The following is a 273,684-nucleotide window of genomic DNA, read 5'->3' on the forward strand; positions in this document are numbered from 1 at the left end:
TATTGCCATCATCTAATAGGAGGAAAAATATAGGATGAAAATACTGAAAATCAACCACCTTGAACATGTAGGGCCCTTTGACAAAGTGGTTCAACAGAATTTAAAGTAGACAATTCACTGCCAAGCAATGCCATGTTGAAGACTAGTCTGTACCTTTAACTTTACTTACTTCAAATATCAGAAATCATGCAGGCTCTTTGCATAACAATCCTCTTTGTACACTGGATCTGATTCCATTATTCAATCACTCACTGCTGTGTGTCAAAGTATACAAACTGATAATTCTGGGTAACCTCTATTTTCCACAGAACTTACTGCTTAGTAACAGTCCTCAACAAGCCATATGGCATTGTTTTACTGTCATCAGACAAGTGGCTACACCCAAATGAACACACCCTCATCAGGAACACAAGTGGCAGGAGGATATATTAGCTGAGACCCTGATGGGGGGGAGGGAGGATGGAGAGTGGCCAACTAGTGATCTAGTGATCTGCTCTTGCTGGGATTACAAAGAGGCCGACTGGAGCCAAACAAGGTGTGGGAGCGAAAATGAGAGGTGGCAGCAGCCCACCTCCCAGCTTAAAGGGTAGTTGAAAGACTGGCTTATAAGCACCATGGTGTGTGGACAATTTCCAGGACTCAACTAGCTGAGCAGAGTTGGCATTTCCAGCTGAACTGACCATCATAGAGGCATAAGGGACTTCTCAAAATATGGGTGGCCTATGATGAAGGGCTGTGGCTCAATGGTAGAGCATCTGCTTGGCATGCAGAAGGTCCCAGATTCAATCCCCGGCATCTCCAGTTAAAGGGACTAGGCAGGTAGGTGATGGGAAAAACCCCTGCTTGAGACCCTGGAGAGCTGCTGCCAGTCTGAGTAGACAATACTGACTTTGATGGACCAAGGGTCTGATTCAGTATAAGGCAGCTTCATGTGTGTTCATGAGGTAACCTTCCCCCAGCCCTATTGGGTAAAGGAAGTTTATGTTGCTGAGAAGGCAGGGGTAAACACCAGCCCCTAAAGCCAAGCCTGACAGTTACATTATCACTATCATTTCAGGCAGAAAGTGCCAACTGGTGGCTCATAGGCAGCATCATTTTGCCCATAAATTCTACTTGCAGTTAGGTAGCAAGAGCTATTAATGTAGTGATTCATTCTCATGCAATAGATGTTGAGAGAAAATGAGAAACTCTAAATGGAAATATAGATTATAAAAATCAAACACTAAGAACCAACCTCCATATGATGCATCCTGATCTGAGATTAAGCTCTTCCTTTTTCTTTAAAGGCAAAAGCAGCCACTGAGGGGGCTAATGTAGATCTACTTGCAGCATGGTTGTGGGGGCTAAATATTTTCTATCTGTGTGATTTTCCCAGTCTTGTGACTGTACACTTATTTTTCGATGTGTGAAAAACTGGCACAAGAGGGAAAGGTTGGCAGTATTCATTAATTAATGAATAGATATATTTTGCTACCATAAGTAGTTTGACATTTCAAAACGAAAAGAGCAGAACAGGATGAGAAATTAAAGCTTAACATTTTATTATAAATGTTAAAACAACCATCACTGTTCCTTAACAATAAAATACAGTTATGTATGTGTTAGACATTAATATGTGTCAGGATTTTGTGGCTTTAATCTCTGTTTTCATCTCTCGTATAGGATTCTTTGGAGAACAAAAGCGGGTGGAACAGGAAGAAACAGAAAATGGGCCAGTGGGGTTGGAGGGAATGAGAACGGGACAGACATCTCACCCCACAAAGTGTGGTCGCAGTAGGGCTTACATATGTTATCAGGATTTACAGAACCTGGGTGTTTGGCAAGCAAACAGCAACTTCTTTTCATTAATCATTTTAAGGCCTCTAGACTGCAACAAACAACTGCTATACCTTTAACACCTCCTGTTTAGACAGTACTTCCCTGCTGAGAGGTTGTAGTGGTCAGAAGACCTGTCTTTTCTGCCTTCTGTGGTAATACATGGGGCTAATATGAAAAATACATAATATGTGGGAACAGGAAAAGGCAATCTGATTCCTGTAGCTTCAGAGGAAAAGACTATTGGTTAATTCTAGAAGTCTTAATGATATAGTAAATGTCGATCCAGCTGTAGATGGTAATACCCTGCATTGTCTCATTCGCCTGTGAAAACAAAAGCACAACTTCAGGTAGAATCTACTATTGTTCTGGGAAGTTGGAAACAGGCAGGGGAACCTGTCTCTGTATTAGACCCAAATAAAAGACGGTCGCTAGTTCACAAGCTGCAGTTTCTGTGTTTGTTTTTAATAGAGCTACAAAGGGCAAAGGAGAAGGCAGCAGTGGTCTTACTCCTCCAGCCTACAGCGAGACAAATTCAGAGCCCTCCAGGCAGGAGGAGATTGTGCAGTGATGGAATGAAGCAGAAGAAGCCATGGCTGCACCTTCTTGCATAGCTGCTTCTTTGTTAAAGAAAAAGACAAAGGCTGCTTCCACATGAGGATTTTCCCCTGCATGGACTGCAGAAAGCTCCTGAAGCAAAAGGGAGTGTCCAGACAATGTCATGTCCAATCTGAGCATCATTCTTCTGACTTCTGCTTTTTACCCTTTACTCCACAGAAAGCATAAACATAATTTTCTCTGAAATTAAAGAAAACTGTGACGTAGGATGCAAGTGGAGTTCTTCATGTGGATGCTGTTAAGTAGCTGCCACAGGGAAGGGGGTGGAAGTAAGCTCTGCCTTTGAAAGAGTGGAGCTAAGTTTCACATTTCCCCCTTTTCAGCTTTTTGTTTGTGTTGTGTATGTATATAGTTGGGTAGTAAGCAAGGGGAGACTTAGGAGCTTGAGTTCTGCACGAAGGATCCTAACCCCTGCTCGCCCTATTGGTTAAGCAAACGGACCCCATTGGCTCTAAGCCAACATGTACCATTGGTCATCAGGAGGTTATGTTCCCCCTATCACGGATCAAGGGGGGAGTGGCCGCGGGCGGCCAGGGGGGCATATAAACAGGGTTGCTCGTTGTGTTAACTAGTTCTGTGCTGAGATACAATAAAGCGGTTGTTGTTGAACTCCGTCTCTGACCTCGTGAATCCCTCCTGCGTGGACATAACAGTGGCAATGAAGACTGGAGAGCGACCCAGCTGACGTGCTGACTCACTCCCTCTCTGCCGTTTCACAGTGACTGGTAGGCAGCCCTGTCTGCATTGCTGAATCACACGCCGGCTGCCCCACAGCTACCACCTCGCTCCGTGACCTCGCTGTGTCCGGTAAGCAGCCCGGCCCGATTGCTGATTCACTTGGATTCTCGGGAGAGACGAACACTCCGCACTTATGGCCACCACTGGGTCGTTGGAAGCATTCGACATCTCCAATCCCGGCAACTGGGAGAGCTACGCTTCCCGCATCTCATTCTTCATGGTAGCGAACAAGTTCACGGACGCCGTGCAGAAGCAGGCAGTTTTCCTCAGCATCTGCGGGCCCCGGACGTTCCAGTTGGCCCAGATCCTCGTGGCCCCCGCAAAGCTCGAGGAGACTGGTTTCAACGCCATCATGACGGCGCTGGGCGGCCATTTCACTCCGCAGCCCACGGTGTTGGCCCGCCGCCACGATTTCCACCTCCGCGATCAGCAGCCTGGGGAGACCGCTGCCGAGTACCTCACCGCTCTCCGCCTGATCGTGAGGTCCTGCGCATTCTCAGCCCTTGATGAGATGCTCCGGGACCGGTTCGTGTTTGGCCTCCGGGACGTGAAGGTGCACCTCCGCATGAAGGGAAAAAAGGAGGCAAAGCTGGCGATGGCCATCGAGGAGGCAACCGTGGCCGCATCTGAGGACCGGGATGAGCGTATTGGGGACCGCGCCACTGTTTCCTCTGCCAGGGGTCTGAGAGAGACTGCCCCCGTCCATTTTGGACACGGCAGTGACGGCGACTCCGGCGACAAGGCCCACAAAATGTCCACCAGGGCCGCCCAAGCCACGGGGCCCAGCTTCGCGGGCCTGCACCAGCTGCAGGGACCCCCATGACCGCCGCACGTGCCGATTCTGCAATGCCATTTGCAGGGCGTGCAGCCGTCCGGCCACACCGCCAAGGTCTGCCGCTCGTCAAGTCCACAGCATCGACAAGCTCTCAACCGTTTACATTGAGGGAACACCCTGCGAAATGGAAGTGGATTCCGGGTCCACCCTCTCCATCATTTCTGCGGACACTTTCCGGGACCTGGCCAAGCGCGCCCCATTGCCCAAGCTGGAGCCCTCCAGCCTGATAATCACAGACTTCCAACGCCGCCGTATTCTGGTCAAGGGTGTCGCTCACATGAACATGCGCTATGGGTCCCTCACCAGCCGCCTGCGCCTTGTCGTCGTCGAGGGCCCCCGCACCAGCTTTCTGGGGTTTGAGTGGTTCCAGGCCCTCGGACTTAAGATCACTGGCCTCCACTGCATCAGCCACGCATCCCTCGATTCCGTCTGGTCCAAGTTCGAGGGTGTTTGGCGAGGACCGTTGGGTCGCTACAAGGGGCTACCTGTCTGCCTCCTCATTGACCCCACGGCTGCCCCATCTGCCTGAAGCCCCGCCGCGTCCCCTTCGCACTCAAGGACCGGATCGACACAGAGCTCATCGCCCAGGGCGTCCTGGTCCCAGTGCCCAATGTGAAGTGGGAGACTCCAATTGTGACGCCCTTGAAGCCGAACGGGGACATCCGCATCTGCGCGTACTACAAGTGCACTCTGAACCGGGCCCTTCAGAGTCATGCATACCCTGTGCCGGTCGTCAGTCACCTTCTGGCCTCCCTCACCGGGGGCCAGGTCTTTGCCAAACTGGATCTGGCCCAGGCGTATCAACAGCTGCCGGTGGAGGCGGAGTCAGCAGAGGCTCAAACCATCGTCATGCACCGGGGCACGTTCAGGGTGACCCGCCTGCAGTTCGGGGTCAGCACGGCCCCAGGTATCTTTCAAAACATCATGGAAGACCTCCTGAAGGGCCTGCCTGGCGTCGTCCCGTAGTTTGACGATGTCCTGATCGTCGCTGCCTCCAAGGGGGAACTCCTGGACTGCTTCTGTCAGAGATACAAGTTGACCATAATAGTTTGACAGCTGACAGATAGCTGTCAGATCTGGGACATCTAAACTGATGCAAGAGGCAGCAAGAGCCTTGGAGGTCCCAGTGTGAACTGAAGCAAACCAGATTGAGGCAGTAGGCTGATGCAATACTGTGGGCAGGTCTGCAGGTGGCCTAATTGGTATCTGGTGCCGAACATGTATATAAGACTGTATGATAATTACTCTGTGTCGGGAAGTATAGTGGAGTAAGTGTATGTGATGGTTGGTTTTATCTGTGCACTGTAAAAAATAAACAAGCACTGTTTTCTACAAAGCCAAGGAGTTCTGGTGGTGTGTTCTGGATAACTGCTAATCTACGCAAGAAATGCCAGCTGGGCCTGCTGCAGGTGGAGTTCCTGGGCTACCTCATCGATGCTGCTGGAATCTGGTCGGGAAGCCCCGATCGCCTTTTACTCCAGGACACTCACGCCGGCCGAGCGCAACTACGCGCAGATCGACCGGGAGGCACTCGCCGTCATGGCTGGCGTTAAGATGTTCCACGACTTCGTCTACGGCCGCCAGTTCACAATTGTGACAGACCACAAACCGCTCTTGGGGTTGTTTGTTCCGGATCGCCAGACGCCGCAGATCCCGTCGCCCCGGATGCTCCGTTGGTCAATCTTCTTGAACGCCTACGAGTTCCAGCTCGCCCATCAGCCTGGGAAATCCATCAGCAACGCCGACGCCCTCAGCCGCCTGCCGCTGGAGGTTTGCGACCCTGACCCACACCCCGCCGACGACATCATGCTGCTGGAGTTGCTGCCCGATGCCCCCCTCCATGCTTCGGACATCGCCGTGCACACGGCTAAGGATCGCACCCTCGCCCGGGTTCTCAACTGGATGGGGAAGGGGTGTCTGGCCGCCAAGCCGGACGGGGAATTCAAGCCGTTTGCCACATGCCAACATGAGCTATCACTCAACAAGGGGTGCCTGCTCTGGGGGAGCCGCGTGGTGGTTCTGGCAAAGCTGCGCACAAGGGTCCTGGAGGCTCTACACGTCTGCCACCCGGGGATTGTGCGCATGAAGGCCCTGGCTAGGAGCTATGTGTGGTGGCCAGGCATAGACGCTGCTGTCAAGGAGTGGGTGAGCCATTGCCGACCCTGCCAGGAGTCGCGACCGGAGATGCTGCACGCCCCGACCCAGCACTGGGAGTCCACACACACACCCTGGTCCCGCATCCACATAGACTTCGTGGGGCCCTTCCAGGGTAAGACTTTTCTGATTATCGTGGACTCCTACTCTAAATGGCTGGAGGTGGTCGAAGTCGGATCCATGACGGTCATCCGAGAGTTGCGCAAGGTCTTCGCAACCCACGGTTTGCCGGACACCGTGGTCTCCGACAACGGGGCCCAATTTATGTCCTGCGAGTTCAAGGAGTTCCTGGCCAAGAACCTGATCCGCCACGCAACCTCGGCCCCGTTCCACCCCGCCACCAACGGACAGGCGGAACAGATGGTCCGGACTACCAAGGATGCGTTGCGACACATCGGCCACCGTGACTGGGACAGGGGGCTGGTGGACTTCCTCCTAGCACAGCACACTACACCCAACTTCGTTACTGGCAAGAGCCCCACGAAACTCCTCATGGGTCGCCGGCCGAAAACACTGCTCGACCTGGCACCTGAGTACCTGGGCCACAAAGCCTCGACCACCACACCGAGGGTTGTTGAACAGGACGACCCCTTGTTCGCCCGAAACTACGGAGCGGGCCCCGCCTGGATTGCAGCCATGGTCCAGGACGTCACCGGCCCAGTATCCTATCAGGTCACCACCCCAGAGGTGCGCGTTCTGCGGCACCACATTGATCAGCTATGACGACGCCTCGCCGACTTGCCGGAAGTAGCCACGGCTCCAGCGCTGCTGCCGACTCCCGTCACCAGGGAGCCAGAACAACTGGAGCAACCGTTGTGCCTGCCAGCGATGGACACCACCAACAGCCCGGCGGACGACTACCCAGCCACCGAGGGTGAGACTGATCCGTCATCGACGGATCACCCAACATCCCCCATCCCGGCGCCACGCCGTTCCCAGCGGAATCGATCACGGCTGAGCTACCTCCAGGACTTTGTGTGTTCCCAGTGCACATCGAGGGTCGCTCGGACTTAGGGGGGAGGGGTGTTGTGTATGTATATAGTTGGGTATTAAGCAAGGGGAGACTTAGGAGCTTGAGTTCTGCACAAAGGATCCTAACCCCTGCTCACCCTATTGGTTAAGCAAACAGACCCCATTGGCTCTAAGCCAACATGTACCATTGGTCACCAGGAGGTTATGTTCCCCCTATCACGAATCAAGGGGGGAGTGGCCGCGGGCAGCCAGGGGGGCATATAAACAGGGTTGCTCATTGTGTTAACTAGTTCTGTGCTGAGATACAATAGAGCGGTTGTTGTTGAATTCCGTCTCCAACCTTGTGAATACTTCCCACGCGAACATAACAGTTTGTTTCTTCATCAAGTTGCACTGTAGCACTAAATGGGAATGGGGGGGAGGCTATAGAGAGCCCTGTGCAATATGCAGGCATGGGGTGGTGGCAGCAGCAGAGCAAGAAGCACCTAATATGGTGTGTGGACGTCATTCCCACCCATTCTAACTCCACTCACTGCTGCCGCCAGGGCAAGAGCATCTTTTCACACCTCCATCCAGAAGTAGCCAAAATCTCTGGCTATCCTAAAAAAGTGGGATGAATTAGTTCTAAAGTGGCCAGTTTTGAATCTTCAGCCCTCTGCTTATTCTTACACACTTCAGCATTAAGTAACTCGGATCTGTAAAAAGCAGAATGCAGCTCTCAGTCTTCTATAGGTATTTTTCAGGTATTTTGCAACCATCTAGTTTTTGCAATTCTATGAAAACAGCAAAAACAGGAGGCCTATTGATGTACCTAGCCATGTTCAAGACTTTCTATGTTCAAGACTTCCTATTCCTTGGCTCCACCATCAACCAAAAGGGAGACTGCAGCCAAGAAATTAGAAGGAGATTGAGACTGGGAAGGGCAGCCATGAAGGAGCTAGAAAAGATTTTGAAGTGTAAGGATGTGACTCTGGCCACCAAGACTAGATTAATTCATGCCATCATATTCCCTATTACTATGTATGGGTGTGAAAGCTGGACAGTGAAGAAAGCTGATAGGAAGAAAATAGATTCCTTTGAAATGTGGTGTTGGAGGAGAGTGTTATGGATTCCGTGGACTGCCAAAAAAACAAATCAGTGGGTTATAGATCAGATCAGGCCTGAACTGACCCTAGAAGCTAAAATAACTAAACTTAGGCTATCGTATTTTGGTCACGTCATGAGACGACAAGAGTCACTGAAAAAGACCGTCATGATAGGAAAAGTTGAAGGCAGCAGGAAAAGAGGAAGACCCAACAAGAGATGGATTGACTCAATAAAGGAAACCACAGCCTTCAGTTTGCAAGATCTGAGCAAGGCTGTCAAAGATAGGACATTTGGGAGGACTTTCATTCATAGGGTCACCATGAGTCGAAAGCGACTTGACGGCACTTAACACACACACAGCTATGTTCACCTTATAATTAACTTTTATTTTATTTTTTGAATATTTTATTGAATTTTTCAGGATACAGAAAGGAAAAAATAAGGGAAAGGGGGGCTCTAGTGCATCCGCAACCCTCATCGCTTTCTTAATTGAAGCCCAAGTTCTTTTCTTAAGTGAGACAACCATCCATTATTTCACTAATGCCACTGCTTATATTCAGTTGTGTTTCAGTTCGCATTTGCTACTGTTAAAAATTATAAATACCATAATTGAGCCTCAACAAAAGGCTCAATTAACTTTTATTAAGATAATTTATATCTCATCCCTTTACCACTCAAGGCAACTCACATAACATCTCAGTCTCCAAACAAATAGCACGCCACACTAAAATCCATTAACATCCATTTTAAAAGCTGTAAGACACTATAGTCCAGTTTAAAACTTCAACTAAAAATAGACTACACATTGGGAGATTAAAAATCTTGTTTTCAAAAGCATTTCACTCATACCAAAAGATAACATATTTGCAGTGCTCCTCAAAAATTTCTACTTTTGCACTGGAAAACTAATGAAAACCATCTATCCTCACAGCTGTTTTTCTAGGTCTTCTCATCTCTGTTAGACAGCAAAAGAGAAACTATGTGCTGTGGATTAGTTTTATAAGTAGGGTTGCCAGCTCCAGGTTGGGAAATACCTGGAGATTTGTGGGGTGGAGCCTGAGGAGGGCAGGGTTTGTGGAGGGGAGGAACTTTAATACCAAAGAGTCCAATTGCCAAAGAAAATTCAGGTGAATTGATCTCTATCAGCTGGAGATCAGTTGTAATAGCAGGAGATCTCCAGCTAGTACTTGGAGGTTGGCAACACTACTTATGAGTGTTTAGTTGGAAGCAAGTCCCTTTGTGGTCAATGGGGCTTATTTTCAGGTAGAATAGGGTTGCAGGCTTAATTACTCCTTATTAAAATGGAACACTGTTATAATATTCAATCTATTTATTTTGGCATGGCCCCCTTGAAATTAGTATAATCCATAGCAAGTGGTACAAATAATTCAGCGTAACAGTATGGTGCTAAAAACATTACTTGAAAGTATGTGCTATTTAAATAAAACAACTTAAAATGTAAATATGCTAAAATCAACAATCAACAGGACTTGTTTCCAAGTAATGTATTTATAATCAGACTATTATGCTAATGTTTTTAAGTGGATTTATGCTAACAGCATCCAGGTATTAACCCTTTCCTGTTAACACAGAACTACAAAAGGGTTCTAATCTATAGAGGCTGCAATCCAAAGAACAGTTTCCTTGGAGTAAGCCCCATGGAATAAAATGGTACTTACTTCTGAGTAGATCTGCTTAGGCCAGCTCCTGTGATCACCAGTCTCTCCACAATGGGCCCAAACCATTGAAATAACCAATGAAATTAATGAGACAAGAGAGCTACTTGGGCATGTTGGGGGAATTCTTTTTCTCTGATCAACACCACCTGCTTTTCAAAGTCCCCTCAGTTTCAAAAGGAGTTCGCATGCGGCATGGGAGGCTTTTGTTTGAGAATCACAAGCATAGGGCCCACTTGGGGCCAGGGAAATAGGTGTCCCAATCTCTGGCTTCCAGCTAGGGGCAATTAATTTGTCCCATTGATTTCAACAGGACTAAACAAAACTAAATTAGGCATGAATGAATTTGCAAATACTTACGCAATCTCTCTCATACTAGCATAGTAGCTATACAGGAGTCATTGGATGCATCCAAATGAACATTACAGTGCAGAACATGACTATTAGTGGTTTGTGCATTGCTCTCTTGGGATGACTTTTAAAAAATGAATATTTAATGAAAAGTTATTAATAACCCCCCCAGCCTATTTACACTTTTAGTTTTTGTGCATATTCTGTTTTATGCATGCAAATTGCTATGTATTCTAAATGACACTGATCATGTCAAATCAATGCTGTTTTAAAAGCTTCTATGTGAATTTAAGATCAGACCTTGACGCTTTTTGCATCTATGAATGATTTGCTCTTAGCAGAAACAGGGTATTAACAGTATATTTAAAAGCTTGCATGTTCCACTTTTGGAAAACAAACTATTAAGTACTTCATAATAATAGTAACAATAGTAATAATAACACTCTAATTACAAACCACTGAAATTAGGCGAAGAGAGAAGCAATCCCTGTTCCTGTTAAAGAGAAACAAAACAAAGGAAAAAATTAGAAGGCATAATATGCATATATGAGTGCACACAAAATGGCATAATATGAAAGACACTTGAAACTGTATCCTCACAGTGACCTCTACACAGTAAGCTATTAGCATGCAGCAACTTTCTACATGGGCTAGCTGCCACCATGTGGTTTGTCTCAACTTTACTATGAAGGGGGGGGGGGGAACCCTGTAGGTGGTTACTGATTATATGGAGAAAATGTAAGCAATAATGGCTGATTACCCCTGGTGGCCTAAAACAGCTTGTCATGTGGCACATCCAACATGTAAACGTAATTTTTAACAGCCTCTATATGATGGCTGTTTCATGAGAAATGAGCCTTGTAGTTACAATGAGGGTTCACATGCTGCTTCTTGAGCAGGCTACATGTCTATTACAATAAAAATGGAAGGCATTCCATACATAGAATAAGCAGAAAGAGGCTGTCTTTGAAAAGGAGCTTAAAGTAGGGAAAGTAGTGTTATTAGATCCAGAGTGTAATAACTCCTCAGCACGCGGTACCAAAACAGAACATTATTAGAACATAAGCAAGGCTTGGTCTGGGCCCTGCTAGGCCATAACCAGCCACAGCCAGCAACCAACAAAACAAGTGAAAAGTGAAACTAAAGCAAAGGGATCATGTTAAAATACTATACCGTACAATAAGGGAATGTCAACAAATTCACAACTGCCCATGATATAACACAGAGTATGTCTGTTTAAGAGCTGTAGGGAACAGAAAAATTGACCAGGTACAGCCTTTCTTATCATGGCAGAAATAACGCTGAATATGGTTAAATGCTCACTTCTTGACTTGACAAAACAAGTGCAAATGGTGGAAGCACTACATAGAATCACTGAATTGGAATGGGCCATACAGGCCATATAGTTCAACCCCCTGCTCAATGTAGGATCAGCCTAAAGCTATCCTGATAGGTGTTGTCCATAACATTTTGCTGGTATTGGGGGCATGTTCAGGGTTGGAGCTGCTGTAGGAGCTGAATAATTCCTGCTCCACACATGGCAAGCCCTAGATGGTATATAGTTAGGGTTGTGCATATCAATAAACCCAAACCAAAAATAAGCCCAAAATTAGCCATTTCGGTAAATTTCAGAATTTGGGTTTACCGAACACCAAAACTTGGGAATAAAGCCGAAGCCGAATAGGCAATTCCCAAAAAAGCCAAATAGGTGTTTGGCTTTTTGGTTTCCGCTATTCGTCTTTGCTTAGAGGTATGGCTCTGTGCTTTCTCCCTTTTTTCTTTCTTTCAACTGGTTTTGTTAGGACCCCATAGTTGGGGCCCTTTTCAGATGGGGATCGTTTAATCAGAGCCAACTTGGTCTGACCAACTTTCCAGGTATATCACCCAACAGAAGACTAGTCTGCATAGCAGAAGAGTAATTAAAAGACATCATGCAAAGTGACCCAGAAACAAAGGCAGACCCCAGACTTTGAGGTGCCAGCCTGGAATTGGCTCTTTCCACCAGTCCTCAGCAACGCTGAACTTCTGAACCTGAAAACCAATGGACAACTCGGCTCGCAAATGCCTGGAGGATGGGGGTGACCCCTTTGCAGGCCCATGAAATTGGACCCCCTGTCCCAAAGTTCACTAAATTTTGGTGACTGTCGAAAAAGAGTCCCTTGCAGCCACACTGCAAGTTTTAGGACTCTACCTCCAAAAATGCCCCCCCAGGATCTTTGAAAAAAATCCCCATTGACTATAATGAGCCTGAATTTTTCGGGAAACTTGAAAATCAGCTGAATTCCGAAATTTAACGGTATGGGTATTTGGTTTATTTGAGGTTTACTGGGGAAAAACAGGCCCAATAAACCTGAAACCAAAATTTACCAATTTTTTGTGTGTGCATAACCCTATGTATAGTTCTATGCCAGCACAGTAGTTATACTGGTGTGGCACCAATATGTCTTGCCACCAGCATATCTTCAGAGTATCCAGTGTACCTCTGTGATATGTTATCATAGGATTTAGTTGCCATGGTAAAATCTTTTGGTTTTGGGATTAGGATGGGGGGGGGAAGAGGAAGAAGAAGAGTACGCCGACTTTCTCTATCACTTAAGGAAAAATCAAACTGGCTTACAATTGCCTTCCCTTCCCCACCCCACAACAGACACCCTGTGTGGTAGGTGGGGCTGAGAGAGCTCTAAGAGAACTGTGACTAGCCCAAGGTCACCCAGCTGGCTTCATGTGTAGGAGTGGGGAAACCAACCTGGTTCACCAGCTGAGGAGTCTGCCGCTCATGTGGAAGAGTGGGGAACCAAACCCGGTTCTCCAGATTTAGAGTCCACTGCTCCAAACCACTGTTTTTAACCACTACACCACCCTGGCCATTTATATTCTATGGATTTGAATTCTGAAGCTGGTTTGTTGGTACAGGAAAAGTTATGTTTAATTGAAACATTAAAGCCAATCACAAAATTTCCACTGGAGTCTAAGTCTAGACTCTGGTTTTAAGCAACTCACTTGGAAATATATTCAAGTGAAACTAATGTGGCATGACTGCTACTGTAGTATTCTTTTAAAATCCTGTTCATGGTGACTTCCTATGTTGCATTTGCTACAGGCAGAACTTTCCCATTTTGATGCACCACCAACTGCTATTGCGGTGGCCACAGTGAGAAGAACTGAAAAGGAAAGCAAGCCAACAAGAGCAAGTGATCACCCTTAGGATAGTGTTGACAGTATGGTCTGAGATTGTCTGCAGGCAACTGCTACAGTGGTGTTCCAATCTGAAGAATACTTAGCTTCTTCCAGGCAATTTCCCAATGTTGTACTGAATGGGGAGCACATAGAATCATAGAGATGGAAGGGACCACCAGGGTGATCAAGGCCCACCCCCTGCACAATGCAGGAAATTCATAACTACACGTACCACAGTGTATTACAGATGATAGAAACCGGCATTCCATAGCCATGTTCATTATTTTAATCCCCCCTCTACCATGAACTCAGCAGGTGATTTTTTGTCTATTACTATGTTGAAGATTCCCTATTGAATTCCCTATGTTGAATATTCCCTATTACTATGTATGGGTGTGACAGATGGACATTGAAGAAAGCTGATAGGAAGAAAGTAGATTCCTTTGAAATGTGGTGTTGGAGGAGAGTGTTGCGGATACCATGAACTGCCAAAAAAACCCAAATCAGTAGGTTATAGATCAAATCAAGCCTGAACTGACCCTAGAAGTTAAAATGACTAAACTGAGGCTATCGTATTTTGGTCACATTATGAGAAGACAAGAGTCACTAGAAAAGACAGTCATGCTAGGAAAAGTTGAGGGCAGCAGGAAGAGAGGAAGACCCAATAAGAGATGGATTGACTCAATAAAGGAAGCTACAGCCCTCAATTTGCAAGATCTGAGCAAGGCTGTCAAAGATAGGACATTTTGGAGGACATTGATTCATAGGGTCACCATGAGTTGGAAGCAACTCGACGGCACTTAACATACATACATATGTTGAAGAAGAGACACAAGGTGATACCACCTTCCAATCCCTAAAGGGATGCCATGGAGGATGGGGTGGATATATTTTCAGTCATGTTGGATGACAGGACTAAGATTGATGAATATGAATGACAGCAAAGAAGGTTTCATCTGAATTTGAAGAACTTCCTGATGGCAAGGTATGTTTGACACTGGAACAGTCTCCCTCAAGAGGAGGTGGATTCTTCATCATTAGAGGTTTTAAAGTATGGATTAGATACCTACTTGTTGGGGGATATTGTAGTTCTTGTGTTGGTAGGGGGTTGGACTAGATGATCCTGGTGGTCCCTTCCAACGTTGAGATTAAATAAATAAATAAATAAATAAATGCTATCAGTCAGTCTCAGCCCACCATGCCATCTACATTATTACAAAATACTGACCTGCCTTACAGTGTTATTAAAAGGATCATGAGAAGTGCTTCAAACACTCTAAAGTTCAGCATAACAGTTATTATTCAAATGACTGTAAAACACTTTGCAAATTAAAAGTGCTACATAATAACTAGCTGTGTGTCAGAAGGCAATCCCCTGCAAACATGGAAATAAGTTATATTAGAATCTATAGACTTAATTGCTTGTTTTTGAGATCAGCAGGGTGTTAGTCTGAAATTCTTAAATCATTTGCCCGTTTACTTCTGGAATAAATCCTGCAGAATTTAATTGGATTTTGGAGAGTCTCTAGAGTAAAAGAGTTGAAGACTTCTGCCTGAAATGTCTTTTAAATATCAAAATAGCATTCCCCCCCTACCACAGAGCAAAAGAGAATATCTCCATGTCCTTTGTTGTGGTTTTAACAATGTAAAATGTGGCACTTTCTAACCAGCATAAAGGATCTCTCTTCAGCTCATAAATGTCAATAATCTAAGCCTAAAACACCAAATGCAAATCAGACATTGTAGCACACAAAACGAACTCAGCTTTGACAGGCTAAACATATTTTTTTTTAATGTAGAGCATCCTCATACCCACACAGAACTCACTCTAGCTTTACTTTTTTTTTAAAAATGTATAATTTTAAGCTCAGCTGCCATCATAATGACAAATTCTTTAACAATTACAATTTTGACTACTGGAACAATGGACACCCCCATATTGTATTGTATCAGGTAATTATGAACTGCCAGAGAGTAGCAAAGCTCCCCCTTCACTGTGCACCGTAATTCAGCGCCTCCTTTCTCGAGTAAACCCCATCACGCCATTCATTCCCGTTTCCAGGCAGATAAAAGAGGGAAATACAAGTAATCCAAGTTTTTTTTTTTAATGGCTGCCTCTCAGCTGGATTAATACAGAACCGAATGTACAAGGAGAGGACGAGGAAGATAAAGGGGGGGGGAATGGGTGGGTGGGCAATGGGAATGGCCGCGCATTATATTCGGCGTCTCTGAAACCAGCGCGCCTTGTGCAAACGCCCGTTCTTTGGGGGCTGTTGGCAGAGGAGGCGTGGGGAGACAGGCAACGGGGGGGGGGGTATTTCTCTCGTAGCTTTTAAAACACCAGCCTAAGTAGTCACAGAGACAAACGTCCAAGGAACAGGCGACAGCAATCGCACTCTTTAATATAGCGATAATTCCCAGTGGGTAGCTGTGTTAGTCTGCCTGCAGTAGTAGAAAAGAGCAAGAGTCCAGTAGCACCTTAAAGACTAACAAAAATATTTTCTGGCAGGGTAGGAGCTTTCGTGAGCCACAGCTCACTTCTTCAGAGAAAAGGGCAAGAGTCCAGTAGCACCTTAAAGACCAACAAAAATATTTTCTGGTAGGGTGTGAGCTTTCGTGAGCCACTCCTACCCTGCCAGAAAATATTTTTGTTAGTCTTTAAGGTGCTACTGGACTCTTGCCCTTTAATATAGCGAGAATACATGGGGCCCCGCGTGTGGTTACTCGGCCAGTCAGTTCAGACGCACCTCCCTTACTTCTTCACACACACACACACCCCAGAATTAAGTATCTGTCCCGAAAGCGAGGTCCAGGACAAAGCCTCGACGGCTCAAACGCATCCACGGCAGAGGTCCGCCCCCCCTCCCTGCGGCAAGCCAAGGGACTCGCGGCGCTGGGGCTGCAGAAGTGGAGGGGTGCCGGCCGAGAGCGCGCGCCGGACCCTTCCTCCCGCCCAAAGCGAAGCCAAACAAACAAACAAGCCAGAAGCCCCCCGAGCCTCTGGGCTCTGCGCCGCCTCTCCTCCCCTCGCACTTCCAGGGGCCGGCCTCCTCCAGACCCCCGCCCACCCCGCGCGCGCGCGTCAAAACCCCCCGCCCCATCCAGAGCCCTTTCCGTGGCACTGCTGTGCGCGCTTCCCTCCGAGCGGCGCGGGCAGGCAGCCGCGCTTTGCGCCGTTTTCTGCCTGAAGGGGCAACCGAGCGGCCGGGGGGGGGGGTAGTAGTAGTAGTAGGAGGGGTAGGAGGAGGAGGGGGGTAGGAGGAGGGTGGAGGGGGGTAGGAGGAGGGTGGAGGGGGGTAGGAGGAGGGGAGAGCCCGCCAGCCAGTCTCGCGCGCAGCAGCAGCATCCATCCTCCCTCCATCCATCCATCCATCCTGGCCGCTGGCTCCGGCGCTCTCTTCCCCCCCCCTGCCCGCATTTCTAGCTAGCTCCCCCCAAAAACAGCCTCCTCCGCCGCCACCCATTGGCTCCTTCCCCGGCCCGCTCCCAATTTCCTTTCCTTCCCCTCTCTCACACACACACATCTTGAAGCCATCCGCGCGCGCCTGTGTGCACATGCGAGGGAAAGGGGTGTGTGTGTATTAATACCCCCCCCGCCTCTTCGGGTTGCCAGTCGGGGGTCGTTCAGCGTGTGAGAGGGGGGGAAAAAAGAAAGAGATGGGGGCGGGGTGGCGTCGGTGGGTTTTCTGCTGCGGACGACAGTCGCCGCGGGGGAGGAGGGTGACAAGTGGAGCGTAAGAAGCCGCCGCCCCCCCCCGCACCAATCCTGGAATCGGAGCCCGAGCAGCCGCCAGAGAAGAAGAAGAGGCGGGGGGGGGGGTTGGTTGGTGACAGTGGAAGCCCCGCCCGCCGCCTGAGGAGGGGGCCCCCGTCCTGCTCCCCCCCCACCAGAAGGAGCCGGTCTGGCTCCTCTCTTTCTCTCCCTCCACCAACACCCACCCACCCCGTCCCCTCTCCCTCACACACACACGCACACGCAAGTCTTTCTCGCTCTCTCATGCAGACGGGCAAGGAGGCGGAAGATGGCTGACTCGCCGGGGCGACCCGCCGTCCAGCCCGCCCGCATCCCCGGGCCTCCCAGAGCCGCTTTCTCCTTTGACACTCGCTGACGCCTCCCCCCCCATCCTCCTTCCCTCCCTCCCTCCCCCCTCCCTCTCCACAACCTCCCCCCCCACCAACCTCTCCCCAAATAACACCAGCAGCCATTTCATCTCCACCAAAGTAGATACACGCGCACACGCAAAAAAAAAAATGGCAGAAATGGAGAAAGAAGGGAGACCGCCGGAAAATAAAAGAAGCAGGAAACCGGCTCACCCCGTGAAAAGGGAAATCAATGAAGAGATGAAGGTATGTGCGCGCGCCCCCCCTCTCTCGCTGATGCCAAAGAGGAAAAAGCAGAGATGGGGGGGAGGGTTTATGCAAACAACCCCCCAGCACCTTTTTCTTCCCATCCGCCCTACATAGAGAAAGAAGCTCTTGTCTTAAAACCAAAAAATGTAAAGCAACTAGGATGCACTAAATGGTTGGGAGCTCCTCCTCCTGAACTGAATGCCGAGACCAGTTCGCAGGCTATAAAGCCAGATCACTAAGCAGCTTTGATTTATGATTATTTTTGAGAGAAAACTCTTGGTTGTTTTTCTCCTTAGGAGTTCCAGCGATGACTTTTTCTATGTTAAATTTTTATCAAATAACCCTGAAACCGTTAAAGTTAAGAAAAGAAGGGAAGTCTTTTAGGTACCTCCCCCCACCCCCTTCCAGTAGCCAGCTGCAACTGTGTAATTAAATTGTCAAAGTGAAATGTTATGGTCTGAACTGCACATCATTCTTGTACTTAGACAGAGGCTCTCTTGTCTGTTCTTTTTCTTTCCTATTTTGCTTCCTTCATCTGTTTTCCATGCCTCACTTCACAGTTAATCAAACCAGCAAAATATTGTGTTGAAAGAGAGCTGTGCTAGCAGCGTGCATGTGCATGTGTTTGTATGTGTAGAACATAATATAGGTTTGTTTGTTGGGGTTGGAGATGTAGGAGAAAAAGCCAGTGTCCTGACAGGAAATGGTGCCAGTCCAGCTGTGTTCTAAAGGTAGTACTGTGGGCTGGCTCTCCAGATGTTAGCATAGCAGTGGTTGTACAAAAAAAAAATACAGCTCAGGACTTCTTTTATCCTCATGTCATAGACTGAGCTGAAATGGTCCTTTGTTGCATATTTTTATTATTCTTTACGCCTACTTTATTGACTGTATTTATTTTATGCTTATCATCTGGCTTTTACCCTTCTGTGCCTCACACGTGTTGCAGGGCTGAGATGAACTTGCTTTGATTCAAAAGAATGAAAACTGTTTTGGATAAGAGAAGAAATGATATTCAGTAAATGGCTCGTTCATAGTGGGTCTGATTCTAGTGGTCACTCTGAAATGTCCAAGATGTGGGCTTTGACTCAAAATAATGAAAACTGTTTTGGATAAGAGAAGAAATGATATTCAGTAAATGGCTCGTTCATAGTGGGTCTGATTCTAGTGGTCACTCTGAAATGTCCAAGATGTGGGCTTTGTATGCATATCATGGAGTGCATGTGTGCATAGAAATAGCAATAACAAGACTATTATATTAATTGTTCTTACCAAATAAGACTAAAGGAGAACATGTAGTTTTTCTTAAACTCTACCCTTGTTTAAGGTAAATATTCTGAATTTGTTAGTGTCCCTTCTTTTCATGCTTATGGAGGATGTATCTGCAGATGGCTGGAAATGTGAACAAAGGTGGTGCTATGTGTAAGAGCAAACTGTCCTAAATATCAATAACATTTATTCAGCCTCTAGACTCTCTACATTCCACAACAAGCAGCTTTATTTCCTTAAGATATGTATGACACTTCCTATCTTGGGATGAAGCTCTCCAGTTTAACAGCAATTACTCAGCCAGATCCTGTTTGGGTTTGAATTTTTTTGGAAAGGAAGAGGATGAAGGGGGGGCAGTGAGCAAGGAGCGCTCTGCCCCATTGTGCATTGTCCCTTTAAGACACTGCTTCATGTGATCTATGTGGACTGCAGTTTTTAAGTTTCATGGGTTCTAGGATTACAAATTAGCTAATTTTAATCAAAACATGTGAAATGTTATCCTGGCTGGATATAAAGGCTGACTGTGCTGGATCCTCTGGGTTTGTTTTGTTTACTTTGGCTGCAGGCACACTTGGCGGTTTGGGAGATAGTTGTTCTTCTGCAGTATAACAGATGTTTGTCTGAAATGGCAAGGAAGAAACAAAAACAACACTGTGTGTGTGAAAGGAGGGAAATTTATACTTAAAAAAAACCCACATTTATGGTGTTAAGCATTAGTGTTAATGCAGATAAGTTTCCCCTTTCCTTAAACTCTGCTAGTGGTTTAACAGCTTTAAGAAAAATAAATAAATTGGCTATATGTGTAATTGGATTCAAGGTTGTGGACTGATGTAGTTTTGGGGGCAGTTTTTATAGGGGTTTCTTTTGATGGTGGTGGGGGTTTGCAAGGTGAATAACAACAGGAGCTTTCAGGCAGCCTAGACCACATACCAGAGCAAGTTATCTTATTAAGCCTGGAAATCATATTTTTAATAGGATTGGTGGGTTTTCCATAACAATCTATCTAACTAAAGATTTAAGTAATTTTGCATCTTTATTTGACCTGGCTGCCAAATATGGAAATTTGGAAGGGTTACTTGCCCTTCCAGTAATACTCCTTTTTACTGAGATGTGTGTTTGTGTATAATGTCTGAGAGATTTCCTTCTGACCACACAGCTGAAGAATAAAGCAACATAACAAACTAGTTACACTGTATAAAATATATGCAACAAAAAGTTATCAAGAACACAATGTGCCCTTGTGTAGGTACCTATCTGAACTGTTAAAACAGCCTGACTGCTTCCCTTCATCTGAACTGCTTTCATCTGGACCTGTGTAAAATAAGCTCTGGTAAGTAATCACGACAGAGCAGAAAGAAAGGAATGTATACAGCAATAGACAGCCTAAGCTGTAAAAACTGTAACTTGAGTCCTAGCAGCAGATCGGATATCAAGGCTGTAAGGTAGGGGGAAATGAAAGAGGATGAAGGGGAGGGAAATAAGAGAGAGAAGGTGTGTGGGGGGAATGGAAAAGTCAGCTTGGAAAGTGAAGGACTAGTCAGAGGGCCCCCTCGGGGAACTTTGGCTCAAGGATTAGGGAATTTTATCATGGTGTACAGTGACCTACTCAGATTTCAGCCTGTGTTGGATTGAATTGCTTCCATTTGCTAGGAGTAAGAAAAAGGCTGGCGCTTATGTGATTCTCTCTCCCCACCCTCCTTCCAGTAATAAAAAGCCACTGGGTACAAGTGTCTATTTTAAGTACAGCAAATGCAAGGCACTATGAATGAATAATAAAATTACCTCATCACACAGATTTTTTAAAGATTTGTTACTTGATGGAGTCACAAACTTGTTCAATAATGATGGAGAAACTGAACAGCTAGTTTATCCTAAGTCTTATAAGTAATGTTACTTGCCGCTCAGTTTTAAGACAACTGGAAACTGATGTTGTTTGCTGTTTTATCATGCCTTATATTAGGTTTCATTTTTATCAGCAGCCTAACGTACATGATGGTTGTAACAACTTTTAACTTGCTACAACATTGTATGCAAAAAGTACACAGTTGCATTTTGTCTACATTAAATTTCAATGACATTCAGAGAAAAATTCTGAAATAAATGTTTTGTTTTATGATGACCATGCTATTTTCTTTCTTTCTTCAGAGATTTGTGCTCAATAGAAAAATAAAAGGGTAGTCTTAAAATTGACAGTGTCTTGTTGGTTTATAGTAAAGAAAACATTACAGTTTGGCCAGCATATATTATAGTATAATGTTCATATTTGAGACTGAAATAACATCATTGTCAGGATATGCTAGCTAATTTTGACAACAAATTCATTTCCCCCTCATCTAGCCAACACATCCAGGTAAAAAACTTTCCTGTTCTATGTATAATTCCATCTAAAAATGAAAATTATGAAATCACAATCCAGTTTACTCCAAAGAAGTCTTATTAATTTCAGTAGAGTTGATTTTATTAAATAGATGATTGTCACAAATTTAACTCCAGCTATCAAGGAATGTGAGAAAATGCTTAGAATGAATTACTATTCTTGCATATTACAGATTGTCCTGCATATTTTCCTAAACAACTGTTCTGAATTCGTGTATATGTACCTCCTTTGTCAATTGCAAAGCTAGTGGGTTATAATTTCACAGAGCTGTCTGTGTACACCTTTTACTGTATGTCTATCAACCTACTTACCTACCTACCTACTTACCTTAACAAGGAATTTGTAACTAAGATGGGCTTCATTCCTGGGTTTTAATGGCAAAGACATTGAAAAATACATTCTTTTTAGAGTACTTTGCATATTTAAAACATGCTTGTTGCAATGTGAAAATGAGAAACAATGGCTCTGACTGCAGAAAAATGTCAGACATATTTTCAGCTATTCTGTGAAAATAAATCCTCATATTTTTGAATAGCAAAAAGGTGCATAGAAATGTTAAAGAAAACATGCAGTATGCAATAATTTACATTTTTCAGAGATGTCCTGAAATTAAGGGACAACTGTAATTCCTCAGTATGAGAAGCACCTTTCCCTCCTCTTGGGTATTTTGGTGGATGTATCTATTAGAAAATTAATGTGGTTCTAGCAACTAGGCATGCTTATCGAATGTTGTATGTATTCATTGATAGCAGTTGCCTGCAATCTTAAAATCCAACATGATATCAAAAAACTCAGATGATGAGATCAATTTTAATTTCTTTTATTAGCTTGAGATAAATGTGCTTGTGTAAATGGTGTATTACTAATTCAAGGAAATAAAAAAGATCCCTTCTACTTCTTTTAAAATTTGAAGTAAGCATTCTCTAACAAAACTATCAGAAAATGAGTCTCATCAGAGTTATCTCTTTTGTGTTTCCTGCTTGCACTTGCTTGTTTTTATCCCTTGATTTCTAGCAGAGAAAAGGATATCCAGATAGGCAGAGAAACATATTGGTGTGATATGTATCTTTAACAAATATGGAAAATGTACAGTCAATTGAGCAAGGTCAAATCCTAAATTCCCTGCATTATGATGTTATTGTAAAATGAATTCTGTATACCGAATTATGTAAATGAAAATCTTTCTGCTGTCATTTTATGCTTTGGTGTCATAAAATAAAAAAGACTTGGTATGTGAAAGGAGACATGAAGATGTATAATTGTTGCTTTTTTATTTTATGACACCAAAGCATAAAATGACAGCAGAAAGATTTTCAACAGTTATACATCTCCATCTCTCCTTTCACATACCATATCTTTTATATACAGAATAATATCATAAGAGTCTACACCAACCTGATTGGATCTATTTCTATGCATTACATGAACTAAAAAAAGATGCAATATAATAATGCATAGTAAATTATAGATTTTTAGCACCACCCCATTAGGAGCTGTTGAGGTTGATTTGTAGAATGAAGGATTTTGAAGTCTGTTTCTATGACAAAAATAATTGACAGCACACCTGCTTTGTCAGTCCAAGTGTTTTGCAGAACCTGAATTGAATGATTTCCTTACTTTAACTATTTCATTTTATTTGAACCTTTTGAATCACAGCACTGAAATTATCAGTGTGAAAACACAGCAAAAATGTAGTGCTTTCTAGTTGTCAAAGTATTAAGAAATGTAAGAGCCAGAATAGCAAACTTACAATTTTCTGTACTCTTCAGAGATGGCAGTTTTATTTGTTCTGTTCCCTCAACAGTTCATGTAACTCTTGACTGTATTGTGTTTTGAAGCTGTCTTGGCTTTCTCAGTCCATTGTCTTCTCTTTCTGCTTTTGAATGCTCACAGCTATCTTCGCTTTAAAAATAACCCCCCTTGACATTCTGCTTCATCCACGTACCATCCTCTTTCCTTCACCTTCTCCTTCATTTTTGTTGCTTGTTAGTTTTGCTTCTTTCTTCAGTATTATTTATTTATTTGTTTGTTTATTTTTGTCCTATACAGTCTGATTTTCACCTATTCCACTCAACTGCTATTGTTCTCACTAGGTTTTCCAAATATTTTTTCTTTGTTCTCAGAGCTCATACTTAATCTTTCTGCCCTGATCTTTGACACTTCACATTATACTCCTTGATTTATTTTATTGTCTTCTGGTACATTGGCTTGCCCTGACACCTTTGTCTGTCTCCAGTTACTCCTCAGTCTCCTTTGACGGGTCTTTTCCTGATGTTCCCCCAATCACTGTAGGCTAAATGAACTTTATTCTTGGTTCCTCACTTTCCCAATTTTGATCGCCTTTTCAGATCTTGATTTTTGAAAAGACAGGTGACAGAACTGAAACTTCCCCTGAGTTCCATATCCCTAATTAAGGATTGGGCTGGTGATGATCACTCAGCGACAAGGAAAATTCACCTGACAAATGTCAGAAGTAAACTTTGATTACTTCTTTTATTACTTCGAACGTTCTAAAGTTTGTATTCAAAACTAAAAAATGCCTGAACTTCGGTTTCCTTTAATTTTAGCTCTGAACTGGCTTCTCTTTAATTTTTTAAAATTCTTTAATGAGAAAAGATTTTTTGTTGATGCCTTTATGTTACTGGCTTCCAATGCCACCCATGTCTCTTCACTCCAGTTTTTCCTTCCATGGTTATGGATTATTTATTTATTTGGGCATTTCTGTGCCACTTTTCTCCTCCAGAGTTCCAACATAAAATTACTGCAGCCAATTTAAACAATACTTAAACAAAACAAATAGAGGAAACATAGACATATCCTGGGCTGGTCCTGATCCACTGAGCTGCATAACACAGGCCTCAGGATGTGAGTTACAGGCTAAGAGTCAAGGGCCAAGAGCCCTTTTGCTCACACCCAAGAGCTTGTGCTTCTGGCAGTGCCCAGTCTAAGACAGTAAGTAGAAGAGAAACAAACTCAGCACCAAGTATTGGACTGCTGCTAGCAGGCTAGCAAAACCTCCCTCAACTGCCTCCCTCTAACAACAACAACAACAACAATACTAAGAATTGGTTTTTATATGCAGACTTTCTCTACCACTTAAGGAAGAATCAAACTGGCTTACAATCACCTTCCCTTCCCCTCCCCACAACAGACACCCTGTGAGATAGGTGGGGCTGAGAGAGCGCTAAGAGAGCTGTGACTAGCCCAAGGTCACCCAGCTGGCTTCATGTGTAGGAGTGGCGAAACCAACCCAGTTCACCAGATTAGCATCCGCTGCTCATGTGGGGGAGTGGAGAAACCAACCCGGCTCACCAGATTAGAGTCCACCTCTCCAAACCACTGCTCTTAACCACTACACCATGCTGGCTCTCTGCAAATACGCACTCTCTGCAAGTTCCTTCATTTACTTCCTGTCACTCTGTTACCAGTCTCTGGCTTCCTTACATATTACATCTCCTACTTTCCTTCCTTTGGCTATGGCTCCTTTCTCATGTTATGCTGGTAAGAAGCTGCCATAGCACCTGCCATGTTGCCCGGGCTCCTCACAGTGCCCTGGAGACATGGAAAGGAGCCGCCCTTTCATACCACCTTACCCTCTCTCATGTGCACAAGTTCATAGATTGCCATGTCCTTTTTCGCTTCTTCTTTCTCCTGGCTATATGCTTCCCCCCATGCTTTCTCCTAAAAGTAAGTAGAGGAGCCTCCTCTGTACTTACTAAACCATTTCCTTCTTTTTCAGTACCCCAAATTATTCTACAAAGTATATTTTCTAACATCGAAGCCTCATCTGCCTAACATATGGCAGTTCAATTTTATCCTTCCTATTGACTTGTCCATTTTGCTCATAGTAAATCTTCTGTGGAAGGACATGATACCATCTGTGTTCCATACAGTATTAGTGTACAGTTGGTGCAAAATAAATGCTCAACACTTGTTGCAACAGTAGCAGTTAAATATTACATCCTTACAATCATGTCTGTGAACTCGTCTTTCAGGGCCTTCAGTGCACGATCACAAAAAGTCAATGTACAGAGAGCTAATTAATGGGTGATGTTCAGCATTGTTCTGGAAAGCCATTGAATGCATTCTGGATCACCTAGGGATATAGGATTAGAAATATCTCTGTTACGTCCTGGTAGGCCTTATAAGATGCCTGTCATAGCTCACATTGGAATGAACTGAAAAGAATGATTGATGGTCTGGATTATTGAGCGTATTTGAAGTTCAGCTAATGCAGTTTGGGAGTATTGTGTTAATATTCTGGTGACAGTGGTGATGTTATAAACTGTTGTTTAAACTGTACAGTGGAACGTCCTTTTTACTGTTAATAAATATTGGATAAGAGACAACTTTTTGAAAGAGAGGAATGAATGACTTATAGTACTTTTTTTCAACGTTTACTCTGAAGGATCTTGATAAAACAGTGTTGTTGAAGCCAAGCAGATATGGGTCTAGCCAGTGTCTGGATGGGAGATCCACTTAGGAATCCTGTGTATGCCCTCTGAAGGAAAAGAAAGATGAAAATATTTCATATTCATTATTGCACTAATCATTGCAAACACTGAAGAAGTGGTTATTATGGGGATTTCTGTCCCCTTATTACAAAGGGGAATAGGGCTGGAAGAATAGTCTAAAGGCACTCATGGCTGAGATTTGAACCAGGGACTTCCTAGATTCTTAGAGCTTTTTGCTCCTAATAATTCTATGCTACAGCAAATTTTAACTGGTACTCATTCTACCACAATAGCTTGTGAACAGATATTTCCGTTTTTGTTTGCAGGTATTACAGTAACTCTTACAGAGACTATTTGAGATTTATTAGCAGCGTTTTATGATGATGTTATGGATGTATGTCTGAATAAATGGTCTATTTTCTGAGCTGGCAAGGTTCAGTCATATTTATTCTTTTTCATTTCTTCGCTCTTGTGCCCTAGGGAGGGCTCAGGGTATTTTGGTTTCTGATGTGGAAGTCACAGAATGTTTCCCCACGATGGTAGAAATATTAAGCTAAATAACTGGAAAATATGGTGCCCTTTCATGGCTTTCCAAAGCATGCTGCTTGGAACGAGCCACCTCATCCTGCCAGCCCTCCTTCTGTTGTCCTGTTACATTAGCTTCTCAAATGTTTCTTTTTTCATCAGTCAGGACAGCATGTTTCTTCTTTCTTTCATAATCTCATCTAGTAAATTCATTTGTTTCTATCTTGTGATCTCCCTGGCCCCACGTGTGGTGCTTCCCCTCTCTGCAGGATCACTCAACTTTATTTTTAATATTGTGTACTATAACTGTCATGACTCAATTAATGCTTTGTTTGGCAGATACCTTTTATTGCTTATTTTTAAATATAATTGGGAGCTTTTGTCCACATGTCAACTTTCTGTCATACTACATATTTGCATTTGTGTATTTATTTTAATCCATTTTTATTCTTCTCTCACCATCAAAAGTGATTGAGGATGTTAACAAGCAATTAAAAACAATATAAACAATAAAAATACCAGCATAAAATATTAAAACCCATAAGTAACAAGAAGCTTGGGTAAACAATTACATCGTTAACTGGTACCAGAAACTTATCACACTTTATACAGCTTTCCCTCTTAGACAGATTTAAACTTTCATATTTATAAATTATATTTCTGTCTGTAAAAATCAAATTCATAAGTTTTTGGGGGGAAGCTTGGGAGAGATCTACATACAGACACATACAGAAATCTACATCTTAAATGTTATGACTATGAACTTTGTCTGACATTACTTTTTAGAGATCTGCATTTATGCATGCAAGTGTCACTACATATCTATTTAATCACTACATTTGAGTGTGACAAACCAGTTTACTGAGTTTGTCTGAATGTTTGTCCTGTCAAAGAAACAGTCGTGTGTTTAACCAGCTATGTTTAATTGCATCTTAGGAAGTAGATCTTAAGATAAAGGCTGAAATCCTAATGGTGCATTCCTGAGCTCTTGGCCCGAAAGAGCTCAGGAGGAGCGCAAGTGCTCATGCTGGGGTCTGGGCTGCTTGTGCTGGCGCTCAGGCCATGCACGCTGCTGCAAGAGGCTGCATAGCCCAGGGACACTGGCTTGGCCTCCCCCCCCAGTGTCCAACTGGTGCAAAGCCTCGCGCTAGCATCTTGGGGGGTGTTCCTGGGGTGTGCCGGGGGCAGAGCTGCTAGTAGGCAGCTTCCTGACACCTTTCGCCCCAGGTAAAACAACAGCGTTACTGCGCCAGCTTTTTGCTGGCGTAGCCTCACTGTTTTCAATGAGGCAAAATGCCCCACTGAAAAAAATATTTAAAAGGCTTTTAAAAAGCCTTTTGGTGGCCGGGCAATGGCTTTGGAGGCGCTGGGGCAGCGCCTCGGCCACCCTGGCCGCCGAAGGCTCAGGAATGGGCTGTCAGAATACTTTTGTGGGAGTAAGCCCTATTGATTAAAGTAGGACTGACTTCTGAGTCGACCTGCTTAGAATTGCTGTCCTTTTTTATTAGCCACAAGCAAAAGAGCTATTTCAGGAAGTATTTTCATCAGCAACAAGACTTCTGGCTACCCCCATGCCATATTGAAAACTTGCTGCTAGGTGAGATCAAAGACAGCTGTATAAAAATAATAAATCAAATGTTCCACTAGATGTATCTGGTCCTCTGTATCGCGGTGAATATCAGAGGTAGTCCTAAGAGAGGCTGCATTTTATATTTATTTATTTATTTTAAAGTTTAGCCTCAAACTAATAATCAAGTATATTTTTTGCAAACCATACTAAGGACAGCTCAGATTATGTTGTTGATGCAACCTTGTGGAAGTTTTTGCATCTGAGGGAACTATTTATTTAATTTATACCCCATCATTTTCCCAGTTGGGGACCCTAAGTGGCTTACATTATTCTCATTCCCTCCATTTTATCCTAAGCAGGACTTCTCAGAAGTAAATCCTGTTTTATTGAGTGGGGCTTACTTCCAGGAAAGTGTTCCTAGGATTGCAGCCATAGAATCCAGTCTCCTGAACCATAAGCACATATACATGCACAAAAATAAAGGAGGTACATATAAACTAATGATGTTTCAGAGGAGCTGTAAATTGTTTCAGCGATGAGTGCAGTTAGTTTACTTTCCCCCTCTCTGCATACTCTCTTTCTGTCTTGTCCATCTCTCCTTGCTCTGCTCTTTTAAGCAGGTCTTCATCCCTTCCTCTTAGAGCTACTGATGTGTATGTGAGCCAGCTTTCCCCTACCCCAAAATCCCTTAGAGGCAGAGCTAAAGTTCTGCTTAAGAGGCTGAATTTGCAGCTCCCATCCCACCTCTTAAGCAGTTATAGCTCCACTAACCTGAGTACTTGGCATGTCACATTTATTTATTTATTTATTTTGTATCTCCTCAAGGCCCATTGGCTGTTGCTTGGACACCTCTGGTGTAGGGTGTTAATTCTGATGCAGCTATACCTTTTTTCCCTCAATGATAAACAACAATAAATGATAAGCAACCATTATATTGATTTTAGTAACTGATTTGTTTATACTAATACTGATTTCATGTCCATCAGTTTTTAGTACATCTCAGTAATCTTTCATATTGGTATTTTGTAGACCCTTGGGGGAGGTATCCATTCTGCTTATAACAGTTTTCTATCTTTATTTCTAATTCCCAACTGTGCCCCCTATCTGTGGATACTTAAATCTGCAGATTGGGGGCACACTTATCCCAGACAAATGCTTCTTCAAACTTGGGGTACACCAGACAAACCTGAAAAATAAAAAGGGTTTTTTAAATTCCCTCCCCCCAAAAAGTGTTCTCTGTGCATGCAGAGAGAACATACCTACTTTTTGCAGCTGCCTCCATTGCCCACCGGCCCAGCTGGGCACAGAGCGGCTGCCTCCGACCCCTGCTGGTCAAACCGGGCATGGAGAGGTTGCCTTCAACCCCCACTGACCCAGCTGGGCACAGGGTGTGTTGCCACCACACCGCTGCAGCGGCAGAGCCCAGGAGCCAGTGGCAGGCTCTGTGGGTGTCTGTGGGTAGTGGCTGAGTCTGGGAGCCACTGAAGTTTCATCCACAGCGGCAGTGGCACCTGGGAGCTGCTCCGGGCCTGTCTGTGGTTGTGATGGAGCCCTGCCGCAGCCAGGCTGGGAGGAGGGGAAGATGGGACCCCCCCATGAGTTTCGTGGACCCTCACTTGTAATTGAAATAACTGTAGGAATCACGTCAACTGTTTGTATGCATGAAGTTGCTTCTCCCAGATTCTTGATAAATAGCAGTTAGTGGCTTGTGATGTGTATCAGTCTTGAAACTGTGATCATAAAGAAAATCATGAAATTTTGTGATTAAAAAGCCTAGACAAGGAGTCCCCAGTATGGTGCCCTGGGGCATCACTGTGCCCTTCAGCACCTTTCCTGGCACCTGTCAAGTGTTTTAGATAGTGGGTGGAGTTGTGTGGGGCTTTTGTTCAGCAGGCGCCCCTGGAGATCTCATTGGCTGTGCAGATTTTTAAAAAGTTGCTCTTGGCAGCAGCTGCCACCACACAAGAATTCAGACACTGTGTGTCTGAAGGTGTATGCAAGAAAATATTTTTAAACAATATATTCATTTTAAAAGGCAACCTGTTAAAGAGAGTTTCTATCTGAAATGTTGAAGAGTTACTGTTAGAGATATGCATAGCATGACTCTCTGAGGTTTTGTGGTTGGCTCTGCCTCTTGTGGTGGCCCTTTTGTAGTTGCACCCACCACCCTGTGTCAGAATTCCAAAGGTGTGTATCATCTCAAAACGGTTGGAGACCCCAGACTAGATGGGCAGCCTATTCCTGAGCCCAGCAACGCCTGGGGATGGCATGGGCGCTGTGCTGCCACAGCGCCTCCAAATAGGGTTGGAGGCTGCCATGAGCAGGAAAAAGGGCCATTTAACTCACAAAAATAAAAATTGGGAGGGGGAGCCCCATAGACTAAAGCTATGCTGCGCTGGTAAAAAACCTGGTGCAACACCACTGAGGTAGAGGGGGGGGCATTCCCAGGCTGGAAGGAGTTAGGAAGTTGCCTACCAGTAGCTCCGCCCCCAGAACACGCTGGAAACGTCCCCCGGGATGATGGCATGAGCACTTGCACTGTTGGGACGCCGGCGAGAAGTCGAGCTGGCGTCCCAGGGCCATGCTGCCACGGCAGTCCACAGAGGCCGGCGTGAGAGCCCCAATGCTGGCGTCCGTGCCAGTCTTGGCAGCACAAATGGCACAGGCGCTGGCGCAAGTGGGTGCCTCCTATGGACTTTCGACCCCGGGGCTCAGGAAAGGGCTGTTAGTGTTTCACTGTCAAGGTCTCTGTGCACAAATACGTTCTGTGCCTATAGTAAATAGGCAACCAATCTGTTTCATGATTTTGGAACAGTATAGTTCTTAGTCTTCCTTTTGAAGTACATGTAGAAAGTATGAGTTGCTTTAGTTGAACAAAATAGTACCAGGACTGTTTTCAGGATTTGTTTCAATTCGCTGAAATTAATGGTCTGGCATCCATTTCCATTCATTATTTTTTGGGTTGAAGAGATCACAGTTGAGCTGTACATCTGCAAAATCAGGTATGAATTTGTGAAAAAAGAACTAACATACCTAGAAGTCTTTAAATCCCTCTCTTGGGCTTTCTGAATTGATATATTTACTATAGCTTAAATATTTGATTCATCTGGTAAAATTCCCTCAGAGTTTATTCTGTCACCTCAGTAAAATTATAGATGTTTGTTTAGATTAAGATTGTTCACTCTTTCAGTTCCCTGTATTCTCATGAATGTTTTAATGTTTGTATTCCAAATTATGAAGTCATCAGTTTGTGTTATATCTGAATTTGACTCATGATTTTAATTTTTTTTTAAAAAAATTATTGGATTTATATCCTGCTCTATCCCAGCCCTGGCCGAATATGATATGGTAGAATACCTCAGATACAGAGAACCCTATAGTCTGCTGAAGAGTGTGTTAAATATAAAGGCCATGGAGCTTTCTATGTCCTGTGGTATCTTTCAAAATCCATTAGATAACAAAAAAGAAAAGGAGCATGTACTCAAGGAAACCTGGGAAACAAGACCACCAACAAAAGGACCTTAAGCCAATACAGTGGGTAACAATAGTAATATGTGTACAAAATAATTTAAAATTATATTGTGGCTTGTATATGTGAATCTATGTTATCAGATATTGAACATTTTGTATAATGGTAAATTCTTTAGTAATTTTTATCAACTGTATTGGTTTAGGGTCTTTTTTATGTTGGCCTTGTTACACAATTTTTTTGTTGATATCCATTTTGCTGAAAATTTTTCCACCTGCCATTTTGGGCATTATTTTATTTCTTGCAAACAAATGGAATGTTGTCAAAGGCTTTCACGGTCAGAGTTCATTGGTTCTTGTAGGTTATCCGGGCTGTGTAACCGTGGTCTTGGTATTTTCTTTCCTGACGTTTCGCCAGCAGCTGTGGCAGGCATCTTCAGAGGAGTAACAAAGTCGTGTTACTCCTCTGAAGATGACTGCCACAGCTGCTGGCGAAACGTCAGGAAAGAAAATACCAAGACCACGGCCACACAGCCCGGATAACCTACAAGAACCAAATGGAATGTTCTTTACATTTTTGTTTGGCTCCTTCCATTGTCATAGTCCATCTTCTCTATGAACACAATCCTAAAGGCACCTCCACCCCGGGATTGCCCCCCCCACACACACACACTGGCACGGGCTGTCCCTTCCAGGAAAGCCCTGCCAGCATGGCTACGCTGGCGGCGGGGGCCAGCGGCGCCTGGATGCCGGCATGTTTGCCCCACCCTGGCGTAGATGCCACCTTATTCCATGGCAAGGTGATACCTACACCAGCTCCAAAGGAGCTGCACCCCCCCTTCAGGAATGGGCTGCCCAACTACAAAGGAATCAGTTGCTTCCTTTCTTTGTTTGATTTTTGCCTCCTGCAGTCATATTTGAAGTTCTTCCTGTAGTCATTTGTATAAAATGTACACTCTTCCATCTACCATATTGTGTATTTTACTGGAAAACTCCTTTGACTTGTAAGTCTTTTCCAATGAGTCAATAATTTTGATTATAAGAGATTTAGGTCCAAAATTTTCATGATTGATCATTTGTAAGAATGATTTTATAAGGGTAGTAGCCAGATTTATGGTCTCTTCACACTATGGCCATTTATGCTTGGGTATTTCGCCTTGTGATCCCCGTGGGACTGTTTCTGGGCTTCATTGGGATTATTCATGATTTCTCCGACCTTTAGAAGTGACTTCGCTGCCGCCTTGCCCTTGTCCTGCGTTTTCAGAAATCTGTTTTTATCACGAATTTAAAGTTTGCCTTGAACCCAAATCGAGGCAAATCACTGCCATTTCCATGAATAGGCTTTCCTTCGGGTTCTCTCGTCATGCCCCCATTCTCTTTTCTCCCGCCCTTATCCAACCCCTTCCCATGGATGCCATTTTAATTTTTGGCAGTGCAGGAAACTCAGTACAACAGTGAAAATCTGGAGCTCCATGCCACCCTCCATTCCCCAGCTGCCCACCCTCGCTGTTTTTTGTTAGCAAGGTATATTTTAGCAATAAAACAATAAATCTTTAAATAGAAATGAAGAGCAGCTGAGGGAAAGACACAGTGTTCCCTGCCTACCCCCCCCCCCCAAATTTGGGCAATTAACCATCGTGATCCCAAAATAGGGAGGAGCGCTGGGTTGTCTTCATTGCTATTTATAGATTTATTGTTTTATCGCTAAAATACAACTTGCTAACAAAAAATAAATAAATAGCAGGCTTATGTCCTGGGTGTGATTCTCTGCTTTGTTTGTTAAAAAGCTACTCAGCTCGGGTAAAAAAGAATCCCTTAGAGGTTCCTGGTTTTGCTCTGGTTTTGCCCTATCTGCCCCCACCCCCCACGAAGTATTGCTTGGCACCGAGGCTAGGAGCGTTGGATACCACATTTTGGGAGGGCTGCGGGAACAGACCATCTCCCCCTCACCCCTATTGCTGTACTTTTTGAGCATCTGAAATGGACAATGATTGGGAAAGTGACAGTATCTTAAGAGTGCTATCCTATGCAGAGTGACTGCATGCCACGGGGCGATTCGATGTAGGATTGCACTGGAGGATGCTCACCCGGTATCAGAAAGAAATGCAGAGATCCCGCCGCTCCTGACACAGGCCTAACCAGAGAGGAAGATGCGCCTCATGGATGCTTTAGAACTGCAGGTCTAATAATTTTGTGGTGAAATTTCCCCTTTGATTTCAGCAGACAGAAATACAGATGCAGCAGACAGTTCAGGTGTGTGTGTGAATTTTTATCTTATTTGCCTCGCCATTTCAAAATCCTCCCTTTGGTCAATTTCTCAGCAAGAAGTTTAACAGATTGGGGGTAAACACAGCTGGGATAATTAACTCCCCCCCACGCACACATGCACGCATGTCCTCTTAAAGTAATGAGCCCCATTTTTTCCATTTGAGAGTGATTACCGATGGAATGATGCAATGGAAATGAACCTGCGAGTGTTTTTCTGTTCTTATAATCCCAGCATTGAGCTAGCCTGAAACAAATTAGTTGAGGGGTGTGTGTGTTTTTCGAGACCCATCTCTGTTTTGGCTGTAAAATGGCCACATCGTTAATTACAAATGAAAGAATCCCATTGTGGGGCTGACGGGGGCTGGTGACATATTTCAAAGAATACACTATAGCCAATTACAAAGTGGCATTGTCGGAGGGGAGAGACTCAGAAGCTCTGTATTTCACTGGGGGTAAATGATTGAGTGCAAGGTACTTCTGAAATATCTTCGGGGCAAAAAGCCCCCATGAATACAATTTTGAGAATTCAGATAAAAAACCCAGCACAAATTCCCCCTGCATAAATGGCCTATTGCCAGAGCCAGTGTGGTGTAGTGGTTAAGAACAGTGGTTTGGAGTGATGGACTCTAATCTGGAGAACTGGGTTTGATTCCCTACTCCTCCACGAGTGGCGGAGGCTAATCTGGTGAACTGGATTTCCCCCCCCCCCCACTCCTACACATGAAGCCAGCTGGGTGACCTTGGGCTAGTCACACACTCTCAGCCACCTACCTCACAGGGTGTCTGTTCTGGGGAGGGGAACAGAAGGTGATTGTAAGCCGGTTTGATTCTTCCTTAAGTGGTAGAGAAAGTCGGCATATAAAAACCAACTCTCTTCTTCCTCTTCTTCTTGCATTCTCTCCTGAGATTTTTTCCTCAAGTTTTTTAAGGATACATTAAAGTCTTTAATATGTACCTTTATGTTACATCCCAATATTTATATTTTTGTATCTAATTTTTGTGTGTCTCTTATATGTAATAAATGTGCTGTTAGAGATTAATTTATCCATTCTTGTGTATTTATGGATTTGTTTCTGATGTTATACAAATAATTATTTTTCCTGCAGAAGACTCTCTCTGCAATCAGCATCTGTACTTTTCTACTTCCTTTGCATGTTTTAGAATAATGGTTAGGCAGCCTGCTGCAGTTTGTAGAGATTTGTACAAAGGTCGGGTATATCTCTGGCACTAAAGGTTTTCACAATGGTTGCCACATTCTGGCATTTGCTTTGTACCTATAGTTGAATCTCTAAAATTCCTATAGCTTATTTCTTAATTGTATTACAGTTGTGTTATGAAGCAGAACATGCATTTTCTGCTAATTCCGCTGCTTGACATATTGTGGCTTACACTGACTACATCCACTCGTCCTTGGATATTGCAATATTATCATGCTGGATTTCCCTTTGTGGACACAATAATTTACTTATGATTACTACAGTGATGCAAGAGCACAATATCCAATGATACATGGATCCAGCCTCTATCTGCTGTCATATCTCTTGGGTATTTTCCATACAGGGATGAGCTTGTGTGGTTTCCATGTGGTAGGTTTCTCCCACATTTCCCCTGTTCTAGTTCCCTGGAGGCTGTGGCCTAGATAGCCCAGGCTAGCCTGATCTCGTCAGATCTCAGAAGCTAAGCTGGGTCAGTCCTGGCTAGTACTTGGATGGGAGACCATCAAGGAATACCAGGGTCATTAGCAGAGGCAGGCAATGACAAATCACCTCTGTTTGTCTCTTGCCTTGAATACCTTATTGGGTTTCCATAAGTCGGCTACGACTTGACGGCACTTAATACACACACACACACACACACAGTCCCCTACAGTGGCCATTCCCTTCCACACCACTAAGGGGGGCTTTTCTAGGTTTTTTTTTAAATTTGCAGTTGACATATTATAATATGACGTGACAGCAGTCTGTCTACCGTGTTCTCTGAATTTCCAACTTTTATTTTAAGAAAGTAAGTATCTAGTCCTTCTGTGGTAGAACTATGCCTTTCACCATGTACCTCAGTAATGAAAGTGGCTAGAAGTGGATACTGCTTTATCTGTTGTCAAGTAGATCAGTAAATTGTGTGAGAGACGTGGCAATCTTTCTTTCTATAGTGTCAAGAAAAATAATAATTTTCATCTCCCCCTCTTTTAAAAGGGTGAATTGGTAGATGAATAGCCAATGGCTGTTAAATCCAGGGAAAAGAAAGTGGCTAGAGACGTAGTCATTTAAAAATAAAAGCTGGGAATTCTATGAATTTATAAGCAGATTGTTATTAGTGCTATAAATATATGTCAATTGTTAATATTTTTATTTAAAAAGCTCTGCAGTGGCTGGGAGAAATGGCTGCTGGAGAGTATTGGCGAGGGAAAATGGCACTGATGTGGGTGAGAAAATTAAGAAAAGGTCCTATGAAATTAAAAGAAAGCCATTTTTGTCTATCCTAAATGACAGCAGACTAGGTACCAGGTGAATAGCTGTAGAGAGGGGATTTCACAGCCAAGGCACCACCTGTGAAAAATCCTGACGGTAGATATCACTTTGGAAGGTGAGAACATACACAGCCGAGCCTTAGATGTGAATCTTATCTGACTGGCAGATTGATAATGGGAGTAGAAGATTCTTCAGTTCTAGGCCATTTAAGATCAAGCACTTTGAATTGGGCCCAGAAATGGAATGTCAGCCAATGTAGTTTTCTTTAAAGATATGTCTAGTATGTTCTACTCATATCAGCCAGTCTAGTATGTTCTACTCATAACTTGGCAGATGCGTTTTGGTCTAACTGAAATTTCCAGACTTCTCTATGGGAAGTACACTGCAGCAATCTAGCCAGGATGGATCAGAGTATTGCCTGCCATAGCCAAATTTTGTTTCTCATGGAAAGGTTGTAATTGGCATGCTTTGATAAAAGGTGCTATATGCCACAAAGGAGAATTGTGGTTCCAATTGTAGAAATGGATCTAAGAGCACCCCAGCTACATAACTGACTGATGGAATGAGGTTCATTTAGTCCCTGGGAGGCCAGTGCAGGGCAAGGGATTCCAGTGATTGGGGGGATGGGGAGGTATGGCGGTGGGAGGAGATGCCAAAAAGGAAGGAGATGGAGCTACAGTTATGCTCGATCTCCTTCCAATTTCTGGCCCATCCCAAGACACGCTGGTGAAGAGGTTAGGAGTGTGAGCCCTTCTCCGGCACAGATGTTGTGCAGTGCCAGGTCCATCAATAATAAGACTACAATGCTGCAAAGTTATTGTGCAGTGCGAATTATGGACCTGGTATGCATGACCGAGACCTGAGTGAGGGAGGGTGAGATGGTCACCTTGAAAGAACTTACTCCCTCCCCCCAACCCTTTGTCCTTGGTCCTTCATCAGTCTTGGACAAAGGGTTGGGGGGAGGGATTGCAGTGCTCATTCAGGAGTCTTCCTCTTTCAGAGCAGTCCCTGCCCCGAAGATCTCTAGCACTGATAGTGTGGGCCTGGTATGGGACACAGAGGAGAATGCGGCTACCTTGCTGGTGTGCCGACTGCCTACAGCACCAGCAAGATACCCTGTCAAACCTAGTGGAGGTGGTGGCAGACTGGGCCTTGAGGTACCCCAGGCTGATAGTCTTGGGGGATTTCAATGTACATGTTGATGCCACCTCTTCCTCCACTCGAGCTTTGGACCTAGTAACATCCATGGCTGCACTGGGACTCTTCCAGGTTGTATGAGGTCCCACACACCAAGCAGGCCACATGCTACATTTGAAGTTAGTGATGGGGGTAAATATTGGTCTGATCTCTAGAGATAGAGTGCCATGTTCAGATCATTTTGCTCTGAAGGCACATCTGGACCTGCCAACTCCCCCCTGCATAGGTGGTGAGCTGGTTTATGCTCGCCCACAGTGTCTTATGGATCCAGTTGGTTTCCAGAATGCTCTGCGGGATCCAATACCCTCTGGTGACTCATTAGATGTCCTGACAGAAGACTGGCACAGCTGTCTTTTGAAAGCCATCGACAAGATTTCACCCCAATGTTCTCAAATTGGAGCTGAGGGCTAAGAAGTGGGAGCTTAGATGATTGGAGCGAGTTTGGCGTTGTACTTGCGATGAAGCTTTGGGAATATAGGCTGGTTATAAGATCCTATGAGATGGCAGTGAAGGTCACAAAGAAAGCACACTTTGTGGCCTCCATTGCATCTGCAAGCTCTCGCCCGGCACTATTGTTTAAGGTAAGCCCTAAACTATTGTTTCATCAGTTATAATTCTGGAAGATCTCCAGGTCCCACCTGGAATTTGGCCACCCTAGGCCTGGCTGCAACCAGTGGGTGACTTGATACCACTTGATTTGCATGACTAAACTAGGCCTAGCTGTTTGCTCCTGTACAACAGCAGGCACCCTTCGAAAGGCGGTGTGTGGGGCACCAAGTTCAAATCCTCAGCTGGCTATGAAAGCACACTGGGTGATTTTAGGCCAGTCACATAGTTTCAGCCTACCCTACATCATAGAGTTGTTAAGAGAATAATAAGGTGGATAGGAGAATATGTACGCTGTTTTTGTCCCCACTGTGGAGAAAGGTGGGTATAAATGAAGTAAATAAATAATAAATAAATATAGCTGAAGATGGGTGGCAGATAATATGATGATGAATAACTAAGAAGGAGAGAATGATGCAGAAAAAAAGGAGAATATATGGGGGTTGATGGGGGGAACAGGAAGTAGTGTGGGGAGGAGGATACTGGGGAGAGTGAGGTGCCACCCCAGAAGTCCTTGAGGGTTCCCTACCATGCAAGTGGGCCTGGCCCAGTGGCCAGTACCACACAACTGTGACACAGATTTCTTAGGCAGAGATTGCTGGGGGGGCGGGAAGCTTAAGACAGAGGGGCAGATAAAGGTAGGTTGGCTGTTGGGTGGGAAGGGTAGAATGAAGAAGGAAAAGGGGAGAGGCTATGGGGGCTTTGAGGAAAGGGAAAGAGGAAATAGAGGGGAGGGGAAAATGATGTCTTCACAAGTCCTTGAGGGATCCTGCTTGTATATTCTAATAGTTACATGTGGGTCAAACTGCAGCTATCTAAATCCATGGATCAGACACAAAGTAGATTTCCCCCTAAACTTGGGAGACCCCCCAGGTTTGCAGAAACATCTGAAAATTTAAGAAAATACATTTAGGGTTTTTAATCCCCCCAAAATAATGATGTTATCTGAGCTCAAGCAAATAGCTTACCAGTCCAGATGTTGTCAAAGGTCAATTAGGCCTAAAAAAAATACCAGCCTTTAGAATAAAATAGTCTATCCTTTTTTCTTGGTGTACTTCTACAAGAAAGGCTTTTTGAACACCAGACAAGAGACTATGGTGGCCCCCAATCTGGCTACTATACAAATATGGTGAGGGGTCTGGAGACCAAGTCCTATGAGAAAAGGTTGAAGGAGCTGGGTATGTTTAGCCTGAAGAGGAAGAAGACTGAGATGGGACATGATAACCATCTTCAAGTACTTGAAGGGCTGTCATATAGAGGAGGGTGCTAAGTTGTTTTCTGTTGCCCCAGAAGGTCGGACCAGAACCAACGGGTTGAAATTAAATCAAAAGAGTTTCCATCTAGACATTAGGAAGAAATTTTTAACAGAGCGGTTCCTCAGTGGAACAAGCTTCCTTGGGAGGTGGAAAGTGCGCCTTCTCTGGAGGTTTTAAGCAGAGACTAGATGGCCATCTGTCAGCAATGCTGATTCTATGAACTTAGGCAGTTCATGAGAAGGAGGGCATCTTGGCCATCTTCTGGGCATGGAGTATTTGTGATTCTAAGTATCTGTGATTCTGTGATTCTATAGAAATTGCTAAAAATGACCATTAAATCCCATATGCAAGTATGGTAAATATTACTAGCAGCTTTTGTAATGCTGGGAGTTTACACATATCTGTGTAACATTTTTATTTCGCCTGGATTATATCTATCTTTGGTATTCGTACAGTGTGTGTGTGTTAAGTGCCGTCAAGTCGCTTCTGACTCATGGCGACCCTATGAATGAAAGTCCTCCAAAATGTCCTATCTTTGACAGCCTTGCTAAGATCTTGCAAATTGAAGGCTGTGGCTTCCTTTATTGAGTCAATCCATCTCTTGTTGGGTCTTCCTCTTTTCCTGCTGCCCTCAACTTTTCCTAGCATAACTGTCTTTTCCAGTGACAGTACAGTACAGTAGCCTATACAAATTTGAATACAGTGAGGGGGGAAAAGTATTTGATCCCCTGCTGAATTTGCCCGTTTGCCCTCTGACGAAGAAATGACCATAATTTTAATGGTAGGTCTATTGCAGCTGTGAGAGACAGAATAACAACAGGAAAAACCCCAGAAACCCAGAAGACTGATGTGCATTATAATGAGTGAAATAAGTATTTGAACCCTTTGCAAAAGATGACTTAGTACTTGGTGGCAAAACCCTTGTTGGCAATTACAGAAGTCAGACATTTCTTGTAGGTGGCCACCAGGTTTGCACACATCTCAGGAGGTATTTTGTCCCACTCCTCTTTGCAGATCCTCTCCAAGTCAGTAGGATTTCGAGGCTGTACATGTGCTGTACATGTGCTGTCTTGAGCAAGGGGACCTGCGGGCTCTGCAAGATCTCAGTCCTTCACGGCGTAGTGTGTTACCAACTGTTTTCATGGTGACTATGGTCCCAGCTGCCCTGAGATCATTGACAAGTTCCCCCCGTGTAGTTCTGGACTGCTTCATCACCGTTCTCATGATCATTGCAACTCCACGAGATGAGATCTTGCATGGAGCCCCAGACCGAGGGAGGTTGACAGTTAGGGTTAGGGTTGTCACCTTCTCACCAAGCTGCTTGGCAATAGTCTTGTAGCCCAGTCCAGCCTTGTGCAGGTCTACAATCTTGTCCCTGACATCCTTGGACAGCTCTTTGGTCTTGGTCATGGTGGCTAGTTTGGAATCTGATGGATTGATTGCTTCTGTCAACAGCAGAACCCTAACCCTAATCTGGCTGGTTGATAAGGGATCAAATACTTATTTCACTCATTATAATGCACATCAATCTCTGACTTTTGTCTTCTGGGTTTCTGGGGTTTTTCCTGTTGTTATTCTGTCTCTCACAGCTACAATAAACCTACCATTAAAATGATGGACTGGTCATTTCTTCGTCAGAGGGCAAATGGGCAAATTTAGCAGGGGATCAAATACTTTCCCCCCCTCACTGTAGATGTATAATAATTAAATTGATTGAATAATGCCTGAGAAACATCTTTGTCCTTCTATTGCTTTCTTGATGAGTTTAAATATTTTATGGTAGCACAGGATATAAAGTTTTGTGGGAGAATATGTGCTAAAGATATCACTTACTCTCAATTCATGTGCAAAAAATTATGGATAGCTCACTTTCTGCTCATATTTTTCTTTAAATTGCAAATTTGCAAAGGTCTGTCATAATTACACATGTCATTCAAAGATTTAAATGCATTGCATTCTATGTACGTGACTTGATAAATGAACATTAGTGTAGAGGAGGTGGGACAAACCTGTTATTTCATGGTACAGTGCAAATAGATTTTGATTTATGCATTCATCTCTTAGGTCCAAATGATTATTGATTGCATAAATAAGTAGGCAATTCTTCTCTTTCAGAACTTTGCAGAAAACACCATGAACGAGCTCCTTGGCTGGTATGGTTATGATAAGGTTGAATTAAAAGATGGAGAAGATATTGAATTCAGGAACTACTCTGCAGATGGGGAGAGCCGACAGCACATTTCTGTTCTCAAAGGTAATGGCATTTAATGTCCCTTTGTTCATGCAAAGCAGGATTAACAGTAACAACCAGCCAGAATTGGCTTTTGTTAGGATTCTTGTTTTGTTGTTTATTCTGTCGCTAATTTAAAGGTGAATGCTTGTGGTTCCATGACAGTGATTTTCAGTAGACAGAATCTAGAAGTACAGTACTAACCTACGCGCGCGCACACACACACACACACACACGCTATTTGCTTTCAAATAGTCAGCTTTCCTGTTGATTATAGCTATTACGTTGAGTTTGGTTTCGTTTGAAAAAGATGCATATTTTTGTCCCAGTCCTACTTTCTTGTCTACTATTCTATTCTTCAGCTTCATGTATCCATGACACATTGATTCAGAGTTTTTGCTTTACAGCAATTTTTGGGCACAGTTCCTTCAGTCATTTCATCTCTTAGCTATCCTTCAAGCATTCCCCATTTCCCTTATCCCCACAGCGTATAGCTCTTCCTGATTTTAGCACAGTGATTTTTTCCCCAGATTCCTTGATTAGACCCGATTTGCCTCATTTCCTTCTTTTGCCTTTCCCCTTTCAAATCTCATTTTCTATTGACTTTTCCTTTATGTGCCCTTTTCAGTTCATTACTTTTTCTAGACTATTCTGTCCTTTCTGTTTGGGCTTCTTCTCTCTTAGTTCCTCTGTGCTCCAGGACTTCTATTCCTATTTTTCACCCTGCAGTTGATAATTTTCTTCTTCACTCCAGTAGGTGGACTGCAGACTGTTAAGTTTTCTAAGAAACTGACAATTCCATATCTCAACACCACTCAGTCATTGACAGTTAGTCACTATTATTCTGAACAGATTAATGATCTATAATTGTTTTCCTCGCGTGCAGTGGCATGGCTGATGAGACTCCAGGAATCCGTATTTGGGGGCAACTATGAACTGGATATATATAGTTATAATGCATATGGTTTACATTTGTCACATTTCTTTACTTAAAATATTTCTTGCCCCCTGTCTCTTGATTAAAACTCACACCACCACTAAAACAAAACCAGTTGGTAAAACATAGTAGAACAGTTAGGGATGCCAGCCTCCTGATGAGACCTAGGGATCCCCCGGAATTACACCTCATCTCCAGACTACAGAGATCAGTTCCCCTGGAGAAAATGGATGCTTTGGGAGGGGAGAATTGGACTCTATGGGATTGTAGCGCACTGTCCTCCCCAGACTCATTCCCCAAATCTCCTGGAGTTTCCCAACCTGGAGCTGACAACCCTACCCACCCCCCATCTCATTGATGGCCAGTGGGGACCTGGCCACCCTAATCACATAATCAAATAAACAATAAAAACAGTAGATACAATGTACATTAAAACAACAGCTACGAAAAATAATATTTAAAATTCCCTAAAATCATACTAAAATAGAACAGTATCAGAACTCAAAAAGGAGCAGTAAGAAGGGCATGATATTTTTAGCCAGAAAAAAATTACATACACTGTATTACATACAGTGGCATATGTTGAACAAAAATGAGGAACCACTGGAAGTTGATGCAATTATTAATACTGCTGCCCACAATATACTCCAAACAATGTACACAAGCATCTAAAAATTCAGTTTCATGTCTTGGGCTCAGTACTGGACAATTTACAGATAAATTATTCAATAATCTTACTTAGAAGGATGTAACTCTGGTTAGGATTACTGTTAAATATAGTATTGTGACTCTCCAGGAAAATCATATTGCTAACAAGTTTGAATGAAAAAAATACTTTAAAAGTTACTTAGCTTTAATGAGATTTCCATATGTCTAGAATCAATGAATTCAAAAGCCTGGTCTACAATAAATATTTTTCACATAACTTAAACTGAACAGGATCTTCTGGAATGGGTGTGTTAAGTGCCGTCAAGTCGCTTCTGTCATAAATGTCATGAAATACATGCTGCATGCTATCCATTTTATACTACAAATGAATATGCTGGACACCAATGCTTGGCAGTAGCTTTCATTTTACAGAATATACAGAGCAAAAGGAGCACTTTTATGCCAATAATGGGAGACCACTTTAAGAGTACAGACAAAAAGAGAGGTGTGAAAGCAATTTTAATGAACTGTCATGGGCAGAATCCCAACTCAGAAGGAAGTATAAAACCCCCCAACATATTTCTGTTTTTTCATACTGTCTATTTTGTTATCAGTTTAATTAATTTTTATTAATTGTTATATTTGATAATGTGCATGTGTTATAATTTTAACATGTATATATTAAATATGTATTATCTTAGTATTCTGCACATTGTGATTCAGTGTAATGTAGTAAGATGTTTAGATTAGTCAAGTAACAATTCTGTCCATGGTCTAACTATTTCCTATCTCTGACAGTGGTTAAAACAGGTGCAAAGAAGACTTTACAACATGTGAGAGAATGTTTAAATTATTCCTTACATTTTGAGGTTGGCTGTACTTTTAAGTACTCCATTTGGGCCAAAGTAGATGTTATAGTAAATGTGTGGTGGCTGATAAAAATAGCTGCTTTGCTACTTATTCTGCTCCCTCCCCACCAAATGACTGATTCATGTTGTGATGCCATTGTGTTCTTTGTTTCCCTACCAGCCATCATTGACTGACAATGGTTGGGCACGTAAGGATAATTACACGGAATGTTGTGGTATCAATATCAATTCTACAAGCCCTTCTAAAAGGGAGCAGGTCCCATATTTCTGAACAAAATCCTCAGGGTCATTCTGCATTAGTAATAATCCTGGATATGCTTTTTTCTCTTTCCCTCTTTGATGCTAGCTGAGTTCTTTATCTCAAATAAACTTTGTTATATAGATACAGATATGTCAAATCACTCAGTTCTTTTTCTATAGTTATTTAAACATAATATGTTGCATTCAATGAACGTATCATTGTATATCAAGCTATTTTAAAGAAAAGAGAACCTCTTCAAGAAGAATTCTTGTAACGGTTAACATTGCCTAAGGTTTCACTGCGACTTTTTAGTGCAATTGATTTTTTGGTATGGCTTTTGTTTTGGGGACAGAAATTGTGATTTGCACAGTCAGGATGCATGTGGTTTACCTTCTGCAGGTAACCCAGATTGCATGTTCATAGCATTGAGGTTGCATGAGAGCTCCACTGAGAAATCCATAAGGCACTTTTGGGATTTGTGGTAGGTGCTGGTAGACTACACATTCAACCAGTCTTGCTCAAGGAAAATCTAACCACAGGCCAGCAGTCATGTGAATTGGGCCCAAATATATATGTATTGGATAAATAGTTTTCATATACTGTACCATTTTTTCTATTCTTTTGCAGAAAATTCTTTGCCAAAAATAAAATTACCTGAAGACAGTGTTATCTCATCCTACAATGTAAACACAAGCTATCCAGGGCTTACAACAGGAAATGGACTCTCAGACTCACCAGCAGGGTCAAAGGATCATGGGAATGTACCCATTATCGTACCATTAATTCCACCACCTTTCTTAAAGCCACCAGCAGGTAAATTATTATTGTTAAACATTTAACTATCACGACAGTCTCGGTCAATAGTTCTGTTCTTGTTAAGTAATGTTTCCTTGTAAAATGTTACATTCACAATGGTAAATGATTGATTGGATCGCCATAGAATGGCAGGAAGATGAAAAGTACTTTTAAAACATGCAGGATCTGAGCACTTTTAGGACATATCCGTTTGAATGAAGGAGATTTCTACACACACTTAATTCTTCCATTGAAATTAGTGATGCCTAAAATTGCTGAATTTTGGCTGGATTTGTTTACCTAGGGTTGCTAATTTGAGACAGTGAGAAAGATAGTGTTCCTTCATGAGGTTTTAAAGAAACTAAAATTCCACTAGTTGAAGCTTTTGTATTCATTATAGCACTCTGACATAAAAGCTACACCTGGTGAAATGCTTGTTTTGAGAAAAAGTTTTTTGAAATCTAATGTATAGAATCCATAGATATGAAACGGTTTGACTTTTGCAACCCAGAATACTGCCTGACAAGGCACCCAGGTTGCATGAGGGTTCCAAGGCAAACATATTAAGTTAAAATGCCCTGCATATTCCAAAAAATCTGGATTAAGAAATTGAATTTATGTATTAACCACCTAACCATTGAAATGACCTATGGGTATAAACAATATTTCCTTCAATGAGAAATTTAGTGGAATATAATAGTGATACAGTATAACAATGACTGGGCAGGAAGTAATCACACAATTTAATAGAAGTCTGTTCAGTTTAAAACCAAGTATGCATTTTAACAATCCCAGAAATCAGATTAATATTGTACATCTAGCATGTCGATAAACACATCCTGGGAAAAAGTCTTTCTGTTCATACTGAAATATTTGTGTATTGCCTTGGAGGAATTTTATATGATCACACATATACCTTGGGAAGACTATTCTGAAACAATTTATATTTTCACGACATTATTCATGAGCAATTCTCTTACTATGCAGCATTTCTCAGGGTTTATATGAGGTATGATTCATGTGCATTGGGTTCAGTTTTTTCATAATCCGTTGAAGTATATTATGACTGCAGTAGGGTGTTTAAATGCAATGTTATTTATTTACTGTTGTACATACTGCAATAATTGCTGAATTTATGTAACAATAGGCTCAACGGTATATCTGTTTGAGTCAGTGGGAGTTTTGTTGCGCTCTGTTAACTACAGGAAGAAACAGACCTAATATGGGGCTCAAGACACAGAAAGGAATATTGCTAAAGAGGTTAGGAACACAATTCTCCATATAAATGAGATTCTTCCAGCTGTCCCATGCAACTGAAGTATAATGAATACAGAGTGGAATACAGAAGTCCCTGGACACAGTTTAAGATCACTCTTTCAGTCAAAGTACCTGTGATCTACTAACCAGTACATGTAACTTCTGACTAAAATAAGCCATTGTACCAGAAGACTGGAAAGCAGCAAATGTTACACTGTTGTTTTTTTTAAAGGGGATCCAGAGGGGAACCAGGAAATTATAGGCCAGTTAGCCTAATATATGCCCCAGGCAAATCAGTAGAAACTGTAATCAAAGATAGAATTATTAGGTACATAGAGGAACAAAGCCTGCTAAGGGAAAATAAGCTTGGCTTCTGCAAAGGGAAGTCCTGCCTCACCCAACTTTGAGAAAGTAAGCATGCATGTAGATAATGGTGACCTGGTAGGCATTATATACTTGGATTTTCAACAGTGTTTTGTCAAGGTACCACAACAAAGACTCCTGAGTAAACCTAGCAATCATGGGATAAGAGGATGGGTCCTCTTGTGAATTAAAAATTAGTTAAACAACAGGGAGCAGAGCTGGGCTGGGCTGGGAGACAGAGGCAGAGTTGCTGGTAGGGTGAGGTGAGTGCTGATTGTTGCCTTTCCTAACACTGCTGGGGAGCATTTAATTGAGGTTGCTGTGAGAGGACTGTGTTTGAGGGAAAGTGGGTGTTTGTAGCCTAACTGGAGCCTGATTGTAGCCTTCTAAAGAGGGTTTTTTGATTGGTGCTGGGTGGAGCTTGTGTGTGAGAGGTGGGGGCTGTGAGCATTTAAATTGCAAATGCTCCTCTTCACCAGAGGCATGAGCCTTTGGTGCGAGCTGAAGGGCGAGGGCACAAGGGTTCTTGCCCTGTGGCTCTTTGCCTGGGGGTTGGGTCTGGGGACCCTATAGGGTGGGAAAGAATCCTGTTAATGGGGCAGAGTAGATCTGTGTGCCCTGCAGGAGTACCGAGCCAGGTAAGCATAGGTGTGAGGTAGCAGCAGGGCAAGGAAGCCAGGGCACTAGGTCCTTCTGCAGTACAGGAAGGGTGCAGGGTATAGAGGGCAGGACACTTCATTTCCAGTGTTAAAATACCAGAATAAATACTTAAAATATCAGTTGTGAAGATAGAAAGCCAGCAGGGGTTGCGGGGCTATCCAGTGTGCTGCATGGAGTGTCACATGTATGACTATCTGCCTGCTGGACAGAAGTCATGGGTGTGTGCTCGATGCAGGGAGCTCCTGGCTCTCAAGGAAAGAGTTCACTTCCTTGCGACCAAGGTATCTCAACTGGAGGAGCTGAGGCAGGCAGAGAGACAGGAGAGTAAGGACTCTGGGGATGAAATAGTCGCATCCCAGTCCCAGAGTGACGGCTCCCTGCCAGTCACGAATGTTGGAGCCCTTGGTGAAAGAGGTCATCTCTCTGAGGTAAGGGGATGTGGTACCTTAGAAGGGACCCCTTGTTTGGTAAATGAACAGATATCCTCTCGTACTGAGGATATGCCTCTGAGGGGAGGGGGCCTTCTTGTAATGGACGATTCAGCCCTTAGAAATGTAAACAGCTGGGTTTCTGGTGGGTGCATGGGCCGCGTGGTGACTTGCCTGCCTGGTGCGAAGGTTGTGGACATTACCCGTCATTTAGATAGACTGGTAGATAGTCCTGGGGAGGAGCCAGTGGTCGTGGTGCATGTTGGCACCAACGATGTGGGAAAGTGTAGTCTGGAGGTCTTGGAATCCAAATTTAGGTTGCTAGGCAGGAGGCTAAAAGCCAAGACCTCCAAGGCAGCTTTCTCTGAAATGCTACCTGTTCCACACGCAGGACCAGCTAGGCAGGCACAGTTGGGAGTCTCAGTGCGTGGAGGTGGTGTAGGGAGGAGGGCTTTAGATTTGTTAGGAACTGGGCAACATTTTGGGACAAGCTGGGCCTATACAAAATAGATGGGCTCCACTTGAACCAGGATGGAACCAGACTGCTGGCGCATAACATAAAAAAGGTGGCAGAGCAGCTTTTAAACTGAACCTGGGGGGAAAGCCAACAGGAGCTGAGAAGCATCCGGTTTGGGCAGACTTAATGCAAATGGACTAAGGGAAATTTGCTTCTGATTGCCCACATGATGGCTAGACTGCAGCAGCAGAGAAGGAACCTGGCTGACTCTGGAGACAGTGATTGAGTGTTTGCAGGAGGAGTCTCTCCCAGTCAGCTGTAGGTATTTAAGGAAGGCTGAGGCAGTAGGAAGCTGTGGAAGCAACACAGTGCAAACCTGCTAAAGCTCCACTCTGGCCTGTTGTGTATTGACCTGGACTGTACCTCAACCTTGCTACTTTCTGGACTTCTGACCTGACTTTGGACCCGTTTGAATTCGCACCTGCCTCTTGCCTTGACTGACTGCTTTGTTCCTGGACTGACTTTTGGACTGTGTATTGTACTGCGTTGCCACACCCATTTCAAGTTAGTATAGCTGCCAGCTGTAGAAGCCCCGGCTTCAGAGACCCCTGCCTGCTGCCACACTCGCTGCAGCCCCCTTCCTAGCACCACGCTGCCGCAGCGGCACCCCGCCCTGGTGGGCCAGCACACATAGTGTCTAATAAACTGCAAACCATAAAAATGGCAGACTCATCCACAGAATCCTTGTGAGTGGCAATTCCGGGTCTCAAAGGTACTGTATTTTTCACTCCATAAGACGCACCTGACCATAAGACGCACCTAGTTTTTAGAGGAGGAAAACAAGAAAAAAAATATTCTGAATCAAATGGTGTACTAAACTATTTAATAAGCTACCAGGATATTAGAATAATATTTCAACCATGTAAAGTGAACAGCAGTCAACAGTGGCATTAAGAACCATCATCACTGTCATTAACAAATGAAGAGAGACTTTAAGGTTCGAGTACTCTTCTAGTCTTCTGTGAACCCCAAGAACTCATTGCTAGAGTCAGAATTTAGGAAGCTCAGTTGCTCACAATCACTGACATCACTTTCGTCGCTATCTTCATATAAGATATCATCTTTGTTACCATCCAAAGCATTGCTAATGCCACATTTTTTGAATGACTGGACAACGATTTACTCCTTCACCGAGTGCCATGATGTTTTCACCCATTCACAAACTTGAGTGATAGTGGGCCTCTTCATTAGTCCAGTAGGTGTCAGATCATGATTACCAGCAGCCATCCATTTGTTCCACTCTTCTCGCATAAAGACCTTAAATGGTTTGTTGATGGAAACGTTGAGAGGTTGCAACTGGCTCATAAGACCTCCAGGAATTACAGCTAGATGAGTCTTCACTTCTCTGAAGCACTTTTTTGTAGCTTCGCTAATATGTGCCCTAAACTGGTCTAGTACTAATAAGGCAGGTTTTTTCAGAAGCCCTCCAGGATGTTTGGACCACACTTTTTCAACCCATACTCTCATTCCATTTTCGTCCATCCATCCTTTCTCATGGACATGTACAACAACTCCTCTTGGAATCACTTCTTTTGGAAATGTTTTCTTTTTGAAAATTAGCATGGGTGGCAATTTGGTGCCATCTGCACAGCAAGACAACACAACTGTGTAATGGGTTTTCTCATGTCCAGAGGTTTTCACGGTGATAGTTTTGGCACCTTTCAGATCAACAGTCCTATTAGATGGCACATCAAAGGTTAGTGGGACTTCATCCATATTCCCAATCTGGCCAATTTCAAACCCATATTTCTTCCTAGCATCAATTACAAATTTATGAAAAGACAGAATCTTAGATTAATATTCTTTTGGCATTTTTTGCGCAATTCTGGTTTTGGTGCGCATAGCAAGGCCACATCGCCTCATAAATCTGTAGCACCATGATGGTGATCCAGTAAAATCGTGAATGCCTTTCTCGACAGCAATGTGTTTGGCTTCATATGTTATCATTTTTGTAGAGACTGAGAAGCCATTATTCCGGTGATGTGTGATCCATTCTTTCATGATCACGTCTAACTGTGGCCACTTTGCAGCATTTCCATGAAAAGTGTGCTTACTTTTATCTGCTTTTTGCAGCTGATCCTCCTGTTTCCTCCATCATTTTTTCAGTTGGAGGTGGCCCAAAATGTCTCTCTGCTGCTCTGTTTCCATGCTCCTTAGCATATTTTACTACCTCTAGTTTAAAAGGAATCTTATATGCTAGTCTCTTCTGCTTTATCATCCTTGTATGTAGAATGGGGGAGGTTTGCTGCAAGAAAATACAGTAATGAAGGAACTGTCAGTAATGTACCGGTATCTCCAATGTTTACTGAGCGCTGACCATGGTCTTCAATCAGAAAACACACTCCGACTATCCTAATACTGCTTAAAGGACCACTATAGGCACCCAGACCACTTCAGCTCAATGAAGTGGTCTGGGTGCCAGGTCCCCCTAGTTTTAACCTGCAGCTGTAAACATAGCAGGGTTAATCCAGCCTCTAGTGCAGTGATGGCGAACCTTTTAGAGACCGAGTGCCCAAACTGCAACCCAAAACCCACTTACGGTATTTATCGCAAAGTGCCAACACGGCAATTGGTAACCTGAATACTGAGGTTAATACTGAATACTGAGGGAAGGGGGGGGGGCTTTGAACCGGCAGCATCCGCTTTTGGGGGCATCAGTACTTGGGGGCTACTGCTGAGTCCAGGTGTTGGGGGTGGGTGGGAAAGAGGCTTGCTTGGTTGCTGCAGTTGACCCCTCTATGGGGAGTTGGCCTGGCTGCAGCTAGAGTGACTGGATGGAGGCCTGGCGGGATCTCAATTCCCCCCCCCCCAGCAGCCTTCTGCAGGGGGGGAGGGGGCAAGAGCACAGGCCTCTGGCTCCCCGCGTCTCACACACACAGTGGGGGAAACAATTGGGGCTTGTCCTTATGGGGGGGGGCTCTTTGGCCCATCTTTGCTGCCCCTGCATCTCTGCCCTGGGAAGCAGCTTGGGACTGTGATAACACCTGATGAATGCTAAGAATGGTTTTTCCCCCCACAGAAACCAAGGAAAGCATATGGCACACACCTTCATAAAATACTTGTTTCATCCATATTTATGAGAGGAGAAAAAAGTGTTCACAGTGTTCCATTACACTAACGTGAAAGGAATGCCTGCACCGGTTTTAGGAGGTAACCCAACGGCCTTGCCTCCTAAAGAGGATTCTTGCACCGCCGAAACCATGTGCCAAAAACCCTATGAGGGAGATACGCCAGCAAAAAACAAAAAGTAAAAACAAAAAGGGGCGTTCCCGAACTGAAACTAACGTCGGGCCCGCCCCCCGCCAGAATGTTCTTTTCTCAGGCAAAGAAAGGCAGGAAAACAATTGCGGGGCTGTTTGAACTAGTCCTTATGGGGGGGCTCTTTGGCCCATCTTTGCTGCCCCTGCATCTCTGCCCTGGGAAGCAGCTTGGGACCCTGGGGTCTGAAAGGGGTTGGCCGGACTCCCTGCCCCCCAAGAGGGGCACCAGCGGAGACCCGCCGGAGGACTTGTGCGGTGGCTGGTGCCTGAATGCCCCGTCTGCACGAGGGGGGGGGATGTTACGCCTGGGGAAGCGCCCTGAATCCCTGAGCATATGGACGGCGCTCCGGGCCCCGCTGCCGCTGCACTGGGCGGCTGGGAGGGGCCTCCCGCCCCCCAGCTGGCTGGCGGCTTCCTAGCCGGCTCCCAGGGTGCCAGGCTCCTGCGGCGGTGGCGGGTAGGGGCCTCCCACCCCCCAGCTGGCTGGCGGCGTCCCAGCCGTCTCCTGGGGCAGGCCGGCTCCGCGCCCCGCTGCCGCTGCGCTGGGCGTCTGCTGGGAGGGGCCTCCCGCCCTCCAGCTGGCTGGCGACATCCAGCCAGCTCCTGGGGTGGCCTGGCTCCGCGCCTGCTGCCAGCTCCCGGGGGGCGCTGGCTCTGCGCTGGGCTGCCGCGGATGGGGTTTGGCCGTGACTCCCAGGGCCTCTCGGCAGCTTTGCCCTTTTCCCTGGGGGCCGGATTCACACACATTCGCTCCATAAGACGCACAGACATTTCCCCTCACTTTTGAGGAGGAAAAAAGTGTGTCTTATGGCGTGAAAAATATGGTAATTTAGTACTGGGGACATTCCATCGGCCCCCTGACCAAAAGGCTCAAGGTGATCTAGAGATGGAGAACGAAATCAGGGAAGCATGCAAAAGTGATGAAGTAGTAATAATGGGAGACTTTAACTACCCTCATATTGACTGGATAAATGCATGCTCCAGTCAAGCCAAAGAGATAAAACTTCTAGACATCCTCAATGACTGTGCCCTCATGGTCATGGACCCAACCAGAGGGAAGGAGATCCTGGACTTAATACTTTGTGGTGCTTCCAGTGTCTTAGTGCAGGATGTGGAATTAGTTGATGTGAAATTAGTTGAGCCAGTTGGCAATAGTGACCACAATGGCTTCAAATTTAATTTTTATGTATGTGGGAAAGTGCCTGGGAAATCTCACACAATTATCTATACTTTAAAAGAGGGAACTTCTCTAAAATGAGAAACCTGGAAAAAAAGAACAGTTAGGAGGGTTAAATCTCTGGAAAAGGCAAGTCTACAGTACCAGAGGCTCAGCTAGATTGTATACCCAAAGTCAGGAAAGGTGGTATTAAGTCCAAGAGGTCACCACCATGGCTAATGGGTAAGGTGAAGGAAGCTATTAGAGAAAAAAAAAGGCTTCCTTCAGAAATTGGAAGGCCCATATCACTAAACACATCAAGACCAGCAATAAGAAATTCTTTAAGTACATTAGGAGCAGGAAACCAGCTAGGGAAGCAGTTGGACCACTGGATGACAATGGGAGTAAAGAAACACTAAGGGAGGATAAAGCTATTGCTGAGAAACTAAATGAATTCTTCTCATCTGACTTCACTGTTGAAGATATAGGGCAGATACCTTCTCCTGAAAAGAGGTTTTAGGGAGGGAAGAATGAGGAACTGGGGCAAATAGTGGTAACAAGGCAGGAAGTCCTAATGAGTAGTTTCACAGGGTTTTCTACAAAATAGCCTTTTTGGTTTGCTGCGCCCAGGAGCAAAGCCGCTCAGGAAGTGGCATGGCTGTGTCGTCCCCAGACTCTCCCTAAGCACCACCGCACTCAGGATTGCGCTGTTAATCTCACTGGATATTGTATGGCAGCCTTGTCTGTTGTACAGCCACTCTGGATTGAAAAAGGGGAGGGGAGCAACCAAACATTCTTTTTTAATTAAGGCTGAACATGGCATTGAAAACTTTTGATGATTACTTGAAGCAGGCTTTTGTCTGATGCATATTTAGCTATTATAATGTGGTATTTTTTTTATCTTGTTATACAAACTGTTCCCACTGGGAGCATGTTTTAACACTGTGAACGCTCTGTGTGTATTTCATTTTTCATTATGAAACATATACAAGCTGGAAAACCAGAAGGAAACATGCATAAATATTTGTACAATAGTTATATGAGGAGTATTGTTTCTACTTGTGCTAATATAATGTTGGAGTAGAAAACACAGGCACTCATTTCAGTCCTCAAATGTATTGTTTTAAATATGCTTTTGCAGCATCGTGGAAGAGAGAAATATTTGGCCCTATAATTGAAAACTGGTCACATGTCCTTACTGAAGGTTTTGGGAGATTTACAACCTATCCCAATATATGATACAGTTTTGTATATTTTATTTTATTTACATCAATTATAGTCCACCTTTCTTACTGAGACTGATTGTGCTAGATTTCAGTACACAACAATATTACTTATAAGAACAGAAGAGCTTAAGGAGAACCCTGCTGGATCAGACCAGTAGTGGTCCATGTAATCCAGCATGCTGTCTCACACTGTGACCAACCAGTTGCTGTTGAGGGCCAACAACAAGCATAAAGGCCAAGGCCTTCTCCTGATGTTGCCTCCTGGCCACTGGTATTCAAAGGTTTACTGCCTCTTAATGTGGAGGTTCCCTTTAGTCATAATGGCTAGTAGCCACTGATAGACCTATTCTCCATGTAACTGTCTAACCTCCTTTTAAAGCTGTTTATGCCTGTGGCCATCACTACATTCTCTGGCAATGAATTGTACATTTTAATCACTCATTGGCCGTTTATGCAGGGGTATTTAGTTTGCAGTCCCTGATGGACTGCTTCGAGGCTTCCTTTGCATTATTCATGATTTTACCTACCTTCAGACGTGAGTTTGCTCTGGCCTCGTTCCTCCCCCACAGTACTAGGATCCTGTTTTAGAATGAATTTAAATAATGCTTCGAGGCAAGAGCAACGTAAATTCCCCCCAATTCCATGCATAGCTCTTAACTTCGGGTTTCTTTCCCCATGCTAGGGTTGCCAGCTCTGGCTTGGAAAATACCTGGAGATTTTGGGGGTGAGGAGGGCGGGGTTTGGAGAGGAGAGGGACTTCAATGCTGTAGAGTCCAGTTGCCAAAGCGGCCATTTCCTCCAGGTGAACTGATCTCTATTGGCTGGAGATCAGTTGTAATATCAGAACTCCAGCCACTACCTGGAAGTTGGCAGCCCTACCCCACACCCATTTTGGCTTCTCCCATGAGTCTGTCCTTCCCATCCAACCCCTTCCCTCAAAGCAAAGCACAAAAGAGGTAGTTAAACCTTCATGAAATGTGCAGGAAGACACTGAAGAAGGCTGCAAAGGTTGGAAGGCAGCTGTTGAAGAAAGGTGGGGAGGAATACCCAGCAAAAGCACACACACTCCCTTTAAGAGCTGACCCGTCCCCTCCAAGTAAAGTGCAACAAGGCTGCGTTTTCAGGGGGAGGGACTCAGAAGCTCCGTGATTCACTGGGCATGCCTAATTAATCACAAGGTACTCCTGGAATTGGGGGGAGGGGGAACCCTCATGCATATGATGTTTGAGAATCCGGAGCAGAAAACTGCAGTAAACTAAACACAAATTTCCCCTGCATAAATGACCATTGTGTAGAGAAGTATTTCCTGTCGTCTGTCCTGAATCTACTGCCATCAGCTTTATTGGACAGCAGTGTGTTCTAGTATTTTTGGAGAGAGAGAAGCAGAAGAAAAAGCAACAGCAGCAGAAGAAGAAAAAAGAGCTGGTTTTTATACCCCAATTTTATCTACCTTGAGATGGTGGGGCAGAGAGAGTTCAGAGAGAACTGTTACTAGCCGAAAATCATCCAGCAGGCTTCATGTGTAGGAGTGGGGATATGAACCCTGTTCACCAGATTAGAGTCTGCCACTCATGTGTGGTACAGTGGTTAAGAGCGAGGGTTTGGAGCGGTGGACTCTGATCTGGAGAATTGGGTTTGATTCCCCACTCCTCCACATGAGTGGCGGAGGCTAATCTGGAGAACTGGATTTGTTTCCCCACTCCCTACACATGATGCCAGCTGGGTGACCTTGGGCAAGTCACTCTCTCTGAGCCCCACCTACCTCACAGGGTGTCTGTTGTGGGGAGGGGAAGGGAAGGTGATTGTAAGCCGGTTTGAGTCTCCCTTAAGTTGTAGAGAAAGTCGGCATATAAAAACCAACTCTTCTTCTTCATATGGAGGGGCGGGAGTCAAACCTGGTTCTCCAGATTAGTCCTCCACTCTTAACCACTACACCATGCTGGCTCTTTGTGTCCAGTGTCTCTACCCTGTTCATAAATTTTTAAACCTCTGTCATGTCCCTCCTTAGTCATCTCTTTTCCAAACTGAGAAGTCCCAGACTCTTCAGCCTTTCCTCCTGAAAAAGGTACTCCAACCCCTTAATCACCTTGGTTAACCTCTTCTGTACTTTTCCCAGCTCTGCAGTGTTCTTTTTGAGATACTGTTACCAGAACTGCACCCAGTATTCCAAATGAGGCAGCACCACATATCTATTCAGGGGCATCATAATATTGACTCTTTGTTTTCAAACCCTTACCTAATAATCCTCAGCGTAGAGGTTGCTTTTTTCACTGCTGCGGCACACTGTGTTGATATTTTCATTGAGCTATCCAAGTTCTCTTTTCCTCTCACTGTCAACAAGTTCAGACCCTATTAGTGTATACTGCATCACCTTACACTTACCAACATTGAACTTCATCTGCCACACTGGTGCCCACTTGTGCACTTTGTGGCAATCCTCCTGGAGCTCTTCACAATCAGCCTTGGTTTTTTCAGATTTCTGGTTGCTTCCAGATTTCTACAATCCTAATCCTATTAATTGTTCGTTGGATATTCCTGTTGACTGTATTGACTTACTCTGTGCTATCCACTTTGTCCCAGTAAGAAAGGCAGAATATAAATAATGTAAATAAATAGATAAATAATAAGAGTACAAGCTAAAGTACCATATGTCATAACCAGAAACATTAGCTGGGACTATTGTTGATTGTTGCATAAGCTTATTTGTTTAAAATATTTGCTTCCTGTACATTCTGTTAAAAATGCTTGAGGTTGCATTTGTTACTTATTAACTGTTCTATATGAGCATGCTTGACTATGACAGTTATTCTCAGTGACTTGGGAGCCACATGTGGGTCTTTGACATAACACTATTGAACACTCCTCCCCATGTGGTTCTTGAAATATCAGGCAAGGAAATAGCCAAGGCCCTTGGCAAATGGGGCTTGTGGTTGACAGGTGGTTATCACCTTGAAACAATGGTTGCTGGAAGAACAGGTAACCTGCAAGCCTCACTGAGGTGCAGGCCTTACACCAAGATTGAAAGTAAATGTGACTTGTTTGGTTGATAGTAACTGTGAATGTGGCTTTCTACAAGCTTCAGAGTGAGTACCAGTGGGCTATGGTGATTGTAATGGCATACTCCAATCTCTGTCTGTCTTTCACTCACTCTGTCTTTCTCTTGGCATCATAGAGCAGGTTGGCAAAATTAAATATTATTTGGTAGCATATTTTTAGTATATCATTTTCCCTTCAGCTTTTTATTCATGCACCTCAGTTGTTATAGCTACTGTCCCTAGTAGCTACTACAATTGTTAGTGGTGATAACCCAAAAGGATTAGATATTCTGTCATAAAAGGACCGTGCGTACAAGACCACTGACTGAGACCACTGACGTTTCTAACCTTTCTATTTCACACACCCAAACAGCTGTAGTTCATACCAGCAGAAACTTCAGCAGAAAAGCACTTCTGTACTATCTGTACTACCAGTGAGCTGAGGGGTAAATCATTATGACTGTGCTTAATTTTATTTGGGTTTGGATTCAGGTTGTTTTGTTCATTTAGATTCTTTAATACTGTAATGAAATGTTGGCATTAGTTAATTAAGTTGGCAGCCGTTCCCACTAGTTTCTGTGCGAAACCATTGGGTTGGATTCCATGGCAGATTCTGCTTGTGGAAGGAAGGACATTTTTACTGATTTTCTTGCCTTCCACAGCAGACTTCCTTACTTGCCCCTCGTGCTGTTATTGCGAGTCCCAATTCCCCCACAAGAACATTTTGGGGTCCATTTCAGGCTGCAGTGGGGCAGGGGAGGTAAGAAAGTCCTGTCGTGATGACAGAAATCATCAGCAGAAAATACCACTGTATCCAACACACTTGTATTGGTAATTTCCCTTTCCCTGCACTCAATTGGGATGGAATTGCTAACTCATTGCCAAATGGGGAGTGGGTGGAAGGGGCTAGGGAAAACCCACCCCCAGCATGCAAAAGACAATACATGATGTTGGGATGTAAATGGCCACAACTTTATTGGTTAGAGCTGACAGGGCATTGGTTTAGCATAGGTACTGGATCCAGGACGTCGGCCAACCTACCTGCCGACTGATGAGTAACCTCCTACTCCCAGCCCGCCTGCTGGAGAGCAGCATGGGATGGCAGTATATGGGACTCCACTTGGGCTTCAGCCACTCAGTGATTCCCCTGCCACTTGAACGGAGACCACTCCCATGCTGGGCATGTCCCCTGCAAGGCATCCCTTAAAGTCCCTTAATGGGATCCCCAAAGTGGGAAAAAGGTGCACACAGGCTGGCTTTCCCCCTAAACTGAATCTGGCCCCATGCAAACACCGCCAACAACTTGTGACAAAGAAATAAAGTAAGCAAGTAAATGTAAAACCAAGTCTCCCTTCCCCCCCGCAACTACCAGGTACGGGGTGGGAGGGTGGGACAAAGCCAGAAGGCCAAATGACCTAGTAGGCGGCAGGGCAAAACCGAACATATGCTCAGCTGGTGGACCAGAGGGAAAACTGCACAGCTGCTGTCTGCCAGCCAAGTCCCGCCCACCGTGACCTCCTCAGGCTAAGCCTGATTGGCCCATTTAAATGAGGGCCAAAAGCCCGAGGGGAAAGAGAACGGCCTGGAAGGAAACTTTGTTGAGAAGCCAGCACAAGTGTGGAACCTTCTGGCCACTCAGAGAACCCTGCCGCCCCCCGCCCCCCATTGCAAGCCAGTGAACAGGGCTCCGAGATAAGCCCCAAGCCCTTGCTTCTCAGGGGTTGTGCCTCTTAACCCACAGGTCTTCCTTTCTAAATTTCAGATTGATAAGAGACAGTGTCCCTGGGCTAAGCACAATTGTATTTATTTATTTATTTATGTTATTTATAGTCCGCCCTTCTCACAGGGACTCAAGGTGCATTACAGATACAAAATATTTTCAACTTGAACCTTTTTTTCTACCTGTCCAATTGGGTGAAAAATTGACAGGGATTATAGTCCTCAAGGATTATAGTTCACCACTCTTTCTCCACATTCTCTGTTTTTTAAAAACAAACACATGAAACTAGGGTTGCCGAGTCATTCATTGCCTGATCCCCCCAGAAGCTTTGGAGACAGGACATTAGAGAGGAAACAATGCTCCACTTGCAAGCGGGTACTTAAACCATTGCTCAGTTTGATGCATCTACCCTTACTAAAGTGAAATACTTTATAGCTACAGTTGCTGATGGTTGCTTTTTACAAACAATTTTTTGTAATGCACAAAGACAAATATAGCAATGAAGGATCTGAATACTTATTGAGTTTCCATGAAAATATTAACTCCTTTTTAGGATTGACAAATAGCTTTATGCTGGTTTGTTTTCAGTGTTGATTCAGGTTTTGTTCTTGCCATTCAAGATATACACTTCCATTGACATTTGTTTTGAGTATTGTTGTTTTCAATTATATTTGGCTGTTGTCTGACTATAAGTGACTCATTCAGGCTCGGGGGGCTAATTTACTGTAACAAATACATCCTATTAAATAACTTCCAGAATTCTTATATATTGCTGTTGCAAATTACAAAAAAGCAAACTGTGATTTGGATCTTTTTGTCTGCACTTACCTTATGTGCATGATATTACTTGACCTTGTATCTATTTTTCTTTTATCTGACAAAGTGCATTTCACCATGCTTTCTCAGTACAAAACTAATGTGTATGGTTCAACTGGGAGTGCTAGTGAGATACTTGGTAGTTTCCTGTTTCTTTCTGCTGAATCAAGTAAGGAGAAATGTGGTAGGGATTAAACAGGTCAAAGTTTGTCCTTTTTTTGTTATTGCTTATCCACAATGTTTTCATTTTTGTATTTTTTTGGTCATCTCTAGTATTCCATGAGGATCACATGAGTATTTTAGTACTAAAATAATAACAGCATTTGTACTGTGTGGTACACCAAAGTTGAAGTTGGCTAGGTCTTGTTGAGTTAGGCTTCTTGTCTTGGAATAAGTTAGGATAAGAAGCTCTTGGTGAATGTCTCTTCAATTAATTTTGTCATTGTTATTTCTAAAAATCACATCAACTTTAATTATTCACAAATTCCAGTGGTATGGCCATATTAGTTTGTGGCAGTAAAGCAAAAGAACAGTCCTTTGACACTTTAAAGGTTACCAAATTTGTTATAATCTGATTTAGTGGGCTTTCCACATTCTATTTCTTTATTTTTGCTCCCCTCCGAACTACTAGGTATGTTTCTAGTATCTATATTTTTCTGTACTTCTGTAAACACATTGCTACTTCCCATTCTTTAAAAGATAATGTGAGGAGCAAACTTATTTGATGCTATTAAATGTGTAGCCAGAAAGGCAGCTGTGGATGAAGATTCAAAGGATATAGTCTTTGTAGGATCAATCTTACATTAGAAGTGAAGAGTGGATCAGATCCAGGCAGGTGTCAGGTGTGACATGCAAGCACAGTTTAAGGTCCTCAAAAAATGTGCAGACAGCCCAACAAGTAGGGATGCCAATGTCCAGGTGGGACCTGGGGAATCCCCCAGAATTACAGCTCATCTCCAGACCACAAAGATCAGTTCCTGTGGAGAAAATGGATGCTTTGAAGGGACGACTGTTTGGCATCGTAGCCCACTGAGGTCCCTGACTTCCCCAGGTTCCACCTTCAAATCTCCAGAAGTTCCCCAACCGGGAGATGGTAACTGTACCCTCCCACCTGCCACCGGTGGCTGGGGTGGGACCTGGCAACCCTACCAAGAACTCAGTACAGATAAGAAGCAAACAGGATGATTGCAAACAGGAATAGTAATTCATCACTTGATTGCTCAGTACTTAATTTATAACTGAACATATAACCTGTTTCCATTGAAAAGGATGTGCAGAACCTGAGATGACAGGAAAGTTCTGTCTATGGTATTTAATCTGCATGCAATACCTGTTTCACATATACACTTAATGTCATCAAGTGATGCACATAAAGGAGTCCCTGGAGCTTCCTCATTATTCAGGTCCCAACTGTGCATTATCCTCATGTCCTCCCCAGGTATGGTACAAGGACTTTTGAACAGATGTGCCTTGTGAGTTCTGTGCTTAGAATTCAGTTCCCAGGCATACATGGGGAGGGGTCATGGCTCAGTGGTAGAACCTCTGCTTGGCATGCAGAAGGTCCCAGGTTCAATCTCCATTTAAAAGGACCAGGTAGGATGGGATGTGAAAGACATCTTTAAACCCTCAGGGTGCTCATGGCATCCCAGTTTGCAGTAGCGGCAAGAAGTGCTTTTATTATTTATTTAGCAAATTTATATTCCATTGTTCTCCCCAGGGACCCAAAACAGCTACAATATACAGAAAGAAAACAAAACAAACAAGAAAGGGAGGGAGGGAAGGCTTATGATGGTCAAGCAAGTCTTCTCTCTCCTCTAGTTGAGAGAAGACCTGCTTGACCATCATAAGCCTTCTGTCCAGATCTAGGTCCAACCCTTAGGCTGAAAGCCAAATGACAATGGTTCATACCTATGGGCACACCCAGGCCTTATATACTGGTGTACAGAAAGGATAGCAAACTCCGTTGAGTTATTCAGCTGCTGGATACTAGCAGGATCATCCCTAATTCTCCCCTTGCCAGCTCCTCCTGATAAGAAGACTGCTTTGCAAGATCTTTCTCCCTAGACTTTTTGAGATTTCCCCCCCCCCACCCAGGCAATCAATCATATCTTTACAAATTTGAATATAAATTGATGCTGTGTTCTTTATGTGTAATTTCTCTTGATGATCATTTGCAATTTTTTTCACAATTTACGTAGTTTTATTCCCAATGAGTGGGTGGCTAAAAGCCATTTCAGTAGTAACCTGGGGTTTGCGTACAGTTAAAGGTACATGTTCTGACTGTAGCAGTCCTGACTTCCACTGCTGAGGAATGAGCATGCCCTTCAGCACGCCACGTGTAAAGGCTGCTTCAAAGGTTATACATCACTTTGCCAAAGTCCTAAGCTAAACAACTTTTAGAAGCCCTGAAAGATTTTTTTAAAAAATTGCTACAGTTAGAGAGAGACTCAGTATTCGTACAAAAGGACCAAGGCTTTCTTGATGACTCTGCACAGGTCCCTATACACTAATATAGGTTGAAGGAATATCATATAGCTGAACTTAACTACAGGACGTTAAACTGATCCCTAGAACTAGGGTTGTCTGTATGAGCCTTTATATGGCATGACAAATTACTTTGCATATGTATAAGTAACTTCAGTTTGAAGAAACTGACTATGCAGTCATAAGCAGAGTTACACCCTTCTAAGGCCACTGTCTACAGTGTAAACCTCTTAAGTAAAGCAATATAGAAGGTAGTGGGAAAACTCCCACAGCATTTTCAGCTCAAGCTTCTGTTGTCAAACTGTTTGCCACAATTTTACTACCCTGATACACATTGCCTGATTGCTATAAAGATGCCCCGAAGACTAATTACTAAACCAGTTTGCAGTCTGGATGGTGGACAATTCAAGGTTCAGAGAATGTCTCGTAAAACCATTCCATCCCCCCTGTAAAAGGATTTATATTGTAGCAGAGTTGTCATAGTTTTGCAAAATTATTGGCAAACTAATTAGTATAAAGGCATTGGCTCCTCTCTCCAACTATCATAACTCAAAACTATATGCCACATTTGATTCATGTTAACAGAATAAATATTGCCAGTTTAATAACATTTTTACACAGCAAATCTGTGTTATGATTTATACTTACCAATAAAGTTACATGATGGTAACAATGAGCATTTAGATTTAATCAGGCTCTACAGTGTTTTATGCACTTACATTTTTCTATTTTTTATCATTAGTTTTTTAGTGCAGGTTTTGACAAACTCCTGAAAATCTTCTAATACATTTGCTATTGACAGAAATTGGAAATTTAATACAGAAAAGCTGCTGTCTTGATTCAGAATGTATCATATCATGTCATGATTTTATTATGGTCATTGACCAGAATTACAGAAAAAAAGGAAAACAGCAGTTCAATCGAATGACAACCTAATTTGAGTCTTAAAACTTTTAAAAATGCAACCTTCAACCCTTTAAGACCGTTTAATCTACAACAGTTTTATTTTCTTGTTCCCTGAATGCCGCTTGATTCAGAATGTAGGATATTGAGGCGAGGTTCCTACAGAATATGTTTATATGAAGATGAGTTTTGTGAAGGTTAATTTTCTCTCTGTAATAATTTTGCTGCAGGATCATTAAGAGCCCATTCCTGAAACCTGCAGGTAGCCAGGGATGGTGTGTCTGCGACGCTGCCATGGTGCCTCCACAGAGGTTTTGTGACCACCCCAGAGAACAAAAAGGGTTTTAAATTTAGAAAAATCAAAGTGGGGGGAAAGGCGCCATTGCAAACAGCGATGCTGCACCACCAAAAACGGCGCCACAGCAAAGCTGTTGCGTTAGGGGGCATTCCCAGCAGGAAAGGGGTTAGAAGGCTGCCTAATGGCAGCTCCGCCCCCCAGAACACCCCGGGAATGCCTCCCAGGATGCAGGCGCGGGGACTTACGCCAAGAGAATGCTGGCTTGAGGCCGCACCGCCATCCAACGGCTGCACTGCTGCCATGATCCAGGGGGGCTGCAGAGAGTTGGTCTTGCCGCTTTACTACTTAAAAAAAATATCACTAGAACACACAAGTCAAATGGTGGAATTACACTGTCAAAGTAACACATTCTGAAAACCTCCAGAATAGCATAGGTGTGGAGGCCAAAATTCTGTCGCTTGCATTTTTCATTACAGTTACATTAAACAATGATTCTTGTACATCGATATTCCACACAACAACCAGAAAATAATGTGTTATTTTCAAGTGTTGCTTTTAAATGTTATTCTAAGGGTTACTTTTTAAAAAATGTAAGCCCTGTTGATCAATTTAAGGCAAATCATGTACTTCTATATCTTCTGTTCCTCTAAAATTTCTGATCTTAAAAGCATGAATAGCTGGGATAGTTGAGGGGAAATCCAGATAGAGAAAATACAAATTTTTAATTCCGGCAAGCACATTCAAATTAGGAGAATTTGCACAACATTTTTCTCCCACATATTACTTATACCCTTTTTATGGCTCCATCTGTGATTCTATTTTATCATGTTGGTAGGACCAGAGCTTATAAAACCATCCGGACTTTAATCAGTATTAGTGTAGACTCTCTTTAGTGGTAAGTAATGGGAATGTTATAATACCCTATGGTGTAAGTTACTGATTTAATAAAATAATGTTCAATGCTTTCTTTAAAGTGATAAAAGCCCTGCGAACTTCAAGTGTATCAGATCATTTATAAAACCGATAATCATTTCCAGACAGTTGAGAAATGAATCAGCCTGTCACCAGCTGCTTTAGAAATATGCAGATAAACACAACCATTCAAACATCTATTGCTGACAGAGAAGTAGATATGAGAAAGGCAGATGACTGAAATATATGTTTGAGATGAAGCGTATGGATGTTTGACAGGATACTCGTTCTGGTATAAACACTGTTCTTGTCTTTTTGTTGCAGAAGACGATGTGTCAAATGTACAAATAATGTGTGCCTGGTGCCAGAAAGTGGGAATCAAGCGCTATTCCCTGAGTATGGGGAGTGAAGTGAAATGCTTTTGTAGCGAGAAATGCTTCGCAGCTTGCAGAAGAGCATACTTCAAGAGAAACAAGGTAAGATAATAGGAGTGTAGGATAAGTAGTTGAAGAAATGGCTGGTGTGGTGTAGTAGTTAGTGTATTGGACTTGAACCAGAGAGACATGGACTCAAATCCCCATTCTAACATTAAGCTCACCTTGGACTAGTCACCAGATCTGAGCTTAACCCACCTCACAGGGTGGTTGTGAGGCTAAAAAGGAGATCTATGTACACTTCCCTGAACTCTTTGAAGGAAGCAGAATATAAAAATGTAACAGAGCCACAGACTAAGGATACATGGAACTTTAATTCTAGTAGCCATTTAATTTTAACAGACCTTTTTTCATTTCCCCCCTCTTTCCTCTTCAGAGTTTTCTATTGAATTGTCAAGCCTTTTAATAAAGTAAAGCCTATTTCCACAGTTTTTACCAGTTGTGTTCTGTGAAGACAAATGTATCAACAGGCTAGATTATTAGTATTGGGACATAAAATAAGAGCCACAAATACTCTTAACTGCACCTGAAATTCTGAAAGAGTTATTGTTGAACTGTGAGTAGTCTTTAAAAAAAAACACTAATATTGTAGAGAAGCATGAATACAAATCTCACGTAGGGCTGATGCACACATTTCAGAGTCCGCATGGTAGGCCCACGGCCACCAAGTGTACTTTTGATCAGACATGCTGCTGAGAATTCCATGCTGAGAATTCAGTTCCTAGGTTCACACAGGGCCTATGGATTGGGACCATGGTGTATGAGGAGGGGACATGGGGGAGAGGACACGGCTCAATGGTAGAACATTTCTTTTGCATGCAGAAGGGCCCAGGTTCAACCCCTGGCATCTCCAGTTAAAAGGATCAGGTAGTAGGTAGTGTGTCTATGTGTATATTGTTAGCCATTTCGTGTATTTTGATGTATTGTTTGAATACTGTTAGTAGTAATTAAAATACCATTCATTGCCCAGGGGCTGTTTGAAACTAAGCAAAACTCCAAATGAAATGGAGCTGCAATATTAGATAAAACTAGCAGGAAGTGATAGAAAGTTTTTGAGTCAGAAGCTAAGAAATTGTTGTTGAAATAAAACTATACGTTTCCTCCCAGTGATTTTTTTTTAGTTTTAGTTAATGATGCCCATGGTGTCTACCAACACCTTTCCTGGAATCTGCCAAGTGTTTTTAGAAAGTGGGTGGGGCCAAGTGGGGCTCCTGCCCAGCGGGGCTTCTTATTGGCCACTGGAGAGCTAATTGGCTGTTCAGATTAAAATGACATCGTTTTGGCAGAAGCTGCCACCACAGTGTTGGTTGTATTCTCTCTCACACTTCTCTTTCCGAGTGTATTTTTAAAAATTACTCTTCATGTCCCCTTCACTTGGGCTTTCTGTGCGTGGGTGGCTTTGCCTTCTGCAGTGGCCACTTTGTGGTTGCGCCCACCACTCTTTTTCAGAATTCCAAAGGTGTACACAGGCACAAAAAGGTTTGGGATCCCTGCACTAGTGTGTTCCCAGAGAACAATATTGCAGTTGCTTTCCTTCTTTCAGGGTTCCAGATACGTGTTGACCCTTTCAAACGTGCATCTGAAACCCTATGGAGGAAAGAAGCTAGAGATGGTGGTGGGAAACTGCACCACTAAAGCAAAACTCAGCTGCTAATCTGCTACAAACTGCTACAATACTGCTTTTCTGTAGAAACAGCAGCCACCAGGATTTTAATACATGTATGTAACTTTGCTCACAGCACAAGCAAAACGGCTTTCGCTAAACAAATATAGCTTAGTCAGAGTGCCAATTCACATACCACATTTTAGATGGCTACTTAAGGCTCTTTAGGTATCCTGTAAGTACTTTATCAGAGATTCAGAATAGGTGGCAGCTCCCTGTCGAGTATACTCAGTGACAGATCCAGGTTTGCTGTGTGTGAAATAGTCCTAAGGGAAGTCTGGGACAGCAAGATATCATTACTGAGTTCATTCACACAACCCATTTTTATCTTCAGATAAATATTTCCATCATGATTCTTCTGTTGATATTTCCATAAATAGAATAATTTAACTTGAGTAAACTTCAGTCTGTATAAAAGTATAACCCAAGATCACGTTGTTGAACCAGCCTTAAATGGACCAGTGAAGCCCAATTAGTTATTTAATTCAGGACGATTTGGGAACATGTCGAGTCAAGATTTCATCTAAGATCACTTAGATTTTCCATCAGGTTAGAAAGTGCCATTGTCCCTGAGCTGCCGTTGTGAAGGCCTGGCTTCACAGTTATAGCTAGAAGCAGGATGGTCTTTATTATCGTCAGTCTATATGTGTGAACAAGAATTATAGTGTAATGAACATACCTTTTATCTTCTGCTGCTGTGCACCGGTAGATGCAGTGGAGTTTAGAAGTCTCTTATAGTTCTATTGTATATTTTGTCTGGCTACTAGGACAGGATCTTGAAAAATACAGTGTGAGATCAAAGTGGCAAGGCTGCAAAAGATTCAGGTTTAACTAGTGACCTTTAAATTGTTACCACCAGACTGGCTGTGTACCTGTCTTTTCCATTAGTCTAATGTTTATTTATGTATTTGAGGTTATGCCACTCTACACCTTCTCGTTTTTCAAACAGAGGAGTAATATGGTCACGTTTCACCTGCCTTGTGCATGTTTTAAACTGCACATCTCTGCAACAATATAGGGTACTGTTACAATAAATATGTACAGCTGCTGCATTTCTGCTAACTGATAGGTCTTTGTGGTCATTTCATTTAAGGCTTGGATTTCCTAATGGATTGTACTAGACAGATTTTCCTTCCCTGCCCTGACTAAGAAGTACAGGAATAAGCACTTAACCAAGCCTGGGAAAAATAGCAAATGAGACATATTCATCTATGCTTCAGAAATGATAAAACAATCCGAACTTGATCCATATTTACATATGTACATGCGCATCTGCATACTACCATTTTCCGAATTCTCATTTAAATCAAAGGGACTCACAGTACAATCCTAAACAGAGCTATACCCCTTTAAAACCACTCAACTCAATAGGCATAGAAGCATGTAACTCTGCTTAGAATTGCACTGTTAGAAGAGTTTAACTTTGGTGTATAACAGTGCAATCCTAAGAATATTTTCCTGGGCGTAATCCCCATTGAATGGATCTAAGTAGAATTCTGACTAGATCTACTTAGAACTGTGGCATGAGAACGGAGTCCGGGGCTGTGGCGCCCTCCAGCGTTCCCTGTTTTCCCCTTACAGGGCCTTGGAAGAGCCTCGGTTGCCCATAGGAGAGGGGTTACTTACACGTGGTTCCCTGTCTTCTGACTGCCACTGCCCTCTCTAGTCTAGGAAGTGGCCTGGCTCTTCCGCCTCGGGTCCTGGGGAATCAAACCTGGTTCTCCAGATCAGAGTCCCCCGCTCAAAACCACTGCTCTTAACCACTGCACCACACTGGATCCCACACCACACTGGGTTTTCAATACCAAAGACGATCTCGTGGAACTGCACTAATGATGAACTCTGAGAAATCTGGGCTGGACAGTGACAGGGCAGGCCTACAGAATGAAATCTATGACAAATCTATGTCTAAGGTTCTCAGTATATATTTTTATTTGAGGAGAATAAAGCTAAAGTATGGCAGGAAACAAATTCTACATGCAAATAGCCAACAGACATGATGCTTCTATTATGTTCTTGCATACAAGTAAAATAAGCAATTGGACAACTGTCACGAAACACACAAAGCAGATGTTATGTGCAGAAAGCTTCTGAAACAGAAAGAAAGCAATCCGTATCCACTAATCTTGATTTTCTGCAAGTTCTGTCTGAGTGACAAAAGCTATGAAGGAATAATAAATGCTAAGAAAAATATTCTGCATGTCAGTGCAGAGTATCTAAATACTTACATGCTTATGAACCAAACTGCTGTTGCTGTTATTGGGAATCCACAACTGGTATGTAGTGACTAGGAGCAGTAGAGAGAAATCTGTTTGGGGCTGGCAGCCCCATCTTTGCTCTCACCCCTATTGGAGGAGATATGCCTGGCCCAGTCTCCCCCAGCCTCGCTCCCAGAGCCGTGGCATCAGAAAACTCCAATGGGAGAGCAAAAGGAAGAGGCAGAAGTAGTGGCACAGCTCGAGGACATGGTGGGAGCCTTGGCAGAAGTGGCAATGAAGGTGAGGCTGGCTTGGCCATCGCCAAAACTGCTGAAAACTGCCTAGCGCAGGAAGCAGCTGTTTCAAGTGGCAAGGATGCTGCTGGTGGCAGAAACAGCAAGGGGAGTTCAGCCCAAGGGATGTAATCTATAATATGTTCATGAATGATGTGAGAGAAACAGGAAGTAATTAGTTAATCTGGAAGTTAAGGAAGGAAACGTAAGGTACTGTATCCCTGAGAGGCATCAATAACATCTTGATAGTCTGCATGGGATAGCATGGTATTTTTTTTTTAATCACATCAAATCAGGTCTGAAAAAGAAAAAAACAGCACAGAAAACACGGAATGCAATGGGTTGCCAGCCATGCTATCTAGATGGTCAATAAAACCTCATTAACAGATAATGGCATTTCTTGACTGAACAGCTAGTGTGGAACTTCCCATTCTTTTGTCGGATCTCCAGTCAAGTTGGCTAAATTTGCCACAAGGTTAAAATGGACACATGTCACCCTTAGAGGGGGAAAAATTGTTTTTTTTTATTATCTAAAATTAAATTAAGGTTTGAATAGATTTCCAGCATTTTTTTTTAATTCAACAGTTTGAATATAAGGTAGCTGGAGAATCACCACTTTTGCCTGGAAAGAGGATTAGATATATCAAAGTTACAAAACTTGCATGTAGGTATATTTGACTAGGTCTTTACAAAGACAATGACTGTAAAGCTGTCAGACAGTATATTATGCTTGACCTTGTAGCTGCTTTGCACTGTCTTACTGTGGCTAAAAAAGATGACAAATTATTTTGTTTACAGCCTAATCAAACGTTACTTCTACAATCAGCTCAAACTGCATAAAACATAAATTGCTGTTTGTCAAGCAAGGAAACATAAATGATTATCGTTCCCGGCCATGGTGATATGCATTGTTATATTTTAAAATAATGACACAGTGATAATGTGGTGCAGGATGTGTGTCATATATCATCAAAAGGTTTACTTTCCCTGTTTGGATCTGAAGATGTTAGTGTGTTAGGCAGGATTCTATGGACTAGGCTCAAATGTTCAGTCAATTATGGTTTATCTGCAGCCTTCTCATATTCACCCTCAGTGCCTTGAAGATGTTGTAAAACAAAACCTCTGCTGTTGGGTTGGAGGGGGAAACAGGCAAACAGGGAACTTACAGAGCAACTCTGAGAACACTTTTCTGGGACTAAGCCCCAGTGAATAGATATTAATAGGATTTTCAAGAGACCTGGTTAGGATTGTTCCTGCTGTGGCAGATAAAGATGGAAGAGAAGTATTTGTAATTTGAATGAGTATTCTCTCCAGTGTGAGTTTTAATTTTTATTCACATTACAGATCCTATTAGAGACTGCTGATTTAAGAAAAGAGAATACCCACAAAAACCTGAAGCCAACCTTTTTCAACTTTGGGTAGTTGTACCCTGTGCCTTGAAGCAGAATCTGGTTTTTTAATTATGTATTTTTGACTGAATTAAGCATAAAAAACAGCGTGCAGAATATAATATTACAGATATAAACATTGGATAAAAACAAGAAAATAAATATCTATCTAGCTGCAGAAATAAGCCTAGCCCTCAGAAATAGAAAACCAAAACATCAATGCAAGACAAGACAAACACTCACCCCATTTCAGAAGGATCTCTGGGACCAGCAGAATTTAAGAGATCATCAGAAGACCACAAAAGGGCTAAATGAATTTTCAGATGCAAAGAATTCCACAGTCTGGAAACAGGAACTGAGAAGGCCCTGTCACCTTCACTTTTGGCAGTGTGACTGAACTAGAACAAAGCAGCCTGCCACCACCTGATCTCAAGGCTAGAGTAGGTTGCTATAGTTGAGCAGACCTCCAACTGCTTAGTTCCCAAGCTTCTTTAAGACTTTAAAGGTCAAAGAGCAACACTTTGAATTGGACCTGTGAACAAAATGGAACACATACTAGTTTACATAATAATGGGCATATATCCCTGCCATGGTGGGGCCCAGTTAAGGCCCTAGAAGCTTTCATAGTCTGAAGAATCCCTGAACTCATGTTAAAACTTATGCTATGCTTCTGTTTCTTACTGGAGGTTCCAGACTTCTAATAGCATTGGTTACTGAATGTCCCATTTTGTTGATTGTACTGACTATGTGTTATCTGCCTTGAGTTCCTGCGAGAAAGGCAAACTGTAAATAACGCAAACAAAGACTCCGATTGAGTAAAACGAACAACATCTTCATGTGCGAAAATAATGATTTAACTGTTTTTAGCAATTCTGGTTTAGAAGGTTTTTTACTTAAAAAGAGAATTTATATACTGCCTCTCTAGATCGCTCAAGATAGCTCTTAAGTAAAAACAGTACAGTAACTATAAAATCATAATGAAAACATAAATTTTCAGTATTAAAGCCATTAAACACAAATAGTGGTAAAAACTGAATAAAACAAACATTTAGCAATCTAAAAATATCCATCAAACAGTCCTTGGGCTAGAAGCAGACAAGAAAAACAGTTTAAAAAGATAAAATCCATAGCAAAAAGGATTTTTTTTGGTAAAGAGAAATGTTTTGGCTTGATGTGGAGCCATGATGGCCCCTGGAGAGGAGCCATGGCTCAGTGGTAGAGCATCTGCTTAGCATGCAGAAGGTCCCAGGTTCAATCCCCGGCATCTCCAGTTAAAGGAACCAGGGAAGTAGGTGATGTGAAAGACCTCCACCTGAGACCCTGGAGAGCCGCTGCCGGTCTGAGTAGACAATACTGACTTTGATGGACCAATGGTCTGATTCAGTAGAAGGCAGCTTCATGTGTTCATATGTTCAAATGCCCAGTCTCTGTTCACCACCTCTGCTCACTGGAGCACAGAAAGCAGATTCTAAGAAGAGGATTTTAATTGATGGGCTGGGCAGTATGGATCAGACTGGGACATAGAGCAAGGCAGGATGCATGGGCAGTGCCAAAGCTGCTGGAGATGCTATTCAGCTGAGAGTAGAAAAGGAGGTAGGCACTCCAAAGTTTGCTGCATTTTTCTGCTAATTACACTGTTGCCTTTGAGTAAAGCCTGGAGTCCGACTTCTGTGGCAAGGGAGGAAGGCAATGGCAGGCAGTGAACAAGTGTTTGCATCCCTCCCTTGAGCATATGCAGGAGACAAACATTTAGGAAAGGTTTGTGTTAGGAGGAGAACAAGATCAGAAGATTGTTCATTAATAATCAATTGCAATACTGTCAATGGCCAGGAGTAAATAATTCTGTTGCACCTGAGTAGTCCTAGAACCCTGATGTTGTGTATGGAGAACTGTGATACTTGAATAGAGGTATAAAGCTATATTAAGTGTAGTGTGGAAACCCAGGTGATTGTGGAAGAGAAAACCTCCGGGAGCACAAAACAACAGTCTTCTAAATAGTTGCTGGCACATTGTCCAAAAGAACTGATACTGAAATCAGTAAAGAAAGACCTCCCCTGGTTAAATGCATAATCTAACAAAAGGACAAGGTGTATTTAATATCTATGTTAAACTAATGTGTTGTGGTAAAATAATGATAGCTGCTGCCCTTTTCCTGGAATTTGTAAAATACGATTTGCAAAATGATTATGCTTTGTGAAAGTTTTGACAGCACAGTACAGATGTAGTACAGTTATGTCAATGACCTTTACAAAGCTTGAAAGTTCAGGCTTTAGGTCTGAGTCTCCTGTGCAAAAACAAGCTTTTGAAACACATGGGAATATGCAAAGCATAAATCAATATTTTGTTTTAATGAGGGATCAGTAAAGGTCACAACAGTACAAGAGATCAGCCACTTAGCAGTGAATTGCCTTTACAAATTTGATGGTGGTGTAATTTAAAAGATAGTTGCTTGCCTCTCACAGGAATGGGGCTATACACTGGGTTTAACTGTGCTATCTGAAAGCAACTGTGTTTAATTAATTATAACAAAACAGAAGGGTTATTTTTAAGGCTTGTGAAAGAAAAAAGATGATAGTCTGCAACATTCTAAACCAAACTGTGGATTTGGTCCCAAACGGGAGTTGCATTTCTTTCATTGCTTGAATAGTGGAATAGTGAGACCTGGAAAAGGAGGGTATGTGGGAAGCTTATTGTCAATATGAGTTTGTTTCTGCATAATATACAAAACATCAATGAAATAGAACCTATTGCTCACTAATCCTATACATTTACAAATATTAAAAATAAAAAATAAAATATAAACATGGTCAGTGTTAACGTGAGATTTCTGCATTTTATATTGGAGGCCAATTTATTTTCTCCATGTGCGAGTTGTTAATAAGAGGTGATCTGTTTATGTTCAGCAGCTCATCATCTACACAGGTGTGTTTTCTGGTGGGGTTTTTTACTTTACCCCAGCAACTTAGGGCATTTGTAACATGAAGCAATTTATAGCATCTTACACAAAGTAGCCACATTATATGTGCTTCTTAGATAACAATGTAAATTTCTTATTTAATGTTGATAAATGGGGATGTTGAATATTGATAAGATTCACTTAATAATATTTTGAAAATATGGGACATATCCCTAGATATTATACATTGAACAAATATCAGAGATAAAAAATCATTATTATTGGCAAATCCACAAGAGTATAATCCATAAAATCTAACTTAGGCTTTATTTCAAACTATGTTGACATTTTCTTCATCAGGTGGTTTTTCTGAGACAGTCAATTTAGTTCTGGTTAGCATGATTGACTAAAGTGGGGTTCTATTTAGGTCCAGTTCAATGATACACAGTCGTCGTGGCTTCCACAAGGATTTTAAATCAGATGTGCAGAGGGGGTTTTGTGCTTCCCAGATGCATGTGGCCTTGATTCAGATTGCAATTTTGGTGCACATGGAGAAGGGGCTTCAGCCTCCCCCTGACACTGTTTTCCCAACCTGAATGACCTTGGGGAGACATTGCTCCATTGTGAAAACTACCTAACATGGCTAGACAATGCAGTATCTGTCAGCTATTCAACCTCACTTTGTATATATTTTTGTTTCCTAGCTACTAAATAAGACAAAAATAATATAGTCACATCAAATCCTTTTTTAAAACAAATGGCATCTTTCCTTAGTAGTAATCAGTTGAAAACAATACAGCATTTTGTGGACGAACTGATACCACCAACATGGACTTAACAATAGTTGGCACAACAAAATGCCATCAGTTCATGCACAGTCAGTGGACAGTTTATTGTCCATCTGCCACTATTGTATATCATAAAATCTGAATCAAATTCCCATTGTCTGGGTGATTAGCAGGTATCCAATCCAATTAAAAGCCATGTTCACTTTTAATTATAACAATCATGTTGTACTACATCAGTCATATTGCATTCTGGCATTGTTAGCAGTATAGGGATGAATGTGCTAATTATAACTTCAGAATAGGATGATCTCTTTTGAGTAATCACTCATATGATTCAAACAGACTGATCAGAAGAGTCAGTTTATCTGAATTACTTTATGATGGTGGCAGAGTCACATCATCAATTGTGGAACTGCCCTAAGAATGTATAAAGCAGTGGATGGATACATTATAAAGCACTAAAAGTGCACTTTGTTGAGGAGGAATGAACTTTTCCCCTGTTCGCTATTCTTAATTATGTAGTCTATTTCATAAAGTTGTTTTGCTTCCAGATAGGCTGTTTTACAGCAAATGAGCCCATCTGAAAGAAAAGGTGCTAGGAGGAGAGGAAAGGGTAAAGTGGGGTAAGCTTCAGTACTCCTACCTGTGAGTCCTTTGGTACTTCAGGTGATAACTTGTCACTTGCTTTAGATATGTCTGAGAAGATACCTATTTGAAGACTGGGCCTGCCACCAATGTCTGCTGGGCTAAATTATCCTCAAATTATGTTTTTTAAAACACAACTAACCTATAATAGGTTTTGTTTACATGCAAGCATATTATCAAAGTAATTGCATTATAACATGGATAAAGTTTTTGACCATCATATCTCTGGTTTTATTGTAACTTAATGTAAAGCTACTGAGTCAGATTTCACTGGAAAGACAGTATGTTATATCATCCTGCAGGAAAATCAAGCATATTAAAGACAACAGATTAATTTTTAAAGCAACTTTAAAAAATAGATTTTTTATAAAATTGTATTACTTTGTGCTTTGTTAGAGGTTGTTAAAGATCTTTCTTGGGGAAGGGCATCAGCAATGAGGTTATTTTAGATGAGCTTCAGTAGATATTGAATATTTGTGCTAGTTATTAGCTGCACAATCCCTGCAGAACTACCCCGGGTCTTATTTTGAGTTCTTCATGATTTTCCTGCCCTTCAGGGGGTCACACACCATGGCTGCCCTGCACTTGGCCCATGGTTTCAAAAACCTGTTTTATAACAAACTTAAAAGTTGCCCCTAGTCCAGAGTGAAGAAATCTGGGCAACAATCTTGAATAGCTACTACTTAGGTTTTCTCTTAACACACCCCTGAATGCCCCCAAACTTGTTTCCCCTCCCACTTCTACTCTAGCAGGCCTCCCTCCTGTCGTGTCCCCCATTGGTCATTTTTTTTCACAGTGGGAGTATTGCAAACTTGAGATCCCTTCTCCAGTTAGTCCCCCACATTGGCTCCCCATCCTTCTTTTAATTTTTTTTTGTATTTCTTAATGTGGTTAGTGATGCAGCAATAACATTTCACAACTGACCTGATCAGCACCCTTTGCATACCGGCACAATCCGCCAAACAGATAGGAGCGGTTGAGGAAAGGACATGGAATCTTCCATGCCCCCTCTCCAATTCTGCAATTTTGTTACCCCGTGACCCAATTCTAGGGGGGACCATGGAAGCGCCAGAGCTTTCTTTTGGCTGTTGTCTGAATTCATATTAGTTGATTTACTGTTATATTGATATATCAGTATAACTGCACCATTAAACAAACCAAAACAAAAGGCTAGAACACACACTTGTGTTCTAAGCTTGGGTGCAAATTGCTTGCTTGGGCTTGAGGCAGCCAGCTGGTGAATCGTCCCTCTTCCACTTCATGCCCTCCAGGGGCTGGCCAGCCTGCCACTTGCCTGCTTGTCCTCTCAGCACTGCCACCGCCACAGCAGCAGTGCCTCATAGTCATTCTGCTAGGGGGATGAAGGGAAAGGGAAGGGGGAGGGGGATTTCTGAGGGAGAGTTTATGTGAGTTTTTAAAAAGCAGCCATTGCTCATGAGGTGGTGGAGGGGGGCAGGGGAGATCACTTGAGCTGCACTCCCCTCTTGCTGTTTCTCTCTTGTCAAACCTCCCTCTGCTTTTTCTCCCCCCACCCCGCATCTCTCCCTCGCTTCTCCCCCTCTTATGGAATTTCACTGCACTCGGGTGCTGCAGTACGCAGGGCCACTAAGGAAACACACGTTGTTATCTCCTCCTGGCACCCAATATTAAGATGTGGGAACAGAGACGGTTTCCCACCCCCCACCCCCCACCTCATAGGCATCCTTTCTGGTCTCTGGTCAGTTTTGACAGTGAGTATTAAGATCAGGGAATGGAGAAAATCAAAATATCCTGCAGCAGGGCTGATGGAGCTGGTGACATATTAAAAATGCTCCAGCAAATTATACAGTAGCGTTTTCCAGGGCGGGAGGGACTCTGATGGTCTGCATTTTCACTAGTGATTTCTTCATTGCAGAAATTTACTCTTGGTACTCCTAGAATTTCTTTGGGGCAATAAGCATCCATTCGTATTAAAAGGTAAAGGTAAAGGTCCCCTGTGCAAGCACCTGGTCATTCCTGACCCATGGGGAGACGTCACATCCCGACGTTTCCAAGGCAGACTTTGTTTGCGGGGTGGTTTGCCAGTGCCTTCCCCAGTCTTCTTCCCTTTACCCCCAGCAAGCTGGGTGCTCATTTCACCGACCTCGGAAGGATGGAAGGCTGAGTCAACCTTGAGCCGGCTACCTGAAACCGACTTCCGTCGGGATCGAACTCAGGTCATGAGCAGAGCTTTTGACTGCAGTACTGCAGCTTAACACTCTGCGCCACGGGGCTCCTAATTTTAAAATTAGGTTTAGAAAACTGTGCATCTAGCAAGCAGCATAATCTTCCCTGCATAAATGGCCAATGAGTATCCTGGAGGGACACGTAAGAATGTGTATGATCGAATTCTATTTTCTGAAGGAAATACTCCACATGCAATGTATGATTTTCCTTAGGATATTTCAGTAGATAATGGGAGATACACCCATTACCCAGTGGCGGTGTTTTTGCCCTGGGTCAGTGTAAGTGCTCATTATCCCGGGATAAATGGGTACTTACGATGGCATGGGGTCATGCCGGCTCCTAAGGAGCTTTGCCCCCCCCCCTTCAAGAATGCAGCAGCATGTGTTTTTGTACCAGCTCTTTCTATTAATGAGGCATATGCAGCTTCTTGTGTGATAAGATAGTGTATACACGGATTGTTTAGCCTAGTAGTCTTTTCCATCCCATATTGGTTAGTCACACATACATAAACCTTTATTGGCATAATCTATTGTTGTTTAGATGCATGTGGTAAAATCATCTGGAAATTGACAGTTTCTGAAAATCGAAATATTTACAGTAACATTTTCATATTGTCATTCTGGCTAGCACCATAAAATATTATATAGCCCTGAACCTTTGAAAAGTAGCATCATATTCAGAAGATAGAAAACTATCTTCTTATAGAGAACTACATGGTATCCTAAGGCACAATCTTGATCACAAATTCCCTATTTATAAGTTGTGCTGGTCTACAACTGTAACAACAATAAACTAAATTAAACCTATTTATACGTTGAACTAATTTCATTGAGACACATGCACAATATTGGAATATAGGAAACAGTTGAAGAAAGCATGTGGAACTGAAAATTTAATGTATTTATGAACAACATTTTTAACTTTTAAAAGATGGTTTGGTAGTTAATCCTGCTAAAATTATAGGAGATCATGTCAGTTGACTATTTTTAATTTCCTTTAACATATATTTGTATGTGCCCATGTGTTTCCTTTATGCAGAAGCTAAATCTTCTGTAGATTTTTTTTCTAGAGAAAGCTTAGTCTAAATTAAGTGATTTGTAAAATATACCCACTGAAATGAAGGAAGCCTCACTCCAAGCCTGAATAGGATCCAGTAAAACCGCAGAAATCTTAAGGGAGCATTAGTAGCTGTAATCTTTCAACAGGGTCATGTAACAGTGAAGTATAAGGAAGCTTTTCCTTTTAGTACCAGCACAGTGTTATTTCAAGACTGAGATACGCACTAGAGCCGGTATAGTTTTATATGGAATTATAACCTCAAATGCTATTGAGTAATGCAAAGGAAAATCAATCCTTCATTAATGAAATAGTGTTTGTTGCCAGATAAGTTCAGTTATGGATTGATGTCCATAAAGACAAATAAACCAATATCTACTTCAATATAGACATGCTGAAAGTTGCCAATAGGGATGAAATTACGTACTTATACTTTTAATACACATTGAACTAAATTTAATTCTGTAATTTTAGATGGGGTTATAAAAAATAATATTGAGGTTTCTGTTTCAAAAGCTTTTGGTTTATCTTCCTAACAAAAGGGTGCACAGAAGGAGCCCTTTTGATAAAATCTCTGGTGACCAGAAGTCCCAAGTTGACCTGTTCACATGAGGAGGTTTGACAATATCAAACAGTGAAGGATCTCACAAGAGAGTTTTCCTAGTTTAGAACCTTGCAGACTATAAGACAAGCATTGAGACCCAAAGGCTTACAGAAAGTTAATGAAGAATGGAAAATTGAAGCAAGTTTCAAAAACAGAAAACAAAAGGGTTAACAGAAAGTAAGTTTAAAAAAAACAAAAATGATAAAATGAAAAATTGAATCGCACTAGAGATTATTTAAGAACACCATATTAGATGCACAGATGGTTCACATACCTCTGAGCAAAGAAGAAGTAAAAAGGGGAGAGTAAATATGCCATGGTTACGCTGAGAAATTCATACATATAAAGGGACATTGTCAACTTAAATCACACCTCTTGAAGAAAAATTCTTACTTACTACACTGACAAGTAACAACTATGATAGCAGAAACTAAAGAAACAGGATTTTATAAGTGTGCTCTATGCACTTCTTCCTTACTGGGCCCACATCCAACACATACTGGAGTCAGCAAAATCTTTTGTTGGGTATTAGATCAGATTCTTTGCATATTTGGAAACATTTTCTTTTGTACTGTCTTTTTCATGGCTTACCTGTAGCCAACAAATTTCAAAATGTAAAAGAATTTATGGATGAAGAAACAAAAAAAAATCAAAGTGAAATCTGATAGTAAAACTACAAAGTCTGTCAAAGGGATAAGTACAACAAATACCAACTGGTTATGTGTACAAAGCAAAAAGCATAAAATCCTCATTTTCACATCTACCCAGCAACACTACAGAATGCTCAATATTTTGTTTTGACCAATGTAATTGTTACAAAAGAGACAATGGAGATCATTACAAGAGGGGGAAGGAAACTATGCTGTACTCTCTACGACCAAAAAATCAGTAATATTTTGAAGTAGGCTTCAAAACATTCAGAGTACAGCCCATGATAGAATACTGGCTGCTGAAATGCTAGTTCCCTGATTTGAAAGTGCTGAAGGCCTGGCTGAAGAAAGAGATAGGCTGCCATTTAAATTAACAGAGCATCCTTATGTGGCGTTCTAAAGGCCATGCCTCATTACTACACTGTTGTGGTAACTAAAATTTCACACATTTCCACCAATTCACTCTAAGAAGAAGAGTTGGTTTTTATATGCTGATTTTCTCTACCTTTTAAGGAGAATCAAATCGGCTTACAATCTCCTTCCCTTCCTCTCCCCACAACAGACACCTTGTGAGGTAGGTGAGGCTGAGATAGCTTTAAGAGAACTGTGACTAGCCCAAGGTCACACAGCTGGCTTCATGTGTAGGAGTGGGGAAACCATCCTGGTTCACCAGATTAGAGTCTGCCATTCATGTGGTTCTCTAGATTAGAGTTCACCGCTCTTAACCACTCTTAACCCTTGTGCTCTAATGAATTTTGTTCATGAGGGTTCCCTAACCCTCAGAGAGAATTTTCAGCACAAGCAACAGGCTTCTGAGGGACAGGAAAGGTAGAGAAAGATCTGGTTTGCCAATTCTTTCCATGAAGTTTCATTGGTAATAATTTTTATTAGATTTTGTTTATTTATTTACAAAATCTGTATCCTGACTTTCAAGCCTTACAAGGGCCACCAAGGTGGTTAATAATTTTAAACATACATGATAAAATCACATTTTAAAACCATTAAAACCAACCCTCCATCACACATCATTAAAAATATTTAAAAACAGATTTAAACTATATACAAAACATAAAAACAGCAAATAAAACACTGGTAAGAAAAGAGGATTCATTGAGAGAATGCCAAACAACACAAAAATGAAACGCTGAATGACAAATGAAACACTGGTGGAAGACAGCAACAAAAGGGGACAGATGCATCTCCCTGGGGAGAGAGTTCCAGAGTTTTGGTGCCATGACTTGGGGGTATTCTCCTGGGTTGCCACCTATCTAATCTTAGACGACAGATGCATGCAAGTTCACAAGAAAGTAGGCAGTCTTTTGGGTACACTGGTTTCAAATCATACAGGGCTTTAAAGGTCAAGACCAGCACCTTGAATTGTTCCTAGAAACAAATTGGGAGCCAGTGTAGGTGGACTAAGACTGGAGTGGTATGCTCACTATGACCCACTCCAGTCACCATACTGACTGCTGCATTCTGTACTAATTGAAGCTTCCAAACACTTTTGAAGGGCAGCCCCAAACAGAGTGCATTGCAGTAGTCTAATATAGACTACGGAAGTCAGTTTCAGGTAGCCAGCTCAAGGTCAACTCAGCCTTCCATCCTTCCGAGGTCGGTCAAAGGAGTACCCAGCTTGCTGGGGGTAAAGGGAAGAGGACTGGGGAAGGCACTGGCAAACCACCCTGTAAACAAAGTCTGCCTAGTAAACGTCGGGATGTGACGTTACCCCATGGGTCAGGAATGACCCGGTGCTTGCACAGGGGACCTTTACCTTTAATATAGACTACTAATATAGACTACCAGGGCATACACCACAGTGGTCAGATCTTAGAGCATAGGTGTCAAGATGGAACCCTGTGGGATCCCATAGACCAAATGCCAAGGGGCTGAACAGCAGTCCCCCAGCTCCCACCCCCAGGTAGGACTAGAACCACCACAGAATGGTGACTCTCACTCCCAGCCCAGATAGGCACTCTAGAAGGATACCATGATTGATATATCAAAAGCCTCTGAGAGATCCAGGAAAATCAACAGATTCTCTGTTCTTCTCCTGGCGCAGGTCATCTACCAGGGCATCCAAGATTGTTTCAGTCCCACAACCAGGCCTGAACCCAGATTCGAAGGCATTGGAAGGGATACCTTTGTTGTAAGAAATTCAGTAGTACAGATATAGTGCTTGCATATAAATCATGAGGGACTTTGGGGAGTAACAGACAAATGAACGTGCAAGTATCCAGTCTTGTTGCTACAATGTTTCTAAAAAATATGGACCTTTGCTGCTTTTAAACGGACAATAAAGTTTCACGGCCACAATTGCTTCATTTACCTCACATTGGATATGAAAGTGTCACAGACCTTAGACAATATCAGTGGGTGGTATTTTTTTCTATATAGCTTACTGACATACGTTAATGGTTCATTAGAACTCTGAATATTAATGATATAAATTAAAATGTCGATAATATGGTATTATTAGAAAGTTGTTTTCTAATATATTTTAATATCGTTGGTAAAAAATATATTCCAAAAGATCATTCAAAGATATTTAAAGCAACATTTACCAGTGAAGTCAATTGCCAACAGAAAGGAAGTTCGATAATGGAAGAACTATCCAAATTACTTTAGTTTAATATGTTCCAAAGTAGTTCTTCATCATCAACAAAGTATGCTATCTATTTCAATGATACTTGCTTCAATCAAATGTTGATACTGATGAAGGGCACATCTGCAAAGGTTTTATTTCTCTTGTTCTGAATCAGTGTGAATTCTCTGCATTCTTTTTCTTCTCTGGTGTTTGGTATTAACTTCAAGAATGGAGAACATGAAAACTTGCTGTTTTGTATTAATTTAGTTGATTCTGATAAAAGTTACTGAATAGTTTTTATGTTTAGAAGAGCATAGTGTAATTCAGTTATAGTCTGTTGGCATGTTTGCAAGTGATTTTATCCATATAGTGTTTTATACTGTATGTAAGTCACAGGGGGGCCACCAAGGGTTCTAATTGATTTTCTTGAGAATATACAAATGCTTGCAAACTGAGCATATTATTTTAGAAGAAATCAAGAAAGCATTCTGAGATACTATTTTGATCAACAGTAGTGCAGAAGTTGTTTCTAGTGCCTCCAAAACACATGTTCTTCTGTATATCATGGACTATCAATACAATCCTAAGCAGTTACACCTTTTGAAGTCCATGGAACTCAAGTTACTTAGAAGATTTCACTCTGCTAGGATGGCCCTGTGTGTCATCCAAGTACTCTCCCATGTACATGGCTCACAGGGACTATTGTTTTCTTTCTTAGCTTGGGCATTGACTCAGGCTCCGTTGCCTCAGACATATCCTACACAAGGACAATTTGCTTTTATCCAGCTGCAGGAGACTGTTCTGAAAGCTAGCTGACCATCCAGATATTTCCTCCAACCCACATTTGATAAGAAGGAAGATAACAGGACTATGACAGAACTGAGGTTTCCCCCCAGAAGAAATAGGTACCTTGGACAGCTAAAAACGAGATGCTGTAGCTAGCTTGTTTGATTAAACCACACTGTAATTGATGGCCATTCTGTTTGAGAATATGCTTTCAGCACATGTATGCCTTTCATCCGTGCCTGAAATTCAAATAGGCATGTGGATATAAAAGAAGGTATAGGATGAAACCATATTCTGTTTATCACTTTCATGAAGCTGGGGCAAAATCCACTTTACTAGAAACCTAGAAGAACTGTACCACCACAGCTGTAAACATTTTGATGTTTGATAATTGATGTCTCAGCTGGAGGACCTTCCAAGTCCAGCTGTATGGATTCCTTCTGCTCTCTAGAAGGCAGCAGCACAGCCTACGTGCTATTTCCAGGCTACATTTAACACAATTGCCCAGCAGCACTTAGGAAGCAGTTACCACAGAAACCCAGCAGAGACCAATTAGTCACATGATTAAATTATTTAAAATAACCCAGGGCATCTGCTGCCTTGTTCAGCTCACATCTCCCCCTCCCCTTTGCAAGAGACTCATGATAGAACTGCAATTGGTGTAAGATATCATGTGATTTCAAGGACTAATAATTAAATATTTATTTTATAATCAATAGTCTATATTTCCCAATACTCAGAATCAGTAATTTTTGTTAAAGCAATAAAGATGTAAAATACAGAAAATATTCACATATGCATATCTATGTCGTTTGCTGTTTGTGTAACCTGAAAAGGTTGACATTTTTAGATCCCCACACGGTATGAGATGAATTTATTTTTATTCCATGTCATTAATCTCTGTGTTATAAATCATTGCATTACCCCTTTTCTTACAAGTCATATGTAGTATCAAATTTATAAAACAGCAGATTTAGCAACAATGGGATTTGTTATGTCAGGGGATAAGAGGATTTAGAAACATTTTCAATTGCTCAGTTAATGTTCTGGAGGTTTTAATGACAGCGTTAAAAAAACTTACCTTGGGGAACTCTGTAATATGTGTTAGCACTTAACCCAAGAATTCTGAATCTGAAGTACTATGAAAAATGATTGCATATTATGTCTGTATTTCCCAGGTATCCCTGTTTTGGCCATGTGTCATGGTTAAGTGGAGCAGTCTGCCTGTATTGTAGGTGCTGTCTCAGAGTAGAGAGAGTGTTTAATAACGGTTTGAAATCTGTTTTTTTGAACGGCAGAAATGTATAGTTTTGTTGCTCATTGGCAGACCTTTGTCTTTGAATCCCTTCTTCTTTTTTTAGTTAGGTATATACACAAAATATCTATGTTGTAGGCAAGGGTCTGCTTATTACCTCACTAGTTTTGAAGAAAGGCACATAAAACCTGTTTCCCCTTGGAATCTCATAAAATGAATGGGAAAGTGCTATATTCATGCCAGCACATTACCTCTTTCTGGGTTAACTGAACAAGGTTTCTTTAAGACATAGAACCTCGAGACAAAAGCAAATCCATAAAATAAGTCAAACCATCATGAAAAATAAACACTATCTTTAACCAATATGTCAGTGAAATACAGCAGAAGCTTATGAACTTTGATTGCCGTAGACATAGTCCTACAGCTGCAGGAGCTATGGAAAGTGAACAAGCTATTCCTCCTATATCTTTTGCCCTCTCTCTAAAAATAATTTTATTTCATTCAGCTGTACTTTTCTGCAGAAATAAGAACACATCCTAGTGGACTTGCACTTCTGTTGGTGGGAGGAGGGACATTTGTTTGGTGATTCCCCTCCCACTGCGGGCCCAAGTGCTGTCCACAAAGGTCCTATGATCTGGACAAGTAGAATTTCAGGGACTCAATAGGCGGCAGCTGTAGGGAGGCACAGTATTATAAATTCAAACCTTGGTATTTATTATATTAAATAATAGGGTCAGATTTATACAAACAGTACCATGTTAGGGCTGCTTCCGGGTTTTTTTTTTTTTTTTTTTTACTTAATAGCCCTGTTCCTATGACTTTAGCAACAGCCCTGCACATGCACTTTAACCTGGTGAAATCTCCCCCCCCACCATATGTGTTGCTACTCTTTTTGCTTGTCAGGCTTAGTACTTAAGATCTGAGAAATAGGATGTTGTGAAAGGTAGCAGCTCTTAATGCAACTGCATGGAGGCCACTCCAGCAATTATGTGGAAAGAGGACATACCGTAAGAAATGCCGTATATTGAATAAGAACATTGGTCTATCTATGTCAGTATTGCCTATTCTGACTGGTATTGCTTCTGCAGAGCCTTAGGTGGACAAAGATGTTTCCCACCCACGTCTATCTGAGATTCTTTTTTTTAAAAAAACTGAAGATGTCAGGGATTGAAACTGAGACTTTCCGTATGCAAAGCATGTGTTCTGTGTGAGCCATAGCCACATCTTTTCTCAGAGCTTTTCGAGTAAAGATGTACACCTTGGTGGTAAGACTCAATTGCTGCTTACAGCATTTGGACAGTGCTTTTGTGTGTTCTTTGTAATTATGTGGTGGCTATCCTTACAAGAGCCCTGTAAAGTTGGTGAGTACCATTATTTAGGAGCCCCGTGGCGCAGTGTGTTAAGCTGCAGTACTGCAGTCTAAAGCTCTGCTCACGACCTGAATTCGATCCCGACGGAAGTTGGTTTCAGGTAGCCGGCTCAAGGTTGACTCAGCCTTCCATCCTTCCGAGATCGGTCAAATGAGTACCCAGCTTGCTGGGGGTAAAGGGAAGATGACTGGGGAAGGCACTGGCAAACCATCCCGCAAACAAAGTCTGCCTTGGAAACGTCAGGATGTGATCTCACTCCATGGGTCAGGAATGACCCGGTGCTAGCACAGGGGACCTTTACCTATACCATTATTTAGGAATGGGAAAGGGACTGAGGTTGAGACTGTGGCTTGCCTGAGGCCATTTAGTGAGTTCATGTCAGAAGTGAGATTCAGAGCTCAGTGGCTCAGCCACTGCTCTACACTAAGCTCTATGCTGATGGCACTTGAGACCTCTAATGGGCTTTAACATGAATCTGAAAAGAAACATAATTGCTTCTTCCTCCTCTGTTGTTACTGCCTTAACTACAGACTGCAGCAAAGAGGCATATAACAGACATAAGAAGTAGGGCCACTGATACAAAGAGAAGGGTGTCAAGAATGTCCAGAATAAGAAAAGGCTGCATTAGAAAGTGCTAGTTAAGAGATTATTGGCTTGCTATTTCTGAGTATGGCAACAGAATAACATAGCTTTCTTTGGTGGATGGAATAGCATGAATAAATTACTGATCCCCAGGTGCATTAATTCATGCCTAACAGAGCAAGTGCCAGCAACACTCAATCTACAGCAGACTCTTATGAGATGGAAAAAATAATAGTCTGAATTTGAACTGTATTTTTAAGCATGATAGTATTTTGAGGTAGTGGTTGCAAGCAGCTCAGTATATAGTACTATATTCATTTATGTCACTAAAACATGAAGCACAAACATTTCGTAGTCTTGGCTAGCTCACAAAACTGTTGAAAAAGATGTAGGCACCTGGCAAAGCCTGGTATACAGATGCCCTGAATCCGATTGCATAGCAAAATACTTGCATATTCAGTGTGTTTCTACAGTGTACACTTGATGCTTCTTTGATAGAAAGCAATAAGTAAAAGACAAGCTATAGCAAAATAATTGCAATGACAGATAAAGCTTTTATCTGGAGCATGGTTACTCAATTAAAAATGAGAAAAGGTTCTAGGAAATTTCATAATTCACATGAACTTATAAATGAATAGATATAGTAAATGCTACTAAGCATTTGCATTAGAAAAACAATTATCTTTTTAAAAAAGGAGTGTTAGTGGACATTTAACACAATTATTCTGCACCTAACCAAAATTCTAAGATTTTAAGCCGTTTTTATCAGTTACTGTCTGGTTTCCACTGTTTCCAGAACTTTAGCGGAAATTATTAGTGGCTACCGCTTTTGGAGGGAAAAAAAACAAGTTTTCTTATCTTAAAGGAGCATGCTTTAAAACTCAACAGATATTTATTTGAGTGGCTCAAGGAGCAAGCCAGTTCTTTTAGGCTAAAAAAAGTCAAGGAGGGACACACCAACAATTTTTAATTTTAAAAAATGACCATTAGAGCTACAGCTTATGGAAATAATAATGACATCTTTTCTCGGAGATTTTTGAGTAAAGATGGACAGGCATGCTGCATTTATGGTGTTTCCTACCTAGGCCAAGGATTTGTACTATATTAGTTTATCATGGGATTCCCCTTCAGTATGAAACCCTATTTTTGTACAGATTTCATAATTCTTGATGTTATCCCTTACTTCTTCAGTTTCTCAAACAGCTTCTACTATAATTCTGCATTTCTCAATTTTCCATTTGCTTTTCAAGTAACCACATTTTGGAAACACTTCCAGTGAGTTCTGGTATTGCAGCAAGATGATTGTAGGAATCTGGCTAAGGCAGGATCACCAGAAGTAACTTCTCAGTGCATCCTGCTGCATTTACTTCTGGTATTCAGGCATAGGAGAGATGGCCTGATGCCAAGGATCCCAGCAGTAATGGGAGAATTCAAGGGAGGGTCTGAGATATGTGCATGAATGAGCAATAAAGCAATGGAAGGAGCCAAGGTTAAGATATATTACTGTGCTATATATATATAGGAGGGAGAGAGAGAGATATGCTCTGACCTGGATAGCCCTGGCTAGGCCAATCTCATCTGACCCTAGAAGCTAAGCAGGTTTGAGGTTTTACTTCAAGAAAAAGGTCTTGATAGGATGGCATTACACATCATGCTGGGCATGTTCAATTAGATCTCCCAATGTATAATTTATACTGACCTGGATAGCTCAGGCTAGGCTGCTCTTGTCAGATCTTGGAAGCTAAGCAGGGTTAATATTTGGATGGAAGACCACCAAGGAAGTCTAGGGTTGCTACACAGAGGCAGGCAATGGCACCTCTGAGTGTCTCTTGCCTTGAAAACACTATGGGGTCACCATAAATTGGGCACAACATGTTTAGGAAGCCCACCCATGATCACCATAGTTACATGGTGTAAAATCTGAGGCTGTCTTAAATAAATGCAGTCAAAAGCTATAAGAAGGAACGGCTGAGATATGTCACTTGTACTATTGCTGATTTCTGAGCTGCATACATCATAGTTGACTCAATTCTAGTTAGATTAAGAACTACAGTAGCATGTTTCTTTCTGTGATTCTGGACAAGAAATCAGAGATCACTTATATTCCTAATCTGTACCTGAAAAGGTGTGTTTTATTTTCCCCTGCTCAAGCATATCTCAGAAAGAAACAGTTGTCACAAACTATATGCATGACAGTTCCCTTCTCAGGAGTGTTTATTATCCTTCATCTTTCATTACCCTGGAATATTTACAGGTGGCATATTCATTGCCCTGAATGTCCCTGTCTAGTCCTACAAGCATACAGATTTCAAGCATTAGGAGACTGGCAGTTTGGTGCTGCTATTCGATGTTCTTTAATGTTTTCATTCCAGTAGAACAAACCATAAAACTCCACATGAGAATTTTCTTCAAGTGTAAAGAATATGTGGAACAAGAGAATTTTGACTGGTCAGATTATCTGTTAGGTTAAAATGCTCTTTGTTTCCATTTAGCTTTCTGAAACATGACAAATTATATTTTCTATTAATAAACTTCCTTAATTACTTCCATTACAATAAAAGCTTCTGAAAGATTCCTTTTTGACAGCTGTCTAAAGTCTGTTTCATTTGCTCTGAGCTGTCTGGACTGAGTGATAATTGCAGCTTTGTGAGGAATTTTATCCTTTTAAAAATAAGAATAAATTCCCCATATGCACTAATTTAAATAAGTTTGTTTAGTAGCATAGTGGGATTTCCTGTCAGATGAGGCAGGGATCTTTTGTAGTTCTCCACATGCAAACCCAGTGGATTCTGTTATCACATAAGTGACTTAAGATTGCAGCCCAAAGGGCGCTGCCCCAGAAGCACGTTTCCTGCATTCATTTCAGTTAGGCTTGTACAGAGCCCTGCGCTAATCTCATTGAAATGAGCAGGAGTTTTGCAGCTGCAGTGTTCGGGGGCATGTTCTCAAAGGTAGAAACCCTAAGTACATTTCCATGTACTTTTATTCCAGGGAAATATGTAAATGTGAACTGAATGTACACAGATGCAGCTGGCAGCAATTTCTATTATATACCGTATATACTCGTGTATAAGCCGAGTTTTTCAGCCCAAAAAAAGGGCTGAAAAAGCCAAACTCGGCTTATACACGGGTCAATACAGTAGGAAAAGGGAGGAGGGAGGAACTTACCGCTGCCATCGCCATCTCGCCCGGGAGCCTTTCTCCTGCCGGCAGGGGCCTGGAAAGGCCTCCTGCCGGCCCAGGAAGGCCACGCCGCCGATTTGCCGCGTCTCCGGGTAAGTAGGGGGTTCAGGGGCTCTTCCCCCTCCCCCCCTTGGATGGCACTGGGGGTGGGGTGGGGCGGGAGGGCCTGGGAGGCGGCGGGAGGGCGACCTGGGGCAGGGGCTCTGCGCTCTAAAATGGCGGCCGGCATTTTAGAGCGCAGCATTGCCGGTAAAGGGAATTTCTTATTGACCCTCGGCTTATACGCGGGTCAATAAGAAATTCCCTTTTCTGGCCTCAAATTTGGGGGGTCGGCTTATACTCGAGTATATACGGTAGGCAATATTTTTCTTTCCAGCACAGTTGGAATCACTGCAGTAAATATCCATGTACAGCTTAGTTCCATCAAAATATGTATCTTGGAGAGCTGGGGCTGCATCTGTTTTTAAAAAAAGCATCTTGTGTGAAAGGCAAATAGTGTGTGTGTGTGTTATACGTTGCACACATGGATGGCTTTTCAGATAATGAAAATGAAGGGTGTTGATTCCTCAGTTTTGAGGAGGAACTCAGATGATCTTTCCTGTTAGTGCACCCCATACAGGCAGATTCGTTTTCATAGCACTCAAGCTACAGTTTTGAGTTCCTGGGAGAATGTTATTCCTCTCAATAGTCAATGTTGGGACGGTGGTAATAGTGTGAATTTTGAACATGTGCATAGGACTTTGCCTGTGCTACCACCTTAATGAGTCATACAAGTCTCTCCTTACTTCCTATCCTCTTAGTTTTTAAAATGTCCTTAAAAAGCCATATGGAGTGCTCTGACAGCCATATATAAAGAAGATTCCAGACCTTTTGCATCAGTATCTTGCAATTTATTTTATTTTATTTCTTTTTATGTGGTTTATTTGGGTCCAACAGGAGGGAAGGAGAGGGTTGATGGCAGTAAGGAGAACTTTTGGCTGGCTTTCAAGATCAGTCAGAATTTGACACCTCAAATGGCAATGCAATTTCAGTGAACTATAAAGCCTAGTGGCTAGATATGCCTGGAGAAAGTCCTGTCCCCTTAAGAGTGGCTTAAAAGAATGTTATTTACCAGGTAATGTTATTTTGCCTCCCATGAAAAGCTTCACCTGCCCATTTCCATACATTAAGCTTCTATTAAAGGGACAGGACTTTTTTCCAGGCCTCCTGCCAACCCTAGTTGACAGGTAAAGGGGATGCCAATGAACTCCCCGGGTGCAGGAGGGAGATGGTGTGTGGGAGCTTGCTGCTGGCCCAGATGATGGACTGTGTGGCAGCCAGTCAGCAAGCAGTAGAGTTTAGCCATCCTCCAATGCGGTTTTATAGGGCAAAATCCTAGCTGTGACTGGGAGGTGGGGTCCAAGCTGGACTGCCTCAGGGCTCTGACCTTGGACATGGTACCCCTGAGCCTGGCTTCATGCTTGTCTCTGCAGTCTTCCCTGCCCTTCTCCATATGGCTGGTTTTACCAGTGGAGCTTCTGGGTGATGCCTAATTCCCATTGCAGTGTCTTGTTCACGTGCACTCAGTTGGGTGAGTGGTTAGGGAACTGCTCCTGAGCACAGGAGGCATGAGATTTAGTGCAGGTTCTGTCCCCTTTTCTGCTGCTGCTTGACCTGTTGCTGGGGTAAAGGTAAGCTTTACCTTCAGGCCGGCACCCCCCCCCTTCCTGGAATTAAACTCATACCTGTCATTTGCCACATGGATGCCTCTCCCCACTGAGCTGTTGAGGGGGAGGGGGTAGTGACAGGATTGTTTTGAAGAAGGGTGCAGTTATGTGTCCCCTCATTGCTGCCTCAGGGTCTGCATTCTCCTTGACTGGCAAAAGGCTGGAACTCTTCAGTCCCACCCTGGCCTGGATCGATCTAAACCTTCAGAAGCACGGGTCGTAAGGTGGTCAGTTGTGGTTGCCGGTGCTGAGTCAGTTATCGGTTTAATGTTTTAAAAATTAACATTAGCATATGTGTGTATGGGTCTTTGTGACTGAAAATAAAATAAAAAGGAACTAAAATGCATTTTGATGGAAGACATTGTTGTGGAAAGACGAGGGAGCGGCTGCCTCAAATGGCATTTCTTGGGCCCTTGCCCAAGAACTGAGCTCCTAAAGGAGCTTGCCCAAGAAATGAGCTCCTAAAGGAGCTCAAACTATGGTGTGAACTCTCAGACTGGCCTTCTCTTCCTCTGGGCACAGGTCTTGAAGTAGCAGATAGATAAGAGTGGTTGATGCTTCTGTGTCTTGACGTGTCTTGTTGCTACCTGAGAAATTTTTGCTGCAGACACAGTCTAGCTTAAATAAATTTCCAAAATGGCTCTTCCATTCCATTTAAACACTATCAACAGCCTGCAGACTGAAGCATCCATCGGGTCCAGGAACTTCTGTCTCCCACCTCTTATGCTTAACATCCAGCCTGAAGCAGAATAAGGGTCAACCTGAAAGCTTGCATGTTGCCTAGCGATTTTCAGTTGGTGCTAGTAAATGTATTGGCTTGGATCCTAAGGTGCTCTTCCATCATTAGCTTCCCCAAGGAAATGACTTTTCCATTTATGTGGAGGAGGAGTGAGAATTTTGGGGTAGACTCCCAATTTGCGCCCCCACACGGATCTGTAGGAACACAGTTTTGGGGAGAGGGGGTGACAGAAGGCTGCAGTGAAAAAGGGGATTCTGGGGAGTTGCTATGTTGTAGTGCAGCTCCACCTATGAGCTGCTGGGGATCCATACATTATTTGCATTATTATAGCAATCCCTGTGTACGCTTTTATTTGGAACAAAGTTCCATTGAAAATGATTAGCTTTACTTCTAAGGAAATATAGTTGTAACTGTGATGCCTATCTAGTGTCAGCTTTATACAATCATACTTTTCTACATTGAGTTCAACCTTGATTTGAATTAGTCAAAGTTACAGTGTTTTAAGGAAGTGGTTTTTGGCATACTTGTTAATGATTCCGCCACATATTTATGCACACATCACTCTTGGTGTCCAGTTGATAAATTGTACTAAATATATATGAAAGCCTATCTCTGTTTCACATTGCCATGGAAATAGTGACAATGGTGTTGCCACTGACAAACTAGTAAACTGTGGTAGAGAATGTGGCTGCTCGACTGCTGTTGGGAAAGGAAGAGGGTCTCACCAGATGCAGATGGAAAGGGTGGTTCATAGTTTATTTTTTCAAAGAAAAATCTTCCAGAGTCTTTGAGTTGATTTTACACCATTTTGTTCCCAGACTGTGTGACAGTTTGTGAGCTAGTGCATATTTCTCTTCCCCAAGTGCTTATACTTAGGAGGGATTCGCAGCTTCTTCTAAACTTACATATTTTTACAGCATTTCTAGTCATAACAATGATGATTATCATCAGAATGAAATGCAAAGGTTGAAAAAGTGCCCACCATCACTAATTCCGGTTTCTGCTGCACAATAGAAACTACAGGTTTGTTCATGTGAACACAACCTTTGCATCAGAGTCACCCATATACTTGTTGGTGTTTTTAATTTAAAATTAAAAATTTAATTTAAATTTAAATTAAAAATTAAAAATTTAATTTAATTACTATAGGTGTTTTAAATTTTAATTTTCTTTTCCATGGTTTCTACCAAGGAGTTAATCTGATGAGATGAGAAAGGGTGAGATTCTCCCACAGCAGAACTGGCTGTGGCTACAAGGAATTCTACAAGGAAATTAAAATTATTCTTTTCTGGAGAGGTGGAATGGAGACTTTCTAAACAAACAAAACAAATAAACAAATAGCATCTAATATATATGCTAATCTAAATTGAATGTCTATACAATTAGAGGATTTAGAAACCACTGTTTTCATACATACAGAGCAATCCTGATGGGGGGATAGTTGGGGCAGGCCTGGGGAAGGCAGTGCCGTACCGCTTCCTGAGTGGCTTGCTGCCTTGACACAGCAAGCCAAAAATATATTTTGCCCCAAACCCCGTGAAACTGTTCCATTGAGTTTCCTGGAGCTATACCTCCAATTTTGCAGGCGCAAGTTCACTCCAGCAAAAGGTGGCATTTCCAGGGGTGATAAAAACGCAATATATCTGCAGGAAATGAACCACTCCTTCAACATTAGTCCACTGTTCAATTGTACATGAGCTCCATTTTGCAGGGAGACATGTTATATAGATTGAAATTAATCTGGGACTAATGTTTTTCTATCCTAGACACATCAAGTTTTTCTAAGAGATGTCAGAGCAAACTTTCTCAAGATTGCCTCTCCTCCTGGCAAATTTATTTGTGTATTTAAAGCTTACATGCGCACATGCATGTGTACAGAGAGTGAGAAAGTAGCATGGAAATTGAGTGGCAAGGAGTTATATAAAACTATGGCACTATGCTTTCTTGAGTGTGACACCTCCTTGTTGTGGTATGTCAGATTACTACACTAGATTTTTATTATTTTCCAGGCACAATTCTGACGCGGAAGCCAAGCGGATTAGCAGTCTTGTCCAGGATACCCATCAGAAAGTCCACGGCCACATAGAAAAGTGTAGTTTATTTATACAGTGCAGAAATATATACAGATACTCCTTTCACACTCTCCGCTCATAACATCCCGCATAGAACTGCGGTTTCACTTCATTATATACACCTGGTGATTGCAACCACCAATCACAGTAGATATCCAATTATCCTGGTATTGCTACTGCATTGCATCAGCCACCTAGCTACAGCTGGATCAGGCCAGCTTTCTCTAGCTCCCCAGGTACTTTCCAGGCTGATTACATCATCCTTAGATCTCACTGATCTATCCTGCACCTGTCAAACTATCTGACAGACTTGTAATCTTGACAAATTCAAGTGCTGGTTGTCACCTTAAGGCAGAGCAACAACCCCTCTTCTCTGCAAAACCAACCCCAACTGGAAAAAACAACATCAAAAATTTGAGGAATGATCCAAAGGAACTAAATAAAATGAACAAACTGACTTGAAACTAACACACCATCAAGAATTCATCAGACAGAATTTAATATGTGTATAGCAATCTCATTTTGTATTTATGGATTTATATAACATGCTCAAACATCACCAGTGAAGGCCTTCAGCTAAACGCATGTTTGATGTTAGTTAGTGTGTTATAGTGTTAGTTATGCTTAGTTTGTAATATGCATATTAAATTGTGTTTGAGGAATTCTTGACTTTATTATTAATTTGTTACCAGTTTGTTATTTTTATTCACTTATCATATCTTATTTTGGGGAGTGTTTCCTCAATTTTGGCATTGTTTCATCTATAAGGCCTTTTTTGACAGAGGCCTTTTACCATCACAGCACTCAGATCAACTGTAAGTTTTCACTATACTAGCCATGCAATAGGTTAATTAGCACAGGCAGATAGAGAAGACTCTGCAGCAGTGGCGTAGCGTGGGGGGGTGCAGGGGGGGCCGGCCGCACCGGGCGCAACATCTGGGGGGGCGCACTCGCACTCGCAGCTCTCTGCCCCGAGGGGCCGGGTCTCCATGGCTGGGGGAGGGGGGGCAGACCCCCCCCCCCGTCCCCAGCAGCCGCTCTTCTCCAGAGTCCGCTCCAGCCTTGCCTCGCCCGCCAGGGTCTCAAGGGGAAGCCTCCCCTCCGGCAAAAGGGCGCTTCACCCGACCTGCCACCCCTTTCCTCTCCAGTGGGGACCCAAGACGGCTCACATCGTTCCCCTCTGCGGCATGTTATCCTCACCCCCACCGGGTGAGGTGGGCCAGGCGGAGAATGCACGCGCTTAGCCGAGACCACCCAACACGCGTGCACGACGCAGCCAGGATTTGACCCCTGCCCCGCCGAGCCGAGCATCCGCCAAGCCACCCTTCCTGGCGCCGCAGCTGGCCTGGCCGCTTGCTGGCAGGGAGGCAGGCAGGCAGGCAGGCCGGCCCCGTGCCTCCGCACCAGCCCGGGGGCACGCGCACCCCCCCAGCCCCCCGGCCCGCTCACCTGCGCGGCGTCCAGGCGGCTCTTGCTGCGGGGCCAGCAGACGTGGCGCAGGGAGGCGAGGCCCGGCCCCCTCGCCAAGCACCTGAGCGGCACAGGGAGCGGAGCCGGCCAGGCCCCTGCGCGGCACAGCAGCCCCGCTCCCACGGGAACGCGCCCTTTCGGCGCAAGGCCGGCCCTTCGGCTTCTGCCGCCGGCCTTTCCTTCCAAGCCAGCCCCTGGAGCATGACCTGCAGCAAGACCCCCTCCCCAAGCCCCAGAAATCAAGCTGCCCTCCCTTCTGCGCCCCCCAGCAAAGCCAAGATTTGAACCCAGGCCTCCCAGGCCCCAGTTAGCACAACATGCTCTGCAGGGGACCAGTGCCCCCCCCCCCACAGGCCCTCTCCTTGGAAACACATTACAGCCCTGGCGGAGGCTGCGGACACCAGGATGCTCTTCTGAGAAGTGTTTGAAAATAAACTTGTATTTAGATGCATTTTACTTTAATTACATCAGTATTTTCATAACAAACAATACATGTGCTTAGGGGGTAAGGGTTTCTTTAACTAATCTAGTGGAAGAGACTCGAGTGCTAAAATCCACGGGTTAGGGGGCGCAAATTACTTGCCTTGCCCCGGGTGCTGACAACCCACGCTACGCCACTGCTCTGCAGAGGCTGCCCCATTATTATGGAACTCCCCAACCTATATACCAAACCCCAGACTACCTTCATGGAAATCTATAGATTTTTCTCTTTGATCTGAAAGTGAAGAGTAATTTTAATTTGACTGTATTTTTATGGTATGTGTGGTGTTTGCCATTGTTACTTGAGAAAGTATGGACAGTAAGTGAACTAAATAGACAAAGAAGCCATGAGAATCGCTCCACTGCCAATTCCGGTCTTTTGCAGAATTTGCCAATGTGCTCTAGTTCTTTCCACCTAGTTTTTTGCCTTATAACTGGCAGATCATGGGATGTTGTTTTAATATTTCATTGATACTCCTATAGCTGATCACTGTACATCATCTTTGTGTGAATATCTCTCTCTCTCTCTCTCTAATTCTAATGCAGGTGAGCAATGTCCAGAAAAGCCGGAACAAAATTTAGACTGGCATTTAGTTTTAAGTAGTTAGTTATAAGTATAGATTTTGTGGGCTTTCTGGCTCCTGTCAAGACCAAATGTAGTTTAAACTAGTTTCACCTCATAACATTACTACTTCACAGAAGGCTTCACATTTTGTAAGACTTTATAGCACAGCCGCACTCAAACCCAAACAGACTGTGTGTATGATATAATATTAATTCAGTGGCCACATTAGATTCTTCCCACCATATCTATAGAATGGGATACAATTCACTGCCAAAAGTGCCAGCAGCAAATAAACCAAAGGAGGACATTTCACAATGCTTTGTCGGGCTGTGCTGTGATCAGGACAACCAAAAGCTTTCAAAGGGCTCTTAGGCATGTTCATACAGAGAGACAGAGGGGGAAAAGTCACTCTTCAGCTCAAAATCCTATATAGTTTTATGCTCCTTTTAACATGCTGTGTTTCCAGTCAGTTTAACTAATAGTGAGGCAAACATATGCAAGTAATGACCATACTAGGAACGACACTGGCAGTAAGAGCCAACATGGTATAATGGTTAAGAATGGTGGACTCTAATCTGATGAACCGGGTTTGTTTCCCCACTCCTCCACATGAAGCCTGCTGAGTGACCTTGATCCATACTCTCACAGCCCCATGTATCTCACAAGGTGTCTGTTGTGGGGAGGGGAAGGGAAAGTGATTGTAAGCCACTTTGAGACTCCTTAAAAAGGTAGAGAAAAAGCTGGGTATAAAAACCTCCTCCTCCTCCTTCTTCCAATTTAATTGTTTGAATAAGTGAATGCTTCTTTTGTGACTTTGCTTCAGAAAATGTTTGAATGTATACTCATCATATTTTCTCTTGTGCACACCAAGACACGCTGGGGGGGTGGGGCAGAGAAATGATATTTGAAACTCATGTAGGTGCTTCTGACATTAAAGTTTTAGCAAGTGGGGCCTGCAACATATACATGCTAAATCTGTAATGTATAAAGTTGCCCTAACTCTGTAATACTGAATGAGCTGGGTGGGGGTAGGGTTGCCAACCTCCAGGTACTAACTGGAGATCTCCTGCTATTACAACTGATCTCCAGCCGATAGAGATCAGTTCACCTGGAGAAAATGGCCACTTTGGCAATTGGACTCTATGGCATTGAAGTTCCACCCCTCCCCAAACCCAGCTCTCCTTAGGCTCTGCCCCCCAAACCTCCCACCGGTGGTTCAGAGGGACCTGGCAACCCTGGGGAAAGAAGAGTTATATTCTATTGAGACCAGTGGAATTTTCTCCAAGGAAACATGTTGCTGACTAGGGAATTAGTCACATTTGACAGAATATTTTTGTAACATGCCAACACAAAACTGAAGTGTAGATCTGTTTGAAAATTATTTTGCCATTCATGTTAAAATTTACTGTAGGTTCAACTTTTTAAATTATTGCCAGTTGTTCTGCTTTAAGCTCCATTTAAAGACATTAAATCTAATCTTAGAATTATTGATAATTGCCTGAAGAAATGAAGAGTTTTACTTACTTGTCAGGAAATTTTATAGACAGCCTTTAAAGCTCAAAGCAACGCGAGGCAACCCCCATTACCTTGTCAGCACTTACTATAGAGAATGCAGCAGTGAAAACTGACTTCTAGACTTGTACAGTCAGAGGATGATTAAACAATGCTGCTAGCTATTGTAACTAGAAGCAGCACTTAGTTATTTTTGTTGTTACATCAAGTTCTCCTTCATTGCTTAATACTGCTACATTTTTATATCATCTGTAATTTAGTTTCCATTAGCCTTATAACATTTTCAACATCTACCATAGAAAACATTCATGCAATTTATCAAATAAAAATGGAACGGGAGTTCAATTTATGCAGTACACAGTGTCATCTTATACAGGGCACATAATATGTTTCATATCTTAAATTGTGCTTCTGGCCGTGCAATCTCCCAGACAACAGTAAATGTGTCGTGGAGGAAGAGGCCATATTATGTGGGGGCAACTAAGATGTGGGTCATTCAAAACATGCATTATCCCTTCATTCTTGTATCCTTTGTTTCCCTGGTGGTGGTGGTGGTGGTCTGTGTGTGTGTGTGTGTGTGAGAGAGAGAGAGAGAGAGAGAGAGAGAGAGAGGTGAGGGATCAGTGAAAAGAGTTGAGAATCTTATAAGATCAGATGGGGTTAGTGCTTCTTCCCTGAACAAATAATTTCTCTGGAAACAACTTTGCTTGTTGCATCTTGAACTTGCCTCTTGATCAGGCAGGGATTGTGGAAAAGGACAAGAGGATATCCCAACAAACACTCATCCACCCACTGACTGCCTCATATCCTTCCACCCAGGCTGGACCTGCTGTTCAGATTATAGCAGTGGAAGTGCTGCATGCCATGGAAGGAACAGAGAATGGTCAGACAGCAATCCCACTGTTTCTCACTCAAGTGTGCCATAGAGATCCAAAAACACCTCCCTATGCAAAACAGCTAGTTGAGCTAAGAATCTGTGATTGAATCCCCTGATGTGTTTGAGCCTCAAAATGCAGTTACAGGTACATTGTATTATCAGGGCCATAGTATGGTGAAGGGAGGTTTAACTTTTCCTCAGTACCATTTCCTCTGGCAAAATTTGGTGCCTGCTCCCCACCCCCCAAGGAGCTTAAAATAGCCAAGGAGACATTTTACAGTGCAATCCTAAACAGAATTAGAAAGGTATAAATCAGTTTAAGTCAATGAAGGTGTAACTGTTAATCAGGGAAATGGCGTGCTGGGATTAATCCCCCTTCCTCAGTGTCACAGTTCCAAATCACACTGGGAAGGGGGTGCCTGCTTTTTGCGGCTACATTGCATGTTGATCTTTAAACTATCATGTAATTGATTTGCTCAGAATGACAGCTTGAAAGTTCCTGCTTTCCCTCCCTATCAAAGGTTTTTTGATTTAGTGAATAGATTGTTGAACTAGAATTGGGTTCAAACGTGCACTAAGCCATGATGTTTACAAAGTGACTTTGGGTCAGTCATGATCTCTCAGCCTAGAATGATTTACAGGGTTACTGTAAGGGTGGGGGTGAACTGTAAAAAATAACAGGTAATCCTAAATGCAGAATTGCTCTCTTACGCAAATAAGTTAGTGTGCAATAGTGAAGGCTCACAAACCTGTTGTTCTAGATGTAGCATCCACATTTCAGTGCAAAAAGCAAGTTGAAAAGAAGGGGTAAAATCAGAAATCTTCCTAGGTTCCCCCCCCCCTCATAATGGTGTAAAATGGGCACAAATCCATTTTTTTAAGCGTTGCTAGTCACCCGTAGTAGACAAATTACCTTATGGATCATTTCACCTACTCCTGGCAGTCAAATAAAATTCCAGTGGTGAGTGCAGCGGTTTCTTGGTGGAAAATGATGCTCTGAAGCAGGATCAGAATTCTTCAGTCTCCATTTCCCCACCAACATGATGGTGGACACAGGAATACAAACAGCAGCATATGGGTAGTATAACGGATTGTAGTACCTGCAAGTGGAACACCACGTGCAGAACTTTTGTTTTAGAGAGTGAGGGCTGTGTACATAGACAATTGCCTGTGTCTTGGCTGAGGTATTGTAAATGAGGAACTGTATAACTACAGAGATCTTTCTGAATCACCAGCAGAAACTGCTACCGACATTTGACAGGATTCCCTGTAATTATTTACACAGGAGAGGGGATTCTGCATACGCACAATAGTTGCTAAACAAGGAGCAACCTGGGAATTGTAGAGCTTGCTATGCAGAGGTCAGCCAAGTCAAGCGCTGGTCTCAGCCAAGCCAGTCTGGAGTGAGGGCATCCAGAATATATGAGACAGTACAGGCAAAGTAACCACTAAACTTCAGCATTGTGTAATAACCTCAGAAGCAGCTGAAGTGGGTGTTTTTTTGGGGAGAACTTTTATAGTGCCTCCTGGATAACACATTAGTCTTGGTTCTGATTTTCCATTCTTTAAAAGTAAAGAGTGTTGAAGCACTTTCATAGTGAAACTTTGCCCTTCAGGTGATTGAGTTACCTGAAATACATCCCTCAGGAGTCATTGGACTCTCAAGGACAGCATGGGAGATAACAACATGGGGATTTGCAGTGGGAGGATGAAATCAATTGGCGTTTTCCCTCTTGTGTGAGTGAAAATGCACCTTGCATAAACAGTAAAGAAGCCAGGTTCCAGCCCCATGGAAAAATATATACAAACATACATATTAGAAGCCTCCCTCATATCCTTTCTTCCTAGAAATGAAAGACAATGTATATGTGGAATTAGTGGTATAGGTATTATATAGAATTGTGAAGTGGTATAGTGGCTTGGGGAGCACCAAACAGAAGTCTGGCAGAGGCTGTGGCTCAGTGGGAAAGCATCTGATTTGCATGTAGAAGGTCCCAGGGTTCAGTCCCCAGAATCTTCAACTAAAACGACCAGGCAGTAGGTGATGTGAAAGACTTCTGCCTGAGACCCTGGAGAGCCATTGCCAGTCTGAGTATATAATACTGACTGTGAAGGTAAAGGTAAAGGCAAGCACCGGGTCATTCCTGACCCATGGGGTGATGTCACATCCTGATGTTTACTAGGAAGACTTTGTTTACGAGGTGGTTTGCCAGTGCCTTCCCCAGTCATCTTCCCTTTACCCCCAGCAAGATGGGTACTCATTTTACCGACCTCGGAAGGATGAAAGGCTGAGTCAACCTTGAGCCGTCTACCTGAAACCAACTTCCGTTGGGATCAAACTCAGGTCGTGAGCAGAGCTTGGACTGCAGTACTGCAGCTTACCACTCTGCGCCACGGGGCTCTTCTGTGCCTTATCAAATGCCAAAATGGCAGTTTTGGCACTTTAAAATATGTACAGGGGGAATAAGAGCATCACACTGTGGTCCTGATCAGGCATCCTTGTGGCAGCCATGAGGATGCCATCATGTGTCGCTTAGAACTTAGGCACAAGCTGATCATTTTTTAAAAATGATGACACTGATATAATCAATATATCTATTTTTATTTATGTATTTATTTATCAGATTTATAATCCTCCCCAGCTTAGGCCAGGATCAGAGCGGCTCACATAAATATAAATTATAAGAGAAAACATGTTAAAACAGTTAAAACAATAGTTAAAAACCAGCCCGTACAGTCAATAATATGCAATAACCTATATCTAGAAGGTACAGCTAGTGTGAAATATAGGCCATAGCAAAGCCTGTTGCATTCCGCCCCCACCCCCAAGACAGAATTATTCAAGGAAGGGTGTGTGTGCAGGGTAGGTAGGCCAGCATTGACGGAAACCAACTGTAGCTGGCCTCAACCATAAACCTGATAGAATAGCTTTGTCTTGCAAACCCTGTGGAAATCCCTGCAGTCCCACAGGACCCTGGTCTCATTTGAGAGGCTATTCCATCAGGCAGGGGCCAGGGCAGAGAAAGCCCTGGCCCTGGTTGAGGCCAGCTGGACATTCTTTGGGCCAGGGGCTACCACCAAATTTGTATTCAAAGGGCATAATGTTCTCTGTGGAATGTACCAGGAGAGACGGTCCTGCAGATACAAAGGCCCCAGACTGTATAAGGCTTTAAGGGTCATCACCAGCACCTGAAATCTGATCTGATACTCCAGCTAGAGCAGATGATATAGCACTGGCTTAATATGCGCCAGCAGCAGGGTCCCCATAAGGAGCCTTGCCATGGCATTTTGCACCAGATGGAGCTTCCGGATCAGTCTTAAGGGCAGCCCCATGTAGAGTGAGTTGCAGTAATCTAGTCTGGAGGTGACCATCACATGGACCACCATGGCCGAATTGGGGTGGGAGAGGTAAGGCACCAACTGCCGGGGCTGGCGGAGATGATAAAAAGCCATCCGGGCCACAGCTGTGACCTGTGCCTCCATTGGCAAGGAGGCATCAAGGGTCACAACCAGGCTCCTGCCCATGGGCAAAGGTGTTAATGACATGTCGTCAAGAGCCAGGAGTCAGCACCCCACCCCAGAGCCGCCTTGGCTGAGCCACAGGACCTCTGTCTTTGATGGATTTAATTTCAGCCGGCTTTGCTTCAACCATTCAGTTACAGCATCTAAGCCCCTGGCCAGTGTGTCCAGAGCAGAGTCTGGATGGTCATCCATCAACAGGTAACGCTGGGTATCATCAGTGTACTGATGACGACCCAGCCCAAACTCTGAACAAGCTGGGCAAGAGGGCGCATATAAATGTTAAACAACATAGGGGAGAGGATCGCACCTTGTGGAACCCCACACACCAAAGGGCGCCGCCCCAAACAGCGAGGGAGTGGGATGTTGATCTGGGCTTTCAGGACAAGTGGTCATCTCATCACCATCATGTTTATTGTGGTCAATTGATCGGTGAGCGCTACCTCTATAGTTTGGAGAAATGCACCCAGCAGTGGTGTTTCTGTCCCCTGGGACTACCTTAAATATATAGAAGACCCCAGAGTCCTCATAGGTACCTAACTACTTAGTTTTGGTCTTCTGCATGCTGCCACACAAAGTCAAGCTCCAGCCTTTCAGCCACTGTAGAACCTGGCAGACAAAAAGCACTGATGGGTGGAGAAACAATTGCTCCTAGAGCCTCTCAAACTTCACAGCCTCCAAAGATATCTCGACAGCCATTGAGAACATCTGGAGAACTCTTGAGGGAGACTGAAGCCTGCCAAGCATACTTGGAGGAACTCCAGCAACCTCCCAAGGTCCCCGGCCTCCAGCGATGGCGACGGCAGCTAAAGATCTTGTAGATGAAAGTGAGACCTGCAAGCAAATTCTCCAGCTTGGGCAGTTCAAGTCAGCTAGCCTGTAGACATCTGAAGCCCCTACGCTGACCCGCGACTCTCACTCACAGGTTGACTACTTGGTTCTACAGGCATGACAAATGGGCCTGACTCCGGAAAACAAGCCCCAGCCTCTAGTAATCTCCACACCCGGAAAAAAAGAAAAGAAAGAAAGAGAGAATATAGTTGAAGATGGGGGCACGTAAAAGAAAAGGAAACTGCGAAAGTTGAAGATATGTGGGCTGACGGGTGGAAAGAAATAGTGTGGGGAGCGGGATACAGAGGAAATGAAGGTGCTCCACTCAAGCCTTTGCAGATTCCCCCACCACGTAACTGGGCCCACACAACTCAGCCCAGATTTTTCCAAAGGGGAGGGTGTTGGGGGAGGGAAGGGCGAAGGATGAAAAAGGGAGCAGATAAAGGCAGGTTGGCTGGTGGATGGGAAGGAGAGAAGGAAGCAGGAAAAGAGGACAGGCTATTGCAGCTGCCAGGGAAAGAGGAAGAAATGAGATGCCCGCCACAAGTCCTTGCAGGTCCTCCACTTGAATCTACATATTTTAGAAAGGATATACAGAATGGAGGAGTTTGCCACTATTAATTGATGATAACAAGAAGACAGAACTGGTTAATAGAGGTAAAAATTATCCATGCAGATTTTTCTGCTCATTTTGCTTTCATCACAATCTATATATCCCCCCCCCCCAAACAATGCTCCAAGACCTTGGAACAAAAAGCACAGATTTCACAGTGAAAACTGAAGCTCTGTTGTATTTTGTAACTGTAGCCAGACTGAATGAAACAACAGCTAACAAACGTTATGTGAAATTCCCTGATTTAATCTCAGTGGGATGCTAATTTTGAAACCCAATAATATCTGCTCAATGAGAAACATTGTTAAGCTTTTCAGAGTTGATTATAGTACCAGAAACATCTAGCTAACACAAAAACATTATGTGCCTGGATATACTTGTTATATTGGTTTAGAAGGACATTATATAGGAACCTGACTGCATTTAAAAACCATTTACATTATGTAGATTGTTATGCTATTGTTTGGTTCATAGAAAAATATAACAATGTGCATGAAGTGAGTTAGCATAGCTTTTTACCCAGCTTTCTCCCAAAGCAGCTTTTAGAGTAGGGCAGGAGATCACATGATACTGTTGTAGAGGATAGCTGTCTTGGGGCATCAAATTATTAATTGAAACACTTGCCATACAAGAGGAAATATTAAATAATGGCAATGTATAACAATTCAAAATTAAGAAAAATCAGATTACTCAACAGATGCAAAAGGCAGGAAATGTAGGGAGAAACAGAAAACAAATGTAAGTATTAACCAGCTTCAGCAAAAATATTCTGAAAGAAGATGCAACTAGATGATTGCTAGGTAAAACTGTTACAGTGCTGAAAAATTCAAAATAGCCACTAGTCCAAAAATAAAATGTATTACTAAATTTAATGGTAAAATGTATTAGTTAAGGGGAATACACTCCCAGGAAATTTTAATGTTCCAATGCTTAGTGGTACAGGTAGAAACTACTGGAAGATCAGTGAACTGTAGGATCAAAATGAATCCTAAAGGGGGGGCAGCAATCTATTTTACAACAACCTGGGAATTTAGAGTGCTAAGCAATGCCCATTGTTACTGCTAAATTGTGTGTGTTAAGTGTCATCAAGTCACTTCTGACTCATGGCGACCATATAAAAATGTCATCCAAAACATCCTGTCATTAACAGCCTTGCTCAGGTTTTGCAAAGGGCTGTGGCTTCCTTTATACTAGACTCAATCCATCTCATGTTGGGCCTTCCTCTTTTCCTGCTGCCTTGCATTATTGTCTTTGCCAGTGACTCTTGTCTTCTCATAATGTGATCAAAGTACGATAGCCTCAGTTTAGTCATTTTAGCTTGTAGGAAAAGTTCAGGCTTGATTTTATCTAACACCCGTTGTACTACTAAATTAGTCATTGTTAAACCTGTTTGGGTACAGTAGGCCAATAAAAATAGAACATGCATGTTGTTGTAGAATAAAACCCCAACACAGCTACAATCCATATGCAACTATCTGGTCCATAACAATATTTTTTAAAGGCACATGTCCTTTTTGACACCTTTAAAGAATTATACTGAATTTAATTCTAGCAAAACAAGTCTAGCATTGTAATGTTTCAAAATTTGTTCAGTAGGTAAAAGGAAACAGATTGAAGAAACTTGTTAAAGGGTGAAGAATATTAAAGTTTTACACTATAGTTCTATATTCACTTGCCTGAGTCTGCCATTGAAAACACGTACATGGGATAGTGGTGCACAACTTTCAGTATTTGCACTAACAACAATGAAGATCATAGCCACACATACATTTTAAACTATGTGTTTTTATCCAGCTTTTATTTTATTGGTGTGATAGTTTAATTGATTTGGCTGCTCTTTCCACTGTCACGGTCAAAGTCACTTTTCAGACTTAAGGGCTTAGATCTGTGTACAGAAGTGGCCCTTTTCATGAAAGCCATGTGGATGCAGCCATGAAAGACACTTTCATCTGTAGTGCAATTCAAAACCAGGAACAATTGAATTAGCTTTTCATGTGAAAGGCACACCTTCCAGCATTTCACAAATCAAAATGGGATTTCTGAAGCAACCAGCAAAAGGAGTCCAATGGGTTTGTGAGTACAACCAACCAGCAAATCTAAGGCTGTATTAAGATGACCAGTTTATGTATGTACATTCCATCAAGTCACAACTAACTTATGAAGACCCCAGCAAGGGGCCTTCCAGGCAAGTGAGAAACAGAGGTGTTTTGCCATTGCCTTCCTCTGCCATGTCTTCCTTGATGGTCTCCCATCCAAGTACCAACCATGCTTAGCTTTTGAAATCTGAAGAGATGGAGCTATACCATGCTGCCTTCCCTCCCATGACCAGTTTAAGCAGTATTAAATAGAAATGGTCATAAACCTGGCTTGTACCAAGTGTGAGGATAAGCCTGGCTCCTTCGTTTTTGCTGTCCCCTTCTCATGTGAAGTGAAGTGAACGATGGCAAAGGAATGATGGTTTACGACAAACTCCACTTATCCATGATGTATAAATATAGGCAGGTAATTCAACCAGAGATCATTTCCCTTCCAGTAACAAAGATGCTTAACCTTGGCAGCTCGCTTGACATTTTGGGGGGAGGGGAACTAAGTACAAGTCTGTGTTTGTACATGACCAATAACCAGAGTCAGTCTTAAATCCACCATTCCTTCACAGTGCTTTGCACAAGAAGGAAACTAGGAAGATGAAGTAGCGAGATATGCACACGAGCTGGACACAAGCCAGGTTCATAACTCATTTTTTATTTAACGATGGTGACATTTGGTGTCTGAATGATGCCTAAAAGTGTACTACAGTTAGAAAGCAGACATTACTGCACTTCATGTACAGCAGATACTTAGATGACAAAGGGAGGCAGACCTACTGTGCTTGGATTGTCTGAGTAAGCAGATAGACAACAATAGTGAGTCCAGTCTGTGGGATGGGAGTGCATGAGAAGGCACTGCAATTGATTGACTGGCTTCAGTCTTCTAGGCCAAAGCTTCTTAAACTTTTTCCGCTCGTGACCCCTTTTCACCCTAGAAATTTTTATGCAACCCCAGGTATATAGGTATATAAAATAGGTATACAAATCAAACATTTACTGATAATAAATCATAAAGAGATTTATTTTAAAACAATTATTTGGTATACATATAATTTTACCATTTACTGTTGCCAAATTTTTCGCGACCCCATATGGGGTTGCGACCCACAGTTTAAGAAGCTTTGTTCTAGGCTACCACTAGAGCCCACATGAGCAGTGCCAAGCCAGTCCTGCTTTACTTCTCTGTCTCTTTCTCTCCTCCCCTGCCAGATTTGTGAGTATACTAGCATTGTTGATGTAAAGTCACTGCAATGTAAGGGCTGTCAGGATGACAGAATAATTTTTAAAAAACAAAGATGCAGAAGCACTTCAAAATCCAGGGCAGCAATTTACCTGGGATATTTATGTCAAAATCATGGATGTACCAGGCAAACTGACACTGAAAATTCCCATCCACATGTGGGGCTATTAGCTGTCATGTATGATTAGTTGTCTGTGACTATAGCAGGACTGGAGCTAATATATATATATATGGTTCTGGCATATCTAAATAACTGTATCATACTTTATGTTAGCTGCTGCTTATTCAGAACACAAAAGCCCCATTCCAGTGCATATTGAAATTCATAGAGTGTTAGCTTATTAAACACTGCCTTGGATTGTGACTGAATACCTTTTGCCTAGATTCATAAAAAGTAATTATTTGTTATAATATAATACTATCGTTATAGGACCAGAATTTAAGGATTAGGACAATGAAATCTGCAATAACAGACCTTACATCCATGCACGCACAGTATTAAAAAATAATTCGAAATATCTCCTGTCAATTCACTGATAATTAACTGCTTCTAGTGCAGAGGCAGGTGTGGGAAGACCCCAGCCTTGTTAAATCACCTGAAAATGTGGTGCTTTATAAACCATGGAGAACTAATGGTTCCTGTCTTTGGGGTGGTAAAGGTTACTGCCTGTTCCTAAGAACGTAAGAAAGGCCCTGCTGGATCAGACCAAGGCCCATCAAGTCCAGCAGTCTGTTCACACAGTGGCTAACCAGGTGCCTCTAGGAAGCCACAAACAAGACAACTGCAGCAGCACCATCCTGCCTGTGTTCCACAGCACCCAATACAATAGGCATGTTCCTCTGATACTAGAGAGAATAGGTATGCATCATGACTAGTATCCATTTTAACTAATAGCCATGAATACCCCTTTCCCCCATGAATATGTCCACTCCCCTCTTAAAGCCTTCCGAGTTGGCAGCCATCACCACATCCTGGGGCAGGGAGTTCCACAATTTAACTATGCATTGTGTGAAAAAAATACTTCCTTTTATCTGTTTTGAATCTGTCACCCTCCAGCTTCAACAGATGACCTCGCGTTCTAATATTATGGGAGAGGGAGAAAAACTTCTCCCTGTCCACTCTCTCCAACCATGCATAATTTTATAGACCTCTATCATGTCTCCCCTCAGCCGCCTTCTTTCCAAGCTAAACAGCCCTAAGAGTCTTAACCGCTCCCCATAGGGCAGTTGCTCTAGTCCCCTAATCATTTTGGTTGCTCTTTTCTGCACCTTAACCATGGTTAAGAGATAGTCAGTGTTAACACTGACAGAAAAGTTCTTAGAATCAGATTCCTTGCTCCTTTTTTTGATACTCTTCCCCACAATTACCACTGCCCTTCCCCTCAGTCCGGATTAGTTGTTTGGTCTGCACTGACATAATGCTAGCCAGTGTTCATTCCTAACTAGAATTTGAAACTAGTTTCATAAAATGCAAACTGCATTTGGTATTTTATAGAAGAATATTTTAAGCTTGAGTGGGCAAAGTGTGGGTGAGCAAATGACATCCTGGTGAGACAGTCAAGTGGGTGGGGGGGTGTCCATACTGGGCCCATGACAAAGAATCGGGCATATAAAGAACATTTTTTACTTCCAAATCCTCTCATAAATAACCCCCACAGTATTATCTGGTATAATTCTGGTAAACGTGGACAACAGTGGTGATGTGAGTAGACATAGTTGGAAAAACCCCAGGGCAAAATATTGCAATTAAAATTTGAACATAAAGGAATTTAACTTTTGTATTAACATGTGGATATGCAAGTCCCAAGAAAGATTGTGTGTAAACATGGCCCCAAGGTACTTAAAATGTCTTACTATTTCTATAGAATTTCCCTGCAGAGATAAGAAATGCACCCTTTTATGTTTAGATTTAGTGAAGATTAAAACATTAGTTTTGTCAAAATTTATTGCTAATAATCATAAAACTCATTTAAAAATTTCAGAATACCTGTACAGGCTAACAATATTAGATTGTCTGCATATGCTAAGTATGCTATTGGCTGGCCACTTAGCTGAGGAGGACAGGATCTACAATCCTGGCTAGGTAGAAAGTCATTTATGTATAAATTGAATAGATGTGGGGCCAGGATGTAGCCCTGCCTTACACCTCTTTTTACCTTGATTGGTTTCGAGAGGGTTGAGCTACCTGGTATACGAATCCATATAAGATATTCAGAATATTAATTCCTAATAAGCATCTGTCACCATTTGATTAGTTTGATAGAACACTTCCAAACCTCTCTTAACCCCCACCCCCCCAGTGTTATCTGGTATAATTCTGGTAAACGTGGACAGTAGTGGTGATGTTGGTAGACGTAGTTGAAAACCCCCCAGGGCATAATATTGCAATTAACATTTAATTTATTTAAGGAAATAAGAGGTTATATGGTATTTGAACATAAAGGAACACTATATTTATAAAACTGGCAAAATACATGTGTTAAAAAAATCAATCAGACCTGTTAAGAGATTTTTAAAATCTTGTGGGTCCTTCCACATGTCATGAAAGCATATCCAGTCAGACTGTTGAACAGTGCTTCTTAAGCAGACAAACTCTGAGGACCAGCCAATATGAAGTGTATACAAATGAAGTAGTTAAATGTTGTGCAGATGAAGAAGTGGTTTTCTGCTTCTGTGTAGGACAGAACACACATTGTTTTTGCATGAGACCGGAACTAGTGAAGTTGATGAAACTTTAGAAATCCAGCCAATATAGGCTGTTTCTAAGCCTGGATTCACACACTGGATGGGGGGCGTTCATGTGAAGACTAATGTGTGAAAGTCCCTGCTACATCAGAAGCATGCCAGGGCCACACATCTATCGTAGGTTCCTGCCACTGCTGTAGACTGCATAGATTTGCACTAGGAGAAGCACTGAAAACTCACAAGCCTCTAGGGTTGGTACACTCCTGATGATGTCATTCTTATTCAGAACTCAGCCAATTTAGGACTAATCCATGGGGCAGGGGGAGATTAATTTCTAACATCCAGTGGATGTCTGCTAAATTAATGTGGTTTTTTATAAATAAATGTTGAATTGCACACAGGGTGTAGTTTTTTGTATCGCTTTAGGACTGTTGATCTGGTTCTGCATTCTTGCTGCTGGTGCCTTTGGCTAGCAAGAATTGCCAGCCATTGCTATGATAAACCAATTTCCTTCTTTCACTTCCATTTTAGTTTGTCTCCAAAAGAAATATCATATATTAAGGGCACAGAATTCCTCACTCTGGTTAAGCAGAAACCTCAGAACATGACCAAGATTTTTAAATATTCAAATTTGTGTTAGTTTTTATTTGCTGTTTAATTATTAGGTGATGTGAATTATTTATTTGAATTTAAAGGTGGGTGTTTCTGTGTTGTTGTTTTTTCATTTTGAGTGTATGCTTGTACCTTGCTTGTTGATTACTTGTGATCATCTGGAACTCCCAGTTCTAAGTAGTCCTAAGTAGTCTAAGTAGTCCTATTTGAAAGCAAGTCCCAGTGAAATGTTATTGTTGGAAGAGTGTTTAGTAGTCTTTTACAAATGATAGGCCAAAAAGAAACAATAGGCTTTATTTTGTTGACTGTTTGTTGCAGGATTTACAAGTCACTGATTTTTAGGCTATACTTCAAAAATATTTTCTTAGCTATCAAAAGATTGATGGACTGGTATCCCATAGAAAAACAAAATACCATGAATTGTCTAGTGGGAAAGACTGCCTCCATTAGGTTCAATGATCAGGTCTTATTTGGTTGATAAGTAAATGGCTTCTTTCAGTCCATCCATCCGGAGATCACTATCTAAATATGGCTAAGAAGTCAAAATCCTGTGCACAGAGCAAGAAACAACAGAGAGTCGGATTTAATTTAATGGCACATTTAGTTCAGTCCTAAATGTATTTAGGTTTGAGGTGTACATTATTAGGCTTCAAAGAGCTCTTTTATTTTAGCTGAGTTTGTAACGTGGAAATACCTTGATGGTATTATTAATTATACATTTAAGAGTTAGCAAATTGTGGCCACATTCAGACATCACAATAAACCACAATTAAACTGCAGTTGGGCATGAACACAGCTATCCTAGCACAACTGTGCTATCATGCTCCCCTTGCTCCTCCCACTTCCTCTCACTTCTGTCAAGAGTTTCCAGTGTCATGAATCACTAGGGATGCCAGCTTCCAGGTGGGACCTGGGGATCCCCCAGAATTACACCTCATCTCTAGACTACAGAGATCAGTTCCCCAGAAGAAAAATGGATGCTTTGGAGGGTAGACTCTATGGAATTGTACCCACTGAGATCCCTGTTGTCCCCAGGCTATGCACCCCAAATCTCCAAGAGTTTTCCAACCTAGATATGGCAACCATGCCCTACCATCCCCTGTTGGGGGACCTGGCAACCCTACAAATCACAAATATCTTGAATTTACAACATCATGCTTAACTTATAAACTGTTGTGTAATAGGTATCTGAACCGTAGTCAACACCCCCACCCTAGACAGAAAGATTTTAGAATTTTGTCTTATTGATGAATAGTCACTTGGAATTGCTGGTAATGGAGTTACATATTCATGCATGAAAGTGACAGGAATGATTTGCACAATTCCTTCTCCTTACTATAGTCTTACCATGCTGTGGTGCCTTTTGTTTACAACGGTCCTCCAATCCTCATCCTTCTGTGTTTTGGCCCTTGCAAATGTAGAGACATATAAAAAATATGAACCAAACTACACATGATGAGCTGTCATTCTTTTTCCTCCTATCCATGCTTAAACTTTAAAAGTTTCCTGTTGTCGATGACCAGCAGGATGAGGAACTGCTTAACATTTTCACACTGTTTGGCCCCTAAAAATTGCCCCCACAACTGCTTTCCATACCTTCTATCCAAAGGTCCATGATCTCACATCATCTTTCACCAGAGACACCAATAATCTTTTTAAACAGCAAAAGAGTGCAAGATTCAAGCTATCCACTTCTCAGATAGCCTGTAGAGCATAGGGCAGGCAAGAAGACTTGTATATAAAGTCCCAGTCAGAAATTTTAGAAGTTGAGGGAGCAAGGTGTCTGCTACTTAAAGCTGTCTATGGTGCTGTGGACCCAGCCTCTGATTCATCTTCATTCTTTGCTTTCTGACTGTCTATCAGTACACGACTTCATATCAGATGTCTGCCTGCTTGTCAGGTGGATTGTTCTTTCTAAATTCCTCCAGGTTACCTGTTGAGTGAGCTCATCCCAGCAACCCTACGGTTTCCAACTAGCTAAGAATGTACATAGGCAACTCCCAGCTTCTGTCAGCATGGCTGCCTTTTGTTTTTAAACAGTGGTGGGAATAAGTATTAAAGAACGGCTGGACATCTGTATTTTTAAAAAGGAAATAGTAGAATCCTGAGACACCATTCCAGGATAGGAAAGCTCACAATAGAATGTTAAACTAACTTAGCCATTAAGACTGCTGATTTTTGCTGTTAAAGTAGGAGTAAGTCAAAAGCCACAGAACATAAAAGACAGGGTCTGTATCAAGTCAATAATGTATTTTGTATATTAATAAATCAATGCCTGAACCAGTTTCACTGCTACTGTTGGGATTGTTTCGATTGACTTCCATGGAAAGTTGTTCAAAGCTTACATCAGGCCTGAACAACTTGTTCTTTTTGAACCCACCAAGTATTTCCCTAAGGCTAGGCAATGTTTTTGTTGCCTGCCTGGGACTGCAAAAGGAATGGTATCATTGAGCATTTCATAAGCCCAGTACATGGTCTACACACCAATCATTAGTGCCCTCAACACTATCACAAAGTAGATTCTGTTACCTTCACAAGCAGGGACAAACAGCTTTTCTGAAGGCAAGCAACACGATGCAAAATGTACAAGGTGCAAATATTTCCTATGAATGACAACACTAACAAAAATTAAAAGCTCTGATATGTGACACTTGAAAATAGACAGTTCACACTATATTAAAGAGGGCTTAAAGTCTGTCATGGAGGATTCACAGATATGTGGTAAAAAAATTCCACACACATACTTGATCAATCTATCACACCAGGTAATTCTGTTTCATTTTTAGAACAGACACAGATTTAATCAGAAGAGCAGGAGATAGAGCTACCTGCTGTATCTCTCTCTCTCTCTCTCTCCCTCCCCCCACCTCCCATTCCAAGTTCACTGGGTCTTATTTAAATAAGCTGGCCTGAAGCCAGAAGCTCATCATTTTAATGCAGTGTAAAATGGAATATGCATAATTATATGCAAGCCATATGTGAGGGAGACAGCTCAGCTGTGAATTTCATGCGGCCGGGAGAGAGGGAGAGTGAACAGTCAGGGATTAGATTAGACGAGAGTAGGACAGAGTGCATGTGTCATCCAAATGAACGGTGTAATGAGCAGGCTGCTGACAATCCTCCTTTCACCCACCTCTCTCGCTTAGCTTTAACTCTAAAACCAGAATATGGTGATAGATTAGAAGGAAAATTCTGCATGCAAGCCGTGTAGTTGCTAATGGATTGCATTAATGTCTCCATTTAAACTTCAGCTTCCTTAATTAATAGTATAGATCAAAATAACCCACAACTTTTAATGCATCCTCTTAAATTAAATTTTTTTAACATGTTTGCCCTCATTTAATGCCCTCTCCTTTCACATCTTTACTTAGAGAATAAGGAGGAAATCCACTTAATAGCATCAATGAGTAAATCACAACTGATCAGTTTTAAAGGGAATTATCTTATTTTTTTAAATGAAAGGGGAAGAATACTACTGGTTGAGTATTGTTTTAAGGTTAAAGAACTGTAGCATATATGTAACTTAATCTTTAAAATGCAACAAAGTAAATAGAAACTCCCAAACACTCAAAATAGTTAGCAGAAATGATTCATTTTGGGGCTTGTCTCTTTGTTGTTTTGAACTCTTACACCAAAATATATTTGCATGTTCTTCCTTAATGGTGTAAAGAGCATTCCAAGTTCAAATATCTAAAAGGTGTACTGCGTATTTAAGCAAACTTCTTAATATTGTTGTGTTTTGGGATTCCCGTTTGTTTTAATGATCTGAGCTGTTATGCATTTAGCTTATTTTTTCCTTCCATTATTTGTAAGTCCCTAAATAGGCCATTATATTTCCCTTCAGGCTAGAGATGAAGATGGACATGCTGAAAATTTCCCCCAGCAGCACTATGCTAAGGAAACTCCAAGACTTGCCTTCAAGAATAACTGCGAACTACTTGTAAGAATAACATACTTACAACAAGTCTAGATTGTTACTTTAGCACAGTGAAAACAGTTTTTGAAAAGCTTTTGTTCGTTATTACATAACATTATGAAATATTACAGCTTAAAAAATAACCTGTACCAATTGCTAATGCTGACTCTGATATCATTGAACAACTTTGACCTCTCAATTTGCTTGAAAATCTTTTATAATTCATTATAGAACTGGAATGGCCTTGCAATTAGTCTATTGTAATAAAGTGTCCCATTGGAAAGTATTCAAGGGTGGCTAGTTAGGCTCCTGTAAGGAAAAGGAGACAGAAAGGGAGTAATGTTACTTAAATGACAAAATAATTTCCCCTTCCCCTGTTCTCCTTTTTATATTTTAGTCATTTCATTGTTTTCAGAAAACATTTTTTAAAAACTCAGAAGTGCTGACACGCAGTACTCCCTTTAGAATTCAAAAAGTATGTTGAAAAATATATTAAGAGGCTTTCTCGTGTTCTCTTTGGTGGAGAATGGGTGAAAGCCAGCAAGGCACTGACAAGAAGCCTGGATTGTTTACAAGCCGTAAGAGAGATTATATCAGCTTCTCCAGAGCAGGATTAATTTGCTATTCATTTTAGTATTCGCAGCTAAGCAAAGTTAGCAGCAAAAAGGAATGCCTCTTATTTTTTTATCTGCTGAAACTTTTGGAATCAAATGGTTGTTACTGGTGTGTAAAATGAGCACATCAAGCACTAAGGCTGCAATCCTGAAGGGGGGGCTGAGGGTCTTCAGGAGCTGGTGTGACCCCACGCTGGTGTAAGTGCCCGTTTAACCTGGGATAACGGGCACTTACAGCAGCTCGGGTGGCACACACGCTGGCGCCTGGGAGCCTTGGAGCTGTGCTGGCCTCCGCCATCAGCTAACCCATGCCAGGAGTAAAATCCCAGAAGAGGCACCAGGCATCAGGGAAGCATTCCAAGGGGCAGCGCTGACGTTACTCAGCTTCCAAACCCCTTTCACCTTGGGAACGCCCCCTTGAGCTGGGGGAAAAAGGTTACGCCATCTTTTTCAGTGGTGCAATCTCGCTTTTTGCAATGGGGCATTCCCCCCCCTTTTCCATTTTTATTTTTTGTTAAATTCTTTTATTTTCTCTGTGGCAGCCAGGAAGCATCTGAGGAGGCTGCACGGCTGGGCCACTCCCAGCTGCTGCGTATCTACCCCCCTCAGGAATGGGCTGTAATATTTCCTCTCTTGTTTACTTAAAGCAAATAGAAAGTGAATTGTCATTTACTTAAAGGGATACTCAAGCTTTTGATAGGTATATGGCAATTTTTCCCTTCTATGTGTTTGTTTCTCACTTGCATTTAAGTAAAATAGGAAATATTTCTATTCATATCAGTAGCAACAGTTAAGCACAATTCTTGATGGGACATAGCTGCTTTGTTTTATAATAAGTAAAGAAAGGTAGTAAATAAATTTCACTGAGATTCAGTACTTTAAGAGATCAACAATTTAGCCTTGGATCTATGAGATTTTTTAATTACATTTATAATATAAAATGGAGGGATAGAAATTGTGGCCAGAGCACGCTGTGTGTGACTCAGCACCAAAATTGGGGGGTGGGGTTGCAGGGATCAAAGTGTACTCGATAAGAACACTTTCCTGGTAGTAATCCCCCATTGACTAGTAATCCCCCCATCTTGGCTTTCAGCTAGGACAACCCAGGTCATAATTCATGCCCGTAACCACTTAAGATTTCTTTGAGTTCTGTGTTTCCCCTCATCCTGGATAGTCAGTCACATGATCTGTTACTGATGTAAGTAAAGCAGCCCAAAGGCAAGAGATGTCCCCAAATTAGCTATAATATAAAGGCATCCTGGCCTCAATCCCATTCTTTAGGAATGCCCTCTATATTTTGAATCTCAGTAGGCCAGATCACATTTGCAACTGTAGTACATAATTTTTTTAATGAGGTATGTGCATGTGAGAATATTTGGTCAAAATGGAACATCAATGTAGCATTTTCATAGACAATCCTATGAGCTGTTAGTATTTCAGAATGTAGCTTTGGCTCATTCATCCATACAGGTACATCACTCAATAATATAAAAATGATGACTTGAAGCAAGAACATGTGATATTCTTCCTCTGAAACCTATTAAGTTTGCAATTGCATCAGATGAAATGAAAGTTATTGTCTTCGTAGTGGCAGATATATGATAGTTGTTTCAGATACACACACACTTAATAAGTTGATGTAACTTCTGAGTGATGAACAAGTATGTATGAATTCAGTTTTCACAACACTATCTAGGAGCAAATTGTGTGAATGTCCCATTCCAGTAAAATGCTTTTATATGTATATTTGTAACAGAATTGTTTCATAGTTAGGCTGTGAATACAGAATGTGATATCAGGAGTCAGGTATATGTTGCCAAATGATTTCTACCATTGAGTAATTATTTCAATATTTTCTAGTTGCTGTTTGCTATGCTAATTATATCAGAGGGGCAGGTTATTCTATACAATGGTATAGCTTCTGTGAAATTTAAATATTTATAAAGAATGAATTTGGATCTCTGGACCTGCTCCCATTTGAGTCAATGTATATTTGGATGCAAGCCATGGCATCTTCAAAACTATTACAGAACAAATATAAATAGGTCAAATGAATGAATTTATTTTATTTTGGTGCTAGCATAATATTACTTAAACTACGCCTTAGCCTGCAATCATAATGCATCTCATACAGTTGCTGAAATCAAAAGGAGTTTTAGGTGCACAGAAAAATGCAAGATTTGTCATAATAGACAAACACAGAATAATGGCACATTCTTAAAAAGGGGGGGGAGTAAAGGTCCCCTGTGCAAGCACCGGGTCATTCCTGACCCATGGGGTGACGTCACATCCCGACGTTTACTAGGCAGACTTTGTTTTCCAGGGTGGTTTGCCAGTGCCTTCCCCAGTCATCTTCCCTTTACCCCCAGCAAGCTGGGTACTCATTTTACTGACCTCGCAAGGATGGAAGGCTGAGTCAACCTTGAGCTGGCAACCTGAAACCGACTTCTGTCAGACTCAAACTCAGGTTGTGAGCAGAGCTTGGACTGCAGTACTGCAGCTTACCACTCTGCGCCCCAGGGCTCTTACATTCTTAAAAGCCATCACTTAATTTAAATGAAATTTTACCTGACTCTTGAAGCACAGTAAGTCGATGAGTCAAGCATCAGCAGAAGGAAGGCTCATAGCAGAAGACGTGCTCTGCATGTAGATGGTCCCAGGTTCAATATCTAACAAGACTGTTATGAGATCTTAGGAGGCAGATATGGCGAAAGAACTTTCTGTGTCTGGACCCAGTCAGAGTAGGCAGCACTAAATAAGATGGATCAATGGCCTTAGTTGATATAAGCTGTATGTTCAGAAACAAACCTTTTTGCACAAGATTAATTAATCCAAAAATGTAATTATTTTAAAAAATGTTTTTTTAATTTGCTCTATGGATGGAAAGAAGATTTAAAAGGAATGTCTTAACCCTACCGTTGCTCTTTAAACGGTATGAATGCATGACTAGTTGTGCCAAAATATAGATTCAGAATGCACATTCAAATATGCATCTGAATACAGTTCAGTGTACCAAGATGGCATCAGCAGCCAGATACATATGCATTCCAGTGTACAGTTGAATATATGGCACATTTATCTTTGTGATTCCTTATTCAGCTTGCATTTCTATTCATATTGTGCCTATTCAGAAGATATAGTTAGTTGCTAGAGTTGAAGGGGAACAACAATCTCCTTCCTTTATAATTTTGTATTTTTACTAGCAACCTCCTTTTTGGGTACATGAGGAAATATTTAAAAAACAGGTATAACTATCTCTGAGGAAAAGATTAAGCAGTCATTAATGGTGGGAGGCAGATGTTCAGTCTTTTTTAAAGCAGCAAAAAAATGTAAAGTTTTAAATGAAAGACGAATTGAAACTTGTTTATTCTTACGAGACTCACGAAATCCTTGGAGTCTCTTAGTGCAGTGCACTAAGTTTTAGAATAGCCTGTCAGAGGAAATTGGAAGCTTAGGCTCAAAAGTGCTTTCTTAGCTTTAGGGTTCAGATGCCATTTTCCAGTATGGATTCCTGCAGCAAGTATACTCTCTTCGGTTTGCAAAATGCTTCCGCTCTGAGGGCGCTGCCAGGATGGATCGAGGGGATCAAGCATTGATGGAAGCTGTTTGTTAGCAAGCTCCCAGAAGAACAAGAGTACACGGTTAGAATGTTAATATCCTAGGTCATAGACAAGCATTGAAAGCCTTAACTCCTAAGTACTTGGACAGATTTCTAAGCCCAATAACCTTACTATGTTACAAGCCATATGATTCTCTGCAGTGTTTGTATCTCTGAGCATTTCTTGGTATGTCAGACAGAACTTCAGCACTCTTTACACAAAAACAGCTACAAAGTAAACGGTGGAAAGAATCAAATGCTTGAACAAAATCAAGTTGTGTCCATGCATACAACAGGTCTGTTTATTAGGAAAACCATGACAATTACAGTTTTGGCTAACAAAAACAGCCTAGAAATCCACTATGCAGCTATGAGACTACTTTATGGTATTGATTTCCCACTTTAAATCCAAAGTGTGCTGTATGCTGTAACATTTAATAAGGAACATAGGAAACCAGATATGAAACTTGGCAGTTAAGAATGCTTGAGTCACTGAGGATGCAGAATTTTCCTTGTGAATTACCAGTATATTCAGTCACTTGGAAAATTAGGTTTCCTGGAGGTTAGTGGCACATGATAAAAATAGGAAACTAATACATTACACAAATATTTTGTAACAAAATTAGGCTAATGTCATGACTTGGCTGGCAGATCAATCCACTACTATTGAATGGTGATAATTTTATAATTAAATTACATGCATACCTCTAAAATATTGATTGAAACAGAGAAGAAATTTTTTATTTTTTTTGTAAAGAAAGCAGAGTACTGTTCTTTGGAAGTTGATAATGGAACAATAATGTGGTCCAGCCAACTGTTGGTTGTCAAGAGGAAGAAAAGATTAAATGCTTTTTTTAAAAGCCTGGACAAAATGAAAAGGCTGGTGAAAAAGACTACAGTCCCTACTGTAAGGAGCCCAAGATTCCTGAGCTCTTGCCCAAGTAATTGCAAGCCCCCTGGCTCATCTTAAGTCAGAACAAGGCAGATAAAGTGCTTGGATACAATGCTACATGTATAAAAAGCAAAACATTTATCTTGCAGTCTTTCTATACAGAACATAAAACAGTGTCAAGGTTTGGTCTGTTCCTATATGAGCAAATGAAATGTAGCATGTGAAATGGTTGGTTTTCCCCTTTCTGTTCAGTTGCTAATAAAAATCACAATAGCATCCCACATAGATAGAGCCTCTGAATACTTGTATAGTTAACAGCAGAAGAATCTTACTGCAGAAAAGGGGACAAAGAAAAGGGAGAGAAGCAATGGCAGCATCACCATTTTGCCCCCCCTTGTGCCCCTCAACCATGCTGAGGAAAGAAAAATAAGAAGGTTCACAGTAATACCAAATCTATGGGCTCAGCTACACAATCCATTTTTTTCTGTTTTTATTTCAAATTACTTGTTGTTGTTTTTTTGTTTGTTTTTACAAATGCAGCCTCTGGGATTGTTTGATCGAGAAGAATGATGAAGGGAGAAAGGGAAAGCACCACCCTTTCCTTCCCTGCCATTTTCTTGTGGAGGAAAAGCCACCCCCTCAGCTGCTTTTATTCCTACTGGGAAAACCTTACTGTATTCCCCCCCACCCCCAGTCTGGTTAATAAACAGTTCAGAGGTGGCTTTTTCAGCAAGAAAATGACGTGGAAGGAAAAGGTTGGTTTTTCTTCACTCCCCACAACTTTCAGCTCATTGATCAAACTGCATGTGAAAAAATGGAAGCTGCATGTGAAAAAATGTAATTTAAAATAAAATGGTGAAATGCAGTTGAGCCACATATTACTCCATGTATACCCTCAAACTCCCCCCCCCCACTGGCTAAGGCTGGAAAGACATGGTTTGGGTTACCAGACTGGCAGTTCGCCACTGGGCTGAAGGAGAGGTGGGCAGCCTTCCTTCTCTTCAGAGCATCTAACAGCCTTTCCACATGTGGCTGCTACTTCTGCTGCTATTTCAAGGAGCTGGGTGCTTCTCAAGGGTAATTATGAATTTTTAACCAATGATGAGGGTGTATTAACAGTGTTTACCCTTGCCTTATCAATATTACCAAAGGGCAAAGAGTTCGGGACATTGAAGGAAACTATGTCTGAGCTCATAGTGCTGAAATTTCTTTACACACGCTCACCAACCACATCACTTTTAGACCAGTTAAGAATAAGTGAATAGTATTAATATGGGGGGGGGAATAAATCTGGTGTGGAAGCCCCTGTTGATAATAATAATAATACTAAACATTTATATAGCACTTTAAGCACTCACAGCACTTCACTTATTTTATCTTGGTTTTAGTTTTTACAACAGCCCTGCAGAGTAGGCAACAGTTACTGTCCTTATATTGCAGATTGGGAGGGGGGCACAAATTGTCTTACCTAGGATGAGAATTCATCACAGAGTGATATTTTACCCATGGATCTCTTGGATCCCAGTTAACTGTTTTAGCCACTGTGTAGTTCCAAAGAAAACAATTAGTGGTTTGTAACCCTGGAATGAATGAACTAGATTTATTTCATAAATTTTAGTGGCTGGCGAATGACTTCGTATGTTATACCCATTAAGCAGGGTTAGAGCTGCTGGAATTGCAGAAAACATTCTGTAGTTAACATTTGCAAGGTGGGGAGGACATTAGATGGCAGTCATGTCAGGAACTTTCCTTTAACTCTCAACAACATTGACAAATCAATTTTAGTTTTTTAATATTGTTTTCTAGGGGGGGGTGTTTTAAAAATAAAAAAATAGAGTTTTGCCAGTAAAAGACCCAGTAATCCAGATTTTAAACAATAAATTATTTGGGGATATTGTATAATAAAAATAAGTGAAATATCCAACTACAGACCAATGAATGAAGAAGGAAACCTCAATAGGTGCTAAACAAAGTAGTTCTGTTTACTGAGTTTTTAAAATTATCTTGCCTGCCACATCACTCTGAATATTACATATTATCTATCAGTAGTAAACTAATAACAATTCAAAACAATATGTTATAAAATTAAAATCCTTAGATAATATATATAGCAAGTGACCTGTTTAAACGTTTTGTAAAAGGTTGCCTAATGAAACCCCATTTAAGCATAGATTATAAATCTACTTCTATTTTTTAAATTAAATAATTAAAATTTATTGGATAATAGCAATAACAATAAACAATAACAGCAACTGAAAGAAGCAGGAAAAAAAGAAAGACAATCTTCATTATTTAAAATACAGTATATCTACATATACGATAACAACAGGATTCCTATGTTAAAGCTTATTTCTTTGTCTATAAATCTACTTCTAAATAGGGCTGTTGATTTGGTAAAAACCAAACTGAAAAAATATTGAAAAATGCAAATTCGGTAAAATTTGAGTTTGGGTTTACTAAGTCCACAAAATCCGGGAGGTTGGCAAAGCCAAATTTGCCATTCCTGAAAAAGCCGGATAAAAATCCGGCTTTTTCGGGAATGTCTTTCTGCAGATCCAGGGTGGAGGAGGGATTTTTGCAGGTAGAGGTCCCAAATGTTTCGCACCGTTTAAAGCCCGGCTTCTCCATTGAGATACATTGCAAAGATCACACTAAAGCATCTGAACACAGCCACTTTGCCAATGCTTTTCAATGGAGGAGGATAGAGGCAACCCCTTCTAGACCCTATAACTCCGGACTCCCTGACCCAATCTTTACCAAACTTGAGGGTTCTTGCAAGGAGAGTCCCTTCCAGCTGCCCTGAAAACTTGGGACCTCTACCTGCAAAAATGCCCCTCAGGAGCCACAGAAATCCGCGAAAAGCCCCATAGGATTTAAATGGCAGATTTTTTCAAGAAACCCGAATTTAAAGCCGAATTCCTACCTTTATCGGTATAGGAAATTCAGCATTCGGGTTTTCCTGGAAAAAAATGGCCAGTAAATCCAAACTCGAATGCTACCGAATTTTGAGGACATTGTGGCATTTAGGGAATAGGGAAGCCATTTAGCTTACCGTATATACTCGCGTATAAGCCGAGTTTTTCAGCCCAAAAAAAGGGCTGAAAAAGCCGGCCTCGGCTTATACACGGGTCAATATGGTACAGGGGGGAGGGAGGGAGGAGGGAGTGGGGAACTTACCGCCGCCGCCGCTGGGTCCGCGTCGTTTCCTGCCGCCGGGAGCGGCCTCCTACAGCTGCAGGGAGGCTGCCCCGCCCCCCGCCTGGCCGCGCTGCCGCTTCCTGGGGCCTGGGGCGGCCTCCTGCGGCTGCAGGGAGGCTGCCCCGGCCCCCGCCCGGCCGCGCCGCCGCTTCCTGAGGCCTGGGGCAGCCTCCTGCGGCTGCAGGGAGGCTGCCCCGGCCCCCGCCCGGCCGCGCCGCCGCTTCCTGGGGCGGCCTCCTGCGGCTGCAGGGAGACTGCCCCGGCCCCCGCCCGGCCGCGTCGTTGCTTCCTGGGGCCGGGAGCGGCCTGGGGCGGCCTCCTGCAACTGCAGGGAGGCTGCCCCAGCCCCTGCCGGGTGCACCTCCGCCGCCACCAGGGCCGCGCCGCTTGCTCCTGGGAGCCCGGTCAGGTAAGTCTGCGGGGGGGGGGGGGGGTTATAAGCCGACCCTCGGCTTATACGCGGGTGCCTAATTTTTCCCCATTTTTGGGGAGAAATTAGGCACCTCGGCTTATACGCGGGTCGGCTTATACACGGGTATATACGGTAACACAATGCTGGAAGTCCTTTCTCTCAAACTCTACACCTGAAGGTTTTGCTAGTACCATAGACAGTGCTTCAAAGTTATTAGAGTATTGTTTTTACAGAATGTTCATTCAATGTGTAAAGTGCTTCACAATTGTTATTGCATTTTCCTTGCAAAAATCCTCTGAGATAGGTTAAGCTGAGAGGGAATGATTTGCTCAAGGCTACACAGTGAGAATTATGACTACACAAAGATTCAAACCACACATCTTTTACACAAAAGACAGTTAACATTTCCTAACGTTTCCCAGTCTATAATATATCATAATGACTTGAATTACTTACAGTTTGGGCTCTAGTAGAAATACTGAACCATCCAATTTTGGCATAAGAGAGCATGGCCCTGAAAGAGAGGGATTGGTAAAACAAAGCTTCAGGCCATCTTTGTTCAGATAAGCAGGGAAATGCTTGACTGCAAGATAGTTTGAATTAAAACCGCCAAATGTTTGAGGGCAATAACTCACATTTGAAAACAACTGCAATAACAACAGAATATTCTTACTTTACATGCTGTGAAAATCATCATAATAAATTTTAAATTGAAAAGAGTATTCTTAAAATCATGTGAATACAGGCTTGTATCCCATGGATGATTTCAGTGGTTGAATGGGGGGGGATTTTTGCTAATTCCCCCCTGCTAGAGATCTTCAGCTCCCCTCCATGCTGTTCCTAGGGATCCCCTTTACCCCAGGAGCAGTTTTTTGGGGAGTGTTTTGGGCTACAGTGGGAGGGGGAGGCAGGAGAGTCATACTGTGTTGATGGAAAGCCCTTCCATCCACAGAAACCTCTGGTGGATCCAAGTTATCGTATGTATACATTGCATTTATTTGTATGCCACCATATATTTTTAAAAGATTGGATCTGAAAGTACATGACACAATAGCCTTGCTATAGCAAAATCCTTGTGCCTCATACCTGGATGGCAAATCTGCTTGGAATCACACATATACTGCCTCCTTGAGCTCTAAGAAAAAGGAAGGTGGGATATAAATAAATAGTGGTCATGCAGCACTATCCTAAACAGAATTATACCCCTTTCACTCTGTTAATGATGGTACTGTAAATCTTTTACATCCTCACTCATTATTCTGTATAATGTATATGCTCAATTCCTAAATTATTTCTAGGTATAATGTTGCTCAGTGCATAAATATACTGGATTACAGTGCAATCCTAAACAGAGTTACTCCCCTTGATGTCAATGGGTTTAGAAGGATGTATCTCCACTTAGAATTGCACTGATAATAACCTAAGTTTCATATTTTACAGTAGTGTCTGAACTTGCCAGTTTCTGTGTAGATATGTCAAAGCATTTAGCAAGTATAAATAAAACTGCACTTTCTATAAAGAAACAGAAAAATAATTGTTGGTCCAAAATTTGCTTCCACTTCCCACAAAAGGCCAAAGGCTTCCCTTACAGGCAAATAAAGGCCAAGCTCTGACTTCAACCTTTGGGAGATACACGTGTGTGTTTTGCACATGTCTACTGACACAAAGGTGAAACCCTTTACAGTGTGGTTAGTTTACAGTGTCTCTTGGCTCTCGGCTAGATTCAGTTAGCAAGAACCCATATGGGACTAGGGGGAAGGAGGAGGAGAGAATCCAAGTGTGGCCGGTTACCAGAATCTGGAAGTGGCAGTAGCTGAAAGATGTCAGGCTGTGAGCTGACACTCAATGGAAGTGCTCTCAAAAGTTCCAGCAACTTTAAAAAGGAGCAGCATCCTGTTCATCCTTTGGTTATTAAGTGTCATTCACACATTCACCTTTCATCTTGGTTAGTGTTCCACATGTGTCACTTTTCTGTAGATCTTTCTGATATAGTTATTTAAACATTTTTGTTCTCCCCTTTTTTTGTTTCTTCTCTCAATCCATCTTGTTCACACTTCCTGTCTGTCAGGACATCTTAACTTTCCTAAAGGCCAAGGAACAGGCAGCAATGTATGGATACTGTAAATATGCTATGATGGTCAAGCAGGACTCTGGGGTTCGCTAAAAAAATAAAAATCACACACTGGGAAAGCATTTATATAAACAGTGTTACAAAATGGGAATAAGCAAATCCACAGAACTGGATGAACATCTAAGTGATGGACCCAGTTACATTTTATGCTGTTTTTAGGTCCATACGCCTTGGCTGCCCTGGGTACTGTCAGGCATATGTATTAAATTCCTCAGGTCCATGGGGGCCCAATTTGGATTGAGCCTCCCACTCCCACTCCTGGCCTGAATTGGCCCTGGTGAACCATTCTTTTTTCCGCTGGGGAAACTTGCATGTAGCCCATTGACATACATAAGTTGCTACAATGGGACAAACTGATTCTCTGAGGCAGTACAAGTAGGGGAAATCCTTTCCTTTCCTTCTTTGTTCCTATGACCCATAGGTCCTGAGCAGTTATTTCTTAGAGGAAAATATGATGCAGAGATATTTGGCCACGGCCAGTGTTATATTTGGATCTCTATCCATCAGCAAAAAGGGGGCTATTTTGTCTCTTGTTATGGGGGCAGGAATTCTGGCCAATATGGGGGTGATCCAATTATCTCGGTGGTGTTTAAAGATGGAGCATTCCATCATCTTATGAGATAATGTGTCAATTTTCTTTGAATAGCATGAGCAAAGTCTGTCAGAGTATGGTAGATTTCCATATCTTCCATTTAATACTGCTGAGGGTGCAGCATTTTAACGGATGAGCATAAAGGCTCTTTGGAAGGGACTGTCAGGTTGTAAAAGTATAGTAGGGAAAATGACAAATGGAAAAGGTGTAATCCCCCTTTTCATGCATGCTGTGGTCTAAATCCAAATCAACCTGGTTTGATAGGATCTTGTGCAGACCCAGGAAACAGTGTATAATGTAGTTAATCTATAAGGCTCACAAAGGGAGTGAGAGGCAGGACACGTGTTTTCTGGTCAGCTTTATGGATCTTTATCTTAAATCCTTGCAAAAGCTATTGCAAAGGGCTGTGTGGGTTCCAAAAGCTATAACAGGATTTAAAAGGGTCCACTAATTGGTTCTACTCCTCCTACCACTTCCTTGAAAACTCACTAAAGGGTTTCATGGCTTTCAAAGTTTACAAATTTATTCACTCTCATTAATTATTGTTAGACTCCCATTGGGTTGACACTTCAGTTTTGGAAGTTTGTTATGTTAATGCAAAAGTTAAATTCCTCCTTCATCTTCCTTACAAATTTCTATTTTTGCAAAGGAGGGCAATTTGTACCGGCCCTTATGATCCTATATAGAGCAATCATGCATTTGATTGTTAGATATGTTGCTCCAGTTTGGTACACTGGGCATATAGAACATATTGATAGTCTTCAAGTTAATTTTTTTAGAAACTTGCTGGGTATTCTGTTATGTCTCCTCCTCCACTCTACGGTTAGAACTGGGGCTCCCAAACCTATCATCTATTATATATCAATCTATCATTAAATTTCGGTACTCCCTTTTTGAGCCATCAGCAGCTCCTGATATGTTTCAGTTGTTAATCTCAGATATCTCTGTGTCTACCTGGACTAGTAGGTTAGACAAAAGATTTCCCCTTACAATAGAGTGTTTGAAAGCTGCAAGGAACAGTATTCAGAAAGCAAGCTGTAAACAATTACAAAATGAGATTTTAAATTAGGATTGGTCCTTAATGTTTAAGGATGCAAATCGTAAATGTTCACCTAGCTTCTTCCAGATACACTTTAACAGAACTTTTTCCTTGCCAGACTATTTCTGCTGGTTAGAAATCCATACATTTAGATGAGCTTTCTTATCAGCAAGGTGAAATGTCTTGGATTCAGCCAAGATGCAAGGGAGATACAATAAAATTATTGCAGAAGAACACAAATGCCCATTTTGTCTGGATCAAGTAGACTCCCTAGCTCACTTTGTTTTCGTATGTTTACAAAATAATACTAGACAAAATAAATATATTACTCTCTGGATAAAACAGCGAATGATACTTTTTGAGAAGCGGATACTGCATTATCTGCTGTCAAGTAGATGAATAGCGTGAGATACATGGCAACTTTTCTCTCAACAGTGTCAAGAAAAAAATAATTTTCATCTTCTTTAAAAAACATGTAATGGTAGATTAATAGCCGATGGCTATTAAATTTAGGGCAAGGAAGAGGTTTTGGTAGTTTTATGTATTGGAAAATTTCAAATAATCAGCATTGATACTCATAGAAATGATTGGAAGTTCTGGCACATAAAGATTATGGGAATAAAGAATGATAAGAATTTACAACCATTAAGAAGGCCAAAACAAATATGGATGAATATTTATTTTAATGTAAATTTATCCCACCCTTACTCCAAGAAACTCAGGATGGCATAATGGTTCATCCCTTCTTTCATTTAGAACCCAGGTATCACCAATCAGGTCAACAGTCTAAATACCACATTGGTTCTAGAAGAAATAATTTGATATATCTATTTTAAAAATCTGGCCACTGCAGAATTTTTACAAATTTAATAAAAAGATTCAGTTATGTATTCATTAAGATTTCCGAAGTAGCAATCAAGAACAGCATCCTTTTTCTCAGCATTTTAGTGGCACAGATTCTACTTCTATATAAAAGGAAGAAAGTCTCCTATATTTTATGTTCTACTAATTGGTTAAAAATGTAATGCATATCAGTTTTAATTTAATTGGTTTTAGTACTTCATTTAACTTATTAAACAGAAGCAAGAACACATAATGAACAGCAGAAGACTTGGCCTAGCATCTGCCTGTATTCTCTTCTCAATTAATCAATTATCGTCCAATGGTGTGTAATAACACATTAAGGAAGTTATTGGATATCACAGCTTGACTGTCCCAAGAGGCTCATGAATAAACCAATGTAACACACCTGTTATGTACTGAGCTTAGATTTGTAAATTGTTTTCAGTTTTCTCTCTCTTTCCCCCTTTGTTAAATGAAGATGAAAAACAGGAACTTCAGGTAATTTACCTGTAGTAGTTAAGGACATGGAGGCAAAGTGTCTCTACCGGCATTCAAAATAAATCTTCTTTTTTGGTTGTGAATATTTCAGATCCATGGAATTACACCCTACTGAGGCCCCTCCTTTAGCCAAACCCTTCACCCCTCAGGCTCTATCCCCAGATCTCCAGGAAGTTCCCAATCCAGACCTGGCAACCCTAAAAGTTTAGCTTAATTTGTATGTGGACATTGAAATGGCAGATAAAGAAGAGACTGTGAAACTGTTTTTGTACTTAATTGGAGAAAAAGGCAGAAACTTAAGTGTGACGCTATGAAAAAATTCCCCAAGAATAGTGTTCATCTTCCTACAATGCTGGGCTATTTTGATGCCCACTGCAACCCCAGAAAGAATGAAGTACAATATATTACCAGGTCTCAAGCAATGCGAAAAGGCATTGAAGAGTATTGCTCAAATCTGAAAATGCTAGCAGCCAGATGCAACTTTGGAGATGTTAAAGCCTCACTGATAACAGACAAGATAGTCTGTGCAATACAGGACACATGAGTGTGAGAGAGATTGCTTGAGGGAAGCTGATTTGTCTTTAGAGGCAAGGGATGGACAATAGAAATACATAAAGAAATACAATACATAAAGCCCAACAGTAAGAAATGGAGGAATCAAACTCAAGCACACCAGTGAACACCATAGAGTAGTATAAATTCCGTGGAGGAAAATGCCTGCGGATAAAAGAGAGATGACCAGTTTATGGGAGGAAATGCCACAACTGTGACAAATTGAACCACTTTGCATCCAAACAGAACAAGCCCAAATCTAGAGTGCATATGCTGAATATGGAGAATGACAATGACTGTGAAGGCATGTTCGGGTAGCAGATCAAGTAATAAATGCAGTACAGAAAAACTTAGCAAGGCACCAGAAAACTTGTATGCAGCCACGGTAATGGGGAATAAAACAATATGATTCCAGCTAGATTATGGTGCCACCAGCAACATTATCCCTGGGCATCTAGTGAATCCTAGTATTCCACTGGAAGAGACCCACCAGATATTAACAATGTATGATCACACTATGTTGAAACCAGTGGGGATATGTAAACTCAAAATTACTAATCCAAGAAGAGGCAAGATGTGTTCAGGGGAGATGGACAAATGAGGATGTTTATAAAATGGACAGCAACATGAAGCCCATTCAGTTACCAAAGAGGAAAATACTAGTGGCTCTGGTACAGCTTCTGAAGGATGAACTGCAAAGTTTACAGAGGCAGGGAATAGAGAAAAGCACAGATTGGATAAGCAGTATGGTGGTGACAAGGAAGCTGTAGGGTAAATTAAGGATAGGAATTAGGACAATTCCTGATGATGTGCTCATAGTGGGAGGAGTGGACAACCTACAGCAGGCAAGACAGGATCATGACTGCAAACTAATAGCATTTTAATAGATGCAGAGAAAAGAATATAAAATTGAATTGGGACAAACTCAAACTGAGGTTCACTGAAGTTGTACATTAGACCTTTATTGACCTCAAAAGGGCTGAAAGTAGACCAAGTAGTCAGTCAGTCATGTTTATTGTGCATGGCCACAGGCCTTTAAAATCAAGACAATATTGCAAAAGTAGACCCAGTATGTCAAGACCTCAAGATCTGGGGATGACCAATTACCTAGCTAAATTTTGTATGTACCTCTCCAAAAACTGTGAGCATCTGAGACTGCTGACACATTGTGATGTAATATGGGAGTGGTCCAAGAAACATGCAGAGGATGTCCAAGTGGTCAAGGAGATGACCATAGCCTCTACTTTGAAGCATTACAACCCAAAAGAATCATGTGCATGATTCATCAGAAACAGGTCTAGAAACTTCCATGTTATAAGGAGTTCAGTCAGTTGCATTTCTAAGCAGAGCCTTATTGGAAACAGAAAAGGGCTGTGCCCAAACTGAAAAAGTGCTACTCGTCATTCTTTTTGGAATGGAAAAATTTCATCACTATACATATGGTTGCAAGGTTGATGTACAGACTGGCTATAAACCTCTGGAAAATAGATGGAAAAAATCATTAGTGCACCAAAATGGCTACAGCACATGATGAGGCACCTACAGAAGTATGACATATGGATTAATGACTGCCCAGGTACAGACCTAGTGCTAGCAAAAGGATCAGCAGAAGTGGAGGAAAGGCAGGCAACTGAAGAAGTAACATACTCCAGAGATTAAAAGGCTGGCCAGAAACAAAAGACTATGTACCTAAAGAGATAATACCATTCTTTCAGATACGAGATTAGCTTTATGTACAGAATGGCACCATCTTCTGGGGACAAAGGGCAGTGATACTGGAAGCTCTTAAGACAACAACAATAACAACAACAATAATAATTTATTAATACGGTCACTGACCAGCAAAAACAAACAGCTCTTAAGACAGAAATCTTGCACAAAGTATACTCATCATGTATGGGAATTGAAATATGTCTGTGAAAGGATGGGGTAGCCATTTATTGGCCAGGAATGAATGAGCAGTTAAAGACATTCATACAGAAATGTGATGTGTGCAGGTCTTGTGAAGACAGCCAACCCAAAGAAACAGCATGAATTAGTACAGCATGAAATTCCAGAGAGATCCTGGACAAAAGTAGGCATGGCTTGTTTAGCTGGGCAGACAATTAACATTGTGGATTATGTTTCCGGTTTTGGGGAAATGGACTATTTACCAGATATTTCAGCCATAACAGTCATATGCAAAATAAAAAGCATACTTTGCAAACTATAGGATACCAGACACAGTCTGCTCTGATAATTCAGCCCAGTTTGTTGGAAGGGAATTCCAGAAATTCAGCTTGAAGTGGGATTTGATCACATGACATCATCACCTGGATATTCTCAAAGTAATGGTAACGCAGAATCAGCAGTAAAAAGCAAAGAAACTCTTTAAGAAAAGAAAAAGCTGCAACGGCAGATCCCGTATTAACCACTACTAGATCATCAGAATACTCCACCTCAAGGCTTAATCTCAAGTCTACCCAATGGTTAATGGATAGAAGAAATAAGACCCTTTTACTCACAGGTGGGAGATTACTATAGTCAGGGTTCACTGGGACATCCCTCGGTGAATTTAGGAGACAGTAACTACAAAGACGTCAGTCAGCCAGAGATCCTCCTGACTTGCAGCCTGGAAACACAGTGACATTGCAACCCCTAACAAAACAAGATTTCTATCTGGTACAAAGCAATGGTAATACAGCTAGTAAACCAACTGTCATATCAGGTGCTACTATTTAGTGGCCAAGTACTGAAAAGGAAAGAAGATAGCTGAAGAAAGCAATAGAGGCAGTAGATGATGTAATGAGAGGCAAACCAGCAAACAAGTGAGAGAGCAGCAAGAAGGAATAGGACTGGAGTCTTTGCCACATGTGGTCAGAGATGGAGAAACTCTGGAGAACAGTCCAGTACAGAAGAGCGGAGAACAAGAAACCGCACCAGGGATGTGCCTTGGGAATGAGAGGAAACGAATACAGGAGGAAGCTGACAGAGGTCACTTAGGAACACACTCAAAGTGGACATATTATTGAGAGATGTAACTCTTCGAAGATTATGTATAAAACTGAATTTAACTTTTTGTTCTTTTTAAAAGAAAAGGAATGTAGCAATATGGAAAAGGCTCATTATGCTTTAGTTCGTGGGAAGACAAGAGTAATTCCCACTGGGAAAAAACACATGGTTGCTTTAGCCTCCTTTATTCCCTGTTTCAGCCAGTATTTAGCCAGTATCGAACGCAGTTCGGCGAAAACGTTTGACCCTGGCTGAACCCTGGCTGAAACAGGGAATAAAGGAGGCTAAAGCGACGGTGCGTTTTCGCCCACTGCCTGTTTCTCCTCAGTTGGCCCTGGACAAAGTGAGAGAAGGCCCAGGTTGAGGGAGCTCTGTAGTAAGTTATTAATATGATGTTGTATGTTGTTAATAGATAAATCACAGTGGGTAGCCGTGTTAGTCTGTTTGCAGTAGTCAAAAAGGTCAAGAGTCCAGTAGCACCTTAAAGACTAACAAAAATATTTTCTGGTAGGATATGAGCTTTCGTGAGCCACAGCTCACTTCTTCAGATACAAGTGAGCTGTGGCTCACGAAAGCTCATACCTTACCAGAAAATATTTTTGTTAGTCTTTAAGGTGCTACTGGACTCTTGCCCTTTTTAATAGATAAAGACTTTTTTATGGAGACAGAAAAAAAACCCTCTGAAACAAAGTCTAAAGGGAACTTCTGAATAGCAGTAGTGTGGTTCAGGGAAGCCAAGGGCAGACTAAACTGTGCACACAATGCTCTTTTGGTTGTTCTTCACTCTGTCTACAAATGAGAGAAACAGACAAGCAGGGAACCATTGTTAAATAACATCCAGGCGCTATTTACTTAGCTTGGTTCAGATCAAATCAAACTCTGGAACTTATTCCTGTGCAGTGGCTTTGAGTGTTTGCATAGCAACTAGGCAGTGTTTTGTTGATGTGATTTTTTTAATGCTAGAAAGAACAAAATTTACTATGTAATAACATAAAGGCTTTGCACTCAAGAATATGTTCAGCAGTGGTTTATTATTAATGCATAACAAATGAAACCAAGAAGGTACTTTTATTCTATATTATGGAGGTCTACCGGATTCTAAACTGGTGATCCAGAAGAATAAGAAGCTAGAAATTGCTCTATGTTGCTGGCCTTTGAGGGCTGCAAGAAGCTGTTTGACAGATCAGGGTGCCTCTAAGAAGGAAAAACACTGCTTATTTCCCCCCCTCTTATGTAAAAAGCTTTGTATTACTGGATAAAACTGGGCAATGCTGAAGAAAAAAATTCAGATAAAATATCAAATGAGATGAATGTAGATTTAGCTGCTTGTTCAGGCAGTGTGAGTCAATGTTTCAGTCATATTTCTGAGATGGTTGAATATATTCTGTATGAAATGGCCCTCTGCACACAGGAATGGAAGCCAATCAATGACACAGCTGCTGAGCCCTTAATGGATGTGCAGAAGAGGGAATGTTGTTTGGTGTAGCTTTTTTCATTGCAGAAATTCTAAGATTTGACTAGTGTACATATAAAAAAAAACCTTTCTACACAACAATTAAAGCTTCAGAAACTATAGTCTCCAAATCAGTCTGTTCAACAGCCAGAAAGAAACCTATACTCCATCCTGAAAAAGCAGCCAGCTTTGTTATTGCTGTCCTTGGTTTTGTTACCCTCCACCCCCTCAAAAAAAGCTTGTTGCAACAATTTTAAAAAGCACACACAGAGAAGCAGAATTTTTTCCATAACTGATCTGAACAGAAATCTCATGCTGTCCTTCCTAGCCTTTTTTCTACTTGTCCTTCATTGGAGAACCTTTTATTCTTTCAGGGGTTTTTTTTAAACTGGAAAGCTTGGCAAACATCTCATCCATACTGCTGAAATTGGTATGAAGCATCTTAGGATTCTGAGGCCCAGATCTGCTAGACTTGGGACAGGGCTGGAGTCTTCATGAAGGATGTTGAAAATGTATACTACAATTTTATGTCCAGGTAGGCACACAGCTGCACAGAGGTAGAGCAAGCTGCAGCTTCCCAAATTACAGTGACAAAAGATTTATCCTAGACTAGCAGTATAGTCCTAGCAGAGTATTCCAGCATAAACCCATTGGGTTCAGTGGATTTAAATCAGAGTGTCTCTGCATAGGATTAGAAAAGAGTGGGAGTCCAGTAGCACCTTAAAGACAAACAAAATTTCTGGCAAAGTATGAGCTTTTGTGAGCCACAGCTCATCTGAGCTGTGGCTCACAAACGTTCATACCCTGCCAGAAATTTTGTTAGTCTTTAAGGTGCTACTGGACTCCCACTCTTTTGTACTGCTAGTCACAGACTAAAATGGCTACCCATTGTGATCTATCTGCATAGGATTGTAATTCTTAATTTAGAGCTAATTAGTAGAGGATACTGTAGTTCTATGGAGGGATTGGACCTGATGGATATTGAAACCCCTGGGTGATTATCAGTAAGTAACTGTGAAAGCAATCTAAGCTGGTCTACTCAGAAGCGAATCCCATTCAATAAGGCTTACTTCCACGAAAATGTTCTTAAGACTGCAGCATATTTCTTAGCCTCAGTTCCCCATATGTCAAGTGGTAGTAATAATAAAATAATAGGGACTCACAGAATCATATTAAGGATAAATGAAATAATATTATGAGGACTCACAGGATATAAAGGTGATGAATGGGATAATAGCATACACTGAAAAGAGCTATAGAAATTATGAATATCTGATTAAATATCCAAATAATTCTGAGAATGTGACTTGGGCCAATGGAGCATTTCCACAAACTGAAGGATTTCCACCCATGGAGGGTATCTACAGGATTTCGGGGCATTTTGAGTTGCAGTGGAAGGGAGAGGAAAGAAAATAATTCCCTGAAGGAAGAATTCCTTCCATCAGCAGAAGCACTCCAGTGGATTTAAGCCTAAGTATGGTATCATAGGTCTGAATCGATATATCTAATTCTTAATGTGGCATCATCTATACATAAGCCCAGAGACTAGGGTCATGAACTGACAAAATAAATCTTGCTACAAACCTTAGAAAATCCCTCAGTTTGCAGAAAAATCTGAAATCTGTCTGTCTGTCTGTCTATCTATCTACACATAGGTTTTTTTATGATACATGGATCACCTGTTGCTTTAAGAGACAGATGCCCTCAGTGGCCATTGCTAGGCACCTCCACAACTGTACTGCCAGCCCTGGTTTTTGACAGTAAATGGCAGGAAGAGAGGGGCAAGACAATTTACAAAGTTTTCCCAGGTAGAGAATGCCAGTGGGAGGGAAGGAGGGAACGAAGCACAAAAGGGGAGAGGCTATGGGCACTTTCAGGAAAAGGAAAGAGGAAATAGTGGGGGTTCCCTGCTTGTAGATGTCTATTTGCCATCTGCCGTTGCTTTCCCTTGGCCCTTTCCTCTCTTTCTCCGTTGGGAATTTAGACTATGGCCATTTCTGCACTAATTATTTGTAATGTTTAATGAAACATTTTATCTTTTTGTGTTCGCGCTATTTCCCATCCATTGCTATCAGATACAGTTTCCAAATGTTTTATCGCTGTGTTTTGTGCAACCACTTATATGCGATGTATTTCTTTTCTCCATTTCAAAGAAGACTTCCCCTGAGGTGCGGACATACTGGAGACGCTATTTCCGTCTCCGCCCACTGTGCAGCCCCTCTCCCTCCCCTCTCCTCCCAGCAGCCATTTCCCAGCATCAATTTTTTTTAAAATGCATTGGTACTAATGAAACAATGTAGGAGCATTTGAATAAGCCTCCATGTTGCCTTTTGCAGGGCAGGCTGTCAGCTCCTGCCAGAGGAGGAGTGTGGGAGGTGGGCACCAAAGCCCTGGAGAACCCATCCGAGCCCTGGCTGGGCTTGGGGCATTGAGCGAGTGAGCGGATGCCCTCTGAGGCAGAGACATTTGCAAGAGGGTGGACAGGGGAAAGTTTCAAATGGTGTGTGTCATGAATCACCTGTCTGGCTTTCGATCGCTTGTGTGTGTGGGGGGGGGAGAAAAAAAGAGGTGGTGAGGGGAACAAGTACCTCTTCTTCTCAGCACCCCCCCGCACCCTCCGCCTGCTCTCTCTCTTTCTCATCCCACTCCCTCGTCTCCTCCTCTCTACGGGTGGTCGAACAGATTCTTCTCATTGAAGAGAAATCCCTGCAACAGAAACACTTTGCTTCCTTGTTGGTTGTGAGGCGAGAGAGGAGGAGAGGGAATGGAGGAAGAAGAGGGCAGGGGGCTTTACAAGGAAGGGTGTGCCCCCCTCACTCCCCCCCAGAGGATCTGCAATTAGGAAAAGAGCTCTTAGGACAGGGCTTTGAAAAGGCATGCAACCTCCGGGGGCAGGGGGAAGACTCTTGCCTCTCTGGGCTGGCACACAGCCACTAACCCCTCCCCCCAGTCCTCCCTTCTAATCAAGAAGTGAGATAAGAACAAAAGAAAGTTTAGCGAGCACTTCTGAAAGGGGCATCAAAGGCAGGAAGCAGGCAGGCAATGGAGCAATGGAGGGGTCGATTTTGCAGGGCTCAAGGAAGTCACAGAGAATGGCAACCAAGCAAAGCGCACCTTTGCACCAACACTGGTGTGCGTGCGCAAAAACAGAAAAAGGAGGGGAAAGACTGTCTGTGATGTCATGAATGATGCGACGCTCCCCCAGGGGAACATATCAAGTTTTTTTGAAGGGGTGGACAGGATGAAATGGAAAGAATGCAACTACAAAAGAGGCTGCATACAGACAAAAACTTTGCATTCAGTGCCCAATCTATAAGATAGAACACGAGGACACTTTGTGGTAAGTTAATGGTGCGGAAATAGCCTCTGTCTCCTGCATTATCTTTATTCTTACAGTAGCCCCATAATGCATTCCCCCTTCTCCCTTCAATTCTTTTCTTATACAGCTATTCTTTAATTGTTCACCTTTATGCCCATATTCATTCTTGATCCTTTGTTTTGGCCTTGATAAACATGGCTGTCTTTATTTAATTTGAAGTATTTTACTAACTATGCAAATAGGTCTGCTGTGAGCATGGTATAATGGCTACTGACATCAAGAAGACGTCGATTACTTCCTAAGGAAGTAGAAGGTAACCTCCTACAGAGTTATGATGGACAGGTTAGTTTCTGCTTCACCCTAAGAGAGGCCAATGGGGAATGACAGAACGTTGGTTACCAGAGACCGTTTAAAACTGAGTTGAGAATGAGTCTGGCTCAGTAGAGCTGTGGCCGAAGAGCAGCTGCATGCTGGAAAAAGGTCACATTGTAAAGAAGAAACCCAAATATCTGAACAGGGAAATAGTTCAAAAGTTCAACTGAAAAGAAACTTTGTAAACTCTACCGGATTTTTCTCCAAGTTTATGTTCAAACCATACCTAAAAGTTAACTTCTTGTTTAATCCTATGGACTGGATATTTATGGTCTCAGGGAATAACTGAGGATATGCTTTAATGTAGCTGAGTGTGAATGAAGCCTTGGGGGTTTCCGCACTTTGTATTCCCAGCGATGTATTAAGAGTTTGAAAATGTTGTAAAAAACATAGCTTTAAAAGGGTTTTTGGATACCACGGCTTATAAATGGTTGGAAGACGTCTTCACAGCTAAAGGGGCCAAACAAAGTGCGAACAGTATTTTTTATAACGTTTTCAAACTCTTAATACATCGGTGGGAATACATAGAAAATGCGAACAGTATTTTTTATAACATTTTCAAACTCTTAATACATCGCTGGGAATACAAGTGCGGTAACCCCCAGTGTTTGAGTCCTCAACCCCAATAGCTCTGTGCAGGGTCTGAGGGGTGAGCATTAAAGGGAACTGGGCTAACCTGTCTGGTAATGTCTCTGTGAGTGAGAGAGAGGACCTGGTATGGGACATGGTCATGGCTCTCTATTTATTTTAAAAGAGGCCAGTCGGGTGGTGTACAGTGACTGTCTGACCTACCTGTAATCCTGAACCCATGGGGCAGAGGTTGTGGAGGATGGTAGGCACTCTGAGTGAGTCATCATAACAGTTCCTACAAAGAAACAGCAAAGCAAGGCTCTTTCTAACCTTTTCTTCTCCACCACACACCTAGTTCCTTTGCCTTCCTTTCAACTTTTCATTGATACTGCTCCTGCCATTTGCAGTGAAACAGTTCACAAAGAGAACAAACATTTCACAAACAATGCCTAAACATCTGCTAGAAATGTTGAGGGTATCAATAAATATGTGGATGGGTATGACACACTTGCAGTACAATCCTAAGCAGAGTTACACCCTTAGGATTGCACTGTTAGATTTTCAGAAAGTCTTTTCAAGGGTGCTTCTCTACACAGCTTGAAAATGATAAGCAGTTATGACATTAAAGGAATGCCCTTGTGGCTTAGCAGATGGTTAAAATCTAACAAGCAGTGGGCAGATGCAAACTATAAATTATTGAAATGGAGGGAGTATTTCAAGAATCTATGTTGAAACTTTTTAAAACATATTATTTAATGACCTAGAAAACTGTGAACCATGGAGTAGCATGTTGCAAGCATCAAGTAATGTAAAGATTGTTCTTATTCAGCAGCTCTTAGGACCGAATGTAAGTGTCCCAGCAACAGGGTGAAGGCCTGACTTATCCCTTCATGTGGGCATCAGAATCTGTCTCCAGCACCTAAGTGTGCAGCAAGCAGACTGCCCAAAGCCCTGTGGCAACTATGCTGGTTCTACCCTTGCCCAGCACCATTATTGTTGATATAAACATATGTATTAAAAACATACATTTTAAAATGATTGATCTGCCATGTCAATTTATAACAAATTCATGCAAGGAAGTGAGTGTAAAGCCCAACTTCCTCTATCATTCTTTGTTCTTTTCTCCATCAATACCAATTCTCTGCTGTAGATCAGTCTGCTAAATTTTATGCATATGATAGGGTTGCCAGGTTCCCCCTGGCCACCCACAGGGGGTGGGGGTAGAGTTGCCAGCTCCAGTTTGGGCAACACCTGGAGATTTGGGGGTGGAGCCTGGGGAGGACAGGGACCTCAGTGGGGTAAAATGCCATAGAGTCCACCCTCCAAAGCAGCCATTTTCTCCAGGGGAACTGATTCCTGTGGTCTAAAGTTGAGCTGTAATTCTGGAAAATCCCCAGGCCACACCATCTCTAGCATATGACCTACCAGTTGAGGGAAGAAGTGTGATGTTGCTTTCTGTTGCAAAACAAAAAAACCAAGCAAACATTTCTACTGGAACTCTCTGCATCAGAGTATATGCCTTCACATGTCAGATCTCTAATGGAGCATTAAACTCCACACTATACTATATTTATTATAAGAAATAAAGATACTTCTCCTGACAAACAGAAAAATAATAGATTACCTGTATCTAGTACCTGTCTGACATCATAAATTAATCTATTTATTCAAAGTTTTTAAAGTGTTTTATTTTCTGACAGAGATTTTTGTTTCACTGTGATGTTATCTTTCTAATCTTTGTGTTAAAAAGTGCACCCATGTTAAAGAGCATTTGCTTTCTGAAAAATACTTGATCTGCTATTGGCATCTTTGACTGACCAAGAAGTTACTGTTGTTGTCTAAACTAAAAAGATAAAATAGGCCAGAGGTCATATTTGTATGATTTTTTTCCTTCACCAAAAGGAGATTCACAGTGCACTACAAAATATAGCTATAAAGCTAATTTCTTTCTACAGTTGCAGTACCACTTTCCAAGCAGATCTGAACAGATATAAAGTATCTTGGTCAAACATTCTGATGCTGCAGTGTAGAAATACAAACTTAAAAAAGGACGGTGCAGTATCACTGTGTTTTTTCCTTTCAATTTTAGCTTATTCCTTAAGGCCAAATTAAGTACAGTAGTGACACAAAAGGCAATCCTTATTCTGCAAATATATCTACATTACAAATGTTAAACAGCTTAAAAACTATTTAATTGCATTTTTTCCTAAATTAAATAGCCATAACAGTTAAATAAACTTCAAAGTAGTTTACATTTTTAAAAAAATATATGGAAGACAGGCTGGCAATTCAATGTACAGCACTCTGAACTCCTTGGAGAAAGCGTTGGATACAAGTGCAATAAAATGAAATAAATAAGTTTATGCTGTAGATAAACTCCAATAAATTCTGCTGTTCATACATGCAATGTTATCTTGTGACACTGTGAGCATGTTGTTGTGACAGTCAGTTTCAAAATTCCACATTCAGTATAAATCTTGCCCTTCAAGCCCAGCTAAAACAGTGATTGCCTTCTACAAGACTTTGTAAAGGAAAGCACTTTCATTTTAGGAGCAGGTAAAATTGGCAGTCCCTTCCCATTGTCATTAGGGTTGATGGACATCTGCTGTCCAGCAATAACAGGAGGATCAATAAATGAATAGAGGGTCAGGTTGTACAGCATGAAAATCATCACCAATGTGTTTGATCTAGCCTATGAAGATGGGCTCCAGAGTCTGTACTCTGAAAGTCTGACAAATTAAGGGCCAGTTCTCATGAGAAAGTTTTGTATGTGAGTTAATCACACATATGGAGTTGCTCCAGCAATTCTGTGAAGCTCGAATCAGTGATGGTCCTCTGTCCATGCCATTCCTTTGTCCACACAGAGAATCCTGTCCTGAGATTCAACTCCTCAGAGGAGAAATAATGTCACATAAATGAGTCCTGAGTTCATTACAGACCGTTTTTAAAATTGCTACTAATAGGATGGAAGCCATTGGGGAGTGTGTTCCTTCTATGCTAATCCAATAACATTAGCATCCGAGTGTGAAGTAGGTGAGAACTGCTGTCACTGTGAGCTGGCAGCCCCTGGTAAAAGGGTGGCAACACACTATGGGTGGGTATGACCCAGGCAGAAGCCACAATAAGCCTGTTTCTTCCTTCCCCTCTTTCAGGGGTGCAACTAGGCACTCTTCCATTGCCAGGGCAAGGCAGGTAGCAGGACGTTTTTGCCTCCCAGTCGACCTCTGAGGCACACATATTGTAGTAGTTCCATGTCCTAAAGTAAACTGGTGTGAAATTACTTGTCAGCCCTTGGCCCATAGAACCAGAAATCACCACAAAGTCATATAGAGTCCAAACAGATGGCTTTTACTGGTCAAATAGGCATACAGTGCAAACGAATAAAATGATAGCTATGAGAGACTCACTAGCTGGGAGATATTATAAGGCAGGAAAGGCGGGAGATTACACGCATAGACTGAATACAGTTTCCCAGGAGCTGAGTTCCCAGGCCTAGGTATGCGACCTTGGGGGGCAGACAATACAGCGCAGAGACAGAGGCAATAACGAAACCGAGATAGCAGCCTGACATTCTGCTCCCCTTAAGGCCCCCTCCCAGTTCGCAAGGGGGCTGGCCTATCCGGGTAAGCAATGTGAAAGGCGTCGACGAGGTCGGGGGCGGAGACATCCCGTGCGCGCACCCATTCGTCATAGGCAGGGGGGAAATGTTTCCAACGGACTAAATATTGCAGGTTGCCATGGTGAACACGGGAGTCAAGGATCTTGGAGACTTCGAAGTGTTCCTCCCCCCCCACCATGATGGGTTGCGCAGGAGGTGGGTCCGGATGCCACTGAGGAGAAGCAACATGGGGTTTGAGGAGGCTAATGTGGAAAACAGGATGCACACGCCTCAAGGATTTGGGGAGAGCCAGTTCCACCGTGACAGGGTTTATGACCCGGGTGATGGGGAAAGGGCCAATGAATTTAGCACTGAGCTTATGGCACGGTTGGGTGGAACGGAGATTTTTGGTGGAAAGGTAAACCAAAGCACCCACTTGCAGATCACCCCCGGGGGAGCGATGTTTGTCAGCTTGCGCTTTGTATTTACGTTTGGCCCGGTCGAGGTTGCTAACGAGCCAGGGCCAAGTGGTACGGAGGGCGTGTGCCCAGGAGGCAATGTCGGGGTTTCCCTCCCCCTCCACATCATCTGCAGGAGCGATGGGACTGAAATCTTGCCCATACACAGCAAAAAATGGGCTAAAACCTGTGGATTGATGCATGGCATTATTGTAGGCATATTCTGCTAAAGGTAACAGTTCCACCCAGTTATCCTGGTGGTAGTTAACATAACAGCGTAAATAACATTCAAGTACAGCATTGACACGTTCAGTTTGACCATCAGTTTGAGGATGGTATGCACTAGACAACCCTTGTTCCACTCCCACCAACTTGAGGAAAGCTTTCCAAAACTTAGAAACGAAACCACTTCCGCGGTCACAAATTATCTTACGCGGAAACGAATGTAAACGAAAGATATGCGTCACGAAGAGGCGGGCCAGTTTCTGAGCAGAGGGAATCCCTGCGCATGGAATCAAATGTATTTGCTTAGAAAACAAATCAGTAACAACCCACAACACAGTTTTACCCCCACTGAGAGGGAGATCAGTCATGAAGTCCATAGCAATCACTTCCCAAGGTTTGCTGGGCGTTTCAAGAGGTTGTAGCAGTCCCGGGGGTTTGCCCTGCGATCGTTTCGCAGCGGCACAAACGGGACAGCTGCGGATGAAGGAGTCAATGTCGGAACGCATTCCCCCCCACCAGAACTGTCTGCGCAACAAGTGAAGGGTTTTCAGAAACCCAAAGTGCCCAGCTGTTTTGGCTCCATGGGCTAAATGTAAAACGTCCTTCCGGAGAGCCTTGGGGACATACAATTTCGAGTCCTTGTACCAGGATCCTCCTTGTTCCAAAACACCAGGAGGTAGGGTATGAGCGGAACGTTCTAAAAGGCACTGGTCCCGAAGGACAGTTAAAAAGGACTCGGAGATGGGGATTTTGGAGGGGGCCCCCCCGTCGGCCGTGGAGATCTTAGAAACAGTTATGGGGCTAGTGCTTACGTGCGGCGGCGCGCAGACTGCAGGCGGCTGGGCGGTCGGAGGGGTAGGAAGGGCGGGAACTCCGGTTTGTTGCGGTGGCGGCTGGGCAGCCGGTTGGGCTGGCGGAGCTTGTAAGTTGGGTAAGGTGTGCTGATGCTGGGATCGAGTTTGCACAGCCAGCATAGGTAGGGCCCCACGTTGCATAGGGGTGAACAGAGAGTTGGTGGGTCTCTCGAGTTTTACCGGATATTGTGGTAAACGGGAGAGGGCATCCGCGAGAACGTTCTGCTTCCCCGGGACGTGCTTCAGGGTGAAACGGAACTGAGCAAAGAACTCCGCCCACCGTTGTTGTTTCGCCGATAGCTTATGGGACCCCGTGAGGGCAGCTAGATTTTTGTGATCGGTCCAAACCTCAAAGGGGACTTTAAACCCTTCCAAGAATTGTCGCCATAGAGTCAGTGCATGATGAACTGCTGAGGCCTCTTTCTCCCAGATGGGCCAGTTTAATTGAGCGTGCGCAAATTTTTTTGAAAAGTAAGCGCAAGGGTGAAGAAGACCATCCGGTCCTTGCTGGAGGAGAGCCCCTCCCATGGCTACATCGGAAGCATCGACTTGCACAATGAACATTTGATTTGGGTCTGGGTGCTGTAGCACCGGCTCCGAAGTGAAGAGGCGTTTGAGGGCCAGAAAGGCGGCTTGGCATTGCTCAGTCCATAGGATTTTTGCGGAGGGCAAGGCAGCCGAGCTTACTTTTCCCTTAGTTTTCAGTAGGTCCCTAATGGGTAGAGCCACCTGGGCGAAGTTAGGGATGAATCCTCGATAGAAGTTTGCAAATCCCAGAAATTGCTGTACTTGCTTACGGTTGGTGGGGGGAGTCCAATCGAGGACGGCTTGGACTTTGGCGGGGTCCATGCGAAGACCTTGGTGGGAGATGATGTATCCCAAAAACGTGAGTTTGCTTTGGTGAAATTCGCACTTAGCTAGTTTTGCGAAAAGTTGATGGTTACGCAGGCATTGCAGAACTTCCCTGACCAGAGCCACATGCTCGTCCATAGTTTTCGAATAAATGAGAATGTCATCTAAGTAGACCACCACCCCACGATATAGAAGGTCATGTAGGATTTCATTGATGAGTTGCATGAAGACCCCCGGGGCCCCTTTTAATCCGAACGGCATCACAAGGAATTAATACATTCCGAAACAGCTAGAGAAGGCAGTGAGGTGCTCATCCCCTTTGCGGATACGGACTCGGTAGTAAGCTTCCACCAAGTCTAATTTAGAGAACACACGGCCTTCCTGTAATTGTCCCAAAATATCTGATATTAATGGGATAGGATAGGCGTTGGTCTGGGTAACCGCATTGAGCTTTCTGAAGTCAATGCACAGGCGAAGGTCGCCCTCTTTTTTCCGGACGAAAAACGCGGGGGCCGAGTTTGGGGCATTCGAAGGGCGAATGAACCCTCTGGCGAGGTTTTTGTCCAAAAAGTCCCGGAGGACAGTGCGCTCGGAAGCGCTCATAGGGTAAATCTTACTCTTGGTTAATGTGCAGTCCTTTACCACTTCAATCGCACAGTCTGAGGCCCGGTGGGGGGGTAAGGCATCACATTCCCTAAGGTCGAAGACATCTTCAAAGTCCCGGTATACAGCGGGTAGAGCCGGTGGTGTTGGGGCGGTAGAGGTTAATGCTGGAACGGGCGGATATAGCAGAGCAAAGTTTTGCCGATGCTGGTCGCAGGTGGGACTAGCGAAGGAGATAGTGTTTGTTTCCCAATCAATACTGGGACTATGTCCTTTAATCCAGTTAATTCCCAAGACCACTTCAAATCGGATAGGGGCTATAGTGAAGTCTATTTGTTCCCAGTGGGAACCAATTCCCATTGCCACCCCTATGGTGCGGTGATCAACTGGACCCCCCTGGAAATGGCTTCCGTCCATTTGGGCAAATTGGACGGGGGCGGGTAAAGCCTCAGAGTCGGCTCTGAGTGCAGCAAAAGTGGCTTCGCTTATGAGAGTGCGACAGCAACCGGAGTCAATTAGTGCCTTGACGGGGATTTGTGGGCCACCGTTAAGTTGTTGTAAAACTGCATCCACGTAGACGGTGGAGTCCACTTCTTTGATTTTGGTAGGAGCATTCGGTTTGATAGGAAGATCCTGAGAGGTCTGTGGAGACGCTCCATTCACCACAGACCGGAGCCGTTTTTTGACAAGTCGAGGGGAGATTCCAGGTTTAAGGCTGGAGAAATCCAAGGATTTTCCTCATCCGAAGAGGGAAAGTTGTCCCCCAATGGGGAACTTGTAATCCGAGACCCGGCGGGGTCGTTGGTAGTAGGCAGGGAGGCTGGGTCCCCGGCATGGAGTGCAGAGGGTGTGGGTCTTCCCGGAGCTGCGCTGCGGGTGGCCGCGGTGCCTCTGCGTGGTGGACGACCTCGGGCGCGGGTTGTCGTGCTGGGACGAAATAATTCCTGGCGGCGCGGGCAAACGGCTGCAAAGTGGCCCATTTCTCCGCAAGTAAGACAGGCACCCCTCTGAAATCGGGCTTCACGTTCCTGGGGCGGACGTGGGGGATTTCGTGGGATGAGCAGTGGTGCCTTGGGTTGAGGCTTTTGGGTGCCTTTTTCCTTGTGCTTTTGACGGACGAGAGAAATAAAGCGTCGGCGGCTTTCCACTTCCTCGGCTAATAGGATCCAGTCTTCGAGGGTATCGGGATCGCCCCGCATGTAAGACCAGTTCAGAATGTCAGGATGCAAGGCTTCCCTGAAATGATGGATCAGGGTGGTCTCGGGCCAACCTACAATCTTACTTGCCAGTCGTTGAAATTCATCGGCAAATTCTCGTACTGTAGCAGAGCCTTGTTTTAATTGTAAGAGTTCCGTTTTGGCTCTTTCCCCCAGGAAGGGGTCCTCAAACCTTCTTCTCAGGGCAGTCATGAAGTTGTTGAGGGAACGAATAGCACGAGAGCGGGTGTCAAACTGGAGGACCATCCAGTCAGCCGCTTTACCTGTCAGAAGGGAAGCTACGTAACGCACCCGGCTATCTTCCGTGGGGAAAAGTTGTCCTTGTTCTCGCATATAACTGTCCACTTGATGCAAGAAACAAGGCAAAGTCTCGAGAGATCCGTCATACGTAGTCCTCAATTTGAGTTGCTTCCAAGGGCCGGGCGCAGGTTGACCCGGTTGCACGGGTGGTCCGGGCGGAGGGACAACAGGATCTCCAGGAGGCAAGGGTGGAGCAGGCACATTAGCGGGTGGTTGCACGGGTGGTCCGGGCGGAGGAGCCACAGGAGCTCCAGGAGGCAAGGGTGGAGCAGGCACATTAGCGGGTGGCTGTACGGGTACCCCCTGACCCGGTATCGGAACGGGCTGTCTCTGAGCTATCAGGGTTTGTTGTAATTGCCTGTTCTCCTGAAGCATACGTTCCATTACTTCCTGGAGTTGATCAACACGGTCGGAGAGCTCCCGATTCTGGGCTCGTAAGAGATGAACCTCCTCACTTGGGCCACCAGTAAGATGAGGCTTACTGGTCCGGAAGCTTGTGGCCCATTGAGAGCTATCCCCATATAAATCCTCGTCTTCAGACTCTCCTGAGTCTCGACGTCGGTCAGCCAAACGGCGTGCGCGTTGGGTCGCGCGCGACGGGACAAACGCCGGGGAAAAGGACAGACCTGATAGCCCTAGTACATTGCCCTTAGGGCGCGTGTCCACGTTCGCCTGATTCCTAATCCTTGCTGCAGCCGCCCTGGCTGCTTCCGCAGCCTCTCTCTCTCTTGCGACCTTAGCCGCTTCGGCGGCTTGCTGATCCGCAAGAACTTTTGCGTTCTCAAGTCTCAGGGCAGTCTCTGCCGTAATGCGCGGCAAAAGTTCTGTCTCCAGGAGTGAGAGTATGGGGTCGGGTTCCCCGCCCAGCAGAGGTTGTACTCGAACCGCCAGTGCGGGTGCCTCGGCTCCAAAGGTCGAGGTCAAAACTTGAGCCAAGGTGGCTACCGGGGTGTCCTTTGTACATTCCACAAGGAGAAGAGCGGTGCTAATAGCGACTCGCTTGGCCTCAGCCTGACAGCTGGCTGCATCCGGGATCAGGGAAAAACCCTCCGGTGGGGCTCCCGCCATGGTAGAAAGAGTTTCTCGAGAAATAAGATTATCCAAAAGTCCAGTTAATATTTGTAAATCCTCAGTCGCCAATCGGGCATCGTCCAGTAATTGATCCAAGTCCTGAAGATCTAAACGAGCATCAGTATCCTCCGACGTTAACATCCAGAGACGTCCTGTAAGAGATTGCCACTGTTCCTGTACCAGTCCCCTCAAGCGGCAAACCTCTCGGGTCGTCCGGAAAAGTTCAGCGATTACGTCTTGTAACAGAGTAGGATCCTCAGAGAAGGGCTCCAGGGTAGTAGATCACCTGGAGAGCTGCACAGCTCCCATCCAAGTGGCAGGCGAACCCCCCTGGGCTCCAGCCTGGCTAGTAGAATGGTGAAGAGGGATAGCTGTCATAATGTCAGCCCTTGGCCCATAGAACCAGAAATCACCACAAAGTCATATAGAGTCCAAACAGATGGCTTTTACTGGTCAAATAGGCATACAGTGCAAACGAATAAAATGACAGCTATGAGAGACTCACTAGCTGGGAGATATTATAAGGCAGGAAAGGCGGGAGATTACACGCATAGACTGAATACAGTTTCCCAGGAGCTGAGTTCCCAGGCCTAGGTATGCGACCTTGGGGGGCAGACAATACAGCGCAGAGACAGAGGCAATAACGAAACCGAGATAGCAGCCTGACATTACTTCATATTTGCTACTAAACAGAGTTTGGAATGTTGATGGTTCAGAGAAATACAGATTATCGGGAAAGGACAAATACATCTGCCTAAGACGCATGTCCCCATGTCTGCTAGTTCCATAATGTGATTTGTGCAAAGAAAGGGAATTCCTTTTAGATACAGTATAACTGAGGAAGAGTGGGGGGGAAAACCTTTCTTGTAGATGCAGAATGGGAAGAAACACAGACAATGTACCTATTTTTAGCAAGCATAAAACTGCAAACCCTGGTTAATGCCAAAGGGTTGCTGTCACTAAAATTTTGCTATGAGCATCATATTCATATTTAAACATGTTACCTTGGAAAAATGGAAATAAACAAGATTTGTCTTTCTTTTTGTTTGCTGTGCCTAAGCTATATAGGTTTCAGTTCATTGGTGACTTACAGTGCATTCCTGAGAGGAATGCCTGCGCCAGGCTTAGGAGGCAACCCGGCTATGCTGCCTCCAAAGGAGGTCCCAGAGCAAAAAATCCATGCAACCCTCATAGGGTTGCACGGGAGATATGCCAACTAGGTGGCATATCTCTGCAAAAACAAAAAGGGGCGTTCCCGGCCCGAAAGGGCGTTTAGACGCTGCCGGAAGGCCCTGTCAGTGTCCTGGGCACCCCAGGAATGCACTGATAGAGCTGAGAGGCATGATTGCATTGTCTGTTTAGTGCACCTGTAATGTGTCAGGCTTTCATCGTTCACTCACAGAAATTGGGTTTTGAAGTTTCTGCCTCTTTTTTTTTTTTTTTTTTAAAACCTGTAGCAGTAAGTATCACTACCCCTTAAAACATTTGGAGGAATTTTCTCAGGTCCCAGAACATATGTTCTAAGCAAAGCTGGTAAATCTATTACATTACAACAAGTAAAGTTTAAGCTGGATAAGGATGAGCTAAACTGATTAAGAAGATGAATGAGACAAAAAATTATATATATATATATAGAGAGAGAGAGAGAGAGAGAGAGAGAGAGAGAGAGAGAGAGAGAGAGAGAGAGAGAGAGAGAGAGAGAGAGAGAGAGAGAGAGAGAGAGAGAGAGAGAGAGAGAGAGAGAGAGAGAGAGAGAGAGAGAGAGAGAGAGAGAGAGAGATTGTGGAATGATGTTTGCATGGTTGGACAAAAACAAATCAGGGGTTGGAGGAATGATATCACTGCAGTTTAGCTGCCATTAGCAGTTATCAGCCTAATGCACATGACTTCTATGTTCCTGCAAAAGAACAGACAGAATTTACTACTGAAAGGGATGACTCAAATTGAGTCTGAAAGGATGCTGGGGAAGAAATTGTCACCCAGTTTAATTCCCTTTGCATAGCAGCTAACAACACAGACACAAAGATGGTGGAGTAGATAAGCTGATGTACCGGTAGATAAGATGTAGATAAGTAGATATGTTTAATGAGGCTCTTACCTTGTACAAAAAGTGTAAAGCAGCAATTGAATAAGAATCTGATCCAAGAGACAAACTAGATAATCTAGAGAGTTAAGCTCCTAGAAACAATATTAGATTCCATGGGAAACCTGAATATGAAGAAGGTTCTGTCTGAATACTTGCCAGGTTAGTGTACTTTGGGGTTTCTACCTATCCTGATCCAACATTTGAAAGGGCACGCAGAGAAAAAATGCCACCACTAAGGCATGAGACTTTATAACACAAATTATGCTTTCCAAAATAAGAGATTTTCAGGACCATTGTTAGAACAGAGCTCGTATCAGTGTAACTAGTAGATATTTTATGCTTTTCCATCAGCAATGTCAAATAAACAATAATAGCAGGAGATCCAAATGTTCACATAATAACAACTGATACACCTATAAAATACGTAGCAACCCTGTCACCACATACCAATCAAGGTGTTGTTCTTGATGAAGCCCCCTCATTACATATGAAGAATAGCATGAATCAGTACATGGCAAAGATGAGAGCACTTTGATGGGGTAAATTAATTCTAATATCCTGCCCTCATATAAAGCACAATCTTGATCCTAAAAGAATGCTTCCACTAGCATGAAAATGTCATAATTTACTAATTTGGCCTTAAAGCATTTTTCTCTACATGCCTAATTGTATGTTGAGTTTCTCCCTGTATCCTTCCTGGGTTCACATTATCAGGCACGTGTTGCATGTTTGTACTGGGAACTCAATTCCCAGGTGTGCACAGGCTTGAACTTACAGACCAGCCTTTCCCTTGCAGCATTTTCTTGACCTGAAACAACCCTGGGGGCACAATTTTCCTTGTAGGGAGCACCATATTTAATGACGGAGCACACCTATGAGGTACATCTCAATAGGGCAAGGTTTGTATTATGTATTATTGTTATGGTTAAGCTCAAGACCTTTGGTCAAAGGAGCTAGTAAATAAATGGAAAATGGAAAATAGGGCAAGGCAACTAACAACCCCCTGGGGCATTTCAAGTTGGAGAAACAGCACAGGGAGAACTCCAGGAGTATGTGTGATCATGCAGTGGACCCAGGGAAAACAAAACATGCCCTTAGTACAAGCATGGGTTGGAATCCCCCTGCAGCCCAAGCGATGACTTATGTTCCAAAAAAACACATTTAAAAACAGGTAGCCTTGCATCGTGGGATGGCAGTTCTGAAATATTTGTGCTTTTAATAATGCATAGAAGCCACGCATGGTAAACTACCACCATCAGGAAAAGCTATTACATTTTGCAAGAACTTGAGCTAGAGTCCTTCTCTATTGAAAAAGATCTTTCCCACTGTGACACAGATCTCAAGTCAGAGAGCAAAGGCTGGCAGTTCATCAGGAACAGATGGTACAGATGGCAATTCCCCATGCAACCTTCTCCTTCAACCAAAGAGAGGTGTCTGTGATTGAGACTAAGCTTTTGGCTGGCTTCAGCAGTTTTTGCTGTATTTATATTGTCCCATGCTGTTGTTTGTTGCTATGGATATTTTTTATTAACTTTGCAATCAGCTTGAATATACAGTTAAATGTAAGTTGGTCTGTATATTTCACCCGTTAACTACCTCCGACACTACTTTATTGGTTGATTCTTTCATTTTTGGAAGAAGAAATGACAGGGTGGAATGGGGCAATTGCTGTTGTGTTTATGAAGTGTTTATGAAGTATAGTCTTTATCTTTTGTTCATTGTTTTTTTGCTACATTAATTATACTATCGATTCTTGAACTAATTATGCACTTACTATGAGGAGCTGTATCTGTAGCTATATTCTATTGTTTTTACAGGACCAGAATGGGACCAAATTTGACCCTTCCTTAGTTACTGATTTGTTATAAATAGCTTGAAAAGTCTATCATGTTTTATCAAAGTAGTACCTGAACCTGGATAAAAAAGAATATGTTACTCAAGCTCTGAAAAGTGAAAATATACAGTCTCTACTTAACATTACAGTTGCTAAATCCCATGATTTCTGGATAGTTTTCAGTTCCTGGTACTTCCAAAGCAAGAGGAGTTTTAATTGATTTGTGTGGATACACTAAAGATAAGTTTAACAAACATTGCCAAACTTACCTGAGGAAAATAGTGTTAAGAGACTGGGTTGAAAGAGATAGTCTATTTGATGCATGATTAGTGGATTCGTACTATTACAGCCCATTCCTAGGGAAGGGGTATTTCTATGGCAGCCCATTCCTCCTCCTCAGAGGCTTCCCAGCCACCGCTTAGGTAAAAAAGGTATTAAAAAAAAAAAAGAGAAGAAAGGAAAAGACACCCCATTGAGAACAACAAGGTGACTACAGCAAAAAAGATGTTATAGCAATGCGCTGTGTGAGGGGGCATTACCAGGGCAAAAAGAGTTAGGGAAGCTATCTAGCATCAGCTCCACCCCTGGGAACACCCCTCCCCCACGCCAACGCAGGTGTTGAATAAATGAATTTATTTTTATGGCACTAGCCAGAACAAGCCAACACAGGTGTTCTCTTTTGGGATTTAGTTCCTAGAGTGGCTGTGCTGGCAGGGGAGGCCGGCGCAGCTCTGCAGCGCCCAGATGCCACCGTAAATCCACTCTGTGACAGCGTAAGTGCCCGTTATCACAGGATAACTGGGCAATTACACCACTTCGGGATCACACCGGATCTTAATGAGCTCCCCCCCCCCCAGGACTGCGTGGTTAGAGCACAAAAGCTGTTGTGGTTGAGATAATCTTGTTGTCTCATACATATTGTGGATGTTCAGAGTTGGAGCATCAAGTAACTGGCTTTAAAAATCTGAAATGTCGACATTTATCCATGTAGGCTGAATAGTTCAATATTCATTGTTGAAAAGGCAAATTAATGAGGGTGTCATCCAAATTTTCAAAGAAAATTAAAATCTTGAACACTTTTAAATGTGTCACTAAATGCTGGCTCATCTGTTCTACTTTAAGCAAAAAGAAAAGAGCAAATATGCTAGAGTAAAATATTCGGTAGGAAGTATGTGAGTACTGGTTCTTGGATGACTTGTTCTATACTCTTCACAACTAGAATCAATCTTAATCTTCTGGAAATTACAAACTGTTCTTTGTAGAAGAATGCAATTAATAAAGTTTCCATATGGATCCTCTGCCCACAGCCACCTCTTTGAGTCACAGCAAAAAAGGTTGGGTTTTTTTGCTCCAGCTTAAAGGAGAAAGCCCCAGGAGCCCCACAAGTCATGCTTGGTAATAACAAATCTTGTGGAAACCCCCAAAATTTCAGGGCCCAACTGCGTTTCATGCAGGAGGAAAAATCCTAAATCTATTTCTCTGGAACTTGATGAATTCCATAAGCATTTTACCAACACAGAGGTCAATTTTTAGACAATGTTAAGTCATATTTCTGACAATTTATCTGACAGTGTAAGGAATTGTTTGACAGAAACACAAGGAGGAAGATATTAAGGGGATTAAAATAATAAATCCATGTACTGAAGAATTATACTATTGAATTGTATTAAACATTTTTAAAATTGTGTTTACCTGGTTAAAGGAAGCTAAGGGCATTCAATGATTCTGATAGAATACATTGTACAGATTAACAGATTGTTATGCAGCATTGTATGGAATTTCAAAAATAATCTTGCTGGATATACCTTCCATGCATGGTAAAAATGTACATTGCACAGGCGTAAATAGTGTAAACATACAGCTTCAGGTTGATCTTTGCTGACTGCTCAGGACTATCAGTTGGAATTTAATGCCTGAAATTGGCCTGAATTGTTTGATGTTTGGAGATCAGCTAAGTTTTATAGGATAAATTATATTATTTTTGATGGCTCTCAAATCATTTGATACATTTTTAAGCTCCAGACATTTCCTTCCCTCTGTAGTAGTATCTTCAAAGCTAAGGAACATACCTTGAAAGGTGCCTTTCATAAATTATAGTCATTTAAAACCATGGTAACCTCACCAATACTCATAACAATTTTGTCATGAATTTATCCAGTATCATCGATACTTAGAAATGATAAACTCCCTTCTTTTGTCAAATATGGAAACATGAAGAGTACTAAGGCTGAAATCCTGAAAAGGAAGGGGGATTGGCTTAGGAGCTGGCATGACCCTGCGCCTGCATAAGTGCCATCTTTTCACGGAATAAGGTGGCGCCCATGCCAGTGAGGGGGCAAACACAGTGGCACCTGGGAGCCAAAGAGCTATGCCAGCCTCTGCTGCCAGTGCAACCGTGCCGGGAGCGAAATCTTGGAAGAGGCAGCAGGTGCTGACATGGGGGGGGGTGTTCCTGGGGGCAGAGCTGACAGTAGTCAGCTTCCAAGCCCCTTTCACTCCAGGAACACCCCCTCGAGCTGCGATGTGGCTGCACCACCTTTTTCAGTGGCTCAGTCTTGCTTTTTGCAATGGGGCATTCCCCCCCTTTCCCTTTTCTTTTTTTAATAACTTTTTAAAATTAAATGTATTAAATTTTATTCCATTTTTTTACCTTCATTTTCTCCACTGCGGCCAGGAAGCCTCTGAGGAGGTAGTGCGGCTGCACAGCTCCCGGCTGCCATGGATCTGTCCCCCCCCCCTTCCAGGAATGGGCTGTAAGTAAGGCCACAAAAAGAAAAAGAACAATTGTACTTAACTGAGTGAAAACAAATTGTTAATAATCTCAATAAATGTAACCGTATCTTAACAGCAATGCGGCTCTTACAAAAGACTCAGTATCATATCCACAAAATAAATCACTGCTGTTACAGAAAATCTTTTATACAGTGCAGACAATCTCAATAAACTATAACAATTTCTTGGCAAGAATACATACCGTATATACCCGTGTATAAGCCAACCCACGTATAAGCCGAGGTGCCTAATTTCTCCCCCAAAATGGGGGAAAATTAGGCACCTGCGTATAAGCCGAGGGTCGGCTTATAACCCCCCCCCCCCCAGCAGGCTTACCTGGGCTCCCGGCAGCAAGCGGCACGGGCCTGGCGGCGGCGGCGTCACAACCGGGTGAGGGCCGGGGCAGCCTCCCTGCAGCTGCAGAAGGCTGCCCCAGGCCGCTCTCAGCCGCGAGGAGCGGCGGCGCGGCCGGGTGAGGGCCGGGGCGGCTGGGCGAGGGCCGTCCCAGGCCGCCCCAGGCTGCGAGGAGCGGCTGCACGGCCGGGCGAGGGCCGGGGCGGCCGGGCGAGGGCCGGGGCAGCTGCCCCAGGCCGCCCTCGGCCGCGAGGAGCGGCGGCGCGGCTGGGCGAGGGCCGGGGCGGCCGGGCGAGGGCCGCCCCAGGCCGCTCGGAGTGATGGCGCGGCCGGGCGAGGGCCAGGGCAGCCTCCCTGCAGCTGCAGGAGGCCGCCCCAGGCCGCTCTTGGCAGAAGGAAGCAGCGTGGGCCTGGTGGCGGCGGCAGTAAGTTCCCTCCTCCCTCCCTCCCCCTCCTCCCCCTCCCCTCCCCTACCGTATTGACCCGCGTATAAGCCGAGTTCGGCTTTTTCAGCCCTTTTTTGGGGCTGAAAAACTCGGCTTATACGCGAGTATATACTGTAGCTTGTAAATGTCCAGATAACAAATTACAATAATTGTAACATTTTCTTAGCAAGAGAATGCAGATTGTACAAGACTAAATGACCTGATAACAAATGCAATGTCTTGAAAGTTTGCTGGCTAGTTAAGTCACCGTTTCAATATCTTCTTCAGAATCATTTTTCTATTGCAATCCTGTTGGAATCTGGGCTTGTGTTGTTGTTGTGATTTGGGATTGAGGCAGACTTTAAACTTGGGGTAAAACAGCATCCTGAAAATGTGGGGACAATGTGAGGGGAGAGCAAGGCAACTTCTGAAAGTTGGAAAATACATGCATAATAAAAACAAAGCCCCAAAATAGTCGGGGGGTGACCCCGACAGGAACAACCTGTGCATAAAAGGTCACAGTAAAATCCAGCTGCAAAGTACATTGAAAGTGATTGAAAGTGCATTATTCGGCATATATGAAAGCACTCTTTACTGTTTGTATCAGCCAATCACAGAAGAAAAAACATTTAAATCATAAATCTATAACAAATCAAGTATGTGTGTGCCGTCAAGTCACAGCTGACTTATTGAGACCCCATAGGGTTTTCAAGGCAAGAGAAATTCAGAGGTGGTTTGCCATTGCCTGCCTCAATGGGGGCTGAGAGAGTTCTGAGGGAACTGTGACTGGCCCAGGTCACCCAGCAGGCTTCAGGTAGAGGAGTGGGGAATCAAACCTGGTTCTCCAAATTAGAGTCTTGCCGCTCTTAACCACTACTCCACACTGGCTCTCATATAAAAAATAAAATACAAACTAGTTAATTGAGTCAAAAGTCCAAAGAAAAGGAAGGATGCAACAACGAACGCGGACAATTAGAGTTCTAAATTAGAGTTCATACCTGTGATCCAACTGTGATCCAACAATTAGAGTTCATACCTGTGATCCAACTTTTTGTGTTCAGCTGTGGAAACAAAGAAGCCAAAGTAAATTGCATCAGCCCTGCTTATTTGTGAGCTGAGTAGCCAAAATGGAAAGGGGCAGCAAATGTGTAAAAATGCCTTGTCATGATGACTCAGATCTTGACAAAGCAGAAACCAACAGGAAAGTATCTCAAATTACACAAAGGCAGTCAAATCCAAATATGGAAACATGACCTACATAAGCAGATGGAGGAGGAAGAATGGTAACATGTTCTGGCCTTTAATGTTTGTTTACTTGTTAGGCTCCCCCAGATGTAAAAAAAATAAAATCTCTGATCCTAGTGGTGGGAGAGTACTAGTCACGTCAGAACATATTGGCTTGGATCCACCAGCACATTTCCATGACTGAAAGGATTTCTACCTATGGAGCACAACTTTCTTGTCTCCCTGATGAATCCCAAAATAACCCTTAAATTTGTGAGGAATTTTGGACTGCTGAAGGAGGAGGGTAGTGAGAAAGTTTCATTCCTCAGGCAAAAAAAAAATCTGTTTGTGGAAATGCTCTGGTGGTGGATCCAGGCTGTTATCATTCATGGTCGGAGAGTGAGATAGTTCAATTGTTTTGGGAAATGATAGTTGAAATGTGTAGTGAAATAACTAGTTATCACATTAATTTTAATGCCTCATTGTTGCCATTGCATAGTTTTGATACACAAATACAGGTTTTTAGTTACAGAAAATTTTAAAGTGAAAATAGCTCAAGTAGAGAAAAACTCAAGGCTGCCTATGAAAAGACAATAGTTTTTAGAAGTCAGAAATTTTCTTATTAGCCAAAATTTGAACTTTAAAATAAAACTGGTTAGACTAATATAAAGGATATTTTGAGGCAGAGTGGTACCCTTTCACGGTTTACCTTGAAAACTCTTATTAGGTCTTACATAGCACCATCAAAATATGATTGCATATATTTGCATTAAATCTGTGATCAGAAGGTATTTATAGAGAAAACTATTCTATTTTTTTCCGTTTCTTCCTCCTCGTTCTGTATTTAATGGTATGTCTTACAGGCAATATCGTATTGTACAGTTTTTTTCTGAAAACTGAATAAAAAGAGTTAAAAGAAACTCTTTTGTGTAAATTCCATTGAGTTAAACAGAAATACATGATAAATGAATTTGTTCAATTCTTCTCTTTACATGCGTCTTGTAGTGTTCTATGGGAAGGTCAGCAGTAGAACAGTGGTATTTTGTGCCTTTTGATGCTTATACACTGGAAGCTTTGCTTCCAGCATCAGTGAAAATAATTGCTTGTGAATATCCATGGGTGTCAATCTGTATATTATAGACTCTCTAGAGGGGGCAGAAAGGTTTCTGCATTAATTAAACTGTTACTAAAGCTATGGTTGTATGAGATGTTAACAGCTGTGCAGAGAATTAGAAACTACATGAAGAGATATTATTGCTGAGTTTCACCTGGCATCAGTCCATTATTTTCAGCCTTTGGCCCATTGTTTCCTGAAAGATTCCTCCCCACCCAAAAGGGTGTTATTTTTGTTCCTGCAGACACTGTATTGGTAACAATTTTATTCCCATTAAGATTAATTACTCAGAAATTCAAATTGATTGTAAACATATAAGAACCAAACTATTCTACAGTCTTCTCAAACTGTCTATCTAGTAAAGCAGTACATTTGGGAAATTATTATTGTTCCTTTCACCATAGGTCTGTTTTTTACCTTTTGTATTTTCTCACAAATACAAGTCGTAGGGTTGAAGTTATTATTAATTATAGAATGTTGGACAGACCCATCATAGTGTTTTTAATTTAAAACCAATATTTTGTTCCTTATATTAAATACTGAAATGCATATTATGTACCTAAACACCAGTAAAAATTGAACTATCGTGTTCTGTCATATTGCCATACTGTGGACCCAGTTTAATAAGCATTACTGCCACTGGTGAAGGACTTCATGAGCTTGCTAAAACAAGCATTTATTTATCTGTTTGGAGTGGTGTCTGTCCCCACCCCACCCACCTGCATCAAAATTTGCTTCTAAAACTGGGGGGGGGGGGGGAGATTAGCCTACAATGTGATATAGGCGGCTGCTTTTGGGCAGTAATAAGGGCGTACTCTTTCCCTATGCAGATTTCCCACTCGTGTCTCTAGACTGGGGCCCATACTTTGTCTGTGGAAATGCAAATAGAAAAATAGATTTGGCCCAATAGACTTGATTCAAAGATGCCTTTCCATAAAAGGTATACACTTTTCGTGAGCAGAAGTCTTTCTGTTCAGAGGATTCCTTTGTCTTTCTATGAAAGAAATGGTCACCTTTGGATTCAGCTTCTTCATTTGGATCCAGCCCAATCATGAAATGCTATTTGGTATTTCTTTCCCCACTGTGGAACTATATAATAGAATAGCATTTAAACAGGGAATTCAGATAGGGAGTTTGAATTTGAGTTTTTGTTCCTTAATTAATTTTTTAATTTTGTTCCTTAAATTATAATCACCTTTGTTAAGAGATTGTGGCATTGAGCCAAATAGGAGAAAGTAGTTAGGCTACTACCCGCTCTGAAAGTAGTTAGGCTACTACCCGCTCCTGTCATGGAAATAGCTGTACTTGAAATCCGTTTATGTTCTTTCCTAATTTAGTCAACACATTTTGTATGTGAGTACAGTATATAAATATTTTATGAGATAAGTAACTTGCCTTTATTATGCCACACTCAAACATTTTGACTCTCTCTGCTAAATAAATACTTTGAGCTTGGAGGTTGGACCAGACCACACCTAGGCTTTACATCCATTAGCACAAATCCAGGAATTTTAGGATGTAAAGTAATGCACAGTTTAACAGTGTGAACAATACTGTGTTATGGGTTGTATACCCAATATATGGCCAGCAGATATACATAATCTTCACCGTAGTGAGCTGTGATTGTGTTTACAGAGTCTACGTTTTGTCTGGAGCATCCTTTATGTAGGGTTTACCTACACTACTTAGATTCTGAATGGAGAGTTACAGTTTTAATTTTAATTTTCACATTGCAAAAAAAAGTGTCATATGAACTGGGCCTGTAGAAATTGATAATGTAGACATTAGCTTTTTTCAGCATTGCTTCACACCTTACCTATGTTGCCAATAGTTAAATACTGTTGGAATATCTATCGTGGGGATATTCCAGTATTTAGCAGAGTGCCTTAAGCTTAGCAGCAGCAGAAGCTACACGTGCGTGCGTGTGTGAAAATAAAAGGAGCATCAGTCGTTTGCTCTAATCAAACTAAAGTACATTTATTGTTGAAATACACATTGGATAGGAAAGGACAAACAAGGGTCCCCTATCCTGATCTACCTTGCTAATTCTCTAGGTATAAAAGGGTATCTGCCTTCCACTCCATCTTTGGGGTGGGAAGACCTGGACACGCGGGCTGCCCGGCTCTAATCTTGCTTGGATGATGGGCAAAGGGAAAAAGAGAGAGAGGGGGGAAGTTTCCCTGACAATACATCCTCTAAACATCAAAGGGGCAGGAAATGAGGGCAAGGTGTAACTACAGATGACCTCCCCCTGTCCTGTCTATCTATCTGACTCTGTGGTCAGTTCCCCCTCTCAATGTGCAGGCAAATGACACCGTCCTAGAAAGGCAGATTTCCCAACAAATACCTCTCAGGAAGCTGTGGGCAATCCGTTTCCTTATGAATATACAGGAATAGTATACCTTTCTGCAAACACAGATTAGTGCACTTTGTATTTTTCCTGTTTGTATACAAGATTTTTAGGGGTACACCTTAAAATATAATTTATGATATTATTAAACCTCATTCAGTTGGTGTGACTTGTTTATGAATAGCTATGTAGGGTTACCCTTGGAGGATCATAAAAGAATAATGACAATCAAACACCACATTATGATGTCAAACACAATTTAACTAGCCAATTGGTAGTAATTGATAGGGCTGCCAACTCTGCTTTGGGGAATTCCTGGACATTTGGTGGGTAGAGCCTAGAGAGGGTGGGGTCTGGAGGGGAAGCAATCTCAGAAAGGAAGAAGAAATGTGAATGGAGTGATAAAAATATAGTAAGAATAAAATGATGGACAAGAATAAAATGTAGAACAAGAGACGAACCAGAGGATTTAACAGGTGCAGCTTGGCTTTCAATACTTCTTCATTGCTAGTACCTCCAATTATAGTTTTTATTCTTTGGAGATTTGCAGCCTTATTTGTAGTAATGACTGAGTTCATTCAAGAACCCCCCCCCCACTTGTTCATGTGTTTGTTGTCCAGAATACAAAGCTAAATTATGTTTTGAAATGTTTTTCTTTTTAAAATACTGTATATTACAAGGAACCGTGCCATAAAAGGAAAAAATTCTCTCACCCTCAACCTGACTCAGGTTTAAACATTCAGTTCCATGAAGTTCAGAAGATGTAAATACAGATTAATTATTTAAAAGTAATAGGAAGGAATGAGCATCCAAACATGTAGTGTTTAATTATTAAAAACGTATAATGGAATTTCAAACCTAACACATCCTCCAAATCTCACATTGGACTTGGACAAACGCCTGAGGTTAAGTACTATACAAGTTGGTGCCAAACCATCCAGCATTCATTGTGTGAGGAAATAATTTTGCTTGATAAAATGTAAAGTACAGAAAGTATTCTGCTTTATGTGCAACAATCATCTTGAGTTTCTCAAACATTAAATAATTATAGTAGTTTTTAAATGTTTTTAAATAACATTGTATTCAGCTGTCACATTCTAGCTCAGTTGCAGAAATCCATATGTTTTGAAACAAGGTTCTTATGGATAGATTAATTGAACCATGACTGCAAAAGGCCACAGTCAGGAGTCCTGGATTGGGCCACCAGTTTGTGAGTGTAATGTGCTTCTCGTGGGATGTCCACAGCTAGATTAGACTTGGTGCTAAATGCACATTTGCCTCTAAACACAGTATTTTTAGCTCCCTAATTCCTTCTACTGATGTTGTAACAGTTCACATTTTCCCAGCAGCCAACAGTGAGGAGCAAGGTAAAGGAGCCTCTGTGTGTTATAGCCCTTTTCAGACATTACAACCGTACATAAACATGGAAACCCACCAGTGGGTGCACACACTGTTTGCAATGCTCCCAACATGCGCCATCAGCAGATTTCCCCATGAGTGTACCTTTTCTGTACAAACAGGATTGTTCAAATGAAATGGCAATTGTACACTCCTGTTAGTGGGTTCCCAGTATGAGTGGATGTAACATCTGAAAAGGACCTATGATGTCAGGACATGGGATACCCTTGAAGAGTGTTTGGAGGCTGCAGCCAGTGCAAAATGCTGTGGCTAGACCTCTGGTTGGGGCCAGTTTCTGGGACCACATGACCCCAACCTTACAGCAATTACACTGGCTTCTGAACTGCTCCTGAGGCCAATTCAAGGTGTTAGTTTTGACTTCTGAAGTCCTATATGGCTTAGGACCTGGGTATCTGAAGGACCATCTTCTCCCATACGTTCCTGCCAAGAAACTAAGATCACAGGGATGGGCCCTCTCAATTGTCCCATTGAGAAGATCATCTGGTAGGTACACAAGATGGCCTTTTCAGTGACAGCCCCACAATTATGGCACAACCTACCCAGGGAAGTACACTGGATCCCCTCACTCTTGATCTTTAGGGGTAGCTGAAGACAGTTTTATGCATGACAGAATTTGATTAGTTCTTCTGCCTACTGTCAGTTTTAAATAATTAATTTTAACTACTAGATTCAAGCCCAGTAGCACCTTAGAGCTACAAGAATTTGGGGGTAGAAGCTTTTGAGAGTCAAAGCTCCCTTCATCAGATCTGACAAAAATCCCCCAACATGGCTACCCTCTCAAACTAATCAACTAGTCTTTTTAATTTATTTTATTGTGTTTTGCTATTATTTACATTGTAAGCTACCTTGAATTCCTATAAGGTAGAATGGTGGCTATTAAACATTTTAAACAAATAAATAACTGGGATAAGGTCTACTGGATTTTAAACAGGGATTGGGAAGCAGCTAAATCCAAGGCTGTTCTTTTTAGTAGCACCTGCTCATAGTGTTGCCATCTCTAGGTTGGGAGATACCTGAAGATTTTGGGGGTGGAGCCTTAGGAGGGCAGGATTTGGGGAGGGGAGGGACCAACGCAGCCTCCCGCCAGCATTGGGATAATAGTGCCATAGAGTGCACCTTCCCAAGTGGCCATTTTCTCCAGGTGAACAGATGTCTCTTGACTGGAGATCAGTTGTAACAGCGAGAGATCTCCAGTTACCACCTGGAGGTTGGCAACCTGACCTGCTCACCTAGTTTAATGTATTGTATGGACTTTCAGTACCCCCTCAGCCTTGATCCCCTGGCCTAGTGACTGGTAATAGTAAAAGTCACATTGGTATAAATCCAAAGTAGCTAAAAATGGAGTGAAAAGAACATTTTAAACTGCTGATTATCGAGATAATTTACTAATTTACTAACATAATAGCTTAAGAGTAATATCATCCATGGAAATGTATTTTGAGCTTGTATTAAACGTTTACATGAGGTTGATTTAATAGGATTTCATTGGTGATTTATGCCCTGTGGAAGTAGCGTTGGCCTGGAGCAAAGCCTCAGGCTGAAAAGCATTTTTGTCTGAGCAGCAACCATTAGTATGTCCCTCTCACTGCCTCATTATTGTGTTTATTATGTTTATATTCAAGTGTGGTGAGCTATCAAAATATAATGGAAAGGGGCTTTTGTTCTTTTACATGGGTTTTTCAAATATAAAGAGATAATGGATAAAAGGAAAACACGTTGAAAAGTTGTTGCTATCAAAAATTCTAGGAAGCCACATTGGTTCTTTCTGTCATGGAGGATTTCGTGTCTATATTGACAGAGAAAGACTGTCTGAAAAATGGACCACTGATACATTGGTTCAGTCATTCATTGGATAAATGAGGATTACTATATAAACTTATTTATCTATATTATACAGACGCCTAGGGATTTATAGTACCAATGTTCAAGGGTGTTCTGTTATTTAGAATGATTTGGGAGGCATCAGATTGCTCACATCAGCTGTGATTAACAGGCACTAACACATGTATACATATTCTCTGTAGTTCTTTTGCATATTGTCCTGTTTAGAAGCTGTCCTCATGAATATTAAAATAATTTAAATATTATTACACCTGATATTTGCTATAATTAACAATATTTTATAGCCATTTAGCCAATAATATCCAACATTTTATATCTTACATATTTATTATACAAGTGTGTGATAGCTTAAAATAGTATTTAGCATGTAATATATATTCAAAATATTGTTGAAGGCTTTCACGGTCAGAGTTCATTGGTTCTTGTAGGTTATCCGGGCTGTGCGACCGTGGTCTTGGTATTTTCTTTCCTGACGTTTCGCCAGCAGCTGTGGCAGGCATCTTCAGAGGAGTAACACTGTCCTTCAGTGTTACTCCTCTGAAGATGCCTGCCACAGCTGCTGGCGAAATGTCAGGAAAGAAAATACCAAGACCATGGTAACACAGCCCGGATAACCTACAAGAACCAATATATATTCAGTTATATATATTACATTTCATATGTAATTGTATTTGATAATACATATATCATGATGAGATTACATCTATCAAAAGCAAAGCAGTCAAGAGTTGCCCATTGTCAGAAGTATCTAAATTTTGAGGAAATAGTTCAGAATTCATGATTTAAAAAGAGAATTCAAAATAGTTCAGAAATTCAAAATGTAAATGCTTATGTTTGCGTTTTTAAAATGTTGCTGAGCTTCTAATATATCCAGCTGCACTATTAATCCATCCACGAGAGCATTACAATCTGTGTGAATAATGCATTTGCGCTATTCCTGTTTATTTAAAAAGGTAACCTTGAGTCCTATGAGAACAGAAAGGTTTGTTTAAGAATACAGATTTAAAGAAAAATTCCAGGCATGAAAGCTCTGTGTCACTGCCCAGCCCTTTCCAATGTTTACCTAACAGTTAGTTTTATTTTATGCTTCCTCAGTGGTCAAAGGCAGAGCCAGTACTAAAAATGTTACTTGCTACTGGTGTTATAAAAAGCTTTAAACTGACTATATGACAATACAAGTTTAAGGTATTTGTCAGAGAAAGAAGTAATCTTCTGATGGCTGCTTTAGAGACCACAAAAGGAAAATTACTAGCCACAAAAGGTAGTATGGTCCACTTCAACCATGTTCATGAGAAAATTTCATGATGTGGACTATACAGAGTTGGATAGGCCATTTATGCAGGGTCGATTTTGATGCTCACTCAAAGCTCCTTTTAAAAATCTGACCTTTAAAATGCCTATTCATGGTCCTGATGCAAGAGGAGAAAGTCAAACAAATTCCACTCCCCACTCGCCTGCTCCTTCATCCTTTCATTTGCATAGCCATTAGCAATCGCTGTTTGCATAGCTAACCGGAGGCTGTGATTCTTCATGCTTCCTTGAGTGGATGCTTCAAGGAGGGGACGGAGCAAATAAAGAAGGTCGCGTTAAAGGGGCTCTTAAGAAATGCGAAGCAGGTATGTGCCGGCTTCGCAGTGACTTCTGGAATGATGGTTCAGCATGAAGAACTCAAAAAAATATGCGGGGCACTTCAGCCTGGAATGCTTTGCTAATTACCAAGCATAAACAGCCGTATAGCAATAATCCAGATTAAACCAAATTCTAAACCTTCCCTTGTTGAACTCGATGGCAAACTCTGGTTTATTTTAATAGGAACAGTTCTGATATCAAATGAAGATACTAGGACAACATGTAACCTAATATGAAATTCCAGTGGGTAGATTAAATATCTGCCCTTGATTTTATTTATGAAAATATTTGTACCCTGACTTTAGTCTTGGCTCAAGGCAGCTTTACTATTGCTTTTGACTCTGAGGGCTCTTTTACAAAAAACACTAAGAGCACATTCCTAAGGGGGGCGAATCGGTTTAGGAGATGACGTGACTCTATGCCAGCATAAATACCCATTTATCCTGTGATAATGGGCACTTACCCCAGCATGGGGGGCATTTCCACCAGGGCAGCCTTCACCAATCTCCTGCCAGCATCCACCCAGTGCTAGCCCCCATGTCAGCACCCCAGGAGGCGTTCCCGGGGGCAGAGCTGCCTTTAGGCAGCTTCCTAGCCCCTTTAGCCCCTCCCACAGCATAGTCCTTTCAGCGTTATTTTATTTTTTACCCCTTCTACAACATTTCTTTCCCACCATGGAAATACCCCCACCCTTATGAATGCGCTGCACAAGTATGAAAACTGAATGGTCATGCACAGAATGTCTCTGGAACACCTACAAACAAATTTATTTATTTATTTTTCATATTTATAGTCCACCCTCAAGCTGGCTCAGGGCGGATAACACCATCTAAATTCCACAATATATACTCTCTTTATTTCATTAATACTGTGTTCTAGATCATCTTGTTAATGCTGATGCAATGCTATTGCAAAACATCTAGATTTGCCATTAATTTTTTTTGAAGTAGTCCTAAAATCAGAATACCAGCGTAGCTTCTCAAAAAGGAGATCTTCAATAGCAAGGAAAATCTGAAACAGTCTAGTTCAGAAATATTTTACCCTTCTCAAACCTCAAGCACTTTCTGTTATCAATAAACTGCGGTTTGCTATTTCTCAGTAAGTGTAAGCTGTTGTATCCAGAATCAGAGGTTATCTTACGGAAATCAATGCTTGCTCCTGCCATATGGCCCCTGCATCTTTGACCATAGGGCTTGTATAGAGATAGATGCATAATATAACACTTTAATGTTCATATCTTTATATACTTCTCTTCATGATGCATTCACCCTGTGGTGTATCTTGTTACAGCTTAGAGTTCTATATTATAAAACCTAAGGGGGATATAATTTATGATCCTGTTTCCCATGCTACACTATATTTTATAATGTTTACTGAGATCAATGGTGTTTATTCTTTGCTAGCTAAAATATTAATAGAAAACAGTTGGGGGGAATAAGTATTAGTTACTTTCTCATCAAGCCTAACCTTATTTTATTACTTGAACAACATAAAATGGGTGGTCGAAGGCTTTCACGGTCAGAGTTCATTGGTTCTTGTAGGTTATCCGGGCTGTGTGACCGGGCTGTGTGATCCGGGCTGTGTGACCGGGCTGTGTGACCGTGTAGGTTATCCGGGCTGTGTCACGGTCAGAGTTCATTGGTTCTTGTAGGTTATCCGGGCAGAGGACCGTGTTACTCCTCTGAAGATGCCTGCCACAGCTGCTGGCGAAACGTCAGGAAAGAAAATACCAAGACCAAGGTCACACAGCCTGGATAACCTACAAGAACCAATAAAATGGATCATTTAGATCTTAATTAACATATTCAGGGTAGTAACCTGAGATCTGCCTCTGACCAGTTTAGGAGGGTGACTAAACTGAGCACTGGTATAACTGGAAGATACACCAACCTATCTCAAAAAAGAGCCTGATATATATGGAGTTTTACCAGCATCAAGCCACACTGGCACCAGGACAGTGTAACTCCGGTGTTGGCGTAGAGATAGGTGCTAACAGAAGCAGATCAGGACTTGGTCAGCATCCTAAATCTCCTTAGCTTCAGTCATGCTCCAAACCTCAGCAATAATTCTGGCACAGCTTTTAAAAACCCACACACAGAAGGAAATCACCAGTGCCCTCCCACTGCTACCTGACATACTTGTAAGCCCTGGTACAGCTTAGGATGTCAATTTAGTTTGCAGTCCATCACAGCCTTCCTAAGCACCATTTAAACCTCATCTGGCAAACCAGCTCATGTAATAGGAGCACTGTACAGGTCTTGTCTTTTGTGGGGCACACACAGGAAGATCCTTATGATGGGGACTCCAGGGAAAGAGTACTTCGTAAACAAAAAAGAGATGAACCACTCTGCACAAATATCCAATGGAGAACACAAATGTTGTTGGAACATATGTCTAACACTTTCTGTTCAGGTACTCTGCCTCAGGACAAAAACACCTAACTGGAACCTCCACTCTTTCACCTGGGATGGAAAGACAACGAGCCCCACACAGGTAAGCAAGGGAGGGCCCCCCTGACAAAAGCTATGGCTGGTGCAACTGCCTTCTCATACCCTCACCTACCCATGTTGTGTATTGCCCCAACAATACTCCTCCTTCAACATTTAAGTATTTGCATAAAGGAGGGACTACCTTGCAGATATGCTAGCAGCACTGACCATGTTAGCATAATGCCATGCTGGTGTAACCCTTATTGCAAGTGATGGGCACAGGGATCACAACCACAGGCCTGGGCAATATCCAGTCACTCTACCCTATTCAATGCTATTGCTGGCCTCACATTAATGGTTCATATTGCCTTTCAGGATCAATAGGAACATGTAGCAACCCCTGCAAACATTGTACTGATGAAACTCCCTACAAGGGATGGGTAAGTATTGGTTCCCTGAATGCACCATGTTCCTCAAGAGGTCAATCCCACATCGTGGGGATCCCCATGGGGGAGGGGGGGGATCAGCAGAAGCACAGTATCTACAATTGTGCAGCCGACTGAATGTGCTGCTACTGTGGAACATTACTCATTACAGTCCTTGGTCTTCTTGAACTTTCTGCAGGCAGCCCTTCAACATGTGTACATGCCAGTCCCCTGCCAAGCCTCCAACATGGGTGGCAGCTGCAGCGACCAGTGTGCATCTATCAAGCTGCTGTGATGTTGTCATCTCAGTTCATCTTCCTGCACCACTGCAAGTTGCTTGACCAGCGTATTTGTCATGGGCCTACAAGAACTGTATCTGTGATTCTACTGTCTGTCACAACAGTTCTCAAAGACACAAGGGTCTTGCTGGAATACGAGTTAACAACCCCATTGACCTGCCTTACTTTCAGAACTCTGTGCCTGATCTTGATCAATAAATGTGTGGCTTGTGTAACAACTGTATCTCTGTTTCTTTGAGGCTGGATAGATAGGGACGGGTTCCCATCCTACCCCTATGTAAGGAGGAAACTGGGGTGGGGAGGTCATCCAGTGTGTGCACAGGCATACTCTTGCAAGGGAAAGAATCAGATTCCACAGGCTGCATAGTCCGCTGGTGTCCAGTGGTTCTCTACCAGTAGTATTATTACCACCAATGGGATACAGGGTTTTCATAATTACTAAAAACGTAGTCGCCCTCAGTCCCCATGCCCACCTACAATGGAAATATTAAAGAGAAAATTCCTGTAAACATATAAATGTCCTTCTTGAAAAAAAGTGGTTTTTGTTTCTATCACGGTGGGATTCTGGTTCTTTCACAGAGTGATTTGTAGGACGTAAGATACAAAAGGCTGAGAATCACGGCTAAAAGCCATGCAGCTTGCCCGGCAGGATGGGGAGGACTTCCAAGTACCGGCTTCTAGTCTATTTTTTAGCTCAATACAAGGTGCTGGCTTTGACTATGGCTTGGGCTCACATAGGCTTGCCAGGCCCCGCAGCTCCACCGGCGGGAGCTTCACGGGGCCGTGGCGTTAGCGCGCGACGTGCACACGCCCATGCGCGATGCACCTACATCACTTCCGGTTTAACCCTGAAGTGACGGGGATGCTCTAGCGATCCCGGCCATAGAGTTTTAGCTGAGGGTGCTAGAGCGTCCACATCACTTTCGGGTTTATGCGTCTGCGTGTGTGTGCCCTCCAGCCCTCAGCTGGCCGGTGGGCAGCCCGGTGGATGGGCAGTAGTTTACCCGCCACCACCAGGCAATTGGCAACCCTAGGCCCACAGTACCTGAAGGTTACAAAGTACGCTGTATCAACCAACCTGGTGCGTGACATCAGCAGCTCAGGGAGCCTTCTTCCAGGAAACAGCCATAGCAGAAGCTGGGTCATGGGAATTTGAGGGAGGGTTTTTCCAGCTGTTGCCCTCCAACTTTGGAACTCACACAGGAGTCGAGAGTGGTCACTTCCCTGAATCTTTTCCAGATAGGTTTGAAGATTGGCCTCATTCAGAGCTAATGCTTGGCCCAGACCCCTGCAGGCCATGGCAGGGCCTTCCCCAATGATCAAACTAGCAGGCACTCACCTGAGGCTGGGAGGAGAGCAGTCAGTTTAGTTGCTGGAAGAAGAGCTAGAGCCGGTTGGGGCCTGCGGCTGCAGGGGGCAGGAGTCAGCCTGGGTTCATCCCAACAAGGCCAATGTCATTGGCCAGTGACAATCTGGTGACACCTACACCAGCCAGGAGCAGCCCCCAACACTGCCAGGCAAGTAGACCTCATGCCCAGGGAAGACAACAGCCAGCGTGGTGTAGAAGAAGAAGAAGAAGAGTTGGTTTTTATATGCCAACTTTCTCTGCCACTTAAGGGAGAATCAAACCGGCTTACAATCACCTTCCCTTCCCCTCCCCACAACAGACACCCTGGAGGAGAGGGGTATTCATGGCGGTTAGTTAGAATGGATACTAGTCATGCTGCATACCTATTCTCTCTAGTATCAGAGGAGCATGCCTATTATTTTGGGTGCGGTGGAACACAGGCAGGATGGTGCTGCTGCAGTTGTCTTGTTAGTGGCTTCCTAGAGGCACCTGGTTGGCCACTGTGTGAACAGACTGCTGGACTTGATGGGCCTTGGTCTGATCCAGCAGGGCCTTTCTTATGTTCTTATGATTCTTTTTTTAAAAATAATAATTTTTATTATTATTTTTCTATAGTGATCAAACAGTATTCAACAATCAATATAAGTAAACATCAGAGTATAGATTCTAATTAATAATTGTTGAAAATACATCCATATATAGATAATAAAAAATAAAATATAAAAACGTCCCCTACACCTCCCTCAATCTTGTTTAAGATTCTAATCCTAATATTATTACAAACATTTATAAACATTTACTTCATTTACCTATTTAAAATAAAGAGAAAAAAAGCAAAAATAAAAAACAGAAAGGAAAAAAGGATATATAAAAATAAAAATGGATTAGATAATATGTAACATTTTTAACCTTTAGAAATGAATATTCTAATTTCTCCGTTTCTCCCACATATCTAATGACTGTCAATTATGTTAATATCATTAATTATTCTGTTTTTATCAAAGCCAAACCATTTAATCAGACCTTTTTAGTTAAATCCCCCCAAAAAACTAAGCCCTTTGACCCAGTCTCTTTAGCTTAAATTTCCAACATCTTCCTCTCTTTCCCAGAAGCTTTAAACAATGAAGGGCATCCATGGAAGTTGTTAATGTCGTTCCCTCTGTGAAAATTGATGTAAGATAGTGAATCTGCAACAGATTTTCTTCCATCCCCAAGGCGAAGAGAAAAATCCCGATGTTTCCAGCTGTTCGCCCTTTTAAGTTCTCCCAGTTAACTTTGAAAAGTTCCTCAGGTAATACATACAACCAAAAATCCAAGTCGCTTACATTCATCTCCATGGTTATCAGTCGGGTTGATTCGGTTTCTTCTTGCAGGTATATATCCTTCGGAAATCCTTTGTAGCTCTCCATCTCCTTTGCAGTGTTTAATTATTCATTTAATGGTTTATCATTTGGGGAGCTTCCTTCTCTCATCTCAGATCTCATTGTCATAATCCGGACTTTAATGTCCTTAAGATCTCCCAGAATTTCATCCAATTTCCGAATAGCAAGTTCATAGATGTTGTTTGTCAGAGAGAAGAGACGATCCATGTATTTAATCTCACTTTCCATGGTTGCCACTTCTGGTGGTTAACTGAAGTTTAATTTGTAAAATCCAGACAGGAATATGTTGAGCTGTAGAATGATGCTGCGGGGGGTATAGTAGAAAGTTGCACGACTGCCTCCTTCCTTTTGCCTAGGAACTGGGGAAGTATTTGCCAGTTACACAATGCCACACATCCGGTCTCAAATCCCATAGTGTTCTCACGATGGCAGACGATAGCTGATACTTCCGGGTAATACGTGGCAAAGGAATTTGTTTACTCAGAAAAGCCTCCTCCCAGAAATAGGGAGGAATCTGCTCGTCCCTCCTCCTTACACTTCAGGATTTCTGATTGGTGGCTATACCGTCATTCAAATAGTCCCAATTGTTGTGTCTATCCACCGATCAATTTGATTAAGATCCTGTCGGCTTATCGAATGTTTTTAAATGTCAAAGAGTCAGCCAAATCTCAGATGGGAAGATTCGGATTCTATAGATATTTTTTCCACTCCTTCAAAGCTTCCAATTCCAGGTAAAACAAAAGAGTTCTTGTTACTTACTCAGATTTTAGAAGAGTAGGTATTCTTGCTTAAATATCATTGCTTAGATGGTAATAGATAGGGGAGAGCTGAGCCTAAAATCCAAAGAGATGTTCACGGCAATGGTTCCCCCTCAAGCCAGACGGGACCTCGTCCAGGATTCCAAGTGTCGCACAATGGCTCTCTCGGCAAAACTGGGGGTCAAACCGTATGTTGTGGACAGCAGGAGAGATCCTGTTTCCCAATCCACTGTTTAGGATCGGGTAGGGGTGCAGGATGACACCCCAGATTTGAACAAATCTTGGTTCCCTTGGGAGCCCCCAAGAGACGTGGCACTCAGTTCAGCATCCCTAGCGGAAGTTCTTCTTATGATTGTTCTTGACCCTGCTCCCCTGCCTTGGGCCCTGGGAAGCTCCAGTGGCAGACCAGGGAGAAAAAGTGTGAACAGGACTTCCTGCTGGAAGTAAGACAGCTGTCCAAGGAAGGGAAGTGGGTGACGGTGCTGCTATCTCCTCCTTCCTCCTATTCTGAGGCCTGGAGGAGCTTCCTCAGTGTTGGCTAACATGGTAAAGGTGATTGGGTAGGGCTAGTGAGAGAGGAGCCTCACAGATCTTTTCTAGAGGACCTTGAGATGGAGCATAAGATGTGGTGAGCAGGGGTTTCTGAGTCATTGTAATTTTCTATCTTATTGGTATTCTATTTTCTATCATGTGGTATTTTATTAATTTGTGGTATTTTATTTATTTTATTACATTTTATTGATGCTTTTTAAACTGATTTTTATTGTACCTTATTAGCATTCTATTGATTCTATTGTATTGTACTGTATTGTAAACCAGCTTGGGGGCTTTTATTTGAAAAGAGATTATAAATGTAAATTGAACGAGGGATTTATGCCTATACTTAAACTTAGCAAACTAACAAGCACAATTATTTGCATCTTTACTCAAAAGTAAGCTCCACTGAATTCAGTGGAGTGTAATTCCAAGTGAATGAGCTTATTGCAGTTAAATTGATTTGCTCAGTTTCTTATAAATTACTGCTGCCTAGCAATTCCTGGTTACTTAACTGATTTTTGTTAGATTTATAATTTCCCCATCTGTCGTCAAGAAGCTCAGAGAAGAATGTAGCCTCTTTAGGTTCAGTGAACTATTAGACACCCAGTATCATATCTAAACAGGGAATTTGAATTTGAGCTTTCCTCATACAGCGCTGTTATGTCAGCTGCCATTTCTTCATAACAGCCAAATTAACTATCTGGTCTTCATTTTGTAAACATTTTCAGGCTATAACTGATTATTCTGTATTTATTTGTTCATTCAGTGTGAATAAATTCAACACTGCCCTTTCTCAGAGAAATTCCATGATGATTTCCCATCCAGGAAGTTTAGAGGGCAAGGCCATTATAAATCTTCAGATTCTGGACACCTGCCCCAGGCCTTGGCCAGGCTTCTTAGCCCAAATGTGACATTTTGACATAAACCCTGTTGCTACATCCCTTTAACTGTTTTCTGTGTTTCATATACACAATCGTGATCAGAGCTCTTCCCTAGTGTCAGACAAGAAAATATAAAATAATATTGTCTGAAGGATGTCATAGTCTCCTAGAATTCCTCCTTTTTATCTTGGGCTATCTGAGACGTTCTTTTATACATCTCTTCCCCCGCCCCTCCAAACTGTTCACTTTGTAAGGGCACTCCTTGTTAGAGATTCCCCTCCTTTCTCCATAAATTTCTAGAAGAGTCCTCCAAGAATAGACAGACACCTTTGGTTCTACCAATGGTCCCCTGAGGAGAAGCAATGATTATTACATCAGCTCAAATTAGTGATGCTGTGAATTTCATAAATAACATACTCAAAAGTCTAATGTATCCTCCGCACAATGCCTTTTTTCTTCTCAAGATGATCTCCATACCCTCAAATTGCTCATTTGAAATAACATGTATTTTGAGATTGTGTACTGTTTTTGCACAGTCAATGCTATTCATCATCAGACTAGGTAGCCATCTGTTGCTACATGGTTACAACTTACTAGAAATATGGGGGGTTGGGGGTTGTCTAGTTCATGCAGTGTACGGTTCACTTGTCACTAGCTCTAACTACACAGTAGCAGAATCTGATTCTTCTCTCTAAAGTATTTTTTTTCTTTTTAAAGCCAGAATCAGTCTAGAGCTGGCTACCTCTGAGTGGATAAACAAGAAAATAATGCTTAAGCCATATCAAATGATTTTGAGCTTTTAAAAAGGTTCAGAGGGGGGCGGTCTTAACTAGACTCTTTCTATGCACTCTTCTGCTCAGACATAATCCAGGCTCCTTTGAGTTAAAAACTATGGAATAAAGAATCAGGGAATTCTACACAGTGGGTTGCTCTTAGTCTCCCCTACTGGTATTTGCTGTTTTTTTTTTGTATATGTTTGCCTTATCTTTTCTCTCCCTACTGTGTGCCATTCCACATGGCAAACCTGAGTAAAGCAGATGTTATTTTTGACATTTCTGTGTATTACATTCCCAAGAGTATGTGTGTGGGGATCTGCTATAGCAACAACAGAATATGAAAGAAATGTGGTTTTTATCTCTCTACCTTACTCCCCCACCCCCAAAAAAAAATTATAAGATGCTACAAATCTATGACGATGATACCTATATAACAGCCTGTAAAAAATTTGGGTGACTAAACATTATGCCAAATTGTCAATGTGGCAGCATGCTTTTGCACAGAGCTATGTTGAAATAAGTCCAGATGGTAAGGTATGACCATACAAACAATTAAAATGAACTAGTAACTTTGGAAACTGAGTTTGGGGGTTTACTTCAAGGAAAAGGTCTTTACGGGATGAAACTATGCATCATGCTGGGCATTCACAATTAGATCCCCCAATGTATAACTTAACTTGGCCTGGATAGCCCAGGTTAGCCTGGTCTCATCAGATTTTGGAAGCTAAGTAGGGTAGCCCTGGTAAGTATTTGGATGGGAGACCACTAAGGAAGTCCAAGGTTGCTATTCAGAGGCGGGAAATGGCAAAATCATCTCTGAATGTCTCTTGCCTTGAAAATGCTCCGGGGTTGCCGTAAGTCAGGTGTGATAGCAGTAGGGGGGGAAAAATTTGCTGCAAAAAAACTTTACTAGGAGAAAGGCCCACCACTTGCTTTAAGGCCTGGTAGAGAAAAAAACAAGAAGTACATGGTAGACTTTAATTAGCATGAAGAGACATTTTTAATCACAAAAATGGATCAGAGGAGGAGAGAGAAGCACCTTCTTTCCAGTATCACAACCCCAATCTTTGTCCAAAGACACAGACACTAAAAGCAGCTACTGTAAGTTAATAATAGCTAACTTAAGCAATGTTATTTCATTGGAACTTAAGCATGATTGATTTTTTCCTAAATATATTGCTATACATTTATTGTAATGTAATTAAGATTTTAATGTTACACATATAAGTTGTGAATATTAGACAAGTCTTTAATCTAGTGTATGATGGTGTCACATTGAAGGACATGGGGATTAAGCGCACCTAACTCTGTACCAGGTTGTTGCCAGTGAACATGCTGTGGGCACCCTTAAAAAGAAAGTGGGCATCCTTAAAACAGATTAAAGCATTAATTGCCCTCTGAACTATATGAACATATAATTTAACATTTATTTAAACATTTCTATTCCACCTTTCTACTCAAATAGGACCCCAAGGCGGCAGACATCAAACATTAAAACCTTTTAATATTAACACAAGACACTAAAATAGCATTTTAAATGTGTGTATAAAATATTCAAAGAATTAAATAAAACATATAAACACGTGTAACAACACAACCAGGGAGGAGGTCCAATAACAGTTAGTGAGAGAACACCAAACAAAACAAAAAAAGTCTTTCCCTGCTAGTGGAAGACAATGACAGAAGAAGATGAATTTCCTGGGGAGGGAGTTGCAAATGTTTTGGTGTCATGACCAAGAAGGCCCTTTCTTGGTTTGCCACCCATCTAGTCTCAGATGGTGGGGGCACCCAAAGCAGGGCTTCTGAAAATAACCAGGTTGGACAGGTAGGTTCATAGTAGTAGGTGGAGTACAGTGTCCTTCAGGTATGCTGGCCTCAAGCCATATAGGGCTTTAAAGGTTAATACCAGCAGACTTGAACTGAGCCCAGAAGCAAATTTGAGGCCAGTGTAGATGGAACAAGATGAGCAATATGGTCCCTATGACCCACTCCAGCCAACATTCTGGCCTCAGCATTCTGTATCAACTGTAGTTTCTCTATAACCCCAGATAAAATGCATTGCAATAATCAAATCAAGATGTAACCAGGGCATGCATCACAGGGGCAACATCTTTCCTGTCCAGGAAGGGCCCCAGCTAGTGCACTAACTGAAACTGATGAAAGGCAAAAGGCACCTCTGGCCACCACTGCTACCTGTTTATCCAGCAGGAGGCCCAGATTCCACAGTACCGTCAAGCTACAATCCTACTGCTTTAGGGGGAGATCAACCCTATCCAGAACAGGAGCTATCCCAATTCCTGGGTCAGACCTTCCCCCACCACTAACACCTCTGTTTTGTTGAGATAGAGAGCTTTTATACATGGCTGTTTCCCTTGTGGTCACCCCTCCGATGACTTCAGGTCTTTGTTTTGATTATGCATGCCGTCTCTGACTGTCAGAGGTCGCCTTGCTCTCCCCCTGAAAACCTCGGCCTCTGAAAACGCAGGCAAAATGCGGGGAAACGCAGGGGGAGAGTGAGGTGACCTCTGATGATTGGAAATGGCATGCATAATCAAAACAAAGACCAAAGTTGTCAGAGGGGTGACAGCCGGGGAAACAGCCATGCATAAAAGGCCTAAGTTTCAGCCCGTTCACCCTAATAAGTTTCAGCTTGTTTGCCCTAATCCATCCCAAAACTGCCTCCAGGCACCTGTTTCCAGAGAACAGGGTGTCAGGGTTTGTACACTGTATACTATCTTTGTAATTTTGGGATTTCACATTGTGTATGCTTGATTATCAATATGAATACTTTTTCTGTACCAAAGACACACAGGGAGGTTGGTATTCCATAGCAAAGGCTTTGTTGGCTCTCCTGTATCTGGAGAAATAATTTCTGCTGAGCTTTTGATTTCTGTAGCCCAGAGATGTCTGTTATGGGCTAAGAGTGAATCATATCAAATCACCAATATCATTGGCAATTATTGAGCTCATTAGCAACCTGCTGCCACCACATAAATTCATTAAAAGCATTAAATGTTCATTCTTTTGTCTAAAACTGGAAATGTCCCAATAAACTGCATCTTCCAGTTGTGCCGCAACTGATTGACATATGCATTTTTTCTCTTTGCTGATCTTTTAACTGAAGTTTTAAATTATGATGAATAGTGGATAGGCTGTGATGCAAAGAAACAAAAAACAAATTGAAGGGTCTCCCTGGTTCTCAGACCAATCATTATCACTTTATAATTCACATACTACAATTTAGTGAGTTGGTCCTTTTAAGGGCATCTTCATGTGTTATAAGTGGAAATATGTTTATCCTGGTAGCATAATATATGCAGTCAGGGAATGTGGTCAGCGATTGTATTTCTGCTGCATGTACCCAAGGAGGCAGGAAATCATTTGCTCTTTGTGTACATATTACACTTCTAATGGGAACATGTAAAATGTTTTGCATGTACTTGTAAAAAAAGACGTAATGCATGAAGGACCCTTATGGCACAGTTCCAGCAACCAAGGTGGGAATGTGGTTGAGTGGCGATTGCTTCAGCATGAATTCATCTATGCCTGTAACTTTACTTGAATTTATCAGCATCACTGTAAAGCTGCCAAAAGTGGATTGAACAGCCCAAAGTGTGGCACAGGAGCAAACACATGTGATGGAGAATGACAACCATAATGAGATTAATGATAATAATAATAACACTGCTCTGACCACCTACTGTTCTGACACCAATAGCTAGCAGAATAGTTTTAATGCAATGAATTTTGAAAGAATTTCCTATACCTAAGTGGCCTACATTATTAGACCTATCGGGGGGGTGGGGGGTAGAGGGCTGTGCGATAGGTATTTATGTAAGGCCATCTAGTGGGTTCCTACCAGAGTAGATAGTTGATACACTTTACTTCTAGTTCATACAGTCTTTACAGCACTTATGTGGCAAAGGAGAATTAGCCCCTTTTCTCTACCATACAGATAATATCTAGTGTGAACTGAGCTCTCTGTCTGATTGCCCAGTTCACATGTTCGCCTTACATTTTGGGGGGGCAGGGGGAAGGCATGTGAGTCAAGTTTCTATGCAATCATACATTCACTTAGAACGTGCAGTTTGCCCATGTGTTGCAGGCAGGAGTGCAATCTTGCTCCTCCATCACTTAAATGACAGTGCTGCTGTAACTGGTGTGTAATTACTGTACTATTCCAGAGCATCTCTTATGATATTTCAGGTTGATGCACTGCTTCAAATGATTTTGGGGAAACATGCAGACTTTTACCTAATAGAAAGCCAACCAAATACCTTTCCCCTTAAAAACTGCACAGAGTTATCATAAGCAGAGTTACAACCTTGTAAGACCATTGACATCAATAGACTTCGAAGGGTGTAATTCTGTTTAGTATTATGCTGCCAGTCGCTGATTTCCTCTACTTTAAAGAATTGTTGATATCTTTTAAACAGCAGTCAATTCTTGTCTGTCTGATTTAATTTTTAACAATATTTTGTAATCTGTCTTGAGCCTTAGTGTCAAAGGTAGAATATATATATAAAGTAAATTTTACTAATCTATAACTTCATCTCAGACCTATTTGCATATCTAGCAACCCACATGCTAAAGAGATAAAAATGGCGTGTTTAGTAGGTATATTAGCAAAATCTCAAGCATGAATGACATGAAAATAAGTATAAAAGTTACACTTCAGAAATTCAAGTGATACTTTAGGATTTGGGAAGCATACTTTGGACAGTGTTCCAAAGTATGGAGTGAAGGTGAGACAAAGCTAGCTGTCATGACATTTTTTTTTTATTTATACCCTCCTGCTCAGCTACAGTTATCTTGATGGCCATATTTCCTTACACATTTCCCCTATTAAACATCATATGCTGCCTAGAGAAATTCCCACAATTATACATACACACAAACGCATTTCTTTTGCCATCAATTCCCAGTGGACTTATGGCAACCCCATCGGTTTTTCAAGGCAAAGAAGTTCAGAGGAGGTTTGCCATTTCCTGCCTTTGCATAGCAACTCTAGACTTCCTTGGCTGTTTCCCATGTAAGTACTAACCAGGGCTGACCCTGCTTAGTGTCCAAGATCTGACGAGCTTGGGCAATCCAGGTTAAGGCTTTATTTGGCAATGTAAAAACACTTGTTTGTCTTTGTAGGCATGGGAACTTCTACATCTGATCTAATCTCACTACAGTGTCTGAAGGCTATGTTGACTGAAATGAGTAGAACCCAGCATTCTAAAAAGGGGAATCATGTGTGATGTAATTTATGTATTCAGAATTATTAGGCCTAGCCATTTCTGCACAGTGAATGGAAACATAATGCCAGAAAAGGTTTTTTAAAACGTGCTTCTTGGAGAGAGGAAAAAAACCTCATAACCCAAAGAATATACTCAGCATGCAAATCATTTGTTAAAATATGTCACATGCTGTGTCTTTTAGGGTTAGAAAAAATGTTGCTTTATTGTACTGAAAGATATATATATGGGCTATCTGTCACATCTTAAGTAATCAGAATAAGCTCTTAGGAGAAAACTGTAATTACTTTGAGCATGATATTAGATAAAAGTGAAATGAATGATTTTGCTCCATTTTATTACCTCTGGTATATGGCCATTTGTATCATAAATTCATTGACCTCATCTTAAATGATCAATCCTGTAAGACTGCTTTGATTCATTAATTCTTAAGTGACATTATTTCTACTCCAGTAGTTTTTACTCCCTGTGAAGGATTGTTTGCTGCATCCATGGCATAATATGAGAGAGAGAGAACTAGTTATATATGACATTGGAGTGTTGAATAAAATCAATTGGATAATTACTAGACATTTAGTTCACTGGGGATGTTCACTGAAACTGATTTATTGCTGTTACTCTCAATATCCTTAATCAATTTGATCCAATGATAAAATACACTGAATAGTGCGCGATCAATATGCAAGTGAGATAGATCAACATGAGCATTTCTTTTACCTTAATGAATTATTAAAAACTGGAGAAACCATGAGAGAATTTCTAAAGAGGATTCCTCAACATTTTTTTTTCCAGGATAAGAGAAAATGTTTACTTAGTTTAATGTGACATGAGAGCCCATTGGAGAGAAACAAATCAATACATCACTGAAACATTTCAATAAACCTTTCAACTGATAGCATATAAAATTGTTAGAAAATATGTCCGGTACTGGTCTCTGTGTTGGAACCATAGCACTGGAGCTATGTTACCTTGTAATTAAATATATGTCTAGTAAATTTGCATGTGCCCTGACCTAGGTGGCCCAGGCTAGCCTGATCTTGTCAGATCTCAGAAGCTAAGCAGGATCAGCCCTGGTTAGTATTTGGATGGGAGACCACCAAGGAATAACAGAGTTGCTGTGCAGAGGAAGGCAATGGCAAACCACCTCTGTTAGTCTCTTGCCATGAAAACCCCAAAAGGGGTCGCCATAAGTCAGCTGCGACTTGACGGCACTTTACACACACACAAATTTACATGTGGTTTGCAGCTTTGCAATCAGACCCCCAAGGAGGTGTTTCTAATTAAACCTTCTAAGCAGACAGAGTCCAGTGAGGGAATCCCAGGATCACTGGAATCTATCAGTTTTGCTTCAGATATGCTTTGGCAGATCCATATTTTTTTGTTAAAAGTCCAACAAAAATGCTTGAGCAGATTTTTGATTTGCTAGTCCTATAATTCAAACAGAAAAATACTTGGGGGCTACTAGTATGGTCCTTTAGTTATTTACTATTGTTCTTGTATCTTGTTTTTCTTCTGTTATGGAACTGAAGGTGATGTACATAGTTCTCCTAGGAGATTTCCTTCCCTGGCATTGATCAGATCCAGACTTGCTTAGCTTCATCAAGATTTCTGTATCATATGCCTTTCAACCATTCCCTGGCCCTTGATGGGAAGCAGCATGATATGGCAGAAGTAAGCATATGGAAGGCATGGAGTTGGTACTGGCCATATAATAGTAATGTTTGTGAACACTATGAGGAGTAACTGGGGTTACCAGCCAAGGGCTAACAGCCCCAGAAGTTTGGAAGATGCCCCCAAACTCTATGGTTTTTTGCAATGTCACGTTTGTCCAGTTTTTCATCTCCCATAATACTAGTGCTTAGAGGCATCCAGTGAAGCTGGGCAATTGATTCAGAATGGACAAAAGAAACTACTTCTTCACTCAACAACCAATTAAATTGGTAGAATTCAATGCCTGGGGCTGAAATGATGGCCATTAGCATGGATGACTAACGAAAAAATATTGTGTAGTGTGACCCTTAGAAAAGACATGATCTAGCTTAGAGTTTGGTAGAACTCAGCTGCCTGTGCTGCTTTGTTATTCTAGTGAAAATGCTATTCAGTTCATCTATATTTATTCTGCTTGTGCTACATAAACAATTTCATCTGCTGTATTTATGATATTTTAGTGTCATCTCGTTAAAGAAGAAATGCATTTGTAGCTCTAAGCTTAACAGCTATTGCTTATGAACTATGAATGAAAAATATATCACAGGATATTGCAAATACTACAAATATCAGTTATAGCCTTTAGAATGGTTGCCGATTGTTGTTTTCTTAAACCCATTGTGTCGGGCATCATCTTCTTTTAGAAACAGGCAGTTAAATTAGGTTGGTGCTATGCAGCCAGAACGCTGTCCTGTGCCACAGGACAATTTCATGAGCCACATCATCAGTTGTCAAAATGTCCTGAAGATTTATTTGGTGATGCAGCAGCTTGTTTGCCATCTTAGATGGTTTGTGCATCACACAGCTTCATTAAGCTCTCTCAAAGGAAATTATGCGTTTAGCTGTTTGTGTAAAGGTAAGGACACATTGACAAGGGAGTCCCCTGTGTTCTCTATTGGGTGCTGTGGTGCACAACTGGAAGTTCCCCTGGAAAGGGTAAGTGTGCTTTCCTGGGGAAACCCTTGCTTGAGTCATGCTGTCTCAGACTACATGTAAAATGCTCTGTCATTCCCATCAGCCATGCTGGCACTGCAGGACCAACACTCACTGAGGGCCTGGCTCATGTCGATTTCTGAGCAAGGATTTGATATCAGTCCATCTGATTCCCAAAATAAAGTCTGTGCAGACATTACCATATATAACCTAATTGGGAACAAATATATATTGAACTACTAAAAGAGCTCATACCCTACCAGAAAATATTTTTGTTAGTCTTTAAAATGCTACTGGACTCTTGCCCTTTTTGACTACTAAAAGAAGTGTACAGAAGAAGTGAAACTTTAGGCATAATTCAGTGAAAGGTATGAGAATACTCATTGAAACTGATATAACTTTAAAGTGTTCAATTTTGTCTGGATCATGCCCAGACTTTTAAAAAACTAGTTTAAAGTGTCATCACTATTTCTGGTAAAAGAAAAGCTGTGAGTTAAATGAGATGAGTAATCAAATGCCCGGCATATGTTGTTTTGAATTGTTTATCTGGCCAATGGTTATTAAAATTAGACTACCTATTGTTATAATTTCACAATCCTGCCTTGGCTTTTGAAAACAAAGGAGTTATTCTCAGCTTTGAAAAGTAAGAGTATACATAGGACAGTGCTGTGTTTTCTCATGTCCAAACGCTCAATACATGTATTATATATCACACTAAATAAAATATCTATAGGACATTATGAGAAGTGAATAAATGACAAAACTTGTGGGTTTTGTCTGTATGTATAAAATCTGTCAAAAAACAGGAAGGCACTGAAAATTCTGACATCTGTTTATCTGTTTATAGCTGTGGAAAGATTACTCATTTTAATTCTTGTTTAAAATGCCATATGAAGGGAAAGGCATTTGTGCAAACAAGAGTCATATTTGAATTGTAGATCATGTCTTTGCCATCTGTGAGAGCTGTTGGTGTTGCAAAATTAATGTGTTAATGAAATCACAATAATTTCTCTGAAGTAATGGATTCTGAAACCTGGAATGACTATTTTTTGAACTTTGGTGTCTAGTGGCTTACAACTGGGGAAACCTTTCACAGCTTAATTAGTTTTGCAGCCTTATTTACCTTTTTTTAAAAAAAAATTGGCAACATCTTCACCACACCAATAGTAGCACAGAAAGTAACTTGTATTTTTCAAGCTTTCAATACGAAGATGGTTTGCCTTAGTTTTTGGAAAATTGTTAAATAAACTGTTGCATGCCAAGAAGTTATACTAAAGTGACTAGTGATCAAGAGTGGGCAAACAGCTCAGAAAATCTTTCCAGCTCGTTGAGATATCACAGCTTCAGAATACTTGAAATTCACCCAGATTTTATTACTATTTTCTACTTCATATTTGGAAGACAAAGCTAATGATATGTAGTTCTTTCTTTCTTTCTTTTGGGTACCAGACCAGTTAACATTCCAGCTCTGTTATCATTTAAATAATTTAAAATGTTAAAATGTGTAGAAGCTTATAGTAGATGATCGGCACTCCCTTTTCTTGGACTATTGGAGTTATTTTGCAAATGTTTCTTGATCTTATTTAATTATATAGACATACAATTTGTCAGTATGCATCTATGTGACCAGTTCAGTGAGTATCATGAAGGTCACAATCCAGCATACTGGCTCAGTTCAGACAGCATGCAAAACCATGTTTTATTTTAATTATGGTTACTGTGAGAAACCAGGATTTCCTCTCATAGACAATCACTCATATTCTGGTTTACCTTCTCTCTGTATTCCTACAGAGTTGTCAACTCTGGGATGGGAAATTCCTGTAGATTTGGGGGTGGAGCCTAGGGAGGATGGAATTTGTGGGGGGGACGTTTGTGGGGTATTATGCCATAGCATAGAGTCTACTCTCCAAAGCAACCTCCAGGTGGGAACTGATCATTATAGTCTGGTGATACATTGTAGTTTTGGGAGATCTCCAGGTCCCACTTGTGCCAGGCAAAAGCATAGTTAAGACTAGACCCTAGCTTGAGATCCTGGTTTGAAGGACCATAGTTATTGCACTCAGTCAATCATAGTAACTAGTTTAATTAAAACAGAGTTCCGCAATGTCAGAACTGAGCATTAAGTGTGGTTTGGCCCAATGAAATCATAGGGCTTTGGATGTCTTAATTCTGTAAGAATACTATATATATTTATTGTTTGTATAGCAGTTTAAGGTTTTCAATGAACTTCACATATATTGTCTTGTGATAATATGTGAAGAGTCAGCATTATTTTCCCAATTTGCAAATTAGGAGGGGGTGCTGAGGTTAAAACAGAGCAGCTTACCTAAGGACTCATACTGAATCCATGGCAGAGGCAGCATTTAAACCAGGGACCTCCTGATTCATAGCTCAATCTCTTAGCTCCTGTGCCAAACATTTAGCTCCTGTGTAGCTCTGCTACATGCATCATTTTCTGCTACAATTCTAAGCATGGAAACTGGGAAAGCTCCATTATGATCACAGGACTCTTTCAGACCCTCCTGGGGGTAGCACATGAGTACACATATATTTACAATACTACCCGCTCATATTTTACTGTGTTTTAGCTATGTAATTTATAGTAGGTCGAATATCTCGATGGCATTTATACATAAGACTTATTTAGGCATAAAACAATAGGCTATTACTGTGTATTTATATGTAATATTAGGCAAACTGTATCTTGAGGTCAAAGTTCCATGAAATAGATATTTTCCTTCATAATTTAGATGTTTAAAAAGCAATGATGGAAAGTAAAAAAAGAATTTTGATGCAAATGACAATACAAAGAGGAAATCACTTTTTTCTTATCTGTTTTGATTTTGTTGCTGTGTTGTAGGTATGTGACTGGTGTAAGCACATAAGACACACAAAAGAGTATCTGGATTTTGGGGACGGGGAACGAAGGCTTCAGTTCTGCAGTGCAAAATGTCTCAATCAGTACAAAATGGACATTTTCTACAAAGAGACACAGGCCAATCTTCCAGCTGGACTCTGCAGCACATTACATCCTCCAGTCGAAAATAAAGCAGAAGGCACTGGGGTGCAGCTGCTGACTCCAGATTCTTGGAATATACCGCTAGCAGATGCTCGGAGAAAGGCCCCATCCCCAGTGTCTGCAGCTGGCCAAATTCAAGGTCCTGGACCATCAGCATCTACCACTGCCTCTCCGCCTGACACTGCCAACTGCTCTGTCACTAAAATCCCAACGCCTGTTCCCAAACCTATTCCCATCAATGAGAATCCAAATATGCCGCCAATTTCTGTTCAGCCACCTGCTAGCATTGTGCCTCCAATTGGTGTCCCACCTCGAAGTCCTCCCATGGTGATGACAAACCGTGGGCCGGTTCCATTGCCCATATTCATGGAACAGCAAATTATGCAGCAAATTCGTCCGCCGTTTATTCGAGGGCCTCATCATGCCTCGAATCCCAATAGCCCTCTGTCCAACCCAATGATTCCTGGAATCGGTCCACCCCCAGGTGGTCCCAGAAATATGGGCCCAGCCTCCAGCCCTATGCACAGGCCAATGCTATCGCCTCATATTCATCCTCCAACAACACCAACCATGCCCGGAAATCCCCCAGGTTTACTACCACCTCCACCTCCAGGAGTACCTTTGCCCAGTCTTCCCTTCCCTCCTGTAAGTATGATGCCAAATGGTCCTATGCCCATGCCACAGATGATGAACTTTGGCTTGCCATCTCTTGCCCCACTGGTGCCACCTCCAACCCTGTTAGTGCCATATCCAGTCATTGTTCCTCTACCAGTTCCTATCCCAATTCCAATCCCCATTCCTCACATCAATGATTCCAAGCCCCCAAATGGCTTCTCCAGCAATGGGGAAAGTCTCATTCCAAGTACATCTAGTGATGCAACTGGGGCAAAGCCAACAAATAACTCTGTGTCCCCCAGAAATTCAAACCAAGGGCCTTCCAAGTCCTCTGATTCAGCACCAAGTTGTTCAAGCCAGTCCTTAAATCAAACACAAGTGCATCAGGAGCACTGTAAAAATGAAGTTGTTGATTTGACTGTGAGACCTAGTAGTCCAGTGAACAATAAGTTTGGTTTTCCAACAGTACTACAGGGACCACAGGATGGTGTGATAGACTTAACTGTAGGCCACAGGTCTAGACTACACAATGTTATCCACAGGGCTTTACATGCTCAAGTCAAAGTTGAACATGAAGCCAGCAGTGTTGTAAATCTGGCTTTTGGTAGCTCAGATAAAAGGAACTGCAATGACTGCAGGAACAATTGCAGCCCCACTGAAACAAAAACTTTACCTTGTAGTGACCCAGCTCACTGTGGTCCCACAGCAGTGGCCTCTGGCACGTCAGAAAATAGTGCCGCTGCAGTTTGCAATGTAATTGTGAATGGCACAAAGGGCCCGGAGGTCCCAGAGCAGCCCCAAGATCCGAAGAAGTCTCAGCCACTAGAGGAATTGCCAGTGAGTGAGCTGGAATCTGTGAAGGAGAACAACTGCACACCAAACTGCCAGCGAGAAGGAGACTCTGGTAAGAAGACGGGGGAAGAGCCCCTGTTTGGGGGAGACAAGCAAGATCCCAACCTTAACAATCCTGCAGATGAGGACCATGCGTACGCATTGCGGATGCTACCCAAGACAGGCTGCGTCATCCAGCCTGTGCCAAAACCAGCAGAAAAGACTGCTATTGCACCATGCGTTATCTCAGCACCAATTCTCAGCACAGGGCCAGAAGATCTGGAGCCACCACTGAAAAGGAGGTGTCTCCGAATTCGAAATCAAAATAAGTAAAGGTTTGTGTAATCACTACAGTCTTCTGTGATTAGAATGAATATCAGTGTTTTCATATTGGAGTAAAACATGTGGAGGTGGCCATGTGTGAAACAGGGGAAAGATTCTGGTTTAAGAACTCACTAGAAAAAGAAAAAAAGTCATTATTTATGTTTTGTCTTTGTCTTGCAGCATCTTTGTATCTGTCTGTCTGTTACATCCGTCAGCAATTAATACTTTATGTTCATGGAGTAGCCTGTTAGAACTCTGCCACTTAGCACTGTGGCATGTTTTGTGTCCTAACTAGGGGATCTCTGCATTTGCCAGTTTTTGAGGGCAGAAAACGGGCCTGCTTGTATATTGCTAACACATCTGGGTAACAGCATTTCAGGACCTCTGGGCTTAATTATCATAATTCAGTTTTAGGATAACAAGCAGTGGAGCAATTCTACTACTTGTAATTAAATGGAATGCAAAAGCATGCTTCTTTGACCTTCATCATTTTAAATTTAAAAAAAAATCCTGAAGTAGCATAAGCTTTAAGCTACTATTGGGGGGGGGGGAAACACTTTCATACACTTTGTGTGAAAGCAGATGTAAAAATTCATGTATTGCTTACTATTTTGGTTCTTACTGATGCATCCCTGTAAGAATGGATTATGTCTTCACCACTTTGCTACATTTCCCCTGCTTTTAAAAACCTTCTTGCATTTTATTATATCATTGTCTTTGGCTATGCATCCCAAAGTATAAACACTAAAAATTTAAAAAGCAACAGCTGGGGCTATTTTTGAAACTTTATGATCAAACAAATAAGCCTCTGCACCTTTGTATTAGTGCTGTTATGCAAAGGAATACTGAATCTGCCAGATGTACAATTTGGATTCAGAACAAATTAGTGTTCTGTTTTTAAAAAATCTCTGTTTGCAAAGCAGATGTCTAGATTTTTGATGCTTGATTACTGATTAACTTCATTACCTGCGTCCTATTGAATCACTCTGAACTTTTTATAAAAAGATTAGTCAGCTGTTTCCTTCAGGCAAAGGAATTTTCTACACAATCAGGTTTTATCAGAATTAATGTACACATTTACTGTATTTTACCTTTATCATAGCATTGCTGCTCTATGGATACTGCATTTTCATATCACTAAAAGTACCTTGTTCTGTATTTGGGTAAACACAACACTTTCTATAGATAGAACATTTGCTGCTTTTGAGGTTGTGGAGTGGAGACTGGCTACAGAAGCATCAAAATGGGTAGCATTTGTGATGCAATTAGGGTTAAAGTATGACTGTTCCTTCCTAAGATACAATAAACAAAGCAAAAATTAACAATAACCTGTGCTTCCCCCTTCCAGTTTCACAAGGCAATCAAAACAGGCCATTATTTAACTCACCGAGCATACACAAAAGAATTCACAACATCTAAATCAAACCAGAAAGTGATATTCACTCCCTCCTTCTGCTAAACAACACTCCCTATTGTTTAGGGTTGCAGGTAGGGTTGCCAATCTCCAGGTGGTCAGCACAGGACTGGCTGAAATAACTACTGGATAACAATCTAGTAAACAAGTGTGTTAAAGTGCATAAAGTGAAATAAATAAATAAATAAATACAACAATATCTTAGACAGTCCAATTGGTACTATTTTCAAATATTCAATGTAGATCAAGCTGGAACACTTCTTCAAAGATGAATGATGAGGGGGACGATCGTTTCATTTCTTCTTCAGCCCCGTTTTTATTAGAATCATTTCACTTGCATATACAGGAATTCAATTATTTTCACTTCTCCCATGGGGATGAAAGTAGCAACTTATGTATAATGGCAATGTCAAGTTCCATGCAGGATACAACAGCTCAGAGACATAGTTGCACAGACGACTTCAACCGTTCCCAAAGGGATACAACAGTTACCTATTGTATCTCTTTGGGAACGGTTGAAGTTGTCTGTGCAACTATGTCTCTGAGCTGTTGTATCCTGCATGGAACTTGACATTGCCATTATACATAAGTTGCTACTTTCATCCCCATGGGAGAAGTGAAAATAATTGAATTCCTGTATATGCATGTGAAATGATTCTAATAAAAACGGGGCTGAAGAAGAAATGAAACGATCGTCCCCCTCATCATTCATCTTTGAAGAAGTGTTCCAGCTTGATCTACATTGAATATTTGAAAATAGTACCAATTGGACTGTCTAAGATATTATTTTATTTATTTATTTATTTCACTTTATGCACTTTAATACACTTGTTTACTAGATTGTTATCCAGTAGTTATTTCAGCCAGTCCTGTGCTAATTTCCTAACCTGTGGTAGCAGTACAGTGGTGTTAATTTTGGTTGCTCAATCTCCAGGTGGTGGCTGGAGATCTCCTGCTATTAAAACTTATCTGCAGAGGACAGAGATCAGTTCACCTGGAGAAAATGGTCACTTTGGAACGTGAACTCTATGGTATTATACCCAATTGAAGTCCCTCCCCAAACCTGCCCTCCTCAGGCTTCGCCCTCAAAATCTCTAGGTATTTCCTAACCCAGAGCTGGCAACCCTAGCTGCAGGCCACAATGATGCAATAACAGGAAAAGCCACAACTGGTAGAATTCCCTCCTTAGGGCCTAGACTTAGGGTGGCCAACTCCAGGTTCTAGCTGGAGATCTCCTGCTATTACAATTGATCTCCAGCCGATAGAGATCAGTTCACCTGGAGAAAATGGGCACTTTGGCAATTGGATTCTATGGCATTGAAGTCCCTCCCCTCCCCAAACCCCTCCCTCCTCAGGCCCCGCCCCAAAAACCTCCCGCTGGTGGTGAAGAGGGACCTGGGAACCCTACCTAGACTCCATAGTTCTCTATCTTATAACTCCTTGGCTCCCTCCTTGCCTTCCCACATTAGTCCTGTTACCATATGCACAGCTTCTCCTGTTTCTAGGCCCTATATGTAGCTCCCCCGGTTCTACTTTGTTCTTTCTTCAGTTCTGTGTCTCCACCTCAGTGTTTCCTCACAGCCATGTTTTCCAGTATATTGCCTACTTTTTTCACTTCTTTAGCCATCATATCTCCTTAACAGAATCCCTAGCGCCCCTCCCTACCCCCATAGCTTGCAGCCCTTCCTCATCTTAAACACTGATTTTTTTCCAGAGCTGGCTCTCGGATTAGAATCCTTTTACTTCAAGTCCTTGTCTCCCCTTGCTCAGGGCACTGAGGCTGAGAAATGTTTCTCTTGCTCAGACCATTGTTTACACTGCACCTTTCCTTCAGCCTCCTTGCCTCTGGGCTCCTCGGTCCTTAGTTCCCCTACATCCTGTATCTCCTCTTAGTTATGTCCGGTGTCAAGTGTTCATCCCAGCCAAACTCAGTACTTTTCTTTGCTTTATAGTATATGGAATGTAAGTGGTTTAAGTTGCTTGTGCAACTGAACATCCCAAACCATCACACCAGCTGAGCCAGTCAGCGGCAAAAGCCTCAGTGGCACAAGTGCAATATGATAAATATTAAACAAAACAAAGGGAAAGAGCTGCTATAAAGCCTGCTGCCCCCCCCCCCCAAGACACACATTCTCTGGTTTCAGAGGCTTTGGGGTAAGATGCTAAAACGTGATGATTTGCTAACAAGTCATGTGGTTTAAACCTGTTGTTGCAATCCTGCTTCCAGTTAGCCCTCTTAAATTCCACTGATTGCATTGGGATTTCCAAACCTTCAGAATTATTAAATGAGCATATAAAAACAGAAAATAAATTTTCAAAGTACAATTCTGAATTTACTTATTTGTTCAAGTGGTTGGGTGCCCTTAATTTGCTTAGTTAAATTGAAATTACCAGGATGGAATGAATTGGAATATGCTGAAACAAAGTTAACTATATATCGTCTGCTAACTAAATTAATCTCCTTGACAAAAAAGTGCTTTAAAAATATTGCTGTTCTATTCCTCCTTTCATCTTGTGAACAGATGTAGCTGCATTATGTTGAGATTCATTAGCTGAGGAAACTTCACTCATGTAAAACCTGCCACTTTTTTTTCAAGGCCTGTTCAGAAATCATATTGATGATTTGCCAGATAAAGCTTGATGACATGCCAAATTTTACTGCAATTTGTAGAATGCTCCTTAACCTTCAGTAAATTATATTTTATGCTTTCCTTGGCAATACTATTATTGCACACAAAAGTACTGTATAGAATTTTCCATTAAAAATGTAGCAATTAAAGCCAACATTGATGTACCTTGGGATCTTGCAACATTTCATTATGCTGCAAGAGGAAATGACTGCCCTGGGGGTAACTCATGGTAGATGCCGACATTTTAAGGATGGTCATATATAAACAGAGCAGTCTCTCTCATTGCTGCCAAAGAATATTCAAAAACATTTTAATATATCTGAATAAATATCCTTTGTTCTTTTTTTAGCACCCATGGGCCAGAAAAAAATACAAGGAAATGAATGTCTTTACTGGCTGCTTGGTTTAATTCTGACACAGTTGTACTTAGTGCAGGGAGTGAAGGGAAACCGGCATGTTCAGTGTTATTGAGATGTTTGTCAGTCAAAACAGACAAGTGGTCCAAGACAGACACCTGCTGACAGCATAGCAATCATAATATTTGAACTAATCTTCAGTGACATAATGCTTGCACAAGCCCAGCCCTCACTACCTGCTGCAATTCTGCACCTGTGGTTTGCCTTTGTTTTTGGTTAAAGTATTCATACGGCTGGGTAGGAGTTTAGATTATATGAATGAACATTTTAATCAGCCTCCCAAATGGCAGCTATGACATAAGAATATGTGGGGTCTACAACCCAACACCAAACCTAGTTCAAGAATCCATGTTAAGGATTACTGTTCCAAAATTTTAATTTATACATCAACAAATTATAGCCATACTTTACCTATTATGCACCACCCTGTTTAGTTAAGTAGCCTGGGAAGCACTGACCAAATTTGGGGATTTAGGAGTTTTGACAGATGAAACTTAGCATTACATCAGCACATTACATGATAGGAGGAATAAACCATAATTGGGATCCTACTAGTGTTGTGCAAAAAAACAAATTGGTAAATTTTGGGTTTGGGTTTATTAGACCCATTTTTTCCCGGTAAACCTGAAATAAGCCAAATACCCTTACCGGTAAATATGGTATTTGGGTTATTTCCAGGTTTATTGAAAAAATTCAGGCCCATTATAGTCTATGGAAAACTCTTTCCGAAGCTCCTGTGGGGACATTTTTGGAGGTAGAGTTCCCAAATGTTCAGGGTAGCTTGAAGGGACTCTCCTTGCAGTTTGGTGAAGATTGGGTCAGGGGGTCCAATTGTATGGGGTCCAAAAGGGCTTGCCCCGTAGGAAAACAATGCTTTCCCCCATAGGGGACAACTCCTTCAGGACCCCATAAAATTGGACCCTGACCCAATCTTCACCAAACTTCAGAGTTCATGCAAGGAGAGTCCCTTCAAGCTACCCTGAACATTTGGGAACTCTACCTCCAAAAATGCCTCCATAGGATATTCGAAAAGAATTTTCCATAGACTACAGTGGTCCTATTTCACATGTGGTGGGAATTGCCAAGCCAACTTTCTCATCAATGGTTTCAGTGGGCCCATGCAAAGCAATGGGAGGACAGATCTAAGTCCAGTGGAAAAGGAGAGATATGTAAGCACAGACAAATGCCTCCCTCCCCAAGAACTTAAGCAAGCCCTACACAACCAGACACCAACCCAATCCAGCAGCACAACAAACCACATAGAGAAGTCTAACAGAGCCGAGACTCTTTACAAAAACCCTGAAACACAAAAAACACCACAACAAAATCAAAAGTGGGGGCATTTTGTCATCCCATACGAAACCACAATCCTGCACTATGTGCAGGGCAGAGGCCAAACACCAGCAGCCTGGCACGCTCTGGCGGCACATGCCCAACAAAACCCTTGTCCAGCCACACAATGCCAGGTAGCTGGAGGTCTGGGGGCACTGCTGCCAGCCCAGATGTGGTGCCAAGCCAATCTGACGCACAGGGCAAAACCCAACAACAACCAGGCATGCAACAAAGCTACATACCCACACTTTTCCCTTGGAAGGAGGGCCTCAGAAAGTGAGAGGGAGGGGGTTTGTTATGCACCCAGATCCTCCTCTCTCTGCAGTCTCACACACCATCACAGCGCATGAGGTGGAAACTGTGGTCCTGCGGCTGACTTTCATCATTGCTGGCTCTCCACTTCCTACCTCCCACCCCTGCAAAGAAGAAAGTTAGGGGGAAACACGTGAATAGCTTCATTATTGTTGTAGCCACTCTGTTGGTTTCTGCTGTGTAACATTTAAAATGCTGCCCCCTATCCTACTGCATCCCTTTAATCTCAGCAGCATGCAAATTTGGTGTGGATTGTAAGCCCAAGGGGCTGAGTGAGCCAAGAACCACCTTCAACATTCCCCTGTGCCACATGGCAACAAAGGGTCAATAGAGGCCTCTGTGTGTGGGCAGGTGGAGTTCCAGTGAGTGCTGACATCGCTCAAAAGGTGGTGCTCCAGCATGCCTTTCTGGGCCTGCTTCTCACACAGCAGAAATTTGTCCTTCTAACTTCATGAGAAGTGACCCGTGAGATGCTGGCATTTCATGAAAATATGCTGGAAATCACTAGTCGCAGCTTCCAGTCTGGATTCCTCTGAAGATCCCAGACCCAGGGCATCCCTCACCACAAGGTGGAGAAGGTGAGCTGCACAGTAAATCTGGATGCCAGGCCCAATGCTGCCACCACCTCCACCCTGATGTTTTTGCCACCGTCCATCACCATGAAGCCCGTGGTGATGCCCCTGCCTACCCAGGACGTTAACTGGTGTCTGATGGCAGCAGCAATGTTGTCCGATGTGTGCACCACATCAAACTGCTTGGTGTGGAGCAGAGCCTGGTGATAGCCAGCCCATTGGCCCTCACCCTGCCTAGCACTGCTCTCCCCACCCCCACCCAGAATCTCATTGGGTTGCCACCAGTGCACAGTTGGGAGAGGAACCCATGCTGTGACTGTGGGCTACTCCAGATGTCAGATGTGAAGTGCACAGTTCTCCCTGCAGCACAGGAAATCTGTGCCTTCACATACTCCCTGGCAGCCCTGTACAATGAGGGTATCATGGCCCCGCTCTTCGTGGTGTGTGCAGTGGGTGTGTACCAGGGAGCCAGGTCATGGAGCACCCTTTGGAAGCCGACTTTCTCTACAATGCTGAAGGGCAGCCTGTCACGGCAATCATCTGATGAGATAAGTAGTCCTTCTCACTGCCACCTTATTCCCACCTCTTGGCCAGTGCCAGTGCCACCCTCACTGAGCATCTTGGACAGAGTTGCTTGGTGTTCCTTCCCTACCGAAGACCCTGCATTGCATGCAGCAGGGAGAGCATGAGGTGAGGTCGGTGATCGACTCTTCCCTTGGCTGGTTCTTGGCCCCTTGGCCACCGCCGCACCAGCTTCTCTCTCCCCTGAAGGAGCACTGCATGGTGGTGCTTCATCAGATGAGTCCGAAGGTTGAGAGATGATTACGGTCTCTCTCTTGACTTATCCGGGCCCTACACAGCTGGCATTGTGCATAATGTGGATCCTCCGCCACCTGGAAGTGCTTCCAGACCGAGGATGTGAGGGTGCACCCATGCTGTCGAGCAGCTCTGGGCACCACTGGAGCTGCCTCCTTTGAGGAGCTTGGGGCAGACACGCCATGTCTAGGGGATGCAGGGGGAGATGGCAGAGGGGGAAGGGGTTATGATGGCTGCACCTTTGGGTGCACCTCCATCTCTTTGTCTTGCACCTCCTCCACCCTCTCCTCCTGACTCCCCTTGGAAGGACTGCTGGGGTGTGAAGGAGGCAAAGGTGATGGCTGGCCCAGCACCTCTGCAAGCTCCTCCACCACCCTCCTTGACCTTGGGGTGAGCTCCGAAAGATTCGCGTCTATGAAGCTCTGCCTCCTGCTGCTGCTGGGAAGGGTGAACAACAACAGGAGGAGGAGGGACAGACTGAGCAGCAGAATCCCACCCACCCAGTGCCAGCACCTGTGGTCACTTGTACAGGTGGGGCAGCTCCAGAGGCCCCCTCGACAAAGAGACCTGTGTGGATTCTTCATTGCATCACTCCAGCCAGAGGCTGGTGGATGGTGGCTCTGGAGCTGGTCTCCGCGCAGGTCGGGGGGAAGCTGCAGCCCTCCCCCTCCCCTCCACCCCTCTAGTCTTCTCCTTCGCTTTGCCCTCGGGGCCCTTCTGAGCTGCACCTCTGCCACTCATTGCTCCCCTGGGCCAATCTCTGGCTATCTGTGATACAGGGAAATTAAGGGCCTAGCTACCTTTCTTGTACTGCGATCAGTCCCTGCCCTAAAAACCTTTTATGAACCCTCCCCCGAGAAAACTTAGGGTTTTTTGTTTTAAAAAAAGAGAGGCCCTAACCTAAACTTGAGTTAATAATTTGTTTGTTTTTTAAATACTACCTGGTGATGAGTTCCTGCTCTAGGCCTGTCCAAGTTTAACCTCTCACACTGTCCTGGAGATGGAATTAGGAAACTTTTTAAAAATGGGAAGTACCTGCACTGAGGATATTAAACCCTATCTAACACTCTGCTCCGTCAGTGGATTCCCAAAGAGCCAGGAGGAGTTTTTTCTACAGGGAACTGCTTCTATCCTGTAGAACTGTAACTCTAACCTCACCCAGCCGCAATAGAGCCCAGGAGAGCCTACCAATAAATGTTGAAGCTATTTATTTAAGTATTTGGAAATCGATATCCTTCACTCTTTTTAAGGCCTAACAGAAACCTAATTGGTAAGAAACTACAGCCCTACAGCTAAGGTTTAAATCTGAGGAAAATGTAACCCTTATTAAAGCTAGTAGTGTCTCTAAAATGGCTGAACAACAAACTTCCCAAGAGAGTGTGCTAGACTCAATAAATCCACCCAAACCTTATGCAGGCAGAGAACACAAGAAGACCCCAAACTGCCACAAAAAACCTCTCTCTAAAGACATCAATGACAACAAAAAAGCACACACCCCCAACAATCCAATTATCCCCTCCTTTCAGGAATAAGCCAGCAACGAGGCAGAGAAATCCCTAAAATTCAAACAGTGGAACCGTGAAACAGCAAGCAGTAGAGAAATGAAAGCAGGTCCTTCCCTCCAAACAATCTAACAAATCACCCCCTCCTTTCAGATGAAAGCCAGCAATGAGGCAGAGAAACCCCCAAAATTCAAACAATGGAACTATGAAACAGTAAGCAATGGACAAATGGAAGTAGGTCCTCCCCCCAAAATAATAAAATAACCCCCTCAAACTAGCAACCTCCCCCCCCCCCCACCAACAGGCCAAGGCCTGCTGGCTTCTAGCAAAATTTAGAAAATAAGCCCCAAATACAACAACTAGTTTAAAAGAAAAATGATACCTCAAACCCTTCGATGTCTTCTCCTCCAGGCAGCAGGCAGGAAGGAATCCAATCCAAGAAGCAGGTAGTAATCCAGCAGGTCAGGATGAGGCACCAGGATCCAGGAACACAGGGGGAGAATCAGGCAGCGGGAGCTAAAGCCAAGCTTTGCCACCAAACTCTCTCAGACCTCTGTGAGGAATGGCCTGGTCTGGGAATCAGATCTGCTTTTATAGTCTTTGACCAAGCACAGAAAACTCTGAAAATAATTCCGGCCAAAAAACACCTTCTGTGATTGGCCAAAGAACACTGTTCTTCCTTACCTGGCTTCCTATTGGCCATTGAGAATTCCTGGCCCTCCTCCCTACCCCTCTCTAGGTTGTTCTCTGTTGCAATCCAAGTAGATTGCACCATCTTCCACTGGCCACATGGGAAGCTCCAGTGAGCCTTCTCATTGGCCACTCCAACGTGCCTGCTCCCTTCCTCCTGCTGCCCTGGAAACCAACCGGGGGCAGGATTACGAAGAAAGGAGATATGTCTCCTTTAAACACAAGGGCCACAAAATGGAGACGCCACAGAAGGCAAATAGATGAAACCCGAAAAAGCCAAATATCTATTCGGCGTTTACGGGAATCGTGTATTTGGCTTCGGGCAAATTCCCAGGTGTTGGTATTCAGTCAATCTGAAAGCTGAATATTGCTGAAATGGCTAATTTTGGGTTCATTTTCGGTTTGGGTATATCAATATGTACAACCCTAGATCCTATGTACTGCAAGGAGAAAGATGCTTGTGGTTAAAGATTTTTCCCACCTCCCCCTTCCCCCAGCAACATCTTGAGACCTCTAAAAAAACCAATGCTTGGGATCATGGGAAACAATAAACCACAGAGCATGGGGGAGGCTGCTGCCAAGAAGGGGAAGCAGTGCTGATAGAGCCTCTTGCATTAACAGAAACTTCACTGGGCAAGGAGTAAAGAGGAACAATGTTGTCCAGTTCTGACTACTCCACAGGAGTTCCCCCAATGCCACATCACACTATTTACAGGGCTCTCGTTTCTCTAAGCATCAGCTTTTTTAAGGTTTCTGGAGGCTGCTGGAAAAAGGGAGAGGCAGGAAAGCATATTTTGCTCTAGTAGTTAAGCATTGGGAACTGTCCATGGGTAAACATTTTTGTAAGCTTCTGGTCAGCATTTGCAGTAGTTTAAAAATATTAAAAGATGGTTCAGGTCAGTCTTGGGATTTGTATGCATTACTGTAGTTTCAATAACAAAAATGCATAAGTGTGTAAAATATGTCAGTTTTTGAGTTCCTATTATTTAGTGTCAGGACAATCTATTGATAAACTGCATTAACCATTTATTACATTTCTCATTCATATATATCTGTGTCTGCTCAAGTCCTGTTACTGTTGCTTAACTATTTCTTATGATGTATGAATGTCTAGATAAACTCATTTTAAGACTGTGGAATATAAGTGGTCTATTTGATTACCCCTCCCCCTTTTTGGTAATGCTATGTGGTAAAAACTTTCAAAGAATAGTTTGCCAAGGCACTGGACAAATTGACATTATAAAATTTCAGAGGTTACAAAATGATTCATAAGCTACTTCTTACAAACATATAAGTCCACAAAAGGCCTTTGCCTGCAAGCCTAAAGACAGTTTCCTGGGAGTAAGTCTCATTGGATAACATGGCACTTACGTCTGAGTATACCTGATTAGGCTTGATTTCTTGAGGTTACAAAAATGCATGGATCACAATGAATAGCTATAAATAATCCGATGTGATTGCCTGTTACCCTATATGTCATTTTTTTTTATTTTGTTGCTCCGTTAGTCCAGTTTCCAAACTAGGGAGTAGGCTGTGTGGTAGTTTCTTGGGAAACTTTCTACTAGGCTCCTGACATTATATCTTGGCTCACAGAAGAAGAAAAAACATTTAACAAAATTTAAGGTTGATAGACCTGAATTTCTATGTGGTACCAGAAAGCCACATTTTGATCTTGTAATATTCAATTCCATCATATGTCTGTGTAATGTAGCCAGTGCATAATTTTAACCAGGGCTGGCTGGTGAGGCCCAGAGCCAGATTCTCCCATCTCATTAATTTTTCCTGAATTGTTTTTTCCTCTCACCTGCAATTTAGCTGAAGAAAATGAGCTGATGCAACTTGCCAACCTCCCCTAAAGTCCATGCAGAGTTTAAAGCCTCTGTCAACCTGAGGAATTCTAGGAATAAAAAGTCAAGCTACTAACAGTGGCATCCTAAGCAGAGTTACTTGTTTCTAAATCTGTTGAAGTCAACGGGCTTGGAAGGATTCTGCTTAGAATTGCACTGGAAATCACGTGGTTTGGATTTCCATGGGAAAGGGTTGAGTGAGGACTTTCAGACTAGACTCTTGGGGCACTTTCACACATGCTGAATAATGCACTTTCAATCCACTTTAGCGATCATTCGCAAGTGGATTTTGCCATTTCACACTATCAAGGTAGGTTAGGCTGAAAGTGTGTGATTAGCCCATGTTCCTCCAGCAAGCTTCCATGGCAGAGTGGGGATTTTACCTTGGGTCTTCCAGATCCTAGTCTGACACTATAACCAGTGGCAGACCTACATTTTTGGAACCCTGAAGCTTGAACTTGTTATGGGGGCCCCTTCACAACCAGCAACAATAGGGCAACATCCAACAAGATCCAAAAGGGCCTTGCTGCCCTTACAAGGACCTTGAGGCCCAAATGATGGAGAATAGAGAGGTGGGGTGGAGTCCTTGAAAATGGGCCATACAGTGAGCCCCTTCCCATCAGCTATGAGGTCTGGGTAACCGCTGTTATCTTCTTCAATGGGGTTGTTCTATGACAGATGCATTGGTTCATTCTCTAATAGAGAGGTAGAAGGTCATCAGAGGGGGCTCGTTCGGATAAAGAGGTGAAAATCTGATTTTTGGTGTTAAAATACACAAGGGAGACGAGTGCAGCCTGAATTGAGAATTCAGATGTCTTTTTATGGTTCTGAATGGCTCTAGCCTAAGGGCTGAGCTATAGAACTAATAAACCATGCACCAACGAAGGATTTGAGGATCCAGCTGCCAAAATGTAGGCTACGAATAGATTCTGGCGAGCTCAGTAAACCCATACAGCTAGGGGTTCGGGTGCTGCAAGCCCCCAAGAAAATTTTGAAATTTGACTGATTACAGGGACACTTTGAGGCCATATGAAATAGGTATTAGAGCATATTCTAAGGTCAATATTAAGTACTTCAACCCATGATTCTATCACTAAAATAGCCTTATTATAATAACAAACACTTAAAAAAAAACTCCATTGATTTTGTTGAAATATTCACTCATTAAAAAAAAAAAGTTGCTTCAGGGCCCCTCTGGGATTAGGGGCCCTGAAGCTTAAGTTTCATAGTAGATCCACCACTGACTAAAACCACTACCACACTGGCCCTAATGACATAACGGTTCTCTAATGAAATCAGCCTTACAGGTTTTATGGTTGCTTGTGTCAATTCATGGATGTACAATAATTGCCCTTGTACCTTTTCCACAGATAGGCCTGTAATGACTGGTTTAATTGTGGCTGCATTTATAGGTTTTAAAATCATAGATTTAAAGTCATGGGGTTGAATCCTATGAGCTGTGAGTGGTGGATCTCTCCTGCCTCCATATTCTCCCAGCAATTCTCTATGAATTCCCCAAAGGTGGTGCTGGACAGTTGAGGGTTCCTTGTGGACATAATCCATTGCTGCATGAGGAATAGCAGTCAGGAGAGAGACTGGGCAAAATCATGTTCTCCTTTTCCATCATCAGAGAAAGTCAGTGGGAAAAGGTCTCCTAATAGAAGAGGGAAGGCTGGGAGTGTATAACGAGCCTAAGGTCATCCAGCAAGCTTCCATGGCAGAGTGGAGATATTTGTCCAATTCCTGCTGCCTACTGTAGCTGCCGTGTGCCTGTACGTTTTGCCCAAGAAGATCACTGATTCCTGGCATTGCCTTCAACTACTGTGGAGAAGGTGGAAACGGGAAATCGGCTTTGGTACTTGCAGGTCATAGGATCCAATCCATGATCTACTTAAGGACAGGGTTGAATCTTCTTAAATTGGTAGACATAACTGCCCTGAAAGTGCCTTTGTCTCCTCTCCTTGCTTTACAATTAGGAAAATCTGAACACATATGATGCGATCTAGTGGATAATTTCCCTAAGCAAGTCACTGAAATGAATGAGAGTTGTTCAGGAGATGTTTCTATAAGTGATACTATCTATTTCATATCCTAGTATAGTAAAAGAGAAAGTGATCAGGTATATCTGTGGTAGCTTTCCAAAACGCACATATCATCCTAGTAGCAGCAGTTGAAGACAAAGAAATCAATGCAAAGGCATGCTGAGGCATGTATCCAGAAGTTGTTTCTGAACGTCCCATTCAATTAATTATTAGAAATACTAATTAGCAACATACTTCCCCTTCGGAGTTGGAAGTCTAACTATCAGACTGTAGGCTGTCTAGCTGATGCAACTTGATATAATTCAGTCAGCCAGCCAGCTTCACAATGAGAGTTTAATCCAGCCTGTAATTCTGAATGCACACGATTGACTGGGCATAGACTGGGAGCTGGAACCTGCAAGATTTTGAAGCAGTTTTCTCTTGGCTACAATGTGCCCAATGCCCACATGAATCAACCTTCAGACATCACTATGATATATGTTTACACAATTCTCTTTATGGGGATAATTGCTTTTCACACAAAACATCTCTCTCTGTGTTTATGGAATAGCCATATAGGTAATTTTTCATATTTAAACTAATGCAAATATTTATTGTTTCATAAGCAGAATATAAAATAGCTGACTGCAGTATGCAAAGGGGGAAAGGATTCTTCCTCAACAATACTCATCACCGATTAAAAACAGAACTAAATTAAATAATGGCATGATCATTCCATGCACAAGGCCACATTGTCCATGCTCAGATGGATCCCCTTAGGATTCTATAGAGGCTTGTTCCTTAACATGCCTACACCTAAGTGTGCACAACCCCTCCCCCCAAAAAACAGCACACCTGAATTTTATGGAGAATAAGAGGTATGTGTACACTTCCCATATCACCATCAAGTTCTTTCTTTCTATGCTGATCTGGTTACTTGAGACATGGTAATAATCTTAGCTAGTGGATGCTGACCTTTAAGAGTTATAAATCACCTCCTTTCACTCTAAATTCTGGCTATCATGGGTTACCAAACAAATGCAGGAATAAGTAAAGCAAACTTATCTAATCTATTAGGGCCAAACTCGATTTTACAAGCAAGAGCATGTAATGAAGCCCTGACAGCTAAAAACAATGGAAAGCAGCCTCAGGAGGCTGCCATTTTGAGCAGGGAAGCACTTCTTAATTTCACCCAGTGAAAATCATGCCCTTCCCAGCTGCTTTCCCCAACTTTCTAGTTGAGTATTTACTTAGTATTTGCATCTGGAATACTACAGGAGGAAAAGCAGTAAAGAGCAGGGTTTTTTTGCAGTAAGATGACTGGTTAAGAAAGAGTTAATCATGCCCCCATGCTGTTCCTCTTCTCAAAATTACCACCTCCCCAAGCTGTTTTTAATTTTATAAATAGTCCTCAGGGTTTTTAATACACACATTCACATGTAATATCTACAGTGCCATCCTAAGGATAATTACTTTCCTAAGCCCATTGACTTCAATAGACTTAGAAAGGTGTAACTTTTAGGATGGCACTGATAGTTTACCCCTTAGACACCATTGTTTGTATACTCCTGTTCTGCTACAACCAGAAAAGTGTCATAACCATGCACAAAAGCAAGGCAATTAGTCAGGAGATGGGAGTCTAAATTTATTCCCTGCCACTGAAATCTTTAAATTTACTGTTAAACTCTATACACCAGCTTGATAATGAGTTACTTTAGTCAACACAGTACAGAAGTTGCACAAATGCACCAGGATGCTGTGGGTGAGGAGGGAAAAAAAATCTTGGTTCCCAACAGCATCAAACCCAGGGCAAATAACCTGTGTGGAAATGGTCTTTGACACAATAATGCAGAATGCAGCATTAGTGCACTTACAGGGAGGGTTTGTAATTTCTACTATACCCATCAACTTTAACCTGAAAATCCCCCCCCCCCCCGGCTGTATGATTCTATTATCCTGCAAGCTGATGTCACCTGATTTTGGAGACTACCTTGGGGGGAAATTCCTAACTGCTGGGAGGAGAAGAGTAATTTTATGGGAGTATTATTGAGCAGGAGAAAGCTTAAAGACTCTTTCCCCACACAATGATTCTTTCTTGCCAGTGCCCCCTTCCTATATCCTCATTACAGTTGGGAGGGAAACATAAAAACTACTGACTTTTTGTTCTGTTATTCTGATTCTGTTAGGTAGGTTAACTATTAGGTAGGTTGCCCAATATCATTTGGCTAAGTTTCTTCACCAGGAAGATATCTAGACACAGTTATCTAACCACTGTTCCACCAAGGCCCACCTTACGATTTTGTCCAGTCCATTTTTTAACTACTAGTCATTCATCTCGGCCATTGTCCAGCTGTAATCTCATCAGTGGAACTGATGCTTGCTTTCTCTTCTTTCAAACATAGAATTAGGCTTCCAAATCTGCACATGGTCTGCACTAAATTAAGGGCTTCTTCTGACATAAGATACCTACAATCTTAAAAAAATTCATGAACTGAAAGCATCCTCCCATAATTTCCTGTGCCACAAAACTGTGGTGCTGTTAGTGCCATCCCTAAACCAGAATATGCTCCATGGTAAACGGAGCAGCTCTGCTGACTTGGAGCACGAAATACAGACCCTTAATATGACGGCCTCTGCACCATCAGTCTTCTTCAGCTCAGCTTTAAAAACAACAGAGAATGTACCTTTTGACTATCCAAGTCATGAATTGCATGAGTATCATTGAATAGTAACTGCTGGAATTTAGAACACCTATTAAAATCCAAGCATGATCCAGGAAAAAAGCAGCAGCAATATCTTTCAAACACTAAGCTCGAAATAGACTAGACTAGCTGTAACTTAAGCACCTCAACCAGATAGCTTGGTGTCTCCAGGTTCGCCCTCAGGCCCAAGTCCCAGCAGCAGCAGCAGCAGCATTAAAGTTAAACACATTTTATACCAGATTTGAGCCTTATTGTTCAATTCTGCTGTGCATTGTCCATCAGGTACCATGTGTGAACTGTTACCCCTGTGTGAAAGGTGTTTGTGGCTGGAAGTGTATTTGTTTCACCAGAAAAAGAATGAAAACAGGTAAATATGAAAATTTTACAAGCCTGGCAAAAAGTCTGACTATGATACCCTAGCTATAGCTTATTAACTCTACAAGGATCAATCTTCTAAACACCCTCTGTATAAGTATGTTGCAGGATGAAGTCTGTGTTCTCTTTCCATAGATTTATTTTCCCAATCTCTTCTTGGTATTTCAAAAGAATTATATTATTGTATAGTATCTGTCTTAAGTTGTAATCATATCCTCTCTGCAGCTGGCTGAGTTTTCCAAATGTTTTTAAAAAGTTTCTTAAATTTAAGCCAACCTAGAATAACAAATTACCTAGAAACAAAGAGATCAAAATAATTGGTTTGAAACTCCTCTCCTGTTCTCCTTCCCCACCCCCAATTCCATCTCAGCTTCCAGTCCTTGTTTTGAACATTCAGACTGAGTAATATAATCATCCCCTTTGGAAATGCACACATTTTCTTTAAGTTGAAGAACTTGGGTAATATAGAATGAAGCAAATGATCAGGTTTGGTTTCCTTTGCAAAGTTCTGCATCTCAACAACCTATTAGTAAGTTCACCCTATATTTAGAGTAATTTCAAGCTATTTCTGGGGAGCCTGTGTGGTTAAGTGTAAAACTTGCTGTCATTATGATCTGTTACATGTATACCTTTAAAAGTTGTGCACTTTATATGAAGGACTTGGGCTGCCATTCTAAAGTACTTTGCCCAAAGTCTCCTTTCCCAAAGAAATCATGTAAAACAGTACCATGTAAACAGTTTTACAGACCAGATATAGTGCAGACACTGTTAGCACTGTCCTTAATCTTCACAGGTGTACTCACTTTAAATTGAGATTTCATATTATTCTGTATGTTTGATAAGGCAAATGTGAATAATATCTGAGTATATTCTTTCCCTCTTGCTCTGCTTCTAAGCTGATCAAGTTCTGCAAAACAAATTATTCTCCCTGAAAATTTATCCCTGAAAACTGGGTGATGTGTTGTGTTCATCCTAACTTAAGCAGGACAGGCGCCCTTGATTATGGCTAGGTCATGGAAGATGAAGTTAAATGTTGCCTTGCATAACATCCTAGGAAGATTGGCTTATTCAATGTGCCTAAAAAGGTGAAGCTCTGTATTCCTTGGAACCTGATGTTCATTATGCCTTCTATAGCTGTACCACAGTCCACATCTAACCCACTTGCTGTTTAAAGTCTCTTCTCTCTAAAGAGGAATCAGACCACTTGATTGACTTTGTCAAATGTCCCTTTGAATGCCTGACTTCAGGGCTACTGCCACCATTGCTGGTGGTGCTGCCATATGAGTGTTTTTGCAAAGCACTTTAACTGAGGTGGATGGACACCTATGCACTTCATCAGTTGTGCCTGGCACCAGAGACACAATAGGTCCAGTCCTAAGTACGAGAGTTCTAGGACATCTTCATCCAACTACTGCCACTTATCAGAGAAAATGTTCCTCCTAACCTGAAGTTGCAATTCTCCCAATATTTAATTATGAAAGTTCAAGCATACAACTACAACTCTGTCAGAGTCACCTGTCCTTGAACCGACATGGTTAAATGAAGGGAACCATGGAAGGGGGCAGTAGACCTAATCTGACTCATGTCAACAAATAATCTAGATGCACAGAACTGAAGGCAATTTGAGTCAATGGCAGTTACAGTTGAATAAGTGCTTGAGTTGAAACCACACTCTGATTTCTCCATGGCTCCCGGCTTGTTTCTCCCAAAATAATACGTTGTTGGCCTGACTTTGTGCATGGAATGTTTCTCCCAGCTCCAGTGATGTGGTATCATTTACTAACTTCTCTTCATAGGGAAGGAGAGATAAATCACCAGCTGTTCGAAAGGGAAAGCCTTAATGGAAAGCCTTGAACTACTTTCAGGGTTGTTAAGAATTAAAAAACTCATGAGGATAGCAGGCAACCCCAGAATGTTTACAGGGCTGAACATGCTTCCATGCCTATCTCAGCTACTCACTTGTGGTTGATGATCTCAGCAGAGCCTCCCTAAGAAAATTATGGGCTTGATTTTGCTCTGAGCCCAATTCTGTCCCAAAGGAGCAAGGCATATTCTGATGCATCATCACCAATAGCATTCACACACATTGCTTGGTTGAATTAACTACTTCATAACAGTATATTAAAGGGAAAGGTGCTCTGCAAGTCCACATCAACCCTTTTATAATCCGCAGAAGCCTTTGAAACAAATTTTGTATTGTTTCAGAGACTTGACAGTGTTGACTATCACTAGAGAAACGACAATGTTGGAGTAGGGAATTAAAGATGTACTCACAAAAACAATTGTCTACAGGTTGCAATTTTTGCATCCTTTAGAATACATAAATACTTCCTATACTGTGCATTCACTTCAGAGCATACACAGTACCCCTTCCTATAGGCTTGTGATCCCTCAGCTTTGTAGTTCACGTCTGCACTGGGCTTCCTTTGAGCACTGGGTGTTCTTACTTAACATGCTTCTGTTTCCAACAATTCAGGCATTCCCCAGGATAAACTCACAATGTCACATTTGCCTGCCTGACCATCCATCCATCCATCCAATTTAATTCTGCCTTTCCCCCAAGATGAACAGATGAAAGAAAAAACAACCCTGTCAATTTGACCCAGGGTACAATGGTTAGTACAGGATTTTCTAGTGACCGATGCCAACTTTTTTTTTTTGCAAACCTTTCTCTTATTAAAATAGCAAACTGAGAGCATAGGTTGTGCAGTGCAGATGTGCCTCATACACATTCTTGGACTTCTTCATGAAGCATCTAATCCCACCCACTATCATACATAGAATATACTGGATTTGGTGGACAGTGAGAATTTCACAGATGTAATTCAAATTCAAAGTGTAGAACACAAAAGGAAATATAACATGCCTAATATAGATGTTACCAAAACAAAGAGAAATTGATTTAAATTTAGGAAGTAAAGGAAGAATTATAAATGCAACCAGGAGGAATGCTAGTGTAATTCTGCAGGTGTATAGTTTTGGGAATCTAAATTGAAACTGCTTTTTGTGAGTGGCTTCCATGCAACTTGGGTGCCATTTGAATGGTCCAACCACATGGGCACCAAATAATTATGTAGCTCATAGCTATGTATTCAACAACTGGGTGAGGAGTGCTGATTCCATGGAAAAGATACATACAATTGGTTTACTCCTACATGGTTTAGTCAACTACACTAGGCAGGAGTGGCATATGCTGTTAGTGTAATAAACAAAGCATCATCCTTGCCCCCAATAAGCAGCATAGGATTGTTCATTCCAGACTTTTAGTGCACCTGAAGCTCACAAACCACATGGTGGTGGTTCATGTATATGTGCTAATTTTTGATAATCCAAAAGGGAAACCAGTGGATTATTAGGGTCAGTGTAGTGCCTTTTTTGCAAGGACTACTTCCTTCATTTCCTCTTCAGAGCCAAAGCATGTAAACAGCCGGGTGGGATTCAAGGCACTCAGGTCCATGTAAGATATCTCTTTGGTTAGTATGATACAATGATGCTGAGTTACTTCCCCTGTTTTACATCCTTTGTCCTTGAAACCCACTACTAAACCTTTGTGAGTCTAGTGCTGCAAGCGAAGGCATTAGTTCATGCTGAACCCTAAACCTACAGACCATCAGGGTATGTCCTGTTATTGCCTAGGAATAGAAACTGCAAAACTTCTGACTAAGCATGCAGTTCTTCAGAAAATGGTGGTCCCAGATTGACCCTCCTGAATAATTCAGTATTCATACTGGGATTGGCTGAAGATACTATGTGAATAGTCACTGAGTAATAATGCCATACAAGCTGACAGTAATGTATTACCTTTGTACCGACCATTTCTGGGATTTTTCAATGAGAGTTTACACATCAAGTCTTAGATAAGATGAAGTTTAGAAGGATGCCTTTGTTTGGGACTTTCATTTATGGCCTGACTGAATGAAAATTTCAGTGGGATCATGGGGAGAAGTGAAGGTGAATCTTTCTAGAATGTTTCCACAGCTTCTGGTCAACTGTTTTTACACTAAAATAGAAAAGGGGGCACAGTAAAATCTCCATTCTTGGGAACTTCTACACAGTTAAAAATAATTCCTTTTTAGGATTATAACTTGGATATGAACTGCCCCCAGGTATAGTAGGTATTCTATAAAATCAGATCATAGATTGTGCCTGAAAGGCAATTTCCAGATCTAAGGCTAAACAGATAAGAATGAAGATCTATTTTCTTGAGAAAAGGAGCAAATAATAGGTTGTTTCATGCTTTTGCTTCTTAAACTATAAGCTCTTCATTCATCATCCACTGCTTTCCATACAACCATTTATGCAAAGAAGGCTTCATGTTATGTTTACTGTCTTCACAGTACTGGATCATTCTATAGTAAAATTGGAATCATGGGCCCTGCCAGATTGAAGTGGACATGTCCAAGCTTATAACAGAGCATCATGTTATGACTTGTAAGAAGTGGTGAGACTTCCCTGTATGTGCTGATCATCAGCCTGTCTTTCTCTATTTTTCAGGAATGCTCACTTTGACAGGGTATCTTGCATGGAGGAAGGGAGCAGAGCAAACCATTCTACTTCACCAAATGCACCAGCTGGTCCACTTTCCAACTGTTCTGGTTGAAAGTCAAGTAGACAAAGCAACTTCCCACCGTTCATTTTCTCGGAGGGAAGGCTCAAACCCTCGGGTGCCTTTTTGGCTCAGAAGACCGTAAGCACATCACGGACCCCATGAAGTATGCTCAGCATTCCTACTACCATCTCCCCCTTCTCCCTTTCCCCTTTGGCTTCTTGCCGATGGAGGATTTTCCTCTGGTTTGTAAAGCCACATGGACCAATGTATGTACTCTTTTTCTCACTGACTACAAGGTTCAGATGTTAGAGGCTGGACAATGAAATGGATTTTTTTTCCTGAAAAAAACTGCTGAGGTTTTGCTGCTACACTAAGAATTGTGATTTGCATTGTATGGTTTTGGACCTATTCGCGTTTTTTATGGTGGGGGGAAGGGGTTATACTGGAGTATTGACACTTCAGAGTCATCTCTCTCTCCTTCCCATGATGCACTTTTAAATGAAGAGTTATTAGAATATTTTATTGGCTAATATACTTTGGTTCTTGTTATTTTTTACAAAGGCCACCTTTATCCTTTTTAATGCCATATTTTCAGTGTTACACTTTTATGGCTTTTAATTTTTTTTTATTTGAAAGATGTAAGAAGCAGCATGAATAGTTTATACTGTGGTTTTTCAGAGACTGAATGCCAAGAGAACTCAGTAAATGTTTATTCCTCTCAGCTTTCTCTTTCAATTCCCCTAAATAGCGCCCCATTTGGGAACAGAGCAAGAGTGTTGAACTAAAGACCAAAAAAAGAGATCCCCTCAAGGTGTAAAACTATCTGGGGGAAATATTTGCTGGGTGTTACGAAAGACATGGATGAAATTTCAACCCTGATGGTTTTTCAGTGATCCAGGAAGCCAGTGAGACAATCTCTCCAGATGCAGAGCCCTTTCATGATAATTAGAAAGGTATGGCCAAGCCAATGAAAACAAAGGGGTAAAGTGAGAAGAGAGCCCCCATGATTCTGTTTCACTGTTTGCTTTCTCCTGTCATGGTTAAAAGAAATGTGCAATTCGATCCTCAGTCAGTGGGTGGAGGATAACAGGGTAGAATTTACTTGTGTGCACTTGTATAGTTGTAGCCAAGAGTCCAAAAGTACACTAGAGCATGTATGCCGGCACTGATTTGGTAAGACAATTGTGGAGTATCCCATTCTGACAAAATATTAAGAGAGAGAAAAAATGTTCAAATCACCTTGTGATCCAGTGTAACTGTTTACTAACTTGAATAAAGCAATTGTTCACACGAGAGTGCCCGGGCCACACCTTTCCTGTAAGGCTGTTGTAATGAGCAAGCAGAAAGCAGTTTGGAACGGAGGGCGCTTCATGGAGCTCGGAGCCGGGTTTGAAAAGCCAATCCAAACAGAGCCTTATAGCAATGGTGAACTGAGGGCACTGTGTACATACTGTATTTCTATATTTTCCTTTGTACAGATACACTTAAGTCAAGCTACTGTTTTACAGGTGCTCCTTATTTATTAGGGCTGTGAAAGCTTGGAAAAATTACACCCAACGAGCAAGCTCGCTTTTTAAAAAAAAAAATAATGAAAAATTTAAAAAGTTGGGGGGAGGGCATGAGGGTGGGGGGGTAGGATGAGCTCATGAGCCTACAGAGTGATTACAAACCTTACAGAGACAAATTTCTAATGGGGGAGGATGAAGCACTTTTAAGAGGCTTCTGGTTATTCTGGGCTCACACCATTTTTTCTTCTCCCTGACTGGTGTCAGATTTATTAAAACAAATAAATCTCCAAGTTTCAAAAACTATGATGCTGTTTTGTTTATTTTTAACGGTCTGTGAACAAATTGTCTTCATTTCTCCCTGACAATTCAGAGATAAAATAGTTACAGTAACATTCAACATGGAAACTAAAAGGAATAACTTTACTTACAAGGTTTTTGGGAGGGAGGTTTCTATGTTCCTTCTTTGTGATCCCATCTCTTCTAATTCTTTAGTTGGTTTTAGTTGAGGACCCAGGCAGAGTAACAAACAGTTTATTTAAAAGGTCTAATAATAATGATAACTCAAGCCACAGTAGGATGACAAAACCAGTAAAGGCAGGCAATCAAACAAATAAAACCCCTAACACATCTATCTTTACTTTCCCTAGCCGTCTCCTGGCACTAGGCCTCAGGCTAACTCACCCCTTCCTGGATGAGGGATCCCTCTGTCTGCAGCAGCCTCTCCCCAGCCCTGCTCCCTAGGAGTGAACCCCCTCCCTTTTCAGGCAAGGTATTTTATTCCTTCTCCCCAGGCACCACTCCCTTACACCTGATTGGCCCGAGCCTTCCCTCCAAATCCTCTTCCACCAATCACAAGGCCCAGAGGGTACCTGGGAGATGTAGGCCTGGTAACTACTTTAATATAGGCCTCCCTAGGGCCTGTAGGCCTAGGATCATGACACCCAGCCTGAGCCCAGCTTTGACTGGGAATGAGGGTGGGCTACAAATTTAACTAATAAATAATAATAATAGGGAGGGGTCATCAGAGGGGGCACGTTAGGATAAAGAGGTTAAAATCTGATCTTTTGGTGTTAAAATGCACAAGCGAGACGAATGCAGCCTGAATTGAGACTTCAGATGTCTTTTTATGGTGCTGATTGGCTCTAGCCTAAGGGCTGAGCTATAGAATTATTAAGCCATGCACCAACGAAGGATTTGAGGATCCAGCTGCCAAAATGTAGGCTGTGAATAGATTCTGGTGAGCTCAGTGAGCCCTTACAGCTTGGGGTTCGAGCACTGCAAGCCCCCAAGAAAATTTTGAAATTTGACCAATTACAGGGACATTTTGAGGCCATGTGAAATGGGTATTAGAGCATATTCTAAAGTCAATATTAAGTACTTCAACCCATTGGCTTATGATTCTGTCACTAAAAAACTCCATCGATATTATAGAGAAATTCACTCATTAAAAAAAAGTTGCTTTGGGGGCCCCTCCAGGATTGGGGGCCCTGAAGCTTAAGCTTCATTAGTTTCAAAGTAGATCCTCCTCTGGGCATGTCCAATCAAAAGTCCTTGTGGTGAACACAGGAATGATATGCAGACAAATGTAATATATTTAGGCCATGAAACACTTCCATAGATGTGGCTTACACATCATGTGTATGTACATGTATGTTCCTTGCTCTATAGACCAGCGGTGTCAAATTCATTTGTTATAAGGGCTGGATATCACATAAATGTCATTTGGTCAGGCCAGGCCATGTGTACCAGCCCACATTGGCCATGTGTACCAGCCCACAGTGGGCTCGCCAGTCCAGATCGGGACTGAAGGGGTGTCTGCCTTGGCTGGCGAGCCCACTGCAGGTTTGCCAGCCCACATCAGGACTGGGGGGTGGCTGCCTCTGCTTGCAAACCCAGCACATACATCGCTTTCCCCAGCAGCCCCTGACTTTGGGTGGTGGGGAAGAGTGATCTACATGCTGGGCTAGAGCCCCCACATTCCAATCCCTGCTGTCTGCAGGCTTGGACCTCCATGTGGAGGTCCCAGCTGGCAGGCAGTATGGATCCAAAGGTCCCCACAGCCCAGAATCAGGAGCAGGGAGTGGCTGCCTCTGCTTGGCTCATGGGCCAGATAACAGCACTCAAAGGGCCGGATCTGGCCCACTGGCTTTATCTTTGAAACCCTTGCTATAGACCAACAGACTCACAAGTTGGCCAGCTACAGGAATTAATTTATGTCTTATATTTCATACCGTGGTGTGGCCTTAAAGATATACTGGGCATAGGATGGCACTGGACCACCTTTTGAGCCAGTCAACTATAGTGAAACAAAAGCACAGGTATTACTTGTGGCACTGGCTACAGGAAATACTTCTGTTTCAAGATAACTGCCCTTTCTTAGCCCTCAAACATCATTGTTTGCTGGGGAAATGATATCCTTCCCTCAGGACTTGAAGAGTTGTCTGGAATGGGAATGAGTTAGTGTCTCAGGCACCTATTTGACAATGCCTACGAATCACTGATGATGAGCAACACAACTCCCTGACATCATGCTGAGCCCCTAACACCAAAGACCATCCCGCAGAAGAGCTGAACTGCATAGAAACCAAAACCGTTTCTAAACAAAAGTATTGGGGAGCACCTTGTTAATTTCTGTTCTGTAAACACAAAAGTCCTATGGAGCGGATCATGTGACAAGGGAGCAGGAGGGGGTGGTTTTTTCATGCCTCTGTCCTCCTCCTCCCTCCTCTTCCTCCTCCTCCTCCTCCTCCTCCTCCTCCAGAAGTTCACTGAGATCTCCAAAATGCTGGTACTGGATATCGTAGGAGTCATGTAGACAAAAGACCTTGTGACCTGGGGAACTGCACTGGGCTGGGCAGGCAAGGCATCCGCTATTCCTATGCCAAAATAATTTGCACTGAGAAAAGAGATAGGGAAGGTAATTTCACTTGCTTTCTCCTCCTCCTCAGTCTAGCCCCTTGGCCACATGGCTTGAGGGCAGGGTATAAATCTAATAAACTAAACTCTTGCAACCTCCAGTATCATCATCTCAGGGAGCTTGGGGGGGGGGCAGAACTTGCATCCTTATGTATGCACACTGTAGCACCCAAACTATGACCTTGGGCTGGACTTTTTGCTGAGGCGAAAGTGGGAGGAACTTCTCCACTTTTTTCATTTTACTCCTATGCGATTACTTCTTGCAGAATAAGTTCTTCCATCCTTACATGTTTATGTTAAAAGAAAATGAAACAAGGACAGGATGTGGAAGGTTTTTAGTTTGAACCAAGCCCACAAATGACAGGATTTCACATGTATGTTGAGTAAAACAAGAATGCTGGCTGCAAAGTATATTGTCTTCTTGAGTAGAAATGGACAGAATTTCTAGAAAACAGCTTTCTCAGCCCTGACTGTTATCCTCACTATCCTAACTGTTACCATCTGAAGTTGTTCATAACTAAGTGCAATCCTATTAATATTCACTCAAAAGCAAGTTCTACTGTGCGAAATAGAGCTTGCTCCCAACTGCATTTATATGTTTGTTTGCATTATTTATAGTCTGCCTTTCTCAATGGGACTCAAGTGGATTACACAGGGAGAATGAATACATTCAACAAGATGGGACATTAAATAAACAATATAATAGGACTAGGGTTGTAGATCCAACCAGAATAAAAAAAAATCTAGTATTGAAGCAAGGCATAAGTGTTAATATTACCCCTAAAACGATGGAAGATTACAAAGTAGGATCCTACTTATAGCAAACTGTAGACACTAGTGTAGACCACAGTTTTGTCCAAGTAACTTTGTGAATCATTTGTATAGCACTATCCTGTTGCCCGCATAGAAAATCTTTCTTGAATAATTCCATTTTGCATAGTTTGTGGAATGCCAGGAGAGTGGGAGCCTTTCTGACTTCCACAGACAGACCATTCCACAAGGTGGGGGCCATAACAGAGAAGACACATGTATGGGCAACTGCTGATTTTGCCCATTTGCAGGTTGGTACCTGCAGATGAGCAAAGCTGTCATGGTGGAGCATAGAGGAAGAGATAGTCTTGCAGATATGAAGGTCCAAGGCCATAAAGGGCCTTATATGTTATAACCAATATCTTAAACTGAGCCCAGTAACTGATAGGCAGCCAGTGGAGTGACTGCAGGATGGGAGTAGTATGCATGCACTATTTAGCTCCCGATAATAGCTGAGCTGTGGCATTCTGCACCAGATGGAGTTTCCAAACTGATTTTTAGGGAAGACCAATGTATAGTGCATTACAATAGTCTAATCTTGATGTTACCATGGCATGGATCCAGGTGGCCAGATCAGCCATATTGAGGTAAGGGGCCATTTTTTGAGCTAGGCTGAGTTGGAAGAACACCTTTTTGCAACTGCATTAACTTGCTTCTCCAGCAATAATGTTGGGTCCAAGGATCTTAACTGAGTCGGCAAGGATCAGATGAACCCCATTGAATGTGGGGACTATAATATCCTTCAAGACCTCTGCCTTCCCAGCCAGCATTACTTCTGTTTTTCCAGGATTCAGTTTCAATTTGTTCACAATTAACCATTTAACTGCAGCAGTCAGGCAGCGATTTTGGAACTCTACCGCATCACTAGGAGATTTGGATAAGGATATATATATAGCTGGGTATCATCTACATATGATGACAGTCAACCCCAAAACTACAGATGATTTGGTCTAAGGGCTTCACATAAAGATTGAGGAGAATGGGGATAGGATTGTGCCTTTTAAGACCCAAGGATAGTGTCAGGATCAAAAGCCCATCTCTGGTTCTTTCCCAAGGATTCACTCAGACAGCTTGAGGTCTGAAGTAAAAACTCTTTATTAGGAAGACTAGCAAGTACAGACTAAAGGCATGACCACTCAAAGGCTTGGAAAGTTTGCAATGTCCCTCAAGGGGAGCTGTAGGGTTTAAAAGCATAAGTCCAAAATACTCGCCTGATAAAGTTCTCATGGGAGAAGACACAGGCAAAGACACAAGTACCAGGTGCTGATCAAGCATAAACACTCTGGGAAAACACTCTGGGAAACAGGATCAGGCCAAGACCTGACAGATAGCTCCCACACTGATAATAATTGCTCCAATGGCAATTATTTGGTTCCAGTCTGTGAAGAATTATTTGAACCAGTCCAACACACAACCCCTAATACCTACTTCTGCTTTTAGGCACCTCAACAAAATGTCATGGTCTACTGTGTCAAAGCCAGCAGATAAATCCAGTAAGAGCAACAAGGAAGCCTGATCTTTACCTACGTTTAGATGGAAGTTATCAACTAAAGCCACCTGAGCAGTCTCCATCCCATAGCCCGGTCTGCAACCAGATTGAAAAGGGTCTAAGCAGATGAGTTATCCAAGAAGACTGGAGTTGGTCTGCTACTGTCCTCTCAATCATTTTGCCTAGGAAGGGCAGATTAGAGACAGGGCAATATCATTTTTCTGAGTCTTTTTTTTTTAGTAGTGGGCAGATAACAGCCTCTTTGAGTGGTTGAAGGAAAGTACCCTGAGTTATTGGTTGATTTATAATAGATACTAAGGATTCGTTGATGTGGTTATTACATGATTTTAGAAGCCAGGGCACTAGTAGTGGCCACCAATCCTAGGAGTTTGTCAACATCCATTACGGAAATTATGTCCATAAATAGAACAGGCAGTTTATTAGGTAGTTCTTCCAGTGGACCTACCGTATATACTCGCGTATAAGCCGAGTTTTTCAGCCCAAAAAAAGGGCTGAAAAAGCCGAACTCGGCTTATACGCGGGTCAATACGGTAGAGGGGGGAGGAGGGAAGAGGGAGGAGGGAGGGGGGAACTTACCTCCTTCACCGCCGCCGCCGGGCCCAGGTGCCTTCCTCCGGCCGGCAGGGGCCTTCATGCCCAGGCAGGAGGCCCCCGCCGGCCGCGCCGCCGGCCGCGCGCCTGGGCGCCTTCGGCCGGCCGGCAGGGACCTTCCCGTCCAGGCAGGAGGACGCTGCTGGCCGCGCCACCGCCACCCACGCGCCTGGGCGCCTTTGGCCGGCCGGCAAGGACCTTCCTGCCCATGCAGGAGGCCCCCGCCGGCCGCGGCCTAGGCTCCTTTGGCTGGCCGGCAAGGACCTTCCCGCCCAGGCAGGAGGACCCCACTGGCCGCGCTGCGGCCGACCGCGCACCTGGGCGCCTTCGGCCGGCCGGCAGGGACCTTCCCGCCAAGGCAGGAGGCCCCCTCCGGCCGCGCCGCCACTGCCCGCGCGCCTGGGCGCCTTCCTCTGGCCGGCAGGGGCGACCTGGGGCAGGGCCCTGCGCTCTAAAATGGCGGCTGCCATTTTAGAGCGCAGCATTGCCGGTAAAGGGAATTTCTTATTGACCCTCGGCTTATACGCGGGTCAATAAGAAATTCCCTTTTCTGGCCTCAAATTTGGGGGGGTCGGCTTATACTCGGGTCGTCTTATACCCGAGTATATACGGTATGTTGCAGTCAGCATCTAGATCAGAGTAGGTTCTTAATATTTTAGCAACAAAAAACTTCACAAAAGAATCAAAGCTAATTGTATGGTCCTGCTACAATGAAGGATGTGGGTAGGATTATTCTGCTCAGCAGTTAGCTTCAGGAAAGTATACTTTCAATGCCATCCTAAACAGAACTACTCCCTTCTAAGCCCATTGATTTCAATGGAGTTAGAAGGTTGTAACTCTGCTTAAGATGGCACTGTGTGAAGAGGAAATGGGGAGTGGTAAGACAATCAGTATCCATATCCACCTGTGGACTTCACAGAAATCCCTATACTATCTACATCCTCCTGACTCTTCTCTTGGCATTCAAGGGACTAACTGCTACCCTTCAGCAGGCCAAATTTGTTCCTGAGGCCACCAGATGCTAATTTATTAACAGAATCTATTTATTAATATATTAATTATTAATAGGTATTTCAACTTTATTAATAGAATATAAATGATCCAGCTAATTATTGTCCTATAAACTGTATTGGCAAACTTTATGCTAATCACCTAGCTAGTAGGCTGAAAATGTGGATGGGAGACTCAAACATCTTAAGCAATGCCCAATATGGATTTAGGAAAAAACATTCTTACTTGCACCATTGCTTTATGTTATCATCACTGGCCAACAAATACAGAAGAGGAGCTGGTGGTGTTCTATATTCTTCCTTTATTGATCTTTGTGGTCATTCAATTCCATATCTCTTGTTAGACTATGGAAACAACTCTTTCATGTGGGTTTGCCTGGCAGATTATTGATGTTTATTAGGAATTTATGTTCTGAAAATCTTATACAGATTTGTATACCAGGTAGCTCTACCCTCTTGAACCCAATGAAGGTAAAAAGAGCTCTAAGGCAGGGCTGCATCCTGGCCCCACATCTTTTCAATTTATACATAAATGACTTTCTATCTAGCCAGGATTGTAGATCCAGTTCTCCTCAAGTGGCCAGCCAATACCATACTTTGCATATGCAGATGATCTAGTATTGTTAGCCCCTACACTCCCAGGTGTAGTAAAAAATTTAAATCAGTTTTACGATTATTACACTAAAGAATATTTAGAAATAAATTTTGATAAAACTAAGGTTTTAATCTTCACTACATCTAAATTTAAAACAGCGCATTTCTTATCGCTGAGGGAAAATTCTATAGAGATAGTAAGAAATTTTAAGTACCTCAGGGCCATGTTTACACACAGTCTTTCTTGGGACTTGCATATCCGTATGTTAATGCAAAAGTTAAACTCATCCTTTATCTTCCTTAAAAAATTATATTTTTGCAAAGGAGGGCAATTTGTACTGGCTCTTATGATCCTATATAGAACAATCATATTTTTGATCGTTAGATATACTGCTCCAGTTTGGTACACTCGCCATATAAAACATTTTGATAGTCTTCAAATTAAATTTTTCAGAAACTTGCTGGGTATTCCGTGATGTATCTCCTCCTCCACTCTACGGTTAGAACTGGGGCTCCCAAACCTATCATCTATTATATATTAATCTATCATTAAATTTCAGTACTCCCTCTTTGTGCCATCAACAGCTCTTGATATGTTTCAGTTGTTAATCTCAAATATCTCTGTGTCCACCTCTGTGGACTAGTAGGTTAGACAAACGATTTTCCCTTTCAACAGAGCGATTAAAAGCTGCAAGGAACAGTATTTGGAAAGCAAGCTGTAAACAATTACAGAACAAGATCTTAAATGAGGATTGGTCCTTAGTGTTTAGGGATGCAAATAACATTATTCCAGAATGCAAATGCCTATTTTGTCTGGATCAAGTGGACTACCTAGCCCACATTGTTTTAGCATGTTCCCAAAATAATACTGCACAAAATAAAGATATTACTCCCTGGATAAAACAGCTAATGACACTTTCTGAGAAGCAGATACTGTGTTATCTGCTGTCAAGCAGATCAATGAATTGTGTGAGAGACATGGCAATTTTTCTCTCTATAGTGTCAAGAAAATATAATTTTAACCCCCCCCTTTTTTAAGTGAGTAATGGTAGATGAATAGCCAATGGCTGTTAAATCTAGGGAAAGGTAATTTCTAAAAATAAAGTAATTAATAGAATCTTTCTCAAGTTACTTTAGATGTTAAACTTGAAAAATCAGATTTGCTATGGAAATAAGACCCATTCCTGTGAATCACACCCCAAATACACATGAAATTGACAACAAAATCCAAGAGCAAAAGGTGCATTATGCAAAGGAATGCTAGTTCATATCGAAACCAAATTAATCTCTGGGGGAAGCTCTGCAAAATCAGTGAAGTTTTACAAGTGATAAACATGGACATTTGTTTTTAGTGGCCTCCTCACTAAGAATAGCACTTACTGAGCTTGTCCACCATTATTTATTAAGCAGAGTAACTGTAAGACGCACCAGGAACAAGCTAGTCTCTTTGCCATCCTGGAAGGCAAAGTGCACAGGGAAGTCAGACAGAAAGTAGACTCCTCTGTACAAGCAAAGGCATTTCACCTCCAAGTCTGCCATAGTTACAACATTCCCCCAGGGCCCAGGCAACTGAGTGGTGATAATTGACTCTAGATTTTTTCCCCCAGTGGGTTCCTACGTTGCCATAAAAACCTGTCCCAAACATGTTCTTGTCTTATGGGGTAGCTTGCTAGAAGTATGCACATTATCCTGATTGGGTGGGGAGAATTAAAAATAATAATAACTTCTTGGGGTCAGTTGGCTGAAAGACGTGTCTAAGGTGGAACTTTCTAGCCCTTGATTGGGGGGAGTGCACCGGTTTTATGGGTGGGTTTTCCATTTGCACAATGTCCTGGGTTTCCCATTTTCTTCTACTACTATGAAAACTTGGGTTGGGAAAGGACCTAAGAAAGAATCATACTCATGTGCAAATCTCCACAGTGACTGAACGTATCTCCTTCAGTTGTTTTACCAGCAGAGCACCCAAAAAGAGTCCTGCTTCAAAAATGTTGAACAACTGCTTCTTTCTGTATGAATTTGTGCACATAATGCACTCCTCTACCAGTTGGTACTTGCATCACCTTTCCATAAATCTATGCATTTTGCTTCTGTTCATACCAAAGCCTTTTCTGTTACAGAACCAGCCCTATGGAACAGTTTGCTGGAGGAGGTCTGGGAAGACATGCAAAGCCTTTTTCTTGCAGAGCTTTGCCTGTTTGTAGAAGAATATCTTTGAATTTGAGTTGTTTTTATATTCTGTGATGGTATTTGTTTGATTTTGTTGCTGTTTGGTATTATGTTAGTCACCTTGCGCTTCTGGAGAGACCCAGGATACATGAATATATGAATTAATAAATCAGTGCTGCAATTTCTTGTTAGAATTGTTCTGTCTGGATTTTTTAAATGTTAAAATGCATGGACAGGGAGGAACCCATGATATTTTGTCTGATTATTACTGATATATAACAAAGAGTGTTGTGGGACCTTAGAGACTAATAAATTTAATGAATTTAGTGTGGCATACACCCATTTAGTCAGATGCACATTCTGTTAACAGATAGCTTTGGGTATAATGCCTAAAGCTACAACAGCAGAAGGGCAGGGAAGCAATTACAAAAAGAGGCCAGAAGGCCATTTTCAAGTTACAGAAGTGTTGTGTTACACTACAGAACACATGAAAAACAAAATCCAATACAAAGATTGAACAATCAACTCAGAGTGTGTGGACTACTCTCAACTGTTGGTGAATTAACAAAGCAGGATGAATCTGAACATTGTCCACTGTTGCTTTCTCTGTAACATAAACATTTAATGATGGACAATTAATTTATTTCATGAGATAACTATCCCCAGGCCTTCCTGAGTCTAAATCTGATAGTATCAATTTGCAAAGGAATTCCAACTATGGTGCAACGTCCCTTTGAAAGAACTGCTACCCAAAAGGTGCCTTGGGCTGTTCCACCAAAATTTGTCTATTGGAAGAGTGCTAATTGCACTCTCTTTGGGAAGGATGCAGTTTCATATTTTAGCAGGTACCTCCTAATATACTTTTCTTTTTTGGCTGCCTGTCAACTCACAGCTGATTTATGGCAACCCCTAGGGTTGTCAAGGCCAGAGACACTGGGAGGTGGTTTGCCATTGCCTGCCTCCACGTCATGACCCAGGTATTCCTTGGAGGTCTCCCATCCAAATACTAGCTGAGAGTGTTTGACTGGCCCAAGGTCAGCAAACCTCCATGGCGCAAGTGGGGATCTGAACCTGGGTTTTCCAGGTCCTAAAGTGCAACAAAGAAAAAAAAAGTAAGAGTATACTGCACACAAAGAGAATAAAAATGTTTCCACATCTCTGGAAATGTACTGCCTGTGTATTAATTATTTCCTTCCTGTTTGAGGCATTCAAAGCAGTACTAAATATAACCATTGCGTTAAAAAAAAAATTGCCTGCCTGAATGACTTGTGGCCTTTTCTTTGAATAGTTAAAACAATGCTGTTGATTTCGTGCATTGTAAGAGTTTACAAACTCAGAGAGCAGATCTGTATTCGTACAGGAGTATTCTTCCAAGGAAGAGCTTAAAATATATCAGGATCCTCTCATGTGCTTTGTGGCTCCCAGTCCCCATAGTGCTCCTGGGTTAAATGCAATATGTAATTTGGACCTTAACCTGCCTGCAGGAAGAACTATGCAAAGGAGACATCACAGGGGAGTGAGTTCTGAACATCGGGGCATCCAAAATCCTTGCTTCTAGAGGAAACGTACCTTGCTTCCACCTGGGATAGAACCCAGTACAAGTTCTCACTGACAAACTGCAAATTCAGAAATGTTGTTTCTCACCATTTTAGATTGTCTCCTTTTTTGTCGTCACATCCTAATACTGAAATGACTGGGTAAGGTCCGGAACACCTACAGCTAAAACTTCATGTTGGAGACCTATATAGATTTTCTGTCTTTATGTTACCATATATGGAATGAGAAATGCCTGATGTTCAAGCTGGTTTCAGAAAAGGAAGAGGCACTAGAGATCATATTGCAAATATACGCTGGTTACTGGAGCATACGAGATAATTTCAGAAGAAAATCAGCTTGTGTTTCATAGATTACAGCAAAGCTTTTGACTGTGTGGATCATGAAAAGCTATGGCTGGTTTTAAAGGAAATGGGTGTGCCACTACATCTGATCGTTTTAATGTGCAACCTGTACTCTGGACAAGAGGCCACAGTTAGAACAGAATATGGAGAAATGGAATGGTTTCCAATTGGCAAAGGTGTCAGTCAAGGATGTATGTTATCTCCCTATCTCTTCAATCTATATGCAGAACTTATAATTAGGAAAGCTGGATTAGATTTAGATGAAGGTGGAGTGAAAATTGGAGGGAGGAACATTAATAATTTGAGATGTGCTGATGACACTACATTATTGGCAGAAAATAGTGAAGATTTGAAACGACTACTGCTAATAGTTAAAAGAGAAAGTGCCAAAGCAGGACTACAGCTGATCATCAAGAAAACAAAAGTCATGACTACAGGAGAATTACACAAATTTAAGGTTGACAATGAGGAAACTGAAATTGTTCAAGACTTTCTATTCCTTGGCTCCACCATCAACCAAAAGGGAGAGTGCAGCCAAGAAATCAGAAGGAGATTGAGACTGGGAAGGGCAGCCATGAAAGAGCCAGAAAAGATTTTGAAGTGTAAGGATGTGTCACTGGCCACCAAGAGTAGATTAATTCATGCCATCGTATTCCCTATTACTATGTATGGGTGTGAAAGCTGGACAGTGAAGAAAGCTGATAGGAAGAAAATAGATTCCTTTGAAATGTGGTGTTGGAGGAGAGGGTTACGGATTCCGTGGACTGCCAAAAAAACAAACCAGTGGGTTATAGATCAAATCAAGCCTGAACTGACCCTAGAAGCTAAAATGACTCAACTGAGGCTGTCGTATTTTGGTCACGTCATGAGACGACAAGAGTCACTGGAAAAGACAGTCATGCTAGGAAAAGTTGAGGGCAGCAGGAAAAGAGGAAGACCTAACAAGAGATGGATTGTCTCAATAAAGGAAGCCACAGCCTTCAATTTGCAAGATCTGAATAAGGCTGTCAAAGATAGGACATTTTGGAGGACTTTCATTCATAGGGTCGCCATGCGTCGGAAGTGACTTGACGGCACTTAACACACACACATGCAGGAACTGATTTATTTTAATACAGGTCCTCTTCATAGGTTACAAAACTGTTACACAAACAAGGACTTCCAGACAGGAATTACTATGAAAACCAGTGATAGTTTGCTGTTCTCAGAAGCTGTGTAGGTAAATGAGGTGAGAAATGGCAATTGATTTGTCCCTCTGAAGAACTTTTGGTTCATGATGTTTTATTTGTTTGTAGCATAAAAGCACACCACCTAGCCATGCATCAGTAGAAAACAAACAGAATTTGCATTCTAGCACAGTTTTGCATTTCAGTCATGGGTACTTTACCTAAATGCTTTGGGGAGTGGGCGGGAAGTTAGAGAATTAGGTCTTTTGTTAAAACGTATGTTTCATTGTAAGAAAATTCCATGATTTCTTTTTAAAACCCATTTCCTGTGTTAGGGAATGGCGGAGAAGGACCTGAAGACCTTCTGCACAGAGCAGCGCTTTTGTTCAGATGCTTGACCTGGGGAGTTAAGAAGGCAGGAAAGTGCTGGCATATTTTTGGCTCTGTGCCTCAGACATCGGATTTCTTGAAACTTCTCATTTTGCTTTTTCAAAAACAAAATATTTGCAAAGCAGCAAATGACATTAAGAAATGGATACAATGCAGTCTTTCCCTTACTTTGTTACTGTGTTAAACACACAGAACATACATTATATACAATAGTTAGACTGAGCCAGTCTAAAGATCAGGAAAGCAACCAGATACTTTTCTACTTATTGATCTCTTTTTAAGGGGGGAGGGAAGAGAAAGGGATTGTTTTCATGAAGGTTTAACTCTCTCTCTCTCTCTCTCTCTCTCTCTCTCTCTCTCTCTCTCTCTCTCTCTCTCTCTCTAGCTTTTTAACCTAACTGCTGCCCATTTTATCCTGCTTCTCTTTGTGAAATGCTAATCCATCGGCAGGGGTTCTCTTTCCTGGTGTAACTTTCCAGAAATTGTATATCTGCATAGCAACTTCACTGCAAGCAGCTTATGTCATGGTATCATCTGTCAGAAAGATGAAAAGAACTCTAAATCTGAGCTGCGCTACAAACTTGCGTGTATCTTGCAGTATTTAACGTGTCAGATGAGCAGTTTTGAGACCAGAGAGGTGTAAACCTTTATCTGGTTGATGACAGGAAAACGACACACCACCTTGCCTTGTTCCTGCGTGGATGACCCAGTGGGAAACAAAGGGTGTCTTTCTCCCCCCTTACCTCCTTCCAGCCCCCTTGCCCCTGTTGTCTGCCTCCAACTGCAACTTGAGCCTGGATCCTCAGCCCGGTGTCCAGATTAGAGATTGTTGACTCAGATTTAGGAGTGAAACTTGAGCTACGTCCTGTTGATGGGCCAGGCTTGCAGAAGGGTTTGCTTAAAGCCAAATGAAAGATTAGATTTCATCCAGGAGCCTGGCTTTTCTTTATCACAAACTTCCTAATCTGACCCCCTCTCTCTCTTTGGAAAAAGGGAGAGGGAGGGAGGGAGAGCTGCTTTCAGTTCCTCCTATATGGCATCATAAATCAGGGAATTATCAAGTGTGGCAAGCCTTTGCCACACTGAGACAATGAGCTTTCTGTATCTTTAATGAGTGAATACCTCTTAGCATAATCAATGGTGAGCTCCAGGCCGCTTGGCCCGATCACTTTGGGGGTATTTCTCATCACCCAAGCAAGCTGCTTTTATGAGAAGATGACATGCTTGAGGAGCGTATTCACCATTTTGCAGGAGAATCATTAAAAAAAATCATTACCTCTTGCTCTCATTCTCTCTCTCTCACTCCTTCACCCCACCTCCGTCTCTGGCACTGCGTGCTGTTTTTTCTTGGCTTTTGATTTCATCCATCTTTCAGGCTGCTTCGTGCCTTTGGTAATTTATGTGCGAGATTTTTCCAAACCTCCAAATGTGTTTCCATTTGGCAAGCCCCCTCCTGAAACCTCCACAGAATGTAACTGTAGAATTCTCTTGTAGTTGAAAACATGGACTATGAGAGTTAACACAGAGATGCCTCTAATACATTCTAACTCTGCACATTGTAACCCTGCACACACATGATCTATTTTTCTTCAAAATTATTGCTATTTTCTTCTAGAATTGTCCATTAGTAAGCCTTTGGTTTATTTGGACACAAGGTGTGTGTTTTTTTTTTTGGGGGGTGTCTTTTTTTGGAATCTTCTCAATGCCATATGGAGAACTGTTTTAGACTTCTGCTTGTGATTTTACAGGTCCTGGATAAAAAAAATGCTGTGTGTGTGCGCGCATGTATATTTTATGCATGATTACCCTGTACCATTCTTCATATTTATTAGCCTTTATGGAGAGTCCTTAGATGTTATATTAATAGGGTTGCCATCTCTTGGTTGGGAAATACCTGGAGATTTTGGGGATGGAACCTGAGAAGGGGAGAGGGACTTCAATGCCACAGAGTTCAATTGCCAAAGTGGCCATTTTCTTCAGGGGAACTTATCTCTGTCACCCGGAGAGCAGTCATAATAGTGGGAGATCTCCAGATACCACCTGGAGGTTGGCAAGCCTATATATTAAGCAAGCCTGGCCATTTCAACATGTCAAGTTTTCTCTGTGTTCTACAAATCACGTTTTCTCGGTGTTGTACAAATCTAGAGGATAGATTGGAAGTAGACTTCCTGACCATAACATTCACAGCTTGTACATTCTGTTTTAAAGACATACTTGTCAAAAGCTTTTAATGGTTCCTTACGGGGGACATGTTGGCCAAAGACAAAACCACAAAGTGCTGAGGTGTCTATTTGATGCCAGTTGGTTCTGCTAAAGAGTCCATCAGTTTCTATCTCCTTTCAAGTGCTTGCTGCAATATTCCAGGTGAGCAGAGACACATTAACACATCTGCTGTGGGACAGTTGACAAGGTGGCCCACAGCAATGTCCTCTCCAGCTCTGTATCTGCGTCAGTCCTACACAACACACCCATTTCTAGACTAATTAACAGCCAGGCAAACCACAATAACTGCAATCCTAAAGAGAGTTACTCTGCATGGGATTGCACTGTAAGTATCTACTGAATCTGGATGTGCCACCATTGCTGGATGTGGTATATCAATATGTACTCCCCATTTATACACCCCTCAATTTAGCAGACTTGCAATGTGGCAGAATCTAGTGGTTCATGTTCTTGACTTGACCTCCATCAACAGATTTGTTTTAATGAGTTCCATTCCCAAACACCAGTGACATTCTGATTCAGGTGTGAAACTAGGAACAGCGGAAGGCCCATAGTGTGAGGTAGGGTTGCCGACTGCCAGGTAGTAGCAGGAGATCTCCTGCTGATTCACCTAATCTCCAGCCAATAGAGATCAGATCACCTGGAGAAAAATGGCCATTTTGGCAATTGAACTCTATGGCATTGAAGTCCTTCCCCTCCCCAAACCCCGCCCTCCTCAGGCTCCACCCCAAAAACCTCCCACCGGTTGCCAAGAGGGACCTGGCAACCCTAGTGTGAGGATAGCTTGGTATTCTCACGTGGGTTCTGATAACTCAGCACATCTGACCATGGCACAACACAAGTTTGGCTGCAGCCCTTCGACCTAACCCTACCCACTTATTTGCCTATTCAGTGGTTTATAGAATCAGGTCACCATAGTGTTGCCAACCTCCAGGTACTAGCCGGAGATCTCCTGCTGTTACAACTGATCTCCAGCCGATAGAAATCAGTTCACCTGGAGAAAATGGCTGCTTTGGCAATTAGACTCTATGGCATTGAAGTCCCTCCCCTCCCCAAACCCCGCCCTCCTCAGGCCCCGCCTCAAAAATCTCCCACTGATGGCAAAGAGGGACCTGGCAACCCTAGGTCAACAAGTATCTAAAATTAACAATGTATACATTACGCAAAACATCCTCTTCCCTTTTAAAAGCCTCTCTGTTTTCAGGAAAGCAGCTTTTATGCATTTTATTCTTCTTAAAGCTAGCCAGTTCAATCAAACATGACATTCTCCAGGGAGGCAGACTTTGCTGAAGTTTTCCTGAAAAGTTTTCAATAATTTAAGCTGCCACTAAGGGACAGTCAAACATTTTAAAACAGCAATGGCTGGGAACAAAATTAAAAATAGATGCTTCTCTTCTTATCCTGATTCAGTGGAAACTATAGAAGGAAAGAAGCTATGTTCTGCTGTGAAAATAATGATCCCTAAAGGACTTGTTTTTTTCTGACCCCAGTGGCTGTTTTCTTGCTCATCTGGTAAACAATAAAGGCAATTAAATAATGTGATGAATCAGCTCTGTCCAGAGATGCCTGGCGTTGACGTATGACCTTTTCTGTTATGATTATATCCTAGGGACCTTTCATAACCATTGATGATATTTTGGGATCACCACTGTCAGAAAAGGCAGTATTTGCTTACTATGATACCTCAGAGATGTCACAGGACTGAGGTGAGCATGTTGCTCTATGCTCCTATTTCCAATGATGTGTTCACACCTCTGTGGTGCATTGCAGTGATTCTAATGACACACGGGCCATAAGGCTGGCTGTCAACCAAGAATGCCTGGCTTCATATCTTTGGTCATTGGGCCAAGGACCACCTCTCAGCTCCAGCAGCCCCACAGGTCTCTTCTGAGGGTAAAATGGGTACATGTGTGGGGCCCTGAGTTCCACAGAGAACATGGGATCCAAATGTGACAGGTAAAGTAATATTAAGTACTACAGTTCTTAGTTGTCTACAGGTCCTAGTAGCCAGACCACTCTTGTACGTTTCTGACAAAGGGGCAGAGTAGGCTGTTCAAGAAGAAGAAGAAGAAGAAGAAGAAGTTCTCTACCACTTAAGGAAAATGCCTCAAAGTCTGGGAGCTCCCTACTTATCTGGGGCGCATAGCATGATGTCCATGCAAATTAGCTTCCAAACTGAGGAAAAAGGCTTAAATGCAAGAAAAATAAGGCACGGAAAACATTTCCTTTGGTGGCAAATGTCATTCTGTGACATTTATTATAGTCATCAAAAATATAGTCCTTTATTATAGTCATCAAAAATCTGATTTCAAGAGATGGTCACAGTGTGGGGAAATGAAGCCTCTGCTCAGGGCGACCTTCAGTTTGAGAGCAGGTTTTCGGGAGAAGGGGTGATATCGGAGCCAGACGAAGTCATGACCAAGGCAACTCTTGTGAAGGAGATTGCTCATCCGTGCAGATTAGCAGTCTTCTTCAGAAGCCTGATGGTCAGCAGCTGTAGAAGCTGGCATTTTTTAGTTGGAGGGTATATCCCTCCGGATGGGACTGGGTGAACCCTGTCTTTTAAATATGCTTGATGTCCTCCAGAATAACTGGTTGTTCACTGTGTGTGACATGATGCTGGACTAGATGGCCCACTGGTTTGATCCAGCAAGGCTCTTCTTATGTTCTTGTGTGTGCATGACTGGGGGGAGGGGGTAGACAAATATCTCTGAGCCAATAGCTTTGAATGGCTATCTATCCTGTACTTAGGATATTTTTGCACTGTATATTTTGCACAAACATTCTGGATCATGTATAATGGTGTGTATAAACTGCCATCAAGTCACAGCCAATTTATGGTGAGCTCAGCAAGGGGCTTTCAAGGCAAGTGAGAAGCAGAGGTGGTTTTGCCACTGCCTTCCTCTGCAGAACCTTCCTTGGTGGTCTCCCTTCCAAATATTAATCCTGCTTAAATTCCAAGATCTCATGAGATCAGGCTACACCCCATGCCACCTTCCCTTCCCACATATAATTACATACATTTTTTTGTTAATCTTTAAGGTGCTACTGGACTCTTGCCCTTTTCTACTACTGCAGACAGACTAACACGGCTACCCACTGTGAATTACATACATGTAATTGAATGCATGCCCTGACCTGGATGGCCCAGGCTAGCCTGATCTCGTCAGATCTCAGAAGCTAAGCAGGGTCGGCCCTGGTTAGTATTTGGATGGGAGACCACCAAGGAATACCAGGGTTGCTGTGCAGAGGAAGGCACTGGCAAACCATCTCTGTTAGCCTCTTGCCAGGAAAACCCCAAAAAGGGGTCACCATAAGTCGGCTGCGACTTGAAGGCACTTTACACACACACAATTGAATGCATACATATACATACTTAAACTGCCTATAGATGTTCCAAATTACATAGAATCATAGAATCATAGAGTTGAAAGGGACCACCAGGGTCATCTAGTCCAACCCCCTGCACAATGCAGGAAATTTACAACTACCATCCCCCCACACCCCCAGTGACCCCCACTACATGGCCTAGAAGATGACCAAGATGCATTCCCTCTCATCATCTGCTTAAGGTTATAGAATCAGCATTGCTGACAGATGGCCATCTAACCTCTTCTTTAAAACCTCCAGGGAAGGAGAGCTTACCACCTCCCGAGGAAGCCTGTTCCACTGAGGAACCGCTCTAACTGTTAGAAAATTCTTCCTAATGTCTAGAAGGAAACTCTTTTGATTTAATTTCAACCCATTGAAATTACGTATGCACAGTATAAATCCATTCTATTTAATATTATCCTTTTGTTTCCAAATGTGCTAGAAATTGCTTTTAGTAATATTTATGTGCCAAAAACCACTGGGGTATACCCTGGAACTCAGGGGGGGGGGGAAATATCCTTGTTAGGAAATGCTTTAACCTAGGAGGGGATATCACCCTGGTCTTTAGAGAGTCAAAACTCTTTCATTTTAGTCCATATTGATGACTACCAGCCATCAGTGGAAACATTTCTGATGGATACTGTTGTAATAGAGAAAGGAACTTGCCTCTTCTAGTATAACATTTCATTTTCCAGGCTGTTACTAATCTTTCTCAGTGACAGTGACATTTTCTCTGGAGAAACACGTCATCCATATTAATAGCACAAGACTTCACGGTGATCATGGCTATTCAACTGAATTAATTAATTGCCTGTTGCTCAAAAAAGGAACAGTTGAAATCAATTATGGCTGTTGGTGGTTGTGGGCATGAGGAAACTGCAAACGCCACGCACACATTAACCATGCTGGTCATCGTGATCCAGGTCAGGAATTGATTTAGGACAGATAGGAGTAGCGAATGAGAACACCGGGAGCTGAGGTCCTTTCCCCCCTCAAATCAATAGGGCAGCCTGACACAGACAGAAAACATGGCGTGATTCCATTCTAATCCACAGTGCAATCCTAAACAGAGTTATAACCTTTGAAGTCAATGGACTGAGGAGGGTTTGATTCTGTTTTGGATTTCACTGTTATATTACTTTGGACTACAAACTACAGATTCTCTTTGCATGGTTTGTGGGTACTTTCACACTTTCACATATGCTGCATAATGCACTTTCAGTGTACTTCAGTGTACTTTGAACTGGATTTTACTGTGGTCATTTATGCTTGGTAATTAGCAGCGTGTTCCAGGCTGAATTGCCCCTTTAACGTGACCTTTTGTGTTTGCTCTGCCCCCGCCGTGAGGAATCCCTTCAAGGAACCATGCAAAATTACAGCCGCACATTAGCTATGCACACGGCGGTTGCTAATGGCTATGCAAACAGGAACGAACGAGCAAGCGAGTGGGGTGGGTGGAATTTCTCCTTTTGCACCAGGACGGTGAATAGGCATTTTAAAGTTTGCATTTAAAAGAAGAGCTTTGAGCGAGCATCAAAATTGACCCTGCATAAATGGCCTAAGTGAAATGGGGAAAGCCACTTGCAAAATGTCTCTAAAGTACATTGAAAGTGAACTGAAAGTGCATTATTAAGCATGTGTGAATGCACCCATTTCTTTGGGCTCTACAGTTTATTGCTTGCTAGAAATAAGGGATGTTAAACCAGCATAAGTAGGGTTTTATGAGAATGCTACAGAGTCCTAGTCGTTGTCCCTTCCCACACTCTGTTCTCTGCAGAGTATTTAGACTGCAGAAGCTGACCAGCCCGCGGTAACAGCAGCTGGCTTCCAGCCCCCTTGATCCAGCTGGAGATCAGCAACAGCAGAATTTCCTCATGGCTCTGTGGGCATATTGGAGGGGGACATTATGAATTCAGGTGTTTGCCAGACTCAGAGGTGCATATCAAGCAGGAGCCTCTTCTGATTCCAGTCATGCAGGGTTCCATTAAAGAGCTCTGCAGCACCAGAATGACGGCGCATGGGGCAGTGTGTTGGCTCATTGGGCTAATTAGTCTCTCAGACCTTCTGCTCTACTGGAAGTCCCAGCGTTGCTGGACGGCATTGTGTTTTGTGTTCCTGATGTCAAGTGGCCTGGTTCCACATCTGTGTTGCCGGTGTTGGGTTGGTCTGTAGCATTCTCATTTGGCCTATAAACGCAAGCATCTGCTGGGGTTATGGTTGGCTTGCTGGCACGTCTCACCAGGGGTGGTGACCTGCTGCCAAACTTACTAGTCAATCAGTTCGGGAGGAGTTTGAGAGGACAGGAAAATTAGCCAGTCTGCCCAAGAAAATGCCTCATGAAACCTGACAACACTGAGCTTTGTTTGTTTAAACTATAGGATTATGTTCTGTAAAGAACTCAGAGGGCATGAAGGCCAGCCTTTTACCCCAAGACAGGGTCTTTCACACATTAATCTTTCTGCAGATGGAAAGCCACATCTCCTAGGCCTGATTGCGGTGCAAGAAGAGAGCCGGGGGCATGAGCAGAATTAAAAGATGGTCCTGCATGTCATCAGCTTAGGGATGCCAGCCTCCAGGTGGGACCTGAGGACCCCACAGAATTACAGCTCATCTCCAGGCTACAGAGATCCATTTCCCGGGAGAAAATGGATGCTTTGGAGGGTGGACTCTGTGGCATTCCACCCCACTGAGATCCCTGTCCTCCTCAGGTTCCATCCCCAAATCTCCAGGAGTTTCCCAGCCTGCATCTGACCACCTACCCCCCATCCCCCACTGAGGGACTGGGCAACCCTACATCAACTACTGCATCTGGATGGCTCCTGCATGTACCAGAGGAGTCAAATAAGTGAACAAAGCTGCAAAGGGAAGGAGGAGGAGGAGTCGGTTTTTATATGCCAATGTTCTCTACCACTTAAGAGAGAACCAAACAGGCTTAACAATCACCTTCCCTTTCCCTCCCCACAACAGACACCCTGTGAGGTAGGTGAGGCTGAGAGAGTGTGACTAGCCCAAGGTCACCCAGCTGGCTTCATGTGTAGGAGTGGGGAAGCCAACCCGGTTCACCAGATAAGCATCCGCCACTCATGTGGAGGAGCAGGGAATCAAACCCGGTTCCCCAGATTAGAGTCCACCGCTCTTAACCACTATACCATGCTGGTTCTTAAAAACCTTGGAGTATTATCCTTTTTTATCCCTTAGAAGCTCCTTGATCCATTGATCTTGAGCAGCATATATCTAGTGTTTGAGGGATATAAGGACTGAAACAAATCTTGCCACTGACAATGAAGCCTTGGGATCCTGGAGTATTATCTGTCTCCTCAGCGAGCAAGCACAGTGGAAGTCACCTGTTCACCGGAGACATGGAGAGGAGCTGGATATCTTTCATATGATTCAGGTGTGTTGGCAGAGTGCATACCCACCTAAGGGCTGGAGGGAAAGGTCCTTCAGACTCTCTATGGGGATCCCTTTTTGTGTAAAGAACTGCATTCCCAGAGGAGAGAAAATAGGGACCGCATCTGTTATTTATATTTAGTTGCAGAGGTAGTCACCAAGTATGACCCAAGAGCTGGGATGTGTGTGAGGGTAGGTGGGTGGGAAGGAGCTGGAGCTTTGTCAACTATAGCACTAATGGATGTGGGAAACAAAGCCATTACAGAGGAATCCTCCTCCTTGATGAAGTTAACCTTTTAGTAAAGGCAGCAAGAAGGCAGGGCCTGGGTCTAATACACCTGAACTCCTGCAAGGCTTTTGATCTTGACCTGCAAGGCTGCCTCATTACAGCTGATGCATTATAACCATGATGTAGAGATCCCTGCAAAATGTTCCCATGTGGCCTTGGCTCACATAGAGGGCCCCTGCACAGGGATTGCCTGGATTGGCTCTGCTACCAGATGCTCTGAGGAATGTTCAACACTGTAGGGAGGGTCTCCAAGTGATATAAGGGCCAGATCAAGGCTGTAGGAGCATTTGTTAGGATTATCTTTGAATTTTTTAATCTCACAGGAATTCGTTGAGGAGGGGGGGAATTCAGTTGGGCTGGTCACTGGTGGATGTGCACACAAAAAATTTCAGTTCATTTTTGGTTCATTTTCACTTAAAAAAAAACTTGTCTTAGTTATTTGGAGGTTGAATTTAATGGGATTATTCCCCACTGAGGTCATTCCCCGCCCCAAACCAGGCTCCAAATACAAATCTCGATGAATTTCCCATCTCAAAGCTGGCAACCACAGAAAATGAACTAATGATTACAAAGAGAAGTCAGAAGGTTTTTGACAAAAACAAACAAAACAGGAGTCAAATGGCTCCTTAAAGACAAACAATATTTTATTCTAGCATAAGCTTTTATGGACTAGAGATGTCTTCATATGCAATGAACTCACTATACAGACATTTTACGTAGGAGGTATGAAAAACACAGGGTCAGAGGGCCATGAAATTGCAGGAAGTACAGGGTGAAATGTAATTATGTAAAACTGAATCAGGAAAAATACAGAGACCAATCACTAGTTATGCTAACCTAGTTAGCACCTCTAGAGGGTGAGTCCAGGTTTGGCTAAAATAGTTAACACCTATAGTGAGATAAAAGTCCAAAAACACAGTGTCATGGTTTTCCCAAGACTAGACACAATCCCAAACGATTTCCCCACTCACAATTTCCCACCTACCCAACTATACTGTGGTTCCCAGTGAGATTTTAAAAGGTTGGAGGAGATATATTCTAGGCCTGCTTATAAACTCACCCAAGCATATATTGGTAACGGCGAGAAAATAAAGTAAACGGACTGTAAAAAGATGTTTCACTTTTTAAAAATAAATAAAAAATGAAGTTTATTGAGAAAGAAACCCACAACTGAAGTAAATGCACAATCAGCTAGGAGTTGTGGAGTGTTAGGTTTTGCACAGTACGTGCCTAAGGAAAAACCTTCTCTCGAGCAGGTTTGTAACATACACTCTGTTGCCACTTATTTTCACACCAGACCCACCGAACCTCACTAGTTCTGAGCATCAATCTCATTGGCTCCTGTGTTGCTGTGGTCAATTTCTGTGTTCCGTGTATCTCACACCTATCACATTCTAAGATCTAGGTAGGCTACTGTGCAATCTAAAGCAAAGCTACACTCTTCTTTAGTTAGTTGTATGTTTTTATTTAGTTGTGTGTTTTTATTTTTAGAAAGCCAGGGTGGTGTAGTGGTTAAGAGTGCCAGACTAGGATCTGGGAGACCCGGGTTTGAATCCCCACTCATGCCATGGATAGGGTTGCCAACTGCCAGGCAGTAGCAGGAGATCTCCTGCTAATTCAACTGATCTCCAGCCGATAGAGATCAGATCACCTGGAGAAAAATGGCCGCTTTGGCAATTGAACTCTATGGCAATGAAGTCCCTCCCCTCCCCAAACCCCGCCCTCCTCAGGCTCCGCCCCCAAAATCTCCTGCAGGTTGCGAAGAGGGACCTGGCAACCCTAGCCATGGAAGCTCACTGGGTGACCTTGGGCCTATCACACACTCTCAGCCTCATTTACCTCATAGGGTTATTGTGAAGATAAAATGGAGGAGAGGTAGGGTTGCCAACCTCCAGGTACTAGCTGATCTCCTGCTATTACAACTGATCTCCAGCTGATAGAGATCAGTTCACCTGGAGGAAATGGCCGCTTTGGCCATTGGACTCTATGGCACTGAATCCCTCTCCTCCCCAAACCCTGCCCTCCTCAGGCTCCCCCCCCAAACCTCCTGCTGGTAGTGAAGAGGGACCTGGGGAGGAGAAGTGATGCTTTAATCTCCATTGGGGAGAAAGGCGGGGTATAAATGAATTAAATAAATAAAAATCTTATGAGTGCATAAAAGTCAATGAGCTTCAAAGAGTGTAACTTTGCTTAGGATTACACTTTTATATTACATTGCAGAATACAGATAATAACAAGGTTACAAAAGAATAAAAACAAAAGAATAAAAAAATCCAGTTAAAGAGGACCAATCCCAGATGCTGATGAACTGGCAAGGTAAGACTGACAATTCCTTTCTGTTATGAGCGCTTTCTCTCCCAGTCTGGCCTGAGTCCTAGGTTCATAGTATCAAATCTCCACATGAATTCTGACTCTCTTTGAAACATTTTTATTTAACTTCAGTATATCTATTCTTAAGTCTTATTGAATGTTCAGGGATTTTGAAATGCTCCCCCACTGCTTGTTGAGATGTGTCCATCTTTTCTTTAGCATAAATGGTAAAAGGGAATTGCTGGCCCACAATAGAGCATTTATTGTATTAGTACCATGGAGGCAAAAGAGCCCTTGTTGGTATTGCTGGTGTTGCTGGATCCCAGGATAGTGTCCCTTGACTATATGGAGTCAGAGCTGATACTGGTTATAGTATAATTTACACAGTAAAATGTTTAAAAGACTAGTAAAAAATCAAGAATTTGTCAATTAACAGTGACTCTGCAAAAAGTCATATTTTACCAGGAATTATTGCTGGAAGCTGTGGACACTTGAATCCTACTGGCCGGAGCTGCTGAAACAAAACGACAATTTAAGGGACATTTTTGGAACTCCTGATTTCTTCTGTACAGTTTTGCATATGAAATATGGAACATCCAGAATTTTGTTAAAGATGTTCTGGAATAAAGGACAATGCTGGCCAGAACTTTCTCATGGAAAGCTTCACAAGGAAAAGCTACTGCTGTATAATATTTTTTTTGGATAACATCACACCATCATAAAACATGCACACTGCATGGTAAAAATAACCACGATGATTATTTCCTTGAACAACCCTCACAGGTGAAATCTTTCCTGTCTTTAACAATCAGTGTGAAAATAAAGTCAGTCAATAGACTGGAGAAAAAGAGATCTGTCATTTGACTCTGCAGCCCTCTTTGTCAACCTTGAGAAATACTATTTTTCCTTCCATTACAGTTACAGGGCAGCAAGCGCTAGCTCTATAACGCCACCTAGTGGAACTGCGGTGAATCTGTTAAACTGATGAAAGCATTTCTCTGGCTAGTGGAAAATCCACACAGACTAAATGGAACACCAGCAATATACCAAGGAGCCTGTGTTGATAAATAACTATGAAATAAACTAGTGCTTTTGCTTTCCCAGACTTGCAGTCTTTTGAAATACTTCACTGCTTGTTCGATTTATTGTTGCTACAATAATCTCCAAACGCTTTCAACAGGCAATGCAATCCGACAAGGTATCATCAACGTACATAAGAGTAGAAATAGAGGAGTTTGCTAGTACAGGAGCATGTGAGTTTGACAGCCTAAGCCTGCCAGGGAGATCATTTATACAGAGGTTGAACAGGGAAGGTGCCAAAACGCATCCTTGCCTAATTCCTCTATGCAATTTAAATGGGTCAGACAACAGACCCTGCTTGTGGATTCGTACTCGCACTTCAGATGTTTCATATAAGGAGCAAATCAGCCAAAGAAGGTGAGCGTCAGTACCATAACTGATAAGTTTCTGCAATATATTTCCTGGGACCGAGTCAAAGGCCATCTTTAAATCCATAAAGGCAACATAGATTGATCCATTAGAGCGTGATGTATATTTTTAATAAGATGGAATAGTAAAAAGCAATGGTCCAATGTAGAATAACACAACCGAAAGCCCGCTTGCTCCAGTAAAAAGGTAAAGGTCCCCTGTGCAAGCACTGGGTCATTCCTGACCCATGTGGTGACGTCACATCCCGACGTTTACTAGGCAGACTTTGTTTGCGGGGTGGTTTGCCAGTGCCTTCCCCAATCATCTTCCCTTTACCCCCAGCAAGCTGGGTATTCATTTTACCAACCTCGGAAGGCTGAGTCAACCTTGAGCCGGCTACCTGAAACCAACTTGCTCGAGTACCAGTATGGAATTTTCTGTCATCCTACCGGATAACCTCTTTAACAAATAGGATGCATACAACTTACCCACTACAGAAGGAAGACTAATTGGGTGATAATTCCCCGGATGAGACTTGTCACCTTTCTTGTAGATTGGAACTATAATTGCCTGTTACCAATTCTCAGGAATTAAGCCTGACTCATTTATTCTCATAAAGGCCTCTGCTAGTACAGGGGCTCACCATTTGATCTTATTGTGGAAAAGATCTGGAGGTAAAAAATCAGGACCATAGGCCTTTCCTAATTTCAATTTATTGGTCACATTTTTTTTCTCTAGTGCAGTAACTTTGGGCCAAGACGGTAAAGTTTGGATGTGGAATTGACATAGAACAATTATTGTGTGTGATTGCATAAAAAGCTCAGAAAAGTATTAAACCCATCAATTTATGGGAAAGGACAAGGAAATTTTTCCACAGGACCACAAGGTGGCAGTAGCATGCTTGGTAGGTGCAAGTTTGAGATCAACTTTATAATCTGGGAGAATCGAATCTGAATACTCTTCGGTAAAACAACACTTCCTTTTCTTAGTTTGATTTTGGTTGGCTGTTTGCTCATTTGCTTTGTCTAAGAAAGCCATGAGTAATTTACAGTCCACAAAAACCTATGCTGGAGTAAATTCTGTAAAGTAATGACAATGGGGGGAAACTCAACTTTAACGTTGACAGTGAGAAAACTGAAATTGTTCAAGATTTTCTATTCCTTAGCTCCACCATCAATCAAAAGGAAGACTGCAACAAAGAAATCAGAAGGAGACTGAGACTAGGAAGGGCAGCTATGAAGTAGCTAGAAAAGATTCTTAAGTGTAAGGATGTGAATCTGGCAACCAAGATCAAGTTAATTCATGCCATAGTATTCCTTATTATTGTGTATGGGTGTGGAAGTTGAACAATGAAGAGAGCTGACAGGAAGAAAGTAGACTCCTTTGAAATGTGGTGTTGGAGGAGAGTTTTACAGATTCTGTGGACCACCAAAAAGACCAATAAGTGGGTTCTAGATCAAAGCAAGCTCGAACTGTCCCTAGAAGCTAAAATGACTAAACTGAGGGTATCATACTTTGGTCACATCATGAGAAGACAAGACTCACTGGAAAAGACAATAATGCTAGGAAAAGTTGAAGGCAGCAGGAAAAGAGGGAGACCCAACATGAGATGGATGGACTCAGTAACGGAAGCCCACGATCCTCCATTTGCAAGACCTGAGCAAGGCTGTTAGGACGTTTTGGAGACATTCATAGAGTCGTCATGAATCGGAAGCAACTTGACGACACTTAACACACACACTGTGCATGCATTTCTGTGCAGCGTTCCAGTCTTCTGAATTCTAGCAGAACTTCTAAAATTAATTCTGAAGTCAGAGCAAGGGCAACTTTCAGTTCACTGGCAACGTAGAGGAAGAGAGAGATACAAATGTAAAGAGAGAGAGAATATTGGTTAGACTCAGGACTGAATCCCCGCTGTGCCATGGAAACTTACTGTGTGACCTTGGGCTAATCACTCTCTCAGCCTAACCTACCTCACAGGACTGGGGTTGTGAAAATAAAATGGAAGAAGGGAGAACACTGTTGTAATCCATTTTGGGTCCCATTGGGGATAATTGTGGGAATAAATATCTAAATGAATAAACAAAATATGATTCCATCAAATGCTTTCCCCCACCCAGTCAGATCAGTTTTATAAGCAATGTAGTTTTGTTATATTCCATGATCCTTGTCTGTAACTTTGAAGTTAGATGCACACTCCAGATCCCACAAGTAACAGCACGTTCCTGACTTCTGAGGACGAAAATCCTCCGGAGGCCAGGAAGGGGCTGCACCAGTGTTGAGGCCCTCCATGCCAGCATCTGGGCAACTTACGCCACCATAAGTGGACCCAACGCCTGCGGGGAGGGCCGGACACTGGTGTCTGGGTGCTGCCATGGCAGCGTCACCCTGGGATGTCAACAGAGCCTCTTCTGGCGTCCCACCAGCATAAAAACCTCAGCCGGCATTCTTGGGGGGCATTCCGGCATCTCCGGGGGTGTTCCCGGGGCATTCCGGGGGGGCATGGCTGCCTCCTGTCCCCTTTTGCCCCGTAATGCCAGCGCCAAGAATGGAGTTGCTGTGCCTGCTTTTTAGCAGGTGCAGCCTCGCTGCTCTTTATGGGATGAAAAGCCCCATTTAAACTTTTAAAAGCCTGCAAAATGCTTTTTTAAGGCTTTTGGCAGCCGGGAAACTGGTTTGGAGGAGGCACGGTGGCACCTCTTCCACGCCTTCCCCAGCCGCCAGAGGCTCAGGAATGCTCTGTAAGTGTACATGAAAGCAGTTGCCTTGATCCATGTGTTCATGGAAGCAGGCAAATGCTTATCACTGGTTGGGTAAGGAATCTGTGGCTGTATGTAATTGTCTAGCTCAATCCAGTGACTGGGCTACACAGATCAGTTTTGGTCACCAGATGTTCCGAGACTTGGCAACTGAATTTTGTCTACCTTCCACTCCACCCCCTTCCATACAGATGATAAGCAAAGTGGCAGTTTATTTTACAGGGCTAAAAACAGGCATGCACAGCCGCTGCCCATGCACACGATTGGTTTGGGGGCCTATAGATTATGATAACGGCAGCTGCAGTTTATTTTAAAGGACTACACACAGGCACACACAGCAGCTGCACATGCACACTATAGATTTGGGGCCCATAGCTTATTCATTTACAATATTTATAATCCTCCTTTCCCACTGGGACTCATGGCAGATTACACAAGGAGGATTCCTAGCTACTAGGAAAACAGTGACGTCACAGACTTGCTAGCCTCAAAGTCATTGCAAAAATTGTCCTTTCTGAAGAGAATAGCAGAAGACAATGAAGTAATATGAAATATCTCAAGGGAACATATTGATCATGAAAAAAAACTCTTTATAATGGGTTGAAGGGAAACAGGCTCACAAGTATCCATTTCTGCCCAAGTGGGAATGAGGAAGTTACTGCACCTTCCCACCTGCACCTTCTCCTGCCCAGCCTGGCCTAAGGTTGCCAGGTCCCCTTTTGCCACCAACGGGAGGTTTTTGGGGCAGAGCCTGCGGAGGGCAGGGTTTGGGGAGGGGAGGGACTTCAATGGCATAGAGTCCAATTGCCAAAGCGGCCATTTTCTCCAGGTGGACTGATCTCTGTCAGCTGAAGATCAGTTGTAATAGCAGGAGATCTCCAGCTAGTACCTGGAGGTTGGCAAACCTAGCCTGGCCCCTCTCCCTCCACCCCTGTAACTCATACCCAGCTCTCTCTGGGTATTGCTACCACCAGCAAGTCAATGCATCAAGCATTAAGACTGCTATTTTATTGACTTGCTTTGCTGATGGTCTTTGTTGCTGAGATGGGAAGCCTCTTTGGAATCCTCTGTGCTGAGAATTATGAGAGAGAGAATTCAAGTGGGGACCAGCAACAAAATGCTGCAGATTCTGTTCTTATTAGTACTGTAATGTTTTTTTTTTTTGGGGGGGTCATCTTTTCTATGCTGCTTTTAGCATTGGTATGTTTAACAGTCCTGCTTAACTTCTGACAGACGGAATACATAGGATTTCCAACCTCCAGGTGGTGGCTCGTGATCTCCAGGCAACAGGGATTGTGTCACCTGAAGAAAATGGCCACTTTGGAAGGTGGAGTCTATGGTAATATGCTCCATTCAAGCCCCCCTCCCTAAACCCCACCCTCCTCAGGTGCCACCCCCAAATATCCAGGTATTTCCCAACCCAGAGTTGGCTACCCTATGTATACAGGTTTTATAAAGGGTTATTTCTGGGTTTAGTGTTTTATTGTTGCTGCTAAACCAAATGGATAGGAGGGGAGGAGGGGAGACAGATTTCCAGCCCTGTGAGAGCCTTATGAGTTGAGGGCAAGGGACGGCAGTACAGCTTGGAGCAAACCTTTACATTTCCCCATTTATTGTGGCGTGCTCATTTCCCTTGGGCACAGTCAGTGTAGGATCGCAGTTACTTTGTTTATGTGAGGGGAGGAGTAAGTGTTTTGCAGTGTTCCTGGCTTACTGCTGCAGCTGGAGGATTTGGCGTGAGCCCCTGCTTTTAGTGCTGCCTCCACCGTCATCATCCTCCCCAGGGGAGTGAGCCACAACTCCTGCACCTCCCCCCTACCTCCAGCAGTGGGGGTGAGCTGCGACTCCTCTCCCCCTCCCAGTCACTCTTCGTTCATGCTCAGAAGCTTGCGCTGGGCAAATGAAAAGGAGCAATGCCACCTCCTTCCTCTCTTCCCTCAACCACTGCAGTTTGTCTGCCTTCTCTCCCTGTTGAAGGAAGGAGAAAGCTGTGCTGCCTGTTCCTCGTTGCAGCCACTGCCACTGCCTTTTTGCCCATCCAGCTTCATTTCTGCCGGGCAGCAGCTCCAGCAATCCAGCTCCTCTCTTCCTAATCTCCAGCTCTGCTTGCTTGCTCGCTTTCCTCTCCTCTCTTCCCCTCTTCCTCAGCTGCCATTACCTTCACCTACCACAGCTTTCTGAGAGCTGTTTCCCTTCTTAGTTGCAGCTGTGCGGACAACAGTTCCCACATTTGGGGGGTTACCCCCACCACCATTTCCCCCATTTTAAGATTTTTCTGCAAGCCTTGGATGTCCCCCAAGTCTGCTGAAAAAATCTTACTTTTCCATAATGGCCCTGATCTGTGGATTTATGTATCTGCAGATCAGAGCATAGTTGGCTATTAGATACATAAATTAGTTATATAAATTTTTAAATATATGTAATTATAGATTGGAGAAGAAAAAAGTTTTTTTTTTAAATTTTGGGAGAGGAATCGGGTCAAGTATTTTCATTTATCTGATCATAGAATCATACAGTTGGAAGGGACTACCAGGGTCATCTAGTCCAACCTCCAGCACAATGCAGGAAATTCACAACTACCTCCCCCCTACACCCCCAGTGACCTCCCACTCCATGCCCAGAAGATGTCCCCCCCCCAAAAAAAAAACCCTCTAGGATCCCTTGCCAATATGGCCTGGAAGAAAATTGCCTTGTGATCACAAAGTGGCATGCAAGAAAAGGCAGTAAGAGCCAAACATTGATGCAAACCTTCCTGCCCTCCCTCTCATGATATGCCTAAGGTCATAGAGTCATCATTGCTGACAGCTGGCCATCTAACCTCTGCTTAAAAACCTCCAGGGAAGGAGAGAAATGGTCACAATGAAAGAACAAGTTATGAAATGTAACAATTTTTCATTTAAAAAAATGCAGAGTATCTGAAGATATCAGCTGTCATTAAGCTGTTCAGCTCATTATCACACAAAAGGACTAATATTGTAACCTGATGGAATTCCAGGGATTATGATACAGTTACAGAAGAAAAATCTACAAGTATATGTGAGGTTGTGTAGACTAGTGTGTAGTATTAACAACAGTTCACTTAAATTAAAATAACCACATCTGTCAACACCTAATAAAATTAATCTAGAAATGTCTCCTGGGGATATTTTTGATACCACTCCCATCATGAAACAGGAGACAGGATTTGTGTTCCAAAGTGCTCCCACTGAAATTATTGCAGGTAGAGATAGGAAAGACCATTCGCGAGAGCAGCTTTGAAATACTGCAGTGGCTATGAAAATGTTTACATTCTCCCTGGCAGCATCCTCGGGGCTCTCTTGCTGTCCCCGCACTCTTATATTTTTCAGTTCATCAGCAAAGGGAACGCTGTTCCTGACAGTGAGTGGTAGAGGAGCAATTATTCCCTTGGGTGACAGTAAAACCATCATAACTCACTTGCGGACCATAAATGTATCAGGGACTACTCTGTGGAGAAAGAATGTTTGAGATAGATCACCGGTCTAATAATAAAAAAGAAATCCATTTGGGCTGTGAGCTAGGAAAAGCATTAATAATTTTTTGCCCCAAATGGTGCACCACATTCAAAAGGTTTTTTGAAAGAAAGAAAAAATTAAAAAGCTTTCTCCAAGTAAATCTAATTCCAGAAAACATATTTCCTCTTAAGACTTCCTCCAAGAAACTCTGTTATCTTAATAAAATTTTTTTACTGTTCCCACTAATTCTTCCTTAGCTTGGGGAGGAACTGCAACAACAAATGTGAGTTCCCAATGCTGTGTTTACCTCATAATGCAAACATGAGGATGCAGGAGGCGTTTGGAGGGGGAAACCTGGCCTTCCTTCAGCCTGCCACTTCTCCCCTACAACCTATTTGGTTGGCTGCTTTTTTCCCTCCCCCTCCCCCGCCAACTCCAAGATAATGGGGAAGGGGAAAAGGGAGAGGGGTTCAGTCTTGAATGTGCTCCGGATCGTGGCAAGTTTATGTCTATATAAACAAAAGATACAAAGAAGCATCTAGATATTAAGAATGCAAAACTGACCAGAATCCCAAAATAATTAACCTGAATATGTAATTTTCAAACTGATCTTATGATAATCATTCCTCAGATTGATTTACCTACTGGGAATCTGTTATTACAGTCATCTAGTGTGACGTTAGGAAATTTCTTGTTAACTACAGTTAATAAAATATTAACGAATAATATTAAACCAATAATATTAAATATAATAGTTAATAACATAATAATAATATACTAAACTAAAAATATTAAATAACAATTAGCTATAGATAAAGCTGGGCAAAATGTTTATTTCGTATTGCATATCCCAGTTACAAATCACCTCAGTTTTCAAAATGTGTTCAAACTGAGGAGTAGAAGGTTCTGTGCTAGTCTGAACATAAGGTTTCTGTTCAGGTTCATGTGTTTGTAAAAGCACTGCTTGAAATTTGATCGTATATTCTCATCCTATTTTAAGGGGATCAGTCCTTGCTTAGCTGAAACTTTCACTGTTTTTCTACTGTCTTCTCCATGGATTGAATGTGATGGAACAGGGAAGTAGGATGGGAAGGACTTGTAAGAGAACCCCCCCTCAAGCTGAAATCCGTGGCTAGATCCTGTCTACTACAAGGAAATCACAGCTTATTAATATTCTATACATCCAGAAAAAGTTAGTCACAACTGAGAGCTAATTCCCATCAAATGCCGTGGAATGGGGCATAGTTGTCATTGACTTCAGTATCATGACTTTTGCTGTGGCTTCTGATTCTTTAGAAACACTAAAAGATGTATATAATTTTATCATATGGCTTCATAGCACTATGTTCTTGGCAGTAAATCCACAGTTAGGGAAAACAACGAGCTGAATTCGGCGAGTTCGGGGTGATCGCCGAATAAATTCGGGGGCTCTGAATCAGCAGCATAACCATAAAGTCATTAAAAGCACATTCGCGCCTTTCCATGGCTCTGTTTGGAGGTAGAGGTCCCAAATTTTCAGCGTAGCTTGAGGGGACCCTTCCTTCAAGAACCCCCAAGTTTTGTTAAGATTGGGTCAGGGCCTCCCGAGATATGGGGCCTGGAAGGGGTCCCCCCCAAAATCGGCCACAGGAATAAAGTCATTAAAAACACATTCGCACCTTTCTGTGGCTCCGGGGGGGGGGCATTTTGGAGATAGAGGCCCCAAACATTCAGCGTAGCTTGAGGTGACCCTTCTTGCAAGAACCCCCAAGTTTGGTGACAATTGGGGCAGGGGGTCCCGAGTTATGGGGCCCGGAAGGGGTCCCCCCACCCATCTGCCCATTACAGCCTTTAAAAACACATTCGAGTTGGGCCATACCATTACCCTGGGTCTGGTTGCCTTGGCAGTTGGGCCGTACCATTACCCCGGCCCGGGGGTCTGACTAAAAGGCAATTAATCCTGAGTTATGGGATCCCTCCATCCACCCATTGGAATGAATGGGACCAGGCAATCCTTAATGTGCATCTAGAGAGCTTCAAATCCAAGGCAAAACCTCCCGTATCAGAGAGTATGTGTGTGTGAGTGTGCTAGAATTGTATTGGATTACTCCTGAGTCCTCCCAGTCCCTGCTCCTGATAGAAGAGAAGAAGACAAGACATCCACAGTAAGACCCATTTGGGGGCTTTTCTCTATAATTCTCTATACATTTTTTCCTGTGTGTGTGTATGTGGGGGGGGGGAGATTCTCTGTGTGGGGAAACTGGCGGTTGGGAGGCAGAAGGAGGTGGCAGCGCAGTTGGAAGAAGCCACCATAGCTCTGCCATCTCCAGAGGAGGTGGAGGAGAAGCCAGCAGCAGGGAGGCTGGAGGAGGAGGCAGCAACTGGCGGAAGGAGCTGCCATTGCTCTGCCTTCTCCGGAGGAGGTGGGGGGAAGCTGGTGGCAGGGAGAGGGGAGAGAGAAGCCACGAGGTGGGGTGGTCGAAAGCAGCTGCTGCTGCTGGGGATGGGCAGTCTCCTGGCACGGAGTTGATCTGGGTGTGAAAATGCACGGGAGAACTCCTTCCTCTGTTGCACACCTTCCATTTAAGTCGTGACAACAGAGGAATGGGAAAAACCGGAGATGCAGCGGAAGGGGGAGGATTGAATTCTCAGGTGGGCAAAGCATGTGCGTTTCGACCTCACCAATTCGCTACATTCCCAGGAGGATAGAGAGACAAAGCAGCCGTGCGTTATTGGCCAACAAATCTTATAGCACTCTAAAAATAAATTTCGTGCATGAAAATATAAGCTTGCTTGAAGCACACAGTCGTTAGTCTATGGAGAAGTTCCTCTTACCTGTGAAGACTCTGTAACATTTATGATAACTTTTGATGCATCTGTTCCAATAATCCAATAGTTTGTTTCCAGTTTTCAGTTCTCACAAAGACATCCTACCTACCACCTGCCTTCCACACAACTTACTTTTAACTCAGAAGCTCATGCATGATTCCCGAATAGTTGTGTGGCATCATCACTGAGAAGTTCTACCATGCATTAATTTCCTGAAAATCTGAACAGTGAAGCAAGATTTCAAAGCTGAAGATGTGTGGCAGGAAGATGGTGTAATAAATATGCCACATCAAAATATTAAGTAGCCAAGAAGCCCTTTAAAGAAAATGGCCAGCATTCTACCCCTCCTCTCAGCATTGATGCCTTCCTGTAGCCTTCTGCTGGAAGTAGGGTTGCCAGGTTCCTCTTTGCCACCGGCAGGAGGTTTTTGGGGCAGAGCCTGAGGAGGGCGGGGTTTGGGGAGGGGAGGGGACTTCAATGTCATAGAGTCCAATTGCCAAAGTGGCCATTTTCTCCAGATGATCTGATCTCTATCGGCTGAAGATCAACTGTAATAGCAGCAGATCTCCAGCTACTACCTGGTGGTTGGCAACCTTAGCTGGAAGAATTGTCACCTAAATTAGAGAAGAGGCCCTTACACTGGAAGAAGGCATCAGACTTTTCTGATCTGAGGGGTGAGGGATACAGACCAGTGCTAGTTTCAGTGATTGGGTTAGTTTTGTTCCAAATATTTGGGAATAACTGGTTTGAATACGTACCCAATCAAGGGAGCGCTAGCAGAAGGGATCTTAGCATAGAGAAATAAATTTATTTAGTCATAATTATGTTTCCAAATGAGCACCCCAGTTAGCAGATTAATTTCCCAGCGTAAGAAATAAAATAAGTTCAACAGAAATACAGTGATTAATTCCCACAGCTTGTTGAGCTGCAGATTTCTCTGCTGAGCATACAAATAAGAGCTCTGAAGACAACATACTATTGGCACTAATGAAAACTGGATCAGTGCAAATGAATTTTTGCACTGTGGATGGGGCTGTTGAAATTTTGGGGGGGGGTAAAATTCGGATTCGGCAAAATTTGGCCCATTTTGATTCTGAAGTCATTGAACTGAAGGAGTCTGGGCTCTGACTGAGAATCTTCTGGGTGTGGTAGGTGTGAAGTCACCATGCTGTGTCACCTCTTGATGGGTTTCTTCACAAAGTACATATTCACCAAGCAAATACAACTAATATAAATCAGTTTTTGTGCATGAAAATACAAACTTGCATGAAGCATGCAGCCCTTAGCCTATGAAGAGGTTCCTCTTACCTGTGTAGATTCTCTAACTTGGGCTGCTCATGAGTTGCTTGACAGTATGTGCAAATGTTACACAGTATGCATTAGTTTGTGTCTAGCCAGATGTGGTGGAAAGCAACACTGAGCTACCTAGAAGCAAGTGAATGGAAATATAAACATTTCCCGGGAGATTGCTTCTTTTTGTTACAATCTCCCAGGGAATGACCGTATAATAAATTTGATTTGATTCTTTTTGTTACAACTTGCCAGCTAGTGGGAAAGGGTTTTTTTCCTTGTTGTGCTTCACTATTCTCCAGTGACTCTCAGTCCTTTCCATGCAATTATCCCATTTATTTATTTATTGTCCACAAGTGCTGCTAATTGCATTGGGAATGATAACAGTGATGGACAAACCACACAGAATTGTTCTTGGTGGACAGGCAAGCATCTATTCATTGGAATGAATTTTAACAACAGGAGCAAGTAGATTTGTCTGCAGTTGAAATCACAGCATGCAACAAAAGAAGCACCAGCAGAATATCACCACTGCAGTAAAAACAAACTCAAACCAACAGCATGCTGGGAAAGGATAATCTTCATTTTTGTTCTGCAATTAAAAGGAACAGGACTACTCTTACACACACACACACACACACACACTTTCTGGAGGGAGTTTTAAAGTCTTATAGCTGCTACCAAGAAAATTAGGGTTGGCAATCTTCAGGTGAGTAACAAATTCACAGCAGCGCACGCCAAAATATACACAATAAATAACAATAAATATATGATAGATTGTATTGTGAGAGCCAGCAAGGATACACACACAATAATATATGTATATCAACAAGATACAAAAAATATACCAAGGAGCGGAATTGTAGCCAACGCTTTCATAGTCCCAGTGCCAAAAAACCACCGTAGTGGTAGAAACAGTGAGGCATTAAGTAAAACACAACAGGATTCCGGTAGAGTTGTCCTGTTTCGCAATGTCTTCATCAGTTGTGTAAATGCTCTTCATATGATTCAAATTGCACAATGCAATCTGCGGACTGCAATATTGCAAATTCCCAATGTTGATCTAGGACTCATTCTCCAGAAGAAAATGGCTATACTGGAGGCTGGAGTCTATGGCATTATTTATTAGTTATTTTATTCAAGTTATACCCTACCCTTTCCCATCTCAAGATGGACCCAGAGCCTCCCCAAGCTCTGCCCTCTGCAAGCTCTACTTCCCCTAGAGTTCCCAGGTCCCTCTTCACCACCGGTTTTTGGGGCGGAGTCTGAGGAAGGCGGGGTTTGGGGAGGAGAGAGACTTTAATGCCGCAGAGCCCAGTTGCCAAAGCAGCCATTTTCTCCAGCTGAACTGATCTCTGTTGGCTGGAGATCAGTTGTAATAGCAGGAGATCTCCAGCTGGTACCTGGAGGTTGGCAACCCTAACCCCCCCCACTCTCCAGGACTTTTCTAAGCCAGAGTAGGCAGCCCTGGTATGTGACCCCCTGCCGAGTCTCTGATGGGGGCTCAAAGAGCAGGGCTCCGTTGAGCTTATCTAAGTATACTGTAGGCCATATCCTGGAGAAAGCAGTCTTTGATGCACCTTGGTCCAAACTGCCTGTGGCTTTAAAGATGAAAAAGTGCCTCCAAACAACTGGAAGTTGAAAAGTAGAAGTAACATCATTAAAGCTGCTTGCAGCAGCTCAGGAATCAGCTATCAGACCACTAAATCTAAACTGGAGCTGACACAAGTTATTCTATCTGCAAAATGCTAGGCAAATTGGTCACAGTGGGCAAGGGAGGCCTCCCCCACCACTTCCTGTGAACTGGAGTGAAACATATCCCTCAGTTCTGAAAAACACTCCCATGGATGACACTGAACAGACACAACCGTGTTGATGAAGCAAGAATTCTTTGTGGCCCATAATCACCATAGAGCTTTGCCCTAAACGGGGTTTAATGTGCGGTCAGTGATATTTGTAGCCCTAGTGTTTTCTACTGCTACTCACCACGTTTCTGCTGTTGCGCTGCTTGGAGCTCCTTATGAAACTATGAAGTGGAACAGACTTTAACCACTAGAAAATGGCATTTAGGAGAAATCTTATAATCTGCCAAGGCCTTTTTGTCCATTCCAAAAAACAATGAAAATGTTTACAACGGTGAGCAATACCCAACAGAAAATCTCCAGGGTACAATTCAAAGTGCAGTTTTAGACTTTAGTTTACAATAAAAGGCTTCAGGTTATAAACTGGCCTTTTTTTTTTTTTTTTGTATCACACTAGAACGGGGTACCCAACATGGTTCCCACGAGTGTAATGGCACCCGTGGACACTTTTCCTGGTGCCACCAAGGGCTTTTAGAATGTGGGCAGGGGTAGAGGGGGCTTTTGCCCAGCAGAGATTCTGATTGGCTGATTAAAAGTCATCCTGTTAAACAAAAGCTTCTTCCTGAAATGATGAAAAGTTACTATTGGAGTTATTCATAGCCTGGCTCCCTGACATTTCGTGGTTGGTTCTGCCTCTTGTGGTAGCCACTTTGTGGTTGGGTCTCCCTCTCCTTATGTTATAGTTCTGCCTACCACCCTGTGTCAGAATTGCAAAGGTACCCGCAGGCTTACAAAGTTTGGAGACCCCTGCACTAGAGAATATGGTCCCTATACCATGCTCACCGCGTGTCTTAAAATTAATTGTTTTAATTAATTTTTTTTTGGGGGGGGGGAAACATACTTAGTTTGTATGTTTATTCCAAATGATATAATATTGGTATAAACATGTATTGATGTAATTGTATCTATTTTAACTTTGTTTTATTTGATCCCCTGATTAAGCTTATCGCAAAACATGTTGGGATCTAAAGGGTCAAATAAACTGCTTTCCCTTGCACCTTCTTCTTCTTTTTTCTCCTACTTACCAGTGTGGTCTTATTTTCTTCCTGATTATGTATTACAGGGCCTTCTTCACAGTGGTGCTGAACTTGTGAAACTCTCTCCCTAACAGTCTTACCATTTGCTCAGTGGCTGCGGGAAATCTCCTGCCTCTGCTCTGAGTTCCCCCACCCTTGATAATTGGAGAAATGGGAGAAAATGGGGGAATGGTTTTGATGGTAGAGCATCACTCAGAAGTGGCATCACATCCATCGCCCTTCCATGTGGAAATGATGCCACGTCCGTGCCACTCTAGGAATTTCTAGAGCTTCTCTCAGTAGTGACATCACTTTCCCCCCAAAACTCTATCCTCCCCAGGAAGCAACCCAAAAATGTTGCATTCACCAGCACAGGGCTGACAACCTTAATCCCTGGGTAGAGTTTCTCCTCCTCCTTACTAATTGCCTTCAGATGGGCCAAGTGAAGGCGATTTTGTTCAACAGAGCAATTGCGATATAAAAATGCTAGGTTTTCTGTCTTCATTGTGCTCCAGATTGTTTCTGTTTAGATTACACTGTGCTGCTTCTTGAATGGTTAAGTTTGTTGCCATTGTTGGAATAAAGAAAGGGTTGGCCATTATCTCCTACAGTTTTCTTGTTGAATTGCATGGGTTTTCTCTTGAAAGAAGTCCATGAATTTGTACTTAATGCAGTAACATTGGCAAGGTTAATCCTTGGCCAAAATTGGAAGGAAAATATAATCCCAAAGAAGGAGGAGTGGCTGGAGAAGCGGTCAGAGTGTATTCGTCTGAGTAAACTAACCTGTCTTTTACATGGCCAAAAGTCCAAGAAGGTTGAAAAATGGAATTATTTTTTGTCTAGAAAGTGCAATTAGTTTGTGCTTGTATGTTTTGTTGTTGAATTATTTAGTAATTTCTGTTCTAGACAATTGTATTGTATTTTGTTTTTTGTTTTTAATAAAGTAATAAAAAAATAAAAATTGTTGGGATTTTTTTCCTGTTTCAGTAGAGCTTAAGCATGTGATTTCATTTAATTTTTATTTTTAATGTGCTGTTATTATTTTTATTGTTGGTGTTGCAAGTGTTTCAATGTTGTAAGGCACCTTAAGGCTTTGGTAGAAAGCAGGAAGTACCTTCAACACAATTGCTGATTGGCACAATCAGCAAAGATCTTAAGACCGTTTTAGTCCGTATATCTTGTTTTATCTGGCCAAGGGCTGCAAATAATCTATCTATCTATCTATCTATCTATCTATCTATCTATCTATCTATCTATCTATCTATCTATCTATCTATCTATCTATCTATCTATCTATCTATCTATCTATCTATCTATCACAAAGAACTTTTGCAAGAGACCTCCAAAGTTAATTCTAACCAGAATTTTTGGGTTGGTGCTATTATGTCATCAGAAGATTCTGGGAAAAAGCTATTCCTTATTTGCATGGAAACGCCCCCCCCCCAAAAAAAAAAACTAGCAGCAGGAAATCTGTACAGATTGTAGAGACCACACAGATCACATAATCTGCAAAATTAATGAATCAGCACAAGTTTATACATATGCAATTGGATAGGCAGCATACCGTACATGCAATTTACATGTCAAGTAGTTATATCCTTAGATTTTCAGGCATATTCGCTGTATGTGGTATTCTACCAACTACTCCAACATCAGTAATTCGCATGTAAACTGAATGGTTGTACAAAATATTGTTGTGTTTAGTAGAGATGACCTCACCTCATGAAGTGATGGGGGCAAGTGAGCAACTTATGCAGAATTGGTCCAAATCCAGTGGTAGTAGTAGTAGTAGTAGTAGAGGAGGAGGAGCAGGAGGAGGAAGAGGAGTTGGTTTTTATATGCTGACTTTCTCTACCACTTAAGGCAGAATCAATCCACTTTCCCTTCCTCTCCCCACAACAGACACCTTGTGAGGGAGGAGGGGCTGAGAGAGTTCTAAGATCTGTGACTAGCCGAAGGTCACCTAGCTGGCTTCATGTGTAGGAGTGGGGAAACCAGCCCAGTTCATCAGATTAGTGTCTGCCGCTCATATGGAGGAGTGGGGAATCGAACCTGGTCCTCTAGATCAGAGTCCACCCCTCCAAACCACTGCCCTAAACCACTACACCACGCTGATCATTTGAAGTAGTTGCAAGTTTAGCAGTAGGCATGAAGCACATTTTCTTGTGGGGGTAGTCCTTGCAAAAGCATTACTTTCTGGTAATAAAAAAGGAAGGACAGGTAGAAAAATGCCATTAAAAGAGGAAATAGAAAGGAAGAAAAAAGAATCTGCACAAAAGGTATAATGAAAAGCTCAGCCAAAAAAGACAAAGCTCTTACCCAGTAGGAAACTGTAAGCAACTGTTACAGCAGGAAAAATGAAAAAAGTGTTAACCAGAAATAAGAGGGAAAGCAACCACAAGATATCATCACTTGGCACACAAGCCAACATTTTAACTGAAAGCAGATGATAACTTATTCTGTTTTGCTAAATGCAAAGGAAGTCCAGCCTCTTAAAAAGACTGACCAGGAAGAGTGACTTGCGGTGGCCATCATTATCTGTGTTATGGATGTGGTATTTCCTAAGGGAGCTGCCTTAGCATACCATGTTCTCCTGGGTCGTTTATGCTTCTCCTCTGAAACAATGACTGGATTGCAGCTTTTCCCCACTGGGAGAATAAGCTTCCCTTGGCCCTTGTAGAATGATTCCTGTCTGCCGCTTTCTTCGCTTTCCATAGGGGATTGTGGTTCTCTGTGTATACTTCAGACTAGGGCTGTTTGGAGCTGAAATGTTGGCATAACAGAGTGTTTCCCTCCATCTTAGGCCAAAGGTCTCAGCAGGTTTGAGTACAAGCTGAGAGTGGAATTTGTACAGCCGGTGATGCATTTATTTATATCCAAGGGCCACTTGTGATTAAAGAACTTTTAAATCCTAAGTAAGAAACCCAATATGCATTTTATGTAAATATCTGTGCAGGTTATTGATCAGCCATGACTGATCAGCAATGACTGAGAACTGCAATGGCATACTGAAGAAAAGTGTAGTTTGGGAAGTCTCTGTTTCGAATGTCAGCCTGGCTGAGCCATGAAAATGCAACGTAGCCTCAGGAAAGTGCTATTCTTAGCCCCAGTCCTGTGGGATAATAACATTGGCCTATCTCAGACTGCTACTGTACTGAGATCATGTATGTCAAGCACTTTGGAAATTCAAACTGTACTACACAACCAAAATGATGCAGGGATAAGTATACTTACCTTCCAAGGGAAAGCTAAAGATTTGGTGACTTGTTAATTGAGGGGGGGGGGGGGAAAGGACAACTAAAGTGGGTTACACTCCTCTCAGGAGATAACCATTCAAGTAGTCAAATTCTGCCTCCGGTCTAGTGGAATTTGTAAACGGCTAACTGAAAACGTTTCCCAGTAGATCTTTCCTCCTCTTCAAATCATCCTTCCAGAATCATCAACTTTTATTTTTTTATTTTTTTATTTTAACCTAACTTTGATTTTTAGCTAGAGCTGATATTGTATCGAAATAAAACTTGACTTTAACTAAAGTGGGTCATAATCAAAGTTTAGGAGGCTGAAGTTGGTTCCTTATTCCCAGTTCGTTCCCTATTCCCAGTTCCTTATTCACATTTCCTAGTTCCTGAATAATTTTGAGGACAATTCACAAGCTCTGCACCCCAAAATATGGATTGGACAACCACATATCATACACCCCCACATTCAGGGGACTGTGCTCTTCAAGATGGCGTATGCTGGGTCCTGGTCCAAAGTCTGGTTCTTGTGCCAGTGGCTCCCAAGTGGGGTGATCCAGGACAGATGCACATAAAGACCCTACACCCCAAAACAATTTTTGGACCACCCCAAATGACACATCCCCAAACTCCATAGACTGTCCCCTCCAAGAAGACATACAGCGGTGCCCAGTCCAAACACTGGTTCTGGCACCAGTGGCTTCTTTGTGCCCCCCCCCCCGAAACATGTATTGCAAAGAGGTTTTGAATAAGGAACTGGAGCCCTGCACCCCAATATATGGATTGGACCAGCACATATCATACACCCCCACATTCAGGGGACTGTGCTCTTTGAGATGGCGCATGCCGGGTCCTGGTCCAAAGTCCAGTTCTTGTGCCAGCAGCTCCCAAGTGGGGTGCCCCCCACCAATACACATACAGACACTGCACCCCCAAAAAATCTTTGGACCACCCCAAATGACACATCCCCACACTCCAGAGACTGTTCCCTCCAAGAAGACATACAGCGGTGCCCGGTCCAAACACCGGTTCAAAGTTTATAAATAAAAGCACCATGGTGTTTTCCACCTGGAGACAAGTTTGTGAGGTTTCCCTGATATCACTGCATGTATAGCACAAAGTCAATGGGGCATCCTCATAGCAGGTTTCCCCATAGTTTCCCTGCCTCGTACCCCCAGAGTTCCATTGCTGATTATTATTTTTAAAGCACAGTGGTGGGAGGGGAGGAATTGTGGCCATGGAGACTGGGGCAGGGAAAATGACAGCCTCGTGGTGGGACCAGGAAAAGTCAACTTTTCCTAGTTACACAGCAGCCATCCAGGTTTTTGTTGCATTCTTTCTCAAAACGCCACAGCAAAGGTTCAGTGAGAGGTTGGGAAAAACCAGGGCGGTGCATGATGCTGTGGGGAAATGGGGAAAATTCACTTCCCAACAGCATCAAACCTAGCAAATAACCCATGTGCAAGAGGATCATGGGTAGAAAGTTGATAGAGATATTTTTTTATCGTGCTCGCCAAATGGTAGAGACACCCAATTAAGTTGATGGATAGAATTAATTGCCTCTAGCATAGGTGGCTATATTTCTTTTCTTCATTTGTAGCCCACCTTTCTTGCCAAGTCTCAAGCCGTACTACAGGTTAGAAAACAATGGGATAGCAGAGAACTCCAATTTACAGTGCAATAGGGCTAGGATAGTCCTACAGTCTAATGGAAAATGGACAGATCCATGGAGAATAGGTCTGTCAGTGGCTATTTGACTTGATGGACTTGAAGCATCCATGTCTGAACACCAAGAGGGAGAGGCTGTTGTCTTCATGCCTGGCTTATGAGCTTCTGCGATGCATCTGATGACTACTTTGAAAACAGAAAGCTAAACTAGATCAACCCTTGATCTGATTCAGCAGAGCTCCTCCTTTGTTCTTGGGAGTAAGCACATCTGTGTTCTTTAACAGTGAAGTGGGACACACCATTGTAATGCATCCCAGGTTTTACAGCAATCAAAACACATTTCCCCTTAGGTGCTTCTATCCCTAATGTGGAATTACTATTTCCCCTTGCATATATCCCCCTTAAGGATTGTGCCAACTTTTCACCATCATTATGTGGTCCCCCAATCTAACCCTTTAACAACAATTAAGGGGAGCAAACCTTGAAAAAGTATATATTCATCTTCCTAGTTTCTGCCATCCTTCAGTCAATCTTTCTGCAGTGTTGCACTCTCCTGCAACTAAGGCCTGATTCTCCCACACTCTAAGCTGCTGTCTCTGCTAATTCACTTCCCCACCCCCACCCCCGCCTCACCATATTTCAAGCCAAGAAATAAATACCTCGGGGGAAAAAAGGTGTATAATTTCAGTGACAGCGGTGGAAATGGATGCTGAACCTCTATGACATTTTTCAATTCTTCTCATGTTTTTCCTGCCAGTCTTTTGCACTAAATACCTCATCAGCTTGTGTAAAATGTAAAGAACACTTTCTCTTTGGCTGAGAGGAATGTAACATGTAATATGCAGCTCCAGCCAAGAGTGATGGTCTTATTAGTGAGGGGAATTTACTGATTAACTGCTGCTAACAAAACGTCCTCTTCAAATGCATTCAGTCTGAAACAGGCCGATATTCTGCCGCCTGCAGTTCCTTTTATTCCTCTCATGGGAATAGTAGAGAAATATTTCTCATTTCAGCAGCTTTAGCCTTGGCCTTTCAATAATTTTTATGGCCTCAACTAATAGGTTAACAATTAGTTAAGAGAAACTACTAGACTAATGTCAAGTCATTCACAGGGGGGAAAAACCTGGAGAAAAGTAGGTCTTTAAAAAGATGGCTCATTTTCTCTCTAACAAAGAACTCAGATTACTGTTGAAGACCAGGGAGATAAAAATAAACACAAACGGTAAATCTGTGATGGGATGTTACTGAGAGCCTAATTACACTTTACCTTTTCTCAGATCACAGATGTATTCTAGATGCTGGTACATGGCAGGCTGGTTTTGATGAGGACCACAGCACAAGAGGACAAGGGGCTTAGACTTCCTCCCCCCCCTTTCCATGCTGTTTTCCCAGTCTGGAGAGGCCCTGGAGAAAGCCTCTGTTAGCCCTGGTGACTTGAGTTGATGACCTCTGTCTGAACATAGACAATGGCTATGCCTTTTCATTGTTCCTACATGGACTTCTCCACAGTTTTTGACACAGTGGACCATGCCATCGATACCTACAAGACTCCCCATACGTGGCGAGCCTCATAATTGTTAATGACTGAAGATCTTCTGGCTAGATTGCCAGAAGCGTGGATAAAATATCCAGGTTGATATTAAATAACACCCACCCCACCACTCCCCAAAAAAACCTAGCAGGAATGCCCCTGGATACTCTAAAAAGGGAGTAGCCCACCTGCTGGAATTCTCTATAATGCTAATAAAAGATTGTCTCAAGCCTCCGGAGCTCCCTTGCACCCTGGCTATAGAAAAGAGCAGGAGTCCAGTAGCAGAAACAAAATTTCTGCCAGGGTATGAGCTTTTGTGTGTCACAGCTCACTTCTTCAGACTCACAAAAGCTCATGCCCTGTCATTAATTTTGTTAGTCTTTAAGGTGCTACTGGACTCTTGCTCTTTTCTCCAGCTACAGACAGACTAACACGGCTCCCCCTCGTGATCTATCACCCTGGCTTTGAATAATTGACTCAAGGTTGCTGGATAATAAATGAGGCTTCTGACTTTGACAAAACCCCTTTACTCCCAACTTGATTCAATCAAACTCCTAGGCAGAACTTCTAGCCTTGCCTCAGCCGTTGGCAGCCTGAGTACATCTCATGGACATCCCAGCTTCTTTTTATAACTCCGGCACTAGTCACATCATCCAAACTTCCCATGTGGAACATCATTAGAAGGTATTTTCGAACTCTCCCAAGCTCTCTCAACCTTAAGTCTGGACCTGTCCTAGCAAAACCACTGCTCTCCTGTTGATATGATTAAAGGTGTACAAAAATCATCCTCCAGACCACCTACCTTTGTAGCTTGTTTCTGGATCCTACCTCTTACCTGAACATCACGGAAGGTCCACTTCCTCCTCCCCCCCTCTCAAATCACAGTCGACTTGTGGCCACCTCTGGTGGGGTTTTCAAGGCAAGAGACTCTCAGAGGTAGTTTGCCATTGCCTGCCTCTGCATTGCTACCCTAGACTTCTTTGGTGGTCTCCCATCCAAATACTAACCAAATAAGACCCCCTTTGGCTTTTGAGATATGACTAGCCTGGGCTATCCAGGTCAGGGCACTATCCAAGTCCACTTCCTTACTTTTGCTGAAATCACTAACCTTGATGCCTTGGATCTTGCCCCTTGCATTATTATAGCTGGTGTTTTGGATCTAAAACTGCTTTCCCAACCTTATGGCTGGTTCACTCTCTGGACACCACTCTTTGGCTGAAATCACTGAGCTTTTCCTTCTTTTGAACCCTGGAACTTAATCTCCAGACTTGCTTTTCTGGACTGGACTCTTACTCATCTTTTCTCTTCAGGCTCAGGCTCATATGTCTTCTCTCTTTCTTCTTTATTTCCCCAAAGCACCACTGGCTTGCCTAACTGCTAGCCAGATGCCCTTTTCAGGTTTCACCCCAATAGACAACAGCTTGTAGGCAGGTAGGCTTATGTAAAGGCTTTGTATTTGTTTATTGTATTCCTCACTTTGTGATTCTTGCCATTCCATTTTATTTTCATTCTGTGTCCTGTTTGGGGAATAAAGTTCTTTCTCATTTAAGAGCTATTTTCTCCCTTGTTCTTTTGGAGTGCTGCTCTGAACTGGAACCCTGGTATACATATGCAGAAGATCCCAACGTTAATTGCCCAGGTGATGTGTGTTGGGGCTTACAAGTGTAAAGGTTGTGGTCACTGCACAGGTACCTGTTTGGGTAACAATCCTGTTGAGGTGTTTGGAGGCTGAAACAGGTATCAAGGGATGTGCTTTGGACTGGTTCAAATAATTCCTCACACACCAGACTCAAAGAGTTGCCGTCAGAGACCAGTTGTGGGGTTCCATGGGGTGCATTCTTGTCCCCCGTGCTATTCAACATCTATGTAAAGCCCTTAGGACAAATCATCAATAGTTTTGGGGTTGGCTGTCAGCAGTATGCCAAAAACCCCAGGGATGCAATAGAGGTCCTGAATCACTGCCTGTCTGCTGTGGTTAAATAGCTAGCAGTGAACAAATTGAAACTAAATCCTGACAAGACAGACATAATGCCAGCTGGGAAGACTGAGCTCTTGAAGGATATTGTGTTCTCCACCATTAATGGGAATCAGCTGATCCTTGCTGACTCAATTAAGAGTTTAGGGGGGTTATACTGGATCCTGTTGGAGTGAGCGACTCAGCATGCCTGACCACTGGGGTGCACTACATCAGTCTAAGAGTGTATGAGATGCCTACTACTGGAGAAGCCCTTCATGGTCTTGCACCTCATATCTGCAGGATCACTTCTCTGCGTATGCTCTGCCACAACAGCATTGCTCATTTAATCAGGGCCTTCTGCAGGGGCCAGCCTACAAATGGGCAAGATCAACAACAACTGCCTACAGACATGCATTCATTGTTGTGGCCCCCACCTTATGGGATGGCCTGCATGAGGAAATCAGGAAGGCTCCCAATCTCCTGGCTTTTCAAAAACTATGCAAAACTGTATGATTAAAGATGGCATTTTTACAAAGGCGACAGAGCTATATTATAATGGAATGGTTCAGGAAGATAATGCACTTGGATCACACTCTCCCCTAAAAGACTGTGGCAGTGCAGTTTTGGGAAAGGGTATACTGAGGATGGGAAAAGGGCAAATGCGGATGCTCCAGTAACTGTACCTTTTTCACATGAGCTTCTCTGCTCCAGATTAAACAAAGAACCAGACAACACTGCTTTGATTCCTCTACAGCTGAAGCTCAAACTAGAAGATACATTTTTTAAATAGTTGGATCAAGGCTCCCTGAACCTGACTTGTGTTCCTCCCAGTCTTAAGGAGCTGTGGGAGACTGCCTTTGAAAAAGCTGCGGGGGCCCAATTCTAACTGAGACTGTGCCATGGCAAAAGGAGGGCTCCTGCCTACTCCCCACACCCCTGAGCCAAAATGGTCCCCGGGGGTATTATTTGCCCCACATTAGCACTACACTGCCCCATTTCAGATCAGGAAAATGGTGCAGGGGGTGGATAGGAGTCTCTCCTTCTCCCACAACAATGCAGAATCGGGCCCTTGTGGCTCTTTTCAAGGCAGTTTCCTGCAACTCCTGTGTGATGGTGGGGATTGTGAGTTGGGTCTGGGGAACATTAAAAGTCGTAACATCAAGTTTCAGCCTGAAGTTTGATGCTAATGTGCTGCAGCAGTGATTATATATCAAGAGGATGACATGAACTATTTGTATCCCAAAGGAAAAAACATGAAAAAATGCATACAACTATAGATTCATCATTTTATCGGTAAAAGGAATATGTTAGACAAATTTTTTTTAACATGCTAGTGTCCTGGGTATGATTCTCTGCTTTGTTTGTTAAATTGCTATGATGGCTCAGTTAAAAATGAATCCCTAAGATCGGGAGGGAACACAGCTGGGCAGATTTCACACACACAGACACACACACACACACACACACACACACTCTTAAAGGCACGAAACCCTTTTTCTATTTGCGAGTGATTGCTAACAACAACAAAACCAGCGGGGGTGGGCAGATGGGGAATGGGAGGGGCATGGAGCATCATTTTACAGCCAAAGCAGGGAAGGAACCCCCTCCCCACCAATTTATTTCAGCTATCTCAAAGCAGGGGTCTAGTGCCCGCAAACTTTAAAGAACTCTGGCTGCTGAAACTGACCAGAAGACCACATCAGCCCGCCTTCGAAGAAGTGAGGGCGGGGTGGATTTTGGCTGCGGTCACGAGAAGAGAGCAGAGCGCTGTGCATCGTCAGGTCTGACGTGCGATGAGGGTGGAGCCAAGGGAAGGGATATTATGGAATGGGTAGCGTAGACCCTCCCTTTTTAGAAGGCGAACAAAGGAGACAGCAGCTACAGAGCAAGGAATCCCGATTGGGCCACGTGGCTAAGTATGGGGGGGTTGACTGGGGGTGCTTCTGTACTCGCAATACCCCCCTTTCCCCCTTCCCCTGCCTCTGTGGGGGGAGACTCGCTCTGAGCTGCGATATGCCAACTGGTCGGCTCTCGGCTCCTTCTTTGTTCCTCTCTGCGTGCATTCGACCCCCAGACTGTGCTTCAGCAGCCTGTTGTCTCCAGGGTCCTACTGCCTGATGCGTTTAACTTTATCTGTTTTTGCTACTGCAGGCAGCCCGAAAGTTTGGCTTAGCTGCTTGGGGTTTTAGTACATTTACGGCAGACAGCTATGGGACCAGACAAGGGCACACAGGGGGCCACTGGTGCGGGCCAAGAGGCCCAGTAGGATGAGAAGGCCAACCCAAAAAGTGCAGGAGGGGCAAGCGGGCTGAGGGCGGTTAGTCAGCCATGCCACTCGGCAGCAGCAAGCCGCCAATGCGGCCTCCCAGAAGGGCCCCGGTGGGGCGCATATTGATCCGCAGCCAGTGGCTGGGACTTGGGCCATCAGGGGCCTTGGTCGAAACAAGGTGCGGGGTACCCGCAGGGTACACAGTAATGCTCCAACAGCGGGCGGGGTACAGGTCACCGGGGATGGTGCGGCGCCTCAGGGGTGCATGATCTCGAATCCGTCTATTGGATTGTTTCTGCGATTTCAGGGCTGATGGATGCACTGCAGTGAGGGACTGCGAAGGAGCCCTTGGAGAGCAATGAGTCCGGCTCAGGAGCCGGGCCCTCAGGTACGGGTAGTCCCTATTGCACACACATTCAGGGGTGACACAACCTAGTGGAGAGAGGTTGGTTAGCACTCAGGCAGTGAATTTACCACCGCCTTACTGTACAAATGAATCAATGCAGGTTTCAGGGGCCCACAGCTATCCCCACAGTTAGAGGGGCTGGCCCCGGGGGGCAGCCCCATATGGGCAGGGGCGACAGGCTCCACAACAGGGGCAAATGCCCAGGGGAAAATGTCTGTGATCAACCAGGGTGTGAGGGTTCCCGACCTTTCTGTACAAACTCCATAAAATCACTTGCTCAGACAGTCATGCAGAAACAAGGAACTTTTATTGGAAGCTTCAGATGATACAGGCCGCACACTGATAAAGTTGCAAGTGAATACGGTTTCACAAAGACAGAATTATAACCCCTACAGGAAAGCAGATGTCAAACGTATGTTATGGGAAACTACGAGATAATTGTGCATGGTACAAAACATCAAAGAACTCAGGGCTTGTTAGTACTATCTACTCACCAAGGCCATAGTTGGTGAAAGGGAGTCAGTGAGAGCAAGGGAGGGACGTGGGAAGAGGGAGGGGACATTCCAACCTGGGGCCTGTCAGACCCGGCGCTTGAACCAAGGAAAGGCAAAAGGCCTGGACTGCTTTTATGAGTCCAGGGAGGGGGGAATCACAAAGGCTTACAGACATAGGCATACAGACCCTCACACAGGGCAGGGACAGTGGGCAACAGACCCACAGGGGCCCCGGGTAGAGAAGCTGCATGATCGGGGAGGGGCTGTGGCTCAGCGGTAGAGCATTTGCTGGGCATGCAGAAGGTCTCAGGTTCAACCCCTGGCATCTCCAGTTAAAGGAACAAGGCAATTAGGTGAGGGGAAGGACCCAGCCTTAGAACCAGGAGAGCCGCTGCCAGTCTGAGTCGACAATACTGACTTTGTTGGACCCAGGGTCTGATTCAGTATGAGGCAGCTTCATGTGTTCAAGGGTTGCTTATAATGAGTTTGTGGGTCCGGCGTCGCTGCAATATGAGGCAGCTTCATGTGTTCACGTGTTTGCTTATAATGAGTTGGCGGGTCAGGCATGGCTGCAATACGGGGGTACTTTAGAGTGCGAGGAGCTCACAACCCAGCCCTCGCCTGGGACGTCCCGCAGGGTGAGTTATTGGATGCAGTGCATGATGCCGGCAAGGGCAGTGAAAGGGGAGAGGTCCTGCGGGGGACACCTCATTCAGTCGCTCCCCAAGCCTTGGCCCCCCAGGGGGCCAGGTGGTTCAATCCCGCTCTTTGCTGGGAGTTCAGTTCTACCGGCTACTGTGCTCACCGCCCATGTGGGTACAAGCATGACTGCTCCATCTGTGGTGAACCCCACCCCATCATTTCCTGCCCCAAGGGGTGGCCCAGTAGGCACAGATGTAGAGACCAGGGCTGGGGGGCAAAAAGGAGGGGGGATCCAATGCAGACACTGCACCAAAAGACGCCCAGTCCAATTAAAGTTCACGAACTCAGGTGCATTTTGGCCACCTACCCCCTGGAATTGGATGCACTGTACTTGATTGGGGGTTTTCACGTTTAGTTTTCTGATCCAGACTCTAGTTCCTAGGGTGCAGAGCGTGGGCAAGAATTTGAGGTCAGTGAACAGGATGGAGGGCATAGTTCGGAAAATGATCGATATGGAAGTCAAGGAGGGCCGAGTAGCAGGCCCCCTTTTTACTGCCCCGCCCCTATAAAACCTACACATCTCACCACTAGGGATAATCCCAAAGAAGGTTACGGGGGAGTCTCGCCTGATTCATCATCTTTCATACCTAAAGGGTGGGTCGGTGAATGATGCCATTCCCCCAGAACTCTGTTCAGGCAAATATTCATCATTTGACAATGCAGTGCGGATGGTCCGCACATGTGGTGAGGGCGCCCTGTGGGGGAAGTGCGACATTAAGTCAGCTTTTCGCCTACTCCCCATCCACCCCCCTTGACTTCTCTCTCCTGGGTTTCTCAGTGGGAGGCCAATTCTATTTTGACGAGGCATGGCCCGTGGGGTGTTCCATATCCTGCTCAGCGTTCGAGAAATTCAGTTCCATGCTGGAGTGGGCAGTGCAGGTGCTTTCTGGCCACCACAGCGTGACAGGTTATATAGATGATTTCCTCTTGCAGGCCCCGCCGGGTCACCTCAGTGTGGAAGGAACCCCCTCCCCACCAATTAAAAATGAATCCCTAAGATCGGGAGGGAACACAGCTGGGCAGATTTCACACACACAGACACACACACACACACACACTCTTAAAGGCACGAAACCCTTTTTCTATTTGCGAGTGATTGCTAACAACAACAAAACCAGCGGGGGTGGGCAGATGGGGAATGGGAGGGGCATGGAGCATCATTTTACAGCCAAAGCAGGGAAGGAACCCCCTCCCCACCAATTTGTTTCAGCTATCTCAAAGCAGGGGTCTAGTGCCGGCAAACTTTAAAGAACTCTGGCTGCTGAAACTGACCAGAAAGATTGCACGTAAAGCAAGGGGTGGGGGAGAAACACCCTGCTCCATTCCCGAGATCTTAAAGCACACTACTGAAAATCACCAAAATGGCTTCAAGGGGGACGGGGTTTGAAGGGGGAGGGACAAGCAGGATTAGGCATGAGGAAAGAAACTCGAAGTTAACAACTATTCACAGGAATTGCCTTGATTAGCTTTGCTTTGGTCAAGGCAAAATTTAAATTTGTGATAAAAGAGGTTTTTGAAGCTCTCAGGGCAAGTGTGGGGTGGCTGCAGAGTGACCCCTGAAGGAGGCAAAATGCATGAGTAACTAAAAAGGAGCCAAGGGGCAGTTCTGCTGGGACCATGCGGCTAATAACCAAGCACAAATGGCCCTAGTTTGCATGAGGCTGCACTGATATTGTATTTTATTTTATTAAGATGCTGAGTCTACCAATATGGGACAGTTGGCATTAATGACTTCATTACTATAATTTTCCTGTAAATATTTCAGTATTGCTGTTTTTCTCCTACCCAAATTTGTTTTCCAACAGACCTTTTGTTCCCGAAAAGTTAAGTGTGGATAAAGTAACATTTCCTTTCCACTTACTCAATATTTACAGGGATAGTTGTTGTCTAGAATCCAAGAATCCCCTACAGTGCTGGTTCTCAAGGGATGCTCATAACCAATTATTATATGTTTTAAAGGTGACAGGCAGCTCTTCTCTCCTTCTGAACATGAGCTAAATTGGGTGGAATGAGGAAAGGAAATTGTGCCAGGTTCTTTGCACTACAAATAACAGAAGAAAGAAAGAATGCAAAAAATTCTTCTTCTTCTTCTTCTTGCAATGCTGGGTTGATGTTGTTATTTTTTAAACAACTTGTTGAATGTAAGAAATGTTGGATATATCCAATTCATGGCTCCCTCCATCACTGATGCTAGCATGCTTTGAATGCCTCTCAGCTGCTTGTGGTCTCCCCTTTTACGCTACTGGATGCGTCCTTCCCCTTCCTTCCTTTTACCATAAGGCTGGCCCTCTTCTTGCTTTCATCCTCTCTTCCCTTTCTCCTGCCAGGTAGCTCCGCACCCTCCCGGTAACCCCGTCCTTGCCTCATGTCCAACTGTTAGGCTTCTTCTCTAGGGATAAGAACACCTCACTACATTATGATGATTAATAATAATAAATATATCTGTGCAAATATCAGTGATGTAGCACAGTGCAGAGGTAGAAGCTGTCGTCAGTAGCTACCATCAAGGAAGCACAGGAAAAGCAATTGTCATCCCCAAAATCTCTCTAATTATAAAATAGAGAACTAATGAAAATGCCATTTTAGTCTTCATATTGTTTTATAATAATTGCTCCATGTGACATCTTTTGCATTTATAAAGCAATTATCCATAGAAGAATTGCACAGGAACGTTACATCATGGAGAAATTATCTTATGAAAATTGACCATATAAATTTCTTGACCCAGTATATGTTATCTATTTGTGTTTATGAGAAAAGAAAGGTTTGTGTATGCAAATAATGAAAGATTAATTACCGTAATTGTTTACTTAAAAATACAGTTTATTAAAACATACATAAAACCAAGTAAAGATCGTTTTTATTAAAAAATACAGAAATAATTTGGCAATAGTAAAAGAAAGCACCAGCATTGCTTGAGGAACATACATGTGAACATGAAGATTCTTTCTGCTTTGTCCAAAACAAACTTCCAGTAATAATTCATCTTAAGCCTACGGCTTCAGGTACTAAAACCAAACGCAAATTAGTCTGGGACAAACTGATCATCATTAAGGCCAGTAATATGCAGTTTAATTTAGATGCAAACAGCAGCATCCAGTACACAGAACAGTCAATATACATTTAATACGTTAAAAAACATGCGTATAAATAGTGACAAAGAATTCACTTTGAGGAATAATTTACAAATAATAATTTTAAAAAAGTTTTGTCTGAAGAAAAAACACAGTTGGACATAATGCTTGGTATACGGGAGCATGTGACTTTTAAAACACTACACAAGATTTAAAATGAATAAAGCTGACTCATACAGAACATGCTGAACTTAAGGTCTTTATTTCACTTGCATTTATCTGCATTTGATACTTAAAGGAATATATACAGGGAGGTATATGTATGCTGTATGGAGATCATCTGTATAGCCAAGCAAAAACTATACAAGCAGAAATTGACTCTGGGCTTTGAGGTGCACTAAGAATATTGCTAATATTCTCTTTCCCCACCCCCTAAAATAAGTTAGGCATTGGGAGTGAAATATCCCATTACTGGTCTGCTCTACAGTTCTTCTGCAACTAGACTGCTGATTTCAAGCCTGTGATTCATCTCTGGTGTATCCCAAAGTGTGCACAGATTCCCACTCCCCACCTGAAAAGCCTTCCCCATTAAAGGAAGGAGCTGATCCACAGGCACAGATTGAAATAAATGGATTCTGGAGCTTCATATGTGCATCTGAGCACATCATAGGAACTCTATATCATTACTATTGTTCGGAGTTCCAATGCAATATTCAATGTCTACAGGTAAGCTCCTCACCTTGGTGATGAAGAAGAAGAAGAGTTGGTTTTTATATGTTTACTTTCTCTACCACTTAAGGAAGAATCAAACCAGCTTACAATCAGCTTCCCTTCCCTTCCCCTCCCCACAACAGACACCCTGTGAGGTAGTTGGGGCTAAGAGAGTGTGACTAGCCCAAGGTCACTCAGCTAGCTTCATGTGTGGGAGTGGGGAAACAAATCCAGTGACACATGAAAACATCTCTTTCAAATAGCTCATGCATGCAGTTTACTCACAGATGAGCCCCAAGTACAGAGTTGCATTCTCTCATTCCATATTCCATAGGTGCAGTCAGTGTTCCATAGAAACTGGCCTTGAGATTCGGTCTCAGAGGATATTGAACTAGTAGTCCATTGGCACATAGATCATCATCATGCTGTTTCTAGTTTCCTGGGCATTTTATCTCCTAGAGTAGTTCACCATATAAACTCCCATCTATCAAACATCTGCATATGTATAGCAGGAATATAAAAAGAACTACTCAGTAGAATAGAATGCTTGGTTACATGATAAGTGATGATTGTTAAACATGAATATCTTGGCTTTCTATTGGAGATAACAATGAAGGATTGAAGTGTCTGAGCAGTGCTTTCAAGGAGTAGTAAGATGGCTTTACTTCACAATCAGTTAAACCATACTTTAATGGCATACCATAGATGCTACAAATCATCTTTAATGAGTTCTCCTACTGCAAAACAGGAGCATTGATTTCTAACAGGCACTGCCCCCTAGCCTTCTATTCCTTCTTTAAAAGATCAGTGAGAATTGCCCCAAAGAAAGCAATACACCGTATTCACTAAAACCCATGAGTACCAACATCACGCATAAATTTTCAGGCTCCTTATCTCTGTGCAAAGGGTTGCACCACAGGGCATTTCTCACTGTATAGCTGCAAGAAGGGAATATGCATATCCATATTGCAGGGATGTCACTTCAGTATCAGCATCTAGCTCACTAATACATGCGGCTCCCCAATTAAATAAAAAGCAGCCATATGCCAAGTAGAGTGGGTGGCACCCAATGTGGTATGCAGCACTACTCCTATATAGATATGAGAAATGTCCTGTTCACAAGTATACTTGCTTGCATGGTGCAAAAATATGACACTCTACCCACTGAACAAACTCCAGTTTAAGAAAATAAGAGTTGGTTTTTATATGTCGACTTTCTCTACCACTTAAGGAAGAATCAAACTGGCTAACAATCATCTTCCCTTCCCCTCCCCACAACAGACACCCTGTGAGGTAGGTGGGGCTGAGAGAGCTCTAAGAGAGCTGTGACTAGCCCAGGGTAACCCAACTGGCTTCCTGTGTAGGAGTGGGGAAACCAACCCAGTTCACCAGATTAGCCTCCACCGCTCATGTGGAGATGTGGGGAATCAAACCCGGTTCTCCAGATAACAGCCCAACGCTCCAAGCCACCCCTCTTAACCACTACACCACACTGTAGATGTGCTTCAATTGCATAAATATCAGTATCTAACATATCAAGATCTTACTGACGAGTCCGGGGAAATCAAACTACTATCTACTTTGAAAAAAGATAACAAGGACCTAAATTGGTTAACATATTTACAGTTGAAGTCAAGACTGAAGGAAGATTGCTTTAAAACTGGTTCCCTAAGGGCACAAACTGAATTTGAAACCATAATAATTAAACATCAAGATCATCTGCTTGGGAGAATCTGTAAGCTACTTTTGAAATATTATACAGAAATGGAACAAGTAAAGACCAATATGATTAAGTGGATGCAGAATTTTGGAGAAATGATTACAATGGAAAAATGGGAATTTCTCAGTGCATTCCTGAGAGGAATGTCTGCCACGGCTTAGAAGGAAATGTGGCTGCGCTGCCTCCAAAGGAGGTTTCGGCCCCTCCAAAACCTCCTCCCAGCGCCAAAAATCTGTGCAACCCAAAAATAAAAAGGGGCGTTCCCGGGTTGAAAGGGCTTTGGAGGCTGCCTAAAGGTGGCCCTGCCCCCAGCCCAGCACTGGAACACCCTGGGAATGCCTCCCAGGATGCCGTAACCCCTGGGAACGCCTCCCAGGAATCTGGCGCGACCTTTGACGGTGTTCAGACGCCAGCAGAAAGCTCCATCGGCGTCCTGGGCTGGTGCTGCCATGGCAGCGGCCGGCGACTGGTGTCCGGGCCTTCCCTCCAGTGTTCGGGCCACTAACACCAGCTTTAGCTGACCAGGCTCTGGAGTGGGGGGGCTCGGATGCCGTTGCGGCGCCTTCCTGACTTCCTATGGGTTTTCACCCTTAGATTTCAGGAATGTGCTGTCTATGTACTAAAGAATTAAAGTTTACTGCCAGCCAGGATATATGTGAAAATGGGTACAAGATGTTTTATAGATGGCACTTCACTCCAAAAGTGCTACAAAAGACGTACGGTACAAATCAAGCGGTCTGTTGGAAATGCAACGCATTAGATAGATACTATTTTCACATATGGTGGACTTGTCCGAAGTTGCAATTGTATTGGAAGAATATACACCATGAACTTCAAAAGATGTTTCATCAAAATTTCCTCTAGATCCAAAAAATATGCTGTTAGGCATTATACCATTCGAATTACCTTCAAAACTTAAAGATCTATTTAAATATGCTACAACAGCTGCGAGAACGGTTCTAACAAAGAAATGGAAGCAGGTACTCCTTTCATACTTAGAAGAATGGAAAGAAAAGCTATTGGAATATGCAATTATGGCCAAAATGACCAACATGGCAAATAGTGATATGAATTACAAGCAGTATGATGAAAAATGGAAATTATTTTATCAATATGTTGAGGTTTAACAATAATAAAAATAAGAGTGTAGATGTCAACTGATTACAGTGATCATTGGGTTATGAGACCTCGATTAACTTTATATCTGGAAGATTGTTTTGACTGTGTTGCCAGAATATGTATGATAAGGTTACTAGTTTTATGTGGTATTATCTGCAATGTTAAAGCTTTTTCTTCAAGCTGGAAAGCTACTCTGTTTGTATAACTGTGTTGAATAAACATGGAAATGTAATCTGTTTGATTTTATTTTTATTCTTTTTTTCCTCTTATTTGTAATGCTGAAACCCCTTTCCCCCCTTTGTATTCCCCTTCATATAGAAAAATAAAAATAAAAAATAAAAAAATCAATTCCATAAATATCAATGTTGTTTCAAATAGAGCCAGAGTGGTGTAGTGGTTAAGAGCAGTGGTTTGGAGCAGTGGAGACTGATCTGGAGAACCGGGTTTGATTCCCCACTCCTCCACATGAGCAGCGGAAGCTAATCTGGTGAACTGGATTTGTTTCCCCACTCCTACACACGAAGCCAGCTGGGAGACATTGGGCAAGTCATGCTCTCTCAGCCACACCTACCTCACAGGGTGTCTGTTGTGGGGAAGGGAAGGTGATTGTTAGCTGGTTTGAGTCTCCCTTCGTAGAGAAAGTTGGCATATAAAAACCAACTCTTCTTCTTCTACTACTTCTGATTGGAGGAGCATATGCAAAATTAAATTTGGGGCCTTGCAAAGATACTAGAGGAAGCACAGTCATTTGCACTTATAAACCCATTCCATGTTTGTTAGTACTTCTGCAGCGTAATCCTCAGCAGAGTTGTACCCTTCTAAGTCCGTTGAAATCAGTGAGTTTAGAAGAGTGTTACTCTACTGAGGACTGCATTACTGGTATGCCAGAATTTAAATGCGTGCAATCCAGGGTGTTGTTTGCTTTGTTTGTTAAGCTAAGGCTCTTCCACAAAAACCTAGCCTGGCATCCACAAAAGAGATGTGTGCCTTGAACACACCTCTTTCTCCTGGGTTTATGGAAAGCTCTCTCTCTCTCTCTCTCTCTTTCTCTCATACAGACACAATTTTATATCGTTTAAAGGAAAACAGTCCAAGATTGATACAATTACTTTTATGGCATAGTAGTATAAAAGATGAAATGAGCCTCAGCATTTTGATCAGTCGATACAGGCTGAGCCAGAGCGGCTGGAGCCATGGCCCTGTGAAGTTGGACAGGTCAAGAAGGTCTAGGAAGGTGATGTCATATTCTTTTGGGTTATGGGCTGGGGCAGAAGGAGGTTGTTGCTTTTCATATTGTACTGTGGGGGAAAGCTCATGTTAAGTCGTTTTTCTTTTTCTGTAATGTTGCTGTGACGGTCTGGGTTTATGGTGAGATCAGGCTCCTGGCAACACACTGCTATTTGTTTTTCACATGTGTGTGTGTATAATGTGTGTATGCCTGATCAGAGAAGCTAGAGAACATTTTCCCCATATGTATTCAATAGAATGCATTCAGGCTATATAGGAAATGAAATAACTAATAATTAAAATAAAACCAAGATGATACTCATTTTACATTTAGTCACAAATATTTAGCTATTCTGTTCTGTAGTCCCACCATTACAACACTTCTGAATTAAAAAGGAATTTTTATTTACATTTTTAATATACAAATTGACAATGAAGACTCCTAATAATCTCACATGTAATTAATATCTTTTCCAATAAAATTTAGTCCAAAACACTGTTAACGGGGGTGGGTGGGGGTGGGAAATGGCAAATTACAACAGATCTCAAGCCAAAGTTTTCAGCCCTATTAATAATATTTCCCAACAATACTGACATATGTGGAATATATTCTATCCACTTTATAGCATAATATTCAGAATGAACTTAACAAAGTAGTACACCATGTAAACATGTACACCTCTGAAGGTATCTTAGGGACACAGCATGGAAATCCTTTTCCATTTAGTCTATTTAGGGCCAAAGTACCAGTTATGATGGAAACACGGAGCTTACAACCCCATGGTTTCCTCATAATGCTAATGCAGGTACCAGAGGACATATGTAGGGGAGACCTGCAACCCCCTGCAACACCTCCCCAGGCAGTTGTTTTCGTTTTGTTTTTTACAAAAATGTCCTCAACCTGGACTCTGAAATGAGAAGCTAGCCCAAGTGGGGGGAAAACCTCACAGTGGTGCTTGCAAGGGGGAACTAGAAGGTCTAATAAGCATGGAAATACCCCTGCCACCTGCAGATCCTCCCTGGTAGCAGCCACCTGTCCCGGGCAGTCCCATTTCATCAAATGTGCAGCTGGAACCTCAAGAGAGATGGAGCCCACCTCTGGCCTGAGCAATGCAGACAGAACTGCATTTGGAGGCCTCAGTCAACTCAATGCATAGCCCAGCTGCATTTTAGCTTTTGTGTGATACCCCTTTACCATAGCCAAGTATCTCTTCCACTTGTGGCAGATAAGGAGAGATAGATTTTCTGTGGTGGACAGCTGAGATGCTGTTCACTCTATAATTAAACACAAGATACACAGCTTTGAAGACTTTTTAAATAGATACGTGATAAAAAGGCTAACTAAAATCTTTCCCTGGATTGAAGCACTTCAGGCTGCTTATGGGGATCATGTATCTGAATACTGCTCCCTTCCAAAAGAAGTCTCCCTTACCGTATATCAATCTAGCATTTCAGGGGAAAGGGATCATCTTATCCTTCTTGACATATTGTTTCCAATGACCATGGGGTTAATTTTCATGCAAGAGCATTCAAATGTGCAGCTTGCCTGGCCACCACCTGACATGACACAGGCCAGGAAAAGCATGAAAAGCATTACCACTTATTTCTGCTGAACAGATTGAGTGGTCCTAAGAACATAAAAATTACCACGTTTGCTCAGACAAAAATATAACTAGTGCAGTATTCTGTTTCTATAAGTGTACAGCAAGATGGCCCTGGGAAGTGTTGAATTTAACGCTGGAGCCTAATTTGATTGACTGAGGGCTCTGTGCTCCTGCAGAATCAGCCCCTCCCTTCTGGTGGCAGTTGCTTGTAACCGACGCTGCCAACTGTCATTCACTCGGTCTCACTCAGTCTCATTCTGCGTTCGCTCTCTGCCTCACACTCTATGAAGATGTAACAATGTTTCAATTAATATGAGAAAAGTAGTACAAACCTCTTAAAGAAAATGTTGTTTATTTAAAAGACTTTATAAATATTTATTAAATACAGTTTTCTTCCATTTTAATTCGTGCGCTGTTCATATTCCTCCACATAGCTTTTGGCTGTTTTAAACTCTGCTGCTTTATACAGGTGGCATATCCTGCAACAAGGGAGTGCTGGGATATTGTCCCACATAAGGGATTGGATTAATTTCCATTCCCCCCCCCCACAGGAAGTTCACAAGCCACCCCCAACATCTGATAAACACAGATCTAGTGCTCCTGAACATGAAGGTTCAATATAGTTTTCATGGCTGATAGTCATTGATGGACTTGTGCTCCATGTAGCACCAAAAAGTTTCCAAAACTTTGGAAATAAAATTGAGCAAAAGATTCAGGGTTCTCTCTCTCTCTCTCTCTCTCTCTCTCTCTCTCTCTCTCTCTCTCTCTCTCTCTCTCTCTCTCTCTCTCTCTCTGTGTGTGTGTGTGTGTGTGTGTGTGTGTGTGTGTGTGTGTGTGTGTGTAGATTACCACTCAAGCCCTGGAGTAGCACAATGAGAAGTACCTGACCTCCAAAAATTGTGTAAAATTAATAAATAAAACCATTTAAAACATTCTCAATATGTTGTCAGCATGGCAAGGAGAGGAACCAATTACAACTAGCAGCAAAATTCAGTGAGGTGTCCACCACGACTACACAACATTAGCTATGAATGTGCTGTCTGAATACAGTATTGCATCTTCCCTGAAACAAAATATTGCACATTTAAAGTGTTTTTTTTTTGAGGGGGGATGCACACCTTGAAGGAGCATCACCTTGAGGGAAGGTGTGATGACTGTCACAAAAAATGCAGATAAATTAGTCTGGATGTCATACTAAACTGGTCCCAGACTGACATCAGATCACTCTTAGTTGACCTGAGTGCAAATGAGCTCAACATTTGTCTCAAATCATCGGGTGGGTTTCACAGTAAATAATGAGTGCATTTATGTTTATACCCCAACTAGTACATTCTTTGTGCTTCCTCTTTTGAGGGCTCCTTCTCTTGTTTTAAGAAATGGATATAAGGGTCATGCAACAGCACACATATCAATTGATGAAAAAAGATATGTGTGTGGGGAAAAACCTCAGAAGTACATGGCTTACACACAAACACATTAACTGGAGACGGAACAGGGAGTGGGGTAAGAGAACAGGATGTGAGCTCAGCTGGTTCCATACCATGACCTTTCTGCACAGCTCAGTTGTTCCTTTTCTACATTCAGCTTCAAGCGGAACTGAAATATGGTTCCACACAGAACTTAATAAAGTGCTAGGCTCTTCATAAAATCCATCCCCATGGGCAGCATCCTCCTGTCTTCCTACATGAGTAAGTAGGGTTGCCAATTCGGTGTTGGGAAAATCCTGGAGACTTGGGGATGGAGGCTGGAGAGGACAAAGTTTGGGGAGGGAGGGACCTCAGTAGGGTAGGATGAATAGAGTCCACCCTCCAAAGTTGCCGTTTCCTTCCTATCTCTGTAGTCTGGAGATCATTTGTAACTTAAGGAGCCTAGAGGCACCTGGTTGGCCACTATGTTGGCCAACAGACTACTGGACTTGATGGGCCTTGGTCTGATAAAGCAGGGCTTTTCTTATGTTCTTATGAGATCTCCAGGCTCCACCCAGAGATTGGCAAGCCTCTGTGTAAGTAAATCTTTCCCAACAAAATTCCTGCTTCTTCGTTTTTCCCCATTCTTTTCAGACTATTTCCTATTTTCTTAGGGATTTTTTATTGTCTCCCTGCACTCATGAATAATGCTTGTTACATTTCATGCAGGAGACGGTGCTCAAATTTTCTGTTTTACTTTGTACCGAGCCAAGACCATGGCTTATATATTTTTATTTTTTATCTTTATAAAACTATTACAAGATAACTATCACCTAAAATGGGGGATTAGTAGGGTTGCTGCTCTGGGTTGGGAAATACCTGGAGATTTTTGGGGTGGAGCCTGAGGAGGGCGGGGTTTGGAGAGGGAAGGGACTTCAGTATCATAGAGTCCAATTGCCAAAGCAGCAATTTTCTCCAGGTGAACTGATCTCTGTCAGTTGGAGATCAGTTGTAATAGTGGGAGATCTCCATCCACCACCTGGAGTTTGGCAACCCTTGGGGTTAGTTAATCATCTATTAATTTCCAGCCTCTATAAATCCTATTGATTTCAGTGGGCTTTGCACATATACAAATTGTAACCAGAAGGTGGGGGGGATTCTTCTTGATCTCATAAGGCTCCTAAGCGAAGTATTAATGTCATTCTAAAATGCCCAGTCTTTTCAACTGTAGGGGTTTTTGAACAACCGTGCTAAACAAAAAACCAACTTCACCCCACCATTCTATTTTTTTAAAGTACAAATGGCTTAGAAGTTGACTCCTAGAGACATCAGTGCATTACTACTGCTATCAGGAAGATAGATAGATCAGAGAGAGACAATTGTTTCCTTGTGCTGAAACTCAGGTGTATTGATCAATTCCCAATAGAATGCCTCTACAACAAATAGAAGGGGTAATAAAACATATGGTGAATCAGGAAGCTATCAAAGAAAGAAACAAAATTGACTATCCATCTTTCATTTTGTTGTCATTCATGTCAGTTCTGGTCTGTCTCCCCAGATATTCCATTTCTTTCTGATTTTTCAAAGACTGGGAAAACAACATGAGAAAGTGTTTCTTTTATATAAAAAGGTTAGGGTTGCAGAGTCTTAAGGACCAAAGCATTGAGAATATAGCCCAGTGAGACTTACAATAAAATATAGTGTTGCATTTTTAAGATCTGTTGTCACCACCCCAATACATATTCAAGTTTTGAACAATGTTTTGCCTGCGTTAAAATCTCTGGTGTGAGCTGAGTGTTAAAATGACCCAGGAAAAGGTTGAGCATTGAGTAGTGGCTTGCTTTGACTTGCTTGCCACTGGCTGGAGAGCCACTTGATTCAGATCTGGCTGAGTGACAATGGCAAGGCTTCACCTATTGTCATGATTACTAGCCAGATCCAGGTCTGAGTGGAGTGGCCACAGCAACATGGGAGAAGGTAATGGATTATGCTACACCTGTCACCACTACTGTTGGCCAGGTCTGAGTCAAGATGCTCCAGGTGCACTACTAGCAGTCCAGGGCCATCTTAACGCATGGGCCCGATGGGCACTTGCCCAGGGGCCCCACAAGCATAGGGGCCTATGCTAATCTGTGTATGTTAAGTGACTTGCCATAAATAAATACTACTACACAGTAGTCTAGACTATACTAAACTTTTTATTCCTGTGAGTGGTTGTCGTAGGGGCCCCAGCACACTGGTTTGCCCAGGGGCCCATAATGCTGTTAAGACGGCCCTGACTAGCACCACAGTGACTCAGTTTGGCTTGTTCCTGACTTTCAAGGAATTTAATTAAAGATACACATGAACACATGAAGCTGCCTTATACTGAATCAAACCCTTGGTCCATCAAAGTCAGTATTGTCTACTCAGACTGGCAGCGGCTCTCCAGGGTCTCAGGCAGAGGTCTTTCATATCACCTACTTGCCTAGTCCCTTTAACTGGAGATGCTGGGGATTGAACCTGGGACCTTCTGCATGTCAAGCAGATACTCTACAAATTAGCCACAGCCCCTCCCCAAATACAATATGCCTCTGTGCAAAACCCTCAGTCTCCCAACACTAGTAGACAAAAGTGCATGCAGCCTGTATGGAGAAAGAGCCTCCCCCGCCCCACCCTCCAATGCCATGTTCCTGACCTGAAAATTTCCCAGTGGTACAGTATTTGGCCTGTTGGGGAAACCCACATGTATACTGGGAAATGCTTTTATTTGCAATAACCAATAGTGGTCATGGAATTAATAATAGTGTTAAAAGGTATTTGTACTAATGGGTGTTGCAACACCCTGTGACCCGACCCCCTCCCCCAAATGCATAGGTTGCTCAGGCACTGTGTAAAGAAGTAATATTATCTGTTTGCCTTAATCTTTTGAATATCAATGGATCACAAAATAATTTGTACTGAGACAGTGACACAAAGAGAGTGCATACATACAACCTGAAGGCTACCCTCAAAAGTTCCAAATCAAGCATGTAGTTACAGATAGATTGAAGGGAAGGGGAGATATAAACCTTAATTGAACATTTTCCTAAATCTAATTTGGAGTTGAGGAAATTTGTGGCAGCCATGAAGAACTGGAGGGAGAGACAGAAGGCATTTTTCATATTTCCTTCGTACATGTGCGATAATAAAACTACAGCCATAAAAGAACTTGTACAGGGAAGCCTCACAGCTGTTGCTTATTAGCATTAGCACAAATCGCACAAAGCGAATTGTAAGCAGACTTGATTCCATAATATTTAACTTATGGCAATGAATGAAAATGATTTTTTTTGTGGGGGGCAAAAATTTCTGGTTTCCAAAAGAATCAGTTTTCAATTGCCCGTGAAAAACTGGGTTTTATATGGCAACATGTTACCACCGCAAGCCCTACGCAGATTTATGCACATCTTCCTCATGAATGGATTTGCCATTCCTATAATCTTTGACCTAATTGCATCATGTAAAAATGACGACACTCGGGTGCATGCCTAGAATCCTGGATTCGAGATTAGTAAGACTTCTTTTCAGGGAGAGGCAGGTGCCTTTGAATGTTTTCCCAGCTGTGCTGAAATGACTTATCCTTTAGTGGTTCTTGCACAGCTGGAAGAATATTTAAATGATCCAATCACTGCAGGGGGAATGGATTATGTGGGCCTTTTCCATGGAATTGGCTTTGCTTTGAGAGAACATCTGAATGTCACCATAACAAAGTAGCTCCCCTGTACACTGCATCCCTTGCTCCTCCTTCCTGTACTTAGTAAGGTAGGTAAAATGGGATATACATAATGTAAACAAATAACGATACAGATCAGCTAGGCAGATTTAATTGAGTTCATTTAATATGCTGCTAGCTATCCTCACTGGCACATTTGTGCACAGGGCTTACTGAAAGCTCCATGCTTTTGAACTTGATTAGTTTTATAATAAACAATCAGTTTATAATAAACTGCTACAATCATATACTGAGTGCTGAAAAATAAAACAGGAGTCCAGAAGCCTAACAAAATGTACTCCGGCATAGGTTTTTGTGAGTCAGAGCTCAATTCCTCAGATGAAGTTTTTAAGGTGTCACTGGACTCCTGTTTTCTTTTGCTGCTACAAACTAACATGTCTACCCAACTGGAAATATCTAGTACTGTTATTTCAGTGAATGAGCAACAAAATGTCACCCTCCCTTACTAGAATTACCAACCTCCAGGTAGGTGGGGGCTGGCGTTCTCCAGGAATTACAACAGATCTCCATACTACAGAGATCAGGTCCCCTAGATGAATGGCAACTTTGGAGGAT

General features: G+C 42.6%; 1 protein-coding gene across 5 annotated transcripts; it reads left to right on the plus strand.

The window, feature by feature from the left end:
• Positions 1-17,598: 17,598 nt before the first annotated feature.
• On the plus strand, positions 17,599-205,671 carry SOBP (sine oculis binding protein homolog). 5 transcript variants are annotated; one of them, XR_008933674.1, is made up of 8 exons: positions 17,599-17,769; positions 41,343-41,481; positions 44,780-44,965; positions 64,307-64,458; positions 113,415-113,510; positions 182,366-184,305; positions 200,831-200,915; positions 205,418-205,439. XR_008933674.1 is itself a non-coding variant. In XM_056856938.1 (8 exons), the coding sequence occupies exons 1-8, from the start codon at positions 17,674-17,676 to the stop codon at positions 205,521-205,523; spliced, it is 2,538 nt and encodes an 845-aa protein (XP_056712916.1). In that variant the 5' UTR covers positions 17,599-17,673; the 3' UTR covers positions 205,524-205,538. The 5 variants fall into 5 exon arrangements, 3 of the variants coding, with proteins under 3 accessions (XP_056712916.1, XP_056712915.1, XP_056712914.1); XM_056856938.1 differs by having other exon boundaries at positions 182,366-184,043; positions 205,418-205,538; XR_008933675.1 differs by lacking the exon at positions 113,415-113,510 and having other exon boundaries at positions 205,418-205,441.
• Positions 205,672-273,684: the final 68,013 nt, after the last annotated feature.

This window comes from Euleptes europaea, chromosome 10 (assembly GCF_029931775.1).
Source record: "Euleptes europaea isolate rEulEur1 chromosome 10, rEulEur1.hap1, whole genome shotgun sequence".
NCBI classification, from domain to species: Eukaryota; Metazoa; Chordata; class Lepidosauria; order Squamata; family Sphaerodactylidae; genus Euleptes; species Euleptes europaea.

What these genes read in the sequence shown, in the direction of transcription:
- SOBP (XM_056856936.1), top strand. Translation starts at nt 17,674, where the DNA reads ATGGCAGAAATGGAGAAAGAAGGGAGACCGCCGGAAAATAAAAGAAGC. An exon ending in AAATCAATGAAGAGATGAAG is followed by an intron (nt 17,770 to 41,342) that starts GTATGTGCGCGC and finishes CTTCTCTTTCAG; the next exon opens with AACTTTGCAGAAAACACCAT. An exon ending in GCACATTTCTGTTCTCAAAG is followed by an intron (nt 41,482 to 44,779) that starts GTAATGGCATTT and finishes ATTCTTTTGCAG; the next exon opens with AAAATTCTTTGCCAAAAATA.